Source organism: Serinus canaria, chromosome 4, assembly GCF_022539315.1.
Source record: "Serinus canaria isolate serCan28SL12 chromosome 4, serCan2020, whole genome shotgun sequence".
Lineage (NCBI taxonomy): Eukaryota > Metazoa > Chordata > Aves > Passeriformes > Fringillidae > Serinus > Serinus canaria.
The window spans coordinates 43,770,687-44,059,044 of NC_066317.1; the positions used below are offsets into that span (position 1 = coordinate 43,770,687).

The 288,358-nt window shown below is 39.2% G+C and overlaps 6 protein-coding genes and 1 non-coding gene across 12 annotated transcripts; 3 read left to right on the forward strand and 4 right to left on the reverse strand.

Moving 5' to 3' along the window:
- Positions 1 to 2,319: 2,319 nt before the first annotated feature.
- On the reverse strand, positions 2,320 to 116,138 carry TRMT9B (tRNA methyltransferase 9B (putative)). 2 transcript variants are annotated; one of them, XM_050973871.1, is made up of 6 exons: positions 116,023 to 116,138; positions 106,888 to 107,016; positions 29,488 to 29,633; positions 10,230 to 10,384; positions 7,103 to 7,276; positions 2,320 to 4,242 (listed from the first exon to the last, which is right to left on the reverse strand). In XM_050973871.1, exons 3-6 carry the CDS (start codon positions 29,511 to 29,513, stop codon positions 3,203 to 3,205), a joined length of 1,395 nt encoding a protein of 464 aa, XP_050829828.1. In that variant the 5' UTR covers positions 29,514 to 29,633; positions 106,888 to 107,016; positions 116,023 to 116,138; the 3' UTR covers positions 2,320 to 3,202. The 2 variants fall into 2 exon arrangements, with proteins under 2 accessions (XP_050829828.1, XP_030094873.2); XM_030239013.2 differs by lacking the exons at positions 29,488 to 29,633; positions 106,888 to 107,016; positions 116,023 to 116,138 and adding an exon at positions 21,321 to 21,377.
- On the reverse strand, positions 79,170 to 79,242 carry TRNAK-CUU (transfer RNA lysine (anticodon CUU)). The gene has a single exon. It is a non-coding gene; the product is annotated as a tRNA-Lys (tRNA).
- Positions 116,139 to 116,292: 154 nt separating the features above from the next.
- Positions 116,293 to 133,614, forward strand: LONRF1 (LON peptidase N-terminal domain and ring finger 1). Its single transcript, XM_009101480.4, has 12 exons — positions 116,293 to 116,947; positions 123,012 to 123,130; positions 124,875 to 124,997; positions 125,595 to 125,741; positions 126,241 to 126,478; positions 126,573 to 126,663; positions 127,516 to 127,630; positions 128,165 to 128,286; positions 129,857 to 130,015; positions 130,123 to 130,285; positions 130,635 to 130,784; positions 132,365 to 133,614. The coding sequence occupies exons 1-12, from the start codon at positions 116,350 to 116,352 to the stop codon at positions 132,521 to 132,523; spliced, it is 2,184 nt and encodes a 727-aa protein (XP_009099728.3). The 5' UTR covers positions 116,293 to 116,349; the 3' UTR covers positions 132,524 to 133,614.
- A 7,974-nt stretch (positions 133,615 to 141,588) lies between these two features.
- On the reverse strand, positions 141,589 to 181,924 carry PAICS (phosphoribosylaminoimidazole carboxylase and phosphoribosylaminoimidazolesuccinocarboxamide synthase). Its single transcript, XM_050974072.1, has 21 exons — positions 181,522 to 181,924; positions 176,889 to 176,975; positions 174,149 to 174,586; positions 173,062 to 173,151; positions 172,244 to 172,315; positions 168,004 to 168,090; positions 164,531 to 164,602; positions 163,393 to 163,794; positions 161,963 to 162,022; positions 160,726 to 160,934; positions 152,465 to 153,035; positions 152,044 to 152,353; positions 151,641 to 151,720; positions 150,882 to 151,079; positions 147,854 to 148,032; positions 147,001 to 147,180; positions 146,797 to 146,910; positions 144,927 to 145,010; positions 144,643 to 144,823; positions 143,495 to 143,653; positions 141,589 to 142,832 (listed from the first exon to the last, which is right to left on the reverse strand). The coding sequence occupies exons 1-21, from the start codon at positions 181,907 to 181,909 to the stop codon at positions 142,666 to 142,668; spliced, it is 4,128 nt and encodes a 1,375-aa protein (XP_050830029.1). The 5' UTR covers positions 181,910 to 181,924; the 3' UTR covers positions 141,589 to 142,665.
- A 1,437-nt stretch (positions 181,925 to 183,361) lies between these two features.
- Positions 183,362 to 192,974, forward strand: PPAT (phosphoribosyl pyrophosphate amidotransferase). The gene is made up of 11 exons (XM_050974073.1): positions 183,362 to 183,444; positions 184,204 to 184,270; positions 185,059 to 185,265; positions 185,837 to 185,949; positions 186,067 to 186,212; positions 187,526 to 187,598; positions 188,894 to 189,045; positions 190,023 to 190,150; positions 190,454 to 190,675; positions 191,438 to 191,558; positions 192,808 to 192,974. The coding sequence occupies exons 1-11, from the start codon at positions 183,362 to 183,364 to the stop codon at positions 192,972 to 192,974; spliced, it is 1,479 nt and encodes a 492-aa protein (XP_050830030.1).
- A 3,334-nt stretch (positions 192,975 to 196,308) lies between these two features.
- On the forward strand, positions 196,309 to 214,724 carry AASDH (aminoadipate-semialdehyde dehydrogenase). Of its 3 annotated transcripts, none has more exons than XM_009100562.4 (15): positions 196,309 to 196,456; positions 196,765 to 197,077; positions 199,035 to 199,155; positions 199,849 to 200,183; positions 200,952 to 201,144; positions 203,448 to 203,689; positions 205,032 to 205,138; positions 205,595 to 205,767; positions 206,291 to 206,483; positions 206,972 to 207,090; positions 208,406 to 209,243; positions 210,351 to 210,514; positions 211,098 to 211,223; positions 212,427 to 212,558; positions 213,593 to 214,724. In XM_009100562.4, exons 2-15 carry the CDS (start codon positions 196,848 to 196,850, stop codon positions 213,989 to 213,991), a joined length of 3,372 nt encoding a protein of 1,123 aa, XP_009098810.2. In that variant the 5' UTR covers positions 196,309 to 196,456; positions 196,765 to 196,847; the 3' UTR covers positions 213,992 to 214,724. The 3 variants fall into 3 exon arrangements, with proteins under 3 accessions (XP_009098810.2, XP_018781905.2, XP_050829475.1); XM_018926360.3 differs by having other exon boundaries at positions 196,309 to 196,437; XM_050973518.1 differs by having other exon boundaries at positions 196,309 to 196,437; positions 196,789 to 197,077.
- A 260-nt stretch (positions 214,725 to 214,984) lies between these two features.
- Positions 214,985 to 284,072, reverse strand: CRACD (capping protein inhibiting regulator of actin dynamics). Of its 3 annotated transcripts, none has more exons than XM_050973516.1 (9): positions 284,058 to 284,072; positions 241,473 to 241,608; positions 231,811 to 231,975; positions 229,284 to 229,352; positions 227,800 to 227,982; positions 223,032 to 226,413; positions 221,774 to 221,964; positions 220,580 to 220,745; positions 214,985 to 217,799 (listed from the first exon to the last, which is right to left on the reverse strand). In XM_050973516.1, exons 2-9 carry the CDS (start codon positions 241,590 to 241,592, stop codon positions 217,639 to 217,641), a joined length of 4,437 nt encoding a protein of 1,478 aa, XP_050829473.1. In that variant the 5' UTR covers positions 241,593 to 241,608; positions 284,058 to 284,072; the 3' UTR covers positions 214,985 to 217,638. The 3 variants fall into 3 exon arrangements, with proteins under 3 accessions (XP_050829473.1, XP_030095231.2, XP_018781897.3); XM_030239371.2 differs by lacking the exon at positions 284,058 to 284,072 and adding an exon at positions 253,010 to 253,186; XM_018926352.3 differs by lacking the exon at positions 284,058 to 284,072 and adding an exon at positions 243,923 to 244,069.
- Positions 284,073 to 288,358: the final 4,286 nt, after the last annotated feature.

Genomic DNA, 288,358 nt, shown 5'->3' on the forward strand with positions numbered 1-288,358 from the left:
TTATCAGCAGAATTGAGACAAGATTATTGCCCAGTTATCAGACAAGCAATGTAAAACACATTTGCCTTTTACCTTATTAGCAGTCAGATCTTTCAGTCTTGACATTGCCAAAAGTTTAAGCTTTCAAGGACAGCTTGGTTTTATTTACTTATTCATTCATTTACTGTATTTTTAATGGTATATCCACCTCTCTGAGCACATTAACTTTGTCTGTCAGCTAATTAAGTCTGAGATCACATGGATTCTGCTGGAAATTACCTTTAGCTTAAGGTGTGCCTCCTCAAAACAAAATCCACTCAAGAGAAACCTTCACCATGAGTGAGGTAATCTGGTTTATGAGATGATGAAGCTGTTACTGACCCAGGCAGGCTCCATTAATAGATGGGAGACTGCCTGCAAGAATAAAGGTTTGCTGTGCAGACTTCACAGTCACAACCTCAGCTGACTGACCCCATTCCATAAAAATTATGTTACATGGTGATGATACATCCTCAGAGGACAAATGAATATTTGGGGAAGAAAAAAAAAATAGCTGCTTACCAAACCTCCCCTCTCCTTCTCCCAGGAATTTGTAAGAATATAGTCCAATCCCAGCATAAACTCAAAACATGAGAAAATTCAATACAGAAACAAGTATTTGTGAAAAGAATCCCTGGGCAAGAACCTCAATCCAAATAATGCATGGAAAGCCTACAAACACAAAAGTGGTTCAAAATACTTCAGCAGCTTTGAAGGGACAACTGTTATTTAAACAGAGCAAGAAGTATTAACTGGAGCCTGACACAGATTCAGCCTCTTACAAGGATGACAAGTCTATATTCTAAGAGAATGGACACCTTTCCTTTCTCAGTTTACACCAAATTTCACCAGAGTACTTAACTACACACTGGACATGCCACAGTCAGACTGTAGACATTCATATAACAAAGTTGTGATATTCTTTCTCTCAAATAACTAAACTCAGCTCTCAGTGAAGATTAATAATACATAATAGTTTTTTCATATGTGTGTAATAAAGTTTCTGCATGCTGGCATTTAGGGATGAAGTTTCAGAATTGAATATAGTATGATAATAATCTACCTCTTTCTTAAATGTAGCCCAAATTCCAGCAGTGCTGAATATCCACTGGCATACTTTATCTGGAAGCAATTGACTTCTAAAATTCTCAAGCTCATCCAGAATTCCCAACAACAGAGGCAGGCCTCCCCTGTCTGAAACAACCAGGCTGCAAATGAGGTGTGGGGCTCAGCACAGTCCATGCTGGCTCTGCAGTATGGGTACTTTGGCACAAAGTGTCTAAACCTGGAGCCTGAGGATGCAGCAGATGCAGCCTCCTCAGCCAGGAGCAGCTGGACCCAGTGGGGCAGGGAATATGGGCCATTTTCTGAACTATGCCTCATCCACAGCAACTGAAAGCCACAGCCCTGGGCTCTATTGAAAGTAACATTTGGATTAGAGTGGAATGGTATTTCAGAAGCCTCAAATGTATGGTTGGTTCTTTGGCCACACTTTGATTTTCAAAGGCCTGTGGGGAGTGCAAGTGGGATAGACCCAGGAAGGATAAAGCATAAGGATATCAAGCTATGAGGAAGACAAAAATGATAATTTGAAGACATTGCTCTAGCAAGTAAATCTGTAATACATTACCATGTGGCAATTAACAGCTGGGAAGCTACATCAAAAATACTCAGCACCAGCAAGGTTTTCTACTGAGCAATCCCAAATCCACCTGCTCGTGCTGCATAGACTGGAAAAGCTTGGCATTTCACTCCTATTGCCTTGTATTCAAAGCTAGTTGCTCAATAATCTAGCAGACATCTTAATTATATAGCTCTTTAAAACTGCTGTAACAAAAGGGGTTTGGGTTTTTTTTGGGGGGAGAAGGGGGAAGGGGAAAATCTGTGCAGCTCCATTAAAGGTCATGAAATCACACCAGCTGAAGATGTGCCCTGCACTGCAACCACTGACTATGAATTAAGCCCAGGCATGGAGTAACTCTAATGAGACAATTAACCTCTTCTAGCCCTGCTTCTGTTGGCAATTCCACTACTGATCTTCTGAAGCCAAAGGTGCTTTTTATCCCCAGCACTATAAACTGCTACAACCTACTACAGATGGACAGTGATGGTATGTCTTGGAGGGAACAGGAAAGTTGTGTAAACCATCTATTATCTCTTAGGTCTCAAAAGGTTCATTTGCACTTCACAAGACAAGAATTTGTAATTTATGTGCAAACTGGGCTTATCCTTTTCCTGACTGCATTAAGACACTGTTAATATCTATTTTCACGTGTGAACAAGAAAAGTAAATACAACAGCTGACCAGATGTGCACTGCATTTTTATTAATTTAATCTTAGCTTCCCAGGCTTATCAAAAGGATATATGTATTTCAAGGATTTGATTTTTTATAACTTTACATAATACTCACACTCTCACAAATTCCTCTGACTTTTATATACACATAGCCAATGAAAAACTACAGCAAAGGAAATTAAGATAAAGTATTTGTGAGAGCTAGCACATAAAATTTCACCTGCACCTGAGAAACAAATTAAATTATTTTTAAAACAAATGTAAAAAATACTGTCCTCAATCTGTGCTGTCATTTGCTCCCAAACACAAACATCAAATGACAGAATATGCAGAGCTTGTTTGGTACACAGTTTTTTGCCCATTAATAACTCTACTGCCAGCTAAGGAGCACTGGGACCATGCTTGTTCCCAGTTCTGCAGCATGCACTCTACCAGTCAAGTACAATTTCAGACATAGTGTCTATGTCTCGTTTGTAGGACTTCAAGAATAGGGAGCAACGTGACAAACTTCTGGCATCTGAAGAATAAAGACTAGACTTTCTACTGAGAGGATATTTCTCACAAAAGATGCCCTGATCCTTGTTTTATAAAAAGGTTTATTTCTCAATAGAAAAGTATATTTTAAAACACAATTATTTGCTAACAGCAATATAAAACTCTACAGTTTTAACTTCATAAAAGTTTAAGAAAACATAAATATTGTCTACCACTTACATTCCTATATACAGAGCTTGCATTAGCGAGTTGAATAGTTAAGAGATAATAACTCAAAAATGAATGGCACACAACTACAAGACTCAAATTCCATGTCACACTGCACAATCACAGTAACACAAGGAAGAGCTTGAAATCCTCAGTCACTGGATTCTGCTTTGTTCTCTTTATAGCTATGTTCCTCTTCTCTCTGCAATAATGCACCAGTTCCCATGGTCATAGCAGGAAGAAAGTATCTGAAGCTCAGGCACATTCTCTTCTACCAGAGAACTCAGCTCTCCTTCCCGAAAAACATGGTAATAACGCATGAAGGCCTTTGTATCCAACATGGCATCAGTTTGGTCCCCAACAGACACTGCTGAATCCAAAGCTGAGTCAGTGGAGTCAGTGGTTGAAGTTCTTTTGAAAAACTTGCTGGCATCAGACTTACCAGCACCATCTTTATTACAATCACAGACGCAGTCCTTGTCTTCCACTGGGCCGTTCATAAATGAGGCTTTGTCCCCCTTGCTCTGAGCTGCCCTTGGGTGTCCTCCATTTAAACTTAAATCCTTCAGTGCATCTGTGGCTGGTGACCACTGTGGCTTTTTGAGAGACAGGCTTTCTACAAACACATCATCATCATCATCTAAACTCTGTTCATTTAACAGTGCCCCATGGTGACTCAAATCCAAACTGCAGTGCCGTGAGTGCTGGATGGGTACGGCACTGTTGGCCCACACTCCTTCATGTTTCAGGTGCTTCATTTTGTCACTTTGCTTTCTCAGGGCTGATTCATCAAGTGATCTGGAGAAAAACCATGAGCGGAAAGATCTTCCTAGAGCACTGTAAAATCTGTTTTCTTCCTCGGAAATTTTCATGCAGCAGGCTGTGGGTAAGCAATGGTCCATACTGCGGGGATGTTTTGAATCCGCTTCTGGCTGCAGATTGTTTTGGTAGCTGCACTCAGAGATGACAAGCTGTGCAGGGTGTATGTCTTGGCCTTTTGCACTATGGACAAACTCACCCTTATCTCCAGATTGATTTGATTCTGAAAAATGGCGCGAGCACAAGGCCTTGTTCCATGGAACAAATACATCTTGCTTCTCAAAGCGACGATTCTTTTGTTCCATAGCCCAAACGTAAATCATTATTTGGCCTCCAGGTGTCAATATCCTTGCCATTTCCTTTATTGCTTTGATCCTCCTTTGTTTAGTTGAGAAATGATGTATCACTGTGAAAAAAGGAAAGGCATTATGTACTGAATATTAGTAAAGACAAAGCATTTCCATCTTCAACCTGTTCTCCATGTTCAATCATTTCAGTTGCCTCATTCCAAATTATCACTTGCTGCAAGTCAGCAACAGAGATGAATTTATAGGTACCACAATGGAGGTTCACCTCAGAATGCTCTCTTTTATGATTATGTCCAATAGATAAAAATAGGAAAATCTGGAAGAAGGAAATTTATCTCATCCCAAAACAGGGATTCAAGAAAAGTCAGGCATATAAGCTGAAGGTTTCTGTTTCTCTGCATAGCCCGTAAGACATTATAACATGGCAGGCTTTCACTTAAATGCCTAGCCTTTAGGTGAGTTAGTTTCAAGTTGACTTTAGTTTTTGGCACAATTTTCAGACTTATCTTACTAAAAAAAAAGAAAATCTTTTCACCATGTAACAAATACAGCAAAGTGTAACATCAGAAAAAAGATACTTTGAACTTTTATATGAGCACACTTGCAAAAGTTCTAATGAGAAAGTTTAGACAAATATTCACCATAGCTTTAGTTTTGTCAAATTAGATTTTATTTTTGTAAAAAATGTCTACATTGCATGTCTCAGCATTTTATAATTTTTTTTACATTATCTTATGCTAATAAAAAAATTTTTTTGATCACAATATTTTAATTTTCTTTCCAGGACAATTTTCAAATTTTCACATTTCACTTCAATGTGAAATGTGAATTTCACATTGAAGTGAAATTTCAAAATTTCTACATTATTTCTATCTTCCTATTCACCTGGAGTATGAATGAGCCAATTTTAACAGTCAAAGAATAGCTAATAGAACTATTTGCTCTTGAAACTCTCAGAGGCATTAACTTGTACCTAGCTTGGACACATTTATCATGTTGTCCTATATATCATCAGCACTAGATTTGATCAGTGATGTAAAAAGGACTGATTCCATGATTTGTTTCAAGTGGACTTGGAGCCAGCCACTTCTACATGAAAAACATTCAATCTACCCATGGAACAGCAGGCAATAGAGCATGTTCTTACCTGAAGACATTTCTCTATGAATTCAGAAAAATTTGATTATATGCGCTGCTTGACAGTAGCCAATTCTAGGTGTAGAAACAGTGTTAGTTCAACACTGCAGTTATGAAAAGTGCATCCAACTAGCCCTGTCTTTATTCAAAACAATGATTAAATTACCAAGGGGGGAAAAAATGTAGCTTTATTATCACAAGCCAAGAAAAGCATTTGTGGCATTTAATATTAAGAAGACTCTCACAAGCAGCTGTGAATACAAAATAGACAACTCTGAGAAGAGTTTCCCATCTATGTGGTCAGTGTTTGTTTCCAGTGTTTGTTTTGTACTCCTGACTCCAAGGAATCTTTTTTCAAAATTGAAAAAAAAATCTAAAAAAATTTTTTTTTTTTTTTTTTTTTTTTTTTTACAGGATAGGGGAAAGGGAACTGATATTTTCTTATACTGGAATTAGGCCATATATCACCACAGAACCTCCTGGAAAATTTTATCAAAACTGACAGAGACAGCATACACATACAAGCTTAATTTACCAGAAAGAAACTACAATCAACCAACAGAATCTGTGCAAATTCTTTAATGGGTTAAATATTCCTTCTGGTTAGAATCACTTTGGAGGTTCTGCAGAAAAATCAATCCTATGAACACAATTATATCAACAAATCCAAGAAGAGCACTTGACTAAGTACATAAATGCTTGTTTTTCTCTGTAATAGGATGAAAACCACTTTATTTAGAATTAGATGGACACAGGCATACCATGTCTCTATTCAAGAGAGATTAAAATCCATTATTGTTAAATGTACTGAAATAGAATGTGAACTTTTAAACTTGTCAGGCTTATAATTGATATAAACACTAGATAGGTATGCTATCCTTGAGTCAGCTGATCTGATAAGCACTGAAATGGTGCTACGAGACCTAAAATGGGGGTAGGGCTCACTGGTAAACTAGCCAACATGAAACAAAGTAATATGATTGCTTGTGTATCAGTCAGCCTTTCCTTCCACCTGTTTATGGGAAAGATACATTTTAAAATAAATTTCTATCACATTTCAAGTAGTTTGTTGTTTGCTATCAATAATAAATAATAATAATAATAATTATCATGCTTTGTACTTTTGCTGATGAATTTAAAAACCCTGAAAGAAGCTCAATCAAGACTAGAACTAAAAACCTAGACTGTAAGTGGGTACTCTTTTTTTATCTACACTTAGCAAATTATTAAATAATTAGTAAAAATTAGTAAAAATTATTAGAGTAGTAAAAATACTACTCTCAAATTACGAGTAGTATTTTCAAAGAGGGAGGTCAGAAGTGTTAAAATGCAGAGATGCCCTGGTCATTTTAGACAACAAGTGCTTGTATGAATCTGAGTTCTTATGACTAAGAGAAATCCGAATTCATAACACATAATTGTTAATGTGAGTTCCAAGTTCTGCCATAAAGTTTTCATTTCAAAGCATTTGCTGTTCAAAACAGATGCTATGGAGAAACCAAGAGTTTGTCTTGAGCATCTAATATGTTTAAGCTTTGAGCAACCATGTTTAGATTAGTTTTCACTTGTTTACAATGCATGCTGGTAGGAAATCTTTTCTCTACCACATATAAACAAACAGGTGATATGCATATTTCCTTGGTCAACAGTGCCTCTTGAGTTTTGTTGTTTCATGTTGACTAAATTAATTTCAGTTCTATCTCCTGTAATTCTAAGGAACTGTTTCAAAACCATTAACTGAAATGAAGCCACATGGAAAGAAAAGAAAAGAGCACAGAAATTCTCATTTGCTGGGGACAGAATGAAGGTATTCTGTCTTACCTCCAATTGAAATGACTGCATTGAAGCACTGGTCCCTAAAGGGAAGGTTAAGGTTGTCACACACCAGAACCTCATCACCTTTCTTCTTTGCAATTTCTACCAGTCCTTCACAGTAATCACAGCCCAGATTATACACTTGACTGTTGACACTGAGATACTTTCCAGTTCCACAACCTAAAGAAAAGGATACTAGGTCAGAAGTCATATATTCCAAATATTTGCTCTCCCTCCTAAAGCAGTGAAAATAATATGCAGGCTTTCCTAATCCTCAGTTTTCCTGGAAAACAAAAAGAGGGTTTGTGCTGACTAGCATAACTGCTGCAGGGCTCATTTGGACTGTTGAAAATGCATGCTCACACTATTAGGACTGTAACAGTACCAACATCACTAACAGAAATACTCATTACACAGCCCTGTATAATAGCAGGTTATTTGTATTTCTGTGGGGAACAAGGATAAGTGCAGGTGGGAGGAGGAAAGAATGCTCCTCTGTATTGTACATCTTCGAGAATAAAAACCCAACCATGCTGCTTCATACTGAGTATTTATATGGCCTGTATCCTCTTACCAACAATGAGCATAAATGGGCACCCAAGAGAGGGTAAGAAAAGGATAAGCCCTAAGGCCTTTTTCCCAGTGCCATTCCAGCTTCCAGCTACTTTCTGTTCAGGGGATTTCCTGAAGCCAGTGTGTTATGTCTTTTCAGTGGTCTGCAACAGAGCTCTTTCCTTTGCTTAACCCCATGCACTACTTCTCCAGTGCATCCCATTTCTCTCCAAGAAGTCCTAAACCATAAATGCCACTGAAACAAGCCAGAGTGGAAAATTTTTTCTTTAGATACAGACTCAAAAATACCCATAAATCATAGAGGTTCTTTCCATATTGCAGGCACGTCCTCTTTATGACTTTATGCCAATGCATTATAAGCCACGTAAATGTAATGAACTGTTCCAGAACATTACATTTATGTTCTTCCACCTAAAAGGAAGCACAGTCCTTCTCAAGGACTGTGCTGTAGTGAATTGAAATCTTTCAGAGGATCCCTCAATGCCTTATGCATATCAAGCACTTTTCAAAATTATACTGGGAGCCGTTCACTGCAGCTCTGGGTCACTAGTGAGGAATAATTTCTGAAAGTTGACAGCCAAGCAATGGGGTAGCAGCTTGGCAAAGAGAATCATCTCAGTACTGGTAATTCAATTTAAAGGCCTGGAGTTATCTTTAGAAACATCACTGCTTCTTGCAGCACTGCTGCTCTCAGTGTTGTTAATGTGCACCATTATCTAGAGAGACAGCACAGGAGCTATTGCAGAACAGAACAACACTTCAGTGGTGAAAAAGAGCATATTTCTCAGCAAAAAGCAAGCACTATTCTTTGAGGTAGCACTTGAGAAAAATGGAAAATACTAGTATTGCAAATGCTGTTCAAGGAATACATGCAATAATACATGAAGTTCTGCATGTTAGGAAACTACAAATTTTAAAGATTTTTATAAATTACGATTCATTACTGTGTTTGCAGAGGAACACATTTATTCAATCATCATTAATTTGGTAGATTCAGTTGCTTAACACAGGCTTTTGGTGAAGTGCTTTGTAATCACTGTGAGTCTTTGGAAGTATAGGGTCCTCTCTGGAATGAAGCTACATAGTGTCAAAAATCCCAGTATTCTAAAAATCTGCATTTGCCAGAGATTCACTTTTAAATGAGTCATCAGGAAGGTGAATTCCTTGAAGCTAACAATGGCCAAGCTATTTTGATGTGTTTTGATCAATGAAGAATAGTAAGGCAAATGGAGAAAATGATATTTTAATAAAAGGCAGTATTAAAAGAAAATTACCAATTAAAGATCTCATTTTGAAAATTTTAGTGCCACTAGGCACTAGTGCCACTTTATTACAACTCCTCCTTAAATACATACCAAAAGTAAATACAACAGTCAGATTGCTGTAGACCTCATAAAAGAAGATACCTTGTGTGCCTTAGTAGGAGTATTCCTATTGGCAACTGTAAAGATTGATCTTCTCCCCAGATGAGACTGCAACAGGATGACCTTAAGCATTCAGCAATCACCGCTGATAAAGCCTCAAAAAACTTCAGCTAAGATGCAAATGACTTCTATTGAGGTGGCAATGATTTTGGCTGAGAAGTACCAATCTAGCTCTCAGATGAGTGAGTGTAGGCTAGAGGATATTTCCTGAAATTAGTGACAATGGTGCAGACATATAAAAATAGCTCCCTGCTCAAAATAATATCAATTAAGTATTTTTGGTGTAATGCTCAACAGCAGCAGGAGAACTCCATATTATCTTCTGATTACGGCCTACAGCATATTCAAATAATGTTTTTCTCTTACTGGATAAAGCAGATGCATAATTTATTGTGCACATTTGTTAAACTTTGCTGTGTAAAAGTATTTTATTAGTTTAAACAGTATGGAAAACACAATGGTGCAAACAAGCATTTGTTTTGCAATGTGGTGTATAGGACTGAAGTCATAATGCAAGCAAAGGAAACATGCCAGCACCTGGAAGCCCCCGGAAAGTCTGCAGGAACAACAGAAAATCCAGGTATAAATACTGCATGTAGGGAAGACAATGCCATAACAGGAAAACACCTAAATATGGTGTCCATATTTAGGATCACAGGAAGATTCTCAGATCGGGTTTTTTTAATACTTTTAACAGCAATCACATCAGAAGATTTCTCTTAATAAAAAGCCTTGCTAGAAAGAGTTTTAGAGCAAATGAAAACCAATGAATTGCGGACTGGTATTACACAAACCAAGTGATCTAAAGAAACTGAAATATTAAATAACTGGGCTATCAATATAATTTTTTCAAAAGGGCTCCAGGGGAATGAAAGACCATTAAGCCAGTGGGGAAATGGATAGATTAAGACTTAGCTCAACAAAAATAAGGGAAAACATTTATTTACTGTCTAATTCTTTACTACCAAAGAATTAAAAGAAGCAATATAGTGCATCTAGCATTGGGACTTAAAAACAACTTTAAAACTGATTTAAACAACTTAAAAAACCAGTTGATCTGAAGGTTAAATATGTTTAACAGATAAACTAACAAAGCTTATAAACAATCTTTTATGTCACCTCAAAGAATGGCTTACCTATATCAACCACGAGACTGCCAGGCTTTTGTTCCAGCAGGAAGTTCCGAACACGAGGCCATGCTTTGGTCTGCAGGTCACTGAAGTAGGCAGCTGTATTTTCATACACACTGTGCACGTGCTGCTTCTCTAGCTGGGTAGCCTCATGTTCCATCCTGAAAACATAATGAAGGTTATGTATAACCAAACACAAACTGTTGCAGTATAGACTTTATATTTTATAGGCAAGCATAATTCAGGACCTTGTACGCTTATATCATAAATTACATCCATCTACCAGTCATATTTATAAAATAGTCTTTACTCAAAGGATCTGATTTTATTTCATGAAAGTCGAGAAAAACTGTGAATGTACCACCTCCCCTGTGAAGCATTATGTAACTGCACATGCCTATGCAATAACAGGCACATTCCCAAGTTCACCAATATAGTAAAAGCTTATCTGGTGCAAAAGAGAGCCTGTATTCAGTGAAAGTGCAGAATGGTTATAGAATCATAGAATCATTTAGCTTGGAAAGACCTTTACAATCATCAGTCCAACCAGTTGGGAACAGGATTTTAAGAACCAACCTTCCCGTTGTTGCTACTGTGAATAGGCAAACTACTAATATGTTACTTGAAATATAGCCTGGTCCCTGAAACCTCAGCCCCTAAATCATGCATAAGTGATTTGTGGCTTATCAGCCCTCTAGAAGTGATTGGTTTGCTAAATATTTTCAGCAACAAAACCTTGATTTCCCTACTTCCACTCCATTATCTTCATGTCTTAGCACAGTATTTTAGTTTAGTGATTCAAGAAATGGCATCTTAAACTTTAAGTATTACCCCTGAGCTCATGTAGATACCAAGTGGATGCAGAGACTGAATCCCTTCAGACATAATCTTACATCTTCCTGAACATATCCTCTCATCCAAGGACCAGCCAGGTGAGGTTTGAGTATCTGACGAAGACTGATGAGATTACATTCCAAAGTGTTAAGGCATTCTTCAAACTAATTTAAAGTGCCTGTTTATATGGGAAATATTTCTTCCCATTATTAAAAAAACCTTATTCAATTGTCCAAGAACTCTACAGAGGTTAAAGCCTGCTTCCAAACATCAAACAGACTAAGCAATGTATTATCAAGATAAAATTATAAAAGTGACTCCTTTGACTGCATTTGAAAAGGTCAGAAGCAAAGACTTTAATTTACTTTCCTTGATTTTCAAATAATATACATTTAGGAACTATAATAAAAATTTCTTCTTCCTGTCACTTTTAGTATTGAAATACATTAGTATGAGAGAAAAGATGGGAATATATGAGAAATTATGATATCTATGAGAAAAAACATTTTTATTATTTTTTAATATATGTGTAATAAATAATGTGAGCTGGCACTGCAGCTGTTCTACAGACACAACTTGTCCTACACCTGTCCTACAAATACAATCTTTTTAATTAAATAAATGGGAGTTAATCCCAGTGACTAAAAAACCAACATACTTCAAGTGTGTGTCAGTGTTTACAGAATAGTATGTAAGGCTTGATTCATTTCACTGGTACTGTGTAAGAGGTGGGGACAAATTGTTAACAAGTCTACAGTCTATTCTGACTGTAGTATCTATGAATATTTATCTTCAAAACATTTATGTTCAATATTTTCACAGTCCTTAATTTATCTTTTTTCTACAATCCACTATTTTCTTTTATCCTGCATTTGTTCACCTTTTACTAGGTGAATATACACATATACATAAAAATTAAATTCAGAAACAGTATAGTACATTGCTACTAGGCACATTTTCAGTTTAATTAAAAAGCGAAAAGCTGTAACAGACTTAACAAAAGAAGCAATATAGACCTGAAATTATATTACATTGCCAGAAGTTACTCAAACTTTTCTAAGAATCCATTTCAAGTTATGTTGTCATATAGAATGGGTTAGCTGCAGTAATTTCAAGTAAGTATTCCTTAGAGTGAACAGCCCAATCCTGTGTTTTTATTTGACCCTTAAATAAAATCAATTAGGTGTTTCATGTCTCCAGCTGTCTTTTTTCTCTGCCTCAAAACATACTCTGTTTGGTTGTTCAACTGCCTAGCAGTCCTCTATTTATAAGTAGCAATTCCAAAGACTAACAATCATTTCTTTTATTTTGTTGCCTGATAAGCTCCTTGCTCTAATTTACACTTCGTGTTTAGTTACTATGTGTCTCAGTGTATCCAAGTGCTTTCTTTTATCTTTCCACTTGAAGCTCCTGGTTCAACCTTTGCTGTTCTTAAAAAGAACTGAAAAGGCAGAATGTTTCCAACCATTCATACTGAATTCCCAACACTGTCTTTTTTTCAATATTTTCCTAAAATGTCTGCATTGAATTCCAACGCAGACTGAGATCTGGCTTCATTTCCTATTGAATCCAAGACCATTAAGTTCTTTCTTAATGGACAGGAAGAACTTGTTCACTGGAACTGGTACTAAGTCTTCAGCTACACAGGACGTGCTGGAGACTTCCACGTCTTACAACACACCATTAGAGGTTATTATTTGTAGATATTCTTAATAAACATTGTCAAGAAAGTAATTTTGTTATAATAGAGTAATGGTAGTATACTAAAAAGAAAAATTATTTAATGCACCATTTTGTAACAATTTCCATTCCTGCTGATTGTTTATATTTGGCAAACAATTAAGGCACATGATGAAATCAAACTTGCAAATTTGACTTTCCAGTCAAGATCCATAATAGTATCAGGTTTTACTTTACAGCACGGCAGGAAATGTCCCAGCAATTAACCTCTTCATTTCAATGTTTATAAAACACAAGGAACCTGAGGAGTCTGCCCAGACCCACGGCTGTACCATTTTCACACAAGTATACTGTCACCAAAAAAACACAGAAACTTAGACCCATGTAACTCCACCAGCCAAATTCAATGTCCCTATTTCTCTTTCTAAACAAAAACAACTTCTTTGCTTTGAAAGTAACAGTCAGTGCCTCTGCTGGACTTGAATTGTAGAAAACGTTCATTTCATACAACTTCTGGATTTAACCTCCTGGATAATTGGAAAGTCTGTTTTGCGAAGTAGGTAATGAAAATCTGCCCAGAAATCCCACTGCTTCAGCATCTGCTCCAGCTCTCATTGAAGCTTCCCAGAAGCTGTCTGATAAGACCAGAGAAAAGAAGCAGAAGGTGGTAATTATGGACACTTTTCCCATGCTCAATTCTTCTTCTCTCGTCCTTATGCCCCTGCTAAAGGGCTGATGCAGAGGCTTGGAGCAGAGATGGGAGTGTGCAGTAAATTGGCACGGAGCTGTTCAGTCACTCTGAGCTGTTCAGTCACTCTGCAGCAAGTCTTGCCAAGTCCCCGAGATGTGAATGCAGCTCAACAAACACCCACCAACTGCAAACAAGCAGCTTGGATAAAAACTGAAGAGCAGGATTCTCTTCCCCTTCAGTGCTTCCTGGGCATCCTCCTGGTGATTTGTTCATGAGACTACAACAGGCCCTTGTTGCAGCTGGTCTATCAAATGAGGAAACTGGATGAAAACTTTATTTTCAATTCTGCTGAATTTGCAGGGAAATGGATCACCAGTCCATCACTGTGGTACATTAAAAAATTGTTTGGAAGTAAATAGGTTGTAGTCCATTGACTTTTACCTACACTGCTCTTTTCCCTCTTTGTTAAAGAAAAACCCAAAACCAACCAACCAAAAACCAAACCAAAACAAAACCAAAAATCTCCTAAAACATTACACCTTCCAAGAAGGTAAAAGGAATTGTACAAACACGATCTATATTTTCATAGCTATATATCTCACTAAGTGTTCTCTGGCTCTAAGGTAATCTAATTTCTTCCCATTCCATTAACATTCTGCAACCTTTTAGATAATTAACTTTTCAAGGATACTGCTTTAATAAAAGTCATGTTGCTTGGATATTTTTTATTGCTGCTGAAGTAAGAAATACATTTCAGCAAGTGACCTTGAAATGAAAACAACCAAAATTAATAACCCCGATTTCCAACACTTTTAAAAAAATCATGTTTGGATTTTTTGGGGTTTTTTTTGGGAGGGGGGATGTGTTTGAATTTTTGTTGTTGGTTTTGAAAGCTTTTGATTTATAGTGTTGACTAATGGTATTAAATACCTCATCCTCAACTGGACAAAATATTTGCTGGCTCCCAGATGCCTGGGGTGTCCTGAAACTGAAGCACAGGAGGTAGTGTTCCATCCAAAACCACTGCCTCTACCACAGTCTGCCAAAAGCTCTTCACAATCACCTGCAGTTCTGAACCACTTGCAGACCTCCCCACCTACCTCAAGTTATCTCTTCCCAGTCACCTACAATTTTCATCTTCCATGTTCTTTTCATTTATTACAACTTCCTCTGTCTCCTTTAGCATGTGCTATATCAGCACAACTATTTAACTTGATACAATGCTGTACAATACTGTGAAGTCTTCCCTGGCTCTGGTACAGCTCCTGCTTGCCTTTCTATCCAGGCCAAGCACAGTACCCAGTATACCTCACAAAGCTTTTGTCAATGGCCTCTTGGAACTGTAATTTTAATGTATTGCTCCGATTTATCTTGAAATCAATTGCTCTTGATTAATTTGTGCCACAGGCCTTCCTCTCCTTCTCTCTTGCAACTGCTTATTTTCTCTAACCCTTTGATGAGCAGCATGGACTCACTCAATTCAGGGCAAGATTTCAGCCTGTTAACAAGGGCCCCTCTTAAATGCACTCATTTTCACATGCTGATGGGAATTCTCAATAACATTTTGGGTAAGAACTGCTTCAAAGATCTAGGAAATTCAGCACAGTTGTGTCTCTCTTTGCTGCCACAGCAACATAAATCTTGATTACACATGCAATAACCTAATTAATCGCTTAAATGGAACAGGATAAACCACAAGGGCTAGGTCTACATCCTCAATACCCTGTTCTCCAGCAATAACACATGCACTTGCAGCTGTTACTAATACCTAAGCCAAAGGTGGGACAGACCAATTTGTGCTTCATCCTTCATCTCTAGAATAGCGAGAATCACCTATTCAGTGAGAAATGTTTCCAGTTTACTTCCAAAATTTTTCAGTCTTTTCATTCAAATACAGGTAGGCATGGAAAGTGAAGTGTACAGCCCTAGTGGACTATAAACCACAGTATTTTTTCCATGCAAAGACAAAAATCCAGTTTATCTCCAACAGCAAAACAACATCACAGCCCTTCTGAAAAACAAACTTGATTTCTTTATCAGACCTTTGCTCACCCTTCAACTGAATTTATATATTCAATAGCAGTAACTTCCATTCTGACTGACAGTGACTTCTCGTTTCAATAATGCAGACAACAAACTGTTCTATGCCAACAGGGCAAGTTGCTTCCAGATACCAATCATTAAGCAAAGCAGCTATATTAGTAAACAATGGTAATGAAACTAAATGATAGGAATGCTGTCATGAACAGTTAAACTAGCTGCAATGAAAGTTTAGTAAGAGGATACAATAGAGGATGATTTGCTTACATAAGGCTAACAGCTCCAGTAATTAATTTCATCCATGCATGAACCATTATAATCCCATGAAAATGCACAGCCTGAAATCAGAGCAAGGGGAGCTCCATGCAGCATTACTAAAACCTTTTTGAGCTGAAATCCTGATTCAAAACCCTTCCTCCAGTAAAGTTTTGGAAATCCTGAAACAAAAAATAAAGAGCTGGGACACATTTGACAGGAACCATTGTTAGCTGAAACACTAACTGTGAAATGAGCATTTTAAAGTAATTTCGTTGATTGAAATGAAGTCACCATCATTGTATTTTTTCTTACTAAAATACATAGAACTTTGTCTCAGCAAAACATTAGAAGGGCTGAGACTGTTCCTACAAGATCTTGGACAAAATAAGTTTATAGTTCAAGCTCTAGTAACTCAAAATGACAGCCATTCACTGTCACATTCATTTTGTTAGCTGTGTTTTCCAGTTCAGACAAAACCTAGTACTATTCACTGCACATTCTTGGATCAGTTAATCATTTAATATTCCCCTTGCTGTTTTGCATTAGGGTCATAGTCTATGTACCTGAAACGTTGCACTGTAAACAGATTTATTTTCACTAAGTACATAAACTGCATTCTGTAGATAGGTAACATTCTGCTAAATCAAAGTGCACAAACATGGACCCTTGGCCATTAAAAAACCCTGAGAAGTGGAGCAAACTCATGCAGAAGCTTCTCAGTCCCTTTACGTGTCTGTTGATCTTTACTGTCACATCAAAACTCACAAACCACCCCCCAGCACTGAGTCCCTTCCTACTGAATTCCCACACAGTCAAAAACCCGTGATGCTGGATGTGCACTGATGTGGGTTTTCAGATCCTGCTCAGAAAAACTCTGTGCAGGCATCAGAGAAGTGGGGACTAGGAAAAATTTAGCCTACTAAGCAGGAAGGAAAGTCTAATAATAAGTAGCACTAAGAAGAGCAAAGTGTTTAGGTTTTTCTTCTTCACTTTTCATATCAATTGGCACCAGGTGTCAATGCATCAGTGACAAAGGGATAAGAACTTAGGGAGAGAATAGGTAGGGGCTTTTAATTTCAGAGTTTTCTAAACTAGCCTAATAAACAGTACATAGGGAACTGATTGCACTGGTCTTGGGTTAGACAGGCTCAGAGCCACAAGAAATTGAATTTGAGAAACTGAGGGCAACATGTACAATCCCTATTCTCATCACATTCCAGTAAAAAAAAATTAGGGACGGTCATTTAAGATTCTAGAAATTACAGTAGAATGGTACAGTTGATACCATTTTGAAGAGGATATTTAGAGTGTAGTTACCAAAATTCACTATCATGCTGGAAGGATACCCTGAGCAAACCTGTCCAGAAATATGCTTTGGACACTCCTCAATAATTTCTTTGTATGATACTTGCAGACAGACCAAATCATCAGGGTCCAAATGAACTGGATAACGGTATCAGAATTCAAATGTTTAAACAGATCAAAACAGACAGAGAAAAGCATTACTTTTTGGTAAGAATAACCCACTGCACAAAGACTGAAGGAAGCAGGATGGGATGCCTGGCAGCAGCTCTGCAGAAGAGGATCTGGGCCATATAACATTTCACAGATTTAACACCATACACGCTATGTTGTTATGGTGGTTTTAGCAATATACTGTTGCCAAAAAATAAGAAAAGAAAAAAAACAAAACTGGATCAGTGCACAGGCAAGTTACATAAAATTTTCCTTCTCCTAGATTCAGCACTCCTGGCATATCAGGTTGAGCATTATGTTCAACTTCAAGCAAGAATAAAATAGGAGAGAACAATTATGAGACACTGTATATATATCTAGGAGATCAGAAATCACATAAATCCTGGGGAAAGAAGTTTGTTTCAAAGTGTTGGCCCAGAATGAGAGAGGACCATCTCATAACAAGAAGGGCTGTTGCAAAGTGGAGCGAAATACCTGTTTGCCAAAACTGAAAGGTAGTAAAAAGACAGTAGCTTAAGCTACAACAAGGGATGGGACAATGGGTAGGACACTCAAAACAAAATGAGATGAACAGAAAAGCACTGGAAATGACCATGGACTGGGTAGGACATGGAGTCTCTACCAACGGGGTTTTAAAAATCTAAGTCAGTTAAGCACCTGTCAGGAAATACTCTGTACCCTGCATCACTATCTCAAAGCCCCTGACCATGCCAATCTAAGCATAAGCTTTAAATGCAGCTATCTTTTCTCCTTGGTCACTGTATGTCTCAAACATTTGTATGCAATTATCATGTCTTCTCATTTTCCAGCAGTTAAGCAAGCATTAAATATTTAGTACTTTCCATCTCCCCTGATGAATCAGTCAAGGTGGTCTTTTACAAGTACTGCTGTCATTCTAAGTATCCTCTCCATATGTCTTGATTCTTTAGGCCAAGGGATAACCACAGGAATATTCTATTCCTGAATGTCATTCTACAGTTCTCAAATTACAGTTTTTTTAATTTCTTCTGTTTCCTCACACTCTGGGTTTGCATTTAGAGTACTATTTTCAGTTGGATTAGTTTTAATTTATGTGGTATAATTCTCCTTGTTTTTTCAGTCATAGAGCTCATCACTTTGGTGCTTACATAGTACTTGCTGTAATACACAAAACCTCCCCATTTTAAATGATTTACAAACTGACTTAAGACATTAAATTACTTGAAAACATATCTTCTGCTGAAATCTCAGAGACAGAAAGATAAGTAACACATTATCAAGTATGATCTAAACTGGGAGCAGCCAATGGTTACCTTTGATCTCAAAATTAGATATAAAATGTTGTAGAATCAATTACAGTAATTACAGAACTACAAAGTGGTTTCTCTTGATACATTTTATAAACTATTCTTGATTATCATGTTTATTACAACTCAACATATAATTTCCAATCTTACAATATTAATATACAGATGTATTCAGTATTCAGCATACTTACCAAATACAGTTTAAAAAGAACAGATCTTGTGGTGGACAGTACTAGGTACAGTTACCTCAGTAGATGACCACTTAAATGAAATCAAAGTCAGTCTGACATTTTTTTATCCTACAAAACTAAAAAATCTGACTGATTTTTTTTTTTTTTTGTAAGTTTTAGTTATAGGAAGCCATGTATTTATATTTATTTCTCTAAAAAGAAAAGGTGTCTCATTTGTCTTAGAGGCTCATGCTCCAAAGTGTCTTCAGTACTCTCTAACAGTGACTGGGTGTTAATGCAGCTGACAAAGGCTCCTGAAGATCCACCAGTAATCCTGTCAGGGGTCGGATTTAGACCCAGCCACAGAAGAACTGCACTCTGCTGTTACTGAGAGGTTGAGGTGTAACCCTCTGTGAGGTGACTGTCACTGACAGCTTCTTCCAGGGGTAACTTTAGCAGACTGAGCAGCGTGAAGGCCTAGTGGTGCTGCAGTCAAAATCCCTAGAAAAGATCCCTTGTTGTCATAAATCACCAGACCTTCACTCAAAGATTATTTCATTTTAAATGCATTATATTGTGAGCGATACCTTTTTACATAACTTGTTATTTCTAAGCCCTCCATTTTAAAGATGAGAAAGGCTTTGAAAAATGTAATTTTTCCTCCTCAGCATGGAAAGGAAAGGCTCCCTGGGAGAGCTGAAATTTCACATAAACACTACTGAAGTTCTCTATTTGGAAAATATTTTAATCCTGTGGCCTTTTTAGGTGTAATTTATTTTTTTTCTTAAAATCAGGAAATTATTGTATTGGGGAAAAAAATGATACCTACAAACATCAATATTTGGAGCACCAAAAGAAATACTAGCTTAGAAGAAATTTGGGCTGTAAGTAATTAACTTCTCTGAAATTATTATATGTTGCTATGAATGTAAAGCTTTCTTCAAAATGGAATACTTTTCAACAGCAAAACACAAACCAAGTTATACAGTGCCTTTTGTCCAACTGTGCTCTGCCTCAACTTTTCTGATGAAAAAGAAATCAGCCAGGATTCTGTGTCACATGAGTTTAAGTCAGTTACATAAAGCCTGGCTATGACACAAGTATTCATCAAATATTTTTCAACAGTTAGACTCTTTTTCTCCCAGTCATTCAGTTGATACTCCTATGTCCATTTATGAAGGTAAATACAAATTTTTTTAAGTACCAGTGTTTTTACTCTTCATTTCTATTTAAAAATTATTTCATAAGCATATAGAGGTCTGGAATAGTTTTCCAATCTATTTTAATCTTCATAAATTTAAGAGATGTGGCCCTCAAGCCATGGTTTTCTGTCACACAGGAGTATTCTGTCACTACTACGACCTATGAACTGGCCCATGTAGATCCTGGTACTGCAAACATGCAGACATCTGCTGAACTTTATGCTAATAAATCATCTTATTGACCTCAGGTAGCCTATTGCTAATAACTAAAAGCAGGAATTTGCAAATTATATTTTTCAAGACTGAGCCTTCCACTGTTTCTACTGTACCATATTCCAGTTCATCCATCCAGAACAGATGGCAGAATTCCTGCAAATCTGAGAGTTTGCATGGGAAGTGTTTATCCCTTGATGCAGGGCTGATTTCAAACTCTGTTCAAAGACATGGTCTATAAATAGCATATATTACTGAAATAAATATATTTATGTACTAGACTGAAAACAAGCTACTAAAATGAAGCCAACCCTCTGGGGTCCAGCAAGGGGCAGGAAAAAGTCCTGAAAGGACCAGTGTTGCTCATGGATAGGCTGCTGAATGTTTTTATCTCTTTCTCGAGTTTCATGCACAAAAATCAGAAACTCCAGCAGCACGCTTCACCTGAGCAGCTATATGAGCAAGGAATGTCATCCTGTGCACTACGTCAACACAGCAGGGCTGCCGAATTCTGCCAGAAATTCTTTGCAAAAGAAAAGGCACGGGTGAGCTGACTCCTGAGCTCTGGCTGCTCCCACTGATGCTCAGCAGGAATGAAAATCCCTTTACAAACATTCATTAAGCAGTGAACACTCTGCAATGCTGAGAGCTCTGTGTGGAGGCAATACCTCAGTATTTAGAATCCTCTAGGAAAAGAAGAAAATAATCACGAAGTATTACGGCTAAGGATTGCTCCAGGTCATTGCTTAGGACTGTCTGCCAACACACAGAGCGTACTTAATTTTTAACTAATCAGGCGACCACGGAGAAACTTACTATTGCTGTGGTAAATTCCCCCCATTTCGTAAAAACTCCCCTCCCCAAGTGCTACCCCAAATTCAGCTCCAGCATCCACGCTAGCTCCCAGCTCGGCAACCCGCGGCTCCGTTCAACTAAAATGTGACACGGGGGGAGCGGGGACACGGCACGTGTGTAAAAAAAATTACTTAAATCTCCAAATCCTTCCCTCTCGGACTGGGTCTGCGCCAGAGGGGCGACTCCCGGCTCTGCAGGCAGCGTTTTTAAGACGATCGTCTCAATCTGCAGAAATGTACGCGACGCTTTTTTTTTTTTTTCCCTTGGCTAGGGTGAGGTTGGGGTGGGGTTTTTACGCCTTCCCCACCGCTAGGTTTTCTCTCGCTCGCGGGGCCAGCCCGGGCTGCCCTCGCATCCCCGTGCCCACCTCCCGCGCTGCCCGCCGTGCTCACCTGCTCCCGCGGCGCGGCGGCGGCTCCATCCCCGGCGGCGGGGGCGGCGCTCGGCCGTGCGCACCGGGCCGGGCCGGGCCGGGCCGGGCCGAGCCGAGCCGCGGGGCCCCCGGCGGAGCGGCGCGGAGGGGAGCCCTCCCCGCACCTCTCCGCCGGGGCCACCCCCGCTCGGCGCGTCCTGATCCCTCACTTCCCCGCAAGCGGGAGGAGGCGGGCAAAGACAAAAAAGGGGCCGGGTTATCAGTTCCCTGTTAACTCTTCTCCTTGCGGTCTCGTCTCGTCCCTTGGGCGGCTTCTGCGAGGAGGGTGGTGCTGATGGAGATGGTGGTGGCGGTGGGATGCCCCGTCAGGGAAGGCGGGGAGTTGCTGGGGGGGCAGCAGGGTCCCCGAGCTCCTCCAAACCGAGGGTGATGGGAGCGCTGACTGCTGATGGCAAAAGCGGCCAAGGAAGATTAGCCCTTGCTCATTTAAAGGTTAAGCGCAAAGCCAGCCTTTGTGACTAGGTCCCATCCCGTGGCTCTTGAGAGGGAATAATTTTTTCCCCTACTCCCGCACTCATTCCTATTAAAGCAGTCTAAAAATGGCAGATTGTTTCTATACTTTCATATACTTACAAGTCTTCATTGCACAAGTACGAAAAAACCCAGCCATGAACCAGGACCCCGATACAATTAGCACTGTAAACACGAACTAAAGAGATACTCACGTCCCAAAAACTTATAAATTATGTATAAGAGATTACAGATAAAGAAGAATGCAATGAAACAGCACCAGCCAGTATGACAGGCAGGGAACTCAGCACAACATTGCACAAAGTACAGAATGTATTGAACTATTTCCTGTTACAGGCAGTCTTTTGCTCAAATCAGTTTTAAGGTACCTGAAGACAGGATTATGAGGAACACGCCTGTGTATTGATGGGATTTTCAGGAATGACAAAATTACTCAAGAACATGCATTCCCTTTACTTTGACAATCCTACCTGAACAAAAAGATTCAGGGGAAGATTATTAGAACAAGATGAGAATAAGCATAGTGAAAACACTTAAACCTAATGTTCTATTAAATGTACCAAAGTCATGGAGTAATGATGAAACCCTTGGTCTCCATTATGAAGGAATTCAACAGCTAGATAATAACTAACCTTCTTAACACCTTCAAAGAGCTTTGACTAATTTGCAAGACATTGATGTCCTTTGCAATCATTGCGTTGACTTCTCCCTGTTATGCCATACTTCATGTAGATTCTGCTAATTTAATTCTGTAATGTAGAGTCAGCTAAATTGGTGCAGACAAATCAGGGTCTGCCATTCCCAGACTCTTTCAGATACCTTTTTTGGAAGATGATGCCACATATGTCTCATTCTTCCTTCAGGTAAAATTCTTCAAGTGTAAATACCACCTTATGATATTTGTTGACATAAACATTTACTTATTTTAAAAGCTCTTTTGTTTGAAAGATCTGCCTCAAATTCAACTTTCTTAGAAAAAGATTCTATTGTAGACTCATAAAACTGTGGGGAATTCACACAGCCTTTTCCCTTACCAACTAATCTTTCCTGGATGTTCCTAAAACTGCAATTATGTATCAGTCCTATAGAGTCTCTCCAGACTTCCTGCTTCTGATGCATTTAAAATAGATGTTAGTCCTGTAGCTTAACACACTTCAGGAAAAAAAAGCAACTTATTTTTATTAGGGTTTTATTAAGCTTAACCCAGCCCCCACATTTATTAAGGTCTCATCATGATCTCATCATACAAATTTAGGCAGAATGAAAAGAGAATACCTTTTCCTTTGGAGTACTATGCATCTACAATTACATAATAAACTGCAGTCTGTAGCAACCCCTCCTCCCTGAACAATTAAAAGGCCTCATTAAAATCTTTCTTTTTCTATATTAAAAAGGATTTAGGTCATTAAATTAAGTGACCAAACATTGGGAAAGCCAGAAGGCTGCCCATGAAACCTTAATTCAGACCTCTTGTGCCTGTGCATTGCAACCCTGTACTTAATTATGAGTCTGTCTGCAGAATACCAGGCTCCATTTGGAACATCTGAAATTATGTAGTGGCAAGCATGTAAGACTGGCTAATTATGTTGCCTCTTGCATTCCCATTCATTTATTCCTTTACTTTCTAGCATCTCTTTTGTGCTCATCCCTATCATCTTGGTCTCTCCCTGGTCTCTCCCTGGTCTGTCTGACAACCTTAGATAACCTTTTGCAGTCAGTCAGGTAAAGGTTTTTACCATAGAGTTACAGCAAATGCTAATTATTCCTTCAAAGGTTATTTGTGATTTTTCTCCAAAGGTGAGGGAAAAAAGAAAAAAAAAGAAAATAAAAGAAAAAGGAAAAAAACACAAAGTGGCGGGGGGGGGAAAGAGAAGGAAACCAGAAGAAATAAAAGTTTCCTAGTTGAAGCAGTAGGGAAATAAGGAATTGAAGTCAGTCTTCATGATATCATAGAGCTTCCTTATTACAAAGGATCAGCTCTCAAATTACAAGCTTTACAAAGAGACAGTTGTACTTGAAAGCAAAAGCAGGCATTTAGTTGTCTGGTGCCTTGGAGGGGAAGGATCATGCTGTATTTATAAATAAGGCTGCAGTGTCTCAGTAGACATTCTGGAAAACTGATGATTTTTTTTTTAACTTGTGACAAAAATTCTACTTTCTGTCTGCTTCCATTGGAAGAAGTCCTTGTCAAAGACTTTGTTTCCCCTCTACAATAAGTAGTACAAAGAATAAACCTTTGAGAGGCTTATTTTCTATGCTTATGTTCTATGCAGATGCTTGAGAGGTAGTCATGAGCTTATGATTTACACCCTTGGTTGGTGAATTTGGTCTTCACATAGAATTATAATGTTACTGTCAAACTCTAATATTGTTTTAAAAAGTTTTCCACCAGAACTAACAACAGATGGAAGCAGTGGTGTTTGTGATAGTACTACAGTGAACTAATAGCAGTAGCTTCACTTTGTGGGAAATTTTAGACCTGAAAAGGCTAAAGAAACAATGTTCTTTAGCAGCAACTATTTGATTTTTTTGTTTTTCTGGAACATAAAATCCAGAAAAAATTCAAGCTAGAAAAACCATGCTATTTCCCAAACGAAATGGGGTCTCTAAAGGTTTAAGCTTCCCAGTGAAATTGAGTAAAACAATATTTTGTTTGCCTGGCAATCTCAATATCACAAAAGTCAAATTTTCAAAAGAAGTTGCTAAAAATGGCAGTTACTGTCCTGAGTGCTTCAGTCTTTAGGGACTTTCTGACCCTTTCCCATATATGGTCTTTTCAATCACTGGCAATAGAAACTTGATTTCTTAAATAAAATTCATATCCTCTGCTTCTCATTTGCTTCCAGGAATTTTAACAATAAAAATGTATCCTCAAAATTTTGATAATACTGTGTGCTGAGCCAGGCTGCAGGGTATAATGGATTTACTTTGAGTGGGATAAGACAGCAAAACAAATTTGCTGAAAGTAAGCCATATTACAGTCCAGCAAAATTAAACACTCATGCCTTCAGGAGCATAACTGTGCAGGTATTTTTTCCCATAAGACTATGCAGTCAAGCTTGTATCATGGGAGATTTTTAATGTGTGACCTTCACAGCCTACCACACAGAGCTGCTGTGGAGATTAACTAGTTAAGATTTGTAAAGTGCTTTGAAGATTATAAGGCATTAAGTTGCACAAGTGCTAAGCACTATTATTTAATACTTAAGTAGAACCAAGCTTTAAAGGACAACTCCTGTTCACCTCAGAGAAAGAGTCTTTGTTATTTCTTTGTGATTTCAGGATGGTTGTTGCAAGAGGTAAAGCAAGCAGAACTGACCACGAAAAAGGGGAATTCCTTTCTTGTTTCACTATCAGAGACTAAAGTGAGATACAAATGTAGTGATATTGCAGAAAAATTAGTTGACAAATAATTATTATAAAATGCAATTATAAAAATCAACATAAAATTGCAGGGCCCCTTCATGTGCCAGTACTGTCATTTTTACTACATCTTATCTTGCCCAAGAAATTCCACAGACCATTCTCCAGCAAGTAGAACACCAAATCCCAGACCTATAGATGGACCAAATTTATCATCTGGAAATGCTGCCAAGTGACAGTAGGGGTAGATAAAATCTGTACATTGTAATTGTAATTCATACATATTTTAGCTTATTTAAGTCAAAATTTTGGAAGAAATATGAACACAGACTGTTGTCCTTACAAATCAGATTGGGAACACCTTGTTCTGATACAATTACTTTGTTGGGCTTCATTTTGATATAGCCCTTCCTCCTTCTTGTTTTGTAATGTCAGTTTTCAGCAGCAGAAGTCATCGCGGTTTTTGTGGTAGCAAAGGGACAAAGAATTTGCTAATAAAATTACAATGCAGAACAGGACAATACGACATAATTTTGCACTTAAGTAAGCTGGAGATAGAGGAACACAAGTGTTTCAAGATTGCTGACAGGAACAAACTATAGAGGTTAAGGTGGCATACTGTTGGACCCTGAGCTGCATCCCAGCATCCTGAAGTCACGAAGAACTTATTTGGCATGCAGAGAAAGAGGGTTGAGTTTATTTACCTCACAAGGACTAATTATTATTCAATGGAAGTGTCTTTTCAGGGCAAAGCACTTAGTTCTTGCATTTCTTGCCTCTGCAAAAGTGCTGCAGACATTTCACAAGGACAGACTTTTCAAGTATATGCATTTCCTCTCAGTGGCTAAAAATAAAGATTTCTTTTCTATAGTGTTTTGACATTTTGATCTCAACTGAAGCATATAATAAAAATTCAATTCACTGACTGTCTCCAGTATGACCTGAAATCCAGCTTTAGAGATAAGTAAAGGTAAAAGGGGGAAAACAGAAAGTGAATAGTACTTGCACAAGAGAGATTCTTGTCCATTCCTGGGTCAAGGAAGCTACAGGGTCCTAATGCTTCTACATCTCTTCAGAAATCATAGACTTTGCTTCCTCTATTAAGTTAATAACAATCATTCTGTCACAGAAGATCAAATTACTTGTCCAAAACCACAAATGAAGTCCATGAATAAACCAGAGTTTATTTTAGTTTTCTAGACACTGACCCTGTCCCAGACTGCTTTAGTTATTCAGTTTAGAAACAGCTCAAAACAGACTAGAACAGTGTGGTGCACATTGTTCAGAGAAACGATTTGTGTGTGGTGACAAATGTGACTCAGTGCACAGGGTCTTACCAGGCTTTTGCCCAGCTGTCCCAGGAGATGTGGGAAACTGGAGGCAGTACTCTTCCTTCAGATACAGGTCTTTAAGTCAAAAGTGTTCTTGCAGAGCTTCAGGGCTTCTTTGTTCTCAACATGTTCTAGAACTTTTCCAAGCCTTTATCTGAGGCTCCACTCACCTCCACAGTTGCTCTCCCACCAGTGTCACAGCAAAAGTGAAAATAGCAACTCAGCTGTAACATTGCTTTCCTTTGTCTTTTCAGGAACCTTTTTCTTTGATTTTCTTACTGCCTTCTCTTTTGTTTAAAGAATCTTAAATCATACAATGACAACTGCTTGTTATTAATTTTACATTCATTATGGGTTACTTATGGTGCTGCTCATACCAACAATAAACTACTTGACCTGCATTAGTATTGTTAATGCTTATTTCAGCAGAAGTGAAATTGTGTTTCTGAAAGGGTAGACATTTACCAGGTGCATTACAAATCTAGTCAGAATTTGAAAAAGCTTGGCTCTTCTGATGCCTGAGTTACTGAGCTTGAAAGATACAACTGCTAATAATTTCTCATACTGTGCAGATTGTCACACACAGTTTGGAAATGGGTGAATGTGATTCAGTTCTCATGTGATTTTGGTGTATTCAACAAGAAACACAAACGCTGTAAAAACAAAACCATCAAAAAATGTTTTCAAATGTTGCTAAAGCCACTTTCTATTGTACCAGACAGAAAGAAATACAGTAAGTGAGCATCTCATCAGTCCCTCCATGGATGGGTCACACAGCATTAATAGGCAGTGCCTGTGTGTCATCCAGCCACATGGGCAGTACTGAAGGATGGCATGTCCACAGTCTCCTCAGAGTCACAGCAGACCAAGATCCATCACAGTAGGACCATGTGCATCTTTCTTATCTTTTCCTTTCTTCAGCTGGAAAATGAGCTTAGAATAGGACTTTTAAATATTCTTTTGCTGAACTAGGTACCTGAGCTACGGGGGTCAGCTCTCTGGTACACTAAGCTCCAAGCTGAAATTGTTTTTCTAGGGCTGTAGAGTCCTCTGACTTTTCTCCATAGTGCCTGAGGCTCCTATTATTCCCATGCAGACCCAATCCTATAACTCTCAGGACCAAACAGCCCAAAGTGCTCATCTTGACCCAAAGCACAGAGCTCTGCTTTCTTGTCCCTCAGCCCATTTCATGGGGGGAAGAGGAGGTGGCAGGGAGATTAGGCTAATTTAATTCTTCTGATCCCTAAGAAGCAGAAAACACATGAGATGTGCTCCAGTAAGACCTTCTTGTCTAACCTGCATCAGAACTAGGAAAATTCTCACTTTAGCTGCCTATGTGTAACAGTGAGAATTTCTGTCCTAAGTAGAGAAAAATATTCTGTCTTGGCTAGAAAAGCTGTTAACATCAAAGAGTCTGAATTTGAGCTCTCAGTGTTTCTAAACTTATTCCCATGGTATTCCTCTTGCATACTCAATCCAGTGAAATGCTGAAAATGTTCCTTCTATTCTTTTGTGTTTAAAAATAGATTGATGGAAAGGAATTATTTTGAAAGCACTTCTTAGAGATGGCTCATAGATCTGTTATATTCCAGGACCTTTGCCTTTGCCCATTTTTGCACTACAGTAACAAAGTGAAGTGTCTTATGCCTCATTGCAAACTGATTTTCTCTCCCTTCTATTTTAGTTTAATTTACTTTTATGAAAAGATATTTGGAAAAAAACCAAAAAACCAAAAAATGAAGAGAACATTACTAAAAATAAACCCAAGCAAAGAACATGTGATGAAGAGTTGCAGAGTCCTCTCAGTCCAGAAGAACAGACTTAGTAAAAAATGTGCCTTTCTCTTAACCTCATAACAATTAACTCAATAATAAGTAGGAGCTTCTTAAGATCTGGGAAGAGCTCCTATTATAGTTATGGGTCTCCACACAGGGGGATGGGATGAACAAATCTCTATCCATGTTTACCATAGTCTCACCAGAAGCTTCCACCTCAACCACTTCATTCCAGAATCTATCTTTCTGCACTCTCCTATGAGCAAGAGGAAACTCACATTCAGAAAGCAAGTGGAAGTGGGTGCTGAAGAACAATAATGTGGCATTCTGGAGACCACACCTCAAAGAGCTTTCTCAAAGGCCATTTCTAACTTCAGATAATAAGTTGTTCATAAAAGGGGGTCTCCAGCCAGTGCTGTGACAGATATCTGATCAAAAGATCAGCAAGTCTTCACAGTTTGGCTTTGTGGGGATGAAGAAAAGACTGAATATGATGTACTACCCACAATCTATTCTCCTAAATCCATGTGCCCCCTCCCCAGGCCACAGAATTGCCGGTTTGCAGGTGTGGTGAAAGCACCCCTAGGCTATGCTCTGGATAGGAATTAAGTCAATTATTAGGTCCTGGGAATCTTACTCTCTTTCCATATCTAAAACTTTTTAATAACTTTCCTTTTCCTTCTCCAGAAAGGAGAAAAATCTTGGGGAAAATCCTGACTAGACTAATGAACTGCTGGTGCAGTCCATTGCAGTTCCAGGCACAAAAGAACACTGACTCTCTTGGAAGTTTCTCATCCTTGTTTCAGGCATTAGCTCCCTCAGCTTCACTTCCCAAGAAGACCCAGGCTGAGCAGGGGGATTCACTGCACTCACAGGGGCACTGAGTTGCTATCCTGGTTGTTTATTACGGAACTATTTCCACTTTGAAGGGAGCTGCCTGTAATTTCCAGCTAGGTCTTTAACAGCAGCTTTTACTTAATAGTTGACAAAGCTTTTTTTTCACTTTTTATAACAGACTGTCTTTCTGAATTTCATTTCTCATCTTGAAAATAAACCTTCTTTAGTTCACTAAATCTGTAGGTTCACTTTTCTTGTGCCTCTGAAGGATCCTAACACCAGGAAGAACACCCAAAACACAGAACAGAACTTTAGCAGACTTTGGAATGGTTAGCTGTTTTACACTTACCCATAGAGCTTACTTTCCAAGAACATTCAGATTTCTCCTTTGGAAGCATACTGTTGTCGCCAGCAGGGAGAAATGAACATGTTCCTCCATTGGTCTTACTTGGAGCATTTAGGCCTCAAGAGAATGACCAGGGGCAGGAAAAGCACCTGGCAGAAGGTGAAAAAAGATGTGGTTGAAATGCAGTACTCCCAAAACCTTCAAACAGAAAAGCTGTGTAAAATGTTCTTGAGCATGAGTTGACTTTAGGTTGGCATCTCTGTATTTTGACAAGAATTGCAACCAAGACCTGAAGGGAAACGTCTGGTAAGGGCCAGAATTCTGAATATTACTGCATTCAGAGGGACAGGGAGCAGGAAACTTCTTTACTTTCCCTGGATATGCTTACACAGCAAGCTGTTTGGCTTCTAGCAGTTTAACCACTGGCAATCACACTTGTCATATAGCTGTGCACTAGTTCTGCATCCAAAGTAAAGATTTTAGAGCTTGCTAACCACATATCTGCATTTGGACAACATTCAATACAATTCCCACTAAATCAGACAAATGGATGCTGCTGAGCCATCTGTTTTAAAGTATGTTTATTTATGTAACCTAAGTTACAAGTATTTCCTCACAGATGAAGATATCTCAGCTTAGATGGCTACAGAGAGGGGACTGTGCATCTGAAATATCCCCAAGACCAGAAAATACAACGAAGGAACTGTACAAAACCTGTACTTTTCTGCAGAAGTGTGGAAGCCTGGCAGGATTCCTTGGGTTATCACACATGGCACTGAAATGTAGACCTAGACCACTGAACTGAGCCTTACTGTCTTCATTTGAGTGAATATCTAGAGATTCCTTAGGTTAATATGAGATCTATTTAGACTGGAGTTCAGAAAGCAGATCAGATGGTAAAATATAGGGATGTTAGGATTTATGTGTTTTACTTAAAAAAATAAAAGTGTTCTTTTTGGTTGATTCAGAGTAAGAATCACAAGACCACACTCTGTTCCCAAATTTGTACTTGCTACTAATGTGAAGTGCCCCTTGAGATTCTTGTTCTGCTTTGATAAATACTTACAATCAGACCAAGCAGAAATGTGACTGGCTTTCCTTGGTACTATATAGACATGAACATAAAATATTTTTGGCAACATATGATTTGTTGGAGTTTAATACTATTCTGCAATATTAGTAGTTCTTGTCTTACTCGTATTACTCCACAGTTCGGTTTATATTTTATCTATTTGTATATCATATTTTAATAATAGAAACAAACATTTATCAGAAATTTTCAGTGCTCTTCTCCAAGAGTCATGATATTTTCCCTAGTTTCTGTTTGGTATTGTTACAAGTGAAATGTTTTGGCTTTGTACATGTGTCTCATTTGTTCATTTAACTGTATTTTCCTGTTCTACACAGACTCTCAACCCATACTCATCATCTAAGCATCTGAATCACTCTTCAAGCATATGAGTAGTATAAGAGGTCCAGATCAGCCAGTAATCCCATGATTCTGCCTGGTCTCTTTAGCCCAGCTCTCACATTTCAACCTCGTATCTGAGCTTGGAGATCAGCTGAGTGAACACCTCAGCCCTAAAGGCCCACTACCCCAGGATGCAGGAGCTGAATTCTGCATTATGGCAGAAAGCTAGGCTGTGTCACACCTTTTAAACATAACCTCAAGACTCTGAAACCTTTCCATGAGTACTGATGACCTTATTCAGGAGTCTTGTGAGAAGGGTGATGGAGGAAGATCTCGTGTTCTGATGAAGATCATATAAACAAACCCTTTCAGAGCTCCTGCTGGTGAGAATTCAGGACATACAGCTACCAAGATCAAAGGATCACTCAAGGCTGATGCAAACTTTACATTCTGTTCTGCACAGGTCTTTCTCAAAAAGGACTGGCTGGCTGGTCCCAGTTCAGGCAGCAGGTATTTCTGAAGTGACTGTACACAGGGAAAAGGAAACCTATTTCTGTGTTATACCTCAAACCCCACAAGCCCCACAAGTTTATTATTATTACTTTTACTACTGAGAATTTTCAGGGCTCTAAAGGAAAAAAAATATATATTTCAGAAATTATCTGTTTGTCTACTCTGAGGAGGAGAGGTGACAAGTTTTGAAAGACTTTGCCTCAATGGGAGAAAAATTGTTGGTCTGAAACACAAGCCACTTGTTGGTCAGTGGCAGGCATGTTCTTCATGTAACATTCTCCATTCTTAGTGACCATTCTCATGATAGGAGATCCCTGGTCTCCAGAGAGCAGAGTGTACATTCCTAGTCCAAGGCTGCCACTGGCACATAGAAAGATAAGGAGAGACAGGGACAAGATTCACACCTACAGTGAGGCCCTTCTAATCAACATTCTAACCTATATTATGTCTTCATAAAGGGAGCTACATCTAGCAGGCTGATTCTTGCTGCCAGAAAGGTTGGTCAGTGCATGCCAGTGTTCTGCTGCTTCACTGACTGCCCTTGTTTCCTCAAAGGAGATGTAAGGGCACAGGCTCACAGCTGGTTACCTTTCCTTTCAGAGATAACAAGGCTCCATGAAGAAGGAGACATCAAAAACCACAAGATCATCATCCAAGAGGAGAATTGCCAGTCCTGGGACAACCACAGTATCTTCTCTGAGAACTAAGGTGCAATATCTGGCACCTACATTTACCTGCAGCCTCCTATTACACAAGCAGCCCCTTCTTAGCAAGAGATGCCTTAAATGATCATCAAGCCAAGAACTAGAAATTTATTTTACAGAACTGGGCACATTCCTTTCTACTTAAATGCATACTTGTGACTGTCGTGCTCACTTCTACAGTAAGGAGTAATTCTTTACCCTCTGAAGTAAGATAAACAATTAGCTTAAATATCTTTGAATATTTGATATTTTGTATGAAGTCTGGCAGAGAACATTTAAAATATAAACATTTACATTACCCATATCAGCTACTGCTTTATCTCTTTTATGCAAGAAAGCTTTATTTGTAAATAGTATAATTTTCTTTTATCTCAGTTTTTTCAAAGCTATAACACTTCTATATTAGAAGACTGCATTCCTAGGACTTCAAATTTAAGTATAATTAAGACAATATAACTCTTTTGAGTTTTCCTCCAGTTCACACAAATTCTCAAACCAAAGGCTTAAAGAGCTACTCCTTTTAGCAAAGCTTTTCAGTTTATTAGCTTTCTTATTCCAGGAATCTCAGAGAAGTTATTTTAGTAAGTTAAATCCCATAAGCACACATGAAAAACACACTTTATTTGCCATCTTTGTTAAAGTTTTAAATGATGCTTGGATCTCTCTGTTTACTTCCATTGTCAATATTAAGAGAATACTAGCAGAATCTTTCCTTAGCAATTTCCTTGCCAATATTTTGCTATTGTACAAAAAATAGAATCTCATAGGACCCTGTTTGAGTTCTCAATTAAAAAAAAGAAAAAAAAAAAAAGAAAAAAAAGAAAAAAAGATGTCTCTGATGGATTAATCTCTGGTAACTAGGTACCTAAAACTCCCTGTCTGACCAGGTGTATTCACCTACCTAACAGTCCATACTCCCACATGGATAGCAGAGAGAGAGAGACAGGCAGCTGCACAAAGCAGTTTGTCACAATCTTAAACAGGTGGGATGATCTGCCTTCCAGTGGTCCCTCATACTGTCCGCTATAAAGCCAATTCAGCATTTAAAACAGAGCACATGTTTAGTGTGCTTCAATAATGTGCTCAGATTACTCTGGTCAAGTAAGAGGAATATAGCTCCAACAAAGGTATGTCATTTGAATAAAAAAGAAAATGAAGTGCAAAGTAACTGTATAATTTTTCCAAGACCAGAAAGATAGTAAAGAGCAGGTGCAGGGTCAGATTTCCCTATCACCACTCACATTTAGTAGTGCTTCACCAGAAGTGCTAGTTAAGTGAGTTATTACTGTCTACTAATCCAAATATGTCTAAAGAAATTTAGCAAAATCAGGATAAGAGTAAACATAAATTATTAACATATTCTGTATTTGGATGATTAAAGGGAGATACCAAGTTATTCAAGTACCCAATTTAGACTTCATCAATGAGAGTAGGCTACAAAATACATCTGATGATCTGGACACAAGTCCCAAGTCTCCCCTGCTGTGTATAATGCTATATATCTGCCCAATTACAAGCCTGAAGAAGTGCTTCAGCTACTTCAGATAATTAAAATTTAAATCTAATGTTCATATGAATTTTTAACATGCCATGAAAACCCGGGGTTCATAAATCATTTACAGTAACACACAAGTAATTTTTGGCCATCTCCAACCAATTTGTCTCTCAGATCAACAAAAATCCTTTCAGAACTTTGATCAGCTAATATATGCCTTTTTAAAATATGCCTCTTTATAGATCCTGAAGAGCTGGCTCTGCTCTAAAAGAAACACTTACACAGGCTTACCAACAAAGGAAGAGGAAGTGGTACATATATACTTATTAGAAAGGACCTCAAACAAGAAAATACAACATCCATAAAGGCTAGACAGAGGCAGTTGTTTTCCTTGGCTATAAGAAGGATACTTCTGCCTGACCTAAAGAAGTGACTTTGCATTATAGTTGATGTAGCAAATTTGGTCTCTTCTTTTGTTGGAATATTCATTTGTATCAAATTTGGAAGAAGGGGCAGGAACTTGGAAGGATTTCAAGGATATTGTGATGCTATGAAGGGAAAATAATAGAAGGGCCAAAGCTCAGCTAGAACTTTGTCTGCTGCCAAAAAAGACAAAAAATTTTTCCTATGAATCAGAAACACAAGGAGGGCTAAGGAGACTCTTTAGCCTTTACTGGATGCAGAGGGAAACATAGCGACAAGGGATGAGAAAATGGCTGATGTACACAATGTCCTCTTTGCTTCAGTAGAACCAGGTGTTCTTGGGGTACCCAAGAGCTAGAAACAGGGAGTGGAAGCACAATGAAGTCCCCATAATCCAAAATCCAAAGGGATGATGGGTCAACAACCTGCTTCACCACTTAGACCCACACAAGCTCATGGGGACAGATGGGATCCACCCAAAGGTGCTGAGGGAGCTGGTGGAAGGGCTCATCAGGCTACCTTCCATGATTAACCAGCAGCCCTGGCTAAATGAGAGCAAATTTTCTGGAATTTAGCAAATGGGACACCCATCTACAAGATGGCTCAGAAGGAGGAGCCAGGGAACTAGAGGCCCATCAGCCTGACCTTGGTACAGGGAAGGCAATGAAACAGATCATCTTGACTGGCTGAAAGCTGCCCAGAGGAAAAGAACCTCAGGGTTGACAGCAGCTGAACATGAGCCAGCTGTGCCCAGGTGGCCAAGAAGGCCAATGGCACCCTGGCTTGTATCAGCAATAGTGTGGCCAGCAGGAGCAGGGCAGTGACTGTCCCACTGTGCTCAGCACTGCTGAGGCCAGACCCCAAGGGCTGTGCTCAGTTTTGGGCCCCTCTCTGCAAGAAGGACATTGAGGGGCTGGAGCAAATCCAGAGAAGGGCAATGGAGCTGGTGAAGGCTCTGGAGCATAAATCTTATGGTGAGTGGCTGAGGAAGCTGTGGGTGTTCAGCCTGGAGAAAAGGAGGTCCAAGGGGAACCTTATTGCTCTCTACAACCACTTGAGAGGAGGTTGTAGCAAGGTCAGGGCTGGACTCTTGTCCCAGGTAACAAGTGAAAAGACAAGGCCTCAAGTTGCTCCAGCAGAGGTTAGGATTGAATATTAGGAAAAAATTCCTCACTGTGGTCAAGCATTCAAACAGGCTGCCCAGGGAACTCATGGAATCACCAGCCCTGGAAATGGCCAGAAGATGTGTGGATGTGACAGCTGGGGATATGGTTTAACAATAAACAGAGTAGTGTTGGGTTAATGGTTGTACCCGGCCACAGGGGTCTTTTCCAACCTTAGTGATTCTGTGGCTCTATAAAAAAAAAAAAACAGAAACATGTTGAAAAACAACATTCTTTGGTCATTAGTGTTCAAAGGAGGAGTTTAGTCAGAAAGATGACCCCTTACAAAGCAATCTACAGATATGTGAGTAATTTCACTGTAGGCAGCTACGTTCACTAAGCACGAAGCATCAGTGACAGAAAGAAACAAAATATTATGAGTTTTCTCATCTTTCAGCAAAATTTTTGAACAGAGAAGCAACCTGTTGTAGCTAATCCCTATCTTTAAGATCTGAGACAACAGTTCTCATAATAGCTTCCCTCCTTTGGTGGGTTTGTGGGGCCAATCTCCTGTGCTACAGCCTCAGGCTGCTTTTGTCAACCTCGTTTTCTACCACAACTGTGTGAGGTTGCATTTTCAGAAATGGCCAGCACTCTTGGGATCCAAGTCTTTTGTTTAAACCTTGACTGCCTGTTGCTATGTTTAAAGTCCCTAATGGCTCTGACATAGGTATCTAACCTTTCTGCTCACCATCCTGAGCAGAACTGCAATACAGAGGGCTTAATTTACTTATCAAGGAGACCTATCTCATAGGTAGACCACATTCAGTATTTGAGCTAACTCACTTAAATTCTAATCTAGGAAACTTTGCACTGAACCTCAGGGAGTCTCTAGACCTAGGCACAAGTTCTGTGTCAGACAAGAACACTGAAAGACAACTTTCAATGCTCTTTATTGAATCCCTCAATATAAGGCTAAATTTTTGAAATAATAGCATTAGGCTTTTCCAGAAAATTCTCTGTAGATAAAGAGCCAAATACATCAGATTTGGAAATCTAATTCCTAGGAAAAGGTAGAATTTTTTTCCTAAAGCCACAAACCCCATTATTCACATTTTCCAGAAGCCAGCTGAGGACAAGAGCCATGTGCCATCGTCCTTGAATGCCATCCTTATGTGGTTAAATTTCACCACATGGATGAGCTTTGGCAGACACCAAACTGTTAGTGCCATGAGACAGACAAGTGTCTGAAAGAGCAGAGCTTTCAGTGATGAGCACTGTATCTGTCTCAAGGAAGAAACCCATCTGCCCATTCTCAAGGAAGAAACCCTTTCCTAGCCAAATTCTCTTTGTAAGGGACATTGCCTTCTATCTTCACACTTCTCTGCCAGTATATTGGTCAAATTTCCTACCTTGCCTCCTACTTAAGCTGCTTCTTAAAGCTCAAATTAGCATCTTAGTGAAAAATTAATCATTTTATAATTGATATCCAGCAATTAGAGTTCTACACTCCAGTTTCACTTTATTATTTCTGTAAAGTTATCTGAAAGAGTTAATAAGGCTTGAATGTTTTAAATAAAGAGCCATTAATTATCTGCCTTTTTTATAATAGAAATTATGCATCCAATTTCAATGGAGAATTATCTGGAAATGTATCTGAGTCACTCTCCATGATGTTATCAAAGTTAATAACAGCCTTACTAGGAGAGTCCAGAGAATAAGAAATACTAATTATATTGTCTGGCTCTCACTGGCTCCATACTATTTTACAAAAATAAAAAGCTATTGTATGTAGCCTACTTAAATCTAATACAAGAGAGCCCCATGAACAGAAATTTAGAAAATCCTAATGTGGGCTTTGCCATTTGAAAGATCCTGGAGACTAATTCAAACAAGAACAATCTCTTAAGAATGCCTGTTTGATTGGTTTTTTCAAGCTCTTATGATTGATTTGGCATGCAGGAAAGTAATAGAATTGTAACAACTGTGATGAAGCTTTCTTAAATAGAAACTGACATTTCTGACAAATGGGTTTTTTTTCCTTCTTAATGTCCAATCGATTTGAACATAAAAATGTAATTCACTGCAGAACACATGAAAGTCCTTAGACCTTTTTCTGAGACTAGTCTGGAACTGATGGGCAACTGGGATTTATTTTTCCTTAAACAAAAGAAGAAATTATATCTTACAAATCATCTGCTATTCAATCCAAAATTTTCTTCGCCCAGTTTCAACTAAAGTGGGCAAAATTCCTAATATGCCTAATTTTCCTTGTTAGCCTACCTGCTGCACACACAGTATTTTACACAGGAGAGAAGTTTTTCTTTTCCACAGTGAGGAAGCTTTTAATTGCAATATGCTATGGTTTGCATGACAACAATGAGTGGAACAGCCTTTTTCTGATGCCCAAAACCTTCTCAGTAAGAATTGTGACAATTACTAATTTCTGAAGCAGCTGTTTCTGAATCTGAGGAAAGGGTCTCAATAGGTTATATTCAAAAAATCCTCTGGATTGGAGACAGAGTAAAGAGGTAAAAAAGGTTATCGAAACAGGAGATAATGAGGCAGCTGTAGCTAACTCATGGAAAAAATAAACTTTACAGGGAAATATGTCTCAATTTCTAAACCATACCTCAGGTATGAGCTAAATGTTTTTGTTTATGGAAGATAAGGACCTGCTGGAGTCCTGCTGGTGATGGAGACTACACAGCCACTTCTAAACACACAATAAAGGACCAAATTTACATATTATATACAATTATTACATGAAAATAGGAAATGCTTTTTCATAGGAAAAAAAAAAGATGTCAGTAGTCTTTATCATCAAGTGGTCTGTATCATACAGTCCTTGATAATATTCCAAATGTTTTTCACAATATTTCATCCAATCCTCAGTGCAGTATTTTAATTTTAAGAAATCCTAGGGTTCTCCCTCATTTGGCATTTTCTGGAAATTACTAATGGGCTCATATAGAAGTTTTTTATAACACACCCTAGGGATTTATTGAAAGTCCTGAAAAAAACTTTGGCAGTGCTCAAGCAGCAAGGCAAATGTGTAATAGCTACACACCACAGAGCCTCACTGCTCAAATGGGGCTTTCTCCAGAATACATAGGCAAATCAATGACAATTGTGCCTGAAGGCTATCTAATGCCATTAAGTACCAATGAGTAAATGAAAAGGGCTCCTCCTTCACAACCTCTACACAGAAGCCAACTTGGCTTTCTCAGACAATATATACTGTGCTTAAAAAGAACAAACATATTTATTCTAAAATATTTGAGTTACAAAAAACCTCTACTTTCTATCCTCACCCACAACCAATATAACCAGAAAACCTTTCCCTCATCTTCTGTAGAATTCTTGTCTCCTTAAGAATCTTTTACTATTTAGCTACATAGGGGGCTGCCAGGGTAGCTTCAGGAGTTCAGGACATAGGACAGATGTGCATGAGTAACACTCAAGCCCAGATATGTCACAGAGTCACATGGAGATCGTGGGGTTTTTTTTCCCAGAACACTGACTGGGGCCACAGTGCTGCCTCAAACCTGTTCCAAGCATTAACACATCACTGTTAAGCTAAAAAGCAAAGTGCCCAAAAAAAAAATTTGCCATCTCCCTTCCCTCAAGGAAACTTTGTTCTTGTCCCTCTCTGAGCTCCAGGTTTGTCACTAGTGAATGCTCTGCTGGGAGGTCTACAAGGGCCGGCCCTGAACTCCAGCTAATACTCCAAGCTGAAGCCTGGCTGAGCTTATTCAGACATCTGTGTCCTTGTGCTTCACCTCCCAGTATGCCTGAGTCTGAGAAGATGTTTGACCAGCAAGAAGCCAGCTAGCATCCAGCTGGGCTCTCTGTTCAGGCTCTGCTCCAACTCAGAGCATCTGTCTACTCCAGATGAGCTGTCCCCCAGAGCAGAACAGCTGTACTCCCACGACTGTCATCACAACCAAAGTGCCTGCACAGACACACTGCAAGCCAAACCAGCAGTGAATAACAGAGACAACTGTAACAGCATTCCACCTCAACTCCCTATTGTCACAGGTTTCTGACATGTACATCCCTACAAAGAACTGCCCTGAGGCTACACTATGGGATTTAAGTCCCATTTCTGGTTGTGTCTGTACTCACTATACAGAAATAATAGAATCTCACAGCTTTTCTCAAATATGTGGATGTCACAAAATGTCTGTTTCCTCCCACAGCTCTAAGAGCAACTTCCCAGTCAAAGTGAGGGAATACATAAATAGAAATTAAATACTATATTTGGCTTCAGAACACCTTCACTGAAGGAGTGGGCAGGAGGCAGCAGATTCCTTTCTATTGCTTCTCCAAGACGTCACACTACACTCCTGATTAATGTACTACAGTCCTACAGTAGGTGCACAAGGCCACATGTAATGACCAGAGGAAAATATGATATTCCAACATCAAAACACATCAGGAAATATTTTGCTGATTTTTGTATTTTAAAGAATTAATGAGCTGTAGAATTAAGTTTTGAAAGCCTAGATTGATGCTTTGCTCCTCTTCAACCACCCTGAAGTCATAGCTACCAACACCAGAGGAATAACTATCAACTTTATAGGACTAAAAAGTTTCAGAGTCATGAACCTAGCTCTGTAACTGCTGAGTGATAATCACTGTTCAAGAGAAGCTGCTTATGTGCATGAAGATTTTCATATTTCACATTTTGCAGATTTTTTGAGGCATCCTAGTCAATAAGCATGTCCTGATATAATCCTTTTAAGCAGCTGTGTGAATGGATGCTAACATGATTGGAAGACAATTCCTCCATGACTCATTTTCAGGCTTCTGCAAAACAGAAATGCTATTACAAGAAGATGGTGAAAATGAGTAATTAGACCTTGAGCTGCAGGTACTGTGTACTGAGAAACATTTGGAAATCTTTCTAGAGGATGCATCATGATCACTGCTACCTTCCTGGGGAAAAAGGTGATTCTTGCAAAATAATTACAACTACAACAATCTTAGAGTTAATGTTTCTTATATTACTGTGATTCTCCCACATGAGTTTTGAAAACATCTAGTATTCACCTCAGTTATAGAAATTTCCCTTTAGGTGGCAATCTGTAAGAGATTTCAAGGGAAGAGAGGGTTTTTGAAGTCTGTAATTACAGACATGAAACACATTTTATCACACAGCCCTTCCTTAGCTGTGTTGCCTTCTTTCAAGGCTCAATGCTGCTATTATCAACTAAATTGCATACTGTATCCACAATAAAACCAAAGATTCCTCTGGAATGGAGATACTTAAGCACATTAAAATGATCTAGAGTCTTTGCTCTCATTATCCCAACATGGCTCCCTTAGGCACCCAAGTAATGAGAAGAAATAAGGCCTAATGTCTGATATTCCTGCGAGTTAATCCTGCTTATGCAGCACCTGCACCCTGCCTATCCCACTGTAAACCCAAGAGAACTGCACTGAGGGCAGTGGGACAGATATAGGTGTGTGTGCTTGTGTGACTGACAGGCATCTTGCCTTTGTCATAACACCTAATAATACAATGTACAATTTACAAATACGTTTTGTGCTGTAGACAGATAAGTGTTGCTGTTTCTGACCTGCTGCCCAGAGTTCCGTGACAAAAAAAAAAAAAGAATTTTCAAAAGAGCTATCCACTGCTCACTAGTTTTGATATACTGCAGCTGGCAGCACATTGTTTTCAGTTCCTCTACCAAACTTAGTCACTTTTTTTAAGGTAAATAAGGATCTTCAATAATTATAATAACTCCTTGAAACCCTCATGGCTTCTCTTTTTTGATTTTTTATACATTAAAATTCTGGTGATACCCCTAAATACAAAAATCAATCAGAACCCAGAGTAAAGTACAGCTTTTTTCTTAAAGCTTAAAGAATGAGTTCATTTTCAATAGACTTCCAAGGAGATGTCAGAGAAATTTAACGAAAAAAAAATATTTCCAAATGCTGCAACCATTAGCAGAAAGTTCTAATATAAATCAAGGGGTTGTTCATTGCTGTTGTAGCTCCTTGGCTGTCATAAAACTAATGGCTCCATAATCAGGCTGGAATTTGGGGATCAGGAATTTCCCTAAACCCCACACTTGTCAGGCTTACAAAACTCCTCTCTATCAGCTTACATTTGGATCAAAGTACTCTCAGGTTGTACAAGTCTTACACTGGGATCAGCAATATTTCTAAATTTGTCTTGAATAACAACACTGGAAATTGTATCAAATTTAAATAAGAACTGTAAATTTTCCCTGCTTGGAAGCTTGGCATTATCTGGCAAAAGCAAACTGCTTCTTCAGTGCATGTGTCCAGCACTGCATGAGGCAAAATAAACAGCCTTCTGTGGAAGGTAAAAAGAAGCTGATTTGTCTCTTAAATTCTCTACCTGCACTGTGAAAAGAATACATTCTTTTACTTGGACACATGATGATTAGTACAAGATTGAAGATCAGCAGGATAGTTCTCTTTAAATACATTAATATGATAAAAAAATTATTCATTACTTTTATTGCACCTAAACCAATAACCATCCTAATATAAAACCAGGTCATTATATATTATCTACCATCCTCTTGTTTAATATGCAATTTTTATGTTAAGTAGATTTAAAAAATAAGCAATGAAAATTAATGTTATTTCATTCTAGCTGATGAAGCCTTGATTCACTGTTTAAAGCATTGTAGCTATTTTCTTCTGAAAAGCCAAGATCCAACTAGCTCTTCATTAATTTAAATGTATTGGATAATACTTGAAAAAATTATGTCAAGTGGAAATTTAAATCCAGATGAGTCAAAGGAGTGAAATTTAGCAGATCATAATGAAATAATCCCTTCTATAAAGATTTGTTACTGTTCTAATGGCAACTTCATCTTATCAAAAATTACCATTCCCATTGCAAAACTACTCTCATACTCCACAGAACATGACTCAGGTATTACTAATAAACTTCCTTCAGATACTCAAGTTTCTATAGATTTTCTGATTTTCATTAGCATTTTACACCTTTACAGGAAAAGACCAATTTCTTCTCTTCTTTGTAAATTCAATATTAGAGTGGAGGAGAGAATTTTCCTCTTATAGCTCCCAGCACCCACGACTTCTTTTAGATTCTGGGCTGGTTCCTCCACCTAATTTTCATGGCAGTATTTTAGTGGGTGCTACATTCCTACGAATCCTATTCCTTTTAAATATTTCATTTTCAGTAACTAATGAATTATATCCTGCCTCCATTGAAGTAAAATGTAAACTTCTTACAGTTTTAAAGGCAACAGATTTTAGCCCAGCATAGAGGACATGGCAAGTAATTCCTCTTCAGTATAACTAGAGAACAGAAATATCATCTCCAATAATAACTAGAGAACACTTAAGACTCAAAGTGAATTTGGTTTCATTAATCTGCTTATAAATATGAATTTATAATTTTGACTATTAAACCAAAATAAATAATGGCAGTTCTGAATGTTCAAACTTTGTTTCTTTCTTTTTTTTTTTTTTTTTTGGTTCTACAGTAGTCTCTAGGAAGTGAATGAGAAAAAGAGAGGGAAGCAGCTATAAATCACTATGGATATAACACCCAACAAGAAAGGGAAGGCCAAATAAATCCAACATTTAGATGCTTGAAAGTGACTTCAAATGGAAGATGGAATTATGCCCTATTAGGTTTATTTAGCATTATGAAAATGTTCTAAAATGTACTAAAAACCCAAGGAAAATTATCTTTGGTATTACACCTACAAGCAGGAACCATATGGCCCATAAGAACTGAAACATTTGGAAAAATAATGAAGATACAATGTGGAAAGGAAGGAGGCAAAAAATGGAGTGGAGGAGGTTTAGTTAACATTAGTTTAAGATCAGAACACCATGAGGACTTTGTTCCAGTACTACAGGTCCTGGGCTTTCATTCAAGTGTGAGAGTTGATGATAGCTGAGCCAGCCAAGAGACTGCACTGGCAAGCAAGGATTGGACTGTTTCAGAAAGAGCACATTTTGTAGCACCACTTACCATGTGATTTCCCTCTCTCAAGTAAAAGCCTCCATCTAAATAAAGACAAGCTCAATTTCAAAACAAAATCCTTTGCAAGCTGCTCTGAAGTCCACCATCCACTGCTGCTCTAATATGAGAGTTTCATATGAGCTCAGCCATTTCTGTCAGCCCTCCTAGGTTTTCTCTCTTCAGGTAGAACAAGGACAACAGGTACATTCCAGACTGATTTGTCCCTAGGCTTCACAGTGGGGAGACTCCACAGATGAAATTAAGGAAACTGGTTTTAGTTTGATAGGAAATGTAAAGGGTATTAGACTCTTTATTCATCCTAAAAACCTTGTGGGCTTCCAACTCTTGAATCAGTGGTCACACAACATGTACATTCACAATCCAAACAGCATCAAGCAATGCTTGTGAGCAGGCCCTGCAACACCTGGCACAGCAACACTCAGGGTGGGTGCCCGAGGTAAAATAATGCATCTGTCTGGGCCCAAAACCAGTTATGCACATACCACAAAGAAATGCTGAGAGTACTCACACTGCATTTCCTGTAGGCTGTAGTCCACCTTCATAACTGGATCTCACACACACCCCCACCCCCAGTTCATACAGGAGGTCATCCAGGACAGTCCTATGGCCAGTTTCATCCACCACAGCAAGGAGCATCACTGCTTCACCTCATGGCTATGTATCAAACTCCATCTCTTCTATCAAAGCTGTCAATTTAGCTGCTGTGGCAATCTTTGTCTGGAACTGGGAGTATCTAGGCTAAAAACCTTATCTGGAATAAGGCACTGTAATAACAAGAACCACAAATTTATTCTTTTTGCATGGAGGAATAGTCATCATGATTACACTAGTTCAAATATCAGAAGCTGAAAACTCACAAATCTATTACAAATATAAATTTAATGTTTTCTTATTTATTTTAAAGTGTTTGAAACACAAGGCGTACCTTAGAACAGAAGGTTTAAAAACTACATTGTAATTGATGTTGAAAATTGTCACATTATTTGGGAAAATTTCAACAATTTCAAGAATGAAAATGCAATTACTAGATTCAGACTTCAAGACTTTGAAGTTAAAATGTGTATTTTAAACTATACATTAAATATAGATACAACTGTACTTCCCTATTTTTAACAGAAGGTATTACCTCACTATGAATTTGGCTTTTCTTTAGTTTAGCATTCTGTCAGATAGTTTTCAATCTTTCTAGATGTGTGGACCATTACAAGTTTTCAACTGAAGCTCAAACACGTTTAAAAATATTTTATGGTACAGTGCTCAGAGACCACAAGTAATCTGATCACACCCCTCTGGACAGCACAGGCTAAGCCATTTTATCTACATCTCTAACAAGCCCTATTACTTCTCTAACAAGCCCTGTTACATGTGTTTCACAAAATATCATACTTCATAAAGCACCCACTTCATTGCAAGTTAATCACCCACACTGATAAAAATCTGATTCTACATCTGATTACAGGTTTGCTTGGTTTTTATTCCCAGATGCTGGGGTTTGTGGTATAATTTTTTTAGACTGAAAGAGAGTATTACTACCTGATATTTTCCTGGAACTTTTGTACCATAATCAAGTCACCACTCAGTTATCTTATAATCTCTAATTATGCCATTATAAGACATTTTCTCTAATGTTCAAATAACTGTTGCAGTTCTTCTCTGAGGCCTCACTATTTTTTTCCTCTGCAAACACTGTAATTCCACTGTCAGTTTACCATTATTTTAGCAGTCAGGTAGATTTTATTGACCTAACTTACTTGAACTTTCTCAGGTACTGCATGAGCCACTGATTAGAAAACTCTCCTGAAAGATGTCAAAACTGTTCAATGCCAGAGTTCACTATGTGCTGACCATTGCAATCCATTTGCCTATTTACCCATTCTCCCAAATCAGAAGATTTTCAGTTCAGCCTAATCCCGATGATTATGAATCCCATCTCCACCCAGAAAAGCTCAAATGATTTAATGAGTGATTTGTCTCAAATATTAATTTTCCACAAATTCTCCATAACTCTGACAACCTTGAGCTTGAATATATCAAGCTCAAATCCAGTTTTGCAGCGAGAAATGCTTCTGTACTGCTATAGATGGCACCACCATCAGAGATACAGCTTCTTGTGTCTCTTACATTGCTCTGCTGCTATTTCCACTTTGAGCTGTCCGTATGGTTTTGTGTATAGACTTTAACAGCATCAGTAAATGTTTAGTGTCCCAAAACCCTTTGGCTGCAATGTCCCATACGGTGAAATTAATGCCACACATTAATTGTGGACTTGTTTTGAATTTGTCCTAGTAACATTTCATTGGTCTTCCTTGCATTTTAAGATCATGAAAAATAGTTTTGGCAGTCTGTCATTTGACATATGTACCAGCATAGTTAGCAGATGGCTTAACCTAGATGAGCCTGCTGCAGCATTATTTTTATGTTGATTACCTAACAGCACCCTAAGATTTTACTGTTCAGGATTTTGTTCTGCCAGCAACAGACAATACAGCAGCAGTTTGTTTATTATCAGTAAGGTAGAGAGGTAAATCCTTTTAAAAGGCAATTTTCTGGCTACAGAGCACTAGATTTTACTCTGATCTAGAATGTTGGCATTACTTGCTTGGAGGGCATTACCTTCCAAAATTAACTTATTGTCTCCTGGCAACCAAAGTGCTCTTGTTAGAATGCCAAAAAGCATTCTGCAGTGACCCAGCAAAGGAGGTGATACTAATTTTCTTTATTTCCATCTTGAACTAAGGCCAGTGGAAATACCTTAACTACTTCTTCAAATTTTTTCCTTGCAAAAAAATTGCTGAGAGTGTTACACAGTTTCTACTGTATTGTAACACAGAGGAAGATCTCTTCCTGTGGCTCTGTGTCAAATGATATAATGTGTCTAATTGTATATACTCCTAACTGTACTAATCCTGCCAACACCTGCTACAAGGCAGGATGAGCCTCGCTGTTATCCCACTTCCTGCACACCGCCATTCAGCGTATGTTCAAGTTTTCTCTATTCAGTACCCATAGATGTTGTCATCTCCCTACTGACCAGAACCTCCAATACATTGGTAACAAAGCACATTCAATGTCCAGGAGACCCAGAAGGCCAGACAAAACTGATGATGATGGCAGGCAGATGATCCCGGGAGACAAGGAGAGGGGCAGAAAGTAGAAATCATCCTCTTGACAATGTTTTGGAACGTGTCTCGATTTTTGGTTGGTCATTTTTAATAACTGTGTTGTGTTCTCTGAATCAGAAACAGCTGCAGTATTAAATAGCCAAATGCTGTTGAAGCCTTTCTGCTGCTCTATAAAGTCTTACAGAACAAATCAAACTGATGAATATGTCAGTAGTGTTTACTTATAATTTCATTTCATTGCCAAGAATAAGACTTGCAGCTTTTTAATAATTTCACAGTCCTGCATCTTGAATATGTTTATTCTGCTGTCAAAAAGAGGGGAATTGAAAATTTTTTTCTGCAACAAAAACTTAAAACACTGGTACACTTACACACATGCACAAAATGCACAAAACTGTAAGAAGTTAATATATGGACAAAAGCCTGAACTGAGCAAGCAGTCGCCCAATTTTCTGAGATCAGCTTGTTGAGCTCATTCCCTAAGGCTATGCCATAGATCATGAGGTGCTATGGATCAGAATAAAATTTTCAGTATCAATATTAAACTCCTCTCTGTTTATCTCTCATGTATAAAAATAGCTGTAGTTTTCAGGGCTGACTTAATAGCTCTGTCAAAGGACCGTTCACACTTTCCAACAATCCTATTAATATAGAAGACATTAAGTTCTATTGCTAAGTAACTGGATGTACATCAGCTGAAAACATAACGCCTCAGTGCTAGAGAAGATAAACATCAAAATACATATCAGAGTATGATAGAACTAAGTACATGATTTAACAAGTATTTTCCATAGAGAAAAATCTACTAAAAGGCACAGAAGGATATTTGTATAATTTGTCACAAGTTCACTATCAAAATCCAATCTCTATTGCTGAACTTCCTTTTCCTTTTCAGTAAACAAATGAATGGATAAAACACATGCACATCCTGAGGACCTTTGAAAGAAAAATTCTTTTTAGGGGGTCTACATGCTGACTATAAACTTGAGCATATCCAAAAATATTAGTTTGCAATGTAAGTAGGAAATTGTAGTCTTGCTAACCTTGATGAATTTCTTGGGAATCCAATTTGAAGCACTAACAACAGCTTCAAGGATCATTTTCAAGGATCAGTTTGCACACAGAAAATTTGAAGCTTTAATATTATATTTCCTTTAACAAGAGTTGTCAAGAACAGTCAAGGTATAGACATTGTTCCTTGGTTAGTACATCATATGAGGATCACCCAAATTCCAAGTAAGACACTCCCTCCATATTACACAAAGACATTATTCAGATTGAGTGAGGCTCACATCCACAGAAGCAGGGTCAGAAATGTGCACAGGCATGTTTTACAATTGTGAGGCTATGAGCAGGAGCAGGAGGAGGCAGTCAGTGGTTAAGGTAGTGTGAAATGCCAAAATGGCCTTTTCCTATCCCTTCTGAGGGCTCACCAACCACACCACACTGACCTAGAATAGTCCATAAAAGATTACTGAGAGAGCCACTGCTGAGTACAGTTTAAAATACAACTTACTTCTCGATGCATTGTTCACATGACTATGCTGCAAGAGATATTTTCTGCTATGCTGCCACCTGAGGTTGCTTTCTTCCCCAAGGACCCCAGCCAGCACAACAGGGAACATTGCCACCATGCAGTATAGGGGATGCAGTGGAACACCTGAGCAGACAGGCAGGACAAAATGTGTTCAGTTCACAGGGAGACACCCAGGATGGAGCTCAGCAGCCATGCCTGTGTTCCAGTGACCCAACACAAGGTGAGCCTGCACTCAGACACAGCCTGAGGACCTGCAAAATATGGCACAGACACAGAATGTGCTTTATTTCCATAAGAGTCTTCCCACTAAGGCAGCCACTAAGTTAGATGACCTCATAAATAACTGCTTGTCTTTCCTATGTGTCACGTTCCCCAAATTCAATTCTGTATGCAAAGCTGCCATTCAGGAACAGATCAATCCAAATCTCTGGAAAGCCACATGAAGCCTTTAAAAAGACAAGCTATTCTAATATTTTATTAGTAGTTCAAAGTGAATCTGGAGAGATGAACACTACAACCATCCCTTACCTGCAGTTGTCAAGGTAACAGCTGCTCTAGGATTAATGCTCAAAAGATAGTTTGTCTTTCATCACAAACACTACAAACATTACATGTATTCATCAGCTGGCTACTCACCAGGCTTTTCTCCACTGGTGCTTTTCCCAGGATACTTATTCTATTAGCTTTTCAAGAGCAATAGCCCCAAATCAGGAGGGATTTTTTAAATTGCATGTTTATACATTATTTATTTACTTTTCAGCAGGCATATGATTATTGCCAACTCACCTCTCAATTACCTCATCCACAGTGGTTCATTTGTCTTCCCAGACAAATAATATTACCTCTCTAATTTAATTCTGTGAAAATGCATTGCTTATCTTTATCTTGAAAAACTTTAATGAACTACTCCTGTATTTCCAAAACATTTACCTCTTTCTTTTTTTTTTACTATATTGTAGAGACCTAAAGGAGGCCATTAGGCCTTCTCTCAAAGCAGGACAGATCTCCCCCAAGAAAGAATTTCTCTCACTAAGAAATTTTACTTGCTCTTAGCATTTTCCAAACATCTTGCAGGGCATAATCCTAAAGACTGAGCAGAGATTTAGAGGCAATTGCCTTGTAAACAATGTAATATTTATACAATATCTGTATAAATATTTAAAGGGACACCTCTGGTTCACAGATTTGGTGTGTATAATAGAAAATCATTCCTCAGACATATTGGCATTTGGTGTGAACTCTGCTTATAAAAAATAGCAGCCTCTAGGAACTCCAGTTCATTTGTTATAGACATCCAAAAGCTTAGTATTTTTCTTCTCTTCATTTCTCTCCTATAAGGATCCTCTTAATCTTGAACAGCAATGTCATTTTGTGCCTTAAAAACTGACAGTGCTATTCAATGATGAAATCCAGCAGCCTTATGACCTTGCCTCTTGTCACACTGCCTCAAAACAATTCCTTAGACTTGCTCTGTATACAATATCATCCAATATCAGTCCCAAAGTAAGGGAACACCATCATTTTTAAGAATACAGACAGGAGACATAAATTACTTCTGTAAGCCAGAACAAGAGGTGCTAAAGGAGTATTCTTGACAAGAAAATTCCAGTAATGGGAAATATCAGGTTAGGACATGTGGCATTTTTTTTGCTCATCTAGGTGAGTTTCACAAAGTAATTGCTCCTTTAAAGACCCAACTGAGAAAAGCAAATGTTCAGGAGATTCTAGAATTAAGTATTGCTGTCATTGCACTTGGACCATCCTGTGTAAGCTGAAATCCTGTATTCACCTGGCAATTACTGGCTCTCTATTTCAGAGTTAAAAAAATATATGACTAATGTCAGGGTTCCAGGTTAAAAACTTCCACTAAATGTCTGAAAATATCTCATGTAAACCCATTACATAATCACAGCAAAATATGGACTTTTACTCATATACTTTATATACAAATCAGTGCTCTCAACAGTTTTTTCTGTTTTCCTTCTCTTTACTCAAGAAAACAAAAGCCAAACCTGGAAGAATACTTTTTTTTTTTAAAATCTAATTGCTCAAAGAGCTCCAATAGTTGGACAGAACTCATTTCACTTTTCTGCTACTCAGGGTCCACAACTGACAGGATTTCGTGTAAAAAAAGGCAAGTTACAATGTCCCTAATATGCATAAAATTAATTCTTTTATAATTTATCTTATTAATGTGGTATCTGAAACACGAACTTGAAAAGATGATGCTTATTTGTGAGAATACAAATGCCTTGTTTGTAAAACAATACTGAGTAAGCCTTAGTGACATACTGACACATTTTTTAAAATCCTGTCAGATTCTTATGAATTATAGCTGAGGATATCATACCAATACTTCTAATGCTTATAGCTATTTGTGTAATTAGTTAACTCCTCTTTTGATTTGATCTGAAAGAAGAAAAATTGAGGAAGCTGGATGAATTTCAGACTGTGAGAGAAAAGGCAGAAAACATTTTAGGGTGTCATAAAGGTAAACCTTTATGGTTGGGAAAAGTTGGGAAGCCAACTTTCATAGCCTAGTTCACTATTCTGTGGTAACTCTTCCATGAAGACTACCTTGGAGTACACAAACAAGAGGCTACCTCATGCAATGCATTTTTAATGACTTATTCTCTGAGTTAACACTTTCAGTTATTTACTCTCAGGGTTAATATTGCTCCAACAGGAACTCAGCCTGTGAATGCAACACCCAAGCTAGCCTGATGTGCTACGTGCAAGCTTGTATTTCTGGGTACTGATTCTAGCAAGAAACAAATCATTTCCTACCTTGTAAATCATTATAAGAGGACTTTCCATTTTCAAGACAGCCTTCATTGTTAAACAGATATTCAGATACTGCAGTTATGAGTTTTGCATAAACCTCTAGCTAAATAATATTTCATTTCTTTTATGCTAGCTTATCATGAAGAAAAAATTCTTCTTCAATTCCTTTATTAGTAATAACATCCCTATGCTCCCAGCTGTTTTATCTGGAGCACTGGGGAGAAAAAAGGAGCCAATTCCTTCTCATCAAATTTACATGACTTCTGAATATGCCTCTGGGTGACACATTAAACAAGACAAGGACAAGATATATGGCACCATTCTTCACAGGACATTCCTCATTAAGTAAGCTGAATATATCAAGTACCCAGATGAGCTACACTGCACAAGACAGTGCCCTTTAAAACTGGAAAATAGGCTCCTAGCTATTAATTCAGCCTTCATCATATGAGCTGGCTTTCTCTGAACAGGGCTAAATCTGGAAGTTTCTTCCTATCTGCTACTACTGCTCTAACTTGAACAAGTTACAGTCATGACAGAAAAGCAGTTATGATGACAGAGGGCACAGTCACAATTATTGAGAGCAAAATAGAGAGTAGAGGGGATGAATTCAGGACTGCAAAATCACATATTGCCACACCTCCTGGAAGCTGAGCTTTCTCATAAATCCCAGCTTGTTTGTAGTGCCACATATTTACATTGTGTTCTTCAAGTAATTACATAGTCTCCTTCCAAAAAAAAAAAAAAAAAAGTTCGGGATGGAGTAAAAAAATGATTGCTTTAAAAAATAACCATGATGTTAGCTACCAAAAAAGAGAGTTCAAAATGAGTTCTCCCAGCAAGGCATGCCTTCTGGGCAGGGGACTTAAGAGAAGAGATGTGAGTAAAGAGTAAAACTTGGAAAGGAAGAAAGGAGGAAAACTCTTCTAAGGATCAAAGATAGCATACCAAGAGGTAAAAAACCCAAGATTACTAAAAAAAAGTAGATAAATAAGCTCACTAACTATGAAGAAATTCAGTCCTATGTGATTACCCTGATTAGAGTACGGATGATGTGTCCATCACAGAGCATCTGAGTTCTTGGATTTTCCCAGCCTAGCAATAGGTTCTTCAGTTAAAGTCTCTGCACAATTGCAACCTCACTGAGTCCACTCTATGGGGACATTAAGTGAGGTAAATCAACAATATGAGCACTTACTTACCTAGCTGGAAAATTGATAAAGAAGGCTGTTGGAAGATTTGCAAATTTTTAGATAATGTGAGCATGCTTTAACCTGAGCTCACAATGTGCTTGGTGTAGCCCAGCTGGAGACTTTCAAACAATACTGAGAGCATTTTCATGTGGAGAAGAATTTACATAAGGGACAAAGCTACAGAATCAACAGCCTGTGACAGTAAGGACACAAAATGACATATGCATTTACAACAGTATTTGATTAACTGTTATTTATAGACAATCATTTTACCATTATTGCTTATTGCTATCATTACCTTTGAATTAATTTATATTTGCTTCCTTTTTCTAATCTTTATGTACACTGTAATGTCCATCCTAAATTGAATTTCCCATCACAGTGCCTATGATTTTAGATATTTCCTGTTACTAAAGAAGAAACAGAGCATGTGGGACGAAACTCTTAACAACCCTACATTTGTCTGCTCCTTTTGCAGAAAGAACAACATTTTGCCTTTGCCTGAATGACAGTTCCTAAACCACTAGATACAGCCTTAAAGAGCAGAGAGTGATTCCCTGGATCAAGAATGATGTGAATCCCCTAAAGGATTTTGTGCTTGGAGTTTGCAGGTCACTGGTGATGGAAAGGATAAACAAAAGTGACATTAGACACCCACACATTTCAACCATGTTACTAACCAATATATGATCAGAAGAATCACTTTGTAAACTAGTAATTTGATGTTATTAAAATCCTAGCCCACAAAAGCAAAGTGAATTTTATAAGCTTAATAATATCTTCCTACTGCCATTTTAAACTTCATAGTAATAGCAGCCTCTCATGTGATACATGAACATTAGCTGGCATTAATGGCCTTTGAAATGTCCTTGCTGATACTGCTAACAGTCTTGTAGGCTATTGTTCCCTAATAGCTTAGATTACCAGAGGAGCCAAAGGCCCCAATTAAGATCAAGAGCCCTTTTGTTTTAGACACTGAGCAAACATATCCTGTTCTGAAGAACCTATAAGCTGAAAAATGAGAGATGCTCAATGAAGGTTGAAACAGGAAAGGTATAATGCAATGTTTGGAAATCATTGCTGGTATGTTAAAAGGTTGCAAAATATTAATATCTGCTCCTTTAGCTGATATTAATATAAAGAGTTTAATCTCATTTTTGATTTGGCATAATGCTATTCTGTCCAAAGCATGACAGCAGAAAATTACTTTCTTTAAGATATTTTCATCAAAAATAAAGAGTCCTCTGGGAAGATGTTTATATACATAAAAGTGCAATGAACCTGCACTGACTACTTTGTGACAATGGTGAAAGGTAAGACATGTTTTGCTGAAAAAAATACTTTGCTGAATCGGGGTCTTAATTGCATTATGCTAATAAATTAACTAATTATTCCACAAATGCCAGCTAGTTCCATATACGTTTTTTCTTTCCAGTAGTACAAACCCAAGGAGGTCCCAGATTGCCCAAATAATGATACCAGACAGTTTTCTTGTGGGATGAGGTGCCAAATCTGATCAATGACCTATTCCAGGTTTGAATACTTTAGGTTGTTTTATTTGTAGGGTTATTTTTTACCTTGGTCAGTTCACCTGTATTATGTAAAATAAGTGGTATGATGAATTACATTCTTCCACAGATTTAAGAATCTGTATAATATACAATATACTGATAGCAGTACATAAACACTTCCTCAGTAGTCACTCCTAAAGGCTGCAAGACTAAGAATTTACTTCCATAATAGATTTCCAGGTTCTTTATTATCACTTTCAATTTTTTAGGTACTTAAAAGGTGAAATACAGCTTTTAATAATGTTTAATGAATAAGCAATTCCTCTAAGGAGGGTAGTGCATTTTCTTAACTATCTTTATTCACTGGAATAAGCCAGAAATTTCCAATTTTTTTATTACCAAACCTGCAATTCTTTTAAAATAATAAGAATTTTAAGGTTTCATATTTAAAATAATTAACATGTGCATTTATTTATGTGTTATAATAATAACTGAAAAAATAATGTTTTATAATTAATAGTAATGAATCACATATTATTAATTGATAAAATAACAAAATGCAGCTGTCTTACTACTATATTAATTTCCTCTGAGTGAAAAAAATGAGGCTCCTTTACATGGTGTGGTGGTGGTATGACTGGTGGTATTGAGCAGCTGCCCCAGCAGGGTTCTGGAGGATGCTCTGGCAGCTGGGCTGTCATGTCCATTATGGTCACTGCTGGCTCCAGCCTTGCACAGGCCAAGGCCACCCACACCCAGAGCCATGGCACAGTGGTTCAGATGTCAGATCACCCCAGCAGTCAGAGCAGGGTTGGTGGAGGTTGAAGGAATTATTATCCACCAGCTGAAGAATAACCACTATTGGGCCATCAATATCTGAATACAAGGTCACTGCATGGTCCTGAGTGATGAGCTGGCAGTAGTTCTTGTGCCACAGAATACTCATTTTTATTTATCCATCTATTCCCAGAAATGGGTCAGCTGATGCCAAGAAATCTTATTACATCTCCCAACTCAATCCATGGCACAAGCAGCTTTGTACCAGTAAATTTGCTACCCAAATGATCACAGTGGAGCTGTGTTAAGCAGGTTACTATCAGGGTACACCTTGTGTGGGCTCTCAAACATCAGAGCCTCCTGGCCAAATCATATGCCTAAATGTACCAAGATTATGAAGAAGATACATTTCCAATCCAGTGGTCCTGCAAGGGGACTTCAGAGAGGGCAGTGCTCCCGTTACTGCAGTTACTTCAGTTTCAAGTACATACAGAACAGGAGCTCATTGTCCAATGCTTCCAAAGCAATCTTCCCAGGACACAGGTGGGCATGCCCACAGCCCAGCACCCAAGGCAGGAGTGCTCCCTCAGTAGCCACAGCTCCCATGGTGAAGGTGGCATCCAACACCCTACTGTGGTGGGAAGTAATGAACATGACTCCATGTTCTTAGAGGGCTAATTTATTATTATATAATATGATATGATTGATACGATACGCTATGATACGATATGATATAAAAGAATGCTATACTAAAACTATACTAAAGAATAAAGAAAGGATACAGACAGAAGGCTTAACAAGAATGATAACAAAAAACTCGTGACTCCTTCCAAAGTCCTGACACAGCTGGACTGTGATTGGTCATTAAGTCAAAACAATTCACAGGAAACCAGTAAAACAATGACCAGTTGGTAAACAATCTCCAGGCCACATTCCAAAGCAGCAAAACACAGAAGTGAATCAGATAATTATTGTTTTCATTTTTCTCTGAGGCTTCTCAGCTTCCCAGGAGAAGAAACCCTGGCAAAGGGTTTTCTCAGAACACACAACGGTGAAACCCCAGCTGTGCTTTTCCAGAGCACACATTACCATCTTGCACTGCAGCTCTGAGTGCTAACTCAAGGCTGCTGTTCTTCCACCACAGAGCAGGGGCACATCACAAGGCAATACATTAAAGGGACCCTTGACTCTTCACTGCCATAAAGGCCAACTGGGCTCTCTTACTTAGCCTGGACACCCTAAAAAAATGTAGAAAATGGACAAAGGAGAAAAAAGCAAAGCAGCAGAAAGAGAAAACGGGGACAGCAGTCAATATGCTGGAAGTTATGGCTGCTTTTCAGAGGGATCATGAGAGGTTGGAGAAGGGGTCTGGCAGGACATCAGCTCAACAAAGAGAAATGGAAAGTTCCTCACCTGCAGAGGAGCATCTCACAGAGTTGTAAACAACAAGTGGGCCTTGGGTACGTGTCAGGGAGCTGAGAATAACCAAGCTGAGCCAGGCCTCTCTGAGCCAAGAAAGGTTTCAGTATAATGCTGCAAATCATCACAGCAAAGCACAGGGAACTGCTAAATCAAGACTGGCTTGGATGTAACTTCACTAACCCTGCACAAGCGTATTTGGCACTGTGACAATGTAAGGACTAACTGAACTGCTGGTCACAAATGCAAGACCTTGGTACAGGAAATGCTAAACTAAAATAAAGTAATTTAACATTTCTGATTAAAGGCCATTAATAAAATACAAGAAAATAGTGCAATAACAGTGCCATTAAGACCACCATGGTCATGAGGACAGAGAAATGGTTTCAAGGATTTGTCACTGCTGGAAAATAGCTGCAGGGTGAGGACCAGGTGACCAACAATGACCACCTGTCTTTAGATTGAATGGACTCAACAGAAACAATGAATAGTCACTCTGAGAGATTACAGAAGTATATACTGAGAAGTACAAAAAGCCCTAGGTCACAGAACCTTGAAGACAACTTAAAGACTACCAAGGTAGGATCAGCAGAAGAGGATCAGTGTTGAAAATCCCAGCATCAAAGAATTGATGGTTACTCTGATAAACAGCTACCTAGGGCCTCTCAACATACCAGGTGCCAGAACTGTGGGCCCAGAATGCCAAGGGAGGGGTAATGAGGACTTACTGGATTGGGACAATTCAGAAATTTGCTGCCATAACCATAACACTGTGCTGCTCTTGTTTCAAAGACTAATGCTGCTATTGTCTACTATAGCCATCCACTGCCATTTTCATATTTATTCTATTCATAGTTATGTTCATTCCATGTCACTTCCAAAGTTATCCCGCAATACTCTCATTCGTTCCCCCTTAAGTACAGTATAGTTAAATATTGCTAAGACATAACCACATCTTTGACTGCCACACTTGAGTTCTCATGCTGACACATAACAGTCTATATAAGCTGTTAAAAATCATCACATGCATAGCACACAGTCACAGCAATCTCTTTCCTTGCTGGATGTCACTGCTGCATGTTCCTGTTCTTTCCCAGCACCAAAGAAGCATGCAGTGGGTGAGAGAGCCTGGGCATTGGTGCATCTAAGGATATTTCTGGCTCTGCTGACCATTGATGGGTGCTAGAAAATTCAGGCATTCTAGACAGAGCCAATTATGAGGCAGATCATCAGTACCATTCATATACAGGCCCTGAAAGACACTAGGTACACTTGAAGGAACACCAGGTGAGTGCTGTCATGGAAAAACTAGAGATGTTCATACCTTTGGATAGTTGGGAAACTGGGCCTTAAAAGGACTGAAAAGGCTATATCCTTACAGAACAGGGTAGTTGCACATCTCATTTACCAGAAATAAATTCTATTCCAATAAGTTTCTATCGAAGGTAACAGTCATGAAAATTATTTTGCTAAAAAGAAGTTCTATTTTCATATTGTTACTATTTCATGAAGGCCAGTCATCCTTCGTTTTCATGGATCTCCTTCTCCATCACTCCCATTTTAGTGTCAGTTAATTCCATTTATTACACTGCCAGTTATCTCAGATATCTGCATTTCTCCTCACTGTGTGCAGTGTGTGCCAATGTTGATGAAAAGGAAGCACATGTGTGGAGGAAGAAGCAAACGAATCATTAAATGTCTGGGACTGCTAATGAGACTAACAAAAAGCAGAGTTTATGTAGGCAGCTGAGTGGAGCACGCTTCTCTAAAACCATTTGCTTTGCATCCAACCTTTGTTAAGAGCAATTAGAGGTAATTGTCACCCAATAGCTCTTTTGTAATCCAGATACTGAAAGGCACAGAGTTCAGGTGAGCTACTTCCAAAGTGCAGGGATCCCAATCATGCAGAATGCTGCCACACTGGTCTAATTGGCTGTGGTGGTTTGACCCTGGCTGGATGCCAGGTGCCCACCAAAACTGCTCTGCCTATTTCATCCTCAGCTGGACAGGAGAGAGAAAATACAATCAAAGGCTTGACATAAGGACAGGGAGAGATCACTCCTCTGTTACCACTATGGATCAGAAACCCTCCACTTGGGGAAATTACATGAATTTATTACCCATCAAAATCAGAGATGCACAATGAAAGGTAAAACAAAAGCTGAAAAAAAAACCCTTTTACCTGACCTCCCACTCCTTCCTGGGCTTGACTTTACTCCCAGTTCTTTACCTCATCCCCCTCAGCTGCTCAGGGAGATGGGGAATGGGGTTATGTTCAGTTCATCACATGTTTCTGGCACTGCTTCCTCCTCAGAGAGAGGAGTCCTCCCCCTGCTCCAGTGTGGGGTCCTTCCTGGGTGAGGGGCAGTCCTCCATGAACTTCTCCAGGGTGAGTCCTTCCCCTGGGCTTCACAAACTGCTCCAGCATGGGTCCCTTTTCACAGGGTACAATACTTCAAGAAGCCATGGGACTCCTCCTCAGGCTGTGGGTCACTCTCTGCACCCCTGTGGTTCTCCATGAGCTGCAGGGGCACAGCTGCTTCACCATGGCCTTCACCACAGGCTGCAGGAGGGATCACAGCTCTGGCACCTGGAGCAGATCCTTCTCCTCCTTCTTGGTGTCTGCAGGACTTATCTCACATATTCTCACTCCTCTCTTCTCTGGCCACAATTACTTTGCAGTAACATTTTCCCCTTCTTAAATATGTTATCCCAGGGGCATTACTGCCATCACTGGTGGGCTCAGCCTTGGCCAGTGGTGGATCCATCCTGGAGCCCACTGGCATTGGCTCTGCCACACATGGGAAAGCTTCCAACAGTATCTCACAAAAGCCACCCCTGTAGCCCTGCCCTGCCACCAAACCTGGCCATGCAAACCCAATACATTGGCCCTTTTGGATCACCTCTGAAAAGAAATAGGACAAGCAGCAGTGTGTTTTAAGGTCTAAGCTGACTGATACAAGAGAGCTAAGACATGAAAAATGTGAAAATTTTAATGTGATTCTAGCTTGTGGATCTATCATTCCTTGGGTCATTTCACTGGATTTTACATGACCCTTAATGACTATTCTGTTATTTCATTTTTCATGTGAAATACAATTTTCTCTGAAAATGACTGGTACTTCTATTTGTACTGGGGTGACAGAAACTCTATATTCTGCACTGGAAAAGACTCTGCTCATTACTGAGAAAGTCTTATTAAACTGATAGACAATAACAGTTGCCAACAGCTCACACCTCCAAGCTCTCATTGCCTTACTATTTCATGGAGTCTTGCTATTTCATAAACATGAAATAGCTGCTTGTTTCTAGATCTGATTAAAGAATTTTACATGGGTCTCAGGAAGATGGAATGTTAATATAAAACAACTAAGATTTTTTCTTGGGAAAAATTGTCCCATACTAGCATAAGTGACTTGTTTCATTTCTATGAAATTCTGCTTCAGAAAATGAAGGAATTACTCACATTTTCATTCTAGATTACATTTTATAACATTCTAGGTTTATCTCACTTCACAATAGCAAAATTTTGCAATGTTTCTGTAACACACACATTCACATTTTCCATAATACAGAAGACTAAATTCTACCCAGCACCACAAATAAACTTCACTTAATTCTTTATCTCTTTTTTTTTGTTTTTTCTTTTTTAAACAGTCTTAGTGGACTACCAGTTACAGAAAGAGGGAATTGAGGATGAGATTTGATAACAAGCAGATTCTTTTCATCTTTTTCATTTGAATAACTCAAATAGCTAGTAAGTCCTCATTACAGATAATTTCCAAAGACACAACTGTAGAATAAAAAGGATGGGCAGTACTGTAGCATCCAGGCAATAATATGGACTCAAGAAGCACAAATTAAGTTCCATTTCTGTTGCAGACTATATTGAGACTGTGTACATGTTATTTGCATTTCTCAGTACCTAATGTATAACAAACACCACAAACACTGGGATGAAGAAAATATATTACTCATGGTAAGAAACTGAGGAAAAATCCATACAGAAGCTGATGGCTGTGTGGCATATACCTATCACTAACATCTTTAAAAGCTTCCTTTCCAGATTAAATTTATTTTTTATTATTTATTTATTATTGTGCTTTGAGAACAATAATAATGTGCTACTTTAACAATTGTTACTAAAACTTACTACATAAAGGAAATATACTCATTATCTGCATAGAGGCAGTAATAAACTATGGATCCATACAAGTCTGAATAACTAACATAATATAAAAACTAAGTTTGTGACATTTAAACTGTAAAATGCTAAAACAGAAATTGCCAATGAAGTGAAAAAATTAGTTTCATCTAAAATTAGCTAATATTAGTCTTTCTTTTCTGACAAAATTCATTTTTATGAACTGACATGAACAGAACTGTGCAGCTCCTGTAGCAGTGAAACCTGACAAATTCAGCCCTACTTCCTCCTTCTGTTTATGCAATCCCTTGTTCACAGACTCCTTGAGCTCTGAAAAGGTGTGGATTGATTATGGTATCCTGTGTCTAGGGAAAAACACATCCTCAGGCCCCGAACCCTGGGTGCATTTGGCTCCTGTCATAAAAGCTACTTCTCATTTCCACAAATTGGTATTCTGACACCAGAAATATATTTCAAAAATACATATAAATTTACAAGAATTTCATTCAAGATAATGACATAGAAGTATGAAAGGGGGCTTCTGTCATTGAATGCAGATGACAACTAAGTACAAATGATTGTTTGAAAAGGTGGTCTCTGGGTAAGTAGTTCTGTAGCTGTTTTAAGCCTGAGGAAACTGCTCTATCCTGCAGCTTGCAGGAACACCAGTGAGCACCTACCAATACAAGCATTTAGGTTCATTTAAACAGCATATATGAATAAATATGGGAAGGGAATGAGCTGAGCTGAAGAAAATAATGCATTATTCATGCAGCTAACAACACTCACTCATGCCTAGTATAAATTGAAACCAAAAAGTGCAAATCTAGGACACTGAGATTTTCAATCAATGCTGAGTTATATTTAAATTCAATTTAAGCCAAAAATTCTGAGTTCATTTCATGTTTCGATTCAGCACAGTAGCATTTCACACTTTCTCTCACTGGCTGCATTTTGGGAAACATAAATTATGAATGTAGCAGTTTTGCAAGTGAATAGTAATAATTGCTAGGTGGATCTCACTTGAGATGCAGTGGACACGAAATTAAGTGAAATGCATTGCGCTGGTGATTAGTTTAATTCCATTTGACAGCTCCTGAAGAAAAACATTTAAATCACAAAAAAAAAAAACCAAACCCTGAAAAATGGGCAAGTTTTACAAGTGAGAAAAAAGAAACTTGATTTTGCAATTCTATTTTCTTCAATGAAACACTCACATAACACCATTTCCTATATGTCCTGTTAACTCAAAACTGTGAACTCAAAACTGATTTTTAGAATATGATACCTATTTTTTTGCAAGCCATGTTGTTCTAATCTCTCTGCAATTCTTATTTTCAAAATATGGAAATCATGCTGAACTCCTACACTAAGCCACTGAAAAAGCTAATTGGCATTTGCCAAGTGGAAAAATCTTCTTTTCTGTTTTGCATAATCAGGCCTCTCTAATACCACTTTTCCCAAAGATACCTAAAAACTTCATCCCATGACTTTGCTTAGTCTAAATTACCTAAGGAACATATGGCTGAGAGAAAAAAAAAAAAAAGAGAACAGACATAGCTATTGTCCTGAAAGAAGAGTTTAATTCAAGGGGAGAATCTTGATCCACCAATTAAGGAAAGTTATAGTAATTTCACCTCAGAAACCTTACTTCCTTCTATCCCTGTTAGATTTCCTTATCTGAATGCTGAGACCATTTGCAGGCAGAGGTGAGCTGATACAAGCCTTACAACAGCACAGCTCAGTTTCAGCTGGAGCCTACTGGCACAACTACAAATTAATTTCACTGAATGCGAGCAGTTCAGCCACTTCCTCTCCTCTCACAAGGAGTGAAACAACAGGACCATGCAAATAAGAAATCTGAAACAGCAGTTCTTTTTCTTACTCTAAATGCAGCACAGTTTGCAGTCAACCTCACAGGCCTCTGCTTTCTAGCATTCCTGCCAGGGTATGAGTGCACAGCACAGCAGAGCAGACACCCAGCGACTTTAAAAGCAGCATTTTAGCATAACATTGTACCTGGACTAACTGGTTGCTGTCACACAAATTGATGCTACTTCTGTAAAAAAAGGGAGAATATGAATCCACTGTGTGGTTTTTCCACATGGTTTGCTTTTTCCATAGAACAAGTCAGTTAAGTTTTATGTAACTGCCATTAGGAAAATGAACTTGATGATGAACAATCCACAGACATACATAAAATAACTGTTATCAGACTGGAAATTCTTTTTCTTTTGGTTTTCCAGTCCTTAGAGAGGAAAGCAGCTGTAGCTGAGAAGTTACATTAATTTACTTCTACACTGTCCTTCAGAGGACTGAACAAGAACTCTGAAAGAACAGAAATGAGACCAGTTCTCCTTAGGCTGGAAAGGATTAAAACCCTGCTCCAGAGGACTTTGCACAGTTTGTCTCCTAGGAAGAGTGTTAGGCAAAAGGTCTTGGTCAGTTAATGTATTATAGTTTCAGAAGACTGATCTGGCAAGAGCCAGATTTAAACACCTTGTAATGGATTAGTCACTCACAGTGTGAGCGATGTAACAAGCAGCTCTGAATTTCTGCTGTACAGGAAACAACTACACCACTGAGACCCATTTCTGAGCCTGTTTCAGATCTGAAAGGATGTGGTGAAAATACCATGCCAGGTTTTGCTTTTTAAACAACAAATTCAGACTGGCCAAAGTCTATTTGCAAGAGCAAATAGAATACTAGCTGATCCAACGTTTAAGGCTTTACAGCTTCCTCGCCTCCAAAGAGAAGCACATACTGTGGTAATATGATTACAGAATTTCCAGCAGCTAGCACAGCCTTCAGGCAGGCACATTATTGGCAGCAGCTGCTCAAACAAGTACTCACCTCACTGTGCTCACAATATTCCAGCAATTGTAGGAGTGAGAAAATATGTCAATGAAATCAGCCTCCTCTGAAAGCTTGCACAGTGTGCTTCCATAGCAATCCAAATACTTGACGGACAATTACAGTTGCCAATTTGGCAAACTCTTTTCAAGGTTATTTAAATTTATCAAGGTTATTTCATCACTGGAAAGAAAGGTTTAAACAGACAAAGGTTTTTTTGTCTGGATATAACCAAGTTAGTGCCTAAGCCACTAGCCTTTCCAAGTACTAGGCATTTCACCAAATTGCCATCCAACATAAAACGGGATAAGATTACAACTGTAAAAGGCTAAGAGAAGGCTTTCGTAACAATTAATCTAACACAATTTCACTATGCATATATATATGTATATATATGTCCACTGTACCTAGAGTCCAATAAAACAGAAGAGAACAAAGACTACTAAAGCAGAGCAGCTTCTCTCAGGGATTTTTCTCTTCTCAAATACCATTTCTCTTCCTTTTGGGCACCTTTCACACCTTCCTGCCTTAGAAAACATTTCTACTTGGCCTGCTGTCCTAGCATGTAAAAAATTACAATCTAAACCAGCTTGTGCTTATATAGATTATTTACACAATAAAACTTAAATGTACCTCAATGGATAGAATTTCTAGTAATAATATTAAAACTCACTTGAGAGAGCACCAACTACAAAAAAAAAAAAAAAAAAAAAAAAGGAAAAGGAAAAAGAAAAGTGGTCATAAAAATGAATCAAATTACCTGAAAGACAAGAGTCAAGTTATTAAGAAAACAGATGGATTGCCAGAGATTTTCAAAACAAATAGCTTTATGAAAATACTTATTATGAATACACAGATCATTACATTTTAGTGAAATCTGGACACACAGCACATTCGTTTGCTATTAAATCAGCTAGGTCTAATTTAAAACACTTGACTTCTAGGCTGTGCTTTATACATCTCTGCACAAGAGGGAAAATACTACATCAACATTTGTGCTTATTGTGGTACACGTGTCTACCATGGCCATATGGCAGAAAAACAAACACATGAAAACTCTCATATTCTTGTGTGTTTCCATATTTGTATTTTACAATCACAATGCATGCAAAGTTATATAATTTCTTAATCTTGAATTCCAATTTCACCCAGGTAAGTATAATGACATACTCCAATATTACTTGGAATCCTGATCTCGGTTTTGATCCAGCTTCCTTACTAAAAGGCCTTCAGAGCAGAAAAAAAAGCTGTTTATTGGGGATTTTAAAATACCATTATCCTCTGAGATCTATATAAGGTGCCAATACAGCGCTCATTCAGTTCCAAGTCATCATAGCTGTTCTTTAATATCATCTGAAGATCTGGACCTTACATCAGTTGTGAAAGTCCAGTAGATCTACACTCATGCTTTTTCATTGTTCATGGCTCTTACATATGCCAGCTGCTATGATTCCATTGGACCAGCACAAGAAGGTTTCATGCAAAACATTCAAATGTTGATGGCCATTCCTCCATCAGCTCACTCCTGTACAGGTGCAAGAATAACGACCACAACAGAAAAAAAACAGTGATTACCTTTAGAGTTTTGGTGGCCAGAAAGCTCCACAGACAGAGATGTCAGATCATTCAGAAAACTCAAGCCAGTCCTGAAAGTATTTTTGATACAAAAATGAAACTTCAAACTATGACTGGGTGAAAAATCTGAAAGAGGAAAAAAATTTAGAAATCTCTCCCTCTTTTCCTCTTTTTCCAAGTGTCCCAGATAGGCAATTGGATAAGTTCAGTCAAAATTTTAAACTGAAAATTTTAGCAGATCTTCTGACTCTCCACCATTTCTAACTATAATTAAAACAAAAACATTGTTCAAAAAGCAATATTGTAAAGAAAAATTAAACAAGCCAAGAAAACAATACAGCAAAACCATCCTTTTTCAGAAAAAGCCTTTGGTTCTTATGAATGAATATTATGTGATGATAAGGCATTTGCCACAGAATTCTGCTTGATAGGAAACTTCTTTAATACTGTTTTGCTATTTCAGATGAAAATCTGGAATGATGAGAATGCAAACAGAGAATCTTTTAAGATACCATGTAAGATACCATGGTAATCCATTTATTATTCACTGCCAAGTGATGATATCCTAGGCGCTGGGTTTTGCTTTGACTTTTATATCTAAAGTCCTCTGTTTATCTAGAAGAACTAGCTGTCAGTGTTGTATGCTGGCTAGATATGCTGAGTACATTATCAACAGTCTTCTACTTCAGCAAATCACTTTATTAAATTTTCCTGGCAAGAGTTGACTCTGTATGAAATGGAACGGATGCATTTGATGCACTACCTATTTGTTAACTGACATGTACTTTATGATTCTTTAAAAGATTTCAAAGGACAAAGATACAGTGTGGAACTTCAGGTCAAAAAGCTAGTAGATTTTTCACTAGGATGTCTTTGTTGAATAGAACACTTTACCACAGATTATTTCACAGCCTGAACACAATTGTTTTGTCAGATAAAGACATAGGGCTGGCCTTTGTGGCCTGGAGGAAAGGAAAAACTATGATTCCTCTGTTGGCAACATACAACAGTTAATGAATCCTCAGTACACTGGCATTTTTTCATTAAATACTGTGCAAGTATTTTCAAAGTAAAATCCCACTGGCTATATTTCACTCAGAGTCTCTTTGGGGGCTCTTGTTGCTCTTTCAGTGTAACAGCAATAAAAAGATCAGTGGAGATGTGCAGATCAAATAATGTTAAAATGCCCACAAAGACATGCCTGTACTTCACTAGATTGAGGTGTGTTATTTTCTCATAATATAGGCAAAGATAAATTATAACTTGAAATATTAGTTGCAAGTTTTGAGATTTACATTTAATTTAATCAGAGTTTGAATGCATGTAAACATGAGTCTGCTAACTCATTCTGACATTGTCTACAATAAGGAAACTGCACAGTAGCAGCTTTAACAATCTTTGTCAATGTAATTATCTAAGCTGAAGCTGAAAGGCCAACCTTGAAAATTGTGTGCAGGCTAATCAGGTAAATAGGTTAGAACAAAATATTTTAGCAGCCTAATTAGTTACTCCTACAATCATAGAATCGTTTAGGATGGAAAAGACCCCTAAGTTCATGGAGTTAATCATGTTTACTCTTATACAGTACATGGGCATGCAAAATAACTGCAGCCTGTATACAGGTTTCTGAGCTCTTTAAGAACCTGTTTTGCCTTAGTTTCTCCTGTATGGATGGTAGATGAATGAGGAATGATGAAAGCAATGTTTGGTATATCTGCTATTGACAACTGGGGAAAAAAAGTAATTAACAAAGAGAAATTTCCAAATGCATACTAATGACTGAGTGATGATTAGATTGACTACAAAGCTGTACAAACTGCAACACACATACAGAAAATAATTTTGGGAACTCAAAGTGACAGCTTCCTTCTTCTGATTTTTGAAAACAAGAACTAGCAATTAGTCTGACATCTAATCAGTTACAAAGTTCCTCTAGAAATAGAACTGATCAGCACTTCAAATTTCCACTTCACAGGAAACAAAGGCATTTCAAAATCTGACTTCATTTCAATTCAGGATAAATGCAAATATTCTCAATATTTCCTTCAAAATACAATTTAAAATGCTGTGTTAAAACTTTTTTTTTTTTCATGCTTATAATTATTATTTTTATCTTATCCTATTATAGGTACATGTTATATATATGTTATGGGATGTTGTCAACACACAGCATTATTTATACTATCAGTGGATTTTGGGCCTCCCAGAAATCACATTTATCATTTCCTGAAGAAGGACAGGTTCAGCAGTAATTTGAGGAACTAGATGCTCAGCATAACTGTATGAAAATTTTACAGACTTGAGAAAAATTCACCCTTTAGTCAATACAGTTCACAGGCCAGCAGTTCAGTAACTTTGCTATAAACTAGATTGGTTTTTATTTGTGCTGCAATGAGACAGTGTGGTACTGTGATGCAAAATGTATTGTTTTCCTTTCACTCCCTAGTAGCATAATGAAGAAAACAAGCTTTTGATCTTTCTGAATATTCCCTCGACACATTTTGCTCTGAATATTCTTGTCTCCACAGAAGTATTTGTTACTTTATCAAATGCTCTTTATTAATCAGTCCTTGCACTCAGATAAAGAAAAGACTAGAGATATTTCTCACAGGTGAAATACATGCATAATGGATAGGCAGAGGCAGAGGCTGACACAGACTTAATTTATGTTATCAAATGATGCAAGCTCTCAGCTCTTCCCAAGATTCATCCCGCTCTTCTCAGCTCTTCCCAAGATTACCCAGATTCATACTGCATGCATCTGAGTTCTGCTTATGCTCTCACTTGGCACAAAATGACTAGTTCCCCTAAAACTCTTAAGGACTGTCTGACCATCCCTGAGCCACTCTGGCAGTCTTGCTTGGGCAGAGGCCACTTCACAGCTACACACCCCACACTCACAGGGTCAGACCAGGTTTCCATAGCACAGTCTCAGACCTCAGATCCTTTCAGTAATTTAATCATGGTGAAACAACAGAATAACAGCTGGAGCTGCTGCCTCTGGGAAGGGACCCCGAGCTTCCTGGGCTTTTGTACCCTGACAGTCAAAGTGCAGGGAAGTCTGGGCTCTTCCAGCTGAGTCCTGAGCTCCTGCCATGTTTCTGAGTGTCCAGTGCCCTGGCTGGCACCACAGGTCCCTGTGCCCTTGGCTGTGCAAAGGTTGGTTCCAGTTCATGGAGTTTTCTCTGGGGCTCTCATAACTCAGAGCTGAATTCAGAGCTGGCACTGCAGCTGGTCACAGAGGTACGAGTACTGAGTGTATCCCTCAACAAAACAAAGCTTAGGTGAAGGCCAGAGGTAATTTTTTCTGAGAACTTCAACCTAAACTTCCTATGGACAAAATATCTCTTGGGCTGGCTCCTTCCTCCTTATCCAGTCTCCCAACACCATTTCAGTAGACCCAATCTCAGCAGAAGAGTGCTCCCAAACATGTTTAGAACACCCTTGGCTGTGGTGGGTGGCCCCTGTCCAGTTGTCTGGTGCCCACCAAAGCTGCTGTGTCTCTGCTATGACAACAAGCTTGTGTGTCAAAGGCAGAGAGAGATCCCTCAGCAATTGCTTTGATATGCAAAATAGGCTGAACTTGGGAAAATTGGTTTAATTTATAACCAATCAAATCAGAGCAGGGTAATGAGAAGGAAAACCAAGACTTAAAATATCTTCTCCCCCACTCCTCTCTTCTTCCTTGACTCAAATTCACTCTGAATTCTGTACCTCTACCTCTCAGAGCACAAAGAGATGGGGAATGGGGGCTGTGACCAGTTCATCACACATTGTCTCTGCCACTCCTTCCCCTTCAGGCACAGGATTCCCCACATTCTTCCCCTGCTCCAGTGTGGGATCCCTCCCACTGCAGACAGTGCTCTGTGAACTTCTCCAACACATCCTTCCCACAGCCTACAGAGGAATCTCTGCTCTAGTGCCTGGGGCAGAGACCCTGGTGCCTGCAGGGCAGTTTCTTCATATATTCTGAGTCCTTTTTTCTCCAGGTGCTGTCACACAGGTGTTTGCTACCCTTTCTTAAAAGTGTTATTCCAGAGGCGCTACCACCGTCGCTGATGGACTCAGCCTCGGCCAGCAGTGGGTCCAGCTTGGAGCCTGCAGTCACTGCCTCTGTCAGACACCAGGGAAGCTTCTGACAGCTTCTCACAGAAGCCACCCCTGTAGGACTCCCCACTACCAAAACCTTGCCACCCAAACCCAATATAGCTACATAAGCATGCTCCATGTATGCAGTACATAATGCTGTTATCTTATAGAAATGTCACTAGCAACTCTGAGACAACCCTCACCTGACTGCAGACATTTTCAGCACAACTCGAAACTTCCATCCCCAGAGGGACCAGATGCATTCAGTGCATATTCAGTGCATATTCTACATAGATGTAGACAGTCCTGTCTCATGGAAATCACCATTAACAACATACTCCACAACTTGGAAGGCCATGGGGTTTCTTCCAGAGATATTAACCTTCACTCACCTGTCATCATGCTATCTATTCAAAACCTGAGCTTTCTTCCTCTCATGTGAAGAGTTTGATTTTATGGGTACAGCTGAAATGAGCAATGTTCTGGAATATCAAGAGTGAACAGTAGCTACTAGAAGGCTGCAGTCCCTTCTGGAAAATAGGGCATTGTTTACAAAGGGCAATGGCAATTCTAACATTAAGACAGAAGTGAGCCTTGTAAAGAAAAATACAGGTAGGTTGTGTTAAACATCATTAAAATAATGAGGCTTTTTCCTGGATATTGTTTCAATGAGAGGGAGGCAGAAAAACATGAACAAAAGTCTAGAAAGGTAACAGGAAAATGAAGCTATAAAAGCATTAAGACACTAATTTCAAGCTAAGAGCAATCCTGCTTTGTTTCTGCTGCCCCCAGCTGCTCATTTGTAGCTGCATCTTTGTTATATACACTGGTTTTGTTATATAACCTGGCTTCAAAAACACAGTTTGAGAGGGTGGGCAATTGTACCCAGGTGCAAGAATTTTGGAAGGACTTTCCCACCAATCATCCTGTAATACTGCTATCTCACAGGATTACCACATGAAACTACTTTTATTTATTTTGAGTTTTGACTGGAATTCTTGAAATCCTAAGAAATTAATTTACCTTTGTGATTAAAGAAATAATTGTGTTTTGGTTCTTTGGGGTATTTTTAATTATTTGTCAATAAATTGGGGAATCACCCTTAAGATACATTATTTCGTGCTTTTTCTGACAGAGATAACCTGCATAGACCTGAATTTTGCTTCAAAATATGGTAACAGCTGATACTTCTTCAATACATAAGCCTTTTATTTTCTTTCTTTTGCATACTGGACTATAACACAGGAATTTTGTCTCACAGCATAGTTTTATGAATTAGAACCTATACCTTAATGGACTATAAAAATGCTCTAAGAGATGACCTTCAACATTTCATTAGTGCAAAAGCAGTTCTGCATCATCTTTAACAAATCATTTGCTGATTACAATTTTCAGCATATTCTGTAAAACAACCTCACACAGGGCATAAACACTAAAGCTATACATTAAAAAATACAAAATCTTCTTTTATGGATAATTTCAAATAGAAGAATATGAGAAGCAACTTTGCTTTTTCTACTTATGTCCAAATTATATATATACTCATATATATACATATATATATATAAATATGCTCTGCAGCTGGTTCTATGTAAGTGTGCAAAAAAATAAAAGGATAATGCAGACATTTGAACTGAAGCTATATTTCAATATCAGAACTGGAAAAATTATATGACTCTGTTCCAACTACAACACAGCCGTTATTCACAGCCACAGCACATTCATTTACTATAAATGAATATTCACTTGGCTGTGAGCAGCCAAGTGCCTAACCAGGCAAAAGTAAATAAAATTCAAAAGCTTTTTTTCTCTCATGGTGTCCTTTGGCACAGCTTTCTGAAAGGACTACATAAATATAATTGTATATTTATTCCCAACAATGCTAGCATTAGTAGGCCTTTGTATAAATACCTTAGAAAAAAACTTCATGGAAATCAATATTGAGGTGTATGAGGCAATGTGTTCAGCAACAAAAGGGATGGCTCCTGTTATCATCAGAAATTGATTTTAACTGAAACAGGAAATAATCATGTACCAATAACATCAGTATTCCTGTCACATAAAGATGAGCCACCCACAGTAATTTTTACATCCTAAAAATGACCGGCAGCACTGAATTGTTTCAGACATTGAAGCTCTGAAATACTGGCTGGATCCCAAAGCAACTCAACTGCCAAAAGACCAAGTGGAATTATTTTCAGATCATAATTAAACTCATAAAGCATTTACAATATTTCTACCTTTTGAATGCTAACACAGAATTTCAGCCTGTGGAAATCCTAATGTTATCTCACCATTCCTGAAAAACAGTATAAATGCATGAGCAATGCAATGTGCTTAGAAAGGTTCTCTCCTTTGAAGTAATTCAAATACTTATTCCACAAGGTATCCCACCAGGCTTACAAGACATGGCCAACACTACAGAGTGTCCCAAGTGGATGGCAGCTTCTGAAAGTGAACAAATGTTTCTGATGGGAAGCAAATTCCTGTGAAGAGCTGCAAGGTTCCTTTGCCAAAATTTAGCCTTGAACTAGAACATCATATTGATAAAAACCAAAAAAAAAATATTTCCATATAAGGAATATATAGGAAATACATAGGGTCATATACAGGGAATAGAAATGCCCTTTTGCCTCCAGTTATTACACAATTAACAAGCCAGCTGCCTAAGTCACCATTATCTCAGTTCTGTTCAATACTAGTATTGGTTTCACTACTCTCCTAAACAAACCTGTGATATCATAAATTTAAAAAGAGAAGAGCAGCATAAGGTACATACATAGGGTAAAATCCCAATTATAAAAGGGAAATTTTTATTAGAAAACTTTAGCAGATAAAGCAAACAAGTAAACCACTATTATAGCAGAATAAACAGTCAAGGTGACAGTGCACAGCTGAGAGGGAGGGCAGGGTCTGTACCTGGATCAGCCACTAGAAAAATTATTTGTAAAGCACCAGCCTCAGACTGACAAACACAAAGCAAGCAAACAAACAACAAAGATCGGTCACTGAAAGGAAGAAGAGAAAACAAAACCAGAAAACCCAGGATTATAAAGTGACAAAGCTATCAGAAAGACTCGAGTAAAAGCAACTCTTGGGAGTCTAGAATTACTGACTTACTGCCTATACTGACACTGTCAATATTAACAAGATACTTAAAGACAATCACAGCAATGGACTGAAGTGCTCTTTTGTCTGAGTGAGATGATGCCTCTGCTGTCGTGAAGCCTGTTCGAGGCTCCCAGCTCAGGACAGGGCAGGGCAGGCACTCCTGCTTGCTGCAGCATACCCGCAGCTTCCGCCGGCACCGCCCCGCGGGAGAAAGGCAGCGCTGCACCTCCACAGCGGCACCCTACGGCACGCACTGCCCGCCGCCTCTCCTGTCACTTGTTTGCATCTTCTTGCTTCCTCCTGAAGAGCTTCTTCCACGGCTTTTTCAACAACAACAAAAAAGATCACATTTCTCCAAAATATATTGATTCAAAACATGCTCCTTAGCAATGTTTGCCTTCCAACCCCAGCCTCTGTTACATGCACCATGTGAAAACTATGTAAGAAGTCTCACAGCCGTCAGCAGCACTCAGTAGGGGTGCAATAGATCAAGCCTTTTATCCTCAGATGTAACAGGCTACCACACCAAGAATCTGATACATTTCTTTCGGAGAGTAATAAATCAACTCCCATCCCAATTCCACCTTGAATTCTCCTACTCATATGCTAAGAAAATTTTTAACTCCTCCTGTCTATGTCACACTGAAAGGGATGCCAGAGAGAACACGGCAGCAGAAATAGAAAATTATACTCCCATTAAATGAAGATTTCAATTATTTGTTCAATATCCTTCACCTCTGCTTTAGTTAGCTTCCAGAAACAGCAGTAGAGTAACTTCAGTCTTACAGTAAACTCCTTCAAGAATTTATACATACAAACATATATATAGATATATATATATTGTTTATATATATAAAACAACTTGTATTACAAGAGAGTAGCGGAGTCCTGGATGCTCAGAACATAAGCCATGTCTGGGATAGATGATACTACTGTGAGATTTGAGGCAGACACTGAGACCAAGAAATTTGAGAAGGCTAAAACATTTAATGCAATAAAGGAGAAGATAGCCTAAGGCTGCTAATCAAAACCTGGCAGTTAATCATTATGGTGTCTAATAACTCACATTCGTGTAATCTCTGTCCTAGCCCAGCAAAGCTTTTCTTAAAAAAGCAGTATCTTAAAATGGGTTCGATATCAAGCAGTAGAGTCACAAAGTTCACACAGATGCTGAGGCTAAACAGATGTGCATCTTTGTATTAAACCACAGATGTCCTGAAAAACATTTTAAAGGGCAATTAAGGCATAAAATGCTCATTAGGGACATTGTGCTGCAATGAGGCCAGTGCCTAGCAAACTCAAACTCAATCTACAAATAATGGGAGATCCTGACAGAACGCTCGATAGTGATTTTGTAATACTTTCACTGAAAAGGTTCAAAGCATGCTGACCTTCAAAACTTCCTTTCAATCTTATGTGTTTGCTCTTGAGTTTAGAGAGATTGAGCCATCTTCGTAAATTGAAGGGGAGAGGTCTCTGTTACAGCTGAGATAACCCTCTCAGGTCTCACTGGTATTGTTTTGCTCTGGGATGGACTTCTTGTTACTGTCTAAACAGGTACTCACTGGGAGTCTTGTTATACAGACAAGTGTAATTTTATACTTAGACATTACTAAAAGGGACATTTTCCAGTAAGGAACTTTTTGTGAATCAAGTATCACTAGCCCTATTACATACCATCCTCACAATTACAGCCACAACAACAAAAGGAACAAAATCATTATAAAACTAAACAGAAAATATGAAAAAAAAACTTATCAGATCTGTGTTAATGTGGCAGTTGTGAGACAAGACCCCCGATGTTAACGAGTATCATTGTTCCTCAGACAAATTATACCTATTTCCCGCACAATTCCATAAAACATCACTTGGATCTCATCTCTTGGAAAGCCATTTGGCTTTCCCTCCAGCCCGGAGCGGGACCGTGGGCAGCCCCAGCCCAGCGCCAGCGGGTGGCAGCAGCGACCCAGCGACCGCAGCAGACGCGCTCCTGCGGCTTATCACTGATCAGCATCTTCAACGCGCAGCAAGGTTCACTTAAATCTCCCTCCTTCCATTTGCTTTTGTTTGGTTTTGTTTTCGGATCCAACGGGAAATTCATAATATGCATGACTGCGCAGGTGGATTAACTGAAAGTTTTCATAATTTTTTTCTTTGATAAAACTAACCTGGAAATGGTCAGCCACAACCATGAAGTACCAGTACTTTGGGTACCTCTGAAAAGAACACCTTTTCAATTACATGGCAACATCCTCTGAGACAAGAGACACAGCTCCACAAAAAAACGTTTAGCTCACTACTCATTCTGCAAAAGAAATACAAAAGCCAGGACTTCTCCACAAGAGATGTGGTGGGAGGGCAGGCTCCAGCTGAGAGGGAAGCTGGAGCCACATACAGACATGTCAGGAGATTCAGCAGATTCTTTAGCTATTATTTCTTAATTTAAAGCTACTAATTAAATACATAGCCTATCTCCTTTCAGTACAGATACATAAAACTCACAAAATTATGCCTTTTTTTGTTCAAATTCCACTAAGTACCTATATACATATATATTTACTTTTAACTTCAACCAATTTTGAAACAGGAAATACGTGTCATCTGTACACATTTCTACATATTTGTAATCCTTTAATCACTATCAAACTAAACTACTTTACTAGAAACTTCTTTTGCACTGTGAACCTTTCTTGGCCCTTATAAACACCTGAACTTTTGAATCTAAAACTGATTAATTTTTGATACACGATTAAAGCTATTTCCTTATACATGCATTTCAGATTAACAGCAACAAACTAAATATTTGTGTGATAATATAAAAAATTGAATTGTACTTATTTATTTGAATGTATACTGAAGTCACAGCCCTACTAACAAGCCTGGCAAAACAAAAAAAACCCAAACACCAAGTTTCCTCACCTACACTTGGGTACATTCATTCCTCCTCTGTCTCAGCTGTTGATCCTCTTCTCAAACACTTTTTTGACTTGCTCCCCTAATTCTTAACCAAACCTTCCCAGGCAAAAGAGGCTCCAGGTACTCCAGAAAGGTGTCCTCAAAACAGAAAAGGAGCTCACCCACAAGTATAAAAGCCACACTCCTCTACTATTCACCAGATCCAGGCTTTTGACTTTAAACATGGGCAAGGTCCTTTATTCCAGAGGTGAAACATGGAGGGACACAGGAGAACATAAAGACTAGATACATTGTTAGAAGACAGGGCAGGAATTTGAGACCTAGGTGAGTGCAGTGAGACACAATGTGTAACAAGGATAGAAATGTGGACAGAATGCTCCTGGGCCTTATGGCACTCACCATCTGGAGGAACAGCCTGAGAAGAAAGAGAGGCTCACCTTCTTTGGCTGTCCTTTGGACATCATGTGTTTGGAGGCAAGTGAAGAAATACTCACCCATCCACCTGACTGCTGTGTATGTCCTGTTCACCAGGAGGCCATGCTGGGATTCACTTTCACCCCACAAATCCTGTCATCAGGAGTTGCAAAAAGCCTAGAGATTTGTGGCATAAGGAAAGCTACTGCTGGCAACAGTGGGATTTCCTGTGGGAGATCTGCTTTCCCCACTTTCTTCTCAGCTCTGTAGAGATGTACATCTCAGTTCTGTAGAGATGTTAAATGAACTTCAGCCTCTAAATCTGTCTGCAGGCCTCTCCTTGCCTCCTCCATCTCTACTCCAACAAGCTGTTGGAGTTACACTGTCCTTCTGTCCCATCGCTTGGTGCTCGCTGATGGCCGGCTTACCCTCCAACACCATGAACAATCTGAACAAAAGATCAGTTGCTAAAAAGAGATTAGTTATTCTTTCCAAAAGGGTTAGTTTCCCACAGGGTTTCTTTCCATGACTCACCACAATAATTATATTGTTGACCCTTGGTGCTGCTCAGCAGATGAAACAAATGCTTCCTGGTTGTAGAGGTGGTCAGCCCTTCTCTGCTGTAGGCAATAAAGTTGTTTTGTTCAGCCCTAGTGGCAATGCTACCTGGCTGGCAGAAGCTCCCAGGGAGAAGGAGCCATTCCACTGCAGCACCAGCTATGAATGAAAAACCTTCAATTGCCCTCCTTTTCCCTGAGCCCCAGGCAGAGCCCAGGCTAGTGCTTTTGCTGTTGAGCTGGCAAGGGCTGATGGCACAGAGAGCAATCAGAGGGAGCAGTTATGAGACAGTGGAGTCTCTCAGTTTGAGGCATTGAGCTTTCTCTCCTCCAGTGGGAGGATGCATTCAGGCTGACTTGGACTCTGGCCTGATTCTTATGACTTTCCTAAATAATCACAATAAGCTGGGAAACACAGAATGCCACGGGCAGTGGCTACAGAACAGCTGTCAGGCACTAGAGTGAGACTTGTGTTTTCTCAGTGATAAGGAAAGAAAAATAACAGCCACAGAACAGTGAATGGAAGAAGTATTTCGTTCAAGAGTGAGACCAAAACTGTGATGAAGCACCAGAGGATTTCAAGTGCTCATGACCAGCAGACAGAGCTGTAAGTCCTTTCTCCTCCATGCCAACTCACTGAACCTGGAATTGCTGGTGAAGGACTCATTCACAGACTTCCAAGAGAATCTATGCAGAGATGAAGGGCATGCAATGAGAGAGAGAGACTCAGGCTGTACAGAACATTTCAGTGGAGAAAAACCTCCCTAAAAGAGGGAACTGAAGCCATGATTAATAATGACAATAATCACTGACACAGCTTTTCACTTTGAAAAGAAGGGCTTAAAGTTTCATCAGGTTCACTAGAGCAATTCAAGGAGAAACTACTTTTTTTATTTTTGAAGATGGACCTTTGTATTGTATGCAGTGGAAAGTGTAGACACATTGTTATAATTATCATTAAAATAATTTTGAATTTGTAAATATTTAATTGTTAATTTCTATGAAAAGTATAATTACTTTCATGTTGTAACAGCTTAATCTGGCACTGATTAAATTATTTGTTTCCATTGTTTTTCAACCACATACACAAGAAGAATCCATTCTCTGCAATTTCACACATTTCACCAAATCTTTTGTAGATATTTCTCCAAATCACAAGCTTGTTTAACATCCACTGTTAATCATGCTATGATTTCACACTGTATTTATTTCATAGACATGAGGCTGCCAAATGTTTCTGATATCACACATTAATGCCTCTAACTTGTGAACAGAGTATCAGCAGTGGAAACAAAACCTGAGATTTATTTGCTTATTACACCCTGAAAAGAAATTGTTCCATCTTCTCTGTTCTTGTTACCATAGTTATAATCTGCTGGTAATTCTACAGATTTTTTGTTAACTAAGATAAACCATAAATGTGTGTTAAACTGGAAACAACTCAACTATTTACATTAGAAATGTAATCCACTTGATTTGATCCTTTGGCTGCAGTACACCAAGTCTGCACAGGGACTTACAGGTCCACAAATATTAAACAGATGGGAAATGGATAAAACCACTAATAACTGAAAGAGGAGGGGGAAAAGAATCAGAAATTCATGACTGATAGTAATGAGTTCCTCTAAATGTATGTGTGATAAAAAGGATTTGGCTGAAAGTCAATTGCATCTTTCACCCTCAAGTTTTTGATATGCAAAGAAACAAAAATGCAAATGCAATGAAATGGACACTGCTAGTCCAAATATTCTGATCTTAAGCAAGCCAGAGATGCTGGTGACCATTATTTCACTATTCCTCCACAAATGACTGAAAGATGTGACAATATATTCAAAATATATCATTGAAGTTTGAATTCACGGTAATCAAAAGGAGTAAAAATTTCTCCAGTTTGGCTGAAGTCCAGCCTTTTTTTTTTCCTGAGAAAAGCAGAGAACTGGTAAAAAGTATTTTTAGCACTAATTTCTGGTTCTTATAGTTCTGACTTCTAAGGATAAAAACATAACTTCAAAAATGTTAATCCACAAATCCCTGTGCATGCTGGTACTGGCAGATGCATTATCTTCTCAAGAACAAGCTATCAAGAATGTGGGAAAAAAGGACACAGCTGTATAATTATATGATATTTAAGGATACACAGAAAATCCTCACCTTGATCTTTCCTACCTCTCTTGCCACAAGTCTAATAATGACAAGCCCTATAGCAAGTGGAGACTAGATTTTGAAACCCACATGAGACTGAGCCACTGCTCATTTCCCATATTCATCCAGTCATTTTGGGCCACATTTCCTAGCATTTGCACATCATAAGACAGGGACAGGAGGATACAGAGGAAGAGCAAGAGTAGAGGTAAATAGTTAATTATTAAGCTTTCTTTTTATCAGGGCACAATTTCAATGACTGAGAGTCAAGCAAAGATTTATTGAATTTCTTTGCCTAGTTTGATGATAGCTTGTTATAGCTATTGGAAACCTTTCTTCAAAGAAAATAGTTTTAAAATATGTACTCTTTAAGAAGAAGAGCACCTTCTCATAAGATCTAACATTACTTAAATTTCTATTGCTTTGTATTTGTGGTGTGTAGGATTTTGCTTAAGAGTCAACAAAAAACCTTAAGAAAACCTCTGTCATTAACAAGAAATATTCTTATTCCCACAATTAGTACTTCTGTCTTCTCTTTATAAAGGGATTTCCTTCTCAGAGTCTCTGAAAAATTTCATGGATGCCAATCCCTTTTTTCAGAGCACAGACACTAAACAAAGGAGGGCCCAGTATCTTTATTTTGACTTCTGCCCAAACAAATGTCCGTAAATGATGGAGGCATGACAATCAAAAACCAGAAAGCTCATTATCCTTTCCTGTGCCACAAGAGAGCATCACAGAAGCCTCTGCATCATTACCTTCCACACTTATTTTGATTTTTTTTGCTGATGATTTTTAATTATTTAAATTGAATACTTAATATAATTTAATGTATTTTAACAAATTTTCTTGTTATACTACAGGATCCATTATTGAAAGAATATCTACTAAACTATGATAATCAAGTGATCATAACTATGACAATATGAGAGGATGTGGAATTTTCCAAAGAGGTTTGGCAGTCCAAAAATCTTTCTGTCAGTCTTGAGTCGTCTTCACAATGCTTGGCATAATACAGGCTCATAAAATCCATTTGGCCTCTTCCCTATGACAAGCATCACAAAAGATGGATGGTATGGGATCCATCTTCTTTGTAATACATTGTCCAGTAGTATCAGATAAAGCAATGTGTGACCTTAAAGCAAGAGTCATGTTTCACTGTTGCACTGCAGGAGAACATTTAACCTTTCAATACTATTGCATAAAAATGACTGCATTATGGTGGGTCCCTGCTAGCAAGCAGTGTTGCTAATATGTTAACCTTCAGACAGCATTGGACTAACAGTCTACAGAAAACTAAATCTGTCTCTCAAATAACTTCTCCCATGTCTATCAGCAGAACTGAACTCCCAGTCACCAAGAGTTTATTTCTCTCCTAAGCATTCTGCCACAGTAACAGACATTCTCTGTCACATCCAGAATGCAAGCAGCCTGAACCTTTAACAGACTTAGAAACTGGAAGGAACTGTGTTGTATTGCACGAAATAGTTTATTTAGTTGTTGCACTGGTGGCGGGTTCCCCCTCCCTCATCAGATGGTTTCCCCCTCACACATCCCCCCTGTTACACACACCTGGTCTGTCCCTCAGGTGCTTCGCCCCTCCCCAGTGGTATCCCATTGGCTCTGGTTCTCTCTCCCCCGCCCCTCACCCCCTAGGGTATAAAACCTCCTGGGTGAGAGCTCCAAGCCCTCTTTTGTACCTGGGTGACCCATCACCTGTGTCCTGCCCCAAGCCAATAAACAGGATACTTGCACCCACGTGGTGAAGAGCGCCTCTCATCTTTTACCTTTGTCTATGCGGGTCCGTGTGGGCTAGAGTCTTATGCTAGCCGGATTTGGACTCATATAAGGCCCAGGAAAAACACGGATTACCGCAGGTGGCGCCCAACGTGGGGCACGAACCCAAGACCCTGGGATTAAGAGTCCCATGCTCTACCGACTGAGCTAGCCGGGCAGCCTACCCCCCCTCCTCTCTGGGGGAGAGACGAACTGCTTACGTACAAACCGCGCGGCTTTTAAAATGGCGGGCACCCGCTGCTGAACTGGGCATGGAATCAGTGCTGGAAACTGCTAGACAGCAATGAGGTCTGGACACTGCACAGAAAGGCATCCATCACTAGAAATGTTCTACTAGAGGCACATTTATATCCCTCTCCAGGAGTTCCGGTGACCCTCGGTAGAGCCCTCCTGGTGGTGCTGTGGGGGCACTCCACTGGTGCTGATTCCCCTTCCTCACACAAGCTTTAAGCTCAGCCACAACTGCTTGTCTCCCACACGAGCTGTGGGTTGTGCCTGTGCCTGGCCACCAGCCCCACAGAAAGACCCTGACACCAGGCTGCCTCTCTGGCCTGCTCTCAGCCCTGCCTCATCTCTATGGTCTTGAGTCTTCAGTGATTGCTGGGCAGTATTTTACCCTGAGTGCCTGACCAGACCTGCCCTGCCACCATGCCCAGACACCACAGTCCTGCTCCCTGGCCATCCATTCCCTCTGCTGGGCCATGCTCCCCTCCCCTGTGCTTACACACACCAGCCTGGTTGTCCCCATCTGAGGGACACATCCATCCTGAGCCATGGGACAGGGGGTGAGCAACAGCAATAAAGCACAGTCAAGGGAGCACTGTTATAGTTATCACCATTTTCAGTCCCCACCTCATTCTGTGGAAAATAAAGTAGCCTGCATTTTGAGATGGAATGGAAGCTCTCAGAGATTTTTATTTTTTTTTGACCAGGTCAGTACCAGGAGACTCTTCAAGGATCATAGAAGAGCTTGAGTTGGAAGGGACCTTAAAGATAATCTAATTCCACTCCCTGCCCATGGGCAGGAATGCCATCCACTAAATCAGGTTGTTCAGACACCAGTCCAGCCTGGCCCTGAACACCTCCAGGGATGGAGCATCCACAACTTCTCTGGGCAACCTGCTGCAGTGTTTCACACCCCACACCATAAAGAATTTTTTTCCTAACATCTAATCTAATATATTTTATCTTGTAGTTTAAAACTATTCTCCCTTGCTCTGTCACTGTGTCCATATAAAAAGCCACTCTCCTCTGTTTAGTAAGTGCCCTTTAAGTAGCAGAAGGCTGCAATGAGGTCTCCCAGGAGCCCTCTCTTCTCCAAGGTGTCATTTTTTTTTCTCTGAGACCCAGCATGCTTGGGGAGAATCAACACATCCAGCTTCTTTCAGAAATGTTTCAAGGACTATACAGGCTCAAAGAGGCTCAGAGGAGAAGGCAAACCATAAGATATTTTATTCTTATCAAGTAACAGTCAGAACCAGGTATTCATCCTGAGAATGCCCAGAAGGTGCAGCTTTTTCAGAGAGTATACCGGGTATCTTGGACATCAGTTACATAATTTCCTGAGTGGCAGATATTGTCCAATAAACAGAGGAGGTTCACTGGCACAGAGCAAAGCTTTTGGCAGAATAGAGCGTAGCTGGTCATGCTGCAACAGGAACATGCATATTTTCTTTGATCAGGCCATTTTTTAAAAATAATACAACCTATTTTCTGAGCTATTTTCTTGAAGTTTAAAAGGAGCTAAAACCATAGGTGAAGTAAAACCATGGCCCTGATTTCCTACTTAAGGCTTTTCAATTGCAACTTGATGCAATTTTTCAAATTTTAATTATTATTAAAGACTCAAAAGTCTTCAGGAGAATTACTTCCTCTTCTGCATGTGGCAAGGATCTGCTTAAACTCTAGTAGGAGAATTAAGCTTTCAGTTAATATTTATTCTTAGAATGATTCTTAAACTAAAAAGTGTATTATCAGATATGTTCATACATAGAGGTTTCTAAACATGCATTAGCTATGAGATGAGCAAGGCAGAAGATGTACATTTGGAATAAAAATATCTACAAAACATCTCAGCATCTTAAAAGAAAATTATGCAGTTTTAAGAAGAGCTTACATTAAATAAAGCAGAACATGAAGTATATGTTACCAACAGCTTTACAAAATGTTCAAGTCTTCCTTAGCATTGAAAGCTTGATACATTGAAGCAATAATTTCCCACATTTTATTCATGGTAAAACTCTGCATGGATGAGAAGCCAGACAAGAGTTTGAAATAACAAAGTTTAAAGCAGAGCCTCACCATAGTCCTGGTTAACTCTAGAAGTATTTCTGAATTCTTTGATGTCAAAGTAAGAAAGGCTGGAGAAACAGCTGAAGCCTGGAAGATACAGGTCCCATCTCAGGCATGATGACATCTTTCATCAGGCACACTGCTTTTGCCCTGGGAGGAACTGACAATAACAAAAGCCCAGCACTGACTTGGTTCTGTCCTGTCAATGCTCATAGTTAAAGTTTTGAAGAAATTATTTGAAGGTCCACTCAATAAACTATCATGAGATCATTATATCTTTCAGTTAAAAGCCCTAAAATCCTATCTTCCATGCCATAAAATAAGGTATAAGGCATAATTTTCCAAAGACCCTGAACTAACATTGACATGGTATCTCTAAACATGTTTTCCAATCTCTTTTCCAGTTTTGTTTTATAAAATGTACAACTTCCTATTAAAAACTTAGGTAACAACTAAAGCCTACTTGTATCCTCTATAAACACTAAACAGAAAATACACAGAAAGTTAAAATAATATATATAAAACAAATTAAGTTTGTGAGGTTGACGGCAACAGTAGTTCTTGAAAACCAAACATTTTTTATGCATTAGGTGACTATGATCCCTTTTCTTTTCTTTCTATTAAGATTTATCTGTTGTCTCAAGTAATCAGAAAGAACTGAAGGAGTAACAAATGATGCTACTAATAAAGAGTGGTCCATACAGATCAAGTTTATAGATCTTTCTGTATTTTTTTCCCCTCTCTCACTTTATTCTCCAATTCTATTAGCAAGACAACTTTTGCACTTGGTGTGTGGAAAAGATTATATGCATAAACCAATTAGAGGATTGGAAGGCCTTTGCTCCTATAAGCTAGAAAACTAGTTTACTCCTGGTGAATGAGCTAATTGAGTACTAGCAGCTGGCAAGCTTTTTATATAGCACTACAGACAACTAGAACAGTCAGGCAGAGAATCTAATCTATTACATAAGCATTACACAAGGACATTAACTGGCTCTTTCCTGCAGCAATGCCAAATTTAATTCTGACGTGCTCTGGGTTTCATTATATCACATCCCATGTTTGCAGTTAATACACAAGACATAACTGGCACAGGTTGTGTGCAAGAGCTTATGCCAAAGAAAGCATATTTCTGAAGAAACTGTCAAGGTACTAAAAGCTAACATTGTAGTTCCACTGCACTTTGCTTGACATCAAAAAATTGCTATGAATACAGGACTCCCTCCATTAAATCTTTATCAGATTAAGTATTTACCTGAACATTTCAAAAAGCAATAAATACTGTTCTAGAAATTGATAAGCCTCAAAAGATCAAGCAATCTAGTTCAGAATGGAGCTTTATGTCCGAGATCAGGTGATGTACCAAGCCCACACTTAGCCCCTGCCCGAAGTGAATCCTTCTGTGCTACGTCACTAATATATTAACAAGTAGGTCTTGTACAGATGTACCCCCTTAACCTCTGCTAAATCCTGCTTATCCCTGGAACATGTCCCTGATGGCAAGGTTGAGCAGCTGGACAAATCATGCCTCTCTCCGTTTAAATGGAAAGGTTTTCAAAGAAATAATCAAACAAATAAGGCAAACTGCACTTAGTGGGCATGTTTTTCTGAAATCTATGGGATAAAATCTCAATCTGTCAATGTCAAAGGCTCAGCTCCCTTGACAAAAAGCAATAGAAGTGGACATGGCAGATCGACACATTTAAAGGTAGATTAAGAGGGGAGAGGAGAGGAAGCAGCCTCTGAACATGGGTATGATATCAGTGGAACACATATATTTTCCATCATCTTCACTTTCGCTTTGTAAGGTCCTGCTTCCTTAGGAGTTGTACATGAATTGTGTACTCATGCTTTAAGCAAGACAAAGCAGCAGGGCTCTGCATTTGCCTTTCTTCCTTTCTGTCATATATGTTTTTAATCCAAGTTTTTTACCAATCAGACTCCTAAAGAAAAATTGAATACATTAATTGTGAAGAATGTATTGTCCAGGGTGGTCATCACAGAGCATTAAAGTGGGGAAATAGTTCCTGTGTTCATTCCAACTGAGCCTCTAATCTTGAATTTCTGATCTTCATTTGTTAGAAATCAGATTAGATAAGGATCTAATATACACAAGACTTTCAAGCTAAAGGAAATGGGAGAAAAATCAGGCAAACCAAAGCTCTAATTTAGCTAGAGGTGCCCTAGAATTTAAACAGCAATAGAAGCACAACAGGCCTAGAAGCACAGAAAGATCAAACAAAGAGCACAGCAGTGAGTCCAGGATGAAACAAGGAGTGAACATAGACATACTGTCAAGGCCAGACTCAGCAATAGGCATCAGTCCAATTCCTTAAAGAGTGACACCAATTTGGCCAAAGGCAGCAACAATGAAATGGCCAGATGTTAGCTAACCTCTTTCAACAATTATCATGCTGAATAAGCATATGTGATCCTAGAGATTACATCTAGCTTAGACTAAGAAAAGACAAAGGAATCTCCTGATGTATTTAATGGGGCTGTGAATGACAGGACATCTACTCCAGAAGCCTTACACCTGCTTACATAAAATTGTTCAATAAAATATAAGTTCTGTGCCATACCACAGTGTGATTTTTGAGAACGCACAACTTCATGCATTAAAATTAAGGTGCACATCATTTTAAAACAGGTCTGTTCAGTCTAATCCTGCACTGTGAAAATGGGATATGAAAAAAAGTATTAAAAGAAATAATATAGCATATGGGGCTAAGACACAAGCAATTATTAGAAAAATCCCAGATAATCTAGTACGTTAGGGATAGTTAGGATCATGGTTCTCAAAGTCCTGCCATTAAAAAATCTTCAGAGGATGCTCAGATGCAAGAGGAAACCTATTTCAGAATGTCTAAAATCAATATCAGCCTAAACCAGTACAAACAAAAGGATCCAGCAAGGACACTATAGCATGTAATAAAGCAAAGAAATAAAAGAACAAAAAACCCAACCCCAACAGTATCACAAACAGTGATAGGTAATGGTTTTGTCCACTGTACCAGAAATGCCTTCAAAAAACAGGGTATACTGCAGTCTGCTTATGTAAGCATCCCACAGAAGCTACTTTTCAGGAAAACATCTTAAAATGTACATTGAATTTTCTTTCAGCCATGAGAAGTGATCAGCAAGAACTATGCTCTTGGGAAAACACAAACTAGATGTCAAAACAAAATTGACTGTAGAACTGTGAGATCAGAATCTTTCCACAGGAAAATAAAATTACGAAGACAAAACAGATAATAAAACTGCCAACTCTATCCATTAAAGTTTGAAATTACAAATCTGGACGTTCTACAGCTAGAACATGCTATCCCAAAAGATCCATATACACTGTTCTTTACCTGAATGCTGAACACTCAAAATGCTAAGCACTATTACAAGGAGAGAATCAGCAGAAAAAACTCTTAAAAGGAGCATATTTCCAAAACTCCTCTAAGGTCGGCAGAGGAAGAATTAAAGAAACATCTTTTGTCCTGTCATCATAAAACAATGACTCCCTCTTCTCTTCCTTTTTCCCTTTCTGCTAGAGAGAAAACAGAAATTAGCCATACAAAACAATACACTAATTTCTTAAGAGGTAATTTAAATTACGGATTTGCAAGCATGGTAGTAGTCACAACAGCAAATTTTAAGATTCAGGACGGTATTGAATCACAGGCAGATAGCCTTTCAGAAACATAAAACAATGCTTGCACATTATGCCAGCTGAGAACCTATTTTAAAAAAATCCTCCAGTGCAACTGCAGAATTTCAGCTGATTCTTTACACTACAAACTTTGTATTATAATCTAGTGTGAGAACATCCAGCAGCATTCCTAAACAGCACTCTTTGAAACAGATCAGCTTTGAGCACATGGAGAAAAAGGAGTTGAACCTGCCTTGTACATGTTTTAGGCACTTCCTGGTAGGCACTGACTTTCATACAAGGATTGATCTTAAACTAACAGCTACTGTTTCATATTCAAAATGTCTCACAACATGAGATAAAACATTTTCTTAACAGATGAGCTTTCATCGCCCAGCTGTTTATTGTATCAAATAACCTCATCATGGTGGTAAACTCCCCACTTTTGTGCCTGCAGTGAATTCCAAGAGATGGAATTGAATTGTTCATGAAAACATGAAATACATTATTTTAGTACTATAAGAAGAGCAGATGGAATACTGAGCTAAATTGTAAACTACTGCAAAAAAAAGCAGGACAAAGATAATAACCAGAATAGGAGGAAAAAAATTCAGAACCTGTTCTGAAAGTACATAGGCCAATTCTAAACTTCAAGGAGGGACCTAAAAGCTGATAACAGTAAGAAAGAATTTGGAGGCTTAGTGGTTTTGCTCTCAAAAGAGTAAGTGAAATGAAATCTTTTACCATTTTCACAAACAAGCCATAGTAATAATTAAAATGTTATTTTTCTCTAGCTGGCCAGCACAACTAATTTTCATTATTACTTTTTTAATTGCCTCAGTAATCAGACCATTCAACACTGTTGACAATGTGGTGCTGATATGAAACTCATTTTTCTAGCCTTCAATCACAAGAGCAAAAAGCTTCTGACAGTTGTCTTCAATTTTTCTCTTAGACCTTTGACATTACATACATCACATCCAATCACACAACTTCTCTGAGTATATTGACTATATGCAAAACAGGATTATTTATAAAGCCTCATAATTTCATTCAGTCTGATTGCCTTTCCACCTAGACTCTTGTCTGATTGACCCACACCTAAAAAGAGAAGAAATACTTATGTTCAAGAGAAAGACTAAAAAAAGAACCCAAATGTCTCAGTAGCAGGAATGACTTTGTCCTCCCCGATTAGCAAGCAAATGTAATTAGCTATCAGAATATGCATTGTTTTGAGGCATCTTCTGACAGGTTTCCATTTTCTCTCTCTCTGCCATGGTTAGTTTGGTAGGTAATATCTCACTTGCCCACACAAACACACCAGTATGTCCTAGAGATCTACTTCTGGTAAGGTGATATCCAACTGAATGGAATAAGGGAGTCGGCCTCACACATTCCTGTTGGTCTATCCACAGTCTTGAAAAGCCAAAATGGAACTAAATAATCTTGAAGGAAAAAGTTTTAAGCAATATTCCCAAATCTTTGAAAGATTTTGTATCACTCTTCATGGTTTCACTTATAAAATAAATACAGGCATTAACTGGGAATATTAGACTTTTTTTTTAAATCAAGTTAATTGCAATGTAGCATTGCTTTAATAGAAGTAGACGATGAAAACAGGAAAAATATATATATTTTTGAATTCATTGTAAACACAATGTTTTGTACACGCATCCCAAACACTCCTCTTAGTCCCTGAAGCCTCACTGCCTGCAATGCTCTAGAGCATTTCTATAGGCCCCTTTTCCATGCCTCCTCCCATTCACTGGCCACAAGACAAATTTCAATTTGATCTCCATAAGATAACTGAGAGACATTTAAGAAAATCCAAGATGTAGAGATTTCATCACTTAAGTGTTTCTAAAATAAAATTAATAGGACAGCTTTCCTATCAAATATATTACCTGTGCTCTGCAACCACAGACAAAAAAATATAGCAGCAATTTATACCCATGGAAAAATGATGGAGAAAATCATTCTGGAAACCATTTCCAAACACATTAAGGGAATAAAGGAGATTGGAAGCAATCAGTATATGTTTGCAGAAGGGAAATCATAGTTTAACCATCTGATAAACTTCTACAAGGTGAGCAGCCTGTTGGATGAGAGAGAGAGCAGCTAAAACTGTTTACTTCAACTTGAGTTAAGGCAGACCCTATAACATCCTCAAAGACAAGCTGACAAACTAAAGGCTTGAAAATTAACGGGATGGCCAGGCTTGGTGGGTGGTGATCAGGAGCACACAGTGCAGTCGGAGGCAAGTCACAAGTGGTGTAATCCAGGGATCATTACTGGGGTTAATACTGTTTAACAGCTTCATCAATGACCTGAAATGATGTGACAGAGTGCACCTCAGCAAGTTCACAGATGATGCAAAACTGGGAGGAGCAGCTGAAACACCATATAGTTATGGTACCATGTGGGACCTTGACAAGCTGGAGAGTTGGTTCAAAAGGAACCTCATGAATTTCAATAAGGGGAAATGCAGAGTCCTGAAAAGAACTGTGGAGAAGAATAAACACAGGCACCATGTACACCAGGGACCAGCCTGCTGGAAGGAAGCTCTGCAGAGAAGGCCATTGGGGTCTTGGTGGACAACAAGCTGATCATAAACCAGCAGTGCACTTTCAAAGAAAAGAAGGCCAACATCATCCTGGGTAATATGAAGTGCAATGACCATATTAAGGAAGGGTCAAAGCTCCCCTTCCATTCAGCACTTGTGTGACCACAGTTTGGAGCACTGCTCGACCAGGACTGGACTGCCCAGTGCAAGAGAGACATGGACATAATGGAGTGAGCCTGGCACAGAGGGACTGAAGCATCTGTTGTATGAGGAGAGACTGAGACTCTTCAGCCTGGAGACGAGAAAGCTCAGGCACATCAATGGTGTAACGGACTGGGGAAGTGTATAGCTCAGAGCTTCATCCATACTCATCACAGGTGGAGTTGGGCTAGATGACCTTTAAAGGTCCCTTCCAAGCCAAATTATTCTATCATTCAAAAAATACTTGATGCAAGCAAACGATGAGTGAGACAGACCTTCCAGTAGAGCCCAACAATAGGTCAAGTGGCAACGGGCACAATGGAAACACAAGCAAGTCCTTGTGAACACAAGACAACACTTCTTTACCAGTGAGTGTGGCCAAACACCAGCATAGGCTACCTAGAGAGGCTTTGGAATCTCCACCTGTGGAGGAATTAAAAATTTGACAGCCATGGTCGTGGGTTCTAGCTGATGCTGCTTGAGCATGGGGATTAGTCTAGATGATTCCAACCTTCCTATCTGACATACAGATTTGAATGAATAAGTGAAGCTGAACAGTCAAGGATATCCTAAATGCAGAATTTGTTCCTCAGATGTGTTCAGATAAATCTCAGGGTTATTGTCCCTGCTGATATTCAAAGGAGTTCAGTAAGGATGTGCTTTGAAGAGTTCTATTACTGAGTGGATGATTATGTAAGTTGTATACTGTACTACTGCATTTTTAATAGGGAACACACTGTCAACACCATCTTTTCAGGCAGCAGACTATAATCCCCAGGCAAGATAAAATCTGCTGTTTCCACCAAGTTTCTGCAGGCACTGTGGAGCAAGCTGACTTGGAAACTGCTGCCTAGCGCCTAGAGGAAGATAATTCTTACAGCTTGCTTCACAGGTCTAGTAGGAAGTCAGCTGAAACTTGGGAGGAGCCAGAAGCTGATGGTTTGCTTTTTGGTGTTACCACATTTCTTTATGCTTAATGCCCTGTCAGCAAGGCAGCAGGTTTTAAAACTCATACCGAACTTTTTTTCCATGCCTTTGAGAACTATAGATTTGATACCGTGGGTACTGGCAAGACTGAAAAAAAAAAAACCAGGAAAATGCTTGATCTTTTAACTATAAAATGTTATCTCTGCATAATCTAGAGTATGAATTTTAAAAAAGGCCAGCTGTTGTATGTTATGCAACTCTTACCCAATAGTTCACTGAATACAAGAAATTTTGCACCCAATAAGGGAATATAAACTGAGACTTACCCATACAGGCAGGCTTCACAGCAGAGCAGCTGTGGATACCCTATATTATCATGTATAATTCAATCAAACAAATAATTGCTGCTAGAATGCTGAAATAATTGTTAGATCACTCATCATCTGCTGTTTTATCACCAATGGTATAAAAATTAGCCAACAACCATCATTACTTGTGGATGTTTAGGAGGAGGTTAATTTCAATCAATCAAGAGGGATTTAATAATTAAAATATTTAAAGATGTGAAGGAATCCTGATGCTTCAAAAATTCTAAAATTATGTGCACAGGAAAGGTAAGAGATTGTACATATAAATGATGAGGTACTATCTTTGCACACAAAAATAGAGCTGAAAAGTTAAAGATTATGTAAATTAATTAGGAAAGCTGTAGATTCCTCTCCCATTTGCTTTGTTTGCAGATTTTATAGTGCCTTGATGTTACAGCAATAAAGCAGGATGAGTGTGCTTAGCCTATGTATCTTTTCTTGCAAAGACAAATCTTTTTTAACCATCTCTACACGAGGCAGAACAGCACAACAAAGTATCAACATAAGGGTTGGATGATTTAATACAAACTGTGTCATCTGGCAGGAACTTCCAGTATCTGAAGCTGAACTTTTCACTTTTGACATGGCAGAGAACATACTGCCCTGTTCTCAAAAACTCATTTAACTTCTTTATGGAATGCCAATATCAGAACAAGCTGCTAACCACAGATTTAAAACCACATAACTTACAAAGTGATGTAACATGAATTCCACTTGACTTCAGATTCACAATATACAGCAAAACTTCTTAAATTGTCTGCTTTTAAGGTAATAAAGTATTTTTAGGTTATAATAGTTCTCCACATACACAACCATCCTAGAAGAAACAGTATAAAACTTATATGCAGCAAGTTCTGTAACATGCTACTCCATGCTCTGTAATACATTACCTACTGAGAAATAGGCTTTAGTGGCAAAATAGCTGCTGTAAAATGGTGACAGAGAGAGGGTGACAAGAAACATAGAGTGAGAGACAGAATTGCTTCATAATTAATTCACTAGAAAACATGGAAAGACATCAACAAAGTAATATTGATTGCAATTTCACTAATTCACTAATACCACAATATATCACAGCATCACTAATTCAATATCACAATATCACTATTAGTTTTCCCAGAGAAGTTGTGGATGTCCCATCAAAGTGTTCAAAACCAGACTGGATGTGGCTTTGAGCAACCTGGTCTAGTGTGGAGTGTCCCTGCTTATGACAGGGAGGTTGGAAATAGACAATATCTAAGGTCCCCTCCAGCTCAAACCATTCTACGATTCTCTGACTGCAATTCCCCCTTCATTTTTATTCACAAGTCCATTCATGTTTTACCACCACGACACAAAAAGAGATGGTAGTAAAAAAATATATGAGGAGGCAAACAACAGCTCCTAAGCACACATAGCTGGATGCTAGGGAAGGGGCAAAGTGGCACAAGCCAAGCAGTGGCAGCTTGACAAGTTTTAAAATATTTTATTTCGAAAAATCATGTGATGATTTTGGTTTCTGATTATTTCTTTACCCTTAGCTTTGTTTCAAACTAATTTCTTTAGAGCATCATTAAGAAAGTTTGCTCAGTGGGTGATTTCACAATCATAAAACCTCTTGCCTTTCACACATAGGTAAGATAAGATGCTGTCATTGAGTAATCCTTCACCATATGTAACTAGCACTACACTTACTGCTATTTGAAATGTGCAAAGGAATGTTTATTACTTGATAAAAACAGCTCAGCAGAACTAGGCAGACTGAGAAGATGAGACATTTAATTATAAGAGATGTTTTGGATAAAACATAAATTCACCTGCTGATTACTGTATCACTAACTAAAAGGTATGTCTGCCATACAGGGAAGTGATAGGAGCTGAGAGCATTACAGCCCACGCAGCCACAGTACTTTACCTGTTCTCAGATCAGGAAAGGTAAATTATAACACCCAAAGGTCTCTCTACACATACTAAAGGTTATTTTTGGCAGGGTAAATTAAACTTCATGAGCATCTTTGCTGCCAGAGCTGAAGCATTTCAGATCATGAACTGTTTTATTTCAAGATAATTTAGCTTCCACATACTACATTGCCTTCTGGGATAAGTTATAAAGCAGATAATAATAACAGTCACACACCCTCAGCCTATGCACAGCACTTAGTGAAAATGCCAGCAGTTGGTTACTATAGATACACAAAGCAAACCATTTCCACATCTGAAAAGCCACAGCCCACTGCAGTAAGGCTGTAACACGCCTTGTCTACAAGAGATACAATAGTGGCAGAAGTAAAATGGTGAAAATCACACTCTGCATTAGCACAGGATAATCCAACATAAACATGTCCTCACTGCAGACACACTGCATTCCATTCCTTCAGAGTCTGATGATGTTAGTGTTGCATGAACACTAATAACTTATCACAACTATACACATGCCCAACATTCCTTGCCTTTCCTCTCCTGGTGACTGATTCAAACTAAGACAAACTACTGGAACTGAATGTTACATAATGACAGCACTACCTTGGGTTATTTCTTTGCAAGGGAGCTCCACATCCTTGGCTGCTATACAATGGAGTGCTAGAACAGTGCCCTGTCAGGACTTCTGTAACAGTTCTGGCCACAACGTGGTTTTTACATCATGTCCACTTTGTATCACACAAGGAAAGATTTCACACACATTATCACAAAGCAAATTTTACAGCTCATTGTAATCTCTTGTAGTTTCATACTCTACTTCTTTAAGCTATTCTTCTAATGAGGGAAGCATGCATTGTAGAAACTATGCCAAGAAAAGTCTCCTTAGGAAGAGCTTGAAGTAATTTATGGTGTGTGCAAACTGTGCGAATGTTTCTTATGCCCAGGCAAGATAGCTATATTTAAAGAATGTGATAACTCCTTAAATTTGCAGGTATCAGTATAGGCCAACCTTGACTGGAAGACAAAGACATTCTAGGTTTGTAATATTTACCTCTCTAAGTATGAGCCTAGTCAGGAGACCCAGACTTGGACATTTTAAGTTGAAAAAAGGGGGGGGGGGGGCGAAATTTCACTGCTAAGAAGCCAGCAGGTACCATATTTAAACAGGATATGCAAATAAAAGATATTGTTATTCCTTACTAATTGTAGTATTTCTAAATGACTTCAGGATTTTACTGTAAAAGACATGAATAGTGAATTATCTCAGGTTGAAATGTAATATAAACAAGAGTATATCAAAGTATTTTCTAATTGAAAATTCCTAAACTACACAGTAAATCCTTATTTTTCTTTCATCCTTTCCTCTCTAGAGTTTTTTAAAGCCTCTTTAGAAATAGTTTTGTATTTGTGTTTATGCTGTCTGTTGAAGAAACTGTTGAAGAAACTGTCCAGTCATTAACAGCTGGTTTTGTTGATGCAACACGGACAACATGACATTTGACACTAGAGAATAACTGTAAGTTTGAACCTCACTGTGAAAGAAATGTGGTTGCAGATACAGGAAGGGTGAACAGGACAGACAAACGATCAATAATTAAGTAGGATAATAGAACTATCCTGAGTGACCCAGACCATTTAGCAGTCAGTAAAATTCATGGTATTTATCACAGAGATATCACTCTCAATGAAATTAGCTGATCATTTTTGATTAACCAGACATAGCATCAATTAAATACTACAGTAATGTGCAGATAGGTCTTAGAATTTATATTAAAAAGCTTTGCCAGAGAAAATATATAGGTGCTACACTACCTAATCTGTAAATAATTCTTAAAACTGATATTTAAAAGTTATGCCAGTGCTATGCCTACCATAGTGCTCTGTCTTCTGTAATAAGCAAGGGAATTCGTAGTTTGATTTAATAATGTAGCATGCCCTGAGGAGAGAAAAAAAAATTTCAATAAAGAGAAAACATCTGCAAAGACACTTATTTATAGAGGCATGTGATAAACAGACTCATGTGCTCATTAAGTTAAAAAAATCCAAACATTCTTTCCTGATGAATTAACTATGCTACCATGTATCATAACTTAATAAACCTGTATTTCAAGATTTCTTATTTATGTATTTGCTTTGCCTCGCTTTCCTTTTATGTATCAACCTTCTCTGCTGTAACACAATTCACTATTCTGGTTTGAAAAGCAGTCAGACATGTTCTAAATTTCCAGCACAAGTAAATTAAGCTTTGCTAACAAGCAGCTTTGCTAACAAACAACTTTCTTAAATATAGCACTTTTAAATCAAAGATTACAAAGGTTATTGTGAGGATAATCTAGGTTGTCAGAACATGGAGGATCAATAAATTGATTACATTTTATTTTATTTTTTGTTTTATTTTTTGTTTTATTTTTTGTTTTATTTTGCAAGTATCATGGCTGAGATCCAGTTCTCTTACTTTGAAAGCTATTCTGACTCAACAACACAGTAGACATTTTGGAGAAGCTACAACAAACTAAAAATATGAATTCTTATTACTGCATTTTATACCTTATGGAAAGGCTCCTTTTCACATTTTTTTTACCAAAAGTTATTTCAGAAAATGACTTGCAAACCAGTGTAACTAATGTAATATGTTTTTTCCTCTGGCTTTTTTGGACGTTGAATATGCTGTCACAAAGCAACCGGCTAAGCAGCAACAAGAGGGTCAGACATGTTTGCAGATAAAACATTTAGAATTATAGGCAGTGAAAAATAGAAGTATTCAATAAAAATTAAGGTACAAAATTCTTAGTCAAAAGAATAGGAAAAATTTTCTCACATGTTTGGACTTCTGTTAAGGGACAGTTTCTCAAGGAACACAATTGCAACTCTCATCCTGGGACATTTACAGCTCAAAGGCTGAGTTACAGCAGAGCACAGCCCTGTATGGCAGACAGGAGAACTGCAGGGCCCAAAGACCCATTCTGTCTTGCATGACTGCACAGCACAGAGTTCCTGGATGTGAGCTCCTGCTCATGTCCCAGGTTTAACAAAGAATCATGTGTTACAGAACCCCTAGGGCCCCAGACACATTCCTCCTTCAGCCACACCAGATCCTTGGTGAGCGCAGATCGCTCAACAGGGAAGCAAGGCAAGCTTGGTGGGACAAATATTATATTCTACAAGACCACCTGACATAGCTGGGGGAAAAAAAGACAAGTTTAGGGTACACCATTATTTGTTTTGGTCTGAAAGGATGAATAAAGATTTGAACAAATGGATCGCAGTTTATTTTACTTATTTTTAAAAATTGCACAATTTGAAAGAAAAATGTGATTGCCCTTTGGCAAAGGAGAGCTAATGAGGTAATTCATGTGGCAAAGAATGGCACTGAGAGACGGAGCTGCTACTGGTAATATTAGAGATTCTTGTGAAAGACAAACAAAGAAATTATGTGGAAATGATTAAAGATGTTAAAAAAAATTAAATACTTTCAAAGAACCATCATGGAATTCAAATGTCGTGAGACACAAAAAATTATTACTGTTTCCAAGAAAATATCAAGAGAAATAATTTCCTTGGTAATTCCATTCCAGATGAAAGAGTGACATATTAACACTGAAGAACTGTACAATAATTGAGCCCTGAAACCACTCAGTAAATAATTTAACAGAGTTTGGCAAGTACTATCAGGAAATGCTGAAAAAAAGTCTCTCCCCTTCAAGATCTAAATCACTGCATATGAATCTGAGGTACTAAAAAATTCTTTGTGTTACCTTTATTCATTATAAAGGAGAACTATGACAAATTTGATTTAGTTTCAATTTCCCAAAACTTTTTCTAGATTTTAAATTTATATCTTGTAATCTTCTTATTTTCTTATTTATTTTCCCCAAAGTTAAACAGTTGATCACATAGCCAGTTCAGGAGCTGGCATATAAATGCAATGTGCAGCAGGAAGTGACATAAGTAGTTCATTAGGTAATCTCTGATCCTCTATTCTCTATACCCTCTACCAGGGTCAGATATTTCTACTAAAAGAAATAGAACTCTTAAGTTCTATTAAGTTCTATTTCTATTTCAGAAACCAGAACTCTTAAGGTGAGACTGAAATTCTTGTCGTAACAATTTCAGTAAGTCTAATGAGTTCTTTGTAGAGATGTCCATTTCAATGTCAATAATCTCATGCAAAGGTGCATTTTTGGTCCCTCCAATCTTTGCACTGCATTATCAGCCAGGCATTGTGCTTTACTTTTTGTCATAACAAGTCATGCTGCTGACATACAGCAGTTTGTTCAGTCACAAAGGGCAGGAGGAGAACCTCAAGTGCATCATAAATTATTTAGTAAATATATCTTGAGGTAAAAGGTACATACAGAATGCAAGATAAATACACATCTTACAGGAAAAATTAAGTTGTCAACAGCTTGCAATGTGTACTGTTTACAAGTATAATCCAATGCTAGATGGATCTTCAAAGATTGAGGTCATTGCCACAATTCCTGAAAGTTCTTTTGCACTACTCCTCAAAGCTGTGTAATGGAAATATTCTTCATGGTAAATCTTACTGTTATTGCTCTGTAATGGCAGCATTCTTCAATGCTGCTCTTGCCAGGGCTAACACCATTTGATATCCTCTAGGAAAACATTTAGTACTAAACAGTGCTGTATGAGAAATACCAATTAGCCCCACAACCAGGAAGGACAACTGTCAAACATGTCACACTGTTGCCCTTTTATACTCATCTTATAATGTGAATTCTGATTGTATTTATATTTTGTTGCTGTAAATTTGTTTTCTCTAATCAACATGAAAAGTTGAAGCTTTTTTATTACTGATCTCTTTCCACAGAGCTTTGCTCAGGCAACCATTGGTCCACCACTGGTATTATTCCACTGAAAGCACATTATCGTTGAATAAACATGAGCTGCCAGAAATTGTGGATTTGCACAGAGGCTTTGGGAAATCTGTGAGTAGGCTTTATTGTATGTAAGACAGACTGCACAAAGAAACACCTCTCAATGAGCCAAAACTTAGGATCTTAAAAGTCTCTACATTTAAGCTAGCAAATGCTTTTGGAGAATTTAGATCTCTAGGTTTTCTTAATATGAAAACGTTATTTGAGGGATAGTTTAGCTATGATAATTATTTCAATTAGAAAAAAAAAAGTGTTTTTTAAAGGTTAGGTAAGGATTAAAAAGAGTTCTTTCTACAAGCATAGAATACATATTCATATTATTTAAACAGACAGTAAACCAAAAATGTTACTTTCCTATCTGAAACCAGGTTAGATGTGCTGGAAGGTTCCTGTGAAACACTAGGGAATACCACAACATCTTAGTTTGTCTTTTTATTCTCTTCTAGCTCACTGAAATACTCCTGCATACAAGTCTCCAATTTGCCATTATGCTTTTCTTTCACATACATTTTCAGCTTGTATCTCTCTCTGTAACTGAGTCAGCTGGTTGTAAGTACATTAGTAAGTAATGTGACAGCAATGGACTCAGTTGCATTTTATAAGCCCCTGGAAAGCTGTGGAGTTTTCATGACCTAACACTCATCACAAATCCACACTTCTTTTGGCATTACTTTTCCAACCAGAACTTGTTGGATAGGGTTCCAACTGGCAGAGTGAATTCACATTGCAAACATCACCCTGAAATTTGTGCTGGTAGTTTGCATGTAATATGTGCTGGAATAGACAGTATTTGTGTGGTGAAAACAGTTTACTCATTTGGCACAAAAAGATGTGATAATGCCATTCATCAGGAAAACATACAGATGGCAGTTGGATTGTTCATATTCTATATTCTCTCTCTCTCGCAAGTAAAGTTGTCTTGTTTGGTTTTTGTGATGATTCATCTGATGCTGCCTGGTGGGCAACTCTAGTGCTAAAAGCCCGTTGGGGACAGAGAACACAGCCTGGCAGGCATTACAGGAGTTCTCTGATGTCCAAATTCACACTTTCAGTAAAAGCTAATACATTTCTAAATGCATCCTTGTCTATTCTAACTTCCTTTTCTGAGATCTCTCTGACATCTTTCATCCTGTTGTCATATGGAAACATTTTATGCTTCTGCTGGAACATCAGTTCATAAATCTCTTTCAAAAGAAGCATAATTCTGAAGATATTTCTTGAATTCACTGCTTCTACTCTCTTGCTTTGTCTATGTTCATTATGTGATCAAGAAAATCTGTAAGACTGACTGACAGACTGACAAATTCTACCTAATTAGAACTCACCAGATTTAGCCAGTCATCTTCAACCCTTCAAGCAATGCTCTGCCAGTGTAGTCTTCTTTTCTCCTGGTAAATACCTGAAGATTTGCCTGCATCTGAGAGAATCCTTCAATGGTATTATGTCTCTCAACTAGTCTGAAGATAAATCAAACCTGAAGTGGAAAACTGACATGATATAAACTGCACAAAAACTAATGATGATATAAAAAAAGAGTGCATGTGCAAGGAAAATAAGATTATGGGAAACAATTTGCATTCTAAATGCTATCTTGAGGAAAAGATGAGACTTTGAAAGACTATTACACGTTAAAAAATCTTACCAAACCACACAAATAAATTACTCATTTAAGATAGGTTGCTTTCAGAAGCAGGTAATTATGACCTGCACTACTAGACTAAATGGGAGCAAAATTTCTTTTAAAAAACTACACTTTTTTCTCCCAGTTAGTTTCAATTAGGACTTTTTTTCATGAAACAAAAACAGTAAGAAAATTATTTTAATACACTGCCGTACAACAACTAGATAATACATTCAGCAGCCACACCCACCAACACACACTATATTTTTTCAATGCCATATACATAAATACATTTGCTATAGTTATGCCAGAAATCAAGATAAAAAATGGCTTGCCCATTACAGTACAGGGGATCTACAAGAAAGGCAGGAATAAAATTCAATTCTTGGAAGTCCTTGTTTTAACTACACCATCCCCTTTAAGAATTCCCTGTAGTAAAAAAAAAAAAAAAACCAAAAGACATGTTTTTGTTTTCTTTTTTAAAATAAATTCTAACATAGGAGCAAACACTGCTGAGTTTTGAAATGCTTTCGGATTTATGCTTGCCTAAATGTGAACAGAAGTTACCCTATAAGTTTTAGAAATACTTGGCTAGACACCAACCACTGTACTTACATAAGGCCATATAATCACCTGACACTTGTAGCTGCCTCACTGATTTTCCAAGAATTTTAATCCTCTTTTCCTGAAACTATCCCTTTAGTGAGAAAATATGTTTATTCTATTCCTTATATGCTTGCTTTGCAGACAAACATTTTTATTTATCAAATAGGACAATAATATTTTCCACTTTCAAAAATGAGATATCAAGAGATTTCTTTGTACAGCAAAGTACAAAGTGTGTCTTGTCACATACAAGGGCCCATTCCTCAGCTGTGCTCCCCCAAGCTGCTTCTACCCATTTAAAAGCCTTCCTACAGAATAATGCAACTTCCCAGCTCTTCCCTTCTGCCAAGCAGCCAGAGCATGATGACAGCAAGTAACACACACAGTGGGCACCTAGCAGTTAGTGCACTGTGCAAAGAGCAGACCAGAGAAAGCTGCTGGATGGCTGGGGGCAGACGTAGCCTGAACTTCCTATTACCAGAGGTTTTGGTTTTACAGACTGTTTAAATATATAACCAACCTATTCATTTTGCTTTAATGCATATTTTCTGTTAGATATAAAATGTGATTAATAAAGTTTCTTGTCCCATTAAGCCAATGGAAGTTTTAACTGCAGACTTCAAAGAAAGATCTGTGTCTTTATTGTTTAAAATGTTTCTGACTAGTGACTATAAAACTGAAGCTATTCATTAACAATCTTTTTGTGTCTGGTTTTTTTGCATATGTAATTTACACTTACATCCTCTGTAATAATTAAGGTTCTAAAATGACAACAGAATATATTCAGAAGTGTGTGAACCACAAAATGCAGCAAGTCAGAACAATATTTCAGGGAATTACCTTCACTTTAAAAAGGATTATTGCATGCTTTTCTTACAACAGAATAACAGACAGGTTGAGATTTGACTGCTGGAGGTCTTTGGTCCACCTTCTGATCAAAGGAGACTGAACTAGACCAAGTTCTTCAGGCTTAATCTACTCAGGTTTTTAGTATTTCCAAGGATGAAGACTCCACAAGCTCTCTGGGCAACCTGCTCCAGAGCTTGACCACCACCATGGTTAAAAATATTATTCCTATTTTTTATTTCAGTTTGTGCTCGTTGCCTCTTGTTGTGTTAATTCTTGGCAGTGGTGTCACCTTGAATTTGTACATATATTGGTGGAATATTTGGAAATGTCCACCATTGCAAAACCACCAGCACAACTCCACTTTTGCGTACAAAAGGTCATTCAAAACATCATTCACTGTCAACAACTAGATTGTCAAAGCAAATTTAAATTCCCACCATACTCCTACACAAGCACTTCCTACTATTACTCCTGCAAACACTTTTTTCCCTAAAAACATCTCTCATAGCACTTCTATACTGTCTGAGGTTCCAGAAACCAGAAAGGGCTTGTCATACAAAAGGGGTAGAGGGTGGGTGATGAAATAAGCTGTGCCTAGAAAGTCAGAGAAAATTCTCAGAGAACAAGTATTACTTCTGTGGCTGCATGATACATAAAGTAGGAGGAAAAGGAGGAGAGCATAAAATCAATGGCTAGAAAGAGCTGTTCTGTGATTTCCAACACTTTCCTCCTTCAACATCAGCAAAGCAGCAAAAAGAAGGTACCACAGGCTGCACAATGCATTGCAGCTCTGGCACACACAGAACAGAAAGTGACTGCCCCAAGCAGCCACTGGCATCTGCTTCCCTTGCCTACATCTAAGGACAGACCTCAGTGGAAATTTTTCTAGCACAAAATGAACTGGTAGTTTGTGGCTATGCCAGGCATTTACTGCCCTAGCACTCATGCAGATAGACTGGTTACAACAAGAGCAAAAGGCACAAAACCGTGCACATGGACTTTATTGCACCTTGACCTGTTCTGCTCTGACACAACACAACTGGAGGCCATCAAAGGATGTGTTAAAGAAACTTTCCTGTCTGACCATTTGGAAGCCACTCTGCCAGTTTCTCCTACACCACCCAAGCTGGCACTGAGGTCCCTTTGCAGCCACACATGCCACTCTCACACAGTCACACCAGGTTTCCCTCTTGACTCAACTCCAGGTTTCCCATAGCAGAGTCTCAGACGTCTGGATCCCTCAAATATTTTAATCGTGGTGCAACAACAGAATAATAGCTCGAGCCATTGCTGCCAAGAAGGGGCTTCAAACAAAGAAAAACCTGGGGTTTTATACCCTCACAGGAAGATCTGGAGGTGCTGAGCTCCTGCCGTGTCCCTGAGTGTCCAGTGCCCTGGCTGGCACCACAGATCCCCATCACCACAGGTCCTCATGCCCTTTGCTGTGCAAAGGTTGGTTCCAGTTCATGGCCTCTTGTTGGGGGGTCTCACCACCAGAGCTGAACCTGGAGCTGGCACTGCAGCTGCTCCCAGAGCTACCAGCACTGAGGTTATTCCATTCCTCAAGAGCCAGAGTATGTCAGGCCAGGAGTCAGTTGCCTAAGAGCATGTACAAGGGCAGGAATATTTCTCTGAATGAGCATAAGTGAGTCCACATTGCTGCCCAACACCCGAAACATCCACCATCTCTAATATGATCGAAGCCTTGGTGGCCCAGAGCTCAGATGCCTCCCATGAGGATCAAGAACGGGAACTGTCCTGACTGATGAAATTCAAAATCTAATGACAAACCAAACTAAAGTAAATATAAAGGTGCAGTTATTGAGTAAAATTTCTACCTAACTGAAACAGTTATGCATAATAGAATGAAAACAGTTTAAAAAATAATCTGTTGATTCCTGTTACTAAAAAATTCCTTATTCCTTTTGCTGTGTTCAATAACAGTACTGTTCCACTGAAAACTTCAATGCAAAATGCAGGTCTTAAAGCTTTATGGCCAAACTTTTCATACTAAATAATTACTTGAAAGGTTGGCAGAAATCTCTATTTTTGTTTATTTTCACTTTCCTAAAAGTAAATTTGTTTTGCATTCAAATGTATGTTGCTTCTGGGATGTATTATGCATGACAGAAATTATTAAAAATTGTTTACAATGTTAGACCATTAGTTTTGTGCAAATAGAGCTGACTTTAGTTTCTTGCTTGAAAGATTTTTTGACAAATAATGTAGTTGTTAACTGCCAATTTTCTAGTGGGAAAACTAAACATCATTTCAAATCATGATTTTTTTCTCTATCTCATCTGAAACATTGTTCCAAACTAGTTTACTAAACACTGAATAAATATATCTCCCACTCAGCACATTTACCAAGTCAAGCAGGAATTTAAAATTCCTTTCTTCTAAGGGCCAAGCCTGCAGGAAAACATCTGCCTGGAGATATGTGAGTCTTCTTCTTCATCATGAGAAACATGTTCTGGCCAGAGATTTGAGCTTGTAAAGCACAACAGGCACAGTAAACCCTTCTAAAATTCCCAAATGGTACCATCCTAAAACACAAAATACTGAGAGTTGAATTTACATGAAATGTCCATTGTTCCTGAAGAAATAAAAGTAATTCCAAATTTTTAATAATCTGTGTATATATTTGTCTGCATCTTGACTGAGTGGGAAAAAATTAAAAAATATCTTTTGTTCCATCTGCAATGAAAAAAAGCAGAAATTCGATGCTGCCTTAGTAAAAGAACTTCTTAACCTCATTCAGCACAAACACCTTTCATGATAACAGTGGAGTTTTTAATAATCATCATGATTTTGCTTCACAATTTTTAATTGCCCTTGAGCACCTTCACAGACTTTCTTACTAAGGCCTGATCCTAATTCCAGGAGCCAAGCAGTGGAACTACAAGATGGTAACTCCACTTCAGGAGAAACAGCAGTGGAGATGTGCTCTTCGCAAAGCACATTGAAAGCAGGAATACAGTTGAGCACAGGTAATAGTAATGGCACTTACTCCAGTTGCTCTAGAGGGAAGCTCACGCACTTTATAAAAGTTCAGAAGATCCTTTCCTTTTCTATAACCTCTAATATGCAGCAGCTCCCACATGGTACCAGTGACTCCACCTGCCCATCCTTCCCCTGATCTCTAAGTGCAGCAAGCAGCTTTTATTTGAACAACCCTTCTGGTACACAATACAAATTATGAATCAATCAATCAAGCTGTTGACTCACAGAAAATTTCTGGAATGCAGAAAAGCACACTACACCACTTTTACAACAGAGTCCTAACAGAAGCAAAAGTAGTAATTTTTTTTTTTATTTTGTAGATTTAAAGCACTTATTACTCTCTTCATTTAAAACTTCCTTTTTTTTCCAGATAATTCTTAAAGAAGCTAATGGAAATGCAATTTTTAAAAATATATTTAGTTATTTAATATGTAAATATTTTGTTCATGAGTACATAAATATATTTTCGAGTATATATTTTATTTTAATAGAATAATAATATGAGAATTGTAGGAATAAGATATGCAGTAGAAACAGTAGTGGAAGAGAAGGTATAATCCAGTATTCTGAAAACTAAAATTAAAAAAAAATAAAGTAACTCGAACTTCTAAGACAACATTGTACGAGTCCTTACTTCAAAACAACAATCAATCTAACTATATGGATTGTTATTTCTTAAATTGTCATTTCAAAGTGAGATTTCTTAATGTAGTCATTCCAAGAAGAAACTGTTATTTGCAGTAAAAACTGATAAGGGCATTACATCTTTCTATTTGGACCTACAGAAAGGAGGTCATAATTGCAAAATTAAGCCATACCAAGACTGAAGACTTGTTTCAAATTTACTGATGCATATTATCACTCACATACTTCTGTCTGGGCCAGGAGAGGAAGGATCAGAGGTTGCTTACAGTTAACACTGTGCTCCCAAAAAGGCTGCAGACACAGGGAAATCTGAGCTATGGTACAATCTGAACACAACCTGTATTTTTCTTTAAGTGATGCCAGAAAGTAGGAAAGAAGCAACATCCATGACTTGCCAGCTTTACACCACTGGCAAAAAGGTGACTTCAAGGAAAGGAGGGACATCTCAGTCCCATTAGTATAAATATACTCAGTCCCATTATGTAAATATACATGTAGGATGTCTTTGAAAAATGTACCTTCAGCTTTGCTTCTTCCTTCCTAATAATTACTTGTTCTACCCAAATTTCCCTCTACAAATACCTGGTATTTTTCTTATGTAAATCTTTTACAATGAGAAAGACTTCTGGATTAAAAAACCCTATAGGCTGATGCCTTTGCTTCTCATTCTTGACAGGCAAGCTCTGCTATGCTGTAATTTATCAGCAGAAACCTTTCGTTCTGATGTATTACTGTTTACTTTACCAGAACAGTTTACTTAGCTACAATGTCTAAGATGTGACTCAGCCCTACAATCATTATAACCTGCTTTTAAGCCTGAAATCAATTACTGACCTGGCTATTAATTTTGTTAATGGTGTTGCAGAACTAAAAAAGTCTGGTTTTAGAGAGATTGTTACCCCCAGGAATTAGTCCTGTAAATACCAGTTTTCCGTTAACCATTTTTATTAGGGTGATCCAGGTACCAAGAAAACGAACTTCTGAGAATATTTTTTTAATGAATCACAGAATCATGCAAGTTGGAAAAGATCTCTGAGATCATCAAGTCCAACCTCTTTGACTGATCACCACCTTGTCAACTATATCATGGCACTAAGTGCCTCATCCAGTCATTTGTTGAACACTTCCACAGATGGCGATTTCACTGCCTCCCTCAGCAGTCCATCCAATGTTTAAAAACAACAAAGAAAAACATGTTGCACCTTCTATTTCTACAATTAATAATAAATATTTACATCTAGTCTACATAGTTAACTTTTGGCTTAATTTTATGGCCAGTAATTGAGGTGTTAAATCAGTACCAGCAGGAGGATGAAATATTACAGGAACCATGAAACTTGACAGAGTGAGTCATACATCAAATCTCCACAGCTGAGAGCCCCAGGACACAACCCAACTACTTTCTAACAAGAAGGCTCTACAGTATGTCACAAAGAAAAATGATGGCAACAGCTCGTCAGGTTTGCAGCTCTCCAGTGAAGGGCAAGCACGAACTGCAAGTAAGGCAGGGCTCTCACGTGATCTACCAAAACCAGCATAGCCAAACACAAATGTAAAACAGATCCAGCACATCAGCAAACCCATGAAAAACAGCAGGATAAGCTGTTCACTGAAAAAAAACTGTATTCTTTTTTTTACTAGAGGTAGAAATATGAAGATAAATAAAATATGTGATTTTAAAAATACTCTCATATGCATGGGCTTATCACAGTTTTTCAGCCCTTGTGAAACCTTTCCTAGGCAATCAGAAATTGAGGGATGCAAATCATTAAAAAGATCCCTAAAATGTAATGGTTATATATAGCATAGCAAGGACAGAACACATCACACAGAATCCTTTTGGGATGGGCTACTTACCACAGAACCTCCTGTGAATAACTGGTCAGCCTAGACTCAGTATGACTGAAACTTGTTACAACTGCATGGACAAATTATGTTCAATATACATTTCATTTTTTTTAAAAAATGTTGCATTGCATTTTCATGAATGGAAAAAAAAATAAATGAAGTCTTCTTTTAGCTCTAGATAGAGTCTTTGTGGACAACACCCAAAGACCAGATACTCGATTATTTTCTTCTATAAACATGGTGAAAGAGACCTATAGGTGGGAGAAAGACTGAAACACAATGTTCTTTACACAGTCATGCTGAAATGAAGAATCTGAGTGCTCACTTCTCTCCTGTATGATCCCATGCTCCATTGAAAAAAAACATCTAATGGAGAGTAATGGTCTCCCAATTGAACCTTGTCATCTGGTGTCTCTGGCAGAAGTAAAATAAAGGGGTACATTTCCTGTAGCACCCTTGTAGGAGAGGTTGGAAAGAAGTGGTTGTGATATCTCAGCCTACAGCACACAACAGGCTACTGGGTGATGCTGCTGATGTTCAAGAAGCAAACAGGACATGGGTTACAGTAGCAGGTAGAAGCCAAATTAGAAAAAGAATACTGAAAAGTCAGAATAAATGGTAACATTAATTTTGCTACTAAAAGGTAAACTATTGTCAATAAGGTGATTTAATTAGATGTCTTCCGCCACTGTGATAAAAGTAACTGCTTTTTGTTGACTGCTTATGTTCTTTACATAACACTATTGAGTAGAGAGTACTATGTACAGAGTTTTGGAGAAAAATCATGTATTTCCTATTCTCTTTGATACAAAATATTTGCCCAGTGCTCTAAAACCTCTGAAGGAAGGACAGCAGTCAGACAAGGAAAAAGTGGATATACATGCAAAAACTCTATGGAACTCTACAAATGAGAAATATCTACAACACAAGGAGCAATTGCTCTTCTGATCCCAAAGAGCAAACCTAAGAAGAATAAGTAAACACAAATTTTATAACTTTAACAACTCCATCAGAATTTTAAAAGATTGCTAACTATTTTATCATTATCTAGATTTATTTAGACTCAGCAATTTATCTAATACTAGCAGCAGTCCAATTCAGTAATAACAAATGAAGGGCTTTTCCCTCCAGTTACCACTATAAGTAGGCTGCAAGTATTTTCTGATTTATACATACATTTCTTAAAATGTATTTTAATTGACCTAAACTCTGAATTTAATTGTGCATTTATTATTGACCACCCAGAAATGAAAGGTTTTTTTCCAAGAGGCTAGATATCAAGCAAAATAAGCTTTTTTCCTTCCTTCTACTTTGGTTGAAGATTTGATTTTACAATGCAGGCATACCTTTATGCAAATATGATGCAATAACTGTAATTTCCCCGTTTTTTACTTGTACAAGAATGAAGAGCAATAATTATTAAAAATTCAAAGAGACTGCTCCTATTTGGCAAACTATATTCAACACCAAATGTATCTCAATATTATTTATCTCAGAGGACGATCATAAAGAGATGCAAAACATTCAGCTCTATATTAGAGAATATATATATTTTATCAGGGAATATATTAGAAAATATTAGAGAATATATAAACAGATACCAACATAAATTGTTCTTTAAATACCAAGTTAGAATATAGAACACATGTCCAAAATCATTACCTTTTCTTTTGCTATACATTATTTTTTAAACAATCAGCCTATACTTTTTCTGTAGAGTGAATACATAAAAATTCAGAAAAAAATTGTGAGATATTCAACATGACTGTTAGCCAACAACTTTCAGCTGAAGGAAAACATACTGATAAACATTAAAAATGCTGACTTATTTGTTTTTCGCACACTTCCTTATTGAGCAAGTTTAATTTAAAAAAAAAAAAGCTTTCTTCAGTTGAAGCCTTTTCAGTACTTCCTTTGCTATTATTTCAGTTTCTGTTCATTATTCAGTTACAGTCCTGCACTAAGAGCTCCTGCACTTTATCTCTTTAAATTTAGTACTTCACACTGTAAGTGCATTGCTCATTGAACAATTACAATTTATATTAATAGGAGCACATTTGCCGGTGAATACTTAGCTATTTTATAAATCTGTCGATTATATGCACCTCTCCTACCAAGCAACAATGGCTGAAAAAAGAGTCTGATCAGTCCAAGGTTTCTCTTCCTGAAGAAAAGACAAATATGATTCATGTCATATCTGGAGTTAAGTTACTTTTTAAAGCTGGAATAACTTAAAATAAGACCTTCTTGATCACATTTTTAAGTTTGTTGCCTTGCACATGTAGAAGCATTCAGCTATGCTTTAGAATCTACAACCACATATTATCACATAGGGAAAAAGAAAAAATACGATGAACAGGAAAACAGGGAAATGAGAGACTCCACTTTTTAGTGTTTCCAGGATAGTCAGTTCTAGTTTCAAAGTATAATTACCAGACTTACCAAACCCCAGAAATGCAGCAGCATTATTGCAGTTCCTTAGAAACTTAAGTCAGGCCACAACACACATAACACAGCGTGCTTAAAATTTACAGCTTAGAGTCCTCCTAACTGTAGGATCCAATTACCATTCTGTTAAAAAAAAAAAAAAAAGGAATGAGGAGCAGGGCTTACAGTGTTCTGTCACAGCAAGGATAACAGAAGGAAATGAGAAAACAAGCACCTCCTATACAGCAACCCATTGTCTGTGTTTCCCCATTAAACGCAAAAAGATGCAAATCAACACAGGGCAGAAAAGGGATCCTACCCAGCAAGAGACAGGGATATTAAAAACAAAGATGATCCTGCCCTGTTCCTGTTAAAAGTCAACACCACAATGAAGCAAAGAATTCTGTTGTCTGTAGGAACAGAAATGATGTTCAAGAATTATCCTCATATCAATAATCTAACAGAGAGAGTGTTAAATAAAAGGTTATTCCACCACTCCGTCTTTCGTGTTAAAAGCAAGCAAATACAACAAACTAAGAATTTCAGAATGTTAATCTGTGCCTGGTGTGGCCTGTGTACACTGACAGAATAATATCCTTGAACTTTTCAGCTGAGGACTGCAATTGGATGAATGTGAAATAAGTGCCTAAACTGCTCTAGCTGCTGCACACTGACTGTGCACAAAAGTAAAATCCGAGACACTCTAAAGATACAGATTACAATCAAGAAAGAGCCTGGTGATTTTAGGCACTCCTGGGTGAGGCAGCAGCTGCATAAGCTGCAATCTCATTTTTTGACTTAGGAACCTGAATTCTCCATAAACCTTGCCTTAGGTATTTAAGTCCCTTATTGGATCAAGCTGATAAACTCTCTCTCTGTCTTTACCTAAGTATTTTAGATCCTATTATGTTTTGCCTCCCTTTTTATTTCTAATGAGATCTTTATCTTTCTAACATGTAGTTAACTATTTATCCAGTGTGTGGTCATTTTTTCGCATACTAGTGCATACATAATTACCGTGTAACTAAATGACACACTATTGGGCTGGTTTCTTTCAAAAGTACTGAGAATTGACAGCTCAAATTTTCTCAAAGGGAATTAGGACCCCTTGGAAAATTCACACTGCAGTGTTGTACAGTAATGTTAAAGATAGTGGTAGCAGTCTAGCTTTGTTCAGCTCAAATTAACTTTTAAAACCAAGCTGCAAATGCAGCTTTGTGGCCACTCATAACTAAAAATTATTCAAAGCCAACTTCTGCCTACCACTGTGTTGCACAAACAAGGGTTAGTGTTTGTTTAACTGAAATGATGCTGAGCATTTTTCCATTTAAAAACCTCTCTGCTGGAACTATCTCACTAAAGCCCCAAAAGTCTACTAAGCAACACAGAACAAACTGAAACAAAACAAAACCAAGTTGGTTTTGAGCATTATTTCTTAGCCAGGGCTGAAGTGACTCAAACATCAAGCATCAATTCTAATGACTTTTAACTACTTTAGGAAAAAATAAATACCATAAAGCTGAGGCAAAATATTTTTATTCATGATGAAAAAGTAATAACGTTTTTCTGAACCGATCTGTTTTTAGAAGTTGGAAATTACTGTAGATTCTCAAGAAAAACTTGATTTTCTCTAATATGCATATATCATTACTAATTTTGCATACCATGTTTTTATGTGAGGAGGGTTGGAAGCCAGAACTGCAAGGTCCTGGTTGCTGATTCAGTAGGAATTTGGAAGTTTTTTAACTGCAGCCACAGACACATGGCAGAAGGCTATTGCTATGGAGCCAGGAGCTGACCTTTGACAAAAAATGGATTTCCCAAAATCAGTTTCCTCTGTTCCACAACAAGGAACAACCAGATCAGAGGCATGTGGGGACTAGTCCCATGGCAGAGCTATTCTGGAAATACAGAAAAACCACCAGTGCTGTCTTCATGCATATTTGGAAAATGCTTCTCATAAAAACTTACCCATGCTTTGTCAAATTATCTGAATAAATACTCTTCTACAAAGCATTGCCTTCCTGATTGATGGGTAACTTTTCTTTTTCTTTTAATCTGAGAAAATGTTTCGCTGGAAAATTTTAACTAACAGTAATAGAAACTGCAAACTCATTCCACATATGCTACCTTGGTCACTAACTGGCATGGCAAATAAGTAACAATTTAAAATGTGAAGCACTCTGAAACTGTTCCCCAGCAGTTAACACGTGGAAGGCACGACTATGTATGAACTGTTTACAGGTTGTTATGCTGCACACTTTCCTTCTGAAACAATTACAAAAAATATTATTAGAGAGATGTCAAATGTCTCAGAGAAGTATTTGGAATGGCCATTTACACAGGGCTGTTTATACTGAGGTTTCGCCAGTTTCTTGTGTATGGATTTTAAAAACTAATAAAATGGTCTTCAACAAAAAATTTATCAGTAGTAATAAGCTTATTTCCCATGAGAGGATTCAACTTCAGCTCAACTGGTCTTTTCCCACTTAGAGCAATCACCAAAGGTATAAAGACATGGCCTGTTCTGTCCTTCACTGGATCCACCTGGAGTGGAACATGCCCAACCCAGCTAAAGCAGTGAGAATGGCAGAACAGCCATTTAGGAGTGAAAAGCAAAAGGTAATGGTTTAAATAGTCACAGTCTCTGGGAAGTTCCCCAGTGCCATGCATGGTTTGCAGAGGCAGAGCAGCAGCCATGAGCACTTCCTCTCTGGAGTGCTACTAGAGAAAGCTCAAGGTGACTAAACTTGGATTTTGCTGATTTCTCTCCCCACCCAATTTTGGCAACCATGGAAGTAGTGGCTAACATGCCTCTCTATGGCTCCACAAGGTGAGGATGGATATTTTGCTGCACTGACAGCAGCTACTTTCTCTGTCAGTCCTGCCAGTGTGCTGGGTATCCTAACCTTAGCAAAGGTTTAGGATGCCTTATTCCTGCTGTCTTTCAAAGGAAGAAGTTGCTCCCCCTCCTTCCCCTCACACTTCTCCCAAGTCTTCTTCCCTACGTGAGTTTGCATTTTTTCCAAGGACCTGAGGGATATTTCAGTTGTGGTCCTTGTGCCTTTGCAACCATTCCTTCATCACCCTGCTGAGATGAGAGACACTGAAACATTCACTGTGCAACAATGACTGAGACTAAGGGGTGACTGAGACTCGACAGTTGAAAAGTTTAGGTAGCAGTTTGTCAATTATTCTTCTGTTTACTAACTTGTTTCCTACTGATTACCTGTTTTCTGTTCTTCAGACTGAATCCAGTCCCATGCTATACCAGCTTAGCATGTCGGGTAATCCCTGTCCTGGCATTAACAAGCACTGTTTGACAGCATGTAAACCCTCCCACTGTTTCTCAGAAACCATCCCATAATGTCACATCAGATTCTCAGAAGTATTCTCCTAATCTAAATTTCTTTTACCCATTTACTTCATAATTTTTCTTATGTGTCACTTGCTATCTGTTCTCATAAATCACTTACATAGGGCAATCATGTCCCCTCTCCATCCACATTTTGGCAAGACAGTGGGGGAGCAAGCATTTCTCCAGTTCTTGTTGTGTGGTAAATCTGTTCCAAATTATCCTTTTCTTCCTTCAGTTAGTTAAACTTCCTCTTTTTTTACAAATAACCTGACCAGAACTGTCTATTGTGTGACTCTGTTCACCAGTCATGTATAGCACAATGAGTAATTCCTTATCTCAAAAGGAAAAAAAAGTCTAGGCTTATATCAGGGGTTTTTTTTATAACTTCCTGTTCTTTCTCATCTTCTGTCACTTCCCATTAATAAACTCTCAGGATCTAGCAATATTTTTTCTCAATAGATGTACATAGTTTGACACTTGCATGACTACAATTCTTCCATTTCTACTATCCCAGTAGTCACGCAGGTCGGTTTCTTTCTGTCTGACATTCTTCTCCTCAGTTTATTGACATCACTTTCTTACTTGCTGCCAAACCAAAAGATCAATTTCCTGTCTTTTTGTGCCAGGGTCACTGATGAAAATATCAACTAAAATTAGTACTAAAGCTGATCCTCAGAAAATGCATATGAAGTGTGTTTCCAGACAAGAAGCTCTTCCTATCTCGTGATCCATTTCCATAGGCTTTTAACAGGATCTTTTGGACCTGACAACTTTTTAGCAATTCCATCTTACTCTGTTTTAGTCATAATTCTCCATTTGGCTCATTATATCATCTGCTTTACTCGAGTCCTAAGAGATGAGAATCTGAGCATTGCCTGTCTGCAGAATATAATTTCCATTACAAGAACAAAAGCAGATTTAGTTAGGTTGACTTTAGTCTATGTTTGGTAAATTGAAGGGTTATGCATTACGGTATTCATGTTAGCTTCATGTCTCTCATTAGTTTTTCACTCAAAAATGTGTTCTACATCCCTAATGTACTATTGAGGTAGCTTAATTGTCTATACTTGGTGAATGTCTTTTTCTTCCTTTTTGTAAGCAATACTGTGCTTGCTGATCTTCAGCCAGGTCCTAGATTTTCTTCCCAGATCATCTGATGGTCATGGCTGTCAGTTCTGTCACATTTGGAAACTTAGCTCGACCTCCCCTAGCTGAGATTTATCTCTTTAGATAAAATCTGTTCTAAACTTTCATTCCTTTTATACACTCTACCTTTAACTCCAGAGGTCCATCTTTGTCATTTGTATTTTAAAGGCAAGAATTGCTGCCATCATCATCCTCATCAAAGTGAGAGAAATCTCATACAGACAAATCTCGTAAGTGTCATTGGATCTACTGAAAACCAGTAGTCTCTGGCTTTTTTTAAGACACAGCTGTTTTTGGAGATGACAAGAGACTTCTCAGCACCACAGACAAACTAGCATTCTGGTAACTGGGAAAGAGGAAAGGGGACCAGCATCTCTGGGTTCTGGTTCACTGCCCCAAATCCAAAATCACCCAGCAGGAGAGAGTTCCTCAGGGATCTCTTGACAAAGTGGACAGACACCTACAAAACTGCAATTGAACCAAAAATGAGGACATAGAACCAGAGAATCATTTAGGTTGGAAAAGACTTTTGAGATCAAGTCCAGCTGTTAACCCAGCACTGCTAAGGCTACCACTAAACCACGTTCCTAACTGGCACACCTACATGTGGTTTAGACCCCTCCATAGAAGGTGAGTCCACCACATCTTGGGGCAGCCTGTTCCAATGCTTGACCACCCTTTCAGTAAGGAAAAGTTTTCCCTACAGCCAATTTATACCTCCCTTCAGGCCACTTGAGGCCATTTTCTCATTCTATTGCTTGTTTCTTGGAGAAGAGACAGACCCCTATCCCCAGAGCATAGATCAAAACATGAAATCAAACTTGTCCCAGTTTGATTGAAATCAAACTTCCCCCAGCCCTGGGGAACCCCACTAGGGACTGGCTACAAATGGATGTCACTCTGTTCACCTCCACTCTCTGGGCCTGGCATGCAGACGGCTTTTCAGCCAGGAACACAGTGCACCTCTCCAAACCATGAGCAGACAGTTTCTCCAGGAGAAGCCTGTGGGAAACAGTGTCAAAGACTTAAGTAAAGTCTAGGCAGTCCTCAGTCTTTTCCTTATCCACTGGCAATTGCCATAGTATAAGGCTATGAAGCAGAATTCAGATTTCATGCTGAACTGAAGGGAAATCCCAATGAGCATTTGACTGTTTGTTAATTAGCAGCTTATTTAGACAGCTAAAAACTGGTTTTGTGCAGCAGAAGTCACTGCATTTAACACATTTCATAAAAATGCTAGAATTCTTGCCTTTGCCAAAAGAAAGAATCTAAAATAAATCTTGTTCATTTAAAATTCTTTTCCTTTTGGAAAGACTGGTCTCTGGGATGAACTCTAGTACCCTCAGCTACTTCTTGCAGGACTTATGTTCCAGACCCTTCACCAGCTCTGTTGCCCTACTCTGGACTTGTGCCAGCACCCCTTCTTGCAGTGAGGGGCCCAGAACTGGACACAGCACTCAAGGTGTGGCAGCAGTGCCAGGTACAGGGGGACAATCACTGTCCCTGTCCTCCTGGCCACAGTACTGCTGACAGTCTAGCCCTGTTCAGCTCACCATAACTAACTTTTGAGACCAAGCTGCAAATGCAGCTTTTTGACCACTCCTAACTAAAAAAAAAAATTCAAAACCAACTTTTGCCCACCACTCTGTTGCACAAACAAGGATTAGTGTCTGTTTTACTGCAGTGATGCTGAGGATTTTTCTATTTAAAAATCTCTCTGCCAGAACTATCTCACTAGAGCCCCAAAATTCTACTTAACAACAATGAAAACCTGAAACAAAACAAATCATAGTTAGTTCTGAGCATTATTTCTTAACCAAGGCAGAAGAAACTCAAACATTATCAGCTAAGGTTTTCAAAAGCCATTTGAAAATTTCAAATACGGCTGGATATTTCCTTTTTTTGTTGGGGTTTTTTTCCCCTAGAAGAAATGATATTTAAGTTTCTTGGTAGAACAAATAGTTTTCAAGAATATTATGATTTTCTTAAGTATGACTCTTATTTGCCCAATCTAATCTTTCTCCAATTAATTTTATTTGCCTTTGCTCCATGTATCTTTGCAAAGTTACAATAGCTGGGTAACTAGCACCTACCTTCAAAGAAAAAGAGGAGAAACAGCCAGAAAGTCATTATTTCCCTTGGAATACGACTACATCCTTTGGGTTAACTACTTTTTTGTGGGGTATTTGCCTAGGGCCTGTAAAAATGGGGCTTGGCTTCAGATTTCCAGCACATAGGTAGTAATTTTTAGATCCACTGTATGTTCCCTAATCTGGGTTGGTCGTGCTTTACTTTGTTTATACTGCTGTTGATTTCTGAAGACCTTGAATCAGAATCATTGTGCTTAATTTACCTAAAGTAGGGTCAAATACCACTTAAATCACTGTTTTAATGTCATCTCATGTCCAATTGGGTTGCACATACTACTCATACAAGGGATTGCTTGGAAAAACATCCAACCAATACCTTAAAAAGCATAAGGAAGGAATTACTTCTACCTCACTGTACTGAAGGCACAGTACTTTGCAGGTACCTTTCTGAATGAGAACCACCAACTTCCATAACCAGCAGTGCAATACTGCACTACAGTAGGAAGGGAAAGGACAGTCCCTGAAGTCTTTCTTAGAATGGCCCACATGAACTGCACAATGGAAAGGCTTTGTTGTTTTAAAATATCATTTATCTGACCCTACAAGAGGGGGGGGAGAGGGGAAAAAGGATTTTTGAGTGTGCTATTTTAATGGAGTGGTGGTAGAGCTGCATGTTATCTAATCTTGAAAATGTCTTTTTTTCCTCTCTTACATAACTATCATATCCTGATGGTAACACAGTGAAAAACTTGAAATTTGAGGGTTTTTTTCTTGTTTAGTTAAATATGCCAAAGGTGGAATAATACAAAAAAACCAAAGCTCAAAGAATCAACTGTAGTTCAAAGATTGTAAGACTGTCAACACTGGGTAATACCACAGTCTAACTGGGCCCAGTATCATTTCCAGCAGGGATAAAAAGTAATGCCCAGAGAATAAGGAGGAGGTGAATATACAGTCTAGCTTTCCTGTAAATAATTTCCCAGATACCAGACATTTCTACAACGGGTGAGAGCAATAAAAAATGTCAGGCTCCCTACCCATCTATTCCTCCATCCTACTTCAAAACCCTTGTTTCACTGTTTCAGTTTTGAAGAGGAAGATGATAGGAAAAACCTCAATTCTTCTGCTCCAAGATGCTAATGCTGGTAAAGACATGAGTATTTTGTGCCTTTACACTGGAAATTATGTAGAATAGCCGACTGCATTGATTGCACTCATGATTGCTTGAATCACTAATGTATGAACTTTTATAGGAATTACTGGAAGTGGCAATGGTGGAAACATGTTTTCATTTCTACTGTTTTAAATTGTTCCATCAGAGGACAGCCTTACCATCCTAATTCCAATCCCACAAGCCCTTGGGGTTTGTCCTGTTTTATTTCTCTTTTGTATTTCCATGAGCAATCTAATCTGAAATGTAAAATAAACTATTGTTTAACAGTACTTTTTTCAGAATTTTACTTTTGTCCAATTGGCAAAGTCAAATACCTTGTGAGGGGTCATAAGTCCAAGCAATTCACAACTTCCCACCACAACAGAAGTTCACACTACAGCTAACCGTTTTACTTTGATCCTTAGACAGGTGATTTCCTAATTTACTCAATTTTTTTATTAATTACTGTAAGAGACCATATTTCCTATCCATGTTAAAATATACCCATGGTCCCCTCATGCTTCAATTACTACAACATCTTTTTTCTTTGACTTTAGGAACTTGAATGCCACTGGATGAAGCTTAGAATAGCTGAAGACAGACAAAACACCTGGATGTAAATCCAGATGTGTTTGGTTTTTTCCAATCATGCCAACTTTGCCTACAGCTCTCTTAATAACCGTTAGCATCATCTTCCAGCCTGCCATACATGGAATACAGCTGAAGATAGATACAGTTTGCTCCCTTCGTAAGGCCATATATAAATTTTCCTGATGTGCAAGCTTTGCTTAGAAGGTTTTAAAGGTACTGCTATTTTTATCTGAATTTATGACAGCCGTCTAACGTTAAAAAAAAAAAGCCACTGTAACAAGTATAAATACATAACACTTATGCAATAGGCTTCAAGCTTTCATTAGAGGCTGGCATACACCTGGAAAGCCTAAGCATTTCCCCACTGTGACTACTTTAGGTGGAACAGATCAGGTGCTTTCCTGCAGAGCCCGCCTCTGTGGCACGCTGGCGGGGAGCGCGGCTCGCTGCCCGCCGGGCTGTGACGGCACGGCGGGCGCGTCCGACCCATCCCGCCAGGGCTGGCAACGCTCGGCGAGAGCGGGGGGGAAACAAACCCTAAGGACAAAGAGCTTTTCCTCAACCTTGTAACTTTTATCTTATCGTGTCCTCCATTAAAAGACTAACAAAGAGGGAAGAGGGGCCAGCCCGAGCGGCCCAAAACGAGTGCGAGTAGCAGCCGCACAGGGGGCGGCGGGCACCCGCTGGGTGATGCCTCCGGGACCACGGCAGCTATAGACCCCCGTTCCCCGCTGCGAACCCTCTCCCCGCCCCGGCGGCTCTGTCCCTCTATCCCTGCCTCCCCCACAGCCCTGCTAACGCCCGACCCTCACCACAGCAGCCGCTCCTAGGAGTCAACCCGTAGGGCTGTCCCTCTTGCCCTGCCAGCCACCCGCGGCCCGGCCGGGGCGCTCCCCCCTCCCCGGTGCCGGGCGGGCCGCGGGGGGTTCCGGGGCACCACCGCCCCTGAGCACGGGCGTTCCCGGACGGGCCCGCCCCGTCCCCCCCACGTGACCCCGCGCCGTTGGCGGCGCGCGCGTGGAGCGGTGTTTTGTAACCTCCCCCCGCCTCCTCCCGCCCCCCGCCCGCGCCGAGCCCGGAGCCCATCCCGGCGTCCGGAGCGGGAGCGCCACACCCCCTTCGCCGCAGCCGCGCAGCCGATGGCAGCGTCCTCTCCCGCCGCCACCGTGGGCTCGGAGCTGCCGCCGGAGCCGGGCGGCAGCGGGGGCCCCGGCGAGGGTGTGGACGAAGAGCGGGAGCTGCTGCTGGCGCGGCTGGTGCCCGCGAGCCGCCTGAAGGAAGCGGTGGGCGCGTCCCTGGCGTCTCTGTGTCTCGGCCCCTTCGGCGGAGCCCAGCGCCTCGGGACCCTCGTGGACTGCCTGGTGCTGAACTACCGCCTGCGGCAGGGGCCGGGCCGGGGCCGGGAGCGCGGGGCCGAGGGGCCGCTGCGCTGCTGCGGCTGCCGGAGGTTCTTGGGCGAGCCGGTGACCGTCCCGTGCGGGCACACATATTGCCGCCGCTGCCTCCGCAGGGAGCTGCGGGCCCGCTGCCGTCGCTGCCGGGACTGGCTGCTGCCGGCGGGGGGCACCAGCACGGCCGCGGCCCCGCTGCGCACCAGCGTCGTCCTCAACCGGCTGGCGGAGAAGTGGTTCCCGGGAGAGTGCGAGAGGGCAAGAGCCGGGACTCGGCTGGAGGAGCTGCTGACCCAAGGCCGCTTCCGAGAGGCGCTGGGCGCCGTCAACCAGGCTCTGCGAGCAGGTAAGGCTGTGGGGGAGAGCTCCCTTCCTCCGCCCGTGCCGCCCGCCAGAGCCGCGCGGTCTCCGCCACTGCCGCCCGTGTCCCGGCGGGACCGGGACGGGCTGGTAGCCCGGGGCAGCAGGCTCCTGAGGCTGGGGGTGCGGTGGCGTCGGTGGATGTGCCCTTATCCCCGAGTGCGGGGCCGTCAGCGACCGACACGGGCCGGTGAAGAGCCTCCGAAGTTTTCTCGAGTTTGAAGGGATTCGAGGAACCCCTCCATTGAGAGAGCGGAGTGGAGGGGACGTGCAGCTACCCGGCCCTTGGTAGAGCGCCCAGCCTGGTAGTGGGGTACACCTGCTTCTGCTTACTCCAGAGGTGTGGGGGAGCGTCCCGCTTGGGCTCCCTCGTGTCTGCCCCCGCACGCTTCTGTTGCACTTGTTTACAGAGGAGTCTGTGGGCTCTGCTTCTTTCTGTGTTGGGTAATCGCTGCGCGCGGGCAAAGAGAAATTCCGTTGGTGTATTTAACCTTGTTTCCTGAGAGAGAGACCTATTTTCTGTCTTAAGTGTCACCAAGACAATTCCCAGCAGGCCGGGCCGAGTTGCATAAGCAGACAGGCACGGAGGGGGACAGGTTGTGTAATGGCAGTGACATCATAGGTGGGTGTGGTTGGAGTTTTATATAGTGTTGAAGAGGGTCCAAGGAGGGGAGGTAGAGGCATGCTTTTGGCCTATCCTGTATCCGTCGCAATGTATGTGTCTGGCTGGTACCATGGACTCTAAAGATACTCCCAGTTTTTCAAAGTTTACTCTTTGTAGAGAGAGTCATGTTTGTGTGATTGATACACCTAGATGGATCCAGCGAGAGATTCCTTCGTCGTTTTAATTTGACTATGGATTTTAACACCTGGTGACACGGGAGGTTCTCTTATGAATTATACCTGGATTTTCTTTTCTGTTCAGTAATTCAGAAATTAGTATTTTTACAGATGAAGTGTATTACGTTTATACAGTTGTCTGCAGTGGAGGAAAAAAACCAAAAGCTTGCATAAGTCTAATCCTTCCAATCTGTTCTGGGGAGATACATTAGGTCCAGTTCCAGAATAAACTGTTCTCAATGTAGGTGGGATTAAGTCGAAGATCTGTTTTATATGCTTTTTGGCAACCTAATTTTAAGGGGTTCAGTTTTGGCTATCAATTCTACTTTATTTGCCAGGGTGTTTCCAAAGTGTAGGATACAGGGTGGATTTTAAATCTTGAAACTGTAAGATGCAGACTTCTTCCTGAAGTACAGCTTTGACTCACAGAGATCACAAAGAAATCTCAGTAGTTGTCAGGCTAAAGCTGAATCCAGTACTGTTCACATATGTTTATGGGGCTCCTGTTTCATGTTTTAAGACTGCTTTGAAAGAATAAAAGAATAAAATATGCAGGTTTTGTTAATCTTTTTTTGTTAATCTTTCTTTTATGGATTTAAGAATATTATTTAGATATTTATGGGGAAAGAATTTTGATTATTCTTTATGTGAATCTGCATCTTCCATTTTGGCTTTGAAATAGATATAAAATTTGAGTATACTTCTCAGCTGTGATGCTTATTCAAAATTTTATTATTCAAAGTCAATATATGTGATAGAATTAAATGCTAGAATCTCAGTTTAAGGTCCATTGTACAATTCTTTCCTGTGTCTCCAATCCTGAGAATTACCCATATTCTGGAAAAGATACTGAAGTACTTTGGGAGTCAGAGTGCAGACATACATTAAATGTGAATTTAGAACTGTGGATTCACAGCTACAAATTGAAGATGATTCTAGGCCAAAAGATAAATTAATAGCTGCTGGTATACTTTCCATCTTCCTTCAGACAATGAATTTTGAGGACATTTAGAGATGGAAAAGCTGTAGCATAAGAAATGTATTAATGTTTAAAATTATTCATGTTCTGTTTCAGTGTTTCCTTACTGCTGCCTCATCTGTTTTTTTAATGCACATAGTTAAGAAGTTGTGATAAACATAAGTCTGGTGTCCTAAATAAGGCATTGATGCTAAACCTCTACTCAAATGGGATCTTTTCATAACTTTCTTTTGTTTCTGAAATATTTGAAAGAGTCGTGTTTGCTACTGTGCAAAAGTGACTTTAAAACACTATAAGGAATGCTAACATTCATATAGTTAGTATTTTCCTTCCAGGAGTTGAAATGAAATAGCTTAGTTAAAGGAGATCTCTTGAACTGAAATACAAGCACAGCTTGTATTTTACAAGCTTGCCCTTAACCAAGTGTCCTGAAACACACCACTAATGGGTTGAATTTGGTCTGAATCTCAATCATTCCTTCTGGAGTGGACATCAGGAGATCTGTTGAGCAATCAGTCTCCTGTTTAAACAGAACAAATACTGTGATCAGAGCAGTTTGCTTAAGGTTTTGTACAGCTGGATCATGAAAACCTACAGGCTGACAATTCCACAGCGTCTCTGGGGGACCTGCTCTAAGTGAAATATCTTTTCCTTATTTCAAGTTTAACTGCCATTGTTTTGGTTTACAACCATTGTCTCTTTTGTTTTTTCACTGTGTACTTCAGTAGAGTCTTCTAAGTAACCCACTTTTGGGTTCTGAAAAGCTGTTGTGGTCTCCCAATGCTTTCAGGAATTACTTTCTGCTAAGTAAGCCCAGTTCTTTTGGCTCTTTAAGAGTTGTGTGTTCCAGCTCTGATTATTAGGGTGGCCCTGTAGTACTGTGTTAATAAATACTGTGTCCTAAAGTATTTCTATGTAGTGTTTTTGATGTGCATGTCTTCTGTTTTGAAGAATTTAGCATATTAAGAACCATGTAAAAAGCATGCAGAATCAGATCAGAGGTGGTCCATTTATTGGTATATTGTACTTACAGGAAGAGCAGATGCTTTGGAAGCAATATAAAACTCCAGAATGCATATTGAATGTGTTCTTTTGTGTAAACCTTTGTATACTTTCCTATTAGTGTAATAATAATTGATACAGCTCTATGCTGCAAATACTTGGTGCATTTTTTTTGTTAAAATAATTAGTCTTTGGGATGCTAGAAGTGAGTGACTTCTGTATTTACAATATATTTGGTCACTGAAATTGGAAGTTCAAGAACTAGTTATGTTTCTGCTATGTTTGAGCCAAAGATTCAAAATTACTTTGCATCCTCTCTTTAGCTGAAAAACATTAAAATACGTTGCTGAAACATTGCAAAATTGTTTTTTCATTGTAACAAAGCCTAGAAATTACATTGTGGTAAAAAAATTTGATCTATAAATTTAGATAAAAACAGATAATTTTCTGTGTTGGAAAAGACCTCTCAGATCATGAAGTCCAAGCAGTAGTCCAGCAGTGCTGAGTCTATCACTAGACCATGTCCCTAAGTGCCAAATCTATATATCTTTTAAAACCCATCAGGGATGGTGTCTCCACCACTGCTGTGGGCAGTCTGTTCCCATGCTTGACAACCCTTTCAGTGAAAAATTATTCCCTGATACCCATGTTAAACCTCCCTTTACACCATTTCCTCTCATTATGTTACTTGTTACCTGGGAGAAGAGACAGCCAACCCCCCCCACAATGGTCTACCACCTCCTTTTAGGTAGTTGTAAAGAGTGATACGGTCCCACCTGAGGCTTCTTTCTCCAGGCTGAACTCAACCTTTCTTCATCAGCTTGTGCTTCAGAGCCTTCACCAGCTCCATTGCCCTTCCCTGGACTCGCTCCAGCACCTCAATGTCCTTCTTGTAGTGAGGAGCCCAGAACTGGACACAGGATTGAAGGCATGTCCTCACCAGTGCTGAGCACAGGGGGACAATCACTGTCCTGATCCTGCTGGCCTCACTAATCCTTATACAGGCCAGGCTGTCTTTGGTTTTCTTGGCCACCTAGGCACACCCTGGCTCATTTTCAGCTGCTGTTGAATAGCATTCCCTGGTCTTTTGCCACTGAGCAGATTTCAGCCACTTTTACCCCAGCCTGTAGCACTGCAGAGGGTTGTGACCAAAGTGCAGGACCTGGCCCTTTGCCTTGCTGAACCTCATGCCAATAGCCTTGGCTCATTCATTGTGTCCAGATCCCCCTGCAGAGGCTTCCTGCCCTCCAGCAGGTCAACAGTCCCACCCATCTTGTGTCATTTGTGAACTTTTGGTGCACTTGATCCCCTTGTCTAGATCGTGGATGAAGATACTTACTGGCCCCAATACTAAGCTAGGAACAGTACTAGTAATCATCTACCTTTGGTCTTCTGAATGAATATTCAGACCCAGTTTGTCATATCTATTGATCATTCAGTGACTGTTTGTATGTTCAGCAGCAGTGTTGGGGTCTCAGCTAAACTCTGTTTTGTACTAGTTCAGTTGGAATCACGCTTTTCTCTTTGAAAAAAAAAGTGGGTAAAATGCCCACCTGCTGTAGACTTGAACTCACATTTTTATCTTTGAACTAGCCCTCATTTTCCCCCTAGGAAAAAAGGCTCGAGTTTCTCAGGTCATGTTCTGCACTTGAAAGTCTGAAACAGATGAGCTTTCTCTGATTCTGTGCAAATAGGCAGCTTATCAGAGAACAAAGACCTGCACTTACTGCTGCCTCTGAACAAAGGAGTTTGATTTGCTACTAACTCTGTTGGACATCAAAGAGTCAAATACAACACAAAAAATTGTCTGAAGAGTTTAATCTGAGCTCTCACCTTGCTAGGCTATAGCAGTTACAAAATACAGACACAGGAAATCAGAGTTGTTCTGCTTGCAGAATTAGTGTTTTACTCAAAGAGAGTTTCCCAGACTTCAGTTAAAACACCCATTTTATTATGTCAAATGAGAAAATGAAACAAACTGGTTTTGGCAATATTTATGTTTGAGGGGGAACCATCAACTCGAAAGACAAATCAGGAAGACACTCTAGTTTCAGCTAAATGAATTATTCTCTGATTTTCTTAACCCTTTCTTTTACATTAAGCTCTTTTTACGTGTAGCATTGTGAATCTAAATACAAAGCAGTGTGTTCCAATCTATGGGAACATTGGCCAGTATGCCTTCTAACTGTAGAACAGGCTAATGCTGAAAATTTATGAGAAGTTATACTAGACATCTAGAATAAACTAAGAATATTAAATTGAAGTGATAGCCTCCAAGAAAGCCTTTTTGAAACAAACTAAAAGAACTATTTTATTTTAGTATTGTTTGCAGTAGACCAACCTTTGACTAGTTTATCTCATTCAAGGAAAACCAGGTCTATTTTAAAAAACCAAATAAGATCAGAACAGTGTTCTGACACTTCTTCTAAGCAGCAGCTGCAATTAGTTGTGTTACAAAACTGTAGTTTTAGTGGCAAGGAGAAGGGTGTCCTTCCCATTTAGAGGTTGCTGTACTGAAAGTGCAAAATGCTATATGTTGGACATGGGAACTTGTCCTTACTTGACACATTCTGCTTTTTTCCCACTCTAGAAGTTCCACTACTACAACTCCTTACAACAGGGCTGCCAGCTGGTGCTCAAGGCTTTCTGGAATTGGCTGTTTTTATCACATAGTGATAAGGCCTGGTTCTGGTACCTCCCAGACGGATGCCACTGTGAAAGTGGCATCTCTCCAGCCATAGTCAGAAGGGGGTCAGGCACTATAAAATCAAATTGCAGTCTGCAGAAAAACTTGGGTATTTAAAAGCAAACTTTGTAATACTTAGGCTTTTAATACAAGTGTGGTGAATTCCCAGGTTTCTGTGATTTTGATTGGATATACTGTAAAGATAAAGTTTACTTAGTCCTCAGTTTTTGTTGTCTCAGTAGTACTGAGCAGTGCTTTGTGAACCTTTCTGTTCTGAGCCTTTATTATTTGGAAATAATTTTTTTTTTGATGCTGCAAGATACATCAAGATCCAAAATTTCTTCCTTAGCTTACAAGACATGAACTGGGAATTACTGCTACTTTTCTTAGCCAGACACTAGGGAGTGAGGGAGAGGGTACTCCACTAATTTTGGAAGCATTGTACAAAAAAATTGTAATTATGACATATCATATGAAAGCAAATTTAATTAAAAATTATGAAATTCTGATTTTTAAAAGATTTTACCTAATTTCTGTCTGCAGATTCCAGTGACTTGATGCTAAGAATTTACAGAGCTGAGTCATATGTTGGCCTCCAAGAATATAAAACAGCCATAGAAGATCTAAATTTTGTTATTTCCAAAATGCCAAATTGGCCAGAGGTAAGTTGCTATAAACTCATCATTTTTCAATATTGTGTTTGTAAAATTAATAACTTTCAAACTGTAATTGCATTGATTTAAAAAACTAAGCCAGCTACTTTAAATGTTGTCTCTTAAGACATGGAAAATGCTAAAAGTCATCTTTAAAATAGTTAACTCGTATGAGTCAGGCTCCTGATGAGTATGGCAGGTTAGGGCTGGTTGACAAATACACTGGGAGTTGGAATAGTTCACAGTGATGTAACCTGTAACAGCTGGGGTTTGGGGCTTGTTTTGTTTAGTTGTTAATTTTTGTTAACAGAGGGACACTTTGCTGTTTCAGCTTGAGAAGTTTATCTTCAAAAAGCCTAAATAAACTCAAGTGAGAACTGAGCTTTGCAAGTAATATGGGCAGCTGGGGAGTGTGTGGTCTTCAGACTGCATGTTGTTGCACTGTCTAAACTCTGGACTCAGCAGGAGCAGCAAGATCTTGCCACACAAGGGGAGATAACTGCAGTTGTCTTCTGCAATTCCTTTCAGCAATTCCTTGGCTACTGCAAATTCATAAAGCCTCCTGCTTTTCACCTCTCAGTGTTGACAGTACTGTCTACTTTTTTCTGTATGTTTGGAAAGAAGCTTCACTTCATTTAAGTGAGCTTGGTTTAATGGATGGATTCCTGTAACAGTCCTTAACCTCTGTAGGAAAATAAATTGTCTGTAAGAGGAGGACTAGCAAACTTCCCTTCTTCAGAATTCATCTTAACAGAAAGTGCCCAAATCCATCAAAGAGGATGTGTGTCCTCATCTGACAGTCTTGTTGAACAGATGTTATTGTTCATACTATCAGTCATTCTCTAGAAGCTGCATTCTAGCCTCTGGTAGAGTAGTTTTTTGGTTGTTTTGTTTTGTTGGGGTTATTTTTGTTTGTTTGGTTTGCTTTGTTTAAGTTTAGTTTCTGGCCCATTATCCACATCCCTATATACAAATATATATTGTTTTAACTTTTTTTTTTATACCTGCTGGTTTTATCTAACTTTTTCTATTACTGTCAGTGCAACTTTTAAAAGTTGAGATAAGTTTTTAGTTCCATTGTCATCTGCTTTTGAGTAGGCTCCACAAAATCCAGTAGACTTTCCTCCCTGTTTTTTTTTTTCTTTCAAGGAAAAAAATATACAGATTTTTTTTTTTCTCTTAGCTGGTGTCCAGTGTTCAAGCATAAAATATAGTTGGAAAAAGCAATTCATTCTGAGAGCATTGTTTTGTTTTAAGAATAAAGGTTGAGATATATGTAAGGGGTGAACAGTTGTATGAATTGTTTTATTTGAATTTACCATTCTGAAGGCTGGAGTCATAAAGCTTTTCATAAAAGAGAGGGCAAAAAAAGTCTTCTGTAAGCTGTTGTGTGAGGTTATGTAATAATTTGTATTTTCTGTCCCTCTTCTTCCTCTCCAAAAGCTCACAGAAGAGGGAAATTAAGGGCTGTGAATTCAGCACTAGTGAGGTTTTTTAACCCTTTATGTAAGACAAAACAAGGTAACTGGAAGAAAACTTGCACCAACGTATCCCATGACTTTTCAAACACTGTAATGGATATGAGTTAGACAAGGGATATGGATCACACACACTGTGCACACTTCAAATTTGTTAAAGCCGCATTCTTTCTGTCATGGCAGGCTCTAATTCTAACACTGTTGCAATGCCTGTAAGATCAATACTGCAGTTCTCCCTATTCTCTACAAATGTTTTAGTTGTATCTGTTTCTCAGGTCTACTTTCAGAAAGGAAAAGTTCTGCAAGACTCTGGCTTTGTAGGAGATGCCTTACAACTGTTTCTACAGTGCTTAGCCCTTGATGAGGACTTTCTTCCAGCCAAGCTAGAAGTAGAAAAGGTAATTCTATTTATGATACTGGATTCTCATCTCTGACCTGACTCCTTTATGAAACTCTCATTATGATAGACTTTGTGCATCTAATATCTTCATTATAGACAGAAAACGTTCAGATGGCAGATTCCTTTTAATATACTTCTTAAATCATACTATGTCAGAGAGTTAGTCCAAATGTACACATTTTACATACATCTTGAAAAGTACATGTGCGTTGGAAGTTACTAAGTGAATATATAGAACACTGGAAAGCAGGCAACAAGTGACATTTTCCAAGTCGAAACCCTCTGTGCCCGGAGCACAAGAGTTTTTCCTGTGATAATAAAAATTTATATTGAAATGCTGCATTATACTGAATTAATAATGTCTAACTCTGTTTGACTTGTAGTAGAAAAGATTTCTAGATAAATTTCTTTTACAGCAGTGTAGCTGTGTAGGTTTCTGTTTGTTTTCAACTCTGCCAGTTACTGCTTGAATAAAGATCTGTTCGTGAGAATAATTTCATGTAGATTACCTTCTTAGTTTTTGATACGTAAATTTATAACAAAGGTATGTCTGGATTCTTTTTCATTGTTATTAACATTGAGCTGTTTTTTCTAGATATTGTGTGATGTTTTGTCACCAGAGAAGTTAGGTGAGAGTCTGAAGGAATCTGCTTGGAATTTACCCCATATTAGAAATAAACCTTTTATACTTGGTTCTGACGTGACTGCATCTTATTGCAACTTACAGCTTTGTCCTCCACAGGTAATAAAAACTGTACAGTAACTTCTGTCTTTGACTGATGTATATACATTAGATGTACTGAGACCTTTTTCACACTTTCCAGCGTAAATACTGTTTTTGTGTAGTTGGCTAAATTAGAGGAAAAGAAGCAGGATTTGGAAGTAATTTATTTTCATTTGTTAAAACTCCTCATTCTACTTCACTAGAATGAGTAATAAATTCAGTATTAGAAGATACTGAAGGTATATGAGGGACTTCAGAATAAGATAAAGAAAATTTTTCTATATTTTTAAGCATATGAAATACAATTTTTGTTTTATTTAAAGTGGTTGAAGATTTCTGAATTGTTAATGCTAAGCAGATTTGAGTACTGTGTTGACATAAAAATTTTTCTAGTAACTCATAGGTACCCACTAACTGTGAGTATCAGTTTGGCTTATATGTCTTTGCACAGTCTCATCTCACATACTTAGATTTGTGTTACTCTTACAATACAGTTTGGTTCATCTTATTGTTCCAGAGTTTAGGAGGATCAGATGTACCGGAGCCTGTGAGTGGAAGCTTAAATCGTGCACAGTCTGCCCATGCTCTTAACTCAACAAAAGACCTTGCCAAGGAAGACGGCTTAAAGAGAGTGTCTTCTGAACCCCTTCTCTCTGGCCAAGGAAAAGGTGCTTTGTTAAAAAGAAAGCTTTCCTTTTCAGAACAGGATGCAGTTGTATGTGAAGATGGAAGAAACAAACACAAAAAGCAAGGAGGTAAACAGTAACTTACTGCACTTACTATGAAATTTAAAATATTTATTGCTTTGTGCCTTTGTTTGAAGAATAATCTTGTCCTCCTTTTCCTTAGAAAATACAAAAAGGGATATGACATTGGCTTTTGGAACAATCCCAGGGGATTTGATTGATGTATCAGATTTTGAGTGCTCTCTATGTATGAGGTAAGATTTCATCCTTGATTCAATATTAGTTGCAGATGCTTGGCTGCATATTGGTTACATGTACAAACCAAGGTACTTGTAAGTTGTTATGAGTTCTGATTTCAGTCAATAATTTGCAGCTTTTTGCAATCCCTGCACTTAAATATATATTTAAATGTCACTTGCTACAATGCTGTATACTGTAGGACTATTTTAATCAAGCTGCCCTTTTAGTTAAACTTGGCAGTGTTAACTGGTCACCATCAAAGGACAGGATCTTTGGTGGTTAAATGTTAGGGGTTCTTCAGTCAATAAAACTTATTTTGGGAAGGTTAATGTTTAGAAGCATAGCCTTGTATTGTGAACCTTGTCTTTGTCTGGAAGACATAGATGCTTCAGAATGTTAGTCCACTTAAATGTATCTGATGTTCTATTTGAAAACTCTTACTGAATAATCTTGATTTTCAAAATAAATACCATAAAACATATGGTGTATACCAAACTATTCATAGTTATGTTATTAATATGTAATACTGACGTTAAAACAACCCAGTTTCTCAAATAATCATGTAATTTTGTGTATTCTAAATCTCTGTGTAGAGAGACCAAAATCTTTGTATATTGGGCTAAATATTTAGTTACCTAGAGTTTTGGAATGTGTCCAGCTTCATCAGAAAACGAAACAGTGGGTGTTGCAGTAAATGGAAACAAACTGCAGTATAGAGGAAAAAGTAGAAAAAGGAGATTTGGGACTAATTGTTTCTTTACTTTGTTATTGTATAACTAGTCTGAAAAATCCAAGAGATTAATCACTGACATTTTTAGAAAAACACAGACTGTCCATGACTCTAACTTCTGATAATTTTGTTTCAGGCTATTTTTTGAGCCAGTAACAACCCCTTGTGGACATACTTTTTGCAAAGGTTGTTTGGAACGGTGTTTGGATCATGCTCCACAGTGTCCACTCTGTAAGGAGAGCTTGAAAGAGGTATTGTTTCTCAGTAAAGCTTACAAATACAAGTAATGTATAATTTTAAAGGCTGTTTCACTTGAACCCAACAACTTGGATTTGCTTGGGCTGTGGATAACTGCTAGAATGGAAAAGGGTCTCACCAGTCTTAGAGGTTTTATGTTTCTGTGACCATTTGCTTCAGTGGTGTAATTCAATCCTACGTATTTGTAAACTTTGGTATCTATTCAGTTAAACTTCTCTGTGATTTCTATACACTTTTCTTACTGGTATTGCTGTATATCCCGGGAAATCAGTTCTCTCTGTGGTAAGGATAGAGATACAAACTGAATTAGACATTCAAATTGTCAGACACTAAGAACTTACACAGAGGATCTAATTTTCAAACATTAGAGTATAATTAGGTTTTAGTTAATGAAGTATAAAAACTTCAGAGCTGTAAGTTTTTATTAGTTTTGTCACATTTCATAGATGATATTTTTATTTAAAAAGCTGCATTTTCTCAAGCCTTTTGTAAAGATACATGAAAAGAATTTTTTAAATTTATTACAGTACCTTGCAAGCAGAAAATACAGTATCACAGAACTGCTGGAAGAATTAATAATGAAATACTTGTCTGATGAATTATTTGAGAGAAAAAGAATTCATGCTGAAGAAACTGCAGAACACTCCAAGTAAGCTTCCTGTCTTGAAAATCTTGAGAAATTAGTATGGAAATCCTTGTTGAAAATGTTTTATTATTTTTATAGTTATTAATTGTGGTGTATTATGGGTGCAAGGAGTATGAAGCTTGTCCAGGTCTCTCTGGATATCATCCCGTCGTTCAGTTGTGTCAACCACACCACTCAGCTTGGGATCATCAGCAAATTTGGTGAGGGTGCAGTGGATCCCTTTGTCTATGTCATTGATGAAGACATTAAACAGTGCTGGTCCCAATATGGACCACTGAGGGACACTGCTGGTCACTGGGACTGTGACCCATTGACCTCTACCCTCTGGGTACAACCATCCAACCCTTTACTATCCATTTAACAGCCCACCATCAAATTCATCTCTCTCCAGTGTGGAGAGGACATTGAGGGGGAAGCTCTTTACAGAATTCCGGATAAAATGACATCTGTAGTCCCTCCCTTGTAACTCCATCATAGAAGGTCACTAGGTTGGTCAGGCCAGGTTGAATGAGTAACCAGGCTCTGAGTAACCTGATCTGGTGGAAGGTGCCCCTGCCCACAGCAGAGGGGTTGGAACTAGATGATCTTTAAGGTCCCTTCCAACCTAGGCTGTTCTATGATTCTATGAAACATGTTTCACCTTCCATTTCTCTTTCATCATGCACTGTCAGGGAGCTTTGGTTTTAACTTTGCTGCTGTTAATGAAATTGTCTTCAATTGACTGCAGAGTCTCAGAGACTTTAATTTCTTGCAAAGCAATTCATGATAGACATTAATCTTACACATAGATGTAGATTACAGATAGATGTAATAAAAAAAATTGTTGGGATTTTTTTGTAAACATGCTTATCTCACAGAGAGTTCTTCAGATACATATAGCATCATGTATTGTAGATATGACTGTTAGTAAGCTATTTAACACTACAGCTCATGCAGAATCCATCCAGTAAATTTACATTTTATAGTCTGAAAGGCATTAAAATTAAATCTCCAGTAATGTTTTCATGATAACTTGATTGTATCTACTGTCAGCTCTACATACTTAATAAAATGGGATTTAAAAATACTTTGTTTTTCAGTTATGCCTGCTTAGGCATAGTGCAAGATGCAAATTATATACTGGGTTGCATCTTGTGATCTGGAGTCCCTCCTTGAAAATAATCTAAATGGTGACCTAGCTACTGTGTAGTTACCAGTGCATCTTTTTACTTACAGGAAAACTGTGTCTCTGAGGGCATAATTGCTTTTATAGCTCAAACTAAAGCAAAAATGGCAAAGTAGCTGACACCCCCAGCCCAAAACAGAGCCCTCCATTCACTGACTAGGTACTCACTACCTACATAACAGCGAGTCTTACTGTCCAGAATGTATGCAAATCAGTACACAGGTATTCAGCCAGTGTTACGGGTATATGAGTTTGTCATTCGTGAAAGTTTCTACAACATATTTTGACTTTGCAATGAGTGCTTTATGACCTCAAACATAGCAGACATACTGAAAAAAATGTATTGTCTTGGCGTAGCTCAATGTTCAGATTTTGAAGGTGTATATTTCTTTTTATGTTCTCTTGAAGCTTAACCAAGAATGTTCCAATGTTTGTTTGCACTATGGCATATCCTACTGTGCCTTGTCCTCTACATGTATTTGAGCCAAGATACCGACTCATGATTCGCAGGAGTATGGAAACTGGAACTAAACAGTTTGGGATGTGCATAAGTGATTCTCAAAATGGGTAGGTTTACATCCTGGTTCTAAGCTTCCATCTCTTTTGTCATTTTAATTACAAAAAGCATCTTTTCAGAAGTGTGCAATTGCATTACTGACAAGATCTCTTTTTAGTTTTGCAGATTATGGTTGCATGCTGCAAATTAGGAACGTTCATTTTCTGCCCGATGGACGGTCTGTTGTTGATACAATTGGTGGAAAGAGATTTAGAGTTTTACGGAGAGGGATGAAAGATGGTTATTGCACTGCAGACATTGAATATTTGGAAGATGTTAAGGTATCCAGAATGATGTCTAAATACCGACTAGTATTAATGTATCAAGATTTTTGCTTGATTTGTTCTTGAAAGCTCTCTTTCAAATTTTTACATCCTTAGAAACTAGCTAAATTTTTTTATTACTATAAAACAAATAAGAAAACCATAGTTTTTGTTTCAACAATAGTTTGAAGCTGTAATTTTAAAAATATCACAATACTTCTTTACCATTCAGTCAGTAGCAGTCAAGGTTACAAAAAACACCAGAAATGTATCTAAACATAGTTGAAATTGAGTGTTTTGATTTCAGCTTAAGCCCCTTAATTGTTTCTTTATCACTAATCATATTTTCATAACTTTCCTCCTACAGGTTGCTGATGAAGAACTAAAGAAATTGAGAGAGCTTCACAATTTCGTGTACAATCAGGCCTGCAGTTGGTTTCAAAACTTAAGAAACAAATTTCGCACTCAAATTCTTCAGCACTTCGGACCAATGCCTGACAGGGAGGAAAATATACAGGTGAGACATCATTTAATAGTCATTATGAGATACTTATTTCTAAAAATAAAAGCCCTATTACCAACTGCTAAGTATTAAAAAAAGCCCTCCCACCTTTTTCTCCAGCTTCAAAGACAATAAGGCTTGGACTTTGTTTTTCTTACAATGAGCAAGAAAAAGCAATTCTGTCTCTGGTCAGCAGTTTCTCCAGGAAGGGATGATATGCCGATGTGGAAATAAAACCAGTAAACTGAAAACACTTTAAGTTCCAGTTACAGTTAAACTGTTAGTTTTTGTAAAGCTGTCAGAATTCAAAGTGAAAAAGCTCTCTATTTTGTCCCTATGAAAGTAAAGAAACTGAATCTGCCATGTGCAGGCCGTTAGCTTGGTCAAAGAGGTAATCCCAAATAACAGACAGAGCACAGAGCAGGTCCCACAAACTGAGCAGATACCCCTCCAGTACCAGCATCTATGGAAGTACATGTGTATCCGTGCCTCCAAGTGACAAGGTCTTGAGGGCTTTCTCTTTGTTGGCGTCTTTGTTGGCGATGAAGTCCTGTACCTAAACCTTAGGTTTAGGTAACTTGGATGTCATTAGAGGACTGTAATGATAAGAAATGATTTAACATGACAGGGTTTTGGGAGTTTTGCAATATTGTTAGATCGTTTAAAGTGTACAGGGATTTGGCCACCCTATTCTGTGGGATCTCGCCACATTAACCTATCTAGGGGGACTGTAGATACTGTAGAGGCCAGTGCATGAATTCAGAAGGGATTTTTAGAACAATTTAATAAAAATAGATTTAAAGCAGCATACTAGGAAAGAGGAATATGTGTACAAAACCAGAATAATTAGCAGGGTAGCAATACTATGGATATGTACCTGAGATTTATAATAGGACAAAAATATGTCAGCTGTGTGGTAACTGCTTCGAGCAAGGAAATATTATCCTGGAGTGTATCACTACCACTAACAATTTTGTAGATCGTTTGAGGTACATAATATTCTCTGCAGTGGTAGGACCTCTACTGAGGAGAATTAAGTCCAGTTCAAGGCCTGACATCTAATGGTTGCTGTTGGTAATTAAACTACAGGAAAAATCACAGAGTTTTAACTGCTTAGAAGAAACTAACTAAGTAGTCCTACTCTATCAAGAAGGTAATGAGAAAGGGAGTGGAACTGGGAGGTGACAGAGAAGTCCATCACAAAAAGGTAATTATAATGAAGACATTAGGCTTCAAGAATATTCAAGCCTTAAGAACAACATGACGAGTATTAGATTTCATTTTTATCAGAGAGATTTGTCATTGGGTGGCTGTCCTGTACTTAGCCATCTTTTCCCAAGGAATCTATGAGCTTCCTATGTTGTCCTAAAAATGATTGCTTTATCAATATTTGTTTTAAGTATGCTTTGTTTGACTTCTCAGTTAAAGAGAAGGGATCCTTTCAGCACTCTTCTAATCTCATAGATCTGGAATTCTCAAGTTAGTATCAAAATTTAAAGTAGTCTTGGTCACTGATGACTTTATCTTTTGATGTCTTCATGGTAGTCTGCTATGCAACACTGGTTATTGGTAACCAGCTTATGTTTTATTTCTAGGCAATGCCCAATGGTCCTGCTTGGTGTTGGTGGCTTCTAGCTGTTCTCCCAGTAGACCCCAGATACCAGCTGTCAGTTCTCTCCATGATGTCTTTAAAAGACCGTCTGATAAAAATCCAGCATATCCTCACCTATTTTTCTAGAGAACAGTCCAAGTGACTAACCGCCTGGGTCTTCCTGAAAAGTTACTGTGTTCTGGTTGTAGTAGCAGCTGGAATTTTTGCTGCCTTTGCACATCTAGCACTGGTTTGAGAAGTGTGTAATGGAACTGTTTTTTCTCTCCACCCTCCTGGCTTCCTGAACCCCATGGTTCATTGGATGCACACTTTCTTCAGCTATGAGAGAAGACCACTGACTATTGCACAAAGTCAATCCAGCTAGATACGTTTTTCACGTTATCTGCATTAAAATTTGCACTATGTAGAAAAGAACCTTTTTGAGACTTGATCATTTTAGGAGTTGACTTTTCTAAGCTGTGGAAGTGCAGGACTTAAGGCTGACAGTCCAAGTTTACAACATTGAGGAGCTAATAAAGGTTTTGCAAATGTTTGCCTCAAACAACTGGTTTTTTTGCTGTTTGCACAAATATTTGAAATATAGTATTGAATGTCACAGTTGGATATTACTACTCTTGTTTAACTAATTTGACTATGAATATGGCACAGATTTTTTTTAAGTTATCTTGTAAATATATGCATCACAGAACAGGTGACATGAACTGTATGCTGAACTGAGAGCCAACTTTAAGGAACAACTGCAGAAAAAAAAGGTACTTCAGTCTAAAAATACTAAAACTGTGAATATGGTTTACATACCTAGGCCAGTACATTTTAAAGAGGAAACTAAAATCTAAATGCTAGTACCAGTTACATTTCTACTGGGCTTTTCAGGCTGTTCTTCCAGAGCACACACTTAGTTTGTAGAGCTTAGAAGAAGAAATGTTAAGTGTGCGCGTGCGTGTGTCTATCGGGGATTGTGCATCCAGGATTCAAAAGCTTAAAGTTTTATTTGAACTTTTTAAGTTGGTGCAAATGTGAGTTCTATGCCTTATTCATATCAATAGTAGAGCACACTGCAGTGGCAAGGTTAGCATCATGCTGCCAATAGGTACTTTTTGTAATTAAAGGTTTGCATATTTGTGAATATGTCTGATACTGGCTTTCTTGTATGTAAATCATTTGTAAAATATTTCTTAAATCTTGCTTTTGCTAATATATTTAATTTTCAATAAAAGCTAAACATTTGTAATATTTTTAATTTTGTCAGAAACTTACTTTCCTTTTCCATATGCTTCTATTCTGGGATCTTAAGTAAATCCAGAAGCTGCTGTTTAACCTGCATTAAGGTTGTGAGCACTTCATGACATAACAGGTATGTTCATAATCTGTTTCTGATTATAGTACCTGTCTCAGACTGATTATTGGTCAGAGAAGTTTTTCCTAGTGTCCTGCTTTTATTTGTACTTGGTTCAAATCAGGTATGAAGTTGGCATTTTGCAAAACTTAAAAGTTGTAGGGAACTGTCCTTGCAGAGCAGTGAGGTATTTCACTGACTTGCTAGTCAGATACTCTGGCTTTGTTCTCTTCTGGACTTCACAGCTGGAGATATTACAGGCAGCCTGAAATCTGCTGGGTCATCTTCCAATATCAGTTTCTGTCTAGGGTAAATTTGCCCTTTAGGGTATGACTGAAGTCCTGGGTGAATATTTGGAAAGCTTTATTTGCATAATAAGAAAGGGAATCCTCTATTTTTCCACTTCTGTATGCTATACCCTTGGAAGAGTAATCTTTTTATCACCATGATCTTCTTAACAATACAGGTGGCAGGATTTTTATTCCATGTCAGTAAAAAGTCCCTGTAGGCAGGCTTGAAAGACCCAAGTAAACTAATGGTAATTTTCTTTTTTCGTTCTTGCCAAGGGCTTGAGTTTGAAATTGAGTATTCCCTAGTCTGCTGTAAGATGTGGTTTTTAAGTGTCTTTATAAGCTCCCATGATTTCTTAATACAGTAAAAATTCAAGTGTCAATTGGGTTGCACTGCCCTGTGCATGAGGGAGTTTTACTTCTGGAATTGTATAAACTATGTAAGGCAAAGCTTTATTGAAGAAAAACAACTACAATATAAAAAGCAAATTTACTGTGTTTAACGAATGCTGCATTAAGGCTAATTATAAGGAGCCAATCTTCAGTAACCATTCCACTGATGTGATTATTATTTATTATACTCATGGGAATGATAGAAAAATTGAGATTGGAGATGAAAGATTTTTAAGAGATTTCTCAAATTTGAATTTTTTAAAGTGAATATTTTATGTACCAGATTGTGTAATTTTGTGCAGTTACAGTGGGGCAGAACAACAAACCCAATGTTTGCAAAGCCCTTTCAGTAAGTAGGTTGGAAAGAGTACCATGCTGTACTTTGTACATTGTATTTTGAATTTGGGAAGTACTTTCTTACAGTTACTCTTTAAATTTTCTTCCCCTCCCCTTCCCCATCACACATGGGTTCTTTAGCTATCAAACAATAAAACAACAGCTGGTTAAGGACAAAGTTGGAATACCTTATATTGTTATAGTAAGGTTCAAAATCAATGTAATTAAGCCTGAATGGAATGCAGGTGATCTAGACTTGGGGAAAAGGGGAAAGCCCACTTCCTATGTAGGCAAGATACAACACCATGAATGATTAGTCTTACCTGATGATGAGCAACAGTCAAGAAAAGAGTCAACCTCAAGACTTAAGCGAGTCTCCTTTGCTGGGCAGCACTCCTGGGCCGGCCAACAGGAGCTGCCCTAGATTACTGTTGGGGCACCTTATTTATGAGATTGTGCCTTCTTTGTTCAGTCATAAGATTGACAAGATGATGTAGAAATGGTCTTTTTGTAAGCATGAGAACAAAATTCAATGTGTCCCAAAAGATTGGTGATCCATAAATAGCTATACAGTGAATTGGATGTGTGTATATGTTAATATGAGAGAGCTCATAAACTTCAGTGTGATGGGGTGGAGTCACCATACTCAGAAATACCTGCCTGGAAGTGATGTGTATTTTGGCAAGGATTTCTTCCCAGTTTTTTTAATTATGGCCAGAGATCTCACTGAAATTCCTAATTTATGATTAATATTTACCTCCAGCCTTTTACCAAACGTTGTTTCTTGTAGCAGCTTGCTGCCCTGGATGAGCACTGATGAACATTTGGTTTAGAAACTTCCATTTCTTGGTATGAAATGGCAGCTTCATATTTCTCCATCTAACTTGATTTTTATTTTGGCAACTGGCAAGTATTTGTCACAATAATTTGAGCAAATTGTTTCTTTGTGGGCCTTTTACTGGCCCTAAGTTTCTTTAAGGACAGTGTGCAAAGATGACTGTAAGATATTGATGGGAATGAAACTTGATGTTAGAACATTAATACAAAGATGTTTTCTCTGAACTCCATGAATGAGGCCAGATTCAAACATTGATACATGCTTTACAAAACTTGGTCATCTTTTTGGTTTTTTAGGTGCTCTAACCCATTCCTTGGAGCTCTGCATCAGTATGTGTGTGGGGGGTAAATATCTGCTAGATACTCAAATTCTGCTTCAGACTCACTTGCATTAATTACAAATGAGACAGTATGGTAGGGTAGAATTACCTGCACAGCTGAGTCCTGGGGAGCAGCATGAGGGAGCCCCCCAGCACCAGGCTCTGCTCATCTCCCTGGGGCAGGGACAGTTCCCAGAGAGAATGGTTGCCTTTAAGCACTGTCAGGAGCAGTAGCCAAACCACAGCTGCCTGGCCTGCACCTCACCACGGCTGCAATGTTTTTTTTTCAGTACCTGGCTATCTACACCTGGATTTATAACGGGAAGGATTTCCACTTAGTAGATGAAATACCTGTTTAAGGAAGATAGTATCCATGGTATCATGCTTCAATCCGTCCATTATCCTTTCCTTTATGCACTTTTCTACAATTAACCCAAAAAACCTAAAGCTGTACAATGTTTAATCATTGGATTTAAGATATTCTAAGGCCTTTACCAAAGCAAAAAAAAATAGTCTATTGATCCTTGTTTTTTGTGAAGTTATGCTTTCCTGTCTGCTCATGACTGCAACTGCTTTTACGAGCAAAGACAAGTAGCAGGATTTCACCATAGATTAAAAAAAATCCAATCTTGATTGTAGAAGTAATGTAGTTAAATTTGAGTCAGAAATGCCTATGAGCATATGACAGGCTCTAGGACAAAATGTTTTGAGTGTTAGAAAGGAAGTAGTTGGTAAGGAAATCTTCACAATTCCAGTTGAGGGGTTTGCTTTTGTTTGGTAAGTAAGTTGGAAGGATGTCCTGTAATGGAAATAACTTTCAAAGCATACTGAATACAAACCTGTACTAGCTATGAAGCTGGTCTTTAGCAGACGTTAAGTGTTAAAAAAGGGAAGTGATGTAATGGGAAACCAGAGGCTGTGCCATACTAAGACATATACAGTCACTTTCCAATCCAAGCAAGTTCTCTGGAGCTTGGCATCTTAATTATACTGTCTATTCGAGTGAGCGTTGGTTCCTTGTGCTCAAGAGCTTTCTGGTCTGTCAGAATATTTTTATCAGCATAAAGAGCTATAGGAGGGGCAAAGTGGGCTACTAGCTTCTCCCTGACAGTGCTGCAAGGGGAGGGGCAATGCTTCTTTTTTTTCTTGGTTTTTTCCTTCTTTTTTCCCCTTTTGCATCAGCCCTCACTTGATTCTGACTGAGGGTTCCTTGTAGGGGCCCTCCTCTTTCCTCTGCCAGCATATCAAACCCCTTCACCAGATGCTTCAGCTGCCTGCTGGATGAAATCTTGGGGTCTGGGAAGCACCCAGCCCATTCTTTTCTGTAAAAAGCTCTGTCATTGAAAAAGACTTGAACTTACTGCTTGATATTCACAAGCATCTGTTAAGCTTCTGGCAGCTTGTTTGCTATACTATTTTTCTGTGAAGATATCCTCCTACTGTTGATGACATCTGTCATCAGGAGGGGAGAGAGAGAGAAGAGAAGCTGTTACAGTTCATTCTTTTACCAACTTCCGTGCAAATGCATCTTCATTCCGTCCTAAAGAATTTATGAATTTTACCTCCCACAGGGAACAAAAAGTCTGTCGAAGATCACCTTTGCACTCAGGGACTACCCTTCAGGAAGTAAATCCTGTCCTGCAGAAAGCTCCCCATTGTAGCTGGGCTGACATTTCATAGTCATACCGAAGAAAGATAACAGGACCTGTCTGAGGCCTGCTGCGAGACTCCCAAGGCAGAAACCCAAATCCCTAGAGGCAGACTCACTTAAGGAAACAAACTGAGACAGCATGAGGGAAAAGGGGAGGTCATGATCTTCCAGTCCCACAGATTTCTGCATGCCTGTGGTGGTTAAAGCACTCTTCTAAGAATTGAGGGAAAGCTTATGTTTTCTCCTTTCCTCCAGTAGGAAGGGGATCCAATTGCTTACAGTCAGGGTGGCTGTTCTAACATGCAGAGTGAAGGTTAGGTTTTGTGTGGATAGATGTGCTTTGAGGTCCCAACTGGAACACTAACTTTGTGTGTCCTGATGAGGATGATTAGTAAGAGGCTGGTTTGCCCTGTTATGATCTCAAATGCTTCTGCAAAAGTGCACAAGTAGATGCTTAAGTGGCTTTAGGTCTCTCTCACCCAGGTAGCCAGTGCACTGCAACAGTGAGGAACTTTGAATGCACACATTTAGATCACAAGTGGAACAGGGATCTGGGATCTGGGACTGCAATACAATTCTAGAGGCATTTCAGCCCTGCAGGAAATTCTGAGTTTGTACTGGGGTTTTTTTTATTAACCCTTGATGAAACTTTTATAACTTTCTCCTCTAGTACATACTTTGAAACAAGTGTTGAGTGTTCCAACATTTACACTTTATTTTTGCCTCAGCCCAAAAAGCAATCATGTAAGCTTTTGGAAGTTTTGAACAGGAAGTGTCATCTGAAATGCACAGATGAAAATGCCAACTGCAACACAAATACAGTGCAACTGGCACCTCTGATTTTACTTTAAAAAATGGCTCAGATTTTCCACCACTATGTCACAATTAAGTTGCAGTGCTAAAGAAATCACTGAGGCTGCAAGAAAAGGCCCAAATGCACTCCAGTGGAGGAACAATCAGGTTTTTTTTTGGGTATGAATTCCTTTAAAATAGGGACTGCCTTAATGCCATCCCCAAGAAGTCTAAAGCACATTCTATCCTAGACCTTCAATTCATTTTTACACCTCCCCACAGGCAGCAGATTTTAAAAACATACCTTCAGTGTTCTGGATAGATGCTTTAACCTTTGAGCTGTGGATGCAGAACAAACCTGTTGGAGCCATGGCTGATTTTCCCCTCACTTTTACAAAATGGGAGTTCTTTGGGTATGGCTTTTTTTGTGGAAATGAAATGATGTTAGCAAGGCTGAGCATCAGCTGCCACTCACCTGTACCTGAAGCAGTGCAGGATGTAAAAGAAGTTCTGCTGTCAGCACTTTCCTCTGCTAAGTCTAAACAGTTCTTTGCTGATATCTTTAAAAAACACTTACTGTTAAGCAGGTAACTGTTAACTAGGACATGATCTAATTCAGGGTCCTGGGTTCCACAGCAGGTGCTTAAAAGACCTTAATTGCAGGCATTTCAACTCAATTTGCCAAATACAAATAAACTTCATTAACTGTTCTACATAATACAAGATAAAAGCACTTTTTTATTCAATAATTTCTTAGGATTGTTTTTTAAATTGGACCAAGAAAAGGACAAGTGTTACAAGAGCAATTTCTGGCTGGAGCAATTTTCAATTTATTGCATCAATGTAATAGTTGGAATGCCAAATTAAAGGGAGGTATTTTCATTCCACAGCAAAAGCTTGGTGAAGAATTTTCAGCTGAACTAAAAAGCTGACCTTTAGGGCAGCTGGCCTTAAGGGCAGCTACAGAAAATCTTTGCAGATATGACAGACTTTGCAGGTTTTGTCTGCTGATCACATTAGCACACTGTTAATGTCAGCTGCTGTGTCCTGGTGCAGTGCTTCTTTGCAAGGCAGCTGCTCAAGCAAAGACTCGCAGCTAGAAAGTTCAATACAGACTGCACAAAAAGCCCCCAAACAACACACCCCATCCAAAAGCTGAAGAATGACCATCTCTATGGCAACTAAAGCACTTAGCATGCTCATGCCTCATGTAAATTGGCACCATTTTACAAATGAATTTAGTATAATCCGGGTTAAAGTAATGTGAGTAAAGAATCTAGAGACCAAGCAGAATATTTCAGGTGTTAACACTCAAATCATCATCTATTACCAATTGCTACTGCATAGGGGAAGACTGCAGACAGCAGTGGGTTGAAAAGACACCAGTGGCTGGCTGTAGTTGTGTATCCCAGCAGGGTGTAGGGTAGTCAGGTGGCTAGTAAGCTTGTCAGGTTGATTACCCATCAGAGCCAACACCCAGTGTAGTGCTGGGTAGGGCCGAATAGGAAATTACACCTTCACCTGTTGTGTAACTTCACCCTCAGGCTGTGTATTGTTATGCAGCTGAGTGAGCAGACTGCGGCCTCCAGGAGGAAGAAATGCTGCAAACTCCTTTACAGTTGTTGGCTCTGTTGCTTGTCTGATTACAAGATAAGATGATCCAACTCACTCACCCAAGCCAATTAAAGAGTATGGACTCTTCACCCATTAATTCGCCTGCTGATTGAAGTTAACATCAGTGTCTTGTCGGGAGAGCTGTTGGCATGCTTACAGATGTGCCTCAGCAAGTATGCGGGCAAGTACTAACTTGGTAAATAGTTTGCTTGCCAGAATAACCCCAAAGTCCTGAGGATCTTTACTTGGAAGTCACTGCTTCCACAAATACAGTATAGAATCATCTAGACTGGAAGAGCCCCTTAAGATCATCCACCCAGTCCAACCATCTACCCAGCACTACTACTGACTGCAACCCCTAAGCCATTAGACCTTACTACCAGATCCAGACACCTTTTGACCACCTCCAGAGTTGGTGATTCCACCACCCCAGGCAACCTATCCCAATGCCTGACAACATTAAGGGTGAAAAGAAATTCTAATATCTAATCTGAATCTCCCTGGTGTGAGCTTTAGGCCACCTCCTCTTGTCCTCTCACTGCAGGCACAGCAGGAGAGACCGAACCCCTCCCCACCAGAGCCGCCTTTCAGGGAGCTGTGGAGGGCAGTGAGGCCCCTCCTGAGCCCTCTCCAGGCAAACAAACCCAGCTCCTCTGCTGTTCCTCACAGGACATGTTTGCTGGAGCCTTCATGAGCCTTGTTGCCCCTCTCTGGACATGTGCCAGTATCTCCATGTCCTTTATAAAGTGAGGACCCAGAACTGGACACAGCATTCAAGCTGCAGCTGCACCAGTGCAGGAGGATCATCACATCTCCAGTCTTACTGTGCTGATTCAGGCCAGGGTGCCATTGGCCTTCTTGGCCACCTGGGCACATGTGGCTCATGTTCAGCTGCTGTTGACCAGCACCCCCAGGTCCTTTTCTGACAGCTTTCTAGCCACTCTACCCCAGCCTGTAGTACTGCCTGGGGTTAGTGTGGCTAAAGTACAGGACCCAGCACTTGGTCCTGTTGAACCTCAGCGCTGACCCTAGCCCATCAATCCAGGCCCCTCTGCAGAGCCCTCCTACCCTCCAGCTGATCAACATGCCAGCCCAAGTTGATGTTATTTGCAAGTTTGCTAATAGACTAAATGCCCTCATCTAGATCATGCCACAAAGGAATTTCAGCCTCTTTGTTCTTCACTAATCCTCACTATTATTGATACTTCATTTAGAGACTCATTAGAAAAGCAACTGCCCTAATGCTTAAGGAAACAGAGTTCTTTTACTTTAGGATAAGCTTTGACCAATTTTAAACCCTTGCATTCAAGGGAACACTGCTTAGAGCTTTTCCACACAGATACACACAAAATGAGGTCAGTGCCTGTGAAGAAGGCCAGCAGCAACACTTAATCCAGTTACTCTCTACAGGGCAAGCCTGACCCACCACACCATCAGAGGAGTACTTCACCAACAAAGCAACACTCCTGAGACAATCAAGTAGCAGAGCATCTTTCAGAAGGCTGACACCTAACAGTGCTCCATGCAGGTTTTACTGCATAAGCTTCTTACAAGATTATTACCTAAGTTGAAGTCCTGAAGCTACATACCACAGCTGATAGCTGCTTTTGAATGTACTTATTGAATAAGTTTCCATGATGAAGATTTGCATTCAATAGTTTATTTATCATTGTAAAAGCATAGGTGTTACATACTTTGAGTAATTGCATATTTGTTAGAATCTTACCTACTCAGAAGACTGGTGTGTGCAAAGACAAGAAAGTCATGCTTAGATTTCCCCCCAGAAGTTTGTTGTTTTAGTATTTGTTCCCCTGTTCAGTAAAATTTCCACAGAAACAGAGTGAGGAAATATAGACACAGAATAGCTATAGTTATTGAAGTGTATGAAGACAGTCCAACATCATCACATAGCCCCTGCAGAACTACTGAAGGTAGATCTGCCTAGTATTTAAAAGGACAAAGCTTGGACTAGGCAAGAGTTAGAGCAAACAGGCAACAAACCAAGTTACACGTCACTCAAGCCATTTGTATTTCTGGCTTGTTATGAACAAGCAAATTGGTGTCAACTTCATCACATCATTCCAAAGATATCAATGGGTAAATATACACATACATATTTTTAAAAAAGATCCATGTATGTATATACATTTTTAAAATAAGGCATATATTTATTTCAGGCTCTTAAGACATTTTTCCACACTCTTTTCCTATTAATACAGCATATGTTGTCATTTTATTGCTAATGAAAGCATACCATCATTGCAAGCAGAACAGCATCAACACTGGCTTTTGTCAGCAGTCCAGTTCAGTTAATTGGGTTCAAGACATACATTAATACTATAGAAGAATGTTACTGTTACAGAAATGCAGAAGACTAGTTGAATTCTCTTTAGATTGCACCAAATCATTCTCTTGACATGGTCTGTAGTTAACAGTATAGACTAAAAAGCAGAACAGGACCATTCTGGAGCAACAGAAAGAGTACCTAGGAGTACCTAAAATACTATTACCCCATCTCTACTTAGTTGTTTTATTAAAAAATACACAAGGGAAGGATGACGACACAGCAAACTTCCTATTCTGCTCTAACAATGCTTTCTTCTGCAAGAAATGATGCAGGACCTCTGAGCTCATCCAGGGGTAAATCCTAATATGAATGAATATGCACACGCCATTATCATTTTGGAACTAATAATAGTTACTTGTCAGTGGGACTTACAAGGAGCACTCTCTAAGTTTTTTGTCAGCCTGCTTCAGGGAGATCCAGGTGTTCAGCATGTTTGATCGCAGTTTGGCCCACACTAAATGGTTGTTTAACCCAAATATCTGGGCAGCAAACTGGGCAGCTCCTTCAGGTGACAGAGTAGTAGGACAGCTAAGACCTGCAGAGAAGAGAATGCCACTTACTAAGCATAGTGTATAGTCAAACAAAACATTTTCTTGAAGAACAATTTAAGACAAGGCTTGTTTCAGCCTCCAGGAGCCACATGATCCAGTTTTAAAGCCAGTGAAGTGTCACATGTTCCACTGCTTTTAATATGACTGCTTAGTGGCCCTTCACACCAAAAGCCATCATGCAAATGACTCCCTTACACAGAGGTAACGGATTTATGGGCCTCCACTCAAGTTACTAACAAAATTAAGAATAATACAGGTAAAAATGCACTGAATTAGTAGTTAAGCATTGAGGTTCACCTACACTGATTGTTGAAAAAGATACTATTCGATCTTTGATCATAGGGAAAATGCATCAAAATTCAATTACTTAAATTCCCACTAATATTACTTTCAATTCCAAAATAAAATGTTTAGCAAGGATAAGCCAAGGTTTACTTTTTATAAAGATTATTCCTATGTAATCTTTGCTGTGTCTGTTGGGCTTTTTGCCATTAAGTCAAAGCCTGCATGTGACATATTTCCACAGACTTTGCTTGGTACTGATGCAGGTGCTTTTCCAATGCTTTGCCCCTTGTGTGTACAGTAGAACAACAACAAAAAAATAGAGCTAGATCAGAACAAGAGCATAAGAAGAAGATCATCTTACCACTGGGTAGTCTGAGAGAGGACCACACATCCTGAGTACCCCAGTCAGCTGAGAGGGGAGGGCAGTTGACAACTGGGTAAGCAGTGTTACCAGACATTACTGGCCCCAAACCATTGCTTCTGCCAGCTACTGCAACAAACACTGTTGGGATTCCATCTCCTGTGGGGAGGAAGACATTCAGAGATAAGCAATCCACCTTGTTCTCTACCACTCATTTTCATGGAGCTTTGTCTGAGTTCACAGCTGTGTTTGCAGTCATCTTTTCAATTCCATCACAAAGCACTAATATTTTGTGTCCAACTTCCTCCTTTACAGAAATATCTTCTAAGAAATCTTAATCTTAGCCATGTTTACCACACACAGCTGAAATGAGCATTTCTTACTCTGCCTCTGAGGGGAAGTCTCTATTAGAGGAAGAGGTGCTGCTTAGCTTTATAGAGAACACAGCCATTAAACCTCTGGCATCTGTAAGTGTTCCTCTCCTTAAATCTGAAACAGTTCACCTCAAAGTAAGTGTTTTAACTATTGTTACCACATTTGTAGTTTCACCAAGCAGAATGGTATGCACAGAATGTGTATACTCCCACAGAAAGAAATAATTCCTGTATCTCCTCTGCTAGGCCAGAAACACTTTTGAAGAGATGTTAAGTCTTCTTGGCCAAGAGAGTAATTTAAAGCAAGCATCTTTTTCTCATGGTATTTTCTCATGGCTTCTAAAGTAATAACCAAGAATGTTTCCATCAAACAGAAAAAACATGGTGGGAGCAACATCTGCCTAATGTAACACGGAAATATTCAGTCAGCTACAGAAAATGTTGTCCTGCCTTGTTTCAGAAACGCTGGCATCACCAGCAAGGTACTAAATAAATCTCTTAACATGATCAGGGCTTGGGCAAAGCAGTTCTGATACTGAGATAAAAGCAGGGGTTAGATTTGAGTAATGGAAGGTGTGGCAGCGCAGTAGGACAATACATTACTCCAAAATTACTTAAAGCAGTCATGCTACTAGCAAGTATGAAACAATTGTAACACAGCTTGGTGTTCTGTTAACAAAAAAATGGAAAAACCCCACATCAATCTTTTAAGTTGCGAAGTCATTCTGAAACATGATGCTGTGTCAATCCCAATCAGTATTTCTTGGCATTTACCTTCATATTCTGCTTTGATCCTCAGGGTTTCATCTGGCCCTTTGTGGGCAGAAGTCACTCTTAATTCACAAGGAATTCCAAAGGTTGCACATGCCTTTTTTATTTTTTCACAGTGACTGAGGTCAGAAGAAGATCCCATTAACACCACAACTCTACCTTGGCTCTTTGTTTTTAGAAGCAACTAGAGAAAAGAGTGGAGAGGGAGGGGAGAAATAAAAGCAGTCAACAGGATTGAAGGGACACAGTTATCAAAGTCTAGATGTATTGTTCATAAAAACAGGTACCTCCACTCTTTCTGAAACCCATTCAAAGTTTCTCTTAACCATTTGCAGTGCTTCAGGAGTCACTTCTTTCAGGTCCCGATAGGACTGGGAAAAGGAAAATAAAAGCATTGAAGTGTTGTAGTTTAACCCCAGCCAGCAGCCAAGCCCCACACAGCCTCTTGCTCACTCCCCCACCAGAGATCAGGGAGAGAATCTGAAAGGTAGAATTGAGGAAACTCATGGGTTGCAATAAAGACATTTTAACAAGCAAAGCAAAAGCTGCACACACAAAACAAAAGGAGGAATTCATTCCCTGCTTCCCATGGGCAGGCAGGCGTTCAGCCATCTCCAGCAGAGAGGGGCCCATCAGACGTAACTGTGACTTGGAAGACAAACACCATCAACCCCAAACGTCTCCCCATAACCACTTCCTCCTTCCCCCACACTTTCTATACTGACATGGTGTCACATGGTCTGCAATACCCCTTTGGTGAGTTGGGGTCACCTGTCCCAGCTGGGTCTCCTCCCAGCCTCCCATGCACCCCCAACTTCCTCGCCAGCGTGGCAGTACCAAAAGAAAAGGCCTTGGGGTCTGTGTAAGCCCTGCTCAGCACTAACAAAAACATCTTTTTATTATCAACCTCCTGTTCAGCACAAATCCAAAACACAGCCTTATATTAGCCACTGTCAGGAAAAAAAACCCTACCCCAGCCAAAACCAGCAGACAAAGTTAATGTGGTTTGGGTACACAAAAGACTAATTTTGCTACCATAATTGGTAAGAATTATTATTATACCTCAAATGAAATATTTGCACAGTTTCTAGCAATTCCAGGCATAAACAGCCTTCTACATTACAATTTATGCCCATTTACAACACAAAAGACTCAGCCACAGGGATATTAAGATTTTGGAAGCTTTCCACAGGGAAAATTTAAGGAAAAACATACAACTTCCGTAAAATTGGATTTTTAATGACATGATTGCCTGCAGTAGCACTGTACCAACCTAGGTTCTAGATTATATTATCATGTACCTTATTTTAGGGGACTGTCAGAGCAATTCACTCAAGCATGCTACTACATAACTCAGGTCAAGTCAACAACAGAGCAGTTTTTCTTCCCAATTTAAAATTAATACTCTTCCTCCCAGGTACACTTTGATATCTTCCCCCGTGGCCTACAACACTTTGTTTTACTGTCACCAGCTCTCTGTCACCAGTCTCAACAACCATGACAAACTCCTGGCAGCAGCATTCCCAAACCAGCTCCTTCATAACAAGTCATCTGGTAATTCAGAGATATTTGAGATGTACAAAATGCTGTAAGTTTAAATACAGGACAAGTTCTGTTTCACACTTGTTTGCAGGCCTCATGTGGGCACAGGCTATTAGCAACACTTTTGGAGACAAGATAATTGAGTTCATGGTTAACCAAAATAAATAACAAAGAAAAGCACCCTCATTGCAGTTCCCTCTTAAGTATCACCAGATCTCTACTAGTAGAGGATGATAATAAATAATCTCTGAATAAACTGAGAAACTTGGAGGCAGACCTGGGAACCAAACCTTCTATTCTTCCCACCAATCAACTATTTTATTATCTGCACAAGTCAGAAATCCTTATTCCTGGAAACCCCACATTTAACTATGACAGCTCAAGTCAATAGTGCTGTTGCATATCCCAGCTGAAGATAGAGGATTTTTTCCCTACCATAAACCAGATAAACTATTTAATGAGAACAGGCTTGGACATGAGGGACCATACAAACTACTCTGTAACAAGGTAAGACCACCTAGAAAAAGCCACTCTGAAAGCAGATGGTTAACTGCAGGCTTTACTTTCTTCGTTCTTCTCCCCTGCTCACTTAGAAGGTAAAGATTAAAACACCACCTGTTTGTCCTTTTGCTGGCTTCTGTCTCCTGCTGGCCACAGTCTCCATGAATCGTTGTCAATAACATCAGCAAGAACAATTTCTTTTGTCAGCACGTTAACACCAAATTCAATCTAAAAAGACAGTAAGAATACTATTTTAGTAATGATACAGTGATATTTTTCCTGTCAAAACCAAGATCATGAGAAATTAGACTCTTATACCTTCAGGTCTACAAGAGTGCAGTTTTGGGGCTGCCATGCTTTTTCCAGGATCTCAAAAATGGCTTGAGTAGAACGAGACATAATATCCACTTCAGTCTGGCCAATAGTAAGTCCAGCAAAACAGAATTTTGCTTCGATTATTTGCTCTTCAGACCACTGTGGATCATTATTAGCATCATCCTGTTAAGAAAACCAGAATAAATACATGATGCAATTTAAGCTTGCTATGAGAGGGAAACAGTCATTAAAAGATACAAGGTTTTGTGTGTTGGTTTGTTTGGTTTTTTTTTTAAGTAACAAGTACAGGCTTCAAACTAGTACTTTATGATTAGCACTAAAAAAAATGACAGTAACATTGAAAACACTTGCTGTAACACCTGACTATCTTAAAGAGTAACAGGGTACACCACAACCACTTTAGATTACAGTTCACCAGATACATCTTTAAGCACACATTCCTAAAGGAGTTCAAAATCCTAAATGACTAGCTAGCTACTTACCCTCACCATGCAATCACTGTTTATTTTAATTTCTTCAAATATATTATCACATCTGTTTCAGCTGATGTATTAAGCTTATGCCTTAAAAGCCCTTATACCTACATTTTTCTGATTTTCAGTACAGCTTGGTTTGTTATTTTTTGATTGTACTGTAAGCCACTACTGTTTGGACTTGAGACAAAACAGCTTTTGGATAAGAATGCAAGCAAACATTAGAATGGAAAAACTACTGAGTGTAATAGGATTGGTCAGCCACTAGCACTACTTGCTTTATCTGTCAGCATTTCAAAGGAGATAAGCAGAGTTAAAATTCTGTATTAAGTTTGATTAACATCACAGGAAAGGAAAATTACCTTGAAAAACATCTCAATTTTGGGTGGGTAAAACTTATATCCTTCTTTGACACCAGGGTTTCTCTTGAGGAAGGAGCCAGTAGCAATTCTTCTGCACACCCATTCAATTGGGATCATTTCACAGTGAGCTGCTATGAATGCTGTGTCACTCTGTTTCCTGACAAAAGCTGTTTTGATGCCTAAATAAAAAGATGGCAGCTTAGTTCCATTAGTAAGCACACTCCACAGCTAAAACAGTAGTCACAAACATCTTTAATTTTAAGTACATCTGAATCTTGGACTTTCCTGGATTTAAAGGACACACTGAATCTCTTCAGGGTATTTTGAGCCCACTCCAGCCTTGCAAAAGACAAGTATCTTCCACAAGTCATTAGTTATGCCAATTTTATCATACAACATTCGTAACTCAGAAATCCCATTCTTGAAAATAATTTTGTTCACAGAGGCTTAAAAAATTAAATCTATCCTTCAAAATGTTTTTGTTTGTTTAAAAAAAAATAGCAGCAACCAAGTACCTAACCATGTTCTCTGGTGAAAGATTCATTATAGATAGAACAGTAATTGGAGCCTTTCAAAGGAGTAACAGAGCACAGCACTTTTTATTACTTTGCTTAATAAAAGCAGGTGGGGCAGAGAGAATGGCTTTGTCCTCACTTTCATCACAAACTAAGTTATTTAGGACTCTAGATGTTGGTGATTTGATTTATTAGGCAAAAGACAGATTCAGAAGCATGTGCACTCAAACCTGCTGCAACAAGTCAACCTTCTTACATAATTGTAAGATGACAGACCCCAAATTAAACAGGGGCAGCCAAGGTGCAGATCTGCACTCTAAGTGCAAACTAGCTCTTTTAAAATTTCACTCTTGAGGAAAGTCCCATCTTTCTCCCTGACTGCTGCAGATAGGTAAAACCTTACAAAAGGAAGGCCTTATAAAATCATGGCTCAGGCCTGTTACTTTGGCTTTGAAAAAGGACTATGGGAATGTGACTCAGAGGTAGAAAAACAAATTATATAACATCATGTTTTCACATTGTGGGCTATGGTGGTTGGTTGAATTATGTTTGTTACGATTTGAAACTACAGAGCTGATAATGGGCTAACTGCCTAAAAAGGCCTGGTTTTTGCAATAAAGCAGCTCTGCTTTGCACCTGCCTGGGGACTCCCTGTCACATACCTGACCAGGGCAAGACACCTGCCAAGCCCAGTCAGCATCTGCCCAAAACAGAAGGCAAAGGAGCTGCACTCAGTCAAACCAAGCAATTCTACTCCATTCCACTTCCAGAACCATTAAGGAAGAAACAAAAAGTCTTAAAATATGAACACTGACTCTTCAAAGTTTGGCGCATTTCCTTCAACAGCAGAATGATTTAAATAATCAAACGCACATTAAGGCCCCTGTCTGGTTCACTACAGCATTTTTCATCAGTGCAGATGTGTGCTTTTGCTAGGCTGACATTAGCTCTATTCTGAAAGGGAGAGAAACTTTAACAGAACTTTGTAAATCATCACCTCAGAAAGAGCAGGTAAAGAAGAGTTGCGCAAGGTAAACAAACAAACACCCTCTACAACAAGGCATTCCCACTATCTGTGTGGTGCATTTACACCACTGAAAGAAGGAAACTGGAGAAGAACCCCAAAACCCAGTTCTTTTGCTGTTTTAAAATGCAGCTGCAGTTTACTGTGCATGTTTTTCCATGGCACCTGTGGAAGTTATGAGTACTAGCCACTCATGGGTTTTTGAGAGGTCAACAGAATGGCTTCTTCATGTTAAAAGTGCACATCTGTCGGAAATGAAGTATTTTGATTGTTATCTTAACTATCACCATTCAAGAATTAGGCAAAATATATCACTAATTGCTTCGAAATGAAAGTTAGAAGTTTTAATCAACTGCAAAAATAATCAAATACCTAGGAGGCTTCTTAGTAGTGTATTCACAGCAGGCTTCCCGAGAAAGCCCAGACTCGGGATCACACTGAATTACTTGATGTGTATTTCTGTGTAAGTAGTTCTTAAAACATGGGCTGAGACAAAGCTATAACTCTAAAGAAACCATCTTTCTCTTCTCCATATGAACCGTGTTAGGACTTCACACTTAGCTGTCACCACACCTTGTAACAGATACTACAAATTCTAGAGTTAACTCAGCTGGTGCCAGAAGCATTCTTTGTGTGAACACTTCAAAGCACGTGGAGCACACAGTTATAAGCAATCTTAGCTAAGCTTAGTAGTGCCTGTATTCTAATATTGTTAGCAGACTCAGCACCAGCACAAATTCCTCTTTGCAACTTGCCAACTACTCAAAGACTTTAAAACACTTTCTCAAAGCAAAGTTACTAGCTCCATTTTTGGAAGTGTGGTGCTAAACTTCCTTGAGTGACTTAAGTTATGTACTCCATAAAACTCACTGATAGCATCAGATATACTGTGAATCTTTTAAGGTAAAGACTAAGCTCCTGATACATTCAATACAGACTGATAAATGTATTTTGCAATGTGGTCCTCGCAAGCGTTATGTGCAAAGCTTACTGGAAGTTTATGCTGCTATAACACACAACTGAGGGGGGGAAAAGACACTCTAATTTTATGTTTCAGCTTACATACACAGATTTCACAATGCTTAGACATAGTGTGGTAGTAACATTAGCTAGAAGTGTTCTATGCATGCATACATAGTAAAGCAAGGCAGATGCATCCAGCCCAGAGTTACAGGTAAGGAGGTGTAGGGTATGGAAGAACTGACAAAAGCAGAGAGGAGGGGATTAGAGGCATGTCCAAACAAGCAGGAGAAACTATTGCAGTTATCTGCAACACTAGATTACTGCAGATACTCTCGGGTTCCAAATGAACAAGTCACTCACCCAGCTCTAAAGTACCAGAGAGAAAAGCATAATTACAAGCTAATAAAAAAGAGACTAAAAAAACCACGAAAGCCTCAAGGCAGGTTAAACACTTTTATAAACAATACTGTTTCGTAATAACGTCTGTAACATACAAGCATACACACTCTGCCTTTAAAACACTGACCAGCTTCCTGAAGCAGCTGAAACACACAGCTTGTCGTTGTGTTGGAAATGGCAGCCTTCCCTTCCATTCGGTCTTTCCTGGCTGCATTTCCCGCCGTTATTTGGTCTTTTGACTGCATAAGAACACATCCCGGGATATCTGGCAGCTCGTACACTTCTTTCGTTTTACCTTCATTAACTTTTTTGCCAAGTTTCAGGTCTAGAGGAACAAAACACCAAAACAAAAGACAAAAAAAGAAGAAAAAAAGTCATTTTTGCATCGCGATGATTTGTTTACTTCCGCACGCAGAGCCACTACCTTCGAGTCCATGGGGATCCAGCAGGACCCCGCGCTGCAGACCCCGACCACGAGGAACTCCCTGAGCCCCGACCCACGGGGCGATCTGGCCACGTTTCCCCCAGCAGAGAGGCCGAAAGCTCCGCTCAAGGCTCCCGCCCGGCGCCACAGGGGCCGCGCCAGCCGCGGCCCGGCCGCCCCCAGCGCCCCGGGCAGCCGGGAGCTGCCGCCTGAGCGCGGCAGCCAAGAGCCCCGCTGCTTTATTTTTTTCTTCAAACTTCGGGGCAATCCCGGAGCTTTGCCACACGAGCGGCGCGGCGCGGCTGCCGCCCCCAGCATCCTACACCTGGAGCAGCCCCCGCCACCTCTCCTGCAGCCGTGCCCACCCTCGCGTAGGAGCGACTACCCATGGAAAAATAAAAAATAAAAAAATCCCAAAAATTTAAAATCACTCCGGGAAAAAATTGGTTTTTAAGAACCTACAACCCAAGACGCTGAGCAGGCACGGGCCCCCCGAGAGCGGAACCTCCGACTGACCGACCCACCCCCGACGGCCGCCCGGTTACCTGATCCTGCGGGGGCCATGGTTGCGACGGGGGCAGGCGCGGGCACCTAGGGCACAGGAGAGAGCCTGAGTGCACGCCGCAGGGCTCGGCCACCGGGGTAAGAAGGGGCCGGCGGAAGGGGCGGGCAGCCCGGGCAGCGGGCCGCGACGCCGCCCGCCAATCGCCGCCCTACGCCGCGGGGCGGCCCCGCCGAGACCCCCGAGCGAACCCCGGACGACAGCATCACCCCCACCCCCGTCCCGTGCAAACACAGCCCCGGCCCTCTGCCCGGCCAATGCCTGCGCCACGCCGCGCCCGGGCCCCGGCCCCCGCACCCTCACCCCGCGGGCAAACATCCCCTCGGCCTGGGGCGCCCCGCGGGGTGGCGGGCAGAGTGGAATCTAGGGGAGGCGGGGCCGGGAGAGGCGGTGGAGCGGGACGGGGGTGCGGTGTCGCCCCCCCCCGTATGTAAATGAGGGCGGGAGGCGCCCGGCGGGCCACCGGGATACCCGGGCGGAGCGGCGTAGTGGGCTGAGAGCGCCGCCGGCAGCAGCGCGTGGAAGCCGCTGGAGCGGGACCGGGAGCGGGAGAGGGAGCTGGAGCGGGGCCGCCGCGCCACCACGTGCTGCCCGCGCCATGGAGCTGGAGGAGCTGGGCATCCGGGAGGAGTGCGGCGTGTTCGGCTGCATCGCCTCCGGCGCGTGGCCCACGGAGCTGGACGTGCCCCATGTAATCACGCTGGGGCTGGTGGGGCTGCAGCACAGGTAAGAGGGGCGCGGGAGCGAGATGTGCCCGGACGCAGCTCGGTGTCGGACCGGGCCGCGGCGGCTGCTCGGGGCCGTGCGGTGGCACGTGCAGCCTGGAGGGCCTCGGGTCTCCGGCGGCGGGAGCGCTCTGGGAGGGAAGGGGAGCGCTCCGAGCGGTCCCTTCCGCTCCGCCCCGGCGGGGAGCCCCGGCAGCATCCCGGAGGCGAAGGGCAAGGAACACCCCTCCGCTTCCTGCCTCCCGAGCTGGTCCCGCCGAAGGAGAGTTGTCGAACGCCTTTGGACCTCGGCCGCATCTCGCCTGCGTCGCACCCGCTCTCTCTACCGGGCCCGCGCCACCGGCCCGGGCGTTCGCACGTCCCTGCGCGGAACCCGCGCCGTGGCCGCATCCCGGGCTGCGGGGATGAACTGCGGATGGCGGGGATGAACCCCCGGCGGGGATGAGCGGGGCGGCAGGGGGGTACGCCCCGCACGGCGGAATGCACCCGCCGCCCCGTCCCAACCGCGCCGAGAGGTGGCCTCTTGCCGGAGTCGCGGCGAGGCCCGGCCGTCATTCTCGAGATGCTCACCTTAAAGTGTAAGTCACACAATCCGAGGCTACCGAAACTGAGCAGTTCTTAAGTGTTTTTAGGCTCCTACTAGCGGTAGTGGTTTAGATTCATCATCATGATACAATAAAACTTCTACCTGATGTGTCTACAGCAGTGTACAACAGACCTGATTCGCTGTCATCCATGTGGATGCAGAGCTACAGAATGAAGTTTGGGTTCTGCTTCCATTTGGTTGGTATTCAAAATAATAATGTTACGGACTGACATATACCAATCATTTTTTTAGTGGTGCCAGAAAGGTGTCCTTGTGGGAGCACATGCACAGCTAGGCAAGCACAAGATCGTTCAGTAGTACATGCTGAGCCTGTCTGCTGTGCTTGATTCCACAGCTGGAAAAAGTGTGCTAAGCAAACACACTCCTGACAGTCTAGGTAGGTGGGCTACCTAGGTAACCTGGGCATGGGTAAGTACACATGCACTGAATAGATAAAATACATTCTTTGTATTTCTGAAGTCACAGACATGCAAATGTTGCTCTGAAATTGATTTTGGACCAGCAATAGGAAATCGTTTACTTTGAGATTTTCTGTTTATTACAGTATAGTTTCATATACTTTTCCTGGTAAAATGCTGTATTCCTACTGACTCTCATATGCTAATAATTCTCTTTGAACTGTAGGTATATATATTTTGCCAGTGTCCACCAAAATGTTTTTATTGGGAGTGATACAGCCAAAGTCCCAGGAACAAAACCATGGTTTTCATGTAAAATGAAACAATAGTCTCATTTTAGCTTGCATTGATTTTCTCTGCAGAGGTTGGAAATAATCTTACCTTTTTTGTGCTTATAGTTACACTGGTAGACCTGGAGTATTTTAGGTGGGATTGATGTATTTTCATTATTTTGCATCTTAATGTCTCAATTTTCATTGCAACCTTATTTCAACTTTTCAATATACTTTCTTTGGTTTTTTTTTTTCTTTGATGGGCACTTGACAAATATATTTAATTTGCTTGACCTTTTTAATATCAGATATCCCCTGTGGAGGACACAACTGTACATACCAATATTTATACCATGGTTGAAATTCATCATTCATTCACAAATTCTACAGGAAGCTACACACCTAGAGGCATATATGCACTACCTTTCATTCTCATCTAACTCAGTAATGGTCAAAATTTTTAAGGGATGCTTTCCTAAAGGCATAAACATTGCGCCTATAAAAGTGAAACAGTCTGTTCCATTAAGTATACCTTTGCAAGTGCTCAATAAAGTTCTGTTCAATAGCTGAGTTATTAATGTTCCTATTTTCTTTGCTAATGGTTCTCTCTTTGCATTTTTCCTATTACAATCGGTAGAAGAGCTGGCATCCCGATGAGGAAGTAATAAGATAACAGCTATTTTTCTTTTTACTTTTTGGATTGTCTCTTGAAAACCAGAGTTAAAGTTTAGCATTAACTGAATCAGTAAACTGCATTAGGCCCATGGTTTTAAAGTTAAAAATGAAGACGTGTCTCTTAACCATAGGCCTTTAAAAAGAAATAAATATGAAAGAAGATTATAGGCAAGCAACCAAAATATTTAAGCATGTGTTCAGTGGTGTGTACGAGCAGTGCTTACTGCTTCACTCACTGAAACTGTTCTGCATTAAAAATTGATGTGTATATGTAAGCAAAGTTCGAGAGCCCACAAGTAGGCTCATAATCAAAGACAAAATATACTTGTAGTTTCACTATTGTGACATTAGCAGAAACAACTTTAAAAGTTGTTTGGGGTTGCATTTTTCTTTAATAATTAAAAAGCAACTGCTAGTTTTTGAGGCTTAAATTCTCACTCCTTTGTAGCAGAAATTAGAACAGAGCGTTTTATTGGCTTTAACTTTATAACGGTGAACTGTGAATTAAAACAAAAACCAGTATATTCTTACTCACAGTCTAATCAAGGCCTTCAGCGCACTTAAAACACTTTATCAATTTAACTTGACACCATGGTAACATTTTACAGCTATGTTAGCAGTGAATTCTCATTAACTTAATTCTGCTCAAGCAAATCATGTTACTCTGGCATCAACATTAACAAGGCTTAGAAGTAGATGGTCTAAATCATCTGTGTATTTTGTAAGCCAGGGAACAAAGTCACTGCAAGATCCAATGACAGCATGCCAAAATCAAATCAGAGGATGTTGGTAAGGAGAGGATTTTCTTGGGGGCGGTGAGGGAGGGAGGGAGGAGGAGTTACTCTGAATTACAAATCTATTAGACGTCATTTGAGTCCTTGACCAGGACAAATTGGCAAAGTTAATCTTCAAGGAAGTGTGATTTCTGTTAACTTTTTGCAAAATTCTCTGGAAAATATTTTTGGCAGTAGTCTGTGTACTGAAACCTGAGTGTACCAGCTTTGTACTCATTTTTAGAAAAAGTCTTTAAAAGCCATCTTCTATGAAGGTGGAAGTCCCATTAAGTCAGGGAATATCCCTTGTCTCAGCTGGGCCTGTGTATGGAACTTGTTATCAGTGGAGGCTTGGCCAGTGCGTTTTTTGGTACCTTTCCTGTTACTGTCCATTATTAAAACTCATATAACAGAACCCAGATAATCACCAATGGAAGTTAAAACACTTCTCATTCAGTCTATTAAAGTCACTGGTTGTTTCCCATTAGCCATCCTTCCAAATGCCTCCATTCAATATAGCATAATCAAAATGTTCATCTACGTTTTATATACAACATTTTGGCTATAAGATAAGGTTTTTATTAAAGGCAAGCCATTGGTATTGTGACTTACACTGTGAATCTTTCAATCAAAAAGCTTAAAATTGCAATAGTATTTGGATGAGAATTTTTGGAGGAATTCAGATATGCTACAGGTAATGATCCTGATAATTTGGTATGTAAGGTATTTATCTTTTCCTTTCATCTCAAGAACACTTTATGAGTTCAACATTCCCAGGTGCAAGAAGTGCAGTGTCAAATGTCCTAACTATCTAAATACCAAATTTTGTAATTAATCATATTTATTTGTCAATTTCCTGTGGAATATACAGGGTATGAGGTTTGCCTAGCCAGTGGTTAGTCTGCTGCTATTTTACTATAACATTCATGCTCTATGCACTGGTAAAACATCCCTGAGTACTTTCAGACACAGAATACAGGTGTAAAAACCCTTCTTTTAGTTCTATCTTGGTTCAAGTTTTAGGCCATTGTGTGGTGCAGGTTGTGACAGCCTGGCTTAATTACGTTCTGCAAAGCTTGCTCCTGCAAGAAGAGAGAAGAAAGACTTTTTTGCTGTGGTGAGCTCTTCCATCTGCTAGGTTGTTTTACATTACATCCTGCAGGGCTCAGGTTCCTGCACACTCATTTTTGGGAAAGTGAAGAGAAGCCAGATTTCATTCTAACCAAGTTGAGGTCTCTTCAATGAACATGTCACAAAATGTAGTTCAGTCTGAGCATTTATCTCTGAATGTGGAGTAACCAACTGGAATGAGATAATGTTATAAGGAGTGGGAAAAAAAAAGAGGGAAATGGTGCAAAACATGAGATACAAGAGGACATTTCTGAGGCAGCCGTTATGTTTATTGTGGCCAGACTTTTCAGTACACTAGGCTAGCTAGAGGGCTGGGGTGAGACAGTTCATTCTTCTGTACTTTGACTGTAGATAAGTCATCCATATACATCTCTCCAGTAATTTTCACAGGATTGCTTGGTTGGCTTGTCTGCCCATGCCCTAAATTTGAGCCTCATACATGGAGGGAGGGTTGTATGCAGCAACCTGTGTTATCACTGGGTAGTTCAGTTCATATAAACTCTCCTGGCTTCACTATCTGCCACATTACCATTCCCATTAAAAAAAAAAAAAAAAAGGTAGGGTTGTTTGGAGGGGCTTTTTATCAGGTTAGCTTTAATTTAAATGAGTTCTTTCTGTTGGGTAGACAGTTGGCCATATGGATGCTTGTGCCGAGACAAAGGAGTCCTAGCTGTGTAAGAAACAGAATGACTGTAGGCAGAGTCTTTAAAGCCAATGATGCAGATAGTGCTTGTTGATTCACCATCAGTGCAAGCATTTCTGCTTCCTGAAGCTCATTCTCAAAGCCTTTGGCCCAAACAGTTTCTCAAATAATGTTAAAGGGCATGCAGAGGACTTTCCAGCAGTCCTATTAAAAGATGTATAAAGTGACCCATTCATTTTACTGAATATGTGTGTTTTAGAGAAGAATTAAGCTTTTTATTGTAAGTTGAGTGGTAATAGTTCCATTCATCTGCTACAAATGAAAAATCTCAGTATTGCCATTTGCAAACTTGGGAGGAGACAGATTTGCTCTCACACTAATCTTAATGGCTCTCTGGCAGTAATGCAGTTATTTGACGAGGGAGAAGACCAAAAATCTCTGTTGTTTATAGGATTGATGATCTTGCCATCATTATTTGGTTTTGATTATTAAGCTGGAACATTTTCAAAATTTTAATTTATATTAAGATTCCCAGGATCAACATGGACATGTTGACTTGGTCTGGCCTTTCTGTTGAAAATCTATGTCTAAAAAAGGCCTTCCGTAAAAACCACTGCAGTGCTGTGATAGTTCCCTACACATAACCATTTAGCACGTGTCAGATGGTGGCCCGTGTTTCATGTCACTGGTCTATAAATGTCTCTGGACTAAATACTGTGTGACTGTAATAAATGTAAAGCTGTGATCAGAAACAGAAGAGCCACAGCAAAAGCTTAAGTGGATATAAAGATACACTGGAACGATGAGTTAGATTAACTATTTCTGAAGGGACTGTTTTGAGAAATCCTTTGGCCTAGCAACATTCTATTTAGCCTGTTGTCACTACCCCTGGGGATGCTGTCCAAAGGAGACAGATCATAGCTCTAGACAACCAGAATTCTAAACATCAGCATTCCTGGTAATTTTGTCTCTAAGCAAAAAGTTATGTGGAATTGTAACTACAACTACAGTGAAGAAAGTTTGTCTTGATATCACTTTATCTGTCTCAAGTAAATTAATTGGTATCTGTATGAATGGGAGTAGTGCACAAATATCAGATGATGCAAATGCCCCATCTTGCATCTGACATCTCTTTCCATCTGTGATCGACAATAAATGAACTGCAGGGGAGAAGACAGCTTTCTGACAAAACATTTGCAACAAGCAAGCTATGCTTTGCAGTCACATAGCAGAATAGATGAGGAATCCCACACAAAGGGAAGTCCACCTTCTTTGAACATTTTTTTTGTCAGTTGAATCCTGCTCTGAAAAGTTTTCTGAGTGAAAAAACCCTTTACTTGGAAAGTAAACATACTTGTGTTCTTTTTTTTCTGTCAGTTCTTGCTTCATGTCTACCACCTAGTGTTGACATGAACCATTTCCAAGTAAAGACTGTAAGTGTGCTCTGCAGTTCTCTGCTCTGACCTGCTAATAATTCAGTGAGTTGTTTACCTCAGTGCTTTTGTGTTGTTCTCACCTGAATATCAGCATTTAAAAACAGATACAGATTCTTGAAAAGTCTGCTGATTTTAATGAATTAAAAGTCCTTTTTTTTTTTTTTTTTATCTTCTGGAAGGAGATAAAGAGTTTCTTTGGGCCATTGTACTGAATGACAGCAAGATTTGGAAAGATTTGTATCTTTGTGCATCATGCAGAATTTAAAGTGGAGTTTGTCGTCTCTGCAGTGCTAACTGCTTCCCTCAAGTTAGTATTTCTTCTAAAAGGAGAGGCACACTGCAACAAAAATAACTTTTCAGCTGTTCAGAGTTACTCCTGGAACATCTGGGAACTTGCTGAGCTACTTAACTCACACAGAGAAAATATTTAGGGTCTTTTCTTACTAGATGGGCTAGTCTTGTTTTAGGTTAGTGAGATGAACTAGTATATAGGGCATCCAGCAAGAACTGGATTACTAAGAGTAGCATGTAGAAAAGGGGAATCTTGTTGTAACGAGTTATCAAGTCAAGTTCACCCTAGCATGCATGAAACAGAGAAGGTAGAGCAAAACATTCAAGTTACCCATATTATTTTCAGTACAGTTACTGCAGATAATTTAAATCATAATTTAATTGAACTAAACTTTTAAATGTACTGGTGCAAATTAGGGTTGGGTTACACTTTTTTTGCTTCACATGTGGAAGGAGTAATATGTGGTTTTAGTAGTGTGGGAATGGTGAGGTCTTCAGCAGACTCAGTATGTTCTATAGAGATACCTGAATGCTGTGATAGAAGGGGCAAACCTTGTCCTCCTTCCAAAGACAGCACTTCTGAATGCAAGTAATACAATGCAAGTTCAAGGATGTACCTTTGAACCAACCCATTGTAAAGTGAGAGAGAAGAAAGATTTTTAAACCAATGATGATAATAGTATTGTTGGAAATTATAGTTTCGGTGGCAGTATTACAAACCAAAGAAGGTTTATACTGAGAAATCAGTGTCAAATGTGAAAAGTGGTAGATAAGCACACACTGAAAAAACTGTGTATCCATGTCACTGTATAAATTAGCATTATCAAAAGCTAATATTTTCTAGGGATCTCTCTCCTGATTTCTCAGAATTGTTTTAAAAATGCTAGTCAAATGGCAGATTAAATCCACCTTGGTGGAAAGTATTTGCCTTCATAATGTCTCATAAAAGAATTGACTAGGCAATAATTAAGCATAGAGCAGGAAATAACGTATTATATCCAGTTATATTTTTATGTGAAATTTTATGAAGAGCGACTCGGATGGAATTTAGGCCTCTGTGTGTAAATAAACCTGGTGGCTGTTGCTGCTGCAATAAGGACTTGACTGTTTGACTTGAGTTGTGCCTTTGTATGTGCCCAGAACTGACCTGGCTTTGGCCGGGCTGTGTAGATCTATGCCCAAACATGACTGAGATCCAGAAAGTTGTTTTGCTGGTATACGCTGAAAGAAAACCCCTGCAAGTGTAATACAGACCATAAAGTATTTACACAACCACAAAATGAAGTAGTGGCTAGTAGGATTTTGCAGAATAACAGTTATGATATGGCATTTGTCTCTTAGCATGTCATTGTTCCCTGCACTGTTTCTATGTTTTCTGTGGGTTACTGGACACAACAGACCCCTTGCCCAGTACAGAACAGGGACCATAACTCATGCCTGCCCCTTCTACGTAGGCATCAATTCTATATACTTTCTTTCTGGTTCACTGAATTCTCCAGTTTAGTGCTGCACATTGCTGCAGGCCTTTAGCATTCCCCTACACCATCATAAGCAGGGGAAGAGACTAGGAGGAGGGTAAATGCTGGTTAAGGAGTTAAGAGTTGTATTTTCCCCACCAGCCCGGCCTAACCAAAAGGTTCTCCTATGTCTTCAACTGTTTGGTTAATTGCAGAGGACTAACTTGTTAGGAAGACCATGGAGATGGTAATTGGAAATGATGGGATGAAATTTCAACTGTACATGTTTTCTTTGATGAGTTGAAGTATTATTTTCTTTCAATTAAGGCTGTTAATTTTGGCATGTAGGTGAACCAAGATATATAGGCAGAAGTCATATTTTTTATTTGACTTACTGACATAACCACTAAAAGCTCATAGTGAAGGATTATGATGGAAACTCACGCCTTGTTTTAGTGTAAATGACTGAAGGTGACTATATTAAAGGGAAGCAAGCATGTACTCATCTGGGTAACCTACACTTAAGTATTTCATTTCATACTACCTGACAGAATCTATTTGCATGTTAATTTCATAGAAAGTTAGTGAAACCAACCTGTTGTATGGCTGATGGATCAGTATACATCTGTGTTCTGCTGAGGTCTTGCATTTCTTCCTGCTTACAAAGCCTTTCAAACAGTAACTTTTTGCCTTCTGTTACTGTGTGCACTCTTTCTGTTAATAGTTTTTGGAAGTGGAGTATGGTGTTTTCAGAAGCACTTTTCTTAAGTGGAACAGGTGACACCTCTGTGGACAAAAGCAAAGAACGTGGTTAGAGTGCCCAAGTCAATGAACTGCTGACACTGAAGTATATAGCACATGCTGGATTTTCCTAAAGCTGTTCTTCTGATCTGCTCTTTTGGCAGGCATTGCATGGTGTTGTATAAGGGATCACTGTATAATGGAGAGTAGGAATTCAGCAGTCCCTGTAAAAAATCATTTATATCTCACACTTCCAGTTTTGCTTAGCTACAGACTACTCCAAGAGGTACTTCCATAATAGGCAATAAATGAAAGTCTACTCAATCACACAGGGTGATTGAATACAGAGTTAGTGCAGTTTGTGCTGGTGAACTAAACAGGTTGAACTAAAAAAATGTAATGTTCAGATAATTTCTCTTCATCTGTCTGTAGATATCATTTTAGTATTAAAAATTGTGGGGAACTCCTTAAAACTAAGTTTTTTGTTTCTCATTATTTGATTTTATTTAGGGCCTGTCAGTTTTTCAGGAAGAAAAATAAGCTGCTGACTTTCCCCATATCAGATCACATGCCACATATTTCTGTCCTTCTCATCATTTTTCTCTCTCCATGGTTCTCTATTCCATCTTGCCTTTGACACAGCTGTCTTAACCTGTTTTCTTGTGTACAAAACATTAGACATGTTTACAGACACAATAGTGTAATATGAGAAAATCACATCCATGACTGCCTGTCCCTGCTTTCCCTTAAGCAACAAAATTGAGACATCTTGTTTTTTAAATACTATATTTTCTTTGCATATGATTCTTATAAATTAAGTAAGTTTTTCCTGATGTTTACCTCATTTATACCAGGGATGAGGACTGAAATGAATAAATTGCAATTTTCCTTAGGCCTACATTTCTATCAGAACTCTTCTTTTGCTGATTGTTGTGGGTGAGAGGAGAATGTTGGTTTGGAGCTCGGTGTTAAATTCTAGGATTATGGCTTTTTAACTGTTTGAATACTGGATATAATAATCTGGCATCCAATTAAGCAGTGTATAGATGCTTTTAAAAGTCAGGGGCTCTTACCATCATTCCATGTTTTTCTTTTGGTACTCAAAGATCCTGTGTTTGCTGTAGCATCTCCCACTGAAATTTAGAAGAGAAGAATAAGGTGACTAAGCCTTTTGTTGAGATTCTCAAGGCACAGTCAGTCACAAACCTGGTTTTATACTACAAAAACAAATACCCTAGGACAAGACACATTTATTTGGCAGATGCCTCAAACAGATTAATAACTGAAGCTTCTTTTGTGAAAGATTATTGTTTTACTGGCCACTGCATCAGCATTCACAGATTATGCAGTCCTTTTCCAGCATGCTAAAATGTCAAACAGCCAGGTTGGTTGTTAAGTGTTCACAACATGCTTGGTGTAGACATATGCCATTCATGGACAGTAGAAATGAAGAGTAATATATTCAGTTTCTTTATTTGGAAGAAAATACATGTCTTGAGAATGTGATCTAGCACAAGACTGAGGCAGGGAAAACTGTCATCCCACAGTTCTATGGCTGTCATTCCAGCTGCAACTAGTGCACTACTGGGTGGTACTCTTGGACACTACATTAGGGCTCTGATCCATGACTGAGCACAGCTGGCTTAAGGCTGGTTCTGCTCAAGCCATCCACCTGGTCTTTGCTGCAGAAATGGTTCAAGTCCTCAACTAACATTTGTGCTGTTGCAAACTATTTAACATATTGAGAACAATCACAACTAGCACTGCTTTACCTTAAGTCACTGAACCCTAAGTTGAAGGGGTTCAGTTACTTCTATGAGAGCACTTAATCTACCTGGAGCAGGGGCTGGTATCCCTGAGGTCTGAAGCAGCTGGCCAGTCACGAGAACCCTTACAGCAGACACAAGATTAGCTGTGTGGTTCCTAGATCAGAGGGGTTTTAATATGAAGATAGAGGCAAACTCTGTTGTGAAAACTGAATCTACTTTAGCAAAATTAATACAATTATTACAAGTGCTCAAATAAACATCACTGTCCTGGATTTTTCTCTCTCTTGACTGTGGTGTGTATTGAATTAATATACTTTGGGGTTTTTGAGTCCTTGCACTTGGCTTGATTGCTACAGATTTCTGCAGTTCCAAACAGTATGAGCTTGCAGCTCTCTATCCATCAGACATTACATGCCTGCTGTATGACCTCTAAAACCTGCCATGTGTTCTAACACCATTTCACTGTATGTCACTTAGGCTTTCAAAAGCAGATTCTCCAATAACACTCAACACTTCAGTGCTTTCACTTTTTGTTAATATTCTCACTTCTACATGTCTCCATAGACCACTTGAGTTTCCTGAGTGTTCACTATGTGACCATGCAGATACAGCTTCCCCAGTTATTTTCCCTCCCCATTTCTGGCCACACATTTCACACCTACAGTATGACTTAAACAGGTGACTTTGGAAAGTTCACTTGAAGCACTTTATCTCATCACTGAAGTTTTTAGTACCTGATAGGAGACTTGAGCTTTCACATCCCCAGCCTGAGGTTCCCAGAGGCTGCCTTCTTAAGATACAGTCAACTTCATCATAAAATCTCATTTTTCTCCTGGGATTTCCAAGATGCTCATTTTCTTTCTGCAGTGCCCGGTATTCATATTTTAGGTTCTTGTACTTCGTGCGACACTGTTTCCAGTCTCTGTCTATGCCACGTTTCATTAATCTTCTGGCAATTTCCTCAAATATTTCTTTATTTCTTGTTGCCCCTTCAAGCATTTGTTGTATCTTTTCATCTGACCATATGTTTATCAGAGCCCTAACTTCATTATCACTCCAATGTTTTCCTGCTCCTGTATCATTAACTGTAACAACTTTAAAGTGATTTTCTGCTTCTTCCAACGGAATGTGATTATCTGAAAATATAAATAAAAAACCACCTAACTGTAAATGCTATAAATGCATGCTAAATATACATATATGAAAGCATAATTGCAACTGATATTTAATCAGTTAATGATTAATGTTTTATATATTTTATATCTTTATATTTTTTAATCTTTTATAATTTTAGTGTCCATACATAATTGTTTTCTCTTAAGTATGCAAAATATGTATCAAGTGGAATCTCTTGTTTCTCCAAGGCATCTAAAAATTCAACATTTTTTTGCTATAATTGTGCCACTGTTGTTGTGAAATTAAAGACAGATGTATCCAAGTGTTACATGTAGAAAAGTAGTAATCATGAAGCTTTAAAGATCCCAGCATTGGGATCTTTAAAGATCCCAGCATTGGAGAAGTGTGAATGGCAATTAAAATGGCACATTAAAATGGCAATGTGCAAATGGAAAGGTACTTGGGATTCAACAGAAGAAAAAAAATCTTCAGACTTGAAAATAGTCAGAAGGAGGCAGATGGTGCTCATTAGATTATGTATAGAAGGAAAAGTTGAACTACAGTATTAATACAAATTTTGCCCATGAAAGGAAAAGATGTATGAAACTCATTTTTAAGTTTACTAATGAAGCTAAAATGGAATCAGGAGCAGGAAAGTTGAACTGTGTTTACAGTAGAGATCTGATTGCTCCAGCTTTGGTACTGAAAATACAGTGTGATTTATTTCATAATAAGTGCATGAAAATTAATACTCACCTGTCCCAACCATCTGTTTTGCTACTGGTGTACAAGATCTCTCTTCTGAGGTAGTGCTTATAGAATCATCATCTGTAGAAACACACAGTTTTAAATAGACTTGGATTTAGACAAATAAATTGCTAGTATTATTGTCATCCTGTGTAGGAAACACCTATTTCCACCTTAAAGTGTCCTAAGCCCTCAGTCTAACCCATCAGTTATAGACTTGAAGAATCACAGAATCATGGAATCATTTAGGATGGCAGCACTAATCATTTAGGATGAAGTTAACATTGCCAAGTCCACCAGTAAACCAAGTCCCTAAGTGCCACATCTACATGTCATTTAAATCCCTCCAGGGACAGTGACTCCACCACTGCTCAAGTCCAAGGTGACAGTTCTGCTGAGCTCCGTCCTTACTTCACCAAGAACTGAAAACACTGCCATTTTGTGACTGCTGTTGCCAAGAGGCTCCAGCCACTACCAGTTCTCTATTCACAAACACCAAGTCCAGTGGGTACCTTCTCTAGTTGGCTCCTTCACCAGCTGTGTCAGGCAGTTGTCAGCTGCACACTCCAGGAACCTTCCTAGGCTGTGTCCTTTACTCTGTTGTATTTCCAGCAGACATCTGGTCAGATGAAGTCCCCCCCAAGGGCCAGCGACTGTGAGACTTCTCCCAGCTGCTTGTGGAATATTTCAGCTGCCTCTTTGCCCTGGTTGGGTGGTCAGACACAGACTCCCACCAGGATACCTGCCTTGTTGCCTTCTCCTGATTCTTACCCATACGTCCTCAACACTATTGTCACCATGATGAGCTCTAGACAATCAAAATACTCTCTAACATAGAGTACCTAACAGCCTCCCCCTCCTTGTCTGTCCCTTCTGCAAAGTTTATAGCCATCCATTGCAGCACACCAGCTGTGCAAGTTATCCCTGTTTTTCCTCAAGATAGAAACTATGATATAGTTTTCCTGCTACACAATGGCTTCCAGCTTATTCTGTTTGTTGCCCGTGTTGTCTGCACTGTTGTGGATGCACCACAGCTGGGCTTTTGGCCCCACCATCTTTTGGAGGTGAAAAGCTCTAATTTCTACATGGTCATTCTCAGGTGCTTCTGTGGTTTCTTACACATCAATAACTCCTGTATGTCTTTGCTGATCTCCATTCCCTGACTACTAAGACAGCAGATCAAAGGACCTCTCTAGAACACCACCCCTCAAACATTGGCATGTTGCCCCCAGGCTCTCTAGTAAGTCTGGTTTTATCTCTTCCCACCTGCTAATTTAGTTTAAAGCTCTTTCAATGAGTTCTGCTAACTTCTGTGCTAAGATCCTTTTCCCCACTTTGAGATAGGTGCAAGTCTGGTGTCATGGAACCATGATTAAAAATTCCAGTATTTTCCCAGTGTTACCAAGCTTGGAGCCAGATAGAGATCTGCTGGCTCTTCCCACATCATTCTTTTCAGCTGGAAGAAGAGAAGACTATTTGTGCTCTTGATCTTTAACCAGTTGTTCCAACACCCTGAAGTCTCTTCTTATTTGCAACTTCATTGTTGCCTACTGAGAAATTACTGAAATTGTCTATGAACATCAAAACCCAGCTTTGCTTATTCTGTGTTCATTTTCTCATGCTTGGACTCCTCTGAGGCTGAAAGTTCGTTTTTGTGTGGACTTACTTTTTTGGGTTGGGAGGAAGGGAAAGATTAGTTTTCATTGTTTGCTAGGGGATGTCATAGACTAATTATGTTCAATGCTGGTTTTGGTAAAGGGTAGAAATAAATATTCTTTTTATGTTTTGAACAGCTGAGTGCTTCCTTAGGCTCTGTCAGAAATAAAGATTCTTTGTAAATAAGCATGTTCATTTGATGTGCTTTCTATAATGGTACTTGCCAATATATGCACAAACTAGAACTTGGAATTCATATTTGCTCTATAAATTGTTTTCTCTTCAGTCATTTGGCAAACATTTGTTTTTCATAAGTCATATGCAAGAATATATTTTGTACCTGTGGAAAACTTGGAAATCGTACTCTCATCAGCATGTGTGTGTGATTTACTTGAGATCCTAGAAAAAAGGTAGGTTTTCTCATAAACAGGCACCCTATAACTCTTGAGAAAATTTTTGCATCTTCCCTAACACTTGCAGCTGTTGGAAATGGGCTAAAACAGAGCTGTATGTCTACTCCTAGGCTCCTGAGAGATTCCTTTTTTTCCAAACCATTAACCAACCTCTCCATGGCTTCCATTTCTGTGCTCATTCTCTCAACTGTACTGGCTCTCTGATCTCTTCCTGTCTTTGTCAGTGGCACTTGTGTAGTGCTGACTTGCACGGTCACTGTGTTCAGTTGGATATTACATGATAGGGAGTTTGTGTGTATGAGACAGTAGAGCTCCATGACAGTTTATTTTTCACTTTGCATTCATGTGATCTCGCTATGTCTCAACTTTCAGGGTCACAGATTTACTTTATCCTCAGTGTCACCTGTGTTCCTGTGTGTCATTGTTATGATGGCATTGCTCTGTTGTTGTCCTCAGTGTCACAGTCACTAAAGTTGTCTTTCACGATCAAGATCAGCCAATGCAAACAGTTGTAAAGGGTGTCTAGCATGGGATGGATGTCTCAACATCCAAACTACAGATAACATAATTGCTGAAAAGGAAGCTCTTGCCTGGAATATGCCTGATGCATACAATAGAAATATTCTTATGGTAGAAACTTACAGTGTGAAAGGCCAAAGAGTTGCTGTGCACACAATCACTAAAATTGATTCTTTTTTCTATTAACTTCTGCGTACAAACAGCATTACCATAAAGAATATTTTGATCCAGGGTGCCAGGTCACTATATTTCAGTGCCATCATTATTTCTTCTGATGTTTTTTTCATGATCATTTTTGGTTTTATGCTCATTTATTCCAGAATATTAATATCCCTACTGTATTCTAATGTTGAATTTTAACATTTTAAACAAAACAAATCTTCTCCTGATCACTTATCATTGGATATATGACTTCTACATATTGCTGAGGTGCTGATTTCAGTTTTATATTTAAAATAGTTCAGAATATATGTATGGAAATTGCTTGATAGTAAATCATCTGATACTAAATGCAGTCATGAAGTAGTTCGAAAATAGAGACAATGTATAAAATGTTCTGAGTTTTTGAGACAGCCATTTACCTTTCTATTTTATCCTCTCTAGCAACTGTGTAAGAGAAACCATATTTGTGTCACAATCAATTGCAGACTAATGATACTCATCATAAAAAGGAGCATGTTGTCTGGGAAAATAAGATTTTGTTATAATTATGGGAAGGAGAAACAAGTGTTCATACATTTCTGCACTATGAAATCAAACAAAATACATCATTTATCATAACCTAGAAGTAGAACAAGTGTAATTTGCTGGAATAACATATGAACTTTTGGAATCTGCAATGCCCAGTAAAGTAGAATGTCCTGTTAAAACTGTCATGAGAAAGTCCTGACCTACCTATATCAATTGTCTCCTTCTTTATTTGTGTAGCTTCCAGAGCTGCTCGGGTGGAGTTTGCTAAGTCCCCCTCATCTTCAACGATTTCTGTAAAAAATAATCATTTACAGAGTTCTTATTAACTAAACACATCTTGAGTGATGTCTTGACAATCAACTACTCAGAATGCTCCTGATAACTGCTGTTAAAGATTTCCTCCCTTAATACATTAAAGCTGCCATTTATCTGCAGTAATAGGCTTAAGAACAGAATGTACCTGCTTATAAAGTAAATCCAGAACATCACATAACAGCTGCAGTATATAAGTTTATGGGTTACATGTGCAAACTCTTAAGTTATTTTAACCTGGATCAGAATTTGTAGAACGGTTCACTGATGTTTAAGATATCTAGTTACTGACAAATGTTTGTGAAGCAGAACAGGCAAGACAGTGACTTGCATAAAGGGTGTAATATATACTGAAATTATTGAAAGACTCCCAAGTGACTGATGCCAAGAGTGTTTGAATTAGCCCCAAAAAGGAGCAAGGGACCCTGACACATCAGGGTGCTGTGCTTAGTCAATTGATCTGTAAGGCTGCCTGCCAGATGGAGACAGTGTACTAAAGCCTGTCCTGAGAGCATCTCTGCTGCTGCAGCTTGCATGGGTTTACATCACACAACTGGGTGACAGAGGTGTCCCTGGGCTCCCCTCCATGGGGAGGAGATCTCCACTCCTCTGCCATTGGCCCACTGGTGTTAAGGGAAAATTCCACCCCTCTGCCTTAGGACAGAGGTATGGGCAGGTGGATGATGCAATTGGTCTTGCTGATCCTCGCTTCTCAGTGAGGACACTGCTCTACAGAGATTAAATGGTGAAGGCCACATCATGGATCAATGACAGCAGTTTTCTGGCTCCCAGCCTGTTCTCAGTCCATTTAAGAATATTGCCCCTGAACATTGAGCAATAAAGTTTAATCTAGAGCGATTTTATTAAAAATTACCCCCAGATCAATACAGCTTGGTTTGCATCAGATGTTCTTTATGATGTGACTAGCATCACGTGCTTTCTTTTTTTTTTTTTTTTTTTTTTTTTTTTTTTTTTTTTTTTTTTTTTTTTTGGGTGAGCCAAGAATGTGGGTAGGGAGCCTGGCTTTTTTTCTTTCTAAGGCACCTTTCAGAGTTTTGGAGGGAAGGCACAAGAAGAGTAAGACTGAGCCAAACAGAGCAAGCCATCAACAGTTTTTGGCATGAATAAAACACAGTGGCTCCATCTGAATTGTTAGTGAAGCTATAGACAGTTGCCAGCAAATATGCTTAATCTCTACTTTGTGTTTGAAGCACTGCTCACAAGGCCACCCGAGCAATGCTGTCACAGTCTTTCCTTTCACCCTCTCAGACTGATACAAACTCTGTTCTCTTTTGGCACTCTGTCAGCATCACTAATTATCTTGTTTTCTGGCTCATGAGGCAAGATTAGTAACTTGTCTCCTAATCCTTACTCTCATGTGTGTCTGGAATAGTATAAAAGGGAATTGGGATATGTTAAAACTAGGGAAAATTTTCAGTGTGTGGCTTATGTTTACACTCCAACAACTTGCAAAGTTGCTGCTCTGTCATACAGATCTATGAGAGTGGATACAGAAAACTGGGTGCTCAATTAAGAGTTTCTGTCTGCAGCCCAAATATGCCTAGCTAACTCAGTGAATAATCAAGAACTTTTGGGTTTGCACTTCTCTGAAACACTGCTTAACACTAGTCTGGGGCATATGTATGTAAACATTATCTTTTGACTTTATATCTGTACATTTTAAAATTCCTTGCACACAGCAGCAAGTGTTCAAGCCAGTGTTAAGTGCCTGTGTATGTACCAACTTAAGATCTTAACTTTAAACAACAAGGTTTTTAAAAAGCCCTTGCCTAGGAATATATCTTGGAAGAGTCACTACTTAAAATTTGTTCTGAGAGGGACACCTAGTAAAGTGTAGGGGGTATCAAATATCCTAAGAAAATAAAGGCAAGGAAAGGAATTTGTTTGACATAAAATACTTGCAGTAGGTATTTTTAAGAACATCAGGCTACTTGTATTTCTTAGAAACCTGTTTTCATCTCCACTGTGGTTCCCTAGCACTTCAAATTTAATCAAACAACTGTACATACACTCTGTGGTCCTACTGCTAAGTCTGACACATGTGGAATGTACATGGAGTTTGGATTGACAGACTGCATAGACTGAAGTTATTGACTCTTCTGAACAGATTTGTTGCTTTTATAACAACTAAAAGTGATCCCACGAAATTGAAAACATCAGTGAAAATGACTAAATAAGGTTTTATTTGCAGATCGATTCAATGTGGGGTATGTTTTGCCAAAAGACAGAGCAACCTGCAGTGTCCTCAGCCTATCACAGAACACTTTAGCTGACATCCTACGGGTTGGGGACTGTTGTCCTTCTGCTCCCCCAAGTGGGCAGTGCTGACAGCAACGTGTCAGGAACTAGGACAGGCTGTGCAAGGAGCTGTGAGGGTTTATTTACATTTGTCTTCTTCTCAGGTGGGCATCTGCTGCTCTTTGAGTAGCAAATTCATACGGGCAGAGGAGAAAAACAATAGCATGGCACATCAAATAACTAGTGTTCTTCTGAAACTGGTATTTTTGTCTTTTGACTAACACCACCTTAGTGTTTTTCTTACTAGAGTATGGCAAACCCAAATGGGCTGTTTATAAAGACTGGCAGTGGTGACAGTGTTACTGTGACTCCAAAATCAGATTCACATGTAAGATCATGAGAAGCATGTGCACTCTGAAGCAGCTTGTGCATCTTCTGTGCATTTACACAGCTGCAGTGCCAGAAAGCAATGCCTTCCCAGGCTAACTCATATATATGTGTGTGTATATGAGCAAGTGCATCTACAGCTCTGGTTGCAGAGTACATTAACTGATAAGGAAGATACCCAGATGTGAGTTTATTGGAATTTCTAAATTCTCATTTATGCCAAATTCGGGTTTTCTACAATTTTTTTTTCAAGGCTCAAAAATACCTATAGATTTAATAATTCAAGCCTGTTGAGAAACACTTTTCTACAAAAGTTCTGTTGAATATGCAGAAGCTTTTAAAAAAAGTCACATCCTAAATGCCAATGATTGTGAGACATTACTCATATCAAACAACCAATGTAATGTATCAATGCCTTTTCACTATCAGCATGTATATTTATGAGTACAGAGCTACATACAATCTCTTTACTTACCAGTTTCTTACTTCAAATTACTTGGACTGTCTAGGAAAGGCATGTACCACAATTAGAACAAAGGGTCTCCATGGTATTGTAACATAAAAAGTGTACATCTTTTCTCTGCTTTATGCAATACCTATTTAAATCACCATTAATAAAATTAACAACTAGGTGTATTTTACCACCTGCAAAAAAAATTATTTGAGTGTATATTGTTTGTTTTGGAATGAGAGAAAGAATTTTGCAAACTGGACTTGTTTGTTGGTTTTGCCTTGGAGTGTGGTTTTGCATTTTTCCCCCACAGAAGTTTGAAAAATAGTCTTAAGAGTGATATGCTGAGCCACAGACACTTTTGAACCAATCTGTTTTAATACTTCCCCACAAAATCATACTGCATTTGCAATTACCCAGAAGCAAAGAAACTATGTTATTAAAATACACATATTTGAAAAGGGAGATGGTAACCAAGGTAAACTACAGATATCTTTACACCTACACCTATCTTAAATGACAGAAATGTGTATTCAGAACTTAACTAGAAATATTTATTTAACTTCATTTTAAATAGCTTATTTGGAAGAGTGCAGTCCAAGAAGTTACAATTTTATATAGCACCAGGTAGCTGAAAACTGCTAGATGACAGTTATGGAGCACTGCTGAATCATGACATTATTACAGTGTCTTACTACTGTCCATATGTATGTCATAATTTTACTTATTGATGGAGAGAAATTGAATTAAATAATTTTTTAAGCAGTCTTAACTGGATCCCACAAAATGCTGTTTAGTTCTTTCATATTTGTCTCTCTGAAAATGAGGTCCCTATAGGCAATGCACTTTTCATGACAACCTGCTTTTCTCCATGGAATGCATCAAGTGCCCATGGTGAGCTGGTAAAATGCTGGGGTGGGGGGTTTTTTATTTGTTAGTAAATTTAAATAGAATAATGTAATTGCTATTGAAACAAAAAAACCCAAAAATGCTACTGTCTGGTATACCTTAAATTACAACCATCTCTTTACTTACTTGCTATATTTGTGTCTTTCGGTATATGCAGAGCTGCCCGACTCTCTGGAGTAGTATTTACAGTAACATCATCTGTCAGAAGATTTTTTATTTGATATTAAAATCTTTCAAGTTTACATTAGTTCATTTTAAATTCTGTAAGACTACTTAATGCTTAATTTAGCCCGTATTCTGCCTCACACTACTGAAAGAGAACATGAAGTGCTCTGTTGTGGACAATAAAACCTGTCAGCCTGAGAGACTTTCACCAGTCTCCAGCTGAATGTTAAACTTCTCCTTCCCCTGAAATTTATGTTTTCAGATGTAACCCATCATCTTTCTTTGTAAAGAGCAGAGCATACGACCTTCATATTCAGTGAGACTCCTTAATGAAGTTTTCATCCCCTGACATGAGCATTTACTCAATTGTATCCTGATTATGTATTGTGAAATAGAGATGCTCGATTAGTTCATGCACAGGAGACCGAACAATTCTAATCTTTGGGAATACATAGTTTAAGTAAATGTACACATAGTAGGACATTGTACTTAACTTGCTTAAACCAGTAGTTTCTTCTCTACATTCTGAATCACAAGTCTTTGAAATGATTATTTAAGGGGACTGATTTTATCAAATTTAGCAGGACATTGTAAATGCGTACGCAAGTATGTGATGGTTATCTCTATGATATTATCTCTTACTTTGAAGTTTTTAGGTCTCTGAATTTTCTACCTGTAATTACAATTTGGGCTTATTTTAGAAATTAATTTTAATTTACAAACTTAAAATCATTCATAAAATTAAATTATTTATATAAAGTAGAAGACTTTCAGATTACCTGAATCAGAAACTTTCTTTATATCTGCAAACTGTAGGTCTTCTGACGTATTACTAACAGAGTCCTCTTCACCTGTGTCTCCAGGCATTTCTGTGTAAATAATGCTAAATTAATTATGACACTGAATTTATATACTTTAGAAGAACAGCTGAACAGCTGTGGTGTGTCGAATTAAAAAGTCCATCCAGCCTTGGATGCTCTTTATGCCAGCAGGCAAAGTAGATGCATTAGCAAAAGATCTAGAAATGGCAACTGAAGAGTGAATCTTCCCCAAAATGTTCTCACAGTTTTCAACCAGACTGTCTTTGTGTAATATTTTTCTTGACTTCTCTCATTACTTTACTAACTTCTAGTCTTACATTTGGCCAACATAGTTTCATCCCCTCACCTCAACTAAAAGTTTAATGTTTGATTCTGTTCTTAAACAACAAGCATGTTTCTGGTTGTACATACCAATAAAAATGTTTTAACTTTTGGGTAGTGTAGGTTCATCAGTCTACTCTAATTTTGCATTGATCATCCATTACCATTAATTGTCAATAACACCCAAAACTAAAGGCAGGCAGAGCCTGCCTTCCTTTTGCTATTTTCACTGTTGTCTCACCAGTTCGGGAGTCTTGCTCCAAAGGCCAATCAAACTGAGCTATTTGGGACCATAAGAGAAAGACAATTTAGATGTTATTTTTTTTAACCAGTCTGTTACTACAGATTTCTTTTGCTCAATGTCCTTATTTTTCCAGTAACATAGTCTATCTCTCTGATCCATTTCTGTTATCTAAACTGGAAACAGTGTCTTCTGACATGACTCTGACTGGAATTGTCTCTCTGTATCATTTTATCCTGTCTTCATCTTTTTTTCCTCCTTTTGCTTCTCAGTTTTGCTAAAAGAGTACAGGGAAATCACTCAGCCTGAAATATTACCTTATAACAAAACTACTGGACAAAATAGTAAATTTCTATTTAGTGGTTTTTTCACACCAGCCAGTTGGTTAATCTCTCTGTTTGTGCTTTTTGAGCTTTTTTAAGATCTCTCTAGTGCTGGAAAACTAAAAATGTTAAATGATATGTGAGTAGTTGAAGTACTTACCTACAGAATCCTTTTCTGATTTTGCTTCTTTCCATTCTGGAGGCCTCTCACTTTCACCATTATCTGATTTACTTGCTTGTTCCATCGTGCAGTGCCCCAGAATAGCATCCAGTTCATTAAAAAATTTCATACTTTTACTCGTACTCCCTGACTCTTGGGCACTTTTTACACTCTTGTATTCATGTTTCAGATTTTTGTATTTTGTCCTGCACTGCTTCCAGTCCCTGTCAATTCCAAACTTTTGCAGTCTAGCAGCAACCTGCTCAAATATTCTTTTATTTCTCACTGTGCCCTCCAGTTGTTGTTGGATACTTTTGTCTGACCATATGCGTATCAAAGCTCTGACTTCATTAACAGTCCAGTGTTTTCCTCCTTCATTTGCTACTGTAGGAATCAAAGCTGGTGGTTTGGAAGCTTCTACTGCTGACGCTGGATTACCTGCATTGTGTGGGGGAGGGGAGAGACACAGATTTGTTACCTGCATAGGGTGGTTGGGGTGGGGAAAGGACAGAGAGAATGGAAATGAAGGACACTTGTTTCTCCAGAGAAAGACAAAGCAGAGGTGACATTAAAATCAAGCTATTGGTTATTAATTTGTCAGCATTTTTGTTAATTCTGATATAAGTTTTGCTTTCACTTGAAGACAGATATTAAGATAGCACATGTACATTTAATTAATCTAAGAGGAACATTTCTTTCTTCTGTGTCCTAATATACTAAATTTTTACCTGTAAGACCTTTGAGAGCATCTGATGAGCTGCTTTGTCCTTCAGACATTAGAGAGGAGAAGAGAACTGTTGGGAAGTTGGGATGTGCTGCATGAGCACAATGATAAATTGGCCCCAAGTCACTGACACTAGCATCCAGACTTAACTTTCTGCATACATGCCATACTTTAGTTTTTACACACATAGAGAGATTTAACCTGCGTAAGGATCTAAAGAATCTGATTCTTCTTTCTTAACAAAGCACCTGAGTTGTGGGGAGCAGACGAATGGAGACTTTTGGTTAAGTAAAACATTTGTGTGTCAGAACCCAGTTCTCATGGGACAGAACCTGCACCTTTTTCAGGGCAGATCAATCAAAAATATTTGGTGGTTTTTTTAGTAAATATCAGTGTGAGTTGTCTTACTCTGCATAAATAAGATATTTTTCCATTTTCTCCAGTCTACTTTACTTTTTAATATTATGAGGTAAAGGTTGCCACCCATTCAATAACTTAAAATACTGAAATATTATATATTTTACTTTTGTAATGTTTCCTTATTTGTATTTATGAATTTGCTTTAAGACTTTGTTTTGGTTAAAAGATTAGTTTGGAAAGGGATTTCTCATGCATTTTTTAAAGCTTTGCAAAAATAACTAAAAAACCCCAAATAAACAAACCCAAAACCATTTCCAGGACATGATCAAATAAAGCAACATGAAAATGCACAGTAACTGACAGGTTTTTACAGTCGTACTGCAGTGATGCCTTTGTCACTGTCTTTTTCTGGAAGAGCAAACCAGATTTTGGGTTTTTGATACTTTCTAGCCACTGAGATGTGTGTGATGGCAATAGTATCAGACCCTTGATTGTACACTTCAGTGGAGCACATTTATAATAACCTATCTGGGGACAAACTTGTCCTAGATAAAGCCATTCTTTGCTAGTCTCCATAATTCATTCTAGTTGTCAGTAAGTTGTTCTAACAGATTTTTTTTTCCTTATAGTCTGAGTTAACCAGGACTCTGCAGCAGCCAGGTCATAGGCAGTGTAGTTGAGAAGGGTAATTTTCAGGTGGCACGTTAATTATGCTTTCTCCATTTCTTCCTGAGAGAGTGAAAGAAAATGCTGATTTACTGGTGAATCAAACCATAGGAACTGCCACAGATGATAACTGCCAACATCAGATAGGCCAGAGAGGAAAGGCCTAGGTAAGATGACAAGAAGAGAGGATGAAGAGTGCAAGGAGGTGCCCTCTACACTTTTTGTCAAAGCCATAGAGCACGGGAGCATCCGGGAGGAATAAAGTTTCTTTACGCTTTGTATAGACCAGTATTTCTCACTAGTCAGTTCATTTCCAACTGAGCTATATGCTTAGCCTGTGCCTTGTTTTCTTCCTAAGTATGGCACCTTGCAAATTTTGTAATGGAAGTTGTTGTAACTGGACTGGAATGTATATGAAGGCTTAGAGGGTGTAACTTTGCTGAGCAAATCTACTGGAGTAGGACATTGTCCAGTTGAGTTCTGTGGTTGGTTGGACTAAAACGTTGCTGACCACTCCTTGCTTGGAGAGGTGAAGTTTATGCTGGAGACCTCTGCAAGTCTGGATTGCTCTGCATCTCTCTCCTGACTCAAGCCACTCCCTCATGCTGCTTTAAGCATCCATGATTTAATAAAATGAGCTAGGAAAAGTTACAAGCTGACATGGGTATCCTCTCTAATTTGGCATACTTTCCACTGGCATTTAACAAAATTACTGAGATTAATGCAGTTTAACATGATTAGGCTATAGCATGGGATGTGTTTTGCATGCAAATGGGGGTCATGCAGGTGTTACATCATACACAGTGGTCAGTGTATAGTGATGCACAACACTGCTGAGTGCTAGTTCTGGCAAGAGATGGTGGCAGAGGGTGGCTGCATTAAAGCTATACTGATCAGAAACAGAATGACAGTGTTTTCAAGCTATCAGGAAGTGCTCTGACACCCATGCTGCTTTTTAGTTTTTGTTCTCTCTGTACCATCATACTATACCTAGTTGCACTGGTCTGGCATGAGATATAAAAAGTAGTGGATCTCCTGGAGCATCGTCATCATCTTCTAAAGAAACTGGTATTTCACCTGGGAAGGAAAGAGTTTATAGATGAAAAATAGGTATGGACTAAATTAGAAGTTTAAGTTTAAATGTCCATACACTATGAGAAGATCTTTAACTTAGAAATCTCAACACTTAATTTATAGTTAAATTAAATTTTAAATTAATATACCTGTCCCTATACAGGGGACATGAGTTATATGAGGCAAATCATTTTATGTCTTGGGTGTGAAGCCTGTTTGAAATGCTTTTAAAAATTCTGGTTGAAACGGACTTGATTCTAGTGACTTGTATGCTCTTCTGATGCAGTATTCAGGGTAAATAATAATGTAAAGTAAGAGACATACAAATAAAATAAAAGGAGACTTTGCACACAGATTCATAAAATCACAAATCCATTTATGTAACAAAAATAAATTCCTAGAAGAGTATGAAGAAAATCAGGATGTTCTGCAAAGAGCTCTGGAAATCAATGGAATAACTGTTAATAATAACAGTATGGGAAGGGAACCCATATTCATTGTGACTTGACAGCAGGTGTATTTGTACCTGTCAGGATTAAGTCTAGCTTTTTCCAGCATAGCTTTTCTACATTTGTTTAAAAGGGAACATTATAGCAATTGCTGTGTAAGTATAAAAAGCAGCATATGTGCGTCAGGTTCAGAACCAGCTAGATTTTCACAGAATACAAACTTGTAAGTTGTCCTGTGGCAGTGTGTTGTTTTCTATATACCACGATGACAGGAGGTTTGAAATGTTGCTTCTTTGTACGGGAGCTGAGCTTCTGTGAGCTCCAGCCAGGCAGGGCACCCAGATCAAAGCCCGCAGCTCTGCGGTAGTTCCTCACAGGGAGCACTAATGAGGTGCTGTTAGGATGCAATCTCCTACTCCTGATGTCCAAAAACTGCGTTTGAAACCATTATCCTAAACCCTCCTGACTTTCAGCAAGGCTGACTATGACTCATAGATGCAGTGGCCTGATCTCTGACTGTTCCCAGCTGCCTGCGTGGCTTCCCTGACAGGAGATGCTGCTCTTGCCTCCACCTCCAGCGTCAGGACTGGCATTTCAGCTTCTTAAGAGCAGCAAAGCAAACCAGGGAAAGGAGAATAAATTCTCTCCTGGAAGGCTTCTGAGTGTGCCATAGGCACTAGCATGCACAAGGTTAATTACATTGTTATATTAAAAGAGAAACTTCTTTTATTTTTAGTAAGAACAGTTACCACAAAAAGATATTACTCTATGACAAAAGCTACTCAATAAAATGATTGCACACTTGTTTAAAAAAAAACTATATGAAATATTGTCAATGACATGTTAAAAAGTGCAGACATGGAAAACCATGCAGAAGTGGCACTTTTATGTCAGCATTTCTGAAAGATCTTCCTGCATTTTAGTAGCTGAGTTTTCTGCCAGTCATTGCTGATGCATTTCTGCTCAGCTGTAATCTTTCTCCATTTGCTGAGGTAAAGTGAAGGTCAGGCAAGGTGACCAGTGCCTTAATATTTAAACATAAAGAAAGAAATATAAAAAGCGTAAATAACTTAAATTACTAGGCAAGTATTTTTTCAAATAATGTATTTTGGTTTTTAATCCTTGATTTAACTTGATTAACAAAATTGCAAGGTCATTCCTTTGAACTCTAATGTAAGATACCATTTTTCATAGCGCACCATCACTTTATGTAGATTTTCTTTGTTGTTGATTAGTGCAATAATACACAAACTATACTTGAAGAGAAGTGAACACTTTGACTTGTATCTTTCTTAATGATTATTTAAGCTACATCTCTGCCTCTGAAATGTGTTTTGGGAGGGCAGCATGAATGTCTCTGCTTACATTTCTGCATGTGCTTATGCATAAAGTGTTATCTTTTCATGAACAACCTGGAAACTGGTATATGTTGCTGCCAGGTTTGTCCTGAGACACCCTTCTCAGATTTGATTAATATATTCAGTAATAATTACTTCAAATACACTTTCAAAAGAAAACTGATTCTACCACGTATTAAAAATACTCAGGGGAACACTATTGAATAGTGTTCATAGCCATGCATTCCTATAAAAAAAAGTAGTCTCTTTTCTTCCTTTCCTGTTGCTCCCCCTTCCCAGCAATCTCCCAGTAGCTGAGATAATGTAAGGACATGCTTTGCATCTTTACAATAAGCATACATAAGAATATTGAGACTGGGGCTAAGCAGAATGGTAAATATACAGTGTATTATTTGGGAACATGCCCTGTCCCGTCATGCTTTTTAAAAAGACAAATCAGTATAACAACCAATTTCTTAAACTAAAATAAGATGTTCATCGTGGACACGTATTATTAGTCACAGGTTTTAGTTTGCTGATAGCATTTTGTTCTTGCTACCAAAGCTTTGAGCCTAGACATCCTTGATTCCTCCAGCCCCCTCAAAACGAGATATCTTTGCTTCTTTTAAAAGAAGTGAGGGACCATTTTTCTCTCCTCTCCTACAACACACTGTGTTTAAAGGGGAGAAGCCTAGGAGGGGGCCTGCAGTCGCTGCTGGGGCAGGAGCAGGGGGCTCTTTGCTTCTGCCAGGGATTGCCTTTCCCTCTGTGGGAGTGTTACTGGCAGCTCTGTCCCTGCAGGAGGACTTGAGAGCATCAGCTGTAGAGCCACTGATGCCAGTTTAGCATTAAAAGTGCTCTTCAAAGTACTGGGCTGGGCAGGCATTGGACTCTGACTGCAGGTGGAATAGGACTGGGCCTCTAGTACAGTGTTAGTTGCTTGACTTGCATTCTTAAATAAGAAAGTTGATGATCTCACAGCTGTTCCCTCAGCCCCTTGTGGTGGATGTATGCATGCATTCTGCATAGCTGCAGGACACATTTCTATCTTAGTGTGCTTTCATTGCGGCTCAGTTGTGGTTGTTGCAGAAATCTTTGCATTTCAATTTTTGCATTAGTGTTGCATTATTACAGTTAGCTGCATTTAATTTTTGTTTATCCATGAAAACTTGTTTGCTTTTATTTTTCTGGAGGTAGTAACAGAAGTGCTTTTGAAATCAAGAGATATATTTAATTATACCAGCTTTAAAACCAGACTGTCCTAGTGCTTCAAAACAAGGCATGTCTCATCCAGGGGTAATTATTTTTATAGATTCACTATAGTTTGGGATTCACAGTTGAAATTAACTTTTGCTGATTTAAATCTACTAGAGGTCTGAAGCAGATGAGAATTAGGATTACCAGGTGCAAACTACATCAAAACACAGAGGATAATCTAATGGCAGATCCTCAGATGTAGGACACTATCCTGATTTCATGTAGTCTTCAAAGTGTATCAGCTTGTATAAGCCTCAGTTCTGCAAGTTTAAATTTAAAAATGGATTGCAATTCACAGTGCAGGGAGCACATTACAATATTATAAAATTGCCATTTTAATTTGAAGTGACTTTGACAGATTTGAGGCTTTCTGATAGTGATGACAAATAAGGGTCAAGCTTTTTGTTAAGGTAAACAATGACAATGAAAAATGGCAATTTTTTTTCCTCAGATCTGTAAAACAGCATTGTAGAGGGAGACGTGGAATGGTACAAGAACAAACTCAATGTCCAGCTCTTTTATATGCCTTTGACAATGACCCCTGGCAATAATGATAAGTTTCTTGTTTTCTTAAAAAATATTCACAAAATTAATGTAAATTGCTACATAGCTTGGGAACAAATTAAGCTTTTAATTTCTCTTTTTAGTCATCTTATTTTGGTACTTATAACTATCATTGGGGCTTGTGCTTCAGTGACATTTAGGATGTGACAAGGAGATTTGAGTGATGTCAAACAGCAGATTGACCCTAATGAAATGTTAAGCAGAGCTTAAATGCATATGCAGAAAAGGTTGAATAAAACAAGAGATGCAAATAATTTAGCAAAACCCACTTCAGAATAAAGGCAGCTGTATTCACTTGGTCTGCCGCATAACAGTCTGATAAATATGATAATTTTTACTTTCACTGCTAAACTAGAGTTTTTAATGAGAGATTATCACACATGTTTTTCTTGAATATTAAAGTAAAACTCCTTATAAAATAATTTACCTTAAGTCATCACACCTAAATATCAAGCTGATATATATATGAAATAAGAATAAAAATCCTATATTTCCTTTGTATCACAACAAATAATGATTTTTACAACATCCTGACAGTTTCAACCTTTTCTTTTCTTTTTCTTTATGTTTACATCTTAACTGGAGCTCTACAAAATCTGCTTCCAAAGTACTGTGAATGAAAGGCAAAGAGAAGGAAAGCAGTTTATTTTAATTTAGCATTTCCACCCCGTGCAGGAGCCTGGACACTAGCAAGTACTCACCGAGGCTGCAATACGGGCAGTTAGCGTAATTTTGCTGGAATTACACTGTATTTACAGACTTCGACACTGGTGGGTGCTAACATTTTATTCCCCTGCGCGAGGCGTGCATCCAGTCACTTCTAACAGCGCTGCCGGGGCTGAGCAGCCTCCGCTCCAGCGCCAGCCAAGTCGGGCTTCGGTTTTGTTCCCTTTGAGTTTTAAGCAAAGAGAGAAAAATAGAAGCAAAAATATTTTTCTTTACCTTGCGTGCTGTCTGTTGTGGGGCTTGTGTTCAGCTGCGTCTCAGTCGCAGAACACCTGCCGTTTTCTTCTGCTGCTAATTGTGTGACAGGCTCATATCGCAATATGGCATCCAGATCATGGAAAAACTTCATGGTTTTAGTGACATCCCCAGAGTTGTGGGCATATTTAACCGTTCTGTATTCGTACTTGAGGTTTTTGTACTTTGCACGGCACTGTTTCCAGTCCCTGCACACTCCCAACTCCTGCAACCTTTTAGCAATGTAGATAAATATTCCTTTATTCCTCAGGGTGCCGTGCAGTTGCTTTCTGATATTTTTTTCTGACCAGACGCTTAACAAGGCTTTAACCTCCTCCTCAGTCCAATGCTTCCCTGCTCCACTCTCCATGTTGAAAGTGACCTGGAAATGATTCACTATTTCTAGCCAAGATTTTGTTTCCTAGGAAACCAGACGGCTGGTTGTCAGTAAGCTCCGCCGAGATGAAAGGATCTAGTTTTACTGGCTCAAGCTGCCTGAGGGGAGTAACTTGAGACACTGCCAAATAAGCAGGCTCGGCGCTGGAGCTGGGCGAGGGCAGCGGCTCCGCCGGCGGGGAGGGGAGACCTCGGCCAGGCCGGGCCGGGCCTGACTGCTGTGACTCCTCTTCGGGAGTCAGTGGGGGCACCAGGGTGTGAGAAGAGAGGCAAAAAGAGTCTGTTTCGTTCCTTTAAAAAAACCCCAAAACCAACAGAACAAAGCAACGTCACACACACACAGACACACCCCCCTTGTGGCCTGGGCTCTGCCGGGAGGCCCCGGGCAGCCCCTGCTCCGAGAGGCGCGGCCGCGGGACCGAGCCTTCCCCACACGGGTGGCGTTCGGGATCGTCCTGCCCCACATCTTCACATCTCTGCACGCTGTTTGCCTCTGAACTGCGGGCCGTAGAGACACGTTTTATATATTGGTGATGTTTTAATAAAAGCTGGCATACTTCAAGTCTGGCTCAGCTGGTAAAGTGGTGCAGGCATTGTGGTAGTGACACTGAGATCCCATGCCTTTTGTCAGTGCTAAGTGAAAGATGTAATCCAACGCCTTGACCAGGGCCTTCCTTGGGGTCCCTGCTTCTCTCCTCCTAGTGATTTAGTTACTATTTAAAGAGACCATGACAGTATTGAAATGGAAACTTCCTGTAATATTAACATTGCAGTTATAAGTTGCTGAATGCAATGCATCAACCCTTAAATCTTACTACCAGCCTTCATGTTTATAGATAGAACATCTTCCCGAGTTAAAGTAAATGGCTTTGAGAACATCCTCATCTCTGATGATTTTCTTTGAAGAACTGTGTGTCACTAGCAGGGGAAATTTGTTCAGATATGTGGGAAGTTTGGTTTGTTTTGCTTTCTGTAAGCAAGCGTTCTTCAACATTTTTTCTTTACATCCAACTGAGACTAGTAACAAATAAAAGGATTTTATGAACTGGAGAAAATTGGTAATGAGCATGTCAGTTGTAGATTAGCATCCGTTCTATTGATTTTTGTGCCCAATTGCTTGTAATAAATAATTCCAGTGACTTCAGCTGAGTTAAATCAGTCCAGTGCACAAACAGGACATCAATTGTCTTTCCCTTTTTACGAAAAATATCTTTCCTATTCAGACATTATTATATATGAGAGTGGGAAGGACCTCACCCATCCACCAAAGTCCTGATGAGTATTACAGGCACAGGCAGGCACATAGCAGCAGTTCTGTTGTAGGCAACACAGCCTTATTTCAGGAAGTCTTTTAAAGGGAGATGGAGCAGCCTGCACTGTTATTCACCAAAAAAAAAAAATCCAATCTGCAAAGCAGACCTTTTCAATGGATAAGGACTGGATTACAAACTGTGGGCAGGTGTACAGTGTTCTGCCTGCCTTGGGCAGAGCAGCATCAGGGGATCTGGGGTACACCCAGGGGACCCAGCAGGGGGAAGGGCTGGGGAAGACAGGCAGCAGGACAGGGAAAACACGTGTATTTCAGCTGAATCAGCTCTTCTGCTCAACAAAGCACAACTGCCAGCCGGAGGCTGATGTACTTAAGAGAAGTATTTCCATTTGCAGTAACATTTGAATATCAGACTTGTTTTGCTTGTTTTCAGAAGCTGAACATTAGGTTTATGCACTCGGATGCTTTTGTCAGAGGGTCTGTGTAGGTTTTAGAGGTGTAAATGCTAGCTTGTCAGCCTAAGTGCAAAAATGCAAAAGCTTCTGCATAGATGATCAGTGGAAAAGACAATCCATTCCCCTAAGCAACACCATCAGTTTTGAATAACATCTGACCATCCAAAGCAGAAATAGAACAGCATTATAGGACCTAGCACTATCACCTAGACCATTATGCCTTTAAAAATGGCTTTTCCAATTACGCATCTGTTTTTACTTTATGCCCGTACTGAAATTGAAGTCCATTAAGAGCCTGAACCAGTACCTCTTGGTGAAAAGATTCCCACAGAATTTAGTGGACTTAGGCACAAACCTTATGTGACTGTCTTGACGTAAAGCATAACACAGCCAAGAAACCTGCAATTAACACAGCAGCTATAAGTCTGTAAAATAAAACAACAAACAGCAAATTAAAATACCATTTTAAAAAATCTATCCATTACATGCTAAAGTGTTTAATTATCATGTCAGTGCTTTATGTTAATTTTATTTTGTCCATAGGGGCCAGGAGAGTGCTGGAATTGTGACAAGTGATGGCGAGTCATCCCAGGCATTCAAAGTGCACAAGGTAAAATGCAAAAAAATTTTTTTTTCTTAAGTGAGGTACATGCAAGTTAGTTTCTGATAAGAAACAGTGTAGTTAGTGAAAAAGTAACATGCTTGATGGGCTGTTTTGATTTTGTCATAGTATCTCATTTTGTTACCTCTCTTGAGCGTATGCTTAACACAAACTTGCCAATGTTGTCCTGATAGATGTTCCTGTGCATACAGTGGCAGACACACAGAAGCTACCCAGAGCATGCTAATGATGTCACAAAAACTTTTTACCTAAGTCACCCTGCATTCTGTTAACTCTGTAGATTTGGAAGAGCATTGATGCTCTTTTTGATCTTTGTTACAGACTATGCACAAGGAGATGGATGGGTAAATCTTATACTAGTGAGACTCAAGGAAGTGTCAACTACTTTACCCATAGGTAGCAATAAACAGAATCTAAGACAGAATGGAGGCCTGAGAAGGTCACACAGACTTTCTCAAGCTGAGAGAATCACGGGGGATGTTACAAGACACATAATGACCACAGCCTTAAAAATATCTACTTTTAGTCAGGGAATAGATTGTTCCATGAAAATCCGCAGCACAAAAATGCAGATTGCTTTATTTAAAAATGGGACTAAAGGTATGTGATATAGCACTGTGACCTACTCAGCTTCTTTATTTCCCATATCTTTCAGATTATTTGCCTTTTTCCTAAAGTTCTATTAATACTACTATATCAGCATTAAGCAGAAGAACTTAAAAAGTCACCAGGAAAATAAAACCAACAGAACTTTTTTTTCTTTTTTTTTCCCAAAGGGAATGGGTCTTATAAACCACGTCTTCAGTGCAGACAGCCTGAAGAAGCTGTACCCTTCAAACCTTGGTATTGGGCACACAAGGTACTCCACCTCAGGAATTTCTGAGCTTCAGAACTGCCAGCCTTTTGTTGTAGAGACTCTTCATGGGAAAATCGCTGTGGCACACAACGGGGAGCTAACAAATGCTGCACAACTCAGAAGGAAGGTTAGTACCTCCTTTGGGGACTCTGGCATTGTTTCTTTCTGAGTGTGAGGCAGAAATGAGCAATACCGTTGCTGTGACTCTTCCTTAGTACCAAATTTTTTTCTGTGTGTTTTTGGGGTTATGAAAGAGCTCCTTAATCAAAATAAATCATTCTGGGGGGAGAAATCCTGTGTAGGGGATTCTGCCTTGATATCTCTTTCTGTATCTGTTATAGGCAATTTCATATTTTCTCTTCTATATTTTAACTATCTTCCCAGAGGATGCACAAAGCTAATTAAATCATCCAAACATGAATTTATGCCCTGAATATTGGTGGCATTACTTTAGGTTTCATGCAGACCAAAGGAATGAGATGAAGAAGGAAAAATGTAGTGCTAGCATAGAAGATTATCTGAACTTATTTAACATAGTTGTTTTGTTGGAAGAAAATTGGCATTATTATGCTGTGATCACCTGAAGCACTGTGAAACGTTTGTTCATTGCACCAAGGTGTTGTTAGGTTCAAACCTGAGTGGTGTGATTGAGATTGTTTTTTTAATGCTGGTAATACTTTTGGTTTTTCTCTTAAAAGCTTATGCGGCATGGTGTGGGACTGTCAACCAGTTCTGACAGCGAACTGATCACCCAGCTGCTGGCTTTCACACCACCGCTGGAAAACGACGATACGGCCGACTGGGTGGCAAGGTGAGGAGTATGGGCTTCACACTCAGCCCCAGCCAGTGCACCTCAGCATGATGCAGCTGTAAATGCACACAGCTGTTCATGTGGCACATGGTTATATTCACCTATGTCTCATTCCAGAATAAAAAACTTAATGAAGGAAACTCCAACTTCGTATTCATTGCTAATTATGCATAAAGACATAATCTATGCGGTACGTGATCCGTATGGGAATCGCCCGCTCTGCATTGGTCGCCTTATTCCAGTTGGGGACATGAATGGAAAAGGTAAACTACATATGTATATATGTGTGTGTGTGTGTGTGTGTGTGTGAATCTCCAAATGCATAGTGTGTGCTTGAAATCACTGATAGAAGTAAACAAAGCTACACTTACTGAGGTGTAAGTAGAAATATGTGATGCAAAAATCAGTTTTGAAAAATAAAAAAAGTTAGCAAGAAAAAAAACCATCTATAGGAATTGTGCAAAATTCCATCCCCAGGTACAGGGAATCTTAGTGGCCTAATGATAGCCACAGTTAAGCATCCCAACTGTAATACAATTTAAGTAATTCACATTACTTAAACAAGAAAGCAAGCAGTGATGAACAGAATCACAGAGGGGTTGAGGTTGGAAGGGAGCTCTGAAGGTCATTGGTTCAAATCCCTGCACAAGCCAGGCCACTTAAAACCAGTTGCTCAGGACAATGTCTAGAAACATAGAAAGTCTGGTTTCTTCCTTTTTTCTCCTATAGTAAGGTGGGCAAAAAGTGCTGGATTACTTGCAATGTATCTCTGAATTCCAAGCAGCCCTGTCACATGTAGTGACTGGACCATTACAGAAGCAGTTTATGGGAAAAATTCCTTGTGTTCCTGCTCAGCCTGCAAATCAACAATTTCTCCACTTGTCACTTATATCAACAAAATACCTTCACTTGTCACTTATATCAACAAAATATCTTCACTTGCTGCAGACTAAAATAATTCAAAGGCAAAGCAGTAAATTCTTCCATATCTTCAGAAAACTGAGTAATTTTAACCACAAGAAAAATTACCAAGATTTTTTAAAGTATATAGACATTCCTACTCTATGTGACACAATTTAAAAAACCATCTTTCCTATGATTGACTCTCAAAACTCTCATTGGAATTCAATCCAGCATCCATTGTAATCAAAAGCATTTATCAAACAATTTAGCCTAGGAAAAGTAAGGATTTTCTTGTGTCAACAAAAGTAATTATGTCTATCTAAAGTCACTAAATTAGAATTTGAAAAGTTTGAAATAGTGCAGGGATAACAAAGGTTATCCCTGCACTATTTCAAAACCTGAACTGTTTCTCTTCATGAGCTGTGAATATGTTGCTGTTAATCCACTTCTGCCTAGAACAGGTTTATGATGCTTATTTTGTGGATGTGTTTGGGATTTTTTTAAATAATGGAAAGGGGGAAACAGTGGAATGATATGCATTTTAGTTAGAAATTACAATAGTCTTTAATTGCACACTTGGAAACCATAGCAAACCAGATACTGCAGCAAAAATGTGATTGGGGGGGTCATGGTAGGATAAGCTGGGGGCTCTAACTGAATTCTTTTACTTCAGGAAAAGATAACACTGAAACAGAAGGATGGGTGGTTTCTTCTGAGTCCTGCAGCTTTTTGTCTATTGGTGCAGAGTAAGTGGCCTGATTCTTACTTTGTCTGAAAACTCTTCCTTAGACAGTGATTAAACATTAAATCCCAAGTTGCCAAATATCATAATTTTAACAACATGAAGACCCCAAAGTTTAGTTTGCTGTGGAGGATGTTTTTGTTAGTCCTGGTTTTTGCCACTTTATTTTCTTGAACAAATGATTGGAAAAAAATAATTACGTGTGCAGAAATTAACAGTAAAGCAAAGCAAATGCCTCTTATTTGTTGGATTATACCTGATTACCCATACAATTTATTCATTTTGCCCTCATTTTCAGCAGCATAGTTGCATTACAAAATTATTCTTCACCTACAGAAAAGTTACACTGGTACACAGGCTGAAATAACCTGAGTTATAGCATATGCTATTTGGTAAGCTGGCCTCCTCGTTAGAAAAAAATTAACTGTTTTCTGGAACTTCTTTGAAATTTCTGTTAAGAAAAGCTCACTATGTAGGACAATCAGCTGAATCCTGTGAGTTTTCAATAAAGCAATTTTGTCCAAACTTCCTCAGTAGTTAGTGCTGCTTGCTTCTGCTAGTACCTGACCAGTAAATAAACACAGATTTGCTCACCTCAGATTTGTACCTCCAGAATATTTCTGTATTTTGGGATAGATTTAGATGTTAGAATAGCCACCTGAAGACTCACTAGAGAATATAGAAAAATATTTAATAAGGTTAAACACTTCAACATAATGCACTTAAACTATTCCATACTTTAACCTAACTATTCCATACTTCTGCAGATTTGAGAAATAGAAGGTACATTTCTAGTCAGCTTTATGTCATTTGGGGGTAGCTATCTATCATCTCTAGACAAATATTTCTCTAGATTTCGCTTGTGAGGCAGGATTATTTTGGGTACCACCTCTTTTCTTGATTATATTTCTTATATTGCACTGTAAGGTTTATTACCTTTCATAGAAAAGTTCTCTAGTATTGATACAAGACTATATTATTAAGATATATTCAATCTCAATTAAGCCTGTACAATATGTCTCACACATAGGACAAGTACCATAATTCTCTGGTACCAAGTTTAGTATTTTTACTTAGTTTATTGGTTTTAGATATTAATTTAGACTTTAGTTTTAGTAAGGGTCAGTTGTTTTAGCGTGTTGGTCTTAAAATGCTTCAGGGTCAAATCCTAAGATAGAAGCAAGTTGTCGTGTTAGGATATTCAAAAACATTTTTCCCTGTCAGTTGACTCTTGTTTGGACTTCAGAATTATCATCCAGCTTGAGGACATTCTTAACTTCTCTGTATTTCTTTTTCAAGATACTATCGGGAGGTCCTTCCTGGGGAGATAGTGAAAATATCCAGACATGATGTCCAGACACTGGATGTTGTACGAAGATCTGAAGGAGATCCGTCAGCATTCTGCATCTTTGAATACGTTTATTTTGCAAGGCCAGACAGTATTTTTGAAGGTACAAAAATGTTACATACAGGTCTCTTCCCTAAATAGTGTGAGATATTATCCTGGAGCACAGTGACTCAATGATCATAGTGGACTACCACTGGATATAAGCTTACAGAGCGCAGCTGGGACAGAATGGGGTGACAAAGGTTTTGAGATAAAACTCATCAGGAGGAGCATGTAACATCACCCTCCTGTGTCTGGATGTGGATACAGCCTCAGATAGGCTGCCTGCATACTCCTATGGGAAGGATGAAAATGGCCATGAACATGAGATTAAGGTAGATGAAAGATCTTCTAAAAGTGAGAGACTGAAGAAAGGGACTTTATTGGTTTTTGGAAAGCATTTTAAAAATTCGACTGGTGAAACAGGATTTAGAAAATAACTTTATTTTGATTTTTTTTCTTTTCAATAAGTGTCATTTCAGGAAGATGCTTGTAATTTAACTTCTAAGTACTTGGCATTGCCAGTGTAATGCTTAATTATTATTTCAATAGAAGCTCTCAAAATACTAGCCAGGATTCTCATATCTGCCAAACAACCCCTTCATTGCTTTCTAGGGATATGCTATCCATTGATCCAGTACAATTCCCCACCCTTATAAAGCCAGTTCCACCCCAAATTCCTTTTCTTTCACAATCACCTTACCCTTCAGTATCAAAAATAGAATATGCATGTTATGAACAGGAAGGCATAATTTCTATTTCTTTCCTCGTGCAGATAGATTTTGTAACATCCCCAGGACCTTTAGTTAGTCAATTAGGGCAAACTGGATTTTAGTTTCCATATAGCGATATGAATGTGAATGTTAGATTGTGACATTATGGAAGGAAATAAAAAATTGCTTTTGGCAAATAACTGCTTATTAGTTCTGGAACTTTTCTGACTGACTTCTGTGCCTGCAACTTGACACAGAAATTCATACAGAAGACTGAGAGGAAGTGTGAATCATGCATACCAAGAAAAACACCTCTTTCTATTCCTAGGTCAGATGGTATATTCAGTCCGCAAAAGATGTGGGCAGCAGCTTGCGATTGAAGCACCTGTGGAAGCAGACCTGGTCAGCACTGTTCCAGAATCTGCAACCCCAGCAGCTCTTGGTTATGCTCAAAAGGTAAATGTTACCTTGTTCTTTTTTTCCCCCCAAGCATTTTTATACACATCTCTTTTTGTAATGGACTGTAAGGATGTTGGCTGTTATAGTTGCATATTGATAAAGCTCTATATCTTCAGTATGTAGGCTACTCCTAGTGAGTCACCTGCCTTGATTTTTCTTTTGTTATTCCTCTATATTATGGTATTTAAACATTTTTTGGTTACTGTGAAGTCATACTAAGTCCTAAGGTCACTTTAAAAAACTACCTGAGACTAACAAGTCCTTCTGTATTAATTCTGTTTAACTGTCTCCTGTTTGCAGTGTGGATTACCGTATGTTGAAGTACTCTGTAAAAATCGATATGTAGGGAGAACATTTATCCAGCCAAATATGAGGTTACGGCAGCTTGGTGTTGCAAAGAAGTTTGGTGTTCTGTCTGACAATTTTAAAGGCAAACGAGTTGTTATCATTGATGATTCAATTGTGAGAGGCAATACCATTTCACCCATAATAAAACTACTGAGAGAATCAGGAGCCAAAGAGGTAAGTTAATTTAAAGTCAGTATAATACAGATGTAAATGGAAGTTGATGGGAGGTTAAAGCTCAGGGGCTTGACTTCATTTTACTGTACATTGTTGCTTTACTTAAAAGGGCAAATGTGGAAAAAAACAATGGCTAGTGTATGTAAAACAATGGCTAGTGTGAAGATATGTCAAGAAGGTTCTTTTGTATGAGTATGACTTTTGGGTGATTGGGGTGACAGGAACAGCTCTTCCCTTACAAAGCACTATCTGGCAAATAACAAAAGAATGGAATACAAATCAGTTAAGATCAGGAAACCAAGTATTCCTGATGTATGACTTGTGGAAGTGCAAAGAGTACAACCATATACTGCTGTAAATATCACATATCTTAAGTCACCGGAGCACCATTTTTAATTGATAAAGAATTTTTTAAGCTAAACAGTGCGCAAGTCAGTTACTGGAGCAAAAATGTCCTGTATGATGTTTGATTTTGTAAGCTGAAACTTGTTTATCAAGAATTGAACACCACGGAAGAGAAGTAAAATCAGGATGGAACCTTCTAAGAACATTAGGAAATACTGTAAAAAAAAAAGTTCTAAAACTGTCTTACCTTCTCCTGCTGTGCTGGCATCTGATAAAAATGTTATCTTACTTTTAACCCTTCAATGGTTTCTGTGCAGTGCTGTGTTATGTTCATTACCACTGTGCAGAATTGAGACTTTGCTATTATCTGCTGACCATCAACTTACATCAGCCTGTTTTCAAACTATTTTTATTCAGGTGCACATCCGTGTAGCTTCACCTCCTATAAGATTTCCTTGTTACATGGGAATAAACATTCCAACTAAAGAAGAACTCATTGCCAACAGACCTGAATTTCGTGATCTTGCAAACTATATAGGTAAATGCTACTTTCTTTTTTTTTCCTCTTGTAAGAGTTGTCAACTGTATTTTATAATGTATTTCAAAGTAAAGCAGAACATATCAAGGCACCAGGCAAAACTAACTAAAGAACTGTAAGGTTGGTAACCTAGGTTTCTGCATTGTTTGAGTACTCTATGGATCAATTCAGCGACATGTTTTTTAACATAGTTAGGGAGCTGTATTTGCCAAAACAATAGAAAGTATTAGAATAATTGCATAAGCATAAGTTGCAAATAAAGTATGACAACAAAGCTTCCCAATAGTTAAAGCTCCTTCTGAGAAACTTGACAAAGAGAAGCTACTGCAGTCAAAATACTTAGGAAGAAAATAAGTAATGAAAATCTGTCCTCTAATGAAAAGCGGATGTAGTTTCACTTGAATGAGATATTCATAAAAATACATTTAGAATTTTTAAACACCCACTAAATTTTCCACAAATTGACATTTATGTAAATAATTTTAACTGCATTATGTATTTCACTTTGAAAGAAATGACATTTGAAACCAATCAAAGAATGTTAAAAACCTGCAATTTTGAGTCGTGTTTGCAGCAGAACAAAACTTAGATTGACAGTGTATGTTCCACTGTAAACTCCAATTTCCTATGTTAAATACTTAGTTTCAGTGTCTAATACTGTGATGGAATCTTTTTCCTGAAAGTATTGTGAAGGTTTATGGAAATATTTCAAGTTTGTAGGATCTCATTTTTAAGTATTATTCACCTCATGAGTGCAAAGGATAGAAAACTAATGATATGAAAAGGCTATCTAACATTCCTACTGCTAAAAAATTTGCGTGAATTGCATAATGATTTTTTTTTTTAATATGATGGTCTTCCCCTCCTCCAGGTCCCAGAGAGGTTTGGTAGTCCTTGGTGCTCAGATTTGGGAAGCACTAGCCACACACACACACCTACTTCCAGACCTGAACTAAAGTTAACTCTGGGAGACTACAAGGAGTTCAGGGAGTCTTAGTATACACTGTGGACTTTGGTTCTATGTTCGCAGTTATGTGTCACATACTTGTTCCAAACAGAACCTTCTGTCTAGATTTCAGTGAGTCTGCTCCTTGCACAAAGCATTTGAGAAGGGCAAGACGTACAACAATCTTAAAATTTTTCAGTCATTTTCTTTCATAAACTATATGATAATGTGACCACATTTCCCAAGAGCGTTGCATTTGGTACAATATTGCAGCTTTAACTGATGATCCTTTATTTCCTCTAGGAGCAGACAGTGTTGTCTATCTTTCTGTGGAGGGGCTGGTATCATCTGTGCAAGAAAGCATCAAAGCAAGACAAAACAACCCCAAAACCGACAAGTCATTTATTGGAAAGCTTGGTCATTGCACAGCGTGTCTCACTGGAGACTATCCTGTTGAGCTAGAATGGTGAACTTTTAGTGGATGGACATCAGTTCATATCTTGTTGAATGTACCTTTTTCAATGATGCCTTCTTGCTAAATAGCCTTCTTGCATTTAGGTCAAACAGAAGCCTTATAACATTTAACTAATTACTGTTACTAAAACACATCTTTAAGTAAAGACTTACAGAAAGTCCAATGTGCTGATGAAAACAATGTAAGTAGAGTAAAATACACAATCATATTGTTTTGATGCACAATTGTGCCTTCTATTTTCTCACAAAATGCTATAAAAACCAAAGGTTTTTTAATTATGTAGAAGTCCCAAAGTTTGTTGTTTTGGTCTTGCCCTAAAAGCTCCCCCATTAGACTTGTTCACAAAGCACAAATCGTGTGATGATGTAACTTGAAATTATCAGTCTTAGTGCAAAAGTATCTGAAGTTTGCTTTTCTCCTTAGGACAAATACCAGATTCTGAAGACTGAAATTGCTTCCTCAGCAGTTGTTGCTTTGGCTTTTTAAGAATAGAAGTCTCGAACTTCTGCATACAGCCTTTTTTAATTGAGGCCTTTGTAACAGATCCGATGCATATGATGTCTAACATGATTTTAAAAAATGAAGACTCAGGGAAATGCTCAGCCAAAAAGCTCTCTAGTTTTGTAACTTTAAAATTCTGCTTTTAAGTCATGTAATTACATGATCTTTGTGTGCTTCTATCAATTGCCAATATAGTGTGGGAGAACTAAAAAATACTTGGCACTGCCATTCTTTTTTCTGTTTTACACCTTGTTTTCTCTGGCATAAGTCTGACAATTTCTGAAGTGTACTTTTCATTTGTCAACATCCAAAGTAAACTAAAAAAACCTGAACTTTCCATACTTAGCAGTAAAAATGATATATCAAATGAAGATCATAAGTTGTTTTTGTAATAGTCTTATTTTACTACATTACTGCTGTTAGAATAAATGTAATGTTTAAAAAAATTCAAGTGTTCTGAAGAACCATCAACTGTTAAATGCATTGTGTTCAGCTGGTCACAGTTACTGGTATATGGGAAGATCACTTGGAGAATGAACCACTAGCTGAAAATGGAAAAGCACCTTTTCATAACTATTGCAGATTTCCGCACAATTTTAAAAGTAGTTTGTATACCTCAGTCTTTCTCACCGAATACCAGCTACTTAATTTTAGATTTTCTATTTAATATTGTGTATTTTGGCCTTATAATTGTTTGTGACACTGTTAAAAAAATAAAAAGTTTGAGAGCTTCTTCCTTTCCCATCATTTTCCATATAGTTGAGAATTACAAGATTGCTGATTAAATTAAAAGGGAGTTTTATGTGGGATTTGTAACAATTGTGCCTCATTGACAATCACAACACAAAGTCCTAGTTTAAAAAAGCATGTAAGTGCACATGCTTTAATGAAGTCAGGACTGTGACTTGTGCAGTGGAACTAGAACCTACTTGCAGCCAAACCTGTGGGAGAACCTAGATGTCATGAGCATGGGGATTCATCAGCACCCAGATCTACACACTGGGGGATGTATATGGATCTCTTACAATTAGCAAGTTTGGTTTATTAAAAGAACCACAACAGTCCATCTGGACAGTAAATTGAACAAAACCAGAACAGGGTGGACACTGACCACCCCCTCTTCCAGGTTAACCAAGAAGGAGTATGAAAAAACCAGAAAAACTGCTGTGAACATTTTTCACTGTTCTTATTTCCCACCATCAAAAGAAAATAATTTTTAGAAGGGCTAAGTTGAGGTCTTAGATTACAAATACATCAAATACAAAAAGGAGCCCTTTATATGTGAGATAAACATTTAGATGCACAGTGTAAGAAGTCTGTCTGAAATAGTCCACAGGACTGGAAATGAAACTTGTGCAAATTCCCTTTAGTGTGCTTTGAACAAAATGCTATTTTTGAAGTCTCCTAATAATTGTTTTATCATTAATTAATGTGATTTGAGCATTGGGTTGCATAATTCTAATTTCAAAAAAAATTAGTCCTGTTGCCTTTTCCCCCCTCCACATTATGGAAATGAAATTCTGTCTGCTACTGTGAACACTGTCATTTTTGGATGCACTGCAATGCTGAATCTTTATTATGTATTTTTCAAAATCGTAACTTAAAGAGGAGATACTAGCTGGATTTATGCTTCAGGTTACTAGACACTATCACATACAGCCAACACACACACACACCAGTGAGTGTGCTGAAGTGGAAAACTCAGGCTTTAGGTGTCGCTATTTGCATTAATATTTTACGGTGAAACCGTTCCTTTTGTATTACCAATGTGCAACTGTGCCAAACTATCACTTAGAGAATGTGACAAACAGTAGAAAGCTGATGTCTAACTTCTCCCATGCAAACATTAAAAATGGCTGTGAACTCGTCTTTTCGTTCTCTCCTCGAGGCATCACCGGCACCATGCGCAGAGGCTTTTTTAATGACACCTTGCATGCGCCTCGGAGGCAAAGCAAATAATTTCCCGCGAGGGTGGAGAGGCACTGGCACAGGCAGCCCAAAGAAGGCGTGGATGCCCCATCCCGGGAAGTGCTCCAAGCCAGGCTGGATGGGCCAGTGAGCACCCTGGTCCAGTGAAAGGTGTCCCTGCTCGCAGCAGGTGTTGGAACTAGACGATTTTTAAGGTCCCTTCCAATCACTAATATTCCATGGTTCTATGACTTTGTGTCACTATATCACGCACGCAGCCCAGGGCAGTTCCGGTGCCCCCTTCCCCCAGCACGGCTCCCGCTGCCCTCACCCTCACTTCCCGCTGGCGGCCCTGAACCGTATCCAGGGGGAAGCGCAACCCCGGCTGCCGCGGTTCGCCCCGCCGGGAGCCGGGCATGGGCTGGCTCCAGGGGCCGCTCCAGAGGATAGTCCAGGGACTGCTGCAGGGACCGCTCCAGGGACGGCCCAGCATCCTGCCGCTCCCAGCACCGGGAAGGGCGGAGCGCCGCCCCGCAGCCCGGACGTGACATCTCCGCCCGCCCACGGCGGTCCCACAGGCAGGAAGGCCCGTACCACCTTCTGGGCCGGAGGGGGAGGACAGGCGGGGGCCGAGACGAGTGTACTGTGACCATGACGGGGGGAACGCTGCCCTTCGCCCGAGCCATCTGCATGTCTTTAGCCCCTTTCCCATGTCTGCCGGGGACAGCGGAGAAGGCTTTGGCGCACTCGCCCTTCCTCTCTCCCTCTCTCCTTCCCTCAGAAACAATAGCGCGTGGCTCTGGCGGAGCAGGCGCTTCTTATGGTACGCAAACGGCGCGACCGGCGCTGGCCAATGAGAGCACGGCATTACCGCGTCCCGCCAATCGGAGGCGCGGCCGCTGGCGGGCTGGGGCGGGGTCAGGAGGGCACCGGGAAGTGTGGCGGGCGGGAGTTGTCGGTCTGTGTTCGTCCCTTGTCCGACCCGTGTGGAAACGGTGTAACCTGAAAGAGGAGAGCGGGGGCCAAAGCCTGGATCTGTCCGGTCACCGGTTAGGCCTTGGCGGGAAGGTTCGCGGGGCAGAAACGGGCACCAGCACGAGCAGTGCCCCAAAAGTTCACGTGTTGGGGGTGTTTGCTTGTGAAGGAAGGATTCGTATTTCACAATTCCATTGAAAGGGTTACTAATTAATTAAGCTGTGTAAATGAAGTTATTAATTCAGTGATGCCCAGCTTTAAAAATAAAATTGTAACGGTGAGGAACAACTACCTCAGTACAAGTCAAGAATCCAGCTTTTGCAGTCTAAGGCTTGGTAGAGCTGTGTATTCTCTGCCGTGGATCTTATTTGTTCCTCTCCTTTCTTTCTGGTGGTGTTTAGTGTGCCGTTGTGGTCCGGCTGAAGCGTTGAAGTGAGGCGGTGCCCTGTGTGGTTCCTGCCGGGAGCGCGGCGATGCGGGCGCCATGAGGCTGCAGGAGCTGGTGGCGCGGGCGGCCGGCCTGCACCCGCACCGGGCCGCGGTGCGCTTCGATGGGTGCCGCGGGGAGCCCCCGGCCTCCCGCACCTACGCCACCGTGCTCGGGCTGGCCCTGGAGCTGACAGCTTTCCTTCAAAAGCACTGTGACCAACGGGGCAGATGTGAAATAGGCCTTTACTGCTCTCCAGGAATAAACCTGCCGTCTTGGATCTTAGGGTAATGGCTTGAATGCTTGCACTTTGTGTTGGTTTTTTAAGGGTTATTTCTGTTAAAGCAAAGTTTACAGTTTGTTTATATTTTTAATAACAAAAATGTTGTTGTAATAGCATAGTAGTGCCATCTCAGTGCTGGAGTCTTGCATCATTTAGAGAAAAAGATGGCAATATGACAATCATTTGAAAAGCATTGCTAAAATATTTCTGAATCTTAAGCCTTAAAGCTGTAAACAGTCTGTAACCGCATCCCTTCATTAAAAGTGATTTAACGTGTTTATAGAAATACAAAAAAATTAATGACCAGTATATTTATTCTGCTTGTTTAAAACTGGAAGAGATCTGACAGAAAATATCTATTGAGAAAAGGACTGTGCATGTTTTTTTTAATGAATGTTCTTGCTGGCTATAAAAAAAAAAGATGCTTTGAATGCAAATTCTATGTTTTAAGGTAAATGAACATACGTTTAATGTTCCATTACAAATATTACAGAAAGAAGTAATGAGCATTGTAACACTAAAGTGGTGTTGATTAACTGATGGCTAGGAAGTTGAAATGCTTGTGATCTCAACACTCATTTTAATCCATGAATTTTTAAAATTCTGCTTCTGCTGAGGGATTCTAATGTTTGTATCCTTTATATAGGTATCTTTTGTATTCCTAGCATTTATGATGGAATAGACAATCACAGGATCACTAGCCTATTTTTTTCAATTGATGAATGCAGCAGCAGTTGTGCTTCCTTGGGGCATGGCCTGTGTCGGTATCTTCCTGTTGTTCACACCTCATGTAAAATACCGAATGACACCAGAAGAGGTTCCACAGTGGAGTATAAGGATTTCTGTGGAGTGAGAAAGCAGAGCAATCATAAACCCCCCCACAAACACTGAGTAACTTTCTCACCAGTCGGGAAGTGCTTCTGCCCCAGTGCAGCAGGTTGCTCTGAGATGTTCTGCAGGCACCATCCCTGGAGGTGTTCAGAACCTGACTGGAGAAAGACCTGAACAACCTGGTCTGGTGTCACTGCTGGCTCTGCCTGAGCAGGAGGTGGAACTCGGCATCCTGATGTCCCTTGCTGTCTGATTTGTCCTGTATCCCAATGAACAGAGTGTAACAATTTTCTTTTGCTGTGTGAGGGGGATGGATGTGCTGGGGCTCTGATTCTTACCGCTGTCATTGTGAGTAGCTGGCGGCTGTGTGATGCAGGGCAGGCTTAAGTGCTTGCTGGCACAGTGGGACCGTGCGGGATGCTGGCCTTCCCACGTCTCCCTTCGGGACCTTGGCGCTACTGCAGGGACAAGCCACTTGCACAGAGAGGAAGTATAATAAATAAATTGTACGTACAGTACAGAACCCAACAGCAGAGCAGATGTGAGGATTTTTGGGGACGGTTCTTGCTTCAGTCGCCGCTCACTCGCTTTGGTTCTCGGGTGGTAGCGAGTTCAGCGCTTGTGGCTACCCGGAGTGCCGGGACTTGGAGTTCCTCCGCCCGCCTTGTAGGAAAGACATCCCACGGCCTGCGGAGATTTTCTTACGCTGCGTTCTTTGCACTCATAGGAAAGTGTTTTCAGCGTGCAGGCTTGTGTTGCTTTTTAGAATAAGTTTATACGTGTTGTAAGTGGGTAAATGGAAAGGTTATATTTCTGCTTCTAGTCAGTATGAGAAGGTTTTAAAATGTGATGCTGTTGATGTCAGTGATACCTATTGTCATCACTGACTTGCTTGGCCTGAAATAATATTGAAAGTTTTCATCTAGCTTTAATCTTTTGCCTTGCTGTAAAAGACCAAAAAGCAACACTGATTTTCATCCTACTTTGCTACCAACAAGATTGTTAAAAGTCATGTTATGACTACAATTTCTATTTCAGGCAGCTACAAAGGCATAAAAGAAATTTTAGCAAAATCTAAGAGGATTTTCTTTTTTTATAAAAATTGTTTTACAACATTTTTCTTTTATTAGAATCCTTCAAGTTCCAGCTGCCTATGCACCTATTGATCCAGATACACCACCAACCGTATCCACTTACTTCATGAAGAAAAGCAACCTTCAGTATGTTCTTGTTGAGAATGACAAAATAAATGTAAGTGTTCAGGCTTTTATAGGAAGCATTAAAGGGCAATTTAGACGTGTAGATATGCAAATTGAATTCTGTTTTAATAAGCTTGGATGGAGTACTTTGTTTTTTCATGGCAAAGGGTTGTCTTTCTTATTCAGAAAGGAACATCTTTAAAATCAAAAGTACAAAATGTTTCTCTGTTCTTCAAAACAATTGCCTTCTTTCCTGTTACACTGTTGTTCAGGCAGCCTTGTTGGGTACGGGTATTGGAAGACTTTTCCAGACTTGTTTCTTTATATATCAATGCTAAGAGTTGAAAATCTGCAGTAGTTAAAAAAGCTCCTGCATTTAATACTTGGGTTTCTCTTTGTCTAACTCATCCCAAATCTTAAACCCTCACTCATTGCAAAGAGAATAGACAAGTTACAATTCAGGTTCCTTGGTCTTCTGCAGCATTTTTTTCCATATATTTTCCATTTCCTTTTTCCATTTGCTCAGGTAACTATTTATTTTGCATTTATGAAGTTTGTGTTTACTCATATTTAATTTATAGAAATACATGAGCTTATAACTGTCTGATGTGTGTCCTCCTAAAGTAGAGGTATGAAGAATCACAGCTTGTTTGTATGAAATGCTGTTTTCTGTTTCATTGCATGCATGAAACAGCAGCCGTGCCTCCTGAGTTCCGCTGTTTGAATTGTTCATTTTCTCTTGCAGAAATTCCAGATGTCCCATGCTGGCTGGTTTTACCACAATTCCTCTGCCATAGAACATATTGGTTTAACTCTCTTCCAAATGAGCTCAAGCAACACTGATTTCAGTTCAGAAGTAGACAATAGGAAAAGTAAATGTGAACCTTTCAAAGCTGTGGGTAACTCACAGCCAGGAGTTTGCCCAGATCAAACCAAAGTAAAAACATCAGAAGCAGGATACATGGATGCTGGCCAGAAAGACACGTTAGCATATGTCTTGCATACATCAGGAACTACAGGGATCCCCAAAATAGTCAGAGTGCCTCATAAGTGTATAGTGCCTAATATTCAGCATCTTAAGTAAGTAAGTGTGGTTTTCAGTTTTCCTTTCAAATACTTTTACAAATTTTATGGTTTTAGGATTTTTTATAATTCTTCAGAGGAGTGTACATAGGGTTTTTTGCTGACACCACTTCACTTCTTCCTCCCTATCCACCTTTGTGGTTTTTTTGCTTTTAGTTTGAAGTAGAATCATATAACAGTTTGTTTCTATATCAGTATTATACTTAAATGGTGCTTTGCCTTCATTTTTGGGGGCTGTGCTTCAAATAGTGCACTGTTGCTCTAAGTTTGTACTATCTTCTGGCTTGTGGTTTAAAAGAAATAGACAATAAAATTAATCATTTGTTCACAGTTATATTTACTGTGTTCTGTAGTTCTTAATTCATAATTCCTTTTTAGGCTAGCCAGATATCTTCTGTTTCATTTCATATTTTAAAAAAATTATTATGGAAAATACAGTGTTTTTCCTGTCTTGTCTTTTCCTTTCTTCTTCTTTGTTTTTTCTTTCTTTATATTTATGCTTTTTTAATGAGCATCTGTTAGTTGAAATATGCCTTTCAGTGAACTCTGTTGGTGTGTAATATGGTAGGTATCTTCATAAAACATCATTAGTGAAATCAGCAGTTATAGTCCAGGAGCTCTTGCTCAAATTACACGTCTATGTATTTAGAGCCTTTCAGATCTGAGTTTTGCTAATGCATTTCTTTCACGCTTTCATTCTTTCAGTTGGGAAGGGTTTTTTGACTGCATGCAACAGATTTGTAATTCCTAGCTTTCTTATTTTAGATCTTTATTTGAGATCACGCAGGATGATGTGCTGTTCCTGGCATCTCCTCTGACATTTGACCCATCTGTGGTTGAATTGTTCTTGGCTCTGACAAGTGGAGCCTCTATTCTTATCGTACCAAACACCATTAAAATGATGCCTGTGGAGCTCTCTGCTGCTCTGTTTCACCACCACCACGTGACAGTGTTGCAGGTAGGCAAAATCTAAGTGTCTCCAGTGTCTTGCTTCTCATTTTTACTAATGGGTACTACTTTTTTGTCAGCCTAGAATCTAGTGTTAATAGGACAGGAGTGTTCTTGCTCAAAGGCAATAGCTATCGTTTTTGTTGTACACAAGCAGCTGTTAGCTGTCTAGAAAATTATCATTTGATCAAAACCTCAAACATTTTGTGATAGAAAACACCGAGCTGAAGATTATTTTAAGAAACCTTTACTTACTAAGAATTTAATTAATTATTCTGTTAATTAAACTTTTTGTTCTGAGGAATCTGGTAATAGAGTAAACCATTACAGACATTTAAAGCACTTCTTAATGGGCTTGATCTTGGAGTATTTTGTCGTAAACAGGTTTTAAGTTTTAATGTTAGTTTTTATGCTAACAGTACAACTAAACCAGTGCTATGTAGAGGGTGGTAAAATGTTTGTCATTTTTACAATAATGAGAACAACAATAATTGATTTCAGAGCAATACTTGCTGTTTTCATGTCACCTGCTTATGTGAGGCTTTATGCATCTCTTATGTCTTAAAATAGATTATCTCCTCTATGATTTCAATTTTAATAGTTTTAAAGTTTGCAAAATTTACTTGAAGCATCCAGCATGGCTGAATAAGCCTGGCCTGTACCTGTAGTCCTGTCCTGTTTCAGGACACTTGTCCTGTCACTTGCTACTTGGGAGAAGAGACCGACCCCCATCCGATTACACCCTCCTTTCAGGCAGTTGTAGAGAGCAAAAAGGTCACCCCTGAGCCTCCTTTTCTCCAGGCTAAACACCCCCAGCTCTCTCAGCTGCTCCTTGCAGGATTTGTGCTCCAGGCTCCTTTTTTTTTTTTTTTTTTTTTTTTGGGAAGAATGCTGATAGTTTGAGTTTGTAGGGTTTAAGATTAAGATTAATGAGTAGTTGGCTGAAGATTCCACAGCAGGAAAAAAATCCATTAGTTACAAATCTTTTGTAACTATTCTCTGCTCTTATTTTTATTTGTTAGGATTGCTATAAATGATTATCCTATGATACACAAGTTTCATGATCAGTTTAGCTCATTTGCTGTTAGAAAAAAATTTCTGAGATATTGGTCTCTATGACCAAGATCTTTTAAATGTCTTATAAGACCTTTAATGATATATTTGTTAACTGTTTTAAGCAGTAATAGAGAAAGGCAAAAATTCAAGAATGAAGATTTTTGATAAGACTTTCTAAGAAAAGTTTGATTTGTTTTTGTGGGTTTTTTTTTATCACTATCCTAATCTCTGAAGGAGGGGCTTCTCAGCTGAATTATTGACAAAAATGTTCTCCTTACAGCTTAACTGATGGATGAGTAATTTTATGATGTTTCTTAAAAAGTAGAAAGACATTACCTCCCCCATTGAAGTTTTTGAGCAGACTCAAGAAATTCAAAAATAATTATGGGGGAGGGAAGTGTAGAAATTTTTTGCACTTGTTTTGTTGCTAAAATTTCACTAATGTTAAAATTATCTGTTGAAAAAAAGATGGTCTTCATCTATTACTAGGAAAAAAAGAACTGGTAAGGAATAATCCCACTAATTTTCCAGTTTTCTTGCTAGAAAAGTAGGCAAGAATGAGAGTGAAATGTGCCTGGTAAAATGATTTACTGTTTTTTTTTCCTTTCAGTGAAAGGGCTCTACATCACCAGTGGTTTTCTAGAAATAGCTGAAAGGAAGCTGGTTTGGGTTTGGGGGATTTGGGTTTTATATCTTTTCCCCCTGCTTATTTTAGTGAAAGCTTTGAGAAAAACCCATTCTTGTAGACTGTTGTATTTGCTCTATAAATCAGGGCCAACCCAGAATCTGACATCGTAGGAATTTTTAGCGTTATGTAAGGTCTTTAAATGTTTTGTATGCACATTAATCAGATGTATAGGTTATATTTTTGCTGTAACATTCTGGAATGAAGGGAAAAAAGGCTCAAACAATAACATAGAAAGAATACTGTGTTGCTTTCTGTTTCCAAGTAATTAACAGAAGAACTGATGTGCATACACTTGAGGTAATAGCTGAGACAAAAAAGAGAGCCTATAACACACCTGAGTAAAGAAGAAGCTTTGCAGAACAACATAGATTTATGCTGATACTACTCATTAAAGGCCTTTTAAGGAAAAAAAATCTCACAAAACACCATTGTGATGATTGGTATGTTGTGATGGTTGGTATGTAGATGTTTTAAAGTACGTAATACAGCTATACACCAGAAGAGAGGTACAAATACACTGATAAAATGTAACAGGTCTTTCTCCCTTTTTTAAACTATGTATCATTCAGGCAACACCAACGCTTCTCAGGAGGTTTGGAGCTCACATTATTAAATCAAGAGTGTTGTCTGCAAATACTTCACTTCGTGTCTTAGCCCTTGGTGGTGAAGCATTTCCTGTACTGAGTCTCTTGAAAAGTTGGAAGCACAAGGAGAACAAAACAAGCATTTTTAATCTCTATGGTATTACTGAAGTGTCAAGCTGGGCCACTTGCTACAAGATTCCTGAGGAGGTTTTTAGTGCTGATTTTAGGTAGGAAAATTCACTGCTCTTAATGTCTTGGCATGTGAATGATGAAAATCACCAGAAATAGAACCTCACTCTGCTGTTACCAGGGCTACTGAGTCCTCATGAGTGTTTATACTGATAGAAGTTACATTTGGGGTTTATGTAGAAACAGACTAATCCATTGTCTCATGAGTCACTACAGCCCCCCCTCCCCTATTTTAGTAATGTGGGTGACAGAAATTTGTCCAAAGTGGCTCACCCAAGGTTTCACAGTAATTTAAACTTCAAGAAGTACTTTCTTTTCATCATTATCATTCTGTCATATTTCACTCAGTTTCTGACTTGTTTGGTTGTTTGGCGTTTTTTCTTCATATTATTTTATAGAGTCATGAAAGGTACTTCCCATTATCTCACTGTTTAACTTTCTCTCTGAAGTGTGTGATTGTTCCGTGCCATAATAATTATACATACAGTTTGAGCTAAATGTGTCCTACAAAATGGCGTGGTTTGCACAAATGATATGATATGTTAACCTGGTGCTTAAACTCTTGAAGACTAAAAATGGTGGATTGACGTGTTATTGCATTCTCATGTAAAACTAATTTTCTCTGAGTTCAAACAAAAAATGTAATACTTTAAAATAGAAATTGAACTGAAATCCATGCCAAAGTTATTTAAAGTAGCTTTAAGTTTTAAATTTTGAGTTTTGCTTTACTGAAGAAAATATATTATTCTATACTCCCACTCAGAAGTAGCTTCTATATTCAATAAATGATGTCCTGCATCTGCTTGAAGGGGCTGGAGAATGAAGGGAAAGGAAGGAGTTGGTCAGTAGTTCAAGAGAAGTCTATAATAGATACATGGCATTGAAATGACTGTTTCTTGTATTTCAGTTTTTTCTGAACTGAACGTTTTCTAAATCTTTTTCTGAACTTTTCTTAACTGTACTTATTAAAATAGAGTAAAAGCTCAAATTAGGCAGGAAAAAATGAGTTAGAAAGCAGTTACACATGCTTAGATTGGTTGACTTGATGCATGTTTCAATCTGGTAGACTTGAAAACTGAAATGATTGAGGTTCTCTCAGGGTATTTCAGGGTCTATTCAGGCCTTATTTTCTGTAGTTCTGTGGGGTCTTCTGGTATATATCAGTGACACCCATGCACACTGATAAGGTTTTTAATTTTTAATAAATTGATACCTTTTTAAAGAAGGTATCAATTTATTAAAATTTTGTAGAAAGAAGTCCCAAGAATCTTCCTTTGCTGTAATGCCAGTCTTTTAAAAAATACATGATACTGGTTTCTAGGGCAGTTGTTTTGTGTTCAGAAGAGAAAGACTTCTCCTGTTTCTCTCTAATATATTTAGAACAGATTTTCCTATACCTTTGGGATCACCGCTCCTTGGAACCAAAGTTGAGGTCAGAGATGCCAATGGATCTGCAGTTCTTGAAGGCGAGGGACAAATATTTATAGGTTATTTTATGTTTCTAATTCTTCTAAGATGCTGTTCTTAATTGATTGAGGTTTAATACTATATTGATTATTTTACTTGATATTTGCCTGTGATATATAGATTAATACAGCATTTTAAGTTCCAGTCGGGCTGGGAACTTTTTGATAGTATTTTAGGTTGTTGGAATGATGAACGGGAAATTACCATCATTTTATCTGCAGACTATCCCTTTGTTATATTGATTTCTTTTACCCTTCTTGTATTTTGACATTCTCAGCTGAAGTAATTTCTGTGTATTAACTGAATTAACTGCTTAGCCAAAATTGTATATTGCAGAAGTTTGAACATTGATAATAATATTTCAATATTTCTTATAATTTATGGTAAAGTTTAAAAGAATTTGATAAAACATTCTCTATAATTTTCATTTGCAGTTAGCTATTTTATATATATGACCACAACCTTTTTTTGTCCAGGTGGTGAAGAACGAGTCTGCTTTCTTGATGATGAAATAACTGTGCCACTGGGTACAATGAGAGAAACAGGGGATTTTGTAAGAGTGAGGGATGCAAAGTTGTTCTTCTTGGGTCGGAAGGACAATCAGATTAAACGTCACAGCAAACGTTTTAATATTGAGTATCTGCAGCAGGTAAGTGCTCACATCCGCAGAGTAGAGTATGCCACTATAAAAAGGCAGATATAAGAAACACATTGTTATCATCAGAAATGGGTATTTGCTTGTTTTCAGATGACTTTTAGGAGTCTAAAGGAATTTGGTGGGGGTATTATAAAAAAAATCTAGTCACATAATCTAGAGAGGATCTCTGAGTTATTGGGAATCTGTTTGATTGTATGTTTTCTTCCAGGAGAATTGAGAAATGCATAAACATCTGAAAAGTACTGAGTATAGCAATTGTTCTGCAAGACTGAGTGTCAGAGTCCTGGATTATATCTTTTTCATGGCTTTTTGGCAAATAATGCATATATCTCTGAGTTTATTTTCATGTGAAGTACAAATTTCAGCTACAAAAAAAGCTATTTCATAGGATGTTATGTAGGAATGTGAGAAAAATACAGTTTTTAAAGGTGTGTGGTTATTTCATTGTTTTTTGCTTCTTTTACTCTATTGATGAAATGCATCTCAAAACAAGACTAATGTTTTTTAATTACAGGTTGCTGAAGATCTTTGCCAAGTAGAAGCTTGTGCAGTTACCTGGTACCAACAGGAAAAACTTATCCTGTTTGTTTTACCCAAAGATGATTTTGAAGAGAGAGAAACATTTAAAGAACTCCAGAAGCGTCTACCAGCTTATGCAGTGCCTGATGAGATTGTAGTGATTCAAGCTTTGCCTTTAACATCACATGGTAAATGAAGCTATTAAGAACCCTTGCCACTTGTTTTAATTTTTTTATTGAGCAAAATCCAGTATCTGATTCATGCTTTTAGAATATGTATGTTAGATAAGTAATGCCTAGTAGGAAATAATGGCCATGTATTATTATGTTTTCTTGATGATGTTTTATTTGAGAGTCAAAGAGTAGTAGAAAAATCAATTTCATTTTAACACCGCACATTTCTTACCTCAGTTGCTCCTCTTGCAGTCTGCAACAGAACCCTCACTTCTGCTGAGGAAAAAGCAGGTCTTGAAGGTGGGATTCTGCGGGAGGGGTAGATTTTCAAAAACCTTACTGGTTTTCATGTAGTTGATCAACTGTGTAAAAAAATGCAGATGCAGTAGAGTATGAATAAGAAAATACATACGAGAATATAGTGATTATTTGGGCAGAGCAAGTTTTGAAAGTGCTAATACTAAACAAGCAATGAAAAAAATCGTCCTTTATTTTTCACAAAGGCAAAGTTGATATATCTGAACTGAACAAGATTTACCAGAACCATCTAAACTCCAGAAGGCGTGACAGTAAGCTGAGTGACGCAGAGGAATTGTGGGAAAGATTGCAGTATTTATGGAAGGTAGTATTTTGAGCTGCCTTTTTATCTTTGCAAGTGGATCATTATACATGTGTCAGGAATTAAACAGTTTTAAGAAGTATGACTAATGCAACCAGAACATTCCAGCTGCCTATAGATTTAAGCAGTACAGCTCTATCCTATTCAGTTAATACTTAAATATAGTTCCTCTGCAGTGGCCAAGAGAGAGTCATTTTTATTTCTCTATCAGATAAAACTGCAGGCTATGAGGTGTAAGCAATTAGCATAGAAAGAATGTTATGTCAGTAGCTTTTTGAATGCTGCTTCACATGCCAAAAGAAGAAATCACTAAAGAAAACAAGGAACTGGGACATGATAGCTTTGTAAAAAATTAGCTGCTGTGTTAGTAGTTTCTTATTTCTCAAGATAATTATAAATAAAAGAATCCTTTTTTTAAATAGATGGTGCAGTTGCACAACTGTCTCTTGGACTGCCTGTCTGGATTGTTTCTAAATTTCTGTGCTAAAGACTTGTTTTTCAAGGTATTGAAATATGATGCCAAACAGTATTACTTTGTTTTTCAAAGGTGGACTTACAAGTTTCACCTGAAAGTGGGATTAGCTGTGGCCTAGGACTCGAACAAGTAAATGTAGTGTATTTATTTGTCTGTGCCAATCCTTTTCACATTAATGAAGTGATAACCCAGGGGATTAGTTGTGTCCTAGATCCATTATGGACAGCAGAAGGTGGCTTCCAAAACCAAAGGGTTTGGATTTGACATCCAGACTTAATATCAAGGGAGTGTGGTGAGAGGCGACTCAGTTATTGCTGTTTGTTGTAGCAACAATGCCAAATGCAAAATCTTTCATGAACTGAAGGGCTTATAACTTCAAAAGTAGGTAGGTAAGTAGGTTACCTAAATAATTTAGAAGTAAAAAAGAACACTTTATATAAGCTTTGTTATTAAAATAAAGCACCTAAACTGATTTTATCAAAAGACATGTATGTTTTATCTGCAAAGTTGTCATTGATAAATAGTATTGAAAATGGCTGATCAATATATGGTACAATTCCCTTTAATTCCTTAGACTGAAGAATTGGAATTGAGCAAGGCATTTTGTAGTACAGAATTAGTATGTCCCTAATTCCTTGTTCCTCCCCAGTTCTTGTTCTGTCAGTCCCTCTGTTGGCACAACATTTTTCAATGATTTTTTGCAGAGTAGTGAATTTTCTCAGTTGTTCATTTTTAGCACGACTTCTAGGTGTTCAGGTGGATTCTACCCCACCTGAGGTTTTATGTGTGGGACATTTTATGGCACCTGTGGACTAATGCCTCTTTCCCTCTTTTTTTCTATAGTCTGTCCTTGGTCTTCAATGTGATTCCACTGGAATTTCTAAAGATGCAGTATTTCTGTACAGTGGTGGAGACTCCCTAAAGGCACTACGATTTTATGAAGAAATTGAGATGTCAGTAGGCAAAGCTGTGCCAGGACTCCTTGAAGTTATTCTCAGCCACTCAATTGAAGAGGTTTACAGACATATTCTTAAAATGCTGTTTGCAGATGAAGAACAATCAGTGAATCCTGATAATGCTGTGAAAAGAAAATTAGGAGGGAACAGTGGAGATGAATTCCATGGAAAATACATTAAACTGACATCTGAAAGAGGTCTTGAGATTGCTTCAAGATTAATTCCGTTTATTGCACTGAACAGAGGAAATAGTTTTTTCTCTATAAATTTCACCAAGTCTTCTGTGCAGCCCAAAAATACAGTACAGGTAGGAGTGGAACCACTACAGCAGCCCTCCTCTCTGCATTCCAAGATTCCAGGTGTAATGAAAAGCCATGTGCAAGGGTCTGAACTGGAGAACAGAATGTTAACACTTGAAAACAAGGCAAATAAAAATGACCATTCCTCTGTTCAGCAAATCCATGCAGAATGTAGTCATTCATCAGTGGCAGAGCTGGCATTGTGCGTGAGGTGGAAGTCAAACACAAGAAAATGTGTTGATGCATCACCACTGGTTATAATACAAGCTAAAGAAGAAGTATCTGCAGCTGTGTATATTGGCTCTCACTCCCATGCAATGCAGGCAATTGATCTAGATTTGGGAAAAATAAAGTGGGAGAAGACCCTTGGAGATCGTATTGAGTCTTCTGCCTGTGTATCCAAGTGTGGAAATTTCATTGTTGTTGGTATGTCTTTTGTTTCAGCCTTCATTTTCAGTTTCTTTTTCTGCTAAATACAAGATGAATGACAGAGAATCACGTTTCTTATCTCTGGTTGTACTCCATCCATCAACTTCCATATCTGCCTCAGAACTAATTTATTGCAAAATAGAAACAGAAGGAAGAAGCAATTTAAGTTTCCTGATAACTAGTGATGGACCTTATCTAACATAAACACTTGTGGTTTATTTCATCCCAGTTTATTAATAAGGAATAATCAATTGCTGCAGTTTCTTTTTTAGTGGTAGATTAAGGTGTGACATTTAAACTGTTGTTTTTGGGATTTTTTTGAAGTATAGAAAGGTAATGGAGTCTTAAAATGTCTTGGTAAATTGATAGAGTTAGAAATTAGTACATGGTACCTCATACTATTTTTACAGAGTTTAGTTATTTCATTTGACTCTTCTTCTTGGAAATGTAAAGAATGTGTTTGGAAAATTTTTTTGGTTTTGTCATATCTGTTGTCAGTGGAGTTGCCATTATTTATCTTGATGTTATCTTTTTAGCTAATATATCTATGTCACTGGTTAGCACAGATGGCCAAGTGGTGAAGTTTTTTAATGCAACTCTAATGTTGCATCTTTTTGTTTGTATTTTGATTGCTGTTCACTCTTGATCGTAAAATTGCATATTTCATTAACATGAAGGAGTTTCTATGATGACAGTTCAGTTTTCAATAGAAAATTTACGAATTTTATTCTTTTAACATCTTTGTTTTCAGAAACAAAACCTAGACAAAGAGGTAATTAAAAAAATTTGTGTTCTCCCTTTTCAGCAATTTACTGAAAATTGCTGAAATCTACTATTGCTACTGAAAAATTTGATAGAAAGGTAGTGAAATAAGTATATTCTAAATGTAACTCAGAAAAAACACACAGAACAATCATCTTTGACTATATCAGCAAAAACCTTTGAGCTAAAAACACAGGAGAAGTTTCTGAAAATATTTTGAAACTCTACCTTATGAATAATCTTACTACTTTCCAGCAGTGATGCAACTGGCAGCATAAGTCACACCACAAATGCAAATAATCATTATTCTTTTTTTCCCCCATCATGTTTTATTCCACATAGGTTGTTATGATGGCTTAGTGTACGTGCTTCAAAGTGCTGATGGAGAAATACACTGGACTTTTGTCACAGAAGACGCTGTGAAAAGCTCTGCAGTTGTAGACCCTTCCAGTGGGCTGGTCTACATTGGATCACATGACCAACATGTGTATGCTTTGGATATTTATGTAAGAACACTGACTCACTTTTACTTGTAGAGCAATAAATATCCAATTTAGACATTATTTATATTGCTCTAGAAGAAGTTCCACTGGTGTTAGTATTCTTAGGAGTCCACAATCACACTTCTGAAAGTTAGGCCTACTGTAAGTGGGGTTAGAATTATGTGACAGTAAACAGTTTTAGGGGTGTTCTCAGTTGGGGTTCTTGTGCTATTAGTCCTGGTTGAAACCAAATCTTAAGTTTCTTAGTTATGAAATTCTCCACAGGTGTTTCAGAATAGGGTGCCTAGCTAGAAATAGAACTGTGGTTTTCAGTCTTGCATTGTAAATGAGAAGACGGAGGCAGAAGGGAAATAAAAGGGGCAGATACTGCATTTTCATTAGCTGAATTTATTTTATTAACTGGAAGAGAAAGCCAATGGCACATGTGTTGCTGTCATGGTGTGTAGACTGTCTTCACTTCTTAACTAGTATTTGCTGAGTAAACACAGTACTTGATAATGTTTGACATTCAAAGGTCTTTGTAAACATGATGATCTCTAACTCCAATTGAAAAATTGTTTATTATTCTTTTTTCATGTACTTACAGAAAAAGGTGTGTATATGGAAGTTACACTGTGAAGGCGGAGCTGTGTTTTCATCTCCTTGTCTAAGTTCATTTCCACATCATCTCTATGTTGCTACGCTAGGAGGACTGTTACTGGCTGTTAACCCAGTATGTACCTTTGCTTACGTGTCTTTCAGCCAAGTGTATTTCTGAAGTTAAGATTGCTATTCTGATCAAAGGGAAAATGGTCATATGTTACCATGAAATATTTTTGACTTGGGGGCATTGTAATGATATACAAAGTTACCATAATACTTCCCATACTTCAGAAATCCACCTGGTGATAGGAGGACTGAAGTGATTGGTTGAATTCACATGCTGACCATAGGTCAAAGTTGCAGTCAGTTTCTTGTCATTCCCTTATCAGTAACCAGGTAGTGAGAGCAAGTTTATAGATTTATTTCCTGCCCCCTCCTCCTTTGACAGTAGTATTGGAAAAAAAATATACAGAAAGCAGAACAGAATGCAGAAATAAGCCCCTTCATTCTTCTTAACTGCTTCCCTCCCCATATTTAAGAGCTGTCCTTTTAATCTCAGTGTGCAGTTCTGTTCTTTGCACTGGGGAAATGGCATTCTTGATAGATGTGGAGCAATTTCATGGTTTTCTGAGGCATTGTTGGCTTACAGCTGGTCCTGCCTGATAAAAGGAGCAGGGACTAGAAGCAGCTGTTACTGTTTCTGTATTCACACAACACAGAGCATCAATCCTAATCATTTTTACCTTTTGCCCACTACAATTCTCCTCAGTAGTAACCAGTCTGCCATTAGAAAACCAGTGTGTGGTTTTGCAGCAAAAGTGTTTAAGAAAAGAAATTTTTTTATTCTGTAATCCACAGTAAGAGGTAACTGAGAAACCCACCTACAAGTAGTCTGTGCCTTCCTATTTTTGTGAATAATCTTAATTTCTGGAGAATGTGCAAGATACAGTAGGAATGCATTGTGACAGTCATAGACAGTGAGTTGCAAGATGCCATGGAGTATCAATATAACTTGATTCCAAAGTATCTCTGCTTCATTGGCCCTTGTCACATACTGAGCAGCTGGGAATGAAATAAAAAACTGAATCTGGCATTTATTACAACTACTGCTAATACACTTTTAATTATCATTATTACTTTGCCTATGGTGAGGAAGAAAATTAGGTTTTGATTACATTTTTGTTTTGTGTGGGTGTTATTGTTGTTTTGGTTTGGGGTTTGGCTTTTTATTCCACATTGTGTAAGGGCTGGGTCAGGCAGTGATGGAAGGGTTGTTTTGTGCTGTTTCTTATAGTTGTGTTAAGCATCAGATATTCCATGCTGCCATTTACAGGTTACAGGAAATAAGATTTGGAAAAGTGACCTTGGAAAACCACTCTTCTCCTCTCCTCACTGCAATGAGACCTACATCTGTGTTGGGTGTGTGGATGGAAACTTATATTGTTACACTCATTCTGGAGAAAAGGTAAAAGTGTTGTTAGGTTTTTATGTCCATCACAAAACCCTGAATATGATACTTTATTAGGACTGTTTTCTGAGGCTTAATGATTGACACATACCTTTTTGTGAACCAAATAAAAGTTCTTGTTGTTAGAGATGAGAAAGTAGAAAAACTTTTTGCCTAGAATAGTCCATGGAAAAATCACAAACTCAAGTTGCCTGATGCAGTAAGAGAATTTCTAGTTCAGACCTTATACCCAAAGTAAATTGTCAAGATTAGTGCCAGCAAATGAAATTATTTCTTGTGGAGCTTTCCAAGCAGGCTTAAGGTATCTCTTCTATAAGATGATGGTTATTCAGAAGTCTAGGTTTCTTAGAATTTTTATGCTTTTGTCAAAAAACTGCCAAATCATAATTCCTGTAAAATATGTGTTAGCCTTCACCTTGAATTAAGTGAGAGTATTTTTTTAGTTCCTCAGAAATAATTGTAGTTTGTATGTGGTGGTAAAACAACTGACACCATTCATTTGTTAGCCTGAGATGCAGTATTTACAGCAATTCCTGAGCCTTTTCTCATTATGAAATACAAGTTAGTCCATCCGTGCACTGCTCTCTGCTTGCAGCAGTGTTGCTGACCTGATACTCTCTTGAGGAGGGATCTGCACATTGTTAGCATAAGCAGAGGAAATCTATATTCCAAAAGGAATATATGCCTTTCTGGCAAAGAATGACATATTAACAGGATTCTTGATGTTCATTAGTAATTGTACAACAGCCCAAGAATATTCTTTTCCCAAACTGGCCACTTTTATGTGGGCCTCATGAAAGGCAGTAACTCTTCCCTCTTCCACATCTATTTTATGAGACTTTTATTGCTTACTGTAACTCTGTGTAAAACCTTATTTATAATTTGACAAAGATTTACCAGCCCTCACTGAAATCGAGTATGCTTTTGAACTGAAATGCTCTGCTATCAACGAGTCTATTAAAAATTATAGTTGCTGTAAAACTGACAATGTAAAAAACCTTTGATAATGAGTTGTTATGTTCTTTCTGTAGGTTTGGCAATTTTCCACTAATGGGCCAGTGTTTTCATCTCCATGCCTCTCAAGTTTAACTAAGCAAGAAATATTTTTTGGCTCTCACGACTGCTTTATCTACTGCTGTAACATGGAGGGTAATTTACTGTGGAAATTTGAAGCCACTTCAAGTGTATATGGAACACCATTCATTTTCCAAAGTGATGACTTAAATAACAAAATTCTCTTGGCAGCAGTATCTACAGATGGCAAAGTGTGGATCCTGAATGCCAAGAGTGGAACAGCAGAAGGAGTAGATAAGCTTCCAGGCGAGGTTTTCTCTTCGCCTGTAGTATGGGGAACAAAGCTTGTTGTTGGCTGTAGAAATGATTATGTTTATTGTCTAGATCTGTATATAGCAGGGAAAAGTAACAGCTAAGATGTTAGGCTGCTTCCTTGTTATTGTTTACATTTGTAAACTAAGAGCTCACAGGTGCTCTCTACCCCTCTGCCTATTTTGCTGCAGGCAAGAGATGCTCCTTGCAGGCTGATCAGGTGGGCTTTTGCGTCAGGCAGTGTCCAGGGATGGAGAGAGGATGGCTGCTCAGCACCTTGCCAGAGAGGGGACAAAGTGTGTAAGGTGCCACATTCCACAGCTTGGATAGCAGGCTTATCTCCAAGGGAGGAGTGTATTGCTTTCTCTCAGTCCCTCCTCGCCTGTGCCTGGCTCTTCCTTGCACCAGACTAGTGTTTGTCTGTCTGTCAAGATTTCTGTGCCAGGCAAGCTAGCCCAAGTCCTTTTTTGAATCTAACTTTATCTGATTTCTGGGGACATAGCCTGAATTTCATATACCTGGAAGGAGCAACCTGTTTACTACAGTTTGTACAAACAGAATAGTTCATCTTTTGTGGACATAGGCCTGTCATGGTTTAATTAATGTAGCGTATGCTTAAACTCCATTGAAGTCAGTAGGAGTTGGCTCTTGTATTCTAAAGTGGAAATAACTCTATGAATATTTATTAAATTTCAATGACAGGAACAGTATGGGTTCCACGATGCAGTGTGCACTGCTCAAATTAACCACTGTCAAATAATTTTTTTAAGATATTTGAATGAATGCTGTTTACATAGTTTTCACAAGAACTATTAATAAAAGCTTGTGTAAATTGTGTTTTGTGTTCTTTAACACCTTAGAAATAAGTACCAGTGGTCTTGGTGATACAAATCAAGTACAGTGGCACAAGTACACTTCACTGAGAGCATTTCCTAAGAGTCTTCTAAAAGAAGTGTAGTAGAAACTCTTATCTTACTTACTGTCATCTACTTTGAATCCTGTGTGGCATGTAGTACAGTTGTAGCACTTTAAAAACTTCTATTTGTAAGGCAAACCTGAACTACATGATTAGGAAAATGAGACACAGAGGACATGTATCAATGATTAGATAAGTTTGACCAGGTTATAGTTTAATAAGATTTAAAATGACAGTATAATAAACAATTGCACTTTAAAACATTTGAAAAATTAAAAAAGTACACAACAAATACCCCACAATTATACATCTTGTAGTTTTTATACATTACTATATGAACATAGAGGTTAATCATATATAACCTTGTCAAAAGAAATGGTATTTTGTGTTTGTATAAGTTACAAAAAATTGAGACAATATACTACATAGTGGTTTATTCGGCTCTTAAAACATTTTTGCTGTTTTAAACTGGGTAGTAGTGTTTTGGGTTTATTTTTACAGATTTCCAATACTTTATCAGAAACGGCTGCAACAAAGCTAAAGCAAAGTAAAACTTCACTTCATTGGTATTTAGTGCAAATCTTTGTTAATTTAACATGAAATGTTACTGTTGCACATGTACGCTTTAGAAATGTTTCCATCAAGTACTGTACATAATACAGTTTCCATTGTTACACTAGATACCTTTATGGTTGGAAAAAACTCTGCTTTGAAGCTTTAGCTTAGGACCATCCTTAATGAAAGCTCTATTCTATGTGCTATAAATGGATTGTATTGGAAAATTGCATCCTTATGTCATGCACAATAGCACCTAATTTTGCTATGCTTTTCAGAATATCATTATCTTTAATCCTGATTTACTTCACCTTCTCTGTATTTCTACCTGGCTTCCCCTCCCAATAAATAATTGTAAAGATGGATTTCAGGCAGTTTAGTTATTACATATCCATACTGCAGGCAAAAAAACATGGAAAAATATAAATTTAACTTTAAGATGCACTAATTCCAGGTGCTAGCAGAGCAAAAGGAATTAGAGGGCCAATTCTTTCTTCGGATATTGAAGGCGTTAAGTTGGGTGTTTTTCCCAAGCATTTGAGAGCAGCATTGTCTCATTTCTGCTTAAAACATATTACTTATGTTCCTGGTAAAGGTTACTTTAGAGATTTTGGTTTTAAATATGAAACTGAGCAAAACTGATGGCTTAAGACACCAAGAAAGCCCATCTTGCTGCTACACATGTACTTGATCTAACACATCCATTGTGTTTGTGCTACTGTAACCATGATACTGAGCCTGTTTTCTCTTGGGTGGGAAAGGCTGTACTTGCCAATGATTTTTGCTGAAACTCCTTTTTGATTCTGGGAACAGAGTGTACAACAGGTTTCATTCTGTTTCCTGTGTAGTTTAAAATGCTGTTTCTCATGCTGCTTACAGCAGTTTGGCTAAAACACTTCCATGAAGCATATGTTGTATCATTCTATAATGATGTAATTTCTTTTCCTGAAAATGTCTCCCTTTATGATGTTGTAGGCCTAAAGTTTCCTTTGAGCCTTATGGTTGTAAGAAGGAGACTTTCAAAATTTTTTAAAGTCTTCCTTGTAAAAGAAACTCAGTTGATTTATTTAATAGGGTGACATTTTAAAATTCAGGCCTGGAGATTTCTGTGGGATGTTGAGGATAGTGACCTTTTTATTCCATTTATGGATTTTATCCTTTTTTTGTAAGAGGGAGGGGGTGGACATCTCTATTTTAGTTGTGTGAAGTAATAAAGTGTTCAACTGCCACACCAGATACCTGAGATGGGGTAAGTAAACTTCTTTTTGAAGTGTTCTGGCTATATTGGTCAAAGTACAGGAAGTTATCTGAACTGCCTGAAGTTGCATGTGGAGAAAAATCAGGAAGAATGCAGAGTTAAAACTCCTAAAACTCTCACTGACTTACCTCTCAGTTAACTTCAGTTCTGCCAGTCCTACTCCTGTGGGAACTTCCTGAGACATATTCTACAGGAATTTGCATTCGCACAGGAACAGTTTAATTCCAGTCAATTGATTTAAATTGTAATGCACAATCACTGTCTCTATGCAGCATAAATATGGCCAAACACAAACAGTGATGCACCCAAATGATAGAAGAAACAGTGAATCCCTGACTTCTTTCTGAGAGCTTAATGACATTTGTTTAAAAATTGTGGCTTTTTAAGTAGGATTGTTTTGTTCTTAGAAGTGAGGGCATATAGATGTAGTGTATTAATCCTATGATTAAAGAAATTACCTCAGCATTTGGATGGTACCATCACTTAGCATTTGCATGTGGAATAGTGTATCCTGAAGCTCTTCCTTAGGGAAAAAGCTTTAAAATAGCAGGCAGAACTGAGAGTTCATACAATTTAACATGTTTAAATAAATTATGACTCAAGAGAAGGAAACATGCATCTTTCCTTAATTTCAGCAATGAAGTTCTGAAAAAATTTCTGAGATCTCAGACATAGAGATCTAAAATTCCAGAACTGAATACCAACAGAATTTAAGAAGCGTCTGAACTCTTATTCTATTCTGGCCCTTATTATGATACCTGCTATAATTTACATCCAGTATCTGAGTCCTCTCTAAGTTTTTGAGAGAGTCTGGCTGTTAGATTTTAACCATGACCTCCTTTAGCTATTTGTCAAAGCAATGAATATATGACTTGAGTAGACTTTACAGTGAGCTAGAGCAAAATGGTAATCATTCAGTTTTCAGTCCTTCCAATACATGCATTTTCAGTTTTGTCATGTAAAAAGCAGAATAAATAAAAGAAAGCAATTAATAGTCAGCATCAGAGATGAAACTTTACAGTTTACTTTATGATCTGTGGACAGTCACTCCAGGCTTTTGCTTTCCTCTTGGCTAACGCAAGCCAGGCTGGTTCTGTTGACACTGGGTTAGCATCAGGTGTAGAGAATCTCTTGGCCACCTCCTTTGTCACTGGGGTTGATGGAACAGAATCTGAAATTTCCACTATTTTATAGATAGGGAGAGGAAAAAAAAAAAACAAACAACATTAGTTGAATTCTGTGCTTTGTTGCAGGATTCTAGAGATTTCACTTTTATGTGAAGATATTCTAACACTAGATATTTATTTCTAACATTTTCAGTTAAATCTTACTGTATTAGCAAAATAATCAAGTTAGGAAGATTTCCTTTTACAGAGGTGACTCCAAGTAATCTAGCTCACAAAAACAGGGACAAAATTTTCAGTCCTTGTGATATCCAAAGGAAATATTTCGAATTTGCTAGTCTTCCTCTTTAAATAAACCATTTTAATAACATCTGCACCATAACAAACAATGGGAAATAAAGCTAGGGATCTTCTTCTCTTTGGTAATGCAGCTGCTGCATGCATGTAAACCAAATGTATTCAGTAGTATTTAGATTCCCTCTTCAGAGAAGAAGGTGATCCTATAGCTTCCTGCCTCAATTAACCCTGCCCAAGAGACTGTCCTGAAAAAGAAACCTGCTTTCCCCACTGGCTCTTTGCCACATTTTCTTCCAAGTAGTATAAGACAAACAGCTGTCTCCATAAGAAAATATGTTTAATAAACAAATTATTTCTAAGAAGCAACTTCACAGAGCAGAACCATGGACGTATTGTAGAGGTCAAATGGGAAAATAAATTCTGAGACGGTGAATGCTCTCAAAGGCAACCTGAATAGAAATGAGTCCTGTCTCAAAGAAATGGAGTAACTCTAAAAATCTTAGTTACAAAATAACTCCTCACTCAACCTCCCCACCCCCCTTTACACATTTTCTTTTTTAGGAGCCAATTTTTTTTTTTTTTTTTTGTTAAATGTTCAGGTTCCCCATTACTTTTAGTTGCATTTCATTTTGAGGTTTTGAATGTGTATAAAAGCTTTGAAATTGTGTAGAAGCTTTAAAATAGCATGGATACCAAAAAAACTTCTGTCTTTCTTTTTAATGCATCTTTAATCATGTATCTTTTATCTGCAAGTAAATGAACAGTAGCAGCAGCAATTTCTGTTGATGGACACTTTGAAAAGGTAATTATTTAAAATACTATGGTAACTTATTTTAAAGGTCCCACACTCTTATCAGTTCCTGTTGTACATGACACAACTGCAATTTTGAAATACACCACCTTCAAGTTGGGTGGTTTTTAATGTCCTTAGAGGAGGACTCAGCAGACTTTCATTTTAAGCATATCTTAGGCTGATCCTCTGCCTTAAATGCTCTTCTAACTGTGGGAAGCCCGAATTGGTCTTATTACCCACAAATACTTGTATATATGTGTAGTTGCTAAAGGCTGCCTGGCTCCAGATATAGTGAGTAATCACAGGGAAATCCAGTCACTATTTCTTAAGGGCCAATAGAGTTCTGTCCTTTCACTTTAGGTATTTCAAGATTGGTAATTCTTCCTCAATTTCCTTCTGAACTGTCACTGAAATGCAGACAGAATGACCTTGGATAATTGGGGTTTGGGCCTTTGATCCAGTTTGGCATTATCTATTGTGACGGAGTTTGATTTCTGCTAGAACTGACCCCTTTAGAGTTTGACAAAGAGTTCATGCTGCAAAGCATGAACATTTTGGGCAATTTATGTAAGATCTTAGAATGCTTTGGGTTGGAAAGAACCTTTAAAGGTCATTTGGCCAACCCAAGGTGTTCCAAGTGAAGTTCTCAGGGACATCCGCTCTGGTGTGCAGCTGCAGTGTGAAGATCCAGCTGCTGAATCAACTGCATATAAGCAAGAGTAGGGGGTTTTCAGTTTGAGACAGTCTGCAATGCAGGAGTAGCACTGGTTTAGCCTTTAACAAATCAGCTGAGTCACCTCATTGCTTTCAATAGTTGCATTTCACTGTTCTTGGTGTAGAGTGGTACTGAACATGTACCAAATACAGCTGATACATGTATTTACTTTCAAAAATTCTTTCTACTTGCACAACTTTTAGAAAGGTTTCTTCAACACCTATCCACTTCAAGACCTTTTCCCTAAGAGTAATGTTAGCTAGAGAAATATATGCAAGTCTGTATTTCAACAATCACCTCATGCCACCCCAAATATTATGCCCTTTAGGGAAGTATTTATTTTAATTTGCCTGCCTTTTAACTAAGGGATAGTTTCAGCTCAACTGAAGTGACAGATAAAGCAGTAGATTCTGGTTCCAACCTACCATGCCAAATATTTTACTGGGAAGGAGAAGCCCTAGATGCAAAGTAACAGACTACCTTCAACTGAATTATTTTTTGCATTTTTCCAATGAGAATACTTATTTCCAGTATTGGGGGGGTGAATATTTCTCCTTGACAAACTGGGAGGTGTGAGAACACAACATGCTTCATTTCCTGCACAAATACTCTTTGTACAAGTTAAATATCATTCCCTGTCTGTGCTATCCCCCAACCCAAAGGCAAAACAGTACTGCAGTTGCAATTTACGGTAAATCAGATCCCTCTAATGTGCATTAGTCATGTTCCAAAAATACTGTTGGATATGGCTTGGGGAGACAGCCTAATTTAGTTAACTTGAACAGGGGCTATTCTAAGGAAATGCAGCAGTGCAGCCTTAATAACCTGGTTAAGACTGGTAGAAGTTTGTTAAAATTATGTATTTCCATCATAATGGTCAGCACATGAGATGGGAATAAGTTGTGTAATTCTGTGGAATGCATTTGTAATTCCAGCAGTAGTATATGAGTAGTGTATCACTTTCTCAAAAACACATGCAATACCATTTCTGAAGCGCCTTATTCCTAGAGTGAATCTGAATCTCTCAACTGTACCTGTCACAGAAGTTGGAAGGGTGTTTGACTTTTTTAGGTGCTCCCTTCTTTCTAGTCTTGACACAGCAGTCTCAATTTTCTTCTCTCCTTCTTGAGTTGTAGATTTCTGCAGTGTGCTTGTTTTGCTGCTGCTACTTTTGTTATCTGACTGATTACTTACAGCAGCCTAGAACAGAGAAGGAAAACTGCTAAATGAGAAAGTCTGTCATGTAATGGCTACAAGTTAGAGATGACACATTTGATGCTTTCATTCATCGCCTGTCCTTTCCGGCAAAGATTCACTTCTAAAACCAACAGTTATTAAGACTCTAAAAAACCCACCACACAGTTTAATTTGTCATGTTGTCATTTCAGCAAAGCACTGAAGAGCTTGAGCCAGCCCTCCCTGTTAAATACAGCACTGAAACATAGTGTACATCTGTCAGCATCTTCACACCCACTGCTGTTTTCTTCCATCAGTTGTCTATGTCTCAGGTTATGCATGTATCCATCAGAAATTTGGTTCTCATAACAAGCAGCAAAATGTATTTAGTTATCCACACACTCTGCCTTTTTGCCATCTTTGATACGTATATAGAACATCACTGTTTTGTGCAGTGTCACTTTGGTACTGCAAGCAGAAATGCTCCCCTTACTAATAAAAAGCCATGGAGAGTAAAAAGCTATTTGGAGAACAGGAAAGAAGTGATTGAATTCAGTGCCTGCTTTAGGTCTTTGGATGTATCACGATTGTTCACTTCTTTTGTTCATCTGCATTTTACCCAAATAGTACATGCTGCAATAAAAATAAATTCAGACTCACTAATATTTACCTATAATTGCATTTTCCAGCTGTTATTCCCTAAGCATTAAAGGTTAACATCTCACGTAAGCTCTGAAAGAGCCACTCTGCACACAATTTTCCTGTTCCATCCCCTGCACAGTAGTTCTGCTTATGACTGTCATTAACTACCACCTGATATCCTGGGAGTTTACATTAAATGGACAAACTATTGCACTGTATTTTCTCCCAGAGGTCTCAGTTTTGCAAGAGATAACTCCAGACTTTCAGAATACTTTTTACTTGCTGTCATTTTAGCTTTTATGAAGTCTTGCCAAACATAAAAAAAAAATACTCCCACATAACAAAGTTAGCTAACAGTTATAATTATGGTGTCAGCATTTCTAATGGGCAGGTTTCTGAAGATTGCTTACATTTTCTTTAGCCAGTTTCTCTGCTTGCTTTGCCTCTCTGGCTTGTCTTCTCTCTTCCCTCGTAGCTTGCTGCTCACGAAATCCCTTTTGCTTTTGCAGTGCTAATGTAATCCAAAGTGGTTGTGAAGTCTCAACTTTTTCCAACAATTTAGAGCCATCTACAGAGTGCCTGCTCTGAAGAACAGGCTTTTCTGAAAGAAAACATGACAAGAATTGATTGAGTAATGCACATCTCTTGTCTTGAGAAAACCCCTACAACTACCTTGTGAAAATTCTGGAGCTAAGCCCATTGAATGCCATGTCAGTCACAGACCTTTGCCGACTGCACAACAAATCCTGGAAAAGATTTTATGCCTCAGGAATAAGACCTAATTCAACACACTCACCCAGCTGTCCAAATTTATCTTTTTTTTTTTTTTTTTTTTTTTGGTTTTTTTTGTGTGTGTGTGTGTGTGTGTGTGTGTGTGTGTGTGTGTGTGTGTGAAAAAAAGAAATAAAAAGTCAGCAGTTCCACTGAGATACTGTTTTAGAAGTGTCCTGATGCTTGAAAAATTCAGGAATGAAAAAAATTGGGATTTCCCAATGAAATGCTGAATTCCTGCCTTGGTTTTTTGAGCTCCTTACTCTGAAAGGGTAATTTTCTCTCGTACAAAATACCATTTCAGGACACAGGGGCTTTCAACTCTCTTCTGAGGAGACATTATGGCTACTCTAATTGTTTCCATCACTGAAGGCTGCCTCTGAAACACGGACTGCTGTGCCCAGCTGTATTGTTTAAATAAAGAATTTGCTCATGATAAGGGGACCTACATCTTAATTTTTTTTAAGATAGCATTTCCTTAAAAAGAGAAGCAACAGAATGTAGATTTTAAAAATTACACCATCTGTTCTGATGACACCATTATCCATGGACCACGGAGTCCATCACCTGACTCACTAGAGGCAGAGATAACATCTCTGCCAAGGAAAAGCACACACACACACACACACACACACACACACACACACACAGTTACCTCCTAGAAATCAATTTTGTTAAGTAATTTGCACTGGTCACAATGAATTTATGGGCTTCTGAATTAAATTGTGGACATGGGAATTCCCACTCATTCAGACAACCCTAAGCACAGTGACAGTCCTCCACAAGTAATATGCCAGGTAAAAATTATAACTTAAGACCAAATGTCTTCCTCTGGACCTCCAGTATCTCATGTTGGAAATGTAGATAACAGCTAAATTTGCTTTGAGAAATACATACCTTTCTTCAATGGCTCAGGCTTTTTGTCATTTTTTTCTCTCCATGGAATACTCAGAGATGGGAAAAATGACTTCTTTTCTTTGACTTCTTCCTCTTCATTTTTGTAGTCATTGGATGGTACGGGTTGGGCTGCATTTGCTTTGTCCTCTTTTCTCCAGCCACCGTCTGATTCAGCTTTAGCCACCCTTTGCCCCAGCATTTCAGATAGGTTTGATCTGTTCATTTTGGAGGGAGGAGATGATGGTGGGGTCTGGCTGGTGGGCTTTGGAGCTAAAGCAGGTTTCTGTGGGACCAGTGACTTGCATGCTGGTTTCTCATGAGCAGGTAGAGCATTCTGGCCAGTGGCTGGTGGGACCACTGGTGTGCCCACAGGTGCTGAAAACTCCACCACAGTAACTGAAGACTCTTTTAAATTACCAGGGATGTTTGCTCTCCCAGTGCCAGGAGAGGTACTTTCTTGTGAAGTGAAAACAGAGGATTCTTTCTCACCTTCTGTTGAGGTAATTGGGTCAGGCACGCCATCAAAACTGTCTCCTGCACTGTATCTTTTCTTTTTCTTTTGCTCTGCCTGTTGATCATAATGAAAACGTAAAGAGTAGTTTGTCCTTCTCAACTTTATCCCAAAAGGAGAAACATTTTCTTCTCCATTTGGTGGTGGTTTATCTGCTTTTTTTGTGCTGTTACTCTGCTGATTTTCCAGAGCATTGGGAAGTTCTGGCTGGGGTAATTCCTTCCCCATAGAATGTGGAAAACTTGGAACAAGGAATGACGGAAGATCTTTTGCAAATTTACAGCCTTCAGTGTTGTCTGTCACTTCCCTGTGGGTTTCCATTTTCTCTTTAGGCTTTTCAGTTAAGTTATCCTTAACAGCGGAAACCACATCCTCCTTTGAATCAGCAGATGAGCCAGTGGTTCTCCCCACAGCTACTGTTTCATTGCCTTTTGTCACATTTACATTCTCAGCCTCTGAATTGGTTTTTGAAACGTCTGAAAATTTCTGCCATGCTGGTGTTATGGAGAACTTTGCATTGGCAGAGAGGGTTTTCCTCAAGTTGCCGTGGGGAGCACCGCGTCCTCGGGGTGTCCAGTCATCACTGTGCCTGCAGGCAGTTACTCGGTCTCTCTCATTATATTTGTTGTTTTCTGCATTCTTTAGGATTCTGGAGCGGATAGAGGCCCACTCAGCCAGTACAGCCTGGTTGTTCAATGCCTCTTGGGAGTGTTTCATTTTACTGCTGCTGGGTTTGGGATCCTGTTTTTTTCTCTCGGACTTCTCTGGAGAGGGAATATCCACATTTTTCCTCTCTTCTGTTAAGCCAAGTAATGATTTGCAAGCCGTGTCCTTAATCTGGTTCAAGTTCACTGCTGTGCCACACAGCTGTGCTCCAGTAACCAAAATAGCTGTGTGGGGCACACACACAGATGATGGGAGGGAATGAGAGCCCTTACTGATAGTGTGCACCCTGCAGTCTTTGACAGATGGAGAAGAGAGTCCTGCTCCTTTGATGGGCATGACAGGACTCAGATTTACTTTCTGAAATATGATCTGTTTGTCTCCAGAAGACACTTGAAATGTGAAGGGTCTGGATGCCATTTGTCTTTCATCTACCTCTTGCCACCGAAGCTCTTCCCCTATGCGTTTTTGCTCCTGAGCCTCAACTTCTTTTTTCAGTTTCTGGGCTAGTATTTCTTCTGCTGTTTTAGTCCCCTTTTCTGGCTGTCTGGCTTTTTGGAAACTTGATCCTTCTTGGAACTTCTCCTCTGCTGGATGCCTAGCAGCCCCTCCAGCAGAACACAACTGATCTTTTTCCTGTGGCTGTTCCAAGGATTTTTCTTGTTTTGGCTGAAGATTTTGTCCTTCTCTGTCTACCTTCTGCTCATGCCCATTTTGTTCCTTTTGCTGCTTCATTTCATCTTGTAGTACACAGTCTGAACTTTCCATGTGCATTTGTTTTGTGAGTTTGTGTTTCCTCTGCTCTTCCCGTTTCTTTTTCTTATCTGTCACTTGCTGGGGTTGTTCCTTCTCTGTCTTTTCTTTCTCCTTCAAATGCTGTCTTTGTTCATCCTGTTTCTTCTCTTGTTTGAGGCTCTCGGGCTCTTTCTCCTGGTTTAGTTTTATTTCAACTTCTTCAAGCTCTTTCTCTTCTAGTTCTTGTTGCTGTATTTCTTCCTTATTTTCTTTCTTGAGCTCTGTTTTTTCCTCCAGCCAGTTTCTTTCTTCTTCTTTTTGACTGTCTTTTTCAGTCCTTTGTTGCTTTAATTCTTTCAGTTCTAGCCTCTTTTGCTCCTCCAACTCTTGTCTCTGTTTCTCCTTCAGGTCCTTGTGCTTCTGCTCTTCCCATTCCTGATGCTTCTCCTCCTCCAGTTCCTGATGTCTCTGCTCTTCCTGTTCCTGGTGCTTCTGCTCCTCCAGCTCTCGTCTCTGTTGCTCCCTCTGTTCCTGGTGTTTCTGCTCCTCCAGCTTTTGTCTCTGTTGCTCCCGCTGTTCCTGGTTCTTCTCTTCCTCCTGCTTTAGTCTCTGCTGTTCCTCCCTTTGCTGGTGTCGCTGCCCGTCCAGCTCTCGTCTCTGATGCTCTTTTTGCTCCTTGAGCTTTTGTACTTCCAGCTCTTGTCTCTGATGCTCTTCCTGTTCCTTGAGCTTCTGCTCCTCCAACTCTCGTCTCTGTTGTTCCTCCCGTTCCTTGAGCTTTTGCACCTCCAGTTCTTGTCTCTGTTCTTGCTGTTCCTTGAGCTTCTGCTCCTCCAACTCTCGTCTCTGTTGTTCCTCCTGTTCCTTGAGCTTCTGCACCTCCAGCTCTTGTGTCTGTTCCTGCTGTTCCTTGAGCTTCTGCACCTCCAGCTCTTGTGTCTGTTCCTGCTGTTCCTTGAGCTTCTGCTCCTCTAACTCTCTTCTCTGTTGTTCCTCCACTTCCCAGTGCCTCTTCTCCTCAAGGTTTTGTCTTTGTTGTTCCTCCAACTCCTTCTGCATCTGCTCCTCCAGCTCTTGCCTTTTTTCAGCCTTCATCAGTCTTCTTTCGTCTTTATGGCATGTTTGCTCTTCTATTTTCAATGTCTCTTCATCAAGGAGGTATTGCCTCCTCTCTTCTTCACGGGGTATTTTTTCCTGTTCTTTTCTCATCTCCTCAAGTTCTTGGCACCTTTTTTCTTCCATTTCTCTTTGTTCTTCCATTTCTACAATCTGTCTTATCCTTTCAGCTTCAAGGATACCCCAGTGATCTTCAATTCTTTTTTCCTCTGCCAGCTGAAGCTGCTTCTGCTCATCTCTGTCCTGGATTAGCTTGTCTGCTGTGAAGCGTCCATTAAAACCTGGGTATATGTCCTCATACAGCTGAGTTTCCAGGTCCTCTGGCTCAAATTCTGTTATTGTTAAACTTTGTGATCCCTAAAATTGGAGACAAATTTGGAGTTACTGAACATTGCCTGTTGGCTTGTTATCCTTCACAGTGAACCAAGAATTGCAAATGTAAAAAAACCCCAATTTAAGCAGTGATTTAGATGAGCCAACATACCCCACCCCAAGTCATGGGTTACATCATCACAGATCCCATGTTTCTCCCCTATTTGGACAATAGCCTTTAAAAGCAAGAAATCATCCCAAGAGTGATAGCAGTATAATGCCAAATATTGAATCACCATTTGGTGTACATTGATTGAGACCTGCCATTTCAAATTTGCAGAAGCCCAAGGAACAGATCATGAGTTTCATATGCCCATTCTTCTTCTGCTACTTAGAACTCCATCCTTTAGGCCTGAAATAATTAATGCCTGCTTAGGGGCATTGTTTTGCCAGTTCTTTAATTTCAAATTTGATACTTGCAGAGACAGAGCTGTTGCCTGCAGAGAAAAGCTCTGCAATGCTAGCCAGGAAAGAACACTCCTCAGGGAAACACAATTTGCTTTCTTTTCACAAATCCTGAGCCAGGATATCTTCCTCATTAGCTGTGCTGAGACTGTTGTAGGAACTGTGGGAACATAGATAGATAGAACAGCCTAGGAATACTGCTCTGTTCTGTACCTGAAGAGTGCTTCCCTTTAGGAAAACAGCTCAGCTAGTGTCCTGTCCAGTTATCATTTTTTGAGCCATCCTTTGGCTCCACTTAACCATTGTATAAACAAGAGGTTTAAATTTAATTTCTTCATTACAAAAGTGATAAATGCAAGTAGAGTGGTGCAGAAGAAAGGGAAGCAGCCTCTCCTGAGCCCTGTGTAGTTGAATACTCTTGTCCCATTTACAGGAACGAATAAGATGTCAGGATAAAAATCAAAACAGATGTGCAGTAAGTGTACAAAGCCACAACTTTATATTTCTCTCTATAGCTGTTGCAAGAGCTACATTGCTTAAGTCTTATTCCTTCTTATAAGATATTACCCCTGTCAGAATCCATGCCTAATTTAGAGAATCTGAGAATCTTTTTTTTCCCAACCAAATTTTGCTCCATCTGATTGCCTATATCAGAGCAGCATTAACAGCAGCACATATCTTCAGGCCTCTATGACCTAAAGTTTTTACTAGAAAAACTAGAATCAGAAAACTCTCTTAATGTAAAATCCTAGTGGAAGAATTTCAGGATTAAGTAGTAGTTGTATCAACTGGCAATTTGAAAACTTCTTTGCATCTTCTCTCCAGCTAAGGTTTCAGGTAAATAGCAGCATTAATCAGATCCTAAGTCCTCTGCCTATAGATCCTGGTACACTCATTTATGGTTATTTTGTACCCAGTTTCAAAAGTGATCTCCCTCCACTCACTGTTTGGCCAGTCATTTAATACCTTTGTCAATCTCTTGTGCTGTCTTGACATCCTCTGCTTTTTTGGCTTCACTGACAGTTTGTGCTTAGCTGCACTGTTGTCTAGACGAGCAAGAGCCTGTGGAACTGAATCCAAATTGATTGTTTCTATTGTGCCAGAACAGGAAAACTGTCTTTTTGGCCGAGCTGACTTCATTGGAGTGACCTGTTTGTATCACAAACACAAGAAACCATTATTAAGCTGTTTGTCCATTAAATAAATAAATAAATAAATAAATAAATAAATAAATAAATAAATAAATTACACACATACACACATCTTTGCAGGTTTGAATCAAAGGCATTATTAGCAGAAAAAAATTAGAAACCCTGGCTTTCCCTTATACAAATTACAAACTTTGGACATGAAAGTTGCAGTTCTAATATTTTCCCATTTTCAGTACTACACATTTTTATAGTTTTGACACAAAAATTACTTAGACCATTCTATTGAAGTTTATTCCCAGTTTAACTCCACTCTGAACTTCTTGGGAATGGGAAAGGCGCAGGCAGGGTTTTAAGCAACATCAAACACTGGGACATTTTAAAGTTTGCTTACTGAGAAAAAAGATCTGCATCTTTAAATAATTTAGATTATACACTTCAGGCAGAAGCAAATCAGATTGACTTATCTAAGCTTCATAACAGAGCAGCTACAGAGCTGTACTCTCTGCATGGGAGATGACTGCAGCATTGGATCTCTGACTGGCACACTGCCTGTGGAAAACCTTCTCTCCAGAGTCATGTGGAAGTGTCCAAGACAGCTCCTAACAGCAAAATACTAAAGTAAGACAACACTGGCTTTGATGGGTGCTTGATTTCTCTTGCCCTTCAAATACTTGGGTTCAGAAAGTGCAAATACAAGCAGAGGGATTCAGTGAGACTCTTTTTTGAATAAATAGGGGAACTGTATGTCTAGGCATGTAAGAATGAGCCTGTCATCTGTGTCTTCCATAAGTCATCAAGCTATCATCCCAAGACTTGGGGAAATTTGGCATAACACAAATGGAAAAAGACAGAGAAAAAAAAAAGGGGGAAAAACATCTTCTGTAAGGAAAGAAATCACATACATTGTTTTCAAGACAGCTCTGTAATCTTCTGAGGTTAAACATATGCTAATCAGGGAACCAATTACTTAAAAGCTGAGGGAACATTTTGCATATGCTTATTGAATTACATGCAGGCATAACAAAGTATTAAAAGTACTTATGAAAATTAAGACTCTGTGATTAATACATCAAATAGAGGAATGCTGCAAGACTGGCAGAGACTGGGTTCTGCTGTTTCCTACAATCAACTCTTAAGATTTCTCAGTCTTAGTTACTGCTAGCTCCAAAACTGCACAGCAGTCACAAAATATTGGATGAGCAGTCAAACAAGGCATAAAAACATTAGAAACTGTTAGGCTTCTAATATCTAAAATTAGAATGTAGCTCGGTGCAAACCAAGTATGAAAGTTTTTTTTACCTTTTCTTCCATTTCATATCCTGTTCCAAGGAAATTCATTTTTCTCAAGAAATCTGGAGTGTCAGTGCACTAGAAAAGATTACCACAAACAAGTATTAAAATGGGAAAAAGGTCTTATGAAATCATGTATGTTAGGATAGGATTTTTCCCTCTTTCCTATCTCTTTAGGACCAATGGATAAGTAATTCTTGGATAGGTAATGCTCTGAGCTTGTCTTCACTGCTCCTTGAATCACTGCTGCCTATATAGCACTACAAAAGGCAAAACACTCAGGCTTCCTTCTTCCACACAAGATAATCAGTTTCCAAAACAAAAGGAAGAGCACAGCCTTGTAGGATTTTGATCAGGTCTTAATGATTTTATTTTCTCCCGACTTACATATAAGGAAAAAAGATACTAGCCTGTTCAGGCATTACCTGTGCTGCAAGGAGTTTCAACTCCATGCTCTTGATGAGTCTTTTTAGAGAGCCAAGAGTCCCCCAGAGCCATGGAAGCCTGGAGAACTAGGACTCTTTAGCTACTGTTCCTCTCCAAGCCATCATGGTGAGGAATTCTCAAGGCACAGGGCTTGAAGCAGCACTCATCACACCCAGAAATACTGGTTTTAATCATTCTATCACAGTATTACTTCACAACCTAATGTGTGTTGGGATCCCATGATCCCAACCACATGATTGTTAATATCAAGGCTAAAAGCTCAGCTTCACAACTACAGATTAAATTGAACCCAGATCTCTTGCCACCAATCCACGTTACTCAGTTGGGAATATCAGAAGTCACAGAGCACCAGAGGAAACCTGCACAAAGCAGAGCAGATCTATGTGGTCCTGGTCACCAATTTTTGACAGAAGCCACCCCATCCCCCAAGACCTAAGCAGACACACATGCCAAGGAGTTACAAGGCCAGCAGATGAGACAAGAGCAGAAACCAGGGAAGCTGCCATGCACGAGAATTCTCTGGTAACACAGGTAATTAGTAGTGTGCAGAAACAAAAGGAAAGTACTGAATGCTCTGGCTGACACTATCCATGGAAAATTGGTTTGTTTGTGTCTACAACTGCCTCTGAGTAGGGATAGATGCTCCTTCGGTATTTGGAAAAAGAATTGTGCGAAGGAGTGTTAATTTTGTTGTCAAAACATAATATTTTAAAGAGTAGCTGGTAAGAACTGAATTTCTCCCTCTGTGTTGCACAGAAAATACTCTAGCAGGTTTTTAGTGCTTGAATTATTGTATCCTTTGAGCAGGAAGTCAGCAGGTGACACTAGGGTGTCCTGCAGGACCCAGGAAGAAGGCTGTCTGCAGAGAATCTGCTCAAACATAGACTCTCCTAGCAGCAGGGTAGAGACAGTGCATTGCCAAAGCCTGTCCAGAGTCCCACTACACACTCTGAGACACTGGGGATGCTCTTGATTCACCTTACCTGATCACACCAGAAGGAATACTTGTTAGGCAAAAATTATATACTTTAATTTGGTTTGATTTTTATCTTTCCAGATCTCCACGGGAGAGGTGTGAGTGTGCAGGTCCCACCCAAATGCCTGACTCCCTGGCAGACTGAGCCACAACCATGAAAGGAGGTGGTCACAGAGGAGCTATGTTGTCCCTTAAAGACTGATGAAGAATTTGGGCCAGCTCAGCCATAAATGTCCCTTCAGTGTGTTTGGCTGAACACAGGGATGGATTGCACAGGACCCTCACTGCCTCAGCCTTTCACAGAGCCAGCACTAGTGTGAGTGAACATGAGTGCAGGCTCATGCCCTGGTGCCCCAGGATCCTAAAGGCCATGGGTACATTCTGGGTGCTGGATCTTTCCCCAAGGGTGCCCAGGCACAAAGCCAGCCTCCTGGCATGGAAGGTTGTCACTGTACTCCCTTCTGCCATTACAGCAACACACTCAGCCAGTCTTGCCTTTCCAGAGACCTTTCCTCACTCACCATGTGAAAAAGACACCTAAAGGCCACAGCATCAAAATGTCCATGAATAATTTGAACAATTATTTTAATTATATTGGAAGTTTTATTTTAGGAACCATTCAAAATGCTTCTACCCCCTCTCAACCTTTGGCTCCCATCCTTGAGAAATATGTGTACTTACTCTAAGACCTAGGATTTTACAGGCTTAGAATTCACACACCTCTCATTTTGAAACAATTTTCCTTTTTGGTATTTGATGCTGTGAGCAACTATCCTTGCTGGGAAGTCCATATTTTAAAATGTTTTCTGTATTAGAAAAAATTCCTGTGTTCTAGCAAGACTGGAAGTAATGTCTGCGCTGCTGGAAGCCCAGAGCAAACACTCAAACCAGTAATTCTGTGTGACCTGGCTCAGGATGCCAGGAGCACGCTTCCCACCAGGCCAAGAAGCACCAGCTGAGAGATCCCTCCCATGTAAAACAGCCCACTGAGCTCTGCTATGCCTGGCTGGAAACATCTGCTACGCCTCACTGGAAACATCTGCTACACCTCAGTGAACTTTGCTGCTTTAGTGCTGCTCCAGTGCCACGGACACGTCAGTGTGAAGTGCTTACTTTATTACTGCAGTCTGAGATCACTGTGTCCTGCTGGGTCTCAGTCTCCATGGGGCTGCTGAGCAATGCATCATCTTCTGTACTGGCATTTGCTTCCCCCATCGTCCTTGCAGAAACTGTCATTTGTGGAGGCTGCCCAAATTTTATATTTTTGGCCAACTGTTGCTGAAAAACAAGAAAAATAAAACAAATCAAACAGGTATTTATATTACAAGCAAAACAAGTCAAGTCCAGCAAGTGCCCCTTCTCTGCCTGAAAGCTGCACAGACATATTCTGGGCAACTTCTGACTCTGGACAAAAAAAAAAACCATCCTGAGGCTCACATTGTTGCAACATGGTGGGCAGACACTCTTTCTTCTTTCTCCCCACGAGGTGACTAAAGTGAAGAATTTACTGCATGATTCTGATTTTGGATGATCAATTCAAGTTTTTGACAATGTTGCCAACTTTTGAAAATTTACTGTGAGTTTTTAAACACTCAACCTTTTTATTAAAATCTGTGTTCTAGGCTAAACTTTGTGTATAAAAGCTAATTATGAAGCCTTATTGTTGTGAAGGTTCAGCTTATAAGAAAAGTGCACACTGAGAAACTAAACTACCCCAAAAGGCAACCTTTTTCTTTTCAAGCCCCCAAACCCTGCATCTCATGCATTTGTATTTCTAAAAGTTATCCTTACTGTAATGTTTAAACATGAGTTTCAAATGTTAAATTTGGCACAACCCTGCCTTAGAGAGGCAAATTCTCAAAGCAGGGGAAACCCAGGTCTTTTGAATGCTTGATCTCACCGGAAGAATATACAAACTCATGTCTGCTCATGCTCACGAGTGCTGCCACTCACCGCTGTTGCACAAAGAAGTTTAGGCAGGGAACATGCAAGAGATGGATGGATGGATAAAAAAGCTTTCCCACCATTTATTTTCCATGTTGAGGCAATCTTCTGTCAAGGGTTACAAGGAAGTACTCTTGAATTACATCAAGCATAAGATTAATAAAATAAGAAGCGTGTACTAAGTGTCCTCTAGCAGGATGAGTTAAAGAAATTGCAGCCCTGGGTACTGCAGAGACATGTACCATACAGACTTTGAATGGGAACTTCTTGCAAAAGAGAGAATAAATTCTCTAGAAAGAGCAAATGGAACAAGGAACATTTATGAATACATTATTTTCCTGAAATATTTCAGGGAATCAGTCTCAATTAGGAAGGAAGGGGCCATGGAGTTATTTTCCTGCTTTGCTGTTTTTCAAGGACAGGAAATTCCCCAGAGGGGATCTCCCATTTTTGTCTTGTGACACTATGAACAAGTAATTCAACTGTGCAGCTTCTGTTAAATGGAAATATCAGGTACTTACACAGGACCCTAAGAGAAGTTTGCTGCTGAGAGCTGTGGAAGATTGGAGTAGATAGGAGGTAAAACAAGGATTTTTTTTTCCCCTATAGCATAGAATCAGTAGCACGGTGTACACTTGAGGAGTTGTTAAGGAAAGATATCTTCTAAAGGAATTCAGGTCAGATGAGTCTTTCTTGCCATAGTTCCCAGTGGGCTAGACTCTTATATCAAGTTAATCCATATTATCCAAAAAACATTGACAGTTTTCTGTATTGAGCCATTAAAACAAAACCTACATGCAGAAACTCTTCATAATCAGGTTATTAAACTAGAATAGCTTTTCTCAGTCTCCTCACTGAGTCAGTAATTTATGCCCATTTGAATTTTGGCAGAAAGAAGTGAAATCTGAATCCTAAAGCATTTTGGCAGAGTGGGCAGTTCTGAGTGGCAAACTTTTATTCCCACCTGGATTATTGGCATAATCTAAAGGCAAGGGTTTCACCAAGTCCTTGCAGGCTTTTGTGTTAGCAGTGCAGCTCTCTGACTTGAAATCTCACATGCTTCCCTTGTGTACATGGGAGCTGGAAAGGGCAAAATGATCTGTATGAGATCATGTGAGGCCCTTAATTCTGCTCTATTCCTGCAGGCCTTCTAAATATTGGAGTCAGAATAAAATTATTTCAGAAAAAAATTCTTAATTTGGTAATGTGTTTTCTAAGTTGAGATTGCTCTTTTCGTCTTCCTAAATTCACATTCCTAGAAAAATAACTCTCCTGGGCAGGAAACTGGACCTATCAGCATTGCTGAGCAACCACCTAGGAAACTAAGGATCTGTGCATCTGTTCATGGTGGGAGCATGCACACATTAACATATTGCTTGCAGTGTGTTTTGGATGAAGGGATGGTGTGTTACCCTTTTGATCTTCTGACAAGTTCTTGATGCGAGTGTGTGCGCAGTGCTCGGTGGGAGTTTGGTGGTGGAGCTGTTGTGGAGAAAGGTCCATGCTTGAAAAAGAATGGCCTTTTTAATTGCCATCAAGGGTGCCTGAGGGCTCTGCAGTAGCAGTGTGTTTTTCTGTATATAAAAGTTTAAAATGTTATTTTCCTGATATTTCTAAGAAATTTACTATCCTCAATATTAATGGACTGTACACAGTCGTGATTGTGTTTTGGTTTGGGGGTTTTTTTAATTGTTTCAAAGCTTTAAAAGTGTGTTTGCTCAGACTGGCATAAATTAGTTTGAAGATTGAGGAATAAACTTTAGTAACCCTCACCCTTCCAGAACAGAAGGTGCTTCTCTGTATTATTTATTTATTGGCCTTTTTAATCTTCATTTATCTTAAAAAACATAAAAGCTCCACTAGTAGTTCTCCCCTGACCAGTTTCTTTTGGTGCATTCTAATTTCTAAAGCTGACACTAAATACCAAATCAGGAAATGTCAAAATCTCAAATAGCTCATTGCAACTACTGAGAAAATTTATTCTTTTCAGAGAGTAATGCTAAACCTGCTTCTTGGTCTTTTTTGGAATGTGCTTATAATGTAATGCAATGCAATTACCCTCTCAGAAAAATTCCACACTGAAGCATTTCCTACCTGGTTGATCATAAAAATTCTAGAAATGCTTCATCCATGGAAGAAAATAAAACCCCACAAATTTTACTTGGGAGAACACTCAAATAGTCTCACCCAGAGATGGAGATGCACCAGTTTAAGATGGAAGACCTTTGAGAAGAGGCCATAATCCCTGAGAAGGAGCATCTGCTTTAAATTTCTTGAAAGTTTCAGTTAGACATATATTTCTGACACAGAACTATAAATCCTCTGTAGTTAAGAATTCCCTGTGCTAGCAGTTTGTGGATGATTGTTGCCTAAGGAGGATTATTTGCAATGCCAGTCATTAGAAGTCACAGGCATTGCATTTTGTTCTGCCATTGCACAGTTGTGACTAAACAGCCTTTTGAAAATCTCCAAAGATGCACTCTGGGCTCAGTCAAAGGACCTTGGTGTCACTTGGTTTGTTCAAGAAGACTTGTAATTTAGCAGCCAGAAACCACCATCTTGCTCTGAAATCTGTCACCCAGAAGCAGAAATAAACAGATGAACTTTCTGTGCCTGCACCTCCCACTTCCAGCCTTATTAACTCCAGTGGGCATTCCTGGTCCCTCAGTTTGCAGCTGAGAGACAAACATTTCCACAGCACTTACAAACCCTTCTCAACTCCAAACCAGCTCAGCTACCACACACTACAGGGGAGCTTTAAGACAATATCCAAGCCAAGTTTACCTCATCCACTTTTTTTTTTTTTTCCCCTGGAAGATTCATGAGGTTTCTATAAGATAGACAGTTTTTCTATTCACACACAACCCGGGTGGCTGTCGGTGTGATAGTGAGGTAAAGGGCAGGTCTGCACATCTAATACAGGCAAATCAATACCAGGAATTTAGGAAAAAATTATAAGTACTCATCCAATTTTTTAAATCTTTCTTGGTAACTGGACCATGACACAGCCCCACTACTATTTAATGCAAAATAATTTGCTAAAATGTGATTTTACTTAACAGACACCAGCTTCCCATTAATAACTTAAGGAATAAAGCTCCTAAGTAAAATTGTTCTGCGTGTCTGGCACCTGCAGCTGATAAAAAAAAAGCCCAGACTTTCAAAGCACTCTTTGCATTTGCATAGGAAATGCCACAGAACAAGTTTTCCATATTAATTGGCAAAGAGCCCAGATCAGGCTGTACATCTCCTCTCTCACTGCCATTTGTCTCTTCTGTGTACATGCCTACTTGCATGTCTTCTGCATTCAGGCCCCTGAAACCACATCATTCTCAGGGCTTCACGCCTGGACTGAATCCAGAACTGGAGCTGCAGAGCTGCTTACTCTCTTCAGTTAAAAATCATTAAAACAGAGTGTACTATTTCAGCTGATCCCATTCAAACAAGGCTTACAAAAATGCTGGTCATATTTCCCCTTCAACTCAAACGTCTGTTCTCCATATCTGCTTGCAATATAATGAAACTTAATTGAAATCAAGTTTTCTAATCATATGTAAATGGAAAATAATGACTTAATTAACACTTGTCCTAAAAAGAGGCATGCTGTTGAAATTCTGCTTGGTCCTGTACAGTCTGTCAGAATGACCCAAAAATCAAATGCCTTGGGAATACATGAGAACAGGGTGAGCCTATACCAACCCCATACTTGTAAATGCTCCAATGATTTGTGGCATCTGAGGAATTTTTATACAGTCCAACTTTGCTTAAAGAAATGGTTGTTTTGGTTTGGAAGTGTGACTGCTTTCAACTGTTGCTCCTGTGTTCTCATGCTGTGAAAGACAGAATAATTGTTCTCTATTCATTTTATCAACTCCACTCATGATTTCAGGCATTTCTGTTATATTCTCTCTTAAAATTTCTTTTCTAGGCTCAGAAGAGAGTTTACTTAATTCATGCTGAAGTATAGAAGTGAGTCCACTGCTTAATCCAAACTGGAACATCTGCAGCATATCTAGACAAATTAAATACCCCACATAAGCTTTTTTTAATCAAGGAGAAAATAAACCGGAAAGGATCATGTGAAAAGTTATATTGGTATAGCATTAGAAAATAATCCAGGTATAAAATTAACATGGAAACCTATAGAAAATTAGGAAAATAAAAAGAATTAGCACAGACGTTTTGGATACAAGATGCAGGGAGGAAATTATTTCACTCTCCATTGCTGAAGCAGCATGTGGTTAGGGGCATTACAGTTGTAGAAACTTTTTGGGAGAGCCCAAAATAGAAGAACGGTGAAGGAGCAAACTGTAAATGGACATCTAGAGATGTGTATTTGTAACAAATCCAAACATGAAAGAGGATTTTGATGTGCAGTGGCAATGGATCACTTACACATGCTCACGTGTAAAGAGAAGATTTTGTGGAGAGGCTTGAAGATACAACATCTGTGGCATTTGTCACATCAGTCTCTCCTAAAGCAAAGCAGATGCAAGGAAGGAAAATTTTCATTCCTTGGAAAGGAAGCTTATTTTCAGGGATTACTGTGATCATAGGAAAAAGAAGGTCTGCCCAAAAAATGCTAGAATGATTTAGAAAAAATGATAAATTCAGTTTATAAAGCAAAAAGAATTTTCAAATATGAGAAAACAGTTTGGCTGCAGTGGCACTAGAAAATATTGGCAACCAAGCAATTAATTGTAAGAAATACAAAGCTAGGCAATCATGAAGTGAAAATTCACTCCCAATTCTGAAAAATTCAGACCATCATGGTAAAAGATAATAGTTCTGAGGTTTGAAAAACAGTTTTGTAGCTTTGTTGAGATCTGGGCAATAAGAAACAGAAGATACATTAGGAGTGGCTGGTACAATATAAATGTGCAATGCACAGTGAGGAAAGCACTGGCTTGGTTTTAGCTAATGTATGCTAACGACTGAAACAAATGTAATCCAAAACTGTACAGTCATAAGGTCTGACAAGGAGAAAATTATACAGGTCATTCAGCATTACAAAATCAGGGAAATATGAATTTTAAAAATATCCCCTTTGCATTTGACGGAGAAGTTTGGATTCACAAACAATGTTTTCTCATAATTCATATCCATAAAATAAATAGGTGCTTTATAGCTTTACAGAGCAGAGAGGGTTTGTTTTAAACTACATGGCCACATGAAACAAAAAGAATGCAACCCAGTAGTTCCTAAAGGCCATAAGCCATATGTCACAGTCAATCTTTAATATTTCTTGCAGCTGATTGCTGCAGCTGCACAGATGTCAGATGACCCAAGATAATTTCAGAGAAGGCAAGCAGTGGAGAAGAAAGGCAGTAGCAGGGCCACACCATGGCATCATCACAGTAAGTGGGAAAGAATAGTGTAGACGCTTCAGGAAACCAATGTTTTAAAGAAGCTTCCATTTTTCTTGCTGCAGTTTTTATGAAAATGTGAAATAAAAACTCTCTTCTGTTCATTTGCTGACCATTTCTGTGAATATCAGAGGTAAGAAGAAGAGTTACAACTACAAAATATCAGGGAATTGTTTTAAGACTTTGATGGGAGGAGAAAACCAAACCAGCAACCTCTGGAAGGGAAGGATGTAAAATGAATCTCCAAGAGTTGGGTTGTGGGGTTTTTTCTGACACTGCTAGATTTACAGTTTAAACATTCCTTGTGTCTCATTCACAGCCCTGTAAGACAAGTAAAGCAACAGATCCCCAGAAACTAAAAGAGTTCAACACTAAGAGTACCAGTGCCTGTGTACCACCTCTTGCTGGGAGCAGGTTCAGGCTGGCTTTCTACCCTGGATCTTAAAAATTAGGTAATGATAAATCTCAGCAGTTCCAAAGAACAAGGAAAAGACTGCTTTTACAACACCAAATGGCTTCAGCCAAAGCAAAATAACTTCAGGATACGAAAGGGCTGCTGGAGGTTTATGAGAGGTCAGGCTTTTCTCAGCCTGAGTTCTAGCACACAGTTAAACCTTTGAACATGACCAAATCCATTTACAGAAAGCATGATAAGATGAATACTGCCAATATGAAAACCAATAAAACCAAATGAGAGCAATTCCAGAAAGAACTAATTTACCTTTCATGCATAATTAGAAAGAGAATTCCCACAATAAAGCAGCTGAACCAGTGCATGGGCTGGCCCACTGCCCAGAATGCTATGGAGTTTGCACCATTACACAACACTTTTTGTGGGTTCATCAACACTCTGAGGTTAGCAGAAATAAAAGACAAGAAGGAAGAAACACTTTGTTGATCCCCAGAATGAGATCCAGCACCATCAGTATCAAATGGCTTGCATTACTATTCTGACTTCAAAACCCTTTTCACCATGCTGACTCTTAGGTTTGTAAGCGTGGGGGCTTTTCCAAAAAAAGATTTAAGTTTTCCAGGAACACTTTCTGTACTACTTCTAAAAAAAAAAACAAACCTGAAAAGGGTTAAAATCTGCAGAGCTTTTGATCTCCATCTAGAATGCAGTAAGTTTAGAGTCAGCAATGGGCATGGAATCCTGGCAACAATTCTTTACCGAAGAGTACCTGCCAGGTAAGTGGAAATTGGAAGTGCTGTGCTTCCAGCCTGACATGCAAGCCTGGCAAAGCCACAGTGATGCTGGAAGCTGGCCACAGAATTGCCTTAAGGAGCAGAGAGAGAACTGCCTCCTCTCAATCCACTGCTTTAAGAAATACAGATGTTCCCAGCTGGAGTTAGCTTGCAGAAAGTTTTCAAAGTAGATAGAAGCTTTGTGTGTCAGAAGACGGAGCATAAACCTTTTCTGTGACTGCAAAATCACAGAGCAAACACTGGCTCATAGAATAGCAGAGAAAAAAAGGATGGGGTATGTAGGGCATAAAACCTTTAAACAGGAATGATAGTCCAAATAACTCATCAGACCTGGGACTCACCTCTAAGGTCAATTTAAAATGTGCAATGGGATTTTGGCATGAATTTTTCCTAAAAATCAGGGAGCAGTTGCAGAAATCATGGCTAGAGAAATGGGAAAAGTTACATGGTGGGCAGCAACTTTTGAAGATACAAGAAGTGGTCCCCGGGCTTTTACAGGGAGGATTTCCATGGGTTTACAAAAAAAATCCTGGACATTTAGATGAATGTATGACTGGTCTGTGTGAACATGTAAATGCTGAAAAATGTCATTTGCATTCCTTATGCATTCTTTTTCTGAATGAATAAGTGGCTCTCACCACCATCATCAGAGTTGAAAAATTAATCTGGTATGTTACAGGCTGGGTTCCAGCCACACTAAAATGACAAAAATGAACTACCATCATTCAGTTTTAAATAAAAAGGCAAGCACATTTTTTACATCAAGCAGCTGAAACAATATTGTCCCTTAAAACACATGCAATTAACCACACTAAAAAAAGGCTTATGCAAAGTTCACATGAACAAGAGAGACCACTGGATATTTATTTCGTGACTTTCAAGGGTGACATTTTGCTCTAATTTTCTTGATTAAGTATTTGTTTAGTGAACACAGTTTTTACCAACTGCATTAACTATACTTTTTCTCAGGTGGCTTAGTTTAGCAAAGGCACTAACTTCCATTGAGAATTTTAAGCTGAGTTTTGATATGAAAGAAAACACCTCTGGAAGTGAAAAATTATTCAGAGAAAAGCTAGTATATGGAGGCCAAGAAAACAAATCCAACTGAAAGGGAGGGCACAGCTCCCTGAAAGAGTTGGTGGGCTTTGTAGGACACTGCAGGACAGGACCACATACCTCTGGTCTTTACCTGGAGTCAGCAGTCATTTGAAATATAATGGTTTCCAGCCTGGAAAACAGCATGCACCCAATCTACCTGACCCAGGGAAATTTAAGCTGAAAGGCCAGCACAGAGGAATTGGAGATGTCCTAGCGTGGTTTCTACTTCAGAGCTCACCCACAGTCAGCACGGCTAGCACTGTGCAGGTGCTCTGTCTGCTGACAGCACCGGGCAGCAGGCAGGAACAATTCCATCCTGAAGGTCGGAGCTGTCCACTTTCAGGATCTCTCACTCGCTCACCAGGAGAGATGGATCATGGGTAGACTTCAGAGGTAAGAGAAATCAATGGTATTTTGCTAGTCATCCTCAGGGTAACAGCACTTGCACAGCATTAAAAATTCATCAGCATTTTGACAGGATATGCCAGCACCCTGAACAATAAAGTGCAACATGTTTCTGAAGGACAGCTCTCTCAAGGTCTAGAAAGGCGTAAAGCTGGGAATCTTAAAGATATACAGGGAGTAAAGCAAAAAATTAGCTTGGGCACTAATGGGAGAGTCCTGGAAAAGAAGGGAAAGCGAATTTAGAAGCAAATGACCAAGTATGTTGTTTATGCTTTCGAGAGATAAACAAATCCTCCTTCCATGAAAACCATTGAAAGTGCAGTGAGAAAAAGGAGGAAAAAAACATAATACTATAAACATATAATTAAGTTGGCTTTGCAAAGAAGTCTCACTCTGCATGCCATTCGCTACCCTCAACACAGCCTTCTTTTTTTTCTCTTATTACCACATTTGTAGGACTTAGGCATACAGATCAGGACATGCCAAAACCATGAGCTCAATTCAGATGAGTCCCACACATGCAGATGCTTCTGCAGACATGTTTACAGCATCACTGCTTTACCTTTCAAGAACAAAACCTGGAACCTCTGCAGACTATTTGAATTTCTTGCAATGGCTTTTGGCCAGAGAACTTAACATGGCTGAAAAACTGTCCCAAGGCTACAGGGAAAGCAACCATCTTTATACACATTTAACATGTTCTGGAGACCATTTTCCACCACATTTTAAATATTTTTCCCACTTGCAATTTCTTACCTGAAGAATTTTGACTTTTCCTAAAACGTTCTCCTGTGACATTGCTTGAATGGCCTGTTCACTCTCTGTTCTCCCATCAGGTATGAAAATACTGTCATGGGAATAAGCTCGACTGCCCATAGAATAATGGGAGGATCTGTTAAAAAAATCAGTCAACAAGTAAGTAAGTACTGCAATTAATTTGTGAGAGTGACTCTTCAAATCATAGTTGTCCTGCTGTATGGATTTGATGTATGGATTTCCCCCCCCACCCCTCCACCTCTTGCCTTCTACATAAAAGCTTTGTACATCCTCAGAGTAGAGGCATCAGAACACTTTTGGTTTTCAAAAGTTTAATGGAGGTGCACAATTCCTTTATATACAGTCTTCCTCCTTGGAAGGACCTAGAGTTGGGTGTTTGTAATAGGACTGTTGAGGAGTTCAACTGATTTTCCTTGCATGCCTCAAATCTGTTACTTTCAGGGTACAGACTAGATGGTGATGATGCACACCCTGCCAGACTGCATATCTACAAAAGTGCATTCATGCTTAGTGCCACTGCTTGGTGACACACTGTCACTCCTGGCCAAAGAAAACAGCAGGTGCCAAGCAAAGGGAGCTCTGTAACACAAAAAGAGGTGTTACAGTGCAGGCAGCCACTTCTACAGAGCTGCCTCCTTGAGCTGATTACTCAGCGCTTCCTACGGCCATGAGCACGACGACACTGACAATAAAAGGTTATCACCAAACCCCCAGACTGCTAAGAAGCTTGTTGCACCCAGCTGTGTGTCCTTGATTAGCCACAAAGAGCAAGAAATGCCCGTGTGCTGCTGCTGAACTGAGCACTGACGCCAAGGAGGAGGGTGTGTCACCAATGAACCTGTTCTATGGCTCTGACTGAAGTCCACAGGGAAAGGCATGAAATAAAAAGGGGTTTAATTTACCAGAAATCACTCGAATGAATTTAATTGTAAGAAAACTTAGGAAAAAAAAAGGCTAGTAGTTTTGGGGGCACACTGAGGCAAAAATGTATCTGTTTGAAAGTCATGTTTTGTCTCACCTAGAATATTCCATGGTAAGTGAAAAGACCATAATCTATAATCACGATAAAGCCATAATTTAAAAAACCAGAACAACTGCAAGGTCCTAAATCTCTCCTTTTAATAACCTGTTGGCAACTTTATAGAACCCATTTATAGCTTCAGAAAACAATCTGGAGGGAAAAAAAATAGTTTTGATACAGATCTATCAAACATAACTTTCTACATATGGTAAAAACATTATAAATAAGTATTTCAGCAAAAGCAAGGAAGTTGATACTTCCAGAGAAAGGCATAAGTAAAAGAACAAGAAAAATTAGGTTTCACATATTTAAGAAGATCAGTATATTATCTTTTCTGCCTTTTAAAATGTTCTAATTGTTCATGAAGTGTTCAAGATATTTCTATTCATACTTTGGAAACAAATAAATTGGGAATGTATTTACTACATTTTCATCTCATTTTTCCCTGAGGTATTTTAAGTAAAAACAATAATCTTTCCTTACAAAGGGAGAGTGTCATAATGGTTACATAACCCTGTTGAAACTGATCAGATGATAGACTATTCTTGACTTTTATAACAGAATTTCTTGGAAGTAACCTGAAAATAACAGGATAAAATGTCCCCCAAACTTTCTTCCTCTCTCTCATTTTTGTATAAAATACTTTTGCACTCACAAAATAATCAATGCAATTCAGGAGGGAGAACACACACAGTTCTCTGGATCATTTCATCCTCCATACAATCACAGACTAACTGAAAAACTTCTTTTAATCCAGATTAATATTTGAGCAACTGATTTATTTGAAACAAACCAACACATAAGCAGGCAAAGAGCTGGTCAATATTCCACAACACTTTTAGCCATGGAAGAAGAGGAACATTTAACTGATGCCATATTCTATGTTAGATTTTTTTTATATATAAAACCCACAATCCAATTGCCTCTGGCTGTTAAAGGTAGTACACCTTTAAAGTTTCTCTTAGAAATCTTTTATTAGAAACCATAAAACTATATTTCTAAACTGCTTCTAAAAAGGTTTCTATACAAAATAGACAGACTGTGACTCTGTACAGAGAGCTGTGGGAAATTGCATGGCACTGAAATACCTCTGCCTTGCTTGGCCAGCCAGAAGTCAACCAGTGAAGCACAATTTGAGAGGTGTCCCTTACACAGAGACAAATTCCTAGCAGGCCTGGAAATGAATGGTTTGGCATGAAACAGAGTGAAAGTTGGCTTTTCTCATGTAATTGTGCAGGTCTGTTTGAACTGAAAGGTCCATCATTGCACTCAACCAGGTAGAAAGGACACATGCCAAATCTGACAAACCAGCCCATGGCAAGCCCTCCTGCATTTGCCCTGCTCAGTGTGTGAGCCTGCTGCAGGTGCAGAAGGCAAGGCCAGTGGGAACTGGCTCTTTGCTATTTACCTTTGAGCTGAGAGATCTGCTGAGAATGCAGGTCCAGGTCATGTTGCTCTCCAGAGAGGATCCTCTCCCAAATATGTTTCCAGCTGTGCTGTGGCTCAGATACTTGTGGCTTTGTCTCACAGCTGCTCACTGTGCATACAACACCCTTCACTCCTTTTGTCCAGTGGGTTGGACTTCTCATACTTAAAATCAGACACCTCACGTATATTTGTGTTGTTTGTTACAACTAATTAGTAGGTAAGGGTTGCAATTCAGGCACCAAAGAGTTCAGTGACTTGTTTGGAAGCTGTTCATTACCTTACTAATGAATTGTTAGTATTGAAGTTGGGAGCAGCCAACCTGCAGCTTTGAAACTGAAGAGAATTTACCCGGAGTTCAAACCCCACAGCTGCTGTTGACCAACAGCAGGAATACTCTGACTGTAGGAATTGCCTGATAAAACCTGCACCATCTCTGAAATGGAAGAAAAGAACAAAAGAACTGCAGAGGTCAATTCTGGAGGGCTGCCTGGGGCATGGCTGTGAGTGAAAATCTCCCCCAACCTGCTGCTGACCTGAGGACAATTTTAGGAATCTAATCTCTCCTCATGCTTACAAACTTGCCAAAATTTCATTTAAAGCTTCCTTTGGGGACACCAGGTCGCATGAAGCAGCTTGGCAGCTCCATGAGACCTGCAACCTTAAGTACATAACCACTGAAAATCCAGCCCTGTCTTTGACAAGAGCCCCCAGTGGTACCAGTGGCAGGCTAGGACCATGCTAAGCATTTACAGCATCTCCAGCATTCTCCTAGACACCAACTGCTCTGCCTCTCTCTCTCTCTCTGTCTCCCCCCACCCTCATTACAAGGCACACACATTTTTGTTTCGTAACAAAAAGGAGGACTAGCATCCGAAAGGTTTTGTTTCTGTTTTTGCTTTCTTGTTGACTTGATAATAAAATATCCTCCAAATTGGGAGGACATGAAACAGTCACAAGAAACCTCACAGTGAATTAATGCCAGACTGCTCTCTACTCTATCCCTTTGCAAATATGCTGAATAGTTAAGAAGTGGGTGAATGAGCAATTCTGCTAGCCACATGTCCAACAACTGGTAAAAATAGTTTAAGAATTTTGTTTAAATATCTATGTAGGCTAAAGAACATCGGCAAAAAGATATTCACACATCATAGTAACCTAGTTTCTTTTACAGGCAGGCTTAAATAGCAGTTAAGGTGATTTCCAAGCTACTTGTACTTTCTGAAAGGTCTCTTATTTTACTCCCTTGGAGCCCACAATCCTTTCACATTTTCCCAGTTGTGAATTTGACAGATTATATCACAAAGGTCCTTTTTCCACTGCATTTTTCACTTTGCTCATGTTCTACTTTTGGAAAGACTGAATTTCTTTTAAGTCATAATACAGTATGAATAATTGAGTTTCCTTTGGTGCTACCTATCTCTGAAGCTTTTCTCAGAAGTCTTTATACAATAACATCCTCACAATCCACATTTACAGACTGTTCTCCCCTCAGTTAAAAGGAATATCAGGAATGTCAATACCAGGAGTGGATTCCAACAAATTCACAGCATGACAGAGATATGGACTACAGTCATAGCCATGGCTGAAGGTATTACAGTTTCAAACTTCCATATCACTTCCAAGAGATGTGGGAAAACAGGGGCATCAGTTTATGAGCATTTCTGTTGATAATTCCAGTGATGACACTTCAGAGGTTGTTTGTGCTGAAAATAGTTGAATCATCATCTGACTCACTTTCAGAAACCTGACTAAATTACATGAATTATGGATGTGCTATATCAAAATACAAAGCACTTTTAACAAATCCTTGAACATGTTCTCTCTGAAGATGTGTTGCAACCCAAATACCGTGTTTCAGTTTCAACTGCAATATACAAATTTTCAAAACTACTTTTTTAATAATGAGAGCAAAGTTAAATTCCATTTGCTCTTTATCCATTACTCATTCTTGCTGAGGTGTCTATGTATGGTAAGAAAATAGGAAATGTGAAACAAATCTCTCCCATAGAATGGGACCACCCTGAGCCTACAGGAAAAGTCCTACTTCTCTCCCATGAAGTGCAACAAACAGAGACCCGCTTTGGACCCTCCCTCAGCCATCCACTGCTATGGATCTATTTAGGATGTGATTTTCCATCAGTTCTAGGTACCTCAAGTCAGGGCTGGGTGAGGTATCACACTCCCTTTATCCTCCTCTCCATGTGTTCTCATCACCTCTTTTGTGCCTTACCAGTGATCACCGTTCACATGAAATCCCCCCAGAAAATCAGAACCCAAAAATCCACACAAATTCCTGGTTCAGTTGAGCAAATCCTGACACAAGTTTCCATACTAGCTGTCTAGAGAGCTGTTGGAAAGAGTCAGACACCAATCAACATTTACTGCTGTGGGACTGCACCCTTAACCATATCAGAGCTCGTGCAGGGACACTTTTGCACAGAGTGCAACATCATTGTATTGACACTGGTGGCTGTGAGTTTTTAGACCCCATCTTTCTCCAGAGCTATTTCTTCTCTCAAAGACAAATGTGTGATCCTTTAAAAAGGAGAAGCTTTTCCAGAAAGGAGTACTGGGACCTCAGCTCTTATATAATCCCATGCTGGTGCATTAGCGGAGTACAGAAATCTGACACCACCAGTTGCCTCTTTAGTGTGTCATAAATGTTCCTCCCACTCTGGTATTAAAGAGTTAGAAATAGAAACTGGAAAATAAAGGGAAAGAATGAGTTGTTCTGTTCTTTTATGTTTGTAGAGACTAAGTCCAAAAAACCCAGAGTCTCATGACTTTCACTCTTGTAGATTTCCATTAGAAGCCAATTCTGTAGTCGTTAAAGATCAAAGCCAACTTTTTAACATAAAGCCATTTTTAAACAATAAAAAATTTAAAAAGCATGCAAAGCAAGAATGAATTTGGTTTAGCCAGGTATTGACCCTTCACATAATCTCTTCAAAGGAAACTGAGAACCACTTCCCAGAATATTGCCTGAGGGAAATGACAAGTGCAGTGATAGGTTGCCTCTACTTGATGTTTTGTTTTAAGAAAGAAATCTGATTCAACATTTTGCATCTCCCATGAATGTCTCCAGGGCAGCCAGAGATGAAAAACATAAATTGCAATTTCTAGTCATTCCAGAGATGCATTAACACTGTAATAGAGGAAAATGGATTGCAATTCTGAGATGTATTTTTAGTGTCCTCTTTTTCGTCTGCTGGAAAGAGAGTTTTGGTTCTAAGTCATGCCTGGATGGGGAATATTGTTCGTGCTGCAACATGACTCTGAGTTAGAGCTGTGCTCAGACAACACATGACTTCATTGCATTAACAAACCCATAAACATGGGCCTCACAGTCTGAAAAGAGAGACTTTTTCATCAGGGAATCTTGTTCATGAAGTAAACTTAGAGATAATTTCTGCATTCATTCTAGATATACATTCATATCACCTTCAGGAACCATTGAATTTCAGAGCACTAACCCTGGGAAAATGGCACAGTGCCCCTGTTATGAGCCATCCAAGTCCCACTGATGCCAGCCATGAGCTGCGCAGCCAGGCTCAGAATAGCCCTGCTCTCTTCAAAGATATCACACAGCTTTATCTTAATACAAAGCTCCAGTCTGCTGTCATCAAGGGACCTGGAACCTATGAACTTAGCATAATTTTCTTTTTCTTAGAAGTAGAGATCAAGCTTAGCTTTAAGCAGCTGATGCATCATGCTAATAAGATAACTAAAATTATTATAATTAGGGCCATAAAATTAACCATGGGAAGTATCAAGGCCCTGAGTGCACTAACAAGCTCTAATGTCCCTGATCAGCCTCATCTGGAGCCTCCACCTGCACACACGGGTCCAGGAGTTCTATTTAAGATCACACTTGAGGCTTTGGTCCCTGCCTGAGCCACGCTGGAGAAGTGCTGGTCTGCAGCTCAGACAAATCTGTGCCTGGTCACGGGGATCTTTGATCCACACCTCAGTTTGCAGACCATTTTCCTGGCTTGCCCTTGGCCCTGCCTTCTCAGCTGTGGAGCTGCAGCATGACCATGGACCCCTCCTGCTCTGGGATCCCATTGGTGTCCTGCTTGCCTCCCCTGAGGGAGTGGCTCTGCCTTTCCTGCTGCCTGGCAAGAAGGTAATTGGGTGGGACTACATAGCTCTCAACAAATTAATTTCATGTAATTATTCATTAATTGTCTAATCTCAGAAAGTGTCAGCATGTGCAAAGAAAAGCATGACCCTGGTTTACAGTAATTCTGCAAGTGGATCCTAGTGCAGCTTGAGGATGTGAATAATTCAGCAGTTAGCATAAAACTATGCAAACTAATAAAAGGAACAGGGCTCTAAACAGTCCACCTTCCACATTTGACCTGACAATCCACTGCATGTGACACTCTTTTGTCAAATAGCAGCATAGGTTTACACAAAATTTGCCCTGAAATATGGCAAAATGTACAGAAAAGGAATTGAAAAGCCTACATGAGCCTTAGCAGGAGTAGGTGTTATATAGAAACTGCATTTAGCTGATAAGGAAGGCAAGGAAGAGGAAATAGGACAGTACATTATATTACAGGTGACAAATCTGTTTTATCTAGAGCCCTGCCCTAGACCTCACCAGCTGCTGAAAATTACAGTTGCCATGCAGAATCCTGAAAGGAAATGAAGTACGTGATGATTTGGAGGGGGAGTGAAACAAAAACATCCAAAAGGGAGGCAAGGGAGAGGACAAGTGGGCAGAGATAGCCTAACCTTCCAGGAGAGTACAGCAAGACAGCCTATGTGATAGAAGTGAAGACCAGGGTGAAAACAGTTCTGGGATTATTGAGGTGAAAATGAAGCTGGTCTTAGGGCTGAGGAGAAAAGACCAGTTAAAAAGGAGAAACAGAGCAGCACCTGGTATGAAATGTCAACACTGGCAGAAACATGCTCTACTGAAGGCTCTCAGGATCCTATACAAACTACAGGCAGCCTAGCACTCAAGTAGCAGCTGGAAAAACAAAAGGCAAGCTAAAGGCATTTACTGCAAATTTCTACCAAGTGATAAAATTGGAGCAAGTAGTGAAATGTCCCAGATCATACACCTGAGAAGAAAGCCTCTGTAGCACAAAGACTTCAGCAGGCTCGTAACAGAAGGGAGGAAGTCAAGAACTTGAGGTGCCAAGAAAAGCTAAGGTCAGCAGAAATACTGAGTGTGATGTTAGCCTTATGTTCTTTCAAGACACCAGGAACCACTTCAGGAAGGCATTCCCAACTCCTCTGCTCTGGGCACATGCTGCTGAGTACACATCAGAAATGGCCATTCATAGGGTGCTTGTGGCTCCTATTTCTGTGCAACTCGGCTGCAATATAAATTACAAAAAGAGAGAAAAAACTCTAATTTCACCAAAACCTGTAATAAAATTTGTTTTACAAAGCCATGCAAATGGAAAAGTGCAGCCATAACCTTTTCTGTTCTGGAACATCCTCGACATGCCTCATAAACCCCAAAATAAGAACCTTTTCCCAGGTGCTTGCATGTCAGCTGGCACAAGCAAGGAAAATCCAAGCTTGTTTTTTGTCTAAAACAAAATTTCTTACAATGCCCCTATGTTGCTTTGCTCTGCTTGGGCTTGAAGAGATACTTGCTTAAATCAGAGCTCTGATCAGGTGAAATCTTCAGGAGAAGGTGGACACCAAATACCACAGCAACAAGGCACTTGCACTGGAGTCAGGAAGGCACTGGAACTGAGGCACTTAGAGAGGAAATTAGGACTGGCAAATGCCAGTTGCAGAAATGCAGTTAATACACTGGGAAAAAAGATACCCCGTGTATGAAAACTGGATGTGACAGAGAGAAAGTTTCTTGGGAGCTCTTTGAAACTCCAAGTGGGTAGACAGATCACTTTTTACTGTTGATCTAGATTGCTTCACACAGAACTGCACAATGCTGTGAGCAAAGGGGTCCCATCTTTGTGGCAGTCACTGTCAAGACACTGAAGTTCGCTCAGAAACTTTTTCCTGGAAGACCAATGTTGTCACATTTGAGTCCTAAACACCTGACAGGTCTAATTCCAGGTCCTTTGAAACACTGCATTCAGCCTAAGGAGAGGTACTCTACTGTACCCCAATAAGAGAAATTTAATTCCCCACTGCCTCTGCACATCAAGCCACAATGACAAACTTTAGTAGGGCACTGTACAGGTTCCCTTTCAGGTCTGTCTTCACAATGCTTGCTCAGAAGTTGCGTATTTGTCAACTGTGACAAAAAAGACAAATATAAAGTCTTTTAACATGCCAAATCATAGCCTTAGAACAGAAGCTTCTGGAGACTTCAGTGAAGCTCCACAAACTTGTGGTGATTTCTTGCAGTCAGCACTTCTATCTTCCAGCCCTTATGGTTAGGACACAAAGTTAATGAATACAGTTTTAATTTGTAAACTCAAGAAGGGCAATATAGAAACAGGAAAAGGAATTCCAGGCAGAGCAAGACAAACTGCAGCAGGAAACCTCCCACCTGGGTATTGCAAAATAACATAGATGAATAAAGAAGTTGAAGTGTGCATACATGAGGATACCAGGCAAGTTATTTGCATCTGATGAATCCAGGATGTAAGAAAGGATGGACAGGCAGATCTCTCAGGCTGCTTCCAACTCAGCTAGTCAATCTACACCACATGGAGATTACCTAAATTGCCCTGCTCCGGGCACGTCTGCATCAGCCAGTCAGCACAGCCTCCATTGGAGAGTCAGGTGTTAGCTGTGAGCTGGCTTGTAAGCCAATACAGCACTGGGTGAAATACTAGCTGAGCTCTTGGAAGCAATACAGATGTCTTCCTCAGCCTACACTCATTCATTTGCTTGTCTCTACCTTCCTGAAGCAGCTTCCTCCCTTAATATATTTTCAAAACAACCATCTCCTCTCCCCAAAACAAAGCTAAATGTCCCCAGAACACATCTGTAGATAACAAATTCATGTGCAGGCTGAGGAAAAAATATAGCTTATTAAAGGAATGGGAACATCCCTGAGCTTTTCTTGCAAAATTGGAACTTTTATTAAGCTTTTTTTAACATACAGTTGTTGTACATTCTTAAAGAATTTAAAGCAAATGGTTTTACAGAACTGCTCAGGATTTTGCTCATGTACATATACTACTGGTTATTTGTATTTGCTCTAGTCTGTTTCTGTATGAATAGTGGAAAGTATGGCAATGCATTTACTGTTAGATAACTTGTGAACAATGATGTGTATTATTTTAGTTAGACAGCCTATCTATGAACTCAATTCATAAATGTTTGAAATTACAGGAAAGGCTAAAAATATAACGGATGAAAGACATTGAAAACAGACTGGAGTGGCCAAACTAAGCTATGAAAGCAATTGAATGCATTGCACTGAACACTTATGCTCGTTGCAAAATGAGTAACATGGCAAAAACTACCTACAAAGTGAAAATTATCATCAAATCCTACCCACACTTGCACCATGAAAACCAACATGGAAAACAGAGCTTTGATTGAGTATTCCTAGCAGGCCAAAACCTCTTAGGAATCACAAAAAGAAATGGTCCACTTGAGATGAGACATGGGACCCTTCACATTCGCTAATCCTCTCTGATTTAAATTGTACAGTCTGATTTTTCCACCAGAAGCTAACTTTTAATGCTTTTGTTAATTAGAAAATGTAATAGGTTTAAAAATGCAAACATTTAAGAGTCTCAGACAAGGTCTGCCACACCTTCATGTCACTGCTGAGGAGCAGGACAAGTTCCCATATCACTGTTCCCATATCACTGTTTGTTTCTGGCTGCAGCACTGCATTTTCAGCCATGCCAAGTGGGAAATGCCTGATAGTGAGATGATGCCATTTAGTTTGCTTGTGAGGGAAAAGGCACTAAAACCTCCTCCAGTGGCCTGGCATGGTGCACTCAGCTAATGCATCACAACAGGGTCAGTCACACCTCCAACTGCAGCGTGGCTTTCTTTGCTCAGTGCTGTTTTTCTGAAAAAGCTGGGACAAGCAAAGAGGTATACAAAACCACACCACAAAAACCAAAAGGAAACCTGGTACTCAAGGAATTTCACAGAATGGAAAAAAAACCCAGAGTGAAAAAATCCCCCAAATAAATAATTTTTAAAATCATGTTTTCATAGGCACCATTAGAAATACTGCTCAGGGTGACGCTTTGGATACACATTTCATTCTTGAGTAGAGGAATTTGGAATAGTTTTTTACCCTTTCAGAGTTTTTTGTTACACTTCCAGATACACTTCCCAGTGGAAACAGTTCCTTTTCTTCCCAAACATCAAGCTTTGATCAGGAGTCAGCTAACCTCTCTGAGATGAGCCATTGGAAAGTGAAATTGATATTACTGACAATAGCAGTTTGTGCATCTGGTCTTGGGGCTTTGCTGCTGTTGGGGGTAAGGGTTTTTTTGTTGGGTTTTGTTTGGGTTTGTTTGGTTTGGGTTTTTTTTCCTGTTCCTAGTTAGAGGTTGCTGACTTGTTCACTCTGTACAATTTCTTACTTCCACCATCCCCACAGAAAATTCCCATACTGCCCTTCTGTCATCCTCCATTGTCATTGAATATGACCTGATTTTCAGGTGCCTCATATATTCAAATTGGTTCAAAATAAAAGCCGACTGTTCTTTGACCCAAATTACAATGCAAAAATTATTTGGGATACAGTGAAAAAGGATGTGTCTGTCCCAACTCCAAGATACCACCTTGCAGGGAAATGTATGCAATGAAGTGTCTACAACAGCCAGTTCAAGTTTCTCTTTTCCCAGTTTGAAAAACAGGGGTGCCACTAAAACCTCTGCTCTGTGTTAAATCACAGAGCTGGATTCAAATTAATTTCTGCTTCCCCCCGGGATTTCTGATTTGCAGAGCAGCACACGTGCCCCTTAAGCAGCGAGATTTTGAGGTCTAAAGCAGCAGGTGTCACGTTCCGAGGAAGGAGAGATGCACACGCCTCAGAACAAGCAATGTACAGATCGCTGCCAAATCAGCAGCGGGAGAACTGAGGTTTAGCCCCGCCAGAAGCCGGGGGAACACGCAGTGAGTGCGGGGCTGGCAGCAGCTGCGGGGCACTCACCTCAGCCCGCCGCCCGGCTCCTCATCCGCCGAGAAGGTGCCGTCGCAGAGGTTGCCGAAGGAGTGGCTGGGCTTCAGCTTGGGCTCCTCACACTCTGAGGCGGGCTCTCTCTTCTTCCTCTTGCCGAAGAGCTTCTTGAAAGGCTGGAATTTGCCTGCCTTTTTCTTGTCTGCAGATGAGAAGAGAGAGCGGCGGGGCTGAGGCAGGGCGCCCGGCGGCTCCGGGCAGCAGCAGCGGGGGCAAAGAGCGAAGAGGCGGCAGCCCGGAGCAGCCCGGCGCTCGCCATGGGAATGCCGGGCTGCAGCCTCCTCTGGAACGCGTCACACTGACAAAGCAAGGGCAGCAGCCTTCAAACCTCTGCCCTTGGCTCTAAGGATCTGCAGCCAAACATTTGGATGGATAATTTAGCAAAGCCAGAGCGTAACGCTGCAGTGGGTTTAGGTTTTATATCACAGTTTTGAGCATTTTACCAACAGACAAACACTCCTTTGGTCACGTCCCTTTGGAAGGGGCTGGACCCTTTGCTTTGAATTGAAAGCAATAGAAAACAAACAGCTGTGTTTTAGTTATGTAGCCCCATAACTAGTTATTTACAAGTTATGCAGGTCAATTTACAAATGAACAAAGAGAAAAGGATAAATTTCTTCTGGTTTGTACTGGGTTACTTCAATAAACATCCAGCTTTATATCAGCAAAGTCAGTACATTGCTCTGACTTTTTTTCCCCACAAGTAACTGAGGACAGAATTTGGCTGAGCTTTTCTTCCTTGAGACACTGAAATTTTCAAAGCAACACCAAAAAAGCACAGCAAAACCACAAAACATACATGAAGACAGGAACAAGAAATAAAAAGGTTAACCAGAAAAAAAGTAACCTCTTTTCTTCTACCAGTAACTGGAAAAAATAGAGGCAGCTTCAAACTGCCATCTCCCCATTTATTAAAAAGAAGTACCATGTCTTTCTTGTTAACTGCTGTCAAGAATGGGTTAATTTCTCAGGGCTTTGATGAATCAGAGAATACATAAAAGATAATAACTGTTAAAGCACTGTATTCCTTTTAGGCTTTATCTCAATTTTACATTAAATCTACTTAAAACAAGGTAGTAAGGTAGTTTTTTCTTTGTTTGTTTTTTTTTTTTTGTTCGTTTTTGGTTTTTTTGGTTTTTTTTTTTTTGTTTTTTGGGGTTTTTTTTGTTGTTGTTTTTGTTTTGTTTTGTTTTTAACCCCAGCATTCAGCCTCCTATCATAATCTAGTTTGAGAAGCATCATGTTGTAATGGTGGCAAATATTTTCATGAGCTAATTACATTCCTGTGTATGCTTTCCTCGCAGGCTGTGTGCATACTGCCTCAGCGTGCTCTGCTCTTCCTGTGGGCTGGGGCTCTGCAGAAAACCCTGGTTTGGTTGCAAAGTACATGCATGGAAGAACTTATGACCAGGAAACCTTGAGTATCTTCTGTAGTGCAATAGCATTCTTTAGTTCCACCTTGGGTTTTACACTCCCCTCTGCTATCCTTAAGCAGGGTAAAGCCACATCTGGGTAACACACCTTTGTAGTCACTGGAGGAGCCTCTGCAGGGTTTTTAGAGGGAAGAAATGTGCCCAAGCATATCTAGACCTGGCTACTTCCAGTGGTTTCCAAACTAGCAGAGTACCAGAGAGCCCAAGTTGAACCCAGCATGACATCAAACTTACACACAATTCATCTATCTGCACCTGATTATGGATGAAGTAAGAAATCTACACTGAAAGCACAAAGACACAAGAGATAGTAATCCTGCACTTCCTTTACAGATCCATAAGAAGTTCACACAAATGTAATTCTTCTTTCTGAGCAGTCAGAATACACAGCATTTATGCGGATTCATTAGAACATCAGGTATCAATGTAGCAGCATAAAAATGAAAAGCTGAATTATGAACTTCAAATTCAGGCCCAGCATCAGAACTTTCAGGTCCAGAATCACTGACTCCCAATAAGCAGATGAGAAAAACAACAACTGGAGCAACAGTTTTACCAGTGTAGAAGAAAAGGGGATATGAAAGATTACCTGTCTCCCAGCCCTGCTTTCCAAAGCAGAGCAATTCGCATCTCCAGCCAGACCAATTGCTTGCTGCTCAGTTTTGACTTTAGATACGCGTAGAATGTATTTATATGTATTAGAATATATTCCTGTATGAAACCCCTAAAAGACAGGCAGGCAATCATGCAGAGAAAGAGAGAAATTATTGCTCTTGGCCACAGCTGCCCTGCGCCCTTTATGCACTTCAGAAACCGACTGCAAAAATCTAATGGTAGAGCATACAGGACCAAAAACATCAGTATCAGACACAAGATTGGGTAGAAGAGCTATTTGTTCAGAGTTCTCACCTCGCTTGTTTCCTCAGCTTTCTTCAAAAGGGAAAGCTGCATTATGCCAATTTTGCTGGTTAATGTAATTTACTGCATAAATCAATGAAACGACAGCATTTTTTAGAAAAGGTTCTCACCATGTCATTCATCCACATTACTCTAGTCCCCTCCTCTTTTTGAGATCTTCAGATATATCTGTGGATTGCCTCATTGACTCTAAATCTACAGTACTGATTCACCAACTATGAGTCTAGTGTTGAACAAATGTAACAGGTCAACACAGCTTTCATTTCATCAAAATGGGTGAAAACCAACACACTTATCTGCAGCCAAGATTTGCTTTTCCCCACGTGACTTAACATGTCCCTTAGCTGTTTCCTTGCTGCACACCCATCATCACAGCTGTCACATTACTAACCATGAATTCTTTAAATCAGGCTTTGTGACTCATTGTGAAGCCAGAGAACACCCTGCCCTGCACAGGCTGCACATGCTGCTCTCCATCCTGCCAGGTTTCTAAGGAGGGAATGCCCGACCTCTAAGACAAAGTCTGTTTATGTAAACTTTTCACAAGATCTTATGGAGGAAGATGTGGGATGATACTGCAGAGTGAAATGCTTCCTGTAACAGTAAAACAAGTACAGAAAGTATTCCAAACATCAGCAATGCAGCAGATGATTCTTTGCACAAAAGCCTTTTGAGTCTGTAATTCTCAAACACAACTCATCCCTTCTGTCCATCTCTACTGCTGAGAGAAGAAAGTGGGATAGGAAAGGATGAAAGCTGGGACATTCAGTGGTGTCAACTTGCAACAAGGACAATTGCTGGGAGAGCCAGGAAACAAGTCAGCTTACATATGCCATTTGCTTCTCTCCTTAATCACTTTAATGGAATCTTACAGGTCCAGCCCCAGGAGACCAGGGGAAATAAGCAATTAAACCTTTTTTCCTGTCTGTTTGACAAGTCTATCTTGTTCAAATCACTGTAAACAGTTAACAGTAAACCAGTTTTGAATCACAGAATCACATAAGGTGTGAAGGCGACAGATAAACAAGGCTGGATACACTAGCTAGGATAACACAGCACATATGGCAGGCTCTCCCTTCTCAGATACCAGAAGAGTAGCAGAGCAGATTAGAATAATCTGTAACCTGTCATATAATTTGTCAGATGCACAGAGACTTGCAGTGTGTAACACAGAGCCAGTTAAAGCAAAGAGAATTGGCATCACACAGGCAGCACATGGTGCCTCCACTCCCGATGAGAGAGGGGAGCAGCTCCTCCTCTCGCAGTCTCTCTTTGTGCTCTCCAAGAAGGATGAAGGTGGGTGCAATGGCCTTTCCTGCCAGGAAATCAAGCACAGCCTTTGGACTCCAGCTGGCAAAGTCTTATCAGCATGCCAGCTGACAATTCCCCATAAAATAGCTTGCAGTTAAACTTCTCAATTCCATTAAGATTCCCAGGCTGTGCCCCCCTTCAAAAACAGCACAGAATCCTCAACACAAGCACAGGCCAAAGACTTGACTACCATGATTATAGAGGGAAGAGATTTAAACTATTGGAAAGGGAGTGAGCAGCGTATTCCAGACAATAGGCAGGGGTGGGGTTATGCCACTGGATGGGATACAGGACATGTCAATGTCCCTGGAAATATCTGAAAAGTAGATTTCAAGCAAAGCAAACTTAACTCAAGGAACAGAAAGACTCCCATAATCCAAGAAGAGACACCAAAATATTGAACAGGGTGTCCATTCCTTGCACCTTTTCCTATTTGCTGCAGTGCTGGGGGCACTCACAGCAGTGTGGCTGAGGAAACCTGGAGGCAGGTTGTCTCTGAGCAGAGCTAACCAAGCACATACATCAGCTGCTGGGTAGAATAATGATTGTTGAGGGGAATTAAAAAAAAAAAAAAAAGAAGTGCGATTCATATTGTCAATCTGAATTTTAAGTCTTTATGACCAAGATTTTTCAAGCCCCAGTTTTGAGATGGGATTTGTAAACATTTCACAGATTGTTTTTGCTCATTGTATGAAATGCAGCACCTGTCTATGACACTTCTCATAGTATGAAATATTGCACAGGAGCTGTCTCCAAAATTATGGTTCTTTGTTAGTGAACTTAATGGCTTTAAAATAAGGTGTAATAAACTAGATTAATGAGAACATGAATTATTTAATGGAATAGGTACTTCTATAATGAATTTAGGGAATGGAAATCCATATAGATGTAGCATTAAGAACTGCGTGGCAGAGAGGACAGGTGGGTAACTGGGCTGCAGGCACAATACAGCAGCCAAACTGGGAAAGGAGACTAAAAGGTGTTGTTAAGAGGGTAAATTGACTGACATTTCTCATTGCATCTGCCATGGTACACATTGCCAGTATCACTGGCAATGTGTTAAAAAAACACCTTGATTTCAAGCTAATGGTATGCTTATTGATGCTCTTTTTAAAATATCTCAGATGTATCCACTACAATAAGCACTGCCCTGTTGAGCCCTGGGTTGGATGGGCATCTGCAAAAAGTTCTTTGCTTTTCAGGTCCCCACCAAAAAAGCTGCCTTCTCTCCCCCTTGCCCAGCTCTAATGGCATAGAGCTTCTCTGGACAAACTAGGATTGGCACTTGCTTCCAGCTTTCCCACCTACTCCACATCTCAGTGCATCCATTTCTGTGGGACACCAGAAATGCTTGGTTTTGCTGATAAATTTTCAGCGCTCCCTGGAGAAGTGTTTCCACTCCTCCAGAAAAAGGAGGAGTGGAATAAATTGTTTGGGATCAAGGAGGAAGAGAGCAGGCTTTGCTCTGCTTAACCATGTTCCCATATTTTAAAAAAAGGTGTGAGCTCCTGTACCCGTGGTAGCACATCTGATTTCACAGTGAAAATTGATTTCTGGACACTCTGCCTTCATGACCTGCCCTCAATCCATTGCCCTCTCTTCCATAGGTAGCTGGGATTGACAGGTGGACACAGTCCAGATATACAAAGCAGGCACAAACACAAAAGAACCCAAGGAAATATTTAAGAGAGCACACAGGGAATAAAGACTGACCAAAAAAAAAAAAAAAAAAGACTGATGCTTAGATTCAATAAAGTAACTTCTTAGAAATGGGCTCACCTCTGTGAGACATTTAGTGATAGCACATAACAGTCATAAAGCTGACAGTGTGCAATAGTCCCATGCTGACAGAGATAATATCACCTGACATAACATCAATACCTGAGAAACATTAAATGAAAACAAGATTGAGAGGTATTGAAGGCATCAAATTGGTGTAGTCACTATGGTCTAATGAAACACCTAGGCAAAGCAAAGGAAAAATAGTGGGCCATTACTTGCCTGTTTTTCCAAGAGTATCAGGTGATCTTACAAGAGATAGTATTTCTTGCAAACCTTGCCCCAGAGAGGATGGGGTATTCTTGGATTACCTGATATAAACTAGTAATACTACCCAAAGTATCCATAACACAGCAAGAACGAATCTTACTTTCCAGAAACATTTCTTTTCCCTTGCCATCTACAGAAGCAAAAGCATTTCCACAAAAACCAGCCCATTTTTTGGTTTTTTGTCCTCCCAAAGACCATATTTTCCACAGAAACCATATGTAGCTGAGACAGTCAGCTGTTAGGAGACACTTATGAACCATCATAATAGAGTCCATTAATGCTCAAGCAGCATATAATATGCTTTCTCATCCAGAGCAAGGAAAGAGCTATTTTGAGACTTCTCTTGATATACCAGGAAAGACCTCTTGAAGGTAAAAGGACTTAATCTCCACAGTATGAGGTTTGGCACAGTGCTCTTTAAAAGCAACAAAGAAATATGAATGAAGAGGAGGAGTAAACAAAATTTTCAAAATGTTTGGATGACAAACATTTCTTCTTAAGAAGAAGAACTAGAACTGAGTAAATATCCACTTCTTCAGTCTCCTTTTCTATGGCAAAATTCTCCTTTCATTTCTGAGCTCCTGTTCTCCTCTTTTCCCCACCTTTTAATCGAAGACTTCAGAGCCCGTCCTTGTATTTCTGTGCCTTCTATTTTCATCAAGCATCACAATGAGTGGTCCTAGAGGTCAGAAAGCCTCATTCACCCAACCCTTTGTTTTAACACTGACATTCTGCCTTCTCAATCCATCCCACTGCCATTCTTGGGCAGCACCTTAGGGACAGAGAAGACACTGCCCTCCAAAAAACACAACCAGACTTGGAGCAGGGAGCTCACTTTGGGAATGTGTGAGGTAGGCTGGGGACAGCAGAGATCCCATCAGGGAAGACAGTATGAGAAAATCAGTATAAACTTCAGGAGCAAACCCTACTGTGGCCCAGGAGTTCTCTTCTTCCAGGGGAAAGCTCCAGTTACAGGCTACACAGTGAGTAGCCAGAGGGTGTAAAAAAAGTTAGAATTCACATCTGAGGACAGTAAGAATGGGTAGTGGAGTTCATAGCCTTGAGGACATCTGGGAAAGGGTTAAGCAAATGCAATAGATGTTCCCAAGGTGCTGGGCTGCACTGCAGAACATACCTGATAAGATAAAACCTGCTTATTAAAGCTCTGGGTGCAGTGATGCATGCGAGACTCTTAGAAAGGAAGAGACCACAATAGCTTCTGATTCACCAACTAAATGTTACATAACAGAAGGGAGAAAGCTTGGTTTTACTAGTGCAAGGCTTACCAACTCAAGTTATTAATGATGGGACATCCTTTTTGGTGTGCTGGGTTTTATCTGAGGTTTCCAGAGCTGATTCAAACACTTGGTGTCAATGCAATTAGGAGATGTTGGAGCATTATTTCCCGCTCAGAGGAGAAAAAGGTAAAACATTGGAGTCCCTCAGCAGGTTAATTTCTTACATGGGAAAACTCCTGACTCAAAGAAGTCCTGGCCGTGCTGTGTGTGAAAAGATAAACCTCCCTGTGGCAAAGCTACCTCCCTGAGGCCCCATGTCAGAGCAGTCCAAAGTCCAAGGTGTGCCACGTGCACTGGACAAACAGCTCCCACTGCCCCTCCCCAGCTGCAGAGGTCATTTATGCCTCCTCAAGGCTGGCACAGGCTGACAGACCAGGATCTTACACTCAAATCACAATTTATAAGATCATTCTTGCAAGGGGTTGTGCTACAGGAACAGTTTTTCATGCCTCTCCACCTCTAAATAAACCCTGCATTGCACTGGTCAACATTTTTAGATCCATACTACCTCCAGTTTTCCACTAATGAGAGGAGGAGCATTTTACCATCACAGAAACTACCATCTAAAATGTTATTTTAATGAAGTTTTCATGAAGAGAACATGAGACATAGACCAAACTTCTTCGGTGGTAAGGCAGAAGTGCTTCCAGCATGCTGCTGAGTTCTGTCAATAAGAAAAAGCAAAGAAGTGTCCAAAGAAGACAGATGTGACCACTCCAGCTGAACACAGGATAATTATAGGCCAGCACTGTGGTGGTGCTGCAAAAGTTAAATGTTCTCCTTTGGAAAGAGCTCACTCAGGGGAGTGGCAGAGGTTAGTGCTCAAGCAGGGGGCTGGAGATCCCACTGGCTAATAAATCACTAGGGGCTAATAAAAATCAAGGCTGTGAGAAAGCAGGTGCATCCAAGATATTTTAGATTGGGATTTGGAATTTTTTCCTTTTTTTTTTTTTTAATAAGGGGAACAACAAATGAATACATTACTGAGCAATTATGACACAAAACAAATTCTTTCTTCAATGTCACATAAAGGCAATATTATTGGATGCAAATTTCATGTCATGGTGCAAAACCAGGTGCATTATTTCTGCTTTTAATGCCTAACACAAACTGAGACCAGTACAGACATAGATACTCAGAGTGGTCACTTTTTCACTTTTGCACAGTTTTAGTATAATACACTTTATATTCATTTTAATTTTTATATTAATTTTAAATTTGCAATTCAGATGAACTGCTAGAATATTTTAAATAGGTCAGATTAAATGGAGAGACTAAAATTTTCATTTTATGAGTTTACTCACTCCCCAGTCATGAGATGCTAGTGGGTTTTCTTGAAACTATCAATCTACCTTTTGAGTTAGGGCAGTTCCACAGTGAAGTAAAATCACATTTTAAAAAGTTCCAACATAGTTCTACATGTAGCTCTAAATGAAGGGGAGGGAGATTAGGGGAAGGGGAAGCCCCAACAATTACTTTATGCCTGTGTGTTTTCTTTTAAAGTTCTGAGAATTATAAAGTGATATGGAAAACACAGGAGTAAAAGGGGTCTTATTCTAAATTATTAACTACTTCAGCAGACATATTAATTTAATAAGCTCTTCATTAAATTTTATAAGGGTAGAGCTGAACAGAAGGCAGTAAATCCACCTCCCCTCCCCAGATTTAAAGATCTAAAATGTCAGGATCATCTCTAATTTTTGCAATGAATCACAAAACTCCCTTATTTGAGCAACCTGAAAACCAAGCTAAATCTGACCTCAGGCTGAATATGTCTAAAAAAACTACAACAACTTGCGTTGATCTCTGATTTCACAGAATTAAATCATGCTATTGTGGTTTGCAGCTGAAGAGCAAAAGAATGAAAATAAACAGTATCTTAAGAAAAGAGCTGCATAAACCATAGCAATCACAAATTCTCCAGCAAACTTTGGTAAAAAGCAAAGACCAAAGTCAATGTTTGCATGGTGAAAACCAGAGTGAACAGAAGCACGGAGCTGGGAACAGTTCTGTTTTGGTGAGTGCTTGAGGTTTTCTTAACTTCTGAAGGAAGCCAAACCTCAACTTCCTTACTCTGCTGGACAACATAGAAGGAATCGTGGCACTCATCCCCCAGATTGGCATATCCCCAAAATATCACAGGAAGGAACTTCAGTCAGCAGCACAGGGGCTGAAGAACCTGCTCAGGGTTCCACTCCACCACCTGGAAGCACTGTGCTCTCCCATGGAGCTCTCTCTGCCTCTGGAGCTGTGCAAAGCTGTGCCCGAAGGACACCTTTGGCTCCTCACTGCTGCCCCTGTGCCTTCCTGCTGCATGCTTCCCTTTCCAACCCCCCTGCCAGGCTCACTTGCTCCTTCTGACAAACAAATCCTCTGATATTGACAGAGATTGTGGCCAGATTGAGATTTGAGGCATCTGATTTGAGTCTGGGAAATTGCCTATTTCACGAACATCTGGATTTTCATTGTCTGAGCAGCTTTCACTGCATCACACAGGCCCAGATTATCATCCTCAGGAGGAGCAGAAGAACACTGAGACATTCTCCGTGTTGTTGAGGGACAAGATTTGCCTTCTGGGTATGTAAGCAGGAGAGGATAGCCAGCTACTTGTGTGTAGTCTGCAACTCCTCCTGCTCTGTCTCATTCCCAGTGTCACAGCCTCACCTTGGCACGGCACAGAGAACACCCCTGTGCTGCACTGCCACCTCTCCTGCTGGCACTCCCTCATTCCAGTCTGCACTGGATCTCCCTTCTGAGCACCTGGATTAGATGGTCTTTTCCAGTTTTTTCAGAAATTGCTGGTTTTTGTAACATAGACCGCTATCAGCTGAAGGATGAAATTAGTGTGTTATTATTGACTGCAATGCTAACAAAAAAAGTTCCACCTGAGCCAGCACTTAACCAACACTATTCCCCACCAGCAATTTTAGAAACAAGATTTTGAGCAGTTAAACAGACCATGGAGATAAAACTGATCATCAGTATTAACCACCAATTATGCTGGCATTGCACACACCTAACCTAGCTGCTCTTTATCCATCACCTGTTCCCATGCAGAGAGCAGGCAACAGGCTGAGGAGCAAAGGCAAATCTCAAACAACTTTTACACAGAAAGAGCAGGTTAAAGACAGGACCAGGAACATGTAGCTGCTTTCCCACATCCACACCAGAGCCCTCAGCCTGAGTTGTCTTCACCACCCAGGCCAAGCACAGACAAAATATGCAAGTAAGACATTTTTGTGATAGGAAGAGGAGTGTAAATCTTCAGGTTGAAGTTCTGACAACTTTCTCAGACTAGATCTGCTTTAGAAAAGGACCCTATAATTGACTCAATTCCTCATCTTGTCATAATGTATCAAAATCTACAGAATAATAAGATTGAGGTTCTTGGTTTGCCTTTTCTTTCCAAAATTAAAACTAGAGGAGTGAGACATCACTTGAAGCACTTACTGACTGGAAAACAGAGAAATCTGATGAAATTTTACTTTTTGACCTACCTATAAATATCTAAGAGATAAAATGTCTTAAATAGTTTTCTTCTGATATTTGCTAAACTTAGAATATTCACTTAAGAGAACACTCAGATGTACTTTGCCATCACAGTTATTTGGCTAACACTGAGCATATTAACATATAGCACTAATAAGTAGAAGCAGTGTTATTTTAAATGTTAACCAAGTAAGATTTCTACTCCAAATAGAAATATCAAGAAAGGGTTCTTTATAAATTCTGTAACATCAAAATATAAAAAAAAATCCATCATACCACATGATGGAATGAAATCTCCCTCTCTGTTCTATTTTATGAGGCTAGAATAAAATTAATTACTCATGAAGAAGCAAAATTAAAGAGGAGAAGAGAAGCAGCCATAAAGAGATGATACTCAAACATTTATAAACCCAAACATTTTAATAAACACCTAAAATTATCAAATTCAAAATGGCCTTTGCACAAAAGCACAACTTTCTCTATTCCTGAACTAAGACAACCAGATATTTCCTTTTAAAACATCTTGCCTTTAGGTAATGAGAGCAAAGAGAAGAAACTATTTCCCATTTTCATGCTGTTTTGGTTCCAGGCAAGGATTTGCCAGGCCAGGATGTGACTGATCACTGTAATCACCCATTGTCTCACTGTGCTGAGAATACAAAGCATTATCCTCATTATACTGGTGAAATACATCAAATTTAGCCACACAAGGTGAACATGATTCAACTTAACTGAGAATGGAGACAGCACTTTCTCTGAAACATCACTTTGCCCACACTGGAATTTATTCACCATTTGCTACGTGCCAGAACAAAGAATGGAGGGGACTCAGGTGGCCAGGCAAATCACAAGGTCCCATGTGCTAGTGAGGATGGTTAAACAGAACTACAGCCAAGGGAATTTAATGCATTGCAGATTGCAGGATATGACATCAAGATGGGCCCTTGGGTGAAAACTATTCAAGTGTGCTATTTGTAAGCCTTGGAAAGATACTGGGAGTGCAGGTTGTGTCTGTCACTCTCTGAGGGGCTGCAGCAGCTGTGACAGCCCCAGGGACCAGCCAAGTGCTATGTGTCGTGATGCACCATCACTCCAGAAAATGTTACTCGTACAGAGTGGTTTTTGGCAGACCAGACAACTTTCCTGCTGCTCCAGTCCAGTTGCAAGACCAAGGAACAGAAATTCTGTCCTGGATCTGACTAGTGCCAGAGTCTGGCTGTCTAGCATGGATGGAAGCTGGGATTCATTTCAACAGCTCTGGATACTTGTACTCCAGCTGCTGAAGGAAATTTTGGATCCCTGTGAGCAGCATGGTACAGGACTGGGTGCCCTGACTGTCCAGCTAAGGGAAGTCCACAATGAGAGTCGGAGGAAGCCCAGGTTGACCAAACTGCATTTATCTCCCTTCCTTAACTGCTTCTCTGACATCACACACTTCTTTACACCCTGCATAAACTCCCTTCCACCTGATACTCCTGCTTTACTCATTAAACTCAAAGTCCAAGAGCACTCACTGTAAAAAATATCAGAGAGCAGATTTGGGAAAGGGCTGGGGCCAGGAGAGAGAGGTGACCACTTACTGAGTTTTAACCCTTTTTACTTGCTTTGTATCTATTCTTAACCTACTGAACTACAAGCACTCAGTAGCTGAGTCAGTGTTTTTCCATCTCTGTAAAGCATCACCAAGAGTTACAGTAAGACATGCAAGTTTGAAAAGAATTCTAACAGTACAAATATAATAAACAAGAAGAAAGTTTTAAAATACAATTAGTTTCCATTATGTGACCAAATATCCTCAAGATATGTTTACATCTCTCTCTCTGTGGCATATTTTGACACTGAGATAATGCAAAGCATTTCAAAGTAAATCCAAGTTCTACTTTTTGAAAATTTGCTCATTTTAATGTTTCTGAAAGATTTGTAAAATATGAGTATGGAAACAACCATGGCTGTTGCTTTGTCCTGTGGGCTTAGAGAAGAAGAAAAGTAACACACCTGAAAGTCCTGAGTGAAGAGAACATTCATTCCAGCGCTCTGTGTTGGCCCCTCTGTTAGATCTCCAGATCCTCACATCAGGCTTTCTACTGCATTTTCAGAAAAATCCTGATGCTCTAAATGACTGTGCTAAACTTGATCTTTCTTATAAAGAGCAGACTAAAGCCCAAAACCATATGTGCAGTAACACCCACCCAGGACAGTCAGAGGAAAGAATCATTTAATTTAGATACATGAAATGACAGCACTGTCAACAACAGGAGTGTACAAGTTAAGCTTAGGCTTCTCCCACCCCTTCACCCCTCTTTTTGACTTTTTCAGACTAAGTCCTACATATTATATGGAAGAAAGAAAAATGTCAGTTGCTGGGCAGGAATACATTGTAATGCCAATGCAGAACATCATCTCCTCCAGGATTTCCACCAGAGGATATGACTCAATTGCAAGAAAAAGCACATTCCCTCCTTTTCTTTTTCCTGTTCTTACATTGTAGATTGTTTGAAGATAAACCCTAAAATTAATGAACACACCACATCAGAAAAAAATGGGACACTCTCCAAATATTCTGGGTTTTAGTTGGGCTTGATTTACCAGGTATGTCTCTATCTGGTGGTAGAGGAATGACATATATTTTACAGGATATGGATTGTTCATACTGTGTTTGCAGAAAACATGACTCTGAACAAATGCAATTTGTTCTGCTTTGGTCACAGTTAATACTACACATATCTGTTCTCTGGCTGATGAACTTGCACAACAGTTTAAGTGTTTCAGACTGTAAAGTGGCTAATGGCAACTTATCTGCTGCATCGCTTGAGAAATCACTGGTTTATTGATGTTCAAACAAATGCTGAATTAAAATTAGTGCAGAAACTTACATGTACATAAAATTTATCATGTACTTGCATACAGCAGATCACTGATGAATTTGGAAAAAAAAACTTTTGAACAAATGCATGCCTGGCATTATATACATATTGATATATAGTCATTAACAGGAGGGCACCTGCTACTTACTTTTAATGTGCCATTTCAGAAATCACAGTCAAAATGTGACTAAAAGATGTTAAAATATCTGTCCTTGGGTTTGGTAAACAGATTCCTGTAAGGGCACCACCCACATTGTATCCTAAAGCTTCACTAATGGCAGGGCAATCCAGAGAGTATCTGGATAGCCACTTAATCAAACAAGAGAAAATAAGAGAGTGGTGAGTTCTGCAGAATCACAGAATCATTTAGGTTGGAGAGGACCTTTGAGATCATCAAGCTTAGCCTATGGCTTAACACCACCTTGTCAGCTACGTGCCACATTCAGTCTTTTCCTTGATACCTCCAGGGATGGTGACTACACCATCTCTCTGAACAGCCCATTCTAACCCCCAATCAACACTTGTGTGAAGAATTTCTCCCTAATGTCCAGCTTAAACCTCCCCTGATGCAGCTTAAGACTGTCCTCTTGTCCTGTCACTGGTTGCCTGGGAGAAGAGACCCATCCTCATCTGGCTACAGCCTCCACTACTTTACAATAGACAGCTACTTGAACTGCTTTTAAAAATACTCTAATTCTTTTACTAAGTTCTTCTAAAAGCAGAGGGAAGTTTTTTTCACCAGTTTCACTTAAATAAAACGTTCTGAACAAAGTGCAAGGGGACACTGAATAGAAGCTGAAATGGGCTATCTACCTGTATCTGCTCTCCTCAAGGTGCCTTGGGGATCTGTACATCCGTGGAACTGATAGCCAGCTGCAGGCCTTGCCAGCTGGCCAGTGTTTCAGCCTGGCAGCACTCAAGGCAATCCACTGCTGCATGGACACCACATGCACTGCACATCACTCTAAGGGAGGCCAAAAGCCCCTTAACCAAAGGGTTTGAAATTAGCAGGGACTAAGAAAGGGGGAAGAAAGGATGGCTCTTAAAGTGCACGCAAGGTCCCAGGAAGGATCAGAAGATACAGCATTATCTGTTGCTTCCTTGCAATAGCAAATGTTTACTTAAACTGTCTGCCACAAAACTTCCTGTAGAAAATTCCTCAGAGCCCCCAAAAACTAACTCTCTGAAAGACATCACCCTTTGCAGCCATGGTGGAAACACAGTGCTTACAGCACAGCGGGGTCCCAAGAAGCAGCTCTGAAGGGTTCTGTCCTGGGGAACACACACAGAGGCATCACCAGCATTACCTGGTCTCCACCAGAAGCAGCCCAAACTGAAGGGGGAAGGGGCCTCACTTTACTTTGTTTCTTTTACTGAAAAGAGGTTTTGTTCCAAAATCCACAGTGGCTGTAAGCCCCTCAAGGTGTTCATGGGCAAGGGCACAGGCACCAAGGCAGCCTAGCCAAACTAGGACCTTGCTCTCCTCTGCTGGAATGGGCTCCATGCCATAGCTTGTAAGTGCTGAGGACCTGACCTCACTGAGAACAGCTGAGTGTCCCTGCCCTGCCCTGCTGGACCATGCCAGCAGACTGGTAAGGTTGGTCTGTACCTGTTCTGCAGGATACCCCAAGCACCCTCTGCAGTGTCAGCCTCTTATTATCCTCAGCACCCGAGTCATCAGCTGGGGCAAGTGTGGCCACAGAGCAGCTGGTCATCCCTGCCTTGGGCTATGCTGTGAAATGGGACAGGCACTCTGCTCCACAGGGTAAAGAGGACACCTCATTTAGGGAAACACATTCCAGAATAAGAATTAAATGTAGTCTGTAATGGGAGAAGAACATGAAGAGATTGCATCTTTGAAGTAAGACGACAAGATTTTAATCTCACTATCTAGTGAGAAACCAGTAAACAAGAGGACAAAAGTCAACTGGGTTCAGATATCAAATTAGTTCATGAAGCATTTTACTGGAAGTATAATTTTACAGGTATAGCAAAGCAAGAGGTACTAATTAGTTGCAACTCATTAAGTGTAAGTTGTTTAGTAATTTAGAAAAAATGAACGCAGACATGGCAAGGTTGGTACAGACAAGAATTCCATGTAGCTGAGTGTCACATTTCCAACAGCAGCCAGCCTGCTCAAGCAGCAGAGGAGTAATTTGCAATTCAGTCCTGACCCATGGGGACAGGCAGGCAGACCATACATTCCAGCTTTTCTGAAAGAAACATTAAAGGACAAAAATAATGAATGCCTTCATTACAAATGACCAGGTGAGACAATTAGTGTCTGTCTCCACCCATGAGCTATTAAAACTTCATGTTCCATCTATAGAAAGCATTATTTTCCTAAGTAGAGAGATCTTGGATAAATAAATCAGCTGTGTTCACATTCTCATCTTTTAGATTTCTGCTAATACTTATGCAGTAGTAAGGTAAGTCTCTTACCCCTTTACTTACTCTTTATAAAATACTTACCTCTTTATAAAATGTATCCTTCTTAGGGAAACAGAAACAAACAAACATACCAGGGAAGATATTACCAGCAAGATTTTAATTGCATAATATTTTCAAAACTTGTGCTTTACTCAGGGTAAGATTGTTGAGCAGAAGGGAGTTCAGAAACCATCGCACATACCAGGATAGAAAAGAGACTTAAAGACAAAATAAAGCCTTAGCAGGGAAGCAGGTTCTGTGAACAAGACCACCAAAGCATGCAGAAATGTCATCACTCACTTCAGCTGGAATGCTGGCAAACTGTAGATATTCTCTACCTTTCTGCTTTTAATCCCATCCATGAAACACAGGTACCCTCAGAGAAAACATGTAATTTAGCTAATCCCTTTTCAATTACACAAGGCAGTGGCTGTAGGCAAAGGTTCCCTGGAACAGCAGATTTCAGAGAAGTGTCACAGTGACATTGAACCAGACTCATGCCCTGCAACTGTCTGCCAGGGCTTTTTAAGCCTCTGTGGTAGGACTCCACAGAGATCCACCACAAACCCAGTATAAAGAAAGACAGCAATGCTCCATTTTATTTGGTGGTAACTGCAGAGCAAATGATGCCTTATAAAAGCAGGCACCAAATTCTGGGAAAGTCTGGACCTGGAATTTGCAGCTCAGTTATGGCTTAACTAATAAGAGCTAACACAAGTGTAAAAGCCACATGAGAAACAGTTTCCTTCCCACAGTCCGCTGGTGAAGCTGCCTACAAAAAGAAAACTAAAAGAGCCTGAAAACTTCACAAAAGTAAATTCTTTTCTTTGTACTGAATGGACACGCTGTACTCCCACTCCTTTACAAAGGAAGTTAAGAGCTTCTTTGTGTCAAGCCTACTCTCTTTTTCTCAACAAAATTGAAATGAAAGAGCCATGTGAATTATTAACAGATGACAACAGAGAGCTAGCCAGGTATTTCAAACACTTGTGGCTCTTCTTCCTACATGAATTCCTCAACAGTACATGCAAATTAAGTCTTCGTACTACTTCCATCATTTAAATCTGTAATTGGGGCTAATTAAAGAAATTGTTGAGAAGTAAAGGCTTTTTTTTTACATTCCTTCTTTCTTCTTTCTTTCCCTGGGAGGGCGTTCAACCTGACTGTGACAGGGATACAGTGACAGGAGGGGGGTTCATGCCTTGCTCTGAAGGGCACTTGGTGATCAAGGGAGAGTCTTTTTCCCCCTTCTTGCCTTTTCAGTACCACAAGCTCATGCAGAACATCATGCAATCCCGTGGAAACAGACACTATTAACTTCTGAACTGGAATAGATAGATAATGGGGAAATCTGAAAACAGACTAAAGCTTTAAACATATTACAGTGTTAACCATCATGTCATAGTAAAAGCAAGTCTTGCTTTGGATGGTCCCTTGTCCCCAAAGTCCCCCCTCCCCAACCCCCCCAAACAAACAGGTGAACAGGACACCACTACATGAATCCAACACCACTGCTTGACAGCATGCTTGCTATTTACACAGAAGTACAAACTTTACACTGCTTCAGTCCATTCACATTTAGCTCAAATAAATTCTGCATTTGTCGAAGAATCCCTGCAAGTCCAATGCAAAAATAAAAATGGAATTATGCTGAGTCAGTATCAGAGGAACTGAAAGATATTTGAGAACTGACATAGGAAAACCCATCAAAATTAAAACTACAGTAGTAAGCTTTAAAATAACAAACTTTCTGACAACTTTGAAAAATAATCCAGATGACCATAAAAAACCACGTATTTTTCTATTTACTTAAAAATTTAAATCCATAAATTCTAAAGTTTCTTCAGTTAAAAGGACCATTTCAAGAGGCATGGTAAAGCACAGCATCTGACATACCACAAAAGGAGGAGTAAAGTTTCCCACAGTGGAGCAGAAACCCCCAAGTGATGCCTCAGGGCAAAAACACTAACCAGAATAACCTCTCTGGTTTGAATTTGACTGTGCTTCACATGTACACTCTTTATTCTACCTGCCATAAAAATGGACAAAAGCAGCACATACATTAGCAGCAGCTCCTACTCAAAAACAAGAAGCACAGCACATTCCCCCCTCAGCCAGCTCCCAGCTGGAAGTGCTCCAGACTAAGCCACAGAAACTTAACAGTGAGCTTTTGAATGACAGGACATCATGTGCTCCAGCAGTCAAGTACTTACAAGGTTTCTTAAACAAATTGATCATGCCTACAATTTCAGACGAAGTCAGAGAAACTTCAGACTTGGTCTTCTCTGAGGAAGAAACAGAAGCCATGAAATCACCAAAGAGAAGGACTTGTTTGGCTATTTTTGTTGTGATTTTAAAGAGAATTCGGAAGGACATAATGTACTATGATGGGAAGTCTGTAGGAACAGCTTTACAAATTAAGCTGGGTGTGTATTTCAGCACACTGTTCTTATTTAGCACTTTCCCTGTGGAAAATGCTAAGGGAGATATCAACCAGCAACAGTCAAGATGATTTCAGACTGATAGGTATGACTTCCCAGCTGATCTTTCATTTGGTGCATTAGTTTATACAACAGCTTTTTGCTCAGTCTTCCCCAACCACAAAGCCAAACATAGCATTACCTTCCCACATGGGCAATATGGTAAACAGGGATAACTAGGCAACTCTTTATAGGTGCTATGAATAACAGCAGTGGTTTTTAAAAAGTAAGAATAATCCTGGTATTATTATATTATCCATGATTTTATCTAGACAAGAACAGTTTAATGTCAATAACTACCATGACATCTGGAGGCTGCATTTTCCAAGAAAATTTATGCTAGACACCAGTATTTCCTGAAGCATCCTATAGTACCATGAAAGGGAGACAAGCACAAGCAGTCTGTATTATTTCTCATGAAAGAAGCAACAATGATGCAAATTCCTCTTAGAAAGCAATAAAGTTTTGAATAAATCCTACAAGGGCTTCATTATGCAGTTCTCAGCCAACACTGGCTGAGCCAAATCCTACTTCTCTGTGCTCAGGGTAGAACTTCCCATGGCTCCAGCAGCTCCTTTCACAAAGGTGGCACTCTTCCACAGACAGACCTTAGCATCCAAGCCTTAAAGGAAAATATACCCAGTGAAGCCATGCTCCCAGATCTGTAGTTTGGCAGGGAAAGAGGAGATCTGATTTTCAGATCTTCTGGGAACCAAGTAGTTTATCATGCAGTAAAAACCTCTAAAGGAAATTAATGTTTTAGTGATGCCTTTTTTAAATCTTGCTTGAGGTTTGTTCAAAATCATGTCTTACAAGTTTTACCCAAAGACCAGCAATAAGTTGCTAAGCTTAGGCCTTCATATCCCAAAAGTGTTTAGACAAAAATGTTTCTCATAAAATTTAGGATCTAGACAAAATTGTGCTTGCTCTATGTGAAACCAAAGTTTCTGGTTGTCATCTAGTTTCAGCAGAGGTCCTTGGCATTTGCATATCAATTGTAGAGACTCTTGAAGTAAGATAAAGCTTCAACAGAGAGAAATTATAATTAATCTATTTTGTACACAGTGCATTTAATAGTATCTGATTTCTCAAATCTCCCTCTGTGTCAATTAAAAACAGTGTGTGTGGAGAAACATTGAGGAATCCCAGGCTGCTTAGCAGTCTCTTATTTTCTAAGCTCTGCAAATACTGACTTACAGAATAATCCCCCTAAACACAAACAAATGGGATTGAACTGGAAATGAGAGGAGATAAAATAAAGAGCTTGAGAGTAATATCCCCCTGTTGCTTTCTCCTCTGAGGTATGTCATACAGATTTGTTTTGGTAGATATACCAAGATTTATGTGTAATAATGACTTCAGCAACTTCTTTCTTTAGGGACACATTTTATTTCACTAATGATACATTCTCAGGAACCAAGAGAATGACTTTCACCCAATTTAATTTTTAATTAGAAAGAGCTTAAAAAAAAGGGGGAATAGAAAGATGAAATTGCTCTGGTCTGACAAAATACGTGGCTTTTTGACCTATCTATAAGGGCTACTTTCTTCACTCCAACAGCTGACAGACCAAGATTCTCTTCAGCAAATAAATCACTTTGCCCAGCCTTCCTCCTGCAGCACAACACTGGATCCAGCCTCCCTCCAAATAGCCAGCAAGCCAGGGTTAATTAAGAACTTACGAGAGGGCTTAGGACCATCAGAAAGGCTACACAGGTACCTGAGCAAACACTCCCTGGACTCAGGTGTGGTCACTGCCCTGAGCACATTCTGCAGCTATTCAGGTCCTTTGCACTTCAAACCCCATGACTAAGATTCACCTTGGGGACCCGCAGATGAATATTGCAGTACTGAAAAGCACGGGTGTTGAGGGGTACCTCTCTTAGAGGGAGTACCTAATCTAGCATCAAATTTGGAGGTGCATGGACGGCCACAGAACAGCCTCCTAGCTGAGGACAATTAGTAGTGTTTAATTGTCACACAAGGTTATCAAAGGACTCTGTACCAGCAGCAGGGAAGCAGCATCACTCAGACAGCAAGCATGAAGATAAGTGGTGGACAATCACAATCTGGTAATGAAGAGGCAGAAGCCACTCAACCTGTAATTTCCTAATATCAGCTTCATCTCAGTCACACTCAAACTGCCTGCTACTCTGTTTAAGCAGGGATGAAAACTGAAACGTAAGCTTTTGTTACACATCAAAACGTTAAATGAAAGAGGATTAAAAGGTGAAGTGACAAAATCAAACAATGCAAAGTTTAAAGAGAAAAAGTGTTTTCCTTCAATTTTCTTGCATGAAAATAGGTTTTAATAGCTGAAAAGTGCAATGCAGTGGACATTTAAAAGGTCTTCGTTTTTCCTGAATTAGTAGCAATGCCATGCACAATGCCAAACTGAAATGTTTGCATCCTCTTGCCAGCTTAGTTTACCTCAAATTTCATCTTGATTTATTTTCAACGAAACAGAAAATGGAGGCAGTGGGACTTACAAAAGCTTGTTATATATAATTGTAGATGTGGAGGTTGTTATTGCAAGGATAGATTTGGCATAGGCACTAAAGTTATAACCCAGGAAGTATACTTGGTCAGAAAACTTACCTGCTTGTTAAAAACCCAACAGATCACCAACTCAAGTGCTCCAAAGCTACATGCAGTCAGCTGAGAATATTGAAGCTAGTAAAAGAAATCAAGAGAGAGTGGCAGAGAAGGAAAGCAGGCAAAAACCACTGGAGCCAGGAAGTTTCTAATGAGTGGTTAACTGTACAAAAGGTGGGATGCATTATTTAGAGAAACATGTCCCACGGGAACTTCTTAGGAGGTGACAGAGAGTTCTCAAGCAGCACAGTCGGAATCCTGTTTCTCATTGCCCCTTTAAAGCTGGACGTCTGAATGGTAAAACTTTCAAGTTAGCATGAAAAAACCTGTCAATGTATGGCATTTGCAATCTCCTTCTTCAAACAAACTCTGCTAAGTATGACTAGCAAGGCTGCCTGGAGTCCCCTGAGTAAGCTTTGAGAAAGACTCCTTCTGTTTTATTGGGAGTGGACAGGTGCCCCACTTTCAGATGAACAGTTCTGGCAGCGCAGTCCTCGGCAAAAGCAAAAGCATAAAGGGTTGAAGGGAGCAGCACCTCCCTGGAGATTTGCACCTCTGCCCAGAGGTTAGCATGCACAGACTGCAGAGTGCATGCTAACACTCCCTGTGACACTCCCTTCTGAAGGCAGACAAGGAATACCATTTGTCAGAATTTTCAACACAATACTTCTCTGAGTGCTGACTTTGTGTAAGCAAAGGTAAAATGATAATTTTTTTTAATGTCTTTACCAGAAGCCTCAGTTGGAATGAAGCATGTCTTGCATTAATCAACAGCCTTCCATCAAAGTAAAACCTGTTAAATATTGCTTCTTATCTTATTAAGCCACAAACCCTGTTTAATATTGCTCTATTATTGTCTTATCTACGAGCAGCTAAATTTCTGCCAGGTTGGTTCAACTAATCGACTTATGCTGCTGTGATTCTGACATTTCAAAAAAAATCTGTTACACAACCAGAGCAGAAATAAAAACACTTGAGCAGCTGAAAGAGTGGAGCTGAATAAGGAGTGCTACAAAACAGGAACAGATTTAGGAATAATGAGGTCACCTCACACCTCAACACACACAAAGTTATTCTGTTCACTCAAACAACTTCACGTTTGGTAGTAGCCACAGCACAAAATACCACATCATTTTAAAGAGACAGAAGCATTTTCAATGCTCTGGCTAATTAGAAAATAATTAACACAGAGCAATACCATCATGTGTTTTCCTTCCAGGTTTCCCCCGGCTTGACAGATGAAGAGAGAATTCAGAAGGGTGAAAAGGGCTCCCTCCCTCCCCATGTCCTCCAAGTGAGACCCCTAATCTGGGCATGTGGTTGCAGCTCCAGAGCATCAAGCAATAGTGGCATTTAGGGTGCTTCAGAAACATCTTGTGCCTGCTCGAGCACTCAGCTGTCGCTGTGGTGGCAGCATGAAAGGTCTGCTTCTCATCAGGTATTTTAGCTTTTCAGCCTTTCTTATGCCAGATATCTGCAGTTTGTTCTTTAGGAGAGACAAGGAGAGAGACATACTATGACAGAGGGAGAGACATACTTTTAGCTTCCCTCCAAATTTGTCTAGTCACACAAGGTAAAATTCAGAACCACGAGATCTGGCAGGGCTGGTGTTAAGGGTTCCCTGGCTGTGCAGAGCAGGTGAGGACCAGGGAGAGGCAGGAAGGCAGAAGACCCCTATTCAAGTGACCACAGATGAAGGAACAACCAAGAAGTAGACAAGAAAGTGAGGCATCCACACAAGCTTAAACCAGTTTGTCTATTCATTGGATTGATGAGATCTGTGCAGTCAAGAACTGGGTTGTTTGTGCTTTGGATTTTTTTAAAAAGTATACCCAGAGATCATGTCTTTTTTTTTTTTTTTTTTAATATATATAGAAAGGAATGCAGCAGTCTACATCTAATAAAAGAAAGTTCCAGATGTCAAAATTGTTCAAAAAGCATGACTACCTACTGAGATAAAGCATGATAATGCTATGCCTAAAAGGGAGTTGGTATCTAAGCAAATGCAGATTGGAATCACTGACTCATCCACCCTGGGCCTTTAAGGCAAATGGATGAAGGGCTGACAGAAGGAAGAGAGGGGGGAGGAAAATAAGGAGGCATGGAGAATTTAAACAATATTAGCTACAAGTGAATCCTAAATAAAGATTAAAATCGCTACCTAATGGATTTTGGGACTTCTGAAGTCATGGCCATGAAATTAGCGGAAAACTGGTAGCTCACGATGTGTGATGACTTTTATGAGGAAAACTTTCAGCAGTATTTTAACTTTTGAGAGCTACCATTGGATAGTTCTTCCAAGCTTCTTAAAACATAAGGAGAAATTGGCATAGTTCTGCCAAGCTGCTTAAAAACATAAGGAGAAACTGGCATTTAGTGGAAGCATCTAAAAATCAGCACTCCCATTTCATAATTAACTCAACAATCTATTTTAGTATAAACAAAAAGTCTTTCCCAAATTTCTACCATTTAAACATCCTGCTGGTTCCAACAGTCCAGCACTCCTAAGGAAGGCAAACAGCCCAGGTGTCTTCTGTTGCACTCATGTGATAAATATCTTTGGTGGAATGATCTAGGATGATCAAGTTCATCTAGCTTTTAGTAAATTGAATATAAATACAAATCTTTAAAGTCAGAGAAAGCACTGTTAACTTCAGCTTCTGTAACTGGTTCTCAACACAGGTCAGATTTCTTTAGAGATTAAGAGGCATTTCAGTCCTCTAAGGAAATGTTTATGCTTTTCAGCATTAAGGTTTCCATAAGAAAGTTCAGTATCTCTTCATTCATACATATTCTTACAGCCACTCAATGGACTGGATTTTAGGCTTATCCATTTACAACTTCATTTAAACATCATAAAGGCTATATGGATTTCCCTTTTGCACTTAATATGAATTACAAGTAGCTAAGCTAATGAGGATAAGGACTGCCTTTCATTTTCATGTGACAGTCTTCCAAAATGCATTTTCAGGCCTGTAAACTCTAAAGTTGTGGGGCCAGTTCCCTTGGAAAAGTCCAAGTATCCATGAGGGCAGCCTATTTAATAATTTCAGCAGAAGTAAAATATATAGCTGGCATTATTTTCATTAACAATTTCTGAAACTAAGACACCAAAACTCCAGCTGAAGAATTCAGTTTAATTTACCTTCAAGCGACTTCCTGAACTGAAATCTAAAAGAGTTATTTTGTTCATGATCTAGTTTTCCATAATTCCTTCCTATATTTCTAACACTGGAGATTTCCTTATTGCAGCTTTGTTTTTATACTTTAGCAGAGGAATTCCAGTAAGTCTGGGAATGGAAAGATTGCATATTGAATCCTTAAAGACAGTTTTGTCTTTCAGTTCTAAACTTTAATTTTTGAAGTGAGACTGCAGAAGAATGAAATTAGCAGGGTTGTTTAGGAGTCTCTGAGTGTTTTCTATGACAAAATGTTGCCAGAGAAAGTTTCAATTCAGCATCAGGAGAAGTTTCTAAACAGAGTATATGAAACAACTGGACACATCCATGAAGTGCAGATACATTCACCTTAACGTGGTACTCAGAAATACAATGAAAGTACCAGTTCTACACTTAAAAGAGGAAGGCAAGATAAACTGAGTACTGTACTGCTTCTTAGAGATAATCTCTAGGACTCTCTTGTTCAAATACTAGAATTAAGTTGATCATTGCTGCAGCTTGAGATAATGGGAAAGAAAAGAAAAAAGAAAAGGGAAGTAAGAAAGAAAACACTAAATCTGTTCCTGCTGCAAAAGCCCATATCTTAGAAATCCTATACAAATACTTGGGTCTTGCTATCCCAAGTGTTCAGAGATGCTCCAGATTATGTAAAACACTGGATGACCCACTTGCAGTGACCCAGCCTGGTCAGATCTACATTTTTTAGACAGAAGACTCAGACATAAGCAGATCCCTCACAGCAGTTCATGAGGAAGGAAGAGGTTTCCTCTGTAAATAAACTGAAAATGTGTTCTGTCTCTTTAATTTACAATTAAAATCCCAGTTTATTTTTACAGTACCTGAATCATCAGTACCCAGTACCTAACATTTTGGTTAGTATCACTTTCAGCTGCAGCCATGTTTTTTTGTGGGTGCCTTTGGTTTGGGTTTAGTTTTTGGGTTTGTTTTGGGGTTTTCTTTGGTTTTTTTTGTTTTTTTTAATGTTATTGAAACAAGAAGTATAGCACAACACATTTATATGACCACTGAGATTTTGAAATCAAATGCAAGGTAAATTCTCCCTTATCTTTAAATCATGCACTAAAGTGTTAAGGCTGATTTGGAGCAATGCAGTAGCAGCATTGTAAGGGTACAACAGACATACCATTACATTAGAAGTCTTCAACATATGAAAATTGTAACTGCACTTCATAACAAGGACCTGTCAGTCAAAACTCCTAGGAACTGCAGAACTCTGTAGGAGTTCATATTGTACAGGACATGTTTTTCTTCTTACTGTCTGCATTTCTTCCTCTGTTCACTAATGGAAACTAATAATGTTAAATGTTTATTTAATAAACACTTAATTATAAATAGCATTTCCATTTAAAATTATAAACAAATAGTGCTATACATGAACATTTTATTAGATAGCTTAATAGCATTGAACAGTATTATAGTGTAAGCACTGTATTAGTTACCTGAATGCTGCAGAAGCACAAGGATTTACAAGAGCTTATTTTCTTCAGACTACATTATCTAGCTCCATGTTTCCCATACCCTAAATTGCACCAAAGAATAAACAACTACATTAATAGGCTCAATAAAATGCTCTTTTACTACCTATGTTACATAGGAGCATTATAATGTCACATTGTATCTTCTAGATCTGAAAATACTACAGCCATTCATAATTAAAACATTTGTCCTCTGTAAAACATAGTCAGGTTAAAATAACAGTTTAAAAGTCCTTGAAGAGCTTTTCTAGGGAAATTAGCCTGTGGGTTATATATTTTTTGTGCTCTTGCTTCATCTACAGAACCAATCTTTGGTTTTGGGAAGAAGTCTCATTTTAGACAACAATTCATGCAATATAGAAACTACAGAAGACACAAACCACCACTATGGGATATTGTTTCAGCCTGGGTTTTATCAATAAAAATCAATCATCTCAGTGGGAATTATCCAACAATGAGAGGAGAGTTCAGCTCCCCTCCTGACCTAAGGATAAGGATGATGGAGCTGAAGAAGGACCTTATCTTGGAGACACCTCTGTCTGCTCTCAGTTCACAACATTACAGATCTCCAAGTAGCTTTTTAAAAGCTGCTTAAGTCCATGAGCTGCATTTCAGCTGAGAGATTCATTTGGATGTAGTGGAGGAAGGTCACAGGGAATTTTAAGTCCTTGAATACAGACCAGATAGACCACTGCCATAACAGCATTTAACATGACATTTCATAATTAGCTCTGATAAATACTTGGGTTTCTTTTCTCTTTAGAATTTCCTGAAGAACTTTACTTCTCTCCATCCTAATCAGCCACTGAAACCCAGGGTTAGAATGAGCTTTCAGCTCAAGAAATCACTAAACCATATTAAAATTAAGCATATGAGTGTCTTTTCCTGACTTTCTAAGATTATCTAACCACTGTCAGATGCCTGAGGCAGAACATCACAAACACATACATCAAATTAGCAAAGTCAGATCAAGATTTGTGTCAATTTTTCCTGTCCTAATCCTATGAACCTGAATTCCTAAGTACTCTTAAGATGCAAATTTGAACTTTGAAACTGTAATGTAGGAGCAGAAATGAAAAAAGTATTACCATAGGGAATCCTTTAATTGACCCAGTTCTAAAAGTAGTAGAGGAAGCATAAATCACCTTTTGCCCTCAGATAATTTTTCCTACAGTACTCTTCATCAATATTCTCTCAAAATTTAGCATAGAAGAAATTAAAACAACGTAGTGAACAGAATTACTAAACCTGAATCAATTGTTGTCAGCAAGATCACAAAAATAGCAACCAAAAGAGAAACTAATCCTAATTTTGCAAACATGGTTTCTGGCCTTCTGAAAATACTGGCTTGCCAAAAGAAATTCTGAAAACATTGGAAAAACTCAAGAATCATCAATTGCACAGTTTGGACCCCATTTTAAAATATAAGGTGCTCCAGAATTCTTCTGGTGAGCGTGGAAATCTTGCTTAGAACTAGTTAATCTAATTAAGAAAAAATAATTTCAATTCTAATTATAACTTGGTGACCAAAAGAAAGAAACAGTTTTAATTACAATCAAGCTATACTCTTGCAATCAAACCACTTCACAAGAATTAGCTCTGCCTTAGAACATATAATATTCATTTTCTAAATCTCTTATTCTGTATTAAGCACAAAAATTCAAAAACATACAGGCATTTAGAGGCTGAATATAAATAGTCCTCTGATTTTAACATAAATATACCATCCATCTTATCCAAAGGAAGTAAAAGCAGAAAAAACTATTGCAAAATTATCAAGACAAGTTCTTGCATACTGGGGAGCTTTCTCGTGGAACAGAGCAGATGCAAAAGGTAACCAGTTCTGTTATATATTGGGAAGACAAAGGGACATGAAAAATGGGCCATGACAACTTCTTTTGTTCATTGTTGTTTTATTTAGAGCTGTCATACCATTGTTTCAAAAGGAGTTGATCAACTATAACTCTGCTCTTCAGCATGATGGAATTACCTTTCAGAGGAAATTTCTGCAGAAGGAGCTTGAGCCTTTTGCTTCACTCTCTCCTGGCTCTCTGGAGGATCCCAAAATTGTCTGGCGTAGCTTCCATATAATAATAGATCTACTTACTATCCTCACACTTTCCTGCCAGTAATTATTAAAAAAGCCAAATCTCTCAACCTCCAAAACCTTATTGGTTACCAGCTTGGTAAATAGCAGGCATGGGTCTCACAACTCTCATCAAGAGAAGGACCAGGTGCCTAGACTCAGAAGCTGGTAACCACCAATGCCCTTCGTGATGGCCACAGAGAGAAATTCACCCAACCAGCAGACTCCCCAAATGGTATATGAAACAATTATTGGATATTTACAGTATAGGTTTCACATCATCAAAATCTTGAGCATTTTTACTGTAATTATTGCCCTACTATAATTAGCAGATGGATGTAACCACCCCAGTTTTCAACTCCTGCTGCAACGTTGTGCAGATGATGTGATATGCTTAGCTTACTAATTAACTGCATATCAGAAAATACTTTCCATGGATCTATGAATGTCATTTCAGATTGCTGCCACTGTCAGGCCATCTTCTTGGTTGTGCTTCTCAGGTCATGGAGACAACAAAGGAATTGATTCTTTCTAAGTACAACACAGGGGACAGGTACAGCTACAGTAAGCACAGGTGAGTTTTTTAGAGGAGTTTTCCACAGAGTGTAAGGATGAAGCCATCCTGCTGAGCTCCACTACCCCAGGTCCCAGTCCTGCATGGCCAGGGGCACCAGATGAACAAACCATGGACTGAATAAGCAAATTTCTCAGGTGTGTGGGGTCACTCCCTTACTGGGCTGGAGCAGGGACATGACACTGCTCTGCACAAAAACATGCGAAGGCTGAATTGCAGAAGAGCATGAAGTCCGAGTCCATTTACAGTGAGAGACTCCCTGTTTGGTTTTGATTTTAAATTTGAAAAGACAACCCATTTTTTCACATTAATATGCAGAGGTTTCACAAATCAAGGGACTTTTCCTGTAGAGGCTTATCACTAAAACTCATTGCAAGAATAACACAAGAGAAGTTTAAAAATCTGGAAAATGAATCATAAACAAATGCTACAACATAATGTTGACTAAACCAAGGTCTCTGTCTTCCTGGCAGGACCCTTCTTCATTAAAATAGGAAATAGATCCTTTGCATAGCTAATTACTCAACAGTGACTCATTTCAGAAAAACTTTGTTATTTTTACTTCCTCTGAAGGGATGGAAAGGACACAGCCAAATGTATCCATAGTCATCAGGTGTTGTAAGATAGAAATCTGAACTGGGCAAACATAAAGAACAGAAGAAGCAAAATCAGGAGAACAAGAAATTGCAGAGTAAAGGGGGAAAAACTTTGGATGATACAAATGAAATGAAAAACTTCAATGCAATAAAAAAAACAAGATTTCCTGTTCTTCAGCTTTTTTGAAGAATGAAAAAATAAAAATAGAAAAAGCTTTAATGGAAAATACCCTAAAGGAAATCTGAAGTCTCTGGAAAATCTGGGTAGGATCACCAGTAAATGTGAGTCTGAAGCCATGAGCGTTTTAGCTTAGAAAATATGAAATGGTGGAATGAACTAGAAAAAAAATTGTCTGCATTAGGAAAAAAACCAAAATATTAGACTTCAATAAACTTGTTCAAAAGTTGACTAACACTACATTCACAACTGATTTACAGAGAATCTCACGCATTAAGCAAAATCTCTACCAACTGCAAATTACTTTCTAAAAAGGTTTGGACTTTTTCTGCAGTAAAAAGCAGAATATTCTAACAACAGGATATGTGGGTGGTTATGAAAGAACACTGGGTACACTGTCAGAAAAAAAAATGTAGCTTTAATTCTCTTGGAAGAAATATTATATGCAAATTCTATACAGACACATATATCTTGCACATTTTAGTTATGAAATTTGTATTAGTCAATCTGGACTTGCTATGGTACCTGACCACCCTCACAGACTGTTCTTTGAACATCTGTATTTTAAGCCAATGGGTATTGTATCTTTCTGGGCAAAATATAAAATGTGCTGTTTGAAAAAGACTATATTGACTGCAAAAATTAAATCTATCCAAAAGAAACAGAAGGTAGTTCAGAATCTGTAATCCTTGCATAAAACTGGCATGGAAATATGGGGTTAGAGGGAGCAGGTAGGAAGCATCCTGTACTCAAAGAGCATTTTCCATTGGTGGTGGCACGTTCCTTACCTTTCTGCTTTGAAGAAATGAGATTGTGCCCGGCCTGTAGTACATTAACAGACCCCATCTCACAAACAGGTATGTCACAAACACATTTGTACCCTCAGCTGAGGTGCAGAATGTTTTTATGGTAGAAAAATGTCAAAATTACTGTAACTATCTCAAGAAAACAGAACCTTTGTTTCTCAGCAGCAAGCCAATGTATTTCAGCTGATCATTTCAGAAGGGTTGTCAAAGACACCTGCTTGTCATTCATTCTCTTGCCACATAAAACACCAGCCAAGCAAACATTTTGGCAAGACAGTCACAAGTCAGGACTTATAGGTAACCAATAGTCATTTGAATTTTCAAGGTGATATGGGTTAGACAGCACAGATTCTCTAAAACCACAACACCTTCAAACAGCAGAATCATACTGCTTTGTGCAAAAGCAAAGACAGCATTTCTAAGTTAGATAGACTCCAAATCAAAATTTATAGATATGTCCTGTACAGTAGGTGTTCACAAATGTGATGAACACATTTCTCCTGGAACCACGTTACAGAATGGCTGCTATAGAAAGAAATTATCTGAATTTCAACATTCTCTACAGAAAAAAAGAAATAAAGGGTTGGGGGAGGGAGGGTGTGCAAAGAAAATCTGAATAGAAAAAATCCTCTGTTGCTGTCACTCCATGTTCAGAGGAAAACATTCAGGGTACAGTCTGTTTTAACTGTTTTCAGCTTCTTCCAATACTTTTTAGAACTGCAGCATCTAAGGAAGCAGAGTTGCAAATATTTTATAAATAACCAGTCAATCCAAAACCCAACAGAAAGGGAAACAGTGCAGGTTTGCTCTGATAAAAGCACAAATGGCAGAACCACTCCTTAGCACCAATTCCCAGCAGCAGCATTCTGCAAGCACACTGTGCATGTCCTGGCAAAGTGAGATTTGCATGGTACACTGGAAATCTGTGTAACACAGCATGGCTAAGAAAGACTTCTGTGCTTGACATGAAAGATAATATTTTCTGGTTTACACAGTTGTTTTTTTCCCCACAATACACAGAAAAGCTGCAAAACAAATAGTTTTAAGCTCAGGAACACGTGCATTACATTCTCCTTTTTAAAACAAAAAGAATCCTTTTTTCCAAGTTAGAATATGCAGGTTAAATAAATATTTTAGAGTTCAGTTATCTAAATTTTTACTTCTGCCTTTAACATAATGAACTGTTAAATGAAGACATCACTCCCATTGTTAAAGCATCAGCAGGAAAACCTTTCTTACCTTTTTAAGGTGGGGTGTGGTATTTTCCACTTCCACACAGTCTTGTACTCTCTCTGAAATGGGTGTTTTTCTTTAATATAAGTGATCAGCAATCAGGATATGCTTCTAGGGACCAGCGGTTAACATTCTCCTCCCAGACTGCCTAGGTGTAAGTGGAAAAGAAAGAACTTTAGTTCAACTTGTCTAGGCAAACCTCAGAGTGATGGTTTTGCTTTTTCGCTCTTTTGAAGGGTGCTTATAAGCTAAGCAATTCTTGTCTGCCACATCTCTTGTAAATGGTTTGAGATGTTTGCTGTATAAAAAGCAAAAAAAAAAAAAGAGAAAGAAAGAAAAAAATATATTGCAACCTGAGAAATTTTTCACTAGCTTTGGATTTCCCTCTGAGACTTTCATACAAAATGGTCTTTCTTTCCTCTTTCTAACTAGTGAAATGGCAGCACTTCTTTATTTTTCCTTCCAGTCACATCCTGCAGTTCTAAATCAATTATATTTCAAGAAAAAAATGTCACTGGTTTTACTGTAGTTTGGCTGAAATAAAAATGCCATATATGAGTCTCTTAAAATGAAAAAATGATAACTTAAAAAACTAAAATGTGAGCTTATAATATCTTTGGTTTTCTCTCTACTAGAGTATGAAGAAATAAGTTTTAACTATTTTTTCTGGCAAAAAAATAACTGAATGCCTTTTTTAAAATTAAAAACATATCTACTGCAAAAAACCTTAAAGTAATCTATTTGAAAACACTACAATACAGAAAAAAATTTAAACAGGTGAAAACAACCTGCAAAATTGAACAAAGCAGCAAGGTTTTTAAGAGATTTTTTTTCTTCTGGTTTCACTAGTTTCCAGTTTCACTTTGAAAAATTTGACTGTAATTTTGCCATTTTGACCTTGTATTATTCAAAAATTTACTCCAATTTTTTTACTCTTCTCAGGGATGTTTATACTTGCTTTTACCTATAACTAGAAGGATCAGACAGGGAATTTGTAGCAACTATCCTATTCCTAGACTCTATCAGTTATTAAATAGTATTTCCTATATTCATTCATCCTTATATCCTAAGGCGGTCACAAATAAGAGTATTTTGTTGTAATAATGTAATTAGTGTATAGACGAAATCATGCCCCATTTGACAAGACAAGGGTAAGTGTGTATTTGGTTCTTGGTAATCAAATCAAACTGCTTGCAACATTAAATTATTACTGCTGAAGTTCAAGGACTAAATGTTGGTGAGGGATCTCAGGCTGCCAAGACAGATTATCTAGAATTGCACTTTTGCTAGCAAAAGTTGCCTGAACAAAGCAGTCTGTTTCAGCTGAGAAATGAGAAATTAGCACTCAGTTGACTCTGCACCACTCATAATACTCAGAGTGTCTTGAAGGTGTGAATGAGAGATGAAAAAGCAATATGAAAACATCCTGAGCTTGCCAGGCCAATTCTAAAACATGAAGAAATAAATAAAGGTACTGCTAATGCGTATGACAAAATGGGAAGGTCTCAAAGTATATATATAATATATAAGTATGTATAAGCATATGCGTAACTGGGAACTTCAGGTGTTAAAATCTCATATATGCACATCCACCTCTAATCTAATTTTCACATGCAGACTCAGCACTCCCCTCTTTTTTCTGGGCTCAAGATGCAGCATGGACAATAGCATGTGCAGTGGTTTGAGCATGGAAGTTTGTCATCTGCATCAGGCCAATGTGGTTCTGGCAAAACAGGTGGGAATACATTTCCTTTGTCACCAGAGAGCACCCCCAGCAATCAACTGCCAGTGCAAAGATCTGTTAGTTCATAGATTTAAATCCTGCATGCCCCTGAAGTGCCTGACACAGCCTCTCGTGTCCCTGCCCTGCAGACATCACTCTGTTAAAGGCAGGGCAGAGAACATCCCTCAGTGTGCTAATTTCACAGGTTTCCCTGCTCTTTCCCTGCTCAGTGACTTATGGCAGTGGCAATGGCATCACAGAAACCAGGAGTTCAGTGCACCTGCAATAAGGAGCCTGCTGTAACTGAGAGGCTTCAGGTCTGGTGCCTGGCCTGCATCCCAAGGGAACCAGCAAATCTACCAGTCCATTATAGAGAGCCAGTTTTCATTCTTCTGGGTGAGGTCTGGAAGCATGGGAGCAGTGGGACAAATTCTGAATTAGCTTATTGTTCTCAAAAATCAGAATTCAAAGCAGTTTGAACTCCTGGGTATAAAACAGACCTTCATTGTTCAAGGTGCAAGAAAAAGAAATTTAAAGCACAGTCAGTGTAAACCACTAAGCTCAAGATGCATTCAAAGAGATGCCCTGGCAGTAACAGACAAACAGAAAAGATCTTCCTTCTATTTACTAACACTCTATTAATTCTCAGGGGAAGATATAAAGACAGATGGATTGGGAAACATTTAAATTAAAAAGAACTTCCTGAAGACAGGCCAGCATGGAATATTTGGATCCTGAAAGATTATTTCAGGAAACTGTTCTATACTCTCCTTTTCCAACAGAGCCATAAATTTGAATGCAGAATTAAAAATACATGTTTCCACCAAAGAGAGCTAAGCAAATACCCATTCTGCATAGACTTAGGGAAAACTACTGTATCTCACAGTAATAAGCAATGATGCCAGACCTCTGCAATTCTGAGCAGAACAGAAATCAGGAAATAAAAAGTAGCCCCAGCTTTTGTTTGAGAACACAGACCTCTCCATTGTGGATTTTATCTTTTCACAATCTATACTTAACCTCAACACATAATAATAGCACAAAACTTTAGAACAGAGAAAGGCCATTATAAAGCAAGTCCCAGAAAATACCTACTGTAAGGCTAGAGTTACAAGTGGTAAATTGATCACATGGTCTATTTTCAGTATCCAGACAATAGTTGTTCTTGTACCTAGTCCACACAGTTGCTATTCTGCCACACAACACAAGACTAGTAGACAATCAAGCATGGCAAGCCATCAAATATTTGTCCACTGAAAGACCCCTCTAAATCTTTTCTCCCTGCTTATTAAGTCCCCATTCTTCTAAAAACATGTTTCAACTTCTCAGGATAACCGAGTAACAGTCCAAGAGGAAATATGTTCTGCATATCACAGGTAAATAAAATCAATATTACTCACAGAATATTTTTTTTAAATACAAAGAAAGCTTGTGATTTAAACAATAAAAATTATCATCAGACAGCGAAAACCAACAGCAACTCCTGAAAAAAGCAGAAGAGTGTAGAAATACCTGCCTGTCACAATACTGAAAACTATGACTCAGTGTTTCATATCATGAATAAGAAGAACCCTCTACGACTTAAATGGTTTCTTTAAAACACAGATCACTCTGCACTAGAAACAGGGCTAGCACATTTTAAAATTTGATCCTCAAATTAATTTTAATAGCACCTAAAATTAATGAATTTAGTACATAGTTAAAATATGTGGAATACCAGTTAAAACATACATGTTTTCCAGACTACTTATGGATAAAAGCTTACAGTGAGTAGTCAGCTATGAATCCTAAAACCATATGGCTTATGATTTGTATCAGGAGGGACCTAAAGATCATTGAGTTCCAACTCAATGCCATGGGCAGGGACACCTTCCACTAGGCCAGGTGGCTCAGAGCCCCATCCAACCTGGTTGTGAGCACTCCCAGGGATGGGGCATCCACAGCTCTTCTGGGCAACTTCTTTCCATGCCTCACCTCCTTCACAGTGAAGGCTTTCTTTCCAATATCTGATCTAAACCTCCCCTCTTCCACCTTAAAGCCATTCCCCCTTGTCCCATCACTACATGCCCTTGTGAAAAGTCCCCCACAACTCTCTTGCAGGTCCCCTTTAGGTACTGGAAATCTCCCTGGAGCCTTCTCTTTTCCAGGCTTAACAGCCCCAGCTCCCTCAGCCTGTCCTCAAAGGAGAGCTTCTCATATGCAGGAGGAAAAGCAGCACAATTCAGTAAAACACTTTCAGCATGGTCAGGCTTAGGAAAGAAGTTAGTACTACAAGCTGTTCTACTAACAAGTTATAGCATATGTTTGATATCAAGGTTTAGATTTAAATTAAACCCAAAACCAAAAGAACACTCAGGCACTTCTTTGGTGGCCACTAAAACCTTAATTTCTCTGTGCCAGACACTGAGCTTGTTCTGTGTTACACAGGGAACAAATCCATTACTTTGGATTGCTGTCTTTGTTAATGCATCCTCAGTGCCCACAACTGCTCAAAGCTGAGAAAATAAACAAACTCCAGAGATCATATTAGATCAGATTAACTCTTTATCATGGTGCCAAACTTGGGTTTGACTCTTCAGCCCCT

Excerpts from the sequence above, each read along its gene's own strand:
- PPAT (XM_050974073.1), top strand. The coding sequence starts at position 183,362 with ATGGATAAGGACTGGATTACAAACTGTGGGCAGGTGTACAGTGTTCTG. Across the intron at positions 183,445-184,203 it reads GCAGCATCAGGGGATCTGGG|GGGCCAGGAGAGTGCTGGAA; the intron begins GTACACCCAGGG and ends TTTTGTCCATAG. Across the intron at positions 189,046-190,022 it reads GCCAGACAGTATTTTTGAAG|GTCAGATGGTATATTCAGTC; the intron begins GTACAAAAATGT and ends TTCTATTCCTAG.
- AASDH (XM_009100562.4), top strand. The coding sequence starts at position 196,848 with ATGAGGCTGCAGGAGCTGGTGGCGCGGGCGGCCGGCCTGCACCCGCAC. Across the intron at positions 201,145-203,447 it reads ACCACGTGACAGTGTTGCAG|GCAACACCAACGCTTCTCAG; the intron begins GTAGGCAAAATC and ends TGTATCATTCAG. Across the intron at positions 212,559-213,592 it reads ACACTCATTCTGGAGAAAAG|GTTTGGCAATTTTCCACTAA; the intron begins GTAAAAGTGTTG and ends TTCTTTCTGTAG.
- PAICS (XM_050974072.1), bottom strand. The coding sequence starts at position 181,909 with ATGGAGAGTGGAGCAGGGAAGCATTGGACTGAGGAGGAGGTTAAAGCC. Across the intron at positions 147,181-147,853 it reads AAATTGAGATGTTTTTCAAG|GATGATGCTAATAATGATCC; the intron begins GTAATTTTCCTT and ends TTTTCTTAACAG. Across the intron at positions 146,911-147,000 it reads GCACTCTTGTAGACCTGAAG|ATTGAATTTGGTGTTAACGT; the intron begins GTATAAGAGTCT and ends CTGTCTTTTTAG.
- CRACD (XM_050973516.1), bottom strand. The coding sequence starts at position 241,592 with ATGGGCAGTCGAGCTTATTCCCATGACAGTATTTTCATACCTGATGGG. Across the intron at positions 231,976-241,472 it reads GAAAAGTCAAAATTCTTCAG|CAACAGTTGGCCAAAAATAT; the intron begins GTAAGAAATTGC and ends CTTGTTTTTCAG. Across the intron at positions 217,800-220,579 it reads CCTTCCAACTTCTGTGACAG|TGGAAATTTCAGATTCTGTT; the intron begins GTACAGTTGAGA and ends TCTATAAAATAG.
- LONRF1 (XM_009101480.4), top strand. The coding sequence starts at position 116,350 with ATGGCAGCGTCCTCTCCCGCCGCCACCGTGGGCTCGGAGCTGCCGCCG. Across the intron at positions 126,664-127,515 it reads GAGTGCTCTCTATGTATGAG|GCTATTTTTTGAGCCAGTAA; the intron begins GTAAGATTTCAT and ends ATTTTGTTTCAG. Across the intron at positions 130,016-130,122 it reads ATAAGTGATTCTCAAAATGG|TTTTGCAGATTATGGTTGCA; the intron begins GTAGGTTTACAT and ends ATCTCTTTTTAG.
- TRMT9B (XM_030239013.2), bottom strand. The coding sequence starts at position 21,349 with ATGGAGCCGCCGCCGCGCCGCGGGAGCAG. Across the intron at positions 10,385-21,320 it reads CCGCCGCGCCGCGGGAGCAG|GATGGAACATGAGGCTACCC; the intron begins GTGAGCACGGCG and ends TTATGTTTTCAG. Across the intron at positions 4,243-7,102 it reads TGCAGTCATTTCAATTGGAG|TGATACATCATTTCTCAACT; the intron begins GTAAGACAGAAT and ends CTTTTTTCACAG.